The sequence below is a fragment of the Homo sapiens genome, chromosome 3 (assembly GCF_000001405.40).
Source record: "Homo sapiens chromosome 3, GRCh38.p14 Primary Assembly".
Lineage (NCBI taxonomy): Eukaryota > Metazoa > Chordata > Mammalia > Primates > Hominidae > Homo > Homo sapiens.
In genome coordinates this window covers 138,181,221-138,410,402 of record NC_000003.12, presented here as the reverse complement: position 1 = coordinate 138,410,402, position 229,182 = coordinate 138,181,221, and the positions used below count along the sequence as shown (strand labels likewise).

The 229,182-nt window shown below is 42.9% G+C and overlaps 3 protein-coding genes and 1 long non-coding RNA gene across 41 annotated transcripts, besides 5 other annotated features; 1 reads left to right on the top strand and 3 right to left on the bottom strand.

Moving 5' to 3' along the window:
* Positions 1–4,867: 4,867 nt before the first annotated feature.
* MRAS (muscle RAS oncogene homolog) lies at positions 4,868–62,755 on the bottom strand. Of its 14 annotated transcripts, none has more exons than XM_047447696.1 (8): positions 61,371–61,824; positions 61,024–61,191; positions 54,985–60,719; positions 37,327–37,537; positions 12,926–13,079; positions 11,835–11,934; positions 9,790–9,869; positions 4,868–8,233 (listed from the first exon to the last, which is right to left on the bottom strand). In XM_047447696.1, the coding sequence occupies exons 4-8, from the start codon at positions 37,517–37,519 to the stop codon at positions 8,134–8,136; spliced, it is 627 nt and encodes a 208-aa protein (XP_047303652.1). In that variant the 5' UTR covers positions 37,520–37,537; positions 54,985–60,719; positions 61,024–61,191; positions 61,371–61,824; the 3' UTR covers positions 4,868–8,133. The 14 variants fall into 14 exon arrangements, with proteins under 14 accessions (XP_047303652.1, XP_047303653.1, XP_047303651.1 ...); XM_047447697.1 differs by having other exon boundaries at positions 61,024–61,156; XM_047447695.1 differs by lacking the exon at positions 54,985–60,719 and having other exon boundaries at positions 61,024–61,156.
* Positions 34,630–34,830: a silencer, noted in NCBI's record as "peak4844 fragment used in MPRA reporter construct". NCBI's record gives its function as "represses an SCP1 promoter by STARR-seq MPRAs in K562 erythroleukemia cells {active_cell/tissue: K562}" and the evidence as "EXISTENCE:reporter gene assay evidence [ECO:0000049][PMID:32103011]".
* Positions 49,479–50,313: an enhancer, noted in NCBI's record as "H3K4me1 hESC enhancer chr3:138078932-138079766 (GRCh37/hg19 assembly coordinates)". NCBI's record gives its function as "activates a minimal SCP1, AML or CMV promoter by ChIP-STARR-seq in naive H9 embryonic stem cells {active_cell/tissue: H9 hESC(naive)}" and the evidence as "EXISTENCE:reporter gene assay evidence [ECO:0000049][PMID:30033119]".
* Positions 61,357–62,312: an enhancer, noted in NCBI's record as "H3K27ac-H3K4me1 hESC enhancer chr3:138066933-138067888 (GRCh37/hg19 assembly coordinates)". NCBI's record gives its function as "activates a minimal SCP1, AML or CMV promoter by ChIP-STARR-seq in naive H9 embryonic stem cells {active_cell/tissue: H9 hESC(naive)}" and the evidence as "EXISTENCE:reporter gene assay evidence [ECO:0000049][PMID:30033119]".
* Positions 62,756–68,736: 5,981 nt separating the features above from the next.
* LOC124909438 (uncharacterized) lies at positions 68,737–80,470 on the bottom strand. The gene is made up of 2 exons (XR_007096113.1): positions 80,233–80,470; positions 68,737–69,006 (listed from the first exon to the last, which is right to left on the bottom strand). It is a non-coding gene; the product is annotated as an uncharacterized LOC124909438 (long non-coding RNA).
* An 81-nt stretch (positions 80,471–80,551) lies between these two features.
* NME9 (NME/NM23 family member 9) lies at positions 80,552–148,967 on the top strand. Of its 10 annotated transcripts, NM_178130.4 has the most exons (12): positions 80,552–80,586; positions 81,064–81,100; positions 83,275–83,372; positions 85,473–85,530; positions 90,822–90,925; positions 92,184–92,255; positions 95,996–96,071; positions 103,923–104,005; positions 104,307–104,399; positions 105,376–105,530; positions 106,760–106,896; positions 147,817–148,967. In NM_178130.4, the coding sequence occupies exons 4-12, from the start codon at positions 85,506–85,508 to the stop codon at positions 147,861–147,863; spliced, it is 792 nt and encodes a 263-aa protein (NP_835231.1). In that variant the 5' UTR covers positions 80,552–80,586; positions 81,064–81,100; positions 83,275–83,372; positions 85,473–85,505; the 3' UTR covers positions 147,864–148,967. The 10 variants fall into 10 exon arrangements, 9 of the variants coding, with proteins under 9 accessions (NP_835231.1, XP_047304034.1, NP_001335953.1 ...); XM_047448078.1 differs by lacking the exons at positions 83,275–83,372; positions 147,817–148,967 and adding exons at positions 94,760–94,876; positions 120,001–121,362 and having other exon boundaries at positions 80,552–81,100; NM_001349024.2 differs by lacking the exons at positions 83,275–83,372; positions 147,817–148,967 and adding an exon at positions 108,699–109,404 and having other exon boundaries at positions 80,552–80,648.
* Positions 112,014–223,155, bottom strand: ARMC8 (armadillo repeat containing 8). Of its 16 annotated transcripts, none has more exons than XM_006713565.3 (23): positions 222,804–223,155; positions 221,873–222,002; positions 200,510–200,586; positions 188,406–188,477; positions 186,872–187,014; positions 186,670–186,767; positions 181,393–181,485; positions 175,289–175,369; positions 173,019–173,094; positions 172,831–172,921; positions 170,875–170,935; positions 168,420–168,620; positions 165,220–165,315; positions 146,582–146,664; positions 146,191–146,272; positions 143,162–143,248; positions 140,271–140,363; positions 137,287–137,436; positions 135,859–135,954; positions 125,877–125,972; positions 121,283–121,355; positions 119,764–119,857; positions 112,014–114,544 (listed from the first exon to the last, which is right to left on the bottom strand). In XM_006713565.3, exons 2-23 carry the CDS (start codon positions 221,873–221,875, stop codon positions 114,511–114,513), a joined length of 1,980 nt encoding a protein of 659 aa, XP_006713628.1. In that variant the 5' UTR covers positions 221,876–222,002; positions 222,804–223,155; the 3' UTR covers positions 112,014–114,510. The 16 variants fall into 16 exon arrangements, with proteins under 16 accessions (XP_006713628.1, XP_024309209.1, XP_011510934.1 ...); NM_015396.6 differs by having other exon boundaries at positions 112,030–114,544; positions 221,873–221,948; positions 222,804–222,872; XM_024453441.2 differs by lacking the exon at positions 181,393–181,485 and having other exon boundaries at positions 221,873–221,948.
* Positions 138,988–139,117: an enhancer, noted in NCBI's record as "active region_20602". NCBI's record gives its function as "activates an Ori minimal core promoter by ATAC-STARR-seq in GM12878 lymphoblastoid cells {active_cell/tissue: GM12878}" and the evidence as "EXISTENCE:reporter gene assay evidence [ECO:0000049][PMID:35858748]".
* Positions 190,904–190,973: a silencer, noted in NCBI's record as "silent region_14764". NCBI's record gives its function as "represses an Ori minimal core promoter by ATAC-STARR-seq in GM12878 lymphoblastoid cells {active_cell/tissue: GM12878}" and the evidence as "EXISTENCE:reporter gene assay evidence [ECO:0000049][PMID:35858748]".
* Positions 223,156–229,182: the final 6,027 nt, after the last annotated feature.

Here is a 229,182-nt window from a genome sequence, read left to right as displayed (position 1 = left end):
CACAGCAACTCCATCTTGAATAGGGGGCTGGGTAAAGTGAGGGTAAGACCTACTTTCCCAGACAGTTAAGGCATTCTAAGTCACAGGATGAGACAGGAGGTGGGCACAAGACACAGGTCATAAAGACTTTGCTGATAAAACAGGTTGCAGTAAAGAAGATGGCTAAAACCACGATGGCCACAAGAGTGACCTCTGGTCGTCCTCACTGCTGCACTTCACCAGCGCCATGACAGTTTACAAATGCCATGGCAACGTCAGGAGGTCATCCCATATGGTCTAAAAAGGAGAGGCATGAATAATCCGCCCCTTTTTCAGCATATAATCAAGCAATAACCATAAAAATGGGCAACCAGCAGCCCTGGGGGCTGCTCTGCCTATAGGGTAGCCATTCTTTTATTCCTTTACTCTCTTAATAAACTTGCTTTCACTTTACTGTATGGACTCGCCCTGAAGTCTTTCTTGTGCAAGGTCCAAGAACCCTCTTTTGGAGTCTGGATCAGAACCCCTTTCTGATAACAGTTCCAGACCTTGAGGGGTCCTCATGAATCAGATGAAGGAAGGAAGAAGTACCTGGACAACTTTGCCCAGAGAGTCAGCAGCTGTCTTGTAGATAAGAACAAGCCCAGCCACAATTTACCTTCCCGTGGTAAGAACTTTTATTTTTACCTAAATAATTTATCTAATTAAATGGTTCTCAAACTTTAGGGTGCAACAGAGTCTCCTGGGAAGGTTGTTCAACACAGATTGCTGTGCCTCACCTCAGAATTTCTGATTCATTAGGTCTGGGGTGGGACCAGATAACCTGCATTTCTAGCAGACTCCCCGGATATGGAAGCTGCTGGTCTGAGGGCCACACTTTGAGAGCCACTTATCCAGTGATTTCACCTCTGCTCATTAGCCCAGGCGGAGGGCTGATGAGAGACTAGGAAGCTGGATTTGAGTCAGAGCTAATGGTTTAGCACATAATTGCCAGGATGTACATTCCACTGAAAGCATCCATCAGTTCTTTGCTTGGTATAAACTCAGCTTTCCTTTTTTATATTTAAATTTCCACATTAGCATGGTAATGAGCTATTTAGGATGATGTGGAAGCCCAGCAGCTATGCTAAGTGAAAATCCAGCTTGCACAGAATAGGCCACCCTTTCAAGTGCTTAGGGACTGGGAGTCCCTAAGAGTTCTCAGCAGTTAGATTTTTTCTTGTTCTTTACATTTACAATAGTTGTGCATTTTAACCAAAATGCAAGTGTTTGAGAAGCAAACTGGGAGCCCACTTGCCTCTGTGTGAAAACTTCCCATAATTAAGGGAAGCACATGCTGACCGTGGGTGGGCACTTGGAGCTCACTGCCTCCTCCTTGCTGGGCAGAATCTTGCAGCTGTTAAAGGCAGAGGCGCGAACTTTTTAGTCATCGAATGAATGCAGATGAAGCATCCTCTGGTTGGATGAAGCTGAACCGGATCCTGAGGAACAGTGAGTCCAGGGCTGGATTTCATTTCGATGCCAGGCCTGATGTTCTGGAGCAGTGGCTACTGTCTTCATTGTGCACACAACTCTCCTGGGATCTTGTTAAGATGCAGATCCTGACTCAGCAGGTTGGGACAGGGCCCAGGAGTCTGCCTTTCCAGAAAGCTCCTGGGTGATGACAATGCTGACGTCTGTGACACCTGGGAACTTCGGTTCACAGCCTCTTTAGAAGTGTGCGGAGATGAAAGTGGACTTTAAAATAGTCCTGGTATGGACCTGGGAATCTGAGCATCCTTTAGAAAGGGAAACCTTCAATCTTCAAAAGTGATGGAAGTAGTGGGCCCAAAATGTGACTAAAATCTTCATCTGGTCAGTGAACACCCTCTTCATCTACTGAGTACAAGGATTATGAGGGACTGAGATTTATGGGAGCTCCTCCAGGTCAGAGCATTCCTCTTAATGCACAGATCCCCAGAGCTCATCATCCCCATGAGGCTGGGAACCCTGTGCTGCACAGGTTTTAATGCTCTCTGCAGCCCTGATGTGGGGCTCAGAGCTCAGTGAGTGTGTGCTGCCTGAATGAATGGACATGTTTGACCATCCTTTTTTTTGTGTGGCTAATAAACATCAGCCCATTACTAAGTGTTCAGTGGCACAGCCCACTCTGACACATCTTAAAAATTAGATGGAGGAGCCACCGGAGTGTGAGGTTTGAGCACAGCAGAGACATAATTTGACTTCCATTTTACCAAAAATGTTCTGGCTGCTGTGTTGAGAATGAACTGCAGAAAGACAAGAATGAAACAGGCATGAAAGATGGCAGCTCAGGGTAGAATGTTAGCAGTGGAGGTGACAAGCAAAGGGCAGATTCTGGATATATTTTGGAGTCAACAGAGATTTGTTGGGTGTGAGATGCAGGAGAAAGAGAGCAATGAAGGATAACTCCAAGGTTTTTGGCCTGAATAACTGGAAGCATGGAGTTGCCATTAGCTGAGCTGGGGAAGGCTACATGTAATGCAGGTACGGGAGGGTGAAAATCAGGAATTCCGTTTGGGACATGTTAACTTTGAGACTGGGTACTTGACACATCCAAGTGAGATATCAATTTGGCAGCTGGATATATGAGTGGGACTTGTGAGACAGTTTCAAGCTGGAGAGGTACAACTGGAAGCCCACAGCAGATAAAAGGCATCTTAGCCTCAAGATTGGATGAGGTCATCAAGAAAGTGAGTGTAGGTAGAGAAGAGGACCAAGGACTAAGCTCTGGGGTGCTCCAAAGTTAACAGATTAGGTGGAAGACAAGGACTAAGAAGGAAGTGACCAGTGAAGGAGAAAAACTAAAAGATGACAGCATCCTAGAAGCCAATGGAAGTCTCATGAGGGAGTGTTCAACTGTGTTACTGCTGAAGGGAGCTCAAGTATGAAAAGACTGAGAACCAGCCTTTGAATTTAGCCAAATGGAAGCCATTGGTGACTTTGAGAATGGTGGTGGTGATGGAGTGGCAGGTGAAAGCTCACCTGGAGCAGTTTAAAGAGAAAGAAATGAGAGGAATGCATGACAGTGAGCATAGATTACTCTTTTAAGATGTTTTCTTGCTGGGCTGGGTGCGATGGCTCACGCCTGTAATCCCAGCACTTTGGGAGGCAGAGGTGGGTGGATTATTTGAGGTCAGGAGTTCAAGACAAGTCTGGCCAACATGGTGAAACCCCACCTCTTTATTAAAAATACAAAAATTAGCTGGGTGTGGTGGTGCATGCCTGTAGTCCCAGCTACTTAGGAGGCTGAGGCAGGAGAATCGCTTGAACCCGGGAGGTGGAGGTTGCAATGAGCCGAGATCATCACACTACACTCCAGCCTGGGCGATAGAGCAAGACTCCGTCTCAAAAAAAAAAAAAAAAAAAAAAAAACTTACAAAAGACAAAAAAGAGCAGAGAATCAAGTGGTATCTGGCAAAAGAAGTGGGTCAAAAGAAGGTTTTCTTTTTCTTTAAGATGAGAAAGATCCAGTAGAGGGGAAAATTGGAGTTACAGAGGAGGGATGGGGGCCAGGGTAATGCCTGGTATGTGCTAGTGCTCGAGGAAGGGGCTTGGCTTCAGCCAGGAGCATGGAGGGTTCATCACTAACAACTAAGAAGGCACAGCAGGTGGGTGCAGATGCTGGGGAGGGGGCAGAGGTGGTGAAAGGAGTCTGTGGAAATTCTGTTCAGCTGTTTTCAACCTTCTCAGTGATGGAAGAAGTATCAACTGAGAGTGAGGGAGATTTGACACACACAGAGAAGGCAATGTGAAGATGGAGAAGTAAAAGATATGGAGATGCTGGCCTCGAAGACTGGAGTGATGGAGCCACATGCCAAGGAATGCCAGCAGCTACCAGAAGCTGGGAGAGGTAAGGAGCGAAGGCCCTCCTGGCACCTTCATTTCAGGGCAGTGATACTGAGTTTTGATTTCTGGTCTCCAGAACTGTGAGATAATACTTTTCTCTTTTAAAGCCACTAAGTTTGTGGTAATTTGTTACAACAGCCACAATGAAACTAATATAGAACTAGAGGAGAAAGAACTGACTTAGAAGACCCACTGCCTTGTTCACTACCATATACCTAGCACCCAGACCAATGCCTAGCATATGGTAGTGCCCAATAAATATTTGTGGAAAGAATGAATGGGCAGGAAGACAGGCCTGAGTGGTCCACCATATCACCTCTCTCCCCAGTCTGCAGTCTAGCCTTCTCTGCCTCCAGCCCAGAGGGCATAAGAAGCATCCTCCAGCACCCAGGCTTACATGTTTCAGCTAGAGTTGCCCAAAGAGCTACCAAGAGAGGGTTTTGGCTTGTACTCCCTGGAAAACGGAGCCTGAGAGATTCAGCTTGGTCAAGTACCCGCCCTATTTAATCAACAAAAATGAAATCACATTGTGCCAAAGACTGTAACCCTAAGGATGGGGGAAGAGGGCAGTTTCTATGAAAAGGAATGTCAGGCAGATAATCCAATAGGTGTCCTGGACAAAGAGCACTGTTTCTGGGCTCCTCACCACACTCCTACATTAGCTTTAGTCCTCCAGCTACTTTGAAGTGCACATTAGTGTCCCATTCACAGGCAAGGCAGCTCAAGACTAAGGCAGGTCATTTGCCCAAAGGCATACAAAGGTCGGTAGTAGGGCTAAAATCCAGATCTGCCCAGTATCAAGAGGTAGTGCCTCTAAATGCTGTGCTAGCCTGCCTTCATCCTCCAGCTCCATGCAGGAAGGAGACACCCCACGGCCACCAGTGGGCTCCTCCTTACTTCAGATCTGGTTAGCACCAAGGTCATGCTCTGTAAGACGTGGATGTTCTGGGCAAAACACCAACAACTCACAATGTTCTCAGCAAAACTTCAGGAATACTGGAGTAAAAGGAACTAAGACAGATACGTGTTTCTCTTCTTTATTAATCAGTCGAGAGATACAAAGACTTAATAAAAAGTTACACAGAAGGTTCAAACATCACTGAGATCTTCAGGCATCACTCGTTTCACGACAATGGCCACCTGTTAAGACTATGAAACAGAAGCTGGGCGCTCACAGGCGCACAATAATTCAAGTATCTTTCATTCCAAGTAAACCCGACATGGAATTTCAAACACAATGGGCTGCCAATGGAGGGAACCTGTCTGTGGCTCCAGATTTGCTGTAACATGTCTGAGGGGCCTTTGGGTTAAAGTTGCCACGTTAGTGGGTCATGTCTCCTGGAAAAGTGAGACAGGCCCCACGAGGCCAGCCAGGCATTTTCCACAGCAAGTGCCATGAGAAGGAGGTGGGCAAAGTCCTAAGAGAAACCATCCAGGTGTCCCGAGTGGCAAAGTGCACAGGTAGTAAGTGGCCATTGTCCCCAGCCGTGGGAGTGGAGAGGATGGCTAGGATTATCTCTGGAAAAAAAAGAGCAGCCCTCTAAGGAGGGTGTCAAACAGTGGAAGAAATCTGAGAGCACACAATGGCAAAGGCATGGGGTGAGGGCATTTCAGGAAGGCTGTGCTCCAGGGGATGTGAGGGTAGCACTATTCTCCGGAAGACCAACGGGAACATGAGGATGTCAAACAGCCAGAAGTCCCAGTTGGCTCCTCGGTCATGGTGTGGCGTGGCCAACCAGGTTTCCCAGTCTGACCCTGCTAGATGATAATGGAGGAGAAGATGGAGGGATGTCACGGGGCACACTCTACACTCTACTCTGGCCTATCTGGAAGCTACCTCAGTCATGAGGGCCCACTTCTACAAATGGGGCATTATTTACCCATTTCATTTATGGGGAAATGAGTTCATGGGAGATGAAAGCTTACCAGAGGCTCAACAGCAGAGGATACAGAAGACCAACCCTTAACTAGTCTCTCTCAGGCACCATGGAGTTCAACGTGGGCCAAGTGCAGGATGGATGAACAGATGCACTGTCCCTTCTGTCCCAACTGTGTGGTTGAAATCCCTATGTCTTCTCACCTTTATGGCCGAGGTCTCTGTTCTACATCAGCTGATCTGCTTCCAGTGAGACTATCAAACTCAGTGCTGTCGAGGAGTTGCAGCTCCACGGTGGGCATGGGGTATGCTCGTAGTGGTTGGTGCCCAGCAGGAGTTTTCTGGCTGTGGACACTGCCCTGTGTGCAGGGCTTCTTCTCCTACTCCGCCATGCTCTTGATTCTGAGCATCTCCATCCTTACTCCTTCCTACCTGCCTTTCCTCCGCCTCACCTCCAGTTTGCAGCTGCCATCAAACTGCACACAACAAACTGCTGCAGATACCACTTAGGGAAGCATAAGGATTGGGAAGAGCTTTGTCCTTTTAGTGTTTAAAATACCTCTTAACACTATAGGGTCTAAGGAAACTTTGAAGTGCCTCACCTGGAATGTTCTCTCTTATCCTTCCTTTTAGGAACAGAAAAAGGGGCAATTTAGACAAATAAGAAGTTTGATTTCCAACAAGCAAAAGTCTCAACTGTCTCCTTTTGTAGCAGAATCATTCTCCAGCTGGGCCCCTCAGTGCTGGTGATCTTGCCGAGGTAGGAACACAGCACATTTTCAGAACCCGGGTGTCTTGGCATCCAGTTGGGTGCTCACTTTCCTTGGGTTTCTTTCTCCAGAGTGGCCAGGCCACCTGCTGAGGATATTCTAGTTTGCATAGTGACCTGATTTGTAACATCTAGAAAATAAGGTCACCAGCTGTGCTGCCTTTTATTCTGACCTTTTCTTTGGTGCAGCGTTGTTCCTGTTGTCTCTCCACTCCCACCCCAGCTGGAAAAACTCCAGTCTTTGGCTCACACCAGCAGCACCTGAGGTGGGGGGGCGGGGGTGAGCATCATCAGGGAGCTGGGGAGACTGCCCCCTTGCAGAAGGTATATGAGAGCCACACATCAGCCCAGCCTTCCTTACTTCTCAGATCATTTTATAGTCAAGATTCAACAGGTCAATAAAAATTGCCAAAAAGGCAACCTAGTACTACTTTTACAAATACTGGAAGGGGTCTGCTCATTGACTAGGCTTATAGAGGTGGTAGTCAGTTGACTCCAAGGGAAGATGGCTTCAGGTCTTGGTGCTGTTTTAGTGATAACAGTATTGAATCATTTTTGGTTAAGATCCAGCATGAACTGGAGTTTTCTGGATGGTGTCCACATTAGGTTACTTTGACGTGTCAGTGTATTCGTATCAGAGAGGCACCAAGCAGCACAGCTGATGTGAAAACGCAGCAAGAGACAGATCTGAGAAACCCAGAGCCTCCTCAGACCCCTGGGGAGGGCAGAGAACTTAACCCATACTGTCTGAAAAACAAATGAACATGTTTGCAAAGCCAATCAGCTTACTTTAGTTTATACATTTCCAGGATAATGAAAACCCCTTTTAGAACTGACATGCTCATGACAGCCACTCCCCTCAGCAAAATACAATCTGTTTTCTAATATTTGCATCCCCAACCATAGGAAAATCCTCTGGGTAAATACCTCTCTCTTCTCTCATTTCTAGGCCATGTGTAGGGTCTCTTTCCCTCCCAGGTTTGACCCATGGCCTGAGGCCTCCAGCTACAGTTCCCATTACCTTCTGTCCTCTCAGACACTCTACTTTCAGATTGAGTTGAGTTTTGGCACTGATGGGAAAACTCGGTTAAAAAACAACAACAATATTCCAGATATGTTACCAGAGAGGTCTGCTGAACACTTGAAACTTCACCAGGCAGTGAGCCCAGACCCCTTTAATAAAATAATAATCACTAAAATAATTTAAAAATCTATAAAAGACATCCAAGCTCAGACATTGTGGATGGGGGGTAAGGGAAAGAAGCTTGTTCATGGCTTGTTTTGTACTTTGTATGTGGATAAACACTTCCACATCAAACCAACACTATGTAGTTACAATAAACAACACACCCACCGAGAGAGGGGGAGGAACCGGGTTGAATCAACACATGGGGGGGCCAGGGGCACTTGGATGCTGCTTCTGCTTACAGGTGGCTTCCTTGTCTCTTTGAGAGGTGGGAAAGCCCGTGCCCTCTGGGCAAAGCCAGACCCTGTCTGCTCCCTGCCCACCTGCCCTTCTCCCTTCCTGTACCAAGTCCTTGGGCCAAGGGTTGTGGTTAGAAATGGTTTCAGTGCAGTTAGGTGGGGAGGGGTCCCGAGGGCTGGCCAGGCCACCGTCACTGTGCCCAGGGCCTCAGGCCTGTCACAAGATCACACATTGCAGTTTGTGGGTGCCTGTGGCCCGGTCTCCCCGCCATTTGGTTTTCTTCTTCTTCTTCTGGCTTTTTTCCGGAATCTGTTGCCTTTTGAAACAATGAAGGACAGAAAGACAAAGTCAGAATGGGCTTTGCTTCTCCTCTGCCCCTCTCCTCCCTAGCCCCAGATCTGAGTCAGAGGAGGCCTGTTCTGGCGGGGTTAGTGGGTGAGGGGGATGGGGATGCCATCCCTCTCCCAGTGGCTGTCCTGGCCGCTGGAGGAGGGCCTGGCAGGATAGCTTCTCTTGAGGCAATGCAATGGGGGAGATGGGGGAGGGGATAACCTAAATCGCCCTACTGATGGGAATGACTGACATTATGTTGTAGCTACATTTACATAAATCATAAGCTACATCACGTTTTGTCTTATAGAGTGCTGGCCTCTATTCCTGTGTTTCATAGTTTAAATAAAATGATGGGTCAACTGAGCGTAAAAGCCATTTCATGTTTTCTGTTAACTTTTCCTATGTCTAAAACCTGACCTTGGCACTATAGGTTCACAACCAAGGCATCACCATAGGCTACCTGATGGCAGCACATCCTAATTGGAGGCAAAATGCCCAAGAGCAAATAGTTTCTTTCTTTCTTTTGTAAAGATGGCATTTCACTATGTTGCCCAGGCTGGTCTTGAACTCCTAGCCTCAAGCAATCCTCTTGCCTCCACCTCCACCTTTGCCTCTGAGTGCTGGGATTACAGGAATGAGCCACTACGCCTGGATGAGAAAATCATTTTGAGAGTGCAAAACTGCCAGCAAAAACATAAAGTGAAGAATGTAATATTTCCTCATTACGCTGGGGAATAATGAGAAGATGAGCTTTTTGAGCATGTGGGGGCATGTGTGTATAGTGGGGGTTAGAGCCCCGGGGCTGATCTCACAGCTCACCAGCAGCCCTTGGAGGTGCCAGCATATAGGCCACAAACTCAACGCACAATGTCTGAGACCCGCTGGTTAGGCTGCTGTGCATGTTAAAGATTTGGGAAATGGGATAGCTTGGTGACAGCGGATGCAGCCAGGAGGCTGTTTTAGTCATGAGTGCATGAGGTGATTAACGTCTTGACCCTGACCATGCAAAGGAATATACAAGAAACTTTCATTAGGATTGCTGACAATACTTGGAGATTGACAGCTGGTGGGGTTGGGAAAGGAGATACATGTGCAATGCCTCTGAAATTTGAACCTTGGAATCAGAATATTGGTTGTTCAGGGGAAATATCAAAGGGTGCTCTGATATCAGGGCAGGGAAGAGGAGAGAGACCTAGTTTGTACAGTGTGGAAAGCTTTGGTGTGAGGAGAACACTGAAGCCAGGCTGGAGGGAGCTGCCTTCCAGGGAGCCTGAGCCACTGCATCAGACAGGAAGGCATTTCCACTTAACATGTGCAGCAGACATCACCCACAAACCCGTTAGCAGCTGCGGGGAGGGCAGAGGTAGGTGGAAAAAGCAAAAGAAAGAAATGGAAGGAGGGACAAGAAATCCAAAAATAGGCCCAGAATTCCACAGCCTCATGGCCTCAGAACAGGAGCTGCTTCCTCAAGCTCCCAGCTGCCTCCAGGAGCCAACCCATGCTGTGGAGGCCCGCTTCTAGGGAGAGGGCAGTGCTCACCTAATTACTCTAACGAGGTCATGGAAGGCTTTGTCGACATTGAGAGGTGGGTCCTTGGCACTGGTTTCTATGTACGGAATCTGGAAGGCAAAGCTCAACTTGATCAAAGTGGCACAGAGATCCTCAAAGCCCTGTTACACCCTTAAAAATGCCCAGAGGTTCTGAGGAACCCAGGTGCTTTCAAAACCCCCCACAGAAGCCCCAGCCCCCAATAGCCTCAAGCATCATTTAGGGCTTTTCACTCTTTCAGGTTGGAAAGTGTTACTAATGGCTTTTCCAATTCCCTCTTGTTCTCTAGGCACAGAGATATTTAATAGCTCCCTAAAAATAGAATAAAGTGATCTTTTTATATACTTGAAGATGAAAGACTGTTTCATTTATCAAAAATACATTCTGATTCTATCCATTTTTCTTTCTGAGGTCTGTTGCTCCACCTTGGGATGACTTCTGTCCCTCTTTCTGGGCCCCTCCAGAGTGGACGTGGTAGAAAAGGCTGAGGAGAGGCTGGGCCATGACCAGGATTCTGGGCCCAGGTGACCCTGGCCCCGTCGGAGCTGGCCCCCACCTCATCCCAGCTCTTGTTTGATCTGTATCTATGAGCCTGGGAGCTCAGCCATGTTTACACAAGGTTTTTGTCTGCACGTTCAATGGTGAGAAATCATCACCCGGTCGAAAGGGTGCAGACAGCGGGAGATACGACTGTGGTGGCCCCACAGAGCAGGTTTCCAGGGCCAGATCTGCACCAAGCCTCGGGCTGGCAAAGGGAGGAGAACAAAGGCTCTATGAGGTCAGGACACACTCACTCCTGAGCGCTCACCTTCTCCTACAGCAGGGACCCCACCAAGGCAGGAAGTGTTCATTCCCCAAAGGCGGGGAGCAGGGTGGGGAACACACAGGCCTCCCTTGATGAGACAGATGGAAGTAAGCTGAGTGTGATTAGACTGAATAACTTTGTTATTTTTCATAAGTTTTTCTGATTACAAAATTAATGCCTTTCATTATAATATGCTGGAAAAAGAAAAGCACAGTGAAGGAAAGAAAAATAATCAACACTTGAAATGCATGGAGGGCGACAGAGTAAGTTGTTGTTTTAGAGGAGTAGATTGTAAATCATTGCCCAGAACACAAACCAGTCAGTATCTTCCCATCCATCATCATCGCGTGAGGTTGGATGTGCACACTTCTGTTGTAGCCAACAGACACACAAAGCGCAGAGCACAAAAGGCAGAGCTTAAGCCTTTGAAATATTCATTGGACAAATATTTGAGCCTCTGATAACACTAAATGGAAACTGCTCTTCATTATGGGCTGTTTGGCTTTCCAGGTCTCACTATCCCTGACCTCTTTTAGTCCTCACATTAACCCTCTGAGGTAAGCAAGTATCTCCATTCTGCAGCTCAGGAGACTGAGCTCAGAATGACGCACTTGCTCAAGGTCAACACCGGCTGGCAGAGAATCAGGGTTTGAACTGGGCACACTTTCCACTTTCTCCTGGCCCTGGTAAGGGGTGCTGAGGTCTGCTTTGGAGCCTCTTCCAGGTTGGACACCAAATCCGGCCATGGCAGATGCCCCTGATAAGCGGCCAGTAGAGTCCTATGGGGCCCCTGTAAGTCAGGACAACGTGCATCCCTGCACACACCCAGAGGGGAGGCAGGAAGGCACCGCAGCTCAAGCTGGGACCTACCTGGAGCCCCTTCACATCCTGTACTCCTACCGGCTCAGTAATGGCCCAGGTTCCAGGGCCTCAGACCACTGCCACCTGTGGTCCCACCCCATCACTCAGAAGTCCCTGAGTTGTATGATCCCCCCAGGTCCCAGACACCTTCTACTTTCTTTCTAGGGGACCTGTCTCTACCATTGACGAAACACTGATGTGCATTACCTGGATTCCTGGAATTGCAGGATTTCAGTAGCAACAAGACTTAAACTAAGGGGAGCCCTTCAATAAACAGTAGTTTCATTTCCAAAGACCAGGACTGCAGGGGTGACCAGGCTACAGCTTTTACACATCTCCTGACCCCCTCTACACACACGCACACACCTACATTGTGTTTGGTCGCCATTTCTTTTCCTTGCTCCCTGGTGATCTTCCTCAAGTGCATCAAATCGACCTTGTTGGCCACGAGGATCATCGGGAATGACTCCCTGGGAAATAAAGGAACAGCAGCTCTGTGAGGTTTCCACCACCCCTCACACCTGGTTAAGGTGGCACATTCACATCTCAGGCATAGCACAGCCAGCCCACAGCACCTCCCCAGTCAGCCTGGACTGCAGTCCCTTCCCTCTTCCTTTCCAGAGAGAGGTCAGGGCTTGGGGGAAAGGGCCCGGGGGCTGCTGGCTATCTTGGCTTTAAGCCTCAGGTCCATTGCAAGGCCAGTGGTGAGGACTTGAGGGGCTGCTGGCCAGGGGCTGGCTCCCCAGACCTGGTTCCCATCTCTTGGGTCACTCAGATGTACCAACCACACAACCAGCTGCACAATTAGGATGGCTCCCAGCAGAGGGCATCAAGAGGCATGGCCACCGTAAAGATTCTTATTGACATGGGCCAAATTTTGTCCAAAACTGAATGAAACGACAATCTCACCGCAGCATTGAGTATTTGGCAGCATTGGGTATTTCCATTTTAAAAAATTATAATTTGACAGGTGAAAAATGGTACTTTACTATTTTCCCTATATTTCTTTGATTAGCAAGAAAGTTGAACATTTTCCCACATTTGAGCCATTTTTGTTTTCTCTTTTGCAATTCATGTATTCGGAGTAAAACCCACATTAATCTGTGGGAGCTTTATGTGTATGTATGTGTGTCCCTTTACCTGGTAAACTTATTAACACTTTGCCTTTGGAACACATGTTAGCTAGATTTTTTTCTGTCTTTAATGGAATTTGCTCAAAGCTTGTTCTTTTCCTATTAGTTTGTGCTTTTATTTTCATTACATAGCCTCTTTGAGAATCAACAAGGCCAAATGAGTATAAACCAGATTTCAAATGATTTAATTACTCCACATAAGGCTTAAAAAAATCCACGCCTTTAATTAGGGGTGAGAGAGAGAGAAAGAGAAAGAGAGAGAGAGAGAGCGCCCTAGGAGGCAGGCGCAGGCCTCTTCCCGGTACTCTCACCTGTCTTTGATGCTCACCTGTCTTTGACGCGCAGGATAAGCTGGTGGAAGCGGTCCACGTGCTCAAAGCTGGCCTTGTCAGTGACGGAGTAGACGATGAGGAAGCCATCCCCCGTGCGCATGTATTGCTCCCGCATGGCGCTGAATTCCTCCTGCCCAGCTGTGTCCAGAACTGGGGTGGGATGAGGCCACTCAGGGGCTGTCCTCACCTACCCTGTAGCCCCCACAGCCTGCAAGACTCCAACACTGCTGCTGCTGCTGTCCCTACCGTGGCCCAGTCCGAGCTGTCCCGTGAGAGGCTGCATAAGCTCTCTCTCTAGGGCTGCTCGAAGGGTCCCAGCTGAAGCTCCCCAACCTTAAAGCCGCTTCAGGGTGAGGCTCTGACTCACTGTGGACCCACCAAACCCTTCTCCTCCAGTTTCACCCCATGTGCTTACTAGGCCTAAATTCTCTGATCTACAGACGCGCCTCATGAAGCCAGTGATGAACTCTGCTACACAATCCCTCTGGCCAGACCTGGGCTTGGATCCCTGCTGCAGGGCCTACAAACTGTGACTCTTTGGGAGGCTGCCTGACTCTCTGAGCTTCCCCTTTCCTCCTCTATCAATGAAAACCGTGCCTCTACCTTGCACCCCCTAGGGGAGAAGAGCTTATTTGTGGACATGCCTGGGGGGAAGCCCTGAAGAGGCCATCTGGGCAGGAAGGGCTTCTCAGCCCCCAAGGGGACAGATACCAAGGAGACCCTGGGGGAGGAGCGGCCCCTCACAGCCAGGGCACTTCCTCCTAGGCTGGGGCTGGAAGCTCTTCCTCCTAACCCATCCATCCCCCCAACTACTCCTGCCCAGGTGCTCTCGCCCCTCACTGCCACCTTCCTCCAGCCTCCTTCCTGCTGAGGGAAAGTCTCATCCCACTGCTCACAGCCACAAGCTCGGTAGGCAGGGTGGGGGGTTCCTTTTAGCAGTGCAGGCCTGACCCCTTTCTGCCCTCTGGGGGCATGAAGTCTGAACCTGCAGCATCCTCCAAGCACCTGCTCATGGCTTAGCCTCCCCTGCGTCTTCCCAGTCCCCCTGCTGCCTGACCAGATCCACCTTCCCCTCTCCTGTGAGGCAGGGGAGCGGGTGGTTACAGATTTTGGAGCCAGCCCACTGGGCGGAGTCTGGCTTCTCATGCCTGGGTGTGACCCCAGGCAAGCTACCCTCTCTGTGCCACCATTTCCTAAAATGGGGATGGTCAAGGTAGTTTTCAGTTAATACATGTAATGCCCTCAGTGCAGTGCCTGGCACAAAAGCCCTGTGGGAGGGTCTGCTGTGAGCTTGCCATCCTCACTGGGGTCTTCTCTCCCGCTCTGGCTACCCTCGCAGTCCAGGACACTTTCCTCCAACTCCCCCTTCCCTCCCCTTCTCCACTGGCCTTGGTGAGCGGACTCTGACTTGGCTGTAGCTGGAGCCCCAGGACCAACCCCAGCCCCATGCCAACCCTTCCGGGAACACTTCTGGCCAGCCATGTAGTTGTCCCCAGCAGGACTGTTAGCTCCCAGGGGTAACGGCAGGTCTGTGCCAGTCACCTGTCTACTCATGGCCTGGCCAAAAAGTAGCCCCGAACAGTACTTGAATCAAAAAATAAATGTGAAGTCTGTCCAATCTTGTCATTCATTTAAGGAATGTCTGAGTGCCTGCTAGGTGGCAGGAAGTGTTCTAGGCCCTATGGACAGAAGGCGAATGAGACCAAATCCTTGCTTTTATGGGACTCACCATCTAGAAGCAAGACAGATCAACAAATGAATGGCTGTTATTTTAGTGGAGATAGATACACAGTGTGAAGAATGATATAGTCGGCTGGAGGGTCACTGGCAGAAGTTGGTGTCATTTTGGGTAGGGAAGGAGGACCAATATCAGAAGGTGACATTTGAACAGTGACTAAATGAGGGGCCGGAGGGAGCCACGTGGCCTAGCGGAAGAGCACTCCAGGCAGAGGGAACACAACAAATTCGAAGGCTCAAAGGTGGAGGTGTGCAAGGGCAAGAAGGGGAGTGAAGGGCGTGTGAAGGATGGAGAGGAGGTGGGGGCAGATGGTGGGGCCTGCCACACTGTGTAAGTTTCACTTGGTTCTAAGCAAGACTGGGGCCACTGGAGAGTTTGGGCAAAAGAATGGCATAGTCTGGCCAGGCGCGGTGGCTCATGCATGTAATCCCAGTGCTTTGGGAGGCCGAGGCAAGTGGATCACCTGAGGTCAGGAGTTCGAGACCAGCCTGGCCAAATGAAACCCCGTCTCTACTAAAAATACAAAAATTAGCCAGGCATGGTGTCGAGCGCCTGCAATCCCAGCTACTCATGAGGCTGAGGCAGGAGAATCACTTGAACCCAGGAGGCAGAGGTTGCAGTGAGCTGAGATAGCGCCACTGCACTCCAGCCTGGGTGATAAGAGCAAAACTCCGTCTGAAAAAAAAATAAAAAATAAAAAAGAAAGAAAAAGAAAGGCATGCTCTAGAGGACATCTTGAAAAGTTCATTCTGGCTGCTGGGGAAAACAGAGCAAGACTGGAAGCAGGGAACCAGTGAGGAGGCTAGCACAAGAATCCAGGCAACACATGCTGGTGGAGCCGAGGGCGGGGAGTGGGTGCTGGGGGAAGTGACCAGACCAAGGCCACTTTCTAAGACAGAGTCAACAGGAGCAGAGCTTTCTGGAGGAAAGTGTGGGGATAGAGAGGTGAGAAAAAGAGGCATTGAGGATGACGCCTGTTTCTGGCCTGAGCGTCTAGGGGAATAGTGATCCCAGATGCTGAGGTGGGGAAGTCTGGGTGAGAAACAGGGTTTGGGGGACTCAGTTTTTGACACAGGCTTCAGAGTCTATTAGACACCATGTTTGACTTCCAGTAGGTATTGGGGGACTTAAGTCAGACATAGAGAAGAGAAGAGGGGGCAAGAGATACAGATGTGGGAGTTGCCAGTGTGTAGATGGCAAGGAAAGCCACAGGACAAGCTATCCAGCGATGCCTGGGAATCCACATCTTCTTAGACAGGCACCTTTACACAGTACCCAAGAAAGTCACCTGTCCCCACAGCCCTTCATTGCTGCACATCCCCCAGAGCCATTTGGCACTTCAGAGGGGCCAGTGATGGACAAGAGGACCCAAGAGGTGCCCAGGGCATAAAAGCAGCTCATGGCTACTTCTGCTCCTTCCCTGGGCCTCAGTCTCATGTAGGAAATGAGGGGCGGGGCTCCGGGACCAGCAGGTCCTTACAGCTCTGATATCCTAGAACTATTTCATCTGGATGTGAAATGAAGAGGTCAGAAGGCAGGACCTACAGCCAAGGACCGGGCAGTTTCCCCAGTATTTCCCAGGAGGGAGCAGGAAGACTGCACCTTCAACTGGAGGGACTGCAGCTTTTTTTTTTCTTAGAAAAAAAAAAAAATTCGACTCAGAACTGCAATTAATAAAACAGACGGAAACAGCATGCATTTGGTTGAAGTGTGGGTGGAAAGGCCTGAATCGAAAAGCAGAAGACACCCGGGTGCGGTGGCTCATGCCTGTAATCCCAGCACTTTGGAAGGCCAAGGCAGGTGGATCACCTGAGGTCAGGAGTTGAAGACCAGCCTGGCCAACATCGTGAAACCCCATCTCTATTAAAAATACAAAAAATTAGCTGGGCATGGTGGCAGGTGCCTGTAATCCCAGCTACTCGGGAGGCTGAGGCAGGAGAGTCACTTGAACCCAGGAGGCAGAGGTTGCAGTGAGCCAAGATCACGCCATTGCACTCCAGCCTAGGCAACAAGAGCGAAGCTCTGTCTCAAAAAAAAAAGAAAAAAGCAGAAGACATTAAGGCAATATCGTAATTCATATATTTACAGATTTTGAAGGTATATACTATCTAAATGGAAACTAGAGATCTAGGATATTTTAAAATATGATCATTCAAATTAAAAAAAATTAATAGGGAGTTGAAAATCAAAATGGACCCTATGGAAAGGAAAAACAGTCATCTCAGACATTGAAGGTCTTAGAAATTATATCACCCAGGCTTTCTGGAAGAATTCTTACAAAGTAAAAAATAAAACCATCAAAGAGAAAGAAGAGTGATACTACAAACAGTGGTAAGCGAAGAAAACAGCAAAACATAAGAGTTAAGTTTAAGGCCAGTGCAGTAAGTTCAAGCCTATAATCCCAGCAGTTTGAGAGGCTGAGGTAGGAGGATAGTTTTAGGCCGGGAGTTTGAGACCAGCCTGGGCAACACAGTGAGACCCCATCTCTACAAATTTTTAAAAGAACAGGTAAGTTTAACTAAATGTTGTTGCATAATTTGAAGAGAATAGATGATAATGTAGAACTAAAATCTAAGATGATCCAATGTGTGAGGGTAGGAGCCAGGAAAAAATAAGTACTAAAGTTCTCGCCTCATTTGTCAAGAGGCTAATGATCCTGATTACATCTAGATGCTGATAGAAAAATACGAGTATACACACACATACATATATAGCATAACCAATAGAAGAACGGAAGTAAAACCTCAAACTTCCTAAGCAACACCTCAAACTTCCTAAGCAACAGAGGAAAAACAGGACAAAGTAAATGAAACCAATCCAACAAAAGGCAAAAATAAACTTAACAAAAATAAGCAAATATAATAAAAAGTAGGCATGAAATAAGATGGCTGAAATAAATCTATGACTCATCACAATAAATGCAAATGGATTAAATCCATCTATTAAAAGCAGATACTAAATACAAAATCCATTTGCCTGCCTTCTTTCAAAGACACATATAAAGCAAAATGACAGAGAGGATGAAAAATGGAAGGATAAAAAGAACATGCCAGCCACATGGTAACCAAAAGAAAAGAAATGCATCTACAAAACAGAATTCAAGGCCAGATCATGAAACGGACAAAGACAGAGTATTTATAATCGGAAAGGTACAAGCATCAAGAAGTGCCGCAGTCATCAATCATAAGCATCTAGGCATGTTGCTTAAACACGTATGTGGACAAAAAAAAGGATTTTTAAAAACAACAGGAATTGACAAATTCCATAATCATTATGAGAGACTTGAAGAGGCCTCTCTTAAATATAGAACAAATTATCTCCAAAAGCAATGTCCTGTCATTAAATAACAAAATTTAAATACTTGGCTGGGCAAGGTGGCTCATCCCTGTAATCCCAGTACTTTGGGAGGATAAAGCGGAGGATCAGCTTGAGCCCAAGAGTTTGAGGTTCCAATGAGCTACAATCTTGCCACTGCACTCCAGCCTCTGGGGCAGAATGAGAACCTGTCTCTAAAAACAAAATTTAAGCTTATTCTGAGAGACAGAACAAACTTTACATTCCAATAGTGAACAAGCATTTTTTTATTTTTTTGTTTTTTTGAGATGGAGTCTTACTCTGTCTCCAGGCTGGAGTGCAGTGGTGCAATCTTGGCTCACTGCAACCTCCGCCTGCCGGGTTCCAGCGATTCTCCTGCCTCAGCCTCCCGAGTAGCTAGGATTACAGGCATGCGCTACCATGCCCAGCTAATTTTTGTATTTTTAGTAGAGACAGAGTTTCACCATGTTGGCCAGGATGGTCTCAATCTCCTGACCTCGTGATCCACCTGCCTCGGCCTCCCAAAGTGCTGGGATTACAGGCGTAAGCCACCGCGCCTGGCCATGAACAAGCATTTTTAAACATACATGAAATTTGGCCATATATTAGAGGCCATAAATAAAAATTTCAACAAATTCCAGAAGGCAGAAATCCTATAGGCTAAGTTTTGTCCTTTATCTGAAATGCTTGGGGCCAGAGGTGTTTTGGAATTTTTATTTTTAAAAGATTCTGGAATATTTGCATATACATAACGAGATCTCTTGGGGATGGGACCCAAGTCTAAATACAAGATTCATTTATATTTATACACATAGACTGAAAATAATTTTATACAATATTTCCGAGAATTTTGTGCATAAAACAAAGTTCATATTAAGTACTTATATGTGGACTATTCACTGTGGCGTCACATAAGCGCTCAAAAAGTTTCAGATTTTGAATCCTTTCAGATTTCAGATTTTTGGACTGCAGATGCTCAACCTGTACTGTAACAGGATCAGAAATGAACAGAAACAAGAGTATAAGAGAATCTAGCCACCTGAAAATGTTAAAAGCCATGCTCCTCTATAACTCTCTAATTAAAAAGCAGAAATCACAGTTGAGAATTGAAGGACAATCAACAGAAATAAAACCTCTCATTTAAGGCCAAAGTGGTACTTACAGGAAAATTATAGCTTTAAATGCATTTCAGAAACTAAAACTGAAAATTAACTAAACACTTAAATCAAGAGGCTAGAAAAGGGAAAATAAACTAAAATAAGAGAGAAAGAAAAAGGTATCAATAAAAGTAGAAATTGCCAGAGTAGGAGGAGGGGAAAGTAGCTGATATCTAAAAATCAAAAGCAGATTCTTTCAAAGGACCAATTTAAAAAAACCCAGCTTTCAGCAATTCTTATCAGAGAAAAAAAGACAAGCATTTGGAATGAGAAAAGGCCTCTGACTATGGATACAGCTATATATTTAATTATGGAGAAAACCATACACAGTTTGATAATAATAAATTTTCAATTCTCAATGAAATGGATGGTTCAAGAAATATAAATGATCAAAATTGGCTCCAGAAAACATATAAAACCTAAATACACTAATAATGGCAGATGAAACGGAAGGGACAAAATCTACCCCAGGAATGGTATGAACCCATCCATTGGTCTGGGAGGGCTAGCAGGGAGGAGGGGTGTGTGGCTGAGCTGGGCCTGGTCCCAAGTGGGACTAGCCCACCCCTTGTCTAGCCCACCCCTCCACACACATACACCTGCAAATGCCCGGCCACAGGCCCCTTGTCAGCAGTTCTGACTCCAGGGCTTCCTGGGGGAGGCTGAAGATAATGGGCAGCTACACTATTAAGAAATTATGATCCTGCCTGCATTCCCCATGCCTGATGTCATGAAGGTAGGAGGACTCCAGAGACAGAAAGTATTAGTCACTGTGGGAGAAGAGGTATGCTGCCAATGTGCGTGTGCGTGTGCGTTTGTGAGAGAGAGACAGACAGATAGACAGAGACAGAGAGGCAGCCAGACTGGGGGAGGAGGAAGGAGAAAGATAAATGGAGAGACAGGGTCAGTGTTGTGCACATCTGTCTGCGATGCTCCAATCCTCCCACTTGAGGACAAGGGATCAAGGGACCCAGCAGCTTTGCAAAGGAGGATTTAACTGGAGACCCTGGAACTGCTGGGAGCTTATCGATTTCAGATGCCAAGGCAAGCCCCACATGCTGGCAAGGCATGTAGTCCCAGGCAGGAGGGCAGCCAGCATGGAGGAGCACCAGCCTGGGGCTCTGATGTAATAGTCAAGATCTTCTCCTCCTCCCCCTCACCTCTCCCCCTTTTCTCTGCTTCTCCTCCTCCCCCTCACCTCTCCCCCTTTTCTCTGCTTCTCCTCCTCCCTTCTCCCCTTCTTGTTCCCTCCTGAGAAATACTAGGAAAACTGCCCACGCCTGGGATTACAGGCGTGAGCCACCTTCTCCCCCTCTTCCACCCAGGCTTCCAGAGGGAGAAAAGTCACAGCATGAGCTCCAGGGGCTCCGACAGTGGCCCATAGCCCAGGGTACGGTCAAGATCTTTGGCTAAAAGTGGTCCCACCCACCGTGTTCCTGCTGGCAGCCAGCACTATGCCAAAGGCTTTATACACACCCACTCTCTCAGTCCTCTTCACAGCCTTGGAAGTAAGATATTACCATCCTCCTAGTATAGATGGGGACATTGAGGTCCAGGAGTTAAAGGGACCCACTAAAGGCCATGCACCAGGAAGAAGGGTGTTCCTATTTCCCTAAGGCCCAAGGGTCCCAGCCTGTCCAGTCATTTTTCTTCAACCAGAACCACCACTGTCTGGCTATCCTAGAACCGGCTGGGCCGTATCTCCATTCCAAGTCTTTGCCCAAGCCGTGACTTCCATCTAGAATGCCCTTTCCCCTCCTCTCCACTGGCTGTCCCAGCCGCCTTCCAGCTGGGATGCAGTCCATCTCCCTTCCTCCTCACAAGAGCGCCCAGCCTCTGACCTCCATCTTTGAGCCCTTCCTGTTGCGTGTGTCATCTGTTCCTCCAAGTCTGGGGGGCCTGGCTCAGCTCCTCACCATGGGGTAGAGTCCCAGAATGTGGGAGCCTGGCTTTCATTTCCCTGGGCCCACAAAAGCTTCAGCACTCAAGGAAGGCTCAAAAAATACTTGCAGAATGACTAGATGCATCATCTGCACTCTACAGAAAATGCCATCACTGGGTTAAAACAGCCCCCAGCTTTAGGGGAGATCACTAAAAACTGACTTTCAAACTGTTATGACACATGGTGGGGCACGGTGGCTCACATCTGTAATCCCAGCACTTTGGGAGGCCGAGGAGGGCGGATCACGAGGTCAGGAGTTTGAGACTAGCCTAGACAACACGGTAAAACCCAGTCTCTACTAAAAATACAAAAATGAGCTGGGCATGGTGGTGGGTACCTGTAATCCCAGCACCTCGGGAGGCTGAGGCAGGAGAATCGCTTGAACCTGGGAGGCAGAGGTTGCAGTGAGCCGAGACTGCGCCACTGCACTCCAGCCTGGGCAACGAGAGTGAAACTCTGTCTCAAAAAAACAAAAACAAAAACTTTTATGACACCCCTACAGGGTGAAATAAGGGTCACGGAATATCAAGCAATAGAGAAAACAATTTCTAGAGATAATATGCCTCTAAGGGCCATACCTAAAGTTTTCTTTTTTCTTTTCTTTTCTTTCTTTTTATGTTTTTGAGACAGAGTCTCACTCCGTCACCCAGGCTGGACTACAGTAGTGCAATCTCAGCTCACTGCAACCTCTGCCTGCTGGGTTCAAGTGATTCTCATGCCTCAGCCTCCCAAGTAGCTGGAATTACAGGTGCGCATCCCCACTCCTGGCTAATTTTTGTATTTTTAGTAAAGATGGGGTTTTGCCATATTAGCCAGGCTGGTCTCGAACTCCTGGCCTCAAGTGATCCGCCCGCCTTGGCCTCCCAAAGTGCAAGGATTACAGGCGTGAGCCACTGTGCCCAGCCCCATGCCTAGAATGTTTTATGTATCTCTAATTCACAAACCCGTCATGGGAGGCAGGAATGATTATGCCCATTTTACAGAAGAATAAGGTAAGGAAGCTTAAGAATAGATTCAAAAAAATAATGTCACTTAGTTGAACACACATAGTGATGAGGGGTGTTTACTATTTTAATTTGCGCTCCCCTTTCTGGGTAATGGGTGTCTATGGAGTGGGGTTGGGTGCTGGGCAAAAGGGCTGATGCATTCACCGTGCACTGTTCCTAGAAAAAGGGCTGATTTCTTGAACTTCTCCAAAATGCTGGCAGGGTGCAGACAGCCAGGACACCTGGGACTCCCCAAGGGGAAGGGGGCTAAAGTCCTGTAGTGGGCACCAACTGGCTCCCTGGTGACAGGGAAGAGTCCCTTTGCCAGTGGCCCCAACCTCCTCAACACCCTGGCTTAAGGAAAACATCAGGGGAGAAGTGCCGGCCATCAGCTTTGGGGGTCGCTCATGCTGGAGGCTACACCCTGCAGCTGTGGGGAATGGAGTGAGGGGGTCTTGGGATAAGTTTTCACAAGGCCCGTGATCCCCAGAACTGGTATACAAACTGCATATGTCGGTGCACATTCTGGGGATATGGTCTATGGTTCTGTGGGATTCTTAGAGGAACCTAGAACCCTCAATGCTGCTCTTAGGGAAGGAAGAGAAGAAAGGAGAAAGGACAGCAGGGATCTCAGCTGTGTAACTAGAGCCCAGGAATATCACACCAACAGACGGGGGCCTGGCAGCGCAGAGAAACAGGGAGACAACTGGGAGCGCTGGCCTATAATCCCACTTCCACCTTGCAACCCCTCTGGGAGGCCAGCATTTGACAGGTGAAGAGACAGAGGCAGGGCAAGGCTAGTGATCTGCTTAGGTTCATATGGCTAATGAGCAGTAGAGGCAGGATTTGAACCCATGCCCGTCTGATTCCAAGCCTTGCTCTGCTCCTCACACCAGCCTGTCTTTGAGCAGGAGTCGGCAGTGGCATCCCCACAGCCTGTGAACAAGAGCAGGTCTAAAAGGAGGGGTGAGGACAGAGATGGAGGACAGAAGCCTGGAGGCTGCTTCCTGCATTCACCCCACTTGCTTACACCAAACTCTCCACCTACTCCGCACCTGCGCCTGGGCAGCCATGGGTGGCAGGGAAGAGAAAACTCATGAGTGCACTGGCTTCTCCCCCTTTAAAGGCCTGAGCATCAACTTCCAGGGCCTTCAGAGTGCCCACCATCCTTCTCCATCATTCTCCCACTCCCTTGGTGACCACCACCCACCTGACCTCTTTTGCCAAGCTTGCACTCTCAGCTCAGGAATTGAAACAGGGATCTACCAGGAGATAAATTCCACATGCTTGCACCCCACATCAACCCATCTGAGAGGCATGGGACCCCTCACACACTGCTGGTACAGTTTGATAATTCCTCAAAATGTTAAACATGGAGTTACCAAATGACCCAGCAATTCTACTTCTAGGTATATACCCAAGAGAACTGAAAGCAAGTTTTCACATGAAAATTTGCACATGAACATTCACAGCAATATTACTCACAATGGCCAAAAGTAGAAACAACCCAAATGTCCATTGACTGGTGAAAGAATAAACAAAATGTAGTATATGGCCGAACGCGGTGGCTCACGCCTGTAATCCCAGCACTTTGGGAGGCCGAGGCGGGCAGATCACCTGAAGTCAGGAGTTTGAGACCAGCCTGGCCAACTGGTGAAACCCCCTCGCTACTAAAAATACAAAAATTAGCTGGGTGTGGTGGCGCACACCTGTAATCCCAGATACTCGGGAGGCTGAGGCAGGGGAATTGTTTGAATCCAGGAGGCAGAGGTTGCAGTGAGCCAAGGTCACGCCACTGCACTCCAGTCAGGGCAACAAGAGTGAAACTCCATCTCAAAAACAAAAAACAAAATGTAGTATATCCGTACACTAGAATATCATAAAAAAGAATGGAATTCTGATACACACTGCAGCAGCACGAACCTGTAAAACACTGTGCTAAGTGAAAGAAGCCAGGCACAAGAGACCATGTGCCGTCCCATTCTGCTTCCATGAAATGTCTGGAGTAGGCAAATCCATAAAGGCAGGAAGTGGATTAATGGTTTCAGGGACTGAGGAGGGGGGAGAATGGAGAGTGAGTGCTCATGGGTAAGGGGGGTTTTGAGCAGGGTTGGGGATGAATACGTTCAGGAATGAGTTGGCAGTGATTACAGTAATTACTGATTTGTTAATCAGCAATACGTGGTTGTACAACTCTGTGAATACACTAAAAACCACTGAACTGTGCGTGTGAATTCTGCATGTGAATTTTATCTCAATAAAAAAAGTTATATGAGGAAAAAAATCAACCCACCTCCCTCCCTGTAAAACACATGTTCCACCTGCCCTCTCGCTAGGGTGGATGACCCAGCTCTGCTCCTAAGACCATCCTCTCCAGCTAAGCACTGGCTCCAGGTCCCTGCCACCTGTTCGAGGACACTGCTAAAACTGTTGTTCCTTCATCATCCTATTCTCTATTGGTTTATTTCCACCAGCAGGTAAATGTGCTGTAATTTCTCTCATCTTAAAACAAAAATACATTGGCCTGGAACAGTGGCTCACACCTGTAACCCCAGCACTTTGGGAGGCCAAGGCAGGTGGATTACCTGAGGTCAGGAGTTCGAGACCAGCCTGGCAACATGATGAAACCCCATCTCTACCAAAAATACAAAAATTAGCTGTGTGTGGTGGCGGGCGCCTGCAGTCCCAGCTACTCAGGAGGCTGAGGCAGGAGAATCGCTTGAACCTGGGAAGCAGAGGTTGCAGTGAGCCAAGGTTGTGCCACTGCACTCCAGCCTGGGTGACAGAGTGAGACTCTGTCTCAAAAAATAATAAATAAATAAATAAATAAATATATATATTTTAAAACTCAAAAATACAATAAAATGAAACAAAAAAATTTACAAATAAAGCTGGGTACAGTGGTTCATTCCTGTAATCCCAATACTTTGGGAGGCTGAGCTGGGAGGATCACTTGAGCCCTGGAGTTTGAGACCAGTCTGGGCAACAAAGTGAGAACCCCGTCTCTACAAAAAATACAAAAATTTGCCAGGCCTGTGGTCCCAGCTACTGAGGAGACTGAGGTGGGAGGACTGCGGGAGGTCAAGGCTGCAGTGAGTCATGATCATGCCACTGAACTCCAGCCTGGGTGACAAAGCAAGACCCTGTCTTTAAAAAAAAAAAAAAAAAAAAAAAAAAAATTACAAATCAAAACCCCGCCCCTTGGCCTCACCTCTCCCTCCCACTACTGTTCATTTCTCTCTTCCTCCTTTCAGAAACGCTTCTTGCCTATCCTCGCTGCCTGCTCCTCCTCTCCACCACTTTCTTGAACCCACTCTAATTAGACTTTCATCTCCAACCACTCCATCAAAACTGATCTTGTCAAGTCACCAATGACCTCCATGTCACTAAATCCAATGGGTGCTTCTCAGTTCCTCATCCTGCTGGGCTCCTGGCCGGTCTCTCATGCAGCTTAGCTGATGGTCCCTGCCTTTGTGAAGCACCTTCTTCACTTGGCTGCAGGATGCCACTCTCCCTTGGTCTTTATCCTACTACAGTGACTGGTCCTGCCCTGTCTCCTCTTCTCCCCAGCCTCTAAACATTGGTGGGTCCTTCTCTAACCGCAGTCACATTCTTGGTGATCTCTCATCCTGCAGCTTTACAGGTCACCACCCAGATTTCTATCCAGCCCACAGGTCTCCCCTCCTACAGGCTTAGATATCCAGCTGCCACCCTGACTTCTACTTGTATGTGTGAAAGGCATCCTGGATTTAACACGTCCAAAATTAGACTCTTGATTTCCCCTCAAAACTTGTTTTTCACTGTTCTTCCTAATCTTGATAAATGTAACTCTATGCTACTGGTTCTTCAGGCCAAAGACTCTTCCCTCTCTAATAACCTCAAATACTCCATCGACAAATCCTGTCGTTTCCTCCTTCAAAACACAACCAGAATCTACCCTTCTCACCACCTCCTCCACCAATGCCCAAGCCCATCATCAGGAGCTTCTTAACTGGTCTTTCCGATTCTGCCATGGTTCCTCTGTGTTCCGTTCACACCAGAGCCAGAGTGAGCTCTTCTCACTCGCCAGGCCAGGAGCGCAGCAGGATAAGGAACTGAGAAGTATCCACGTTTTAAACATGTTAGATCATGTCCTTCCTCTGCTCAAAATCCTCCAATGGCTTCTCATTTACCTACAAAACCCTGTGAGATCAATCCCTTCCAGCTACCTGCCTGACCTCTCTCCTACTAGCTGTGCTCTCACTTGTTCCACACGCTGGCTTCCTAGCTATTCCCCACACAGGCCAGGCACACCCCTGCCTCGGGGCCCTTGCACCTGATACTCCCACTGACTGAGATTCTCTTCCAGATACAGGTGCAGCTTTCTCTTTTAGGTATCTGCTCCAACATTCCCTTATCAGGAAAGCCCTCCTTGACCAGCCAACACAAGACCGTAACCACTTCCCCACTGTGACTCCCTTACCTTGTCTGACCTTCATCACAGCACTTATCACCACCTGACACCATACATATTTGTTTATGCTCTGTCCCCTCACCCCACTAAAATATAAGCTTCATGAGAGCAGGGGCTTTGATTTGCCAATTGCTATGTCCTCAGAGCCCAAAAGAGAGATGGGTACATTAGCAATTATTTGCAGAAGGAATTAGTGAACATATCCAGGTACATAGGACTCAGGGTTCAATTCACACAACTCTGGGCGGAGAGGTATATCCCTAAGTCAGGGGCTCAAGCCTCACTCCTGAACCTCCCTAGACACAGGGACATGTGTCAGTGGCCCCTCATCCATACAGGTGATGGGACCTATTCTTGAAACCATCAAGCCACCTCATAAATAATATAAACCAGACACAGTGGCTCACATCTGTAATCCTAGTGCTTTAGGAGGCCAAGGTGGGCGGATCACTTAAACCCAGGAGTTCAAGGCTGCAGTAAGCTATGATCATGCCACTGCACTCTAGCCTGGGTGGCACGGTGAGACCCTGTGTCTAAAAATAACAATAAAAACAACAATAATATATATCACATTAAAGCAATCACTGCAACAATAGCATCTACTGAGGTCTGCTATGTGCCAAGCCCTTGCAAGGTGACTTGTTTCCCCCCTCACTCAATAAACAATAATTAAACACCTAATAGATGCCAAGTCTGGGCTGACATCAGAGATACAATGGTGGGCACAGTCCTTTTCCTCAAGGAACTCACAATTTGTATTTTTTTCATTTATCCTTTGCAACAACTATGAGGTGTATCTCATTTGGATACAGATCCCACTGATGAGGGTGCAAGGTCTTTGTCCAGAGGCAGCCCAAAGGGAGGAGGAGCCCCAGTCACCGGAGCCAGGGTGTGGGGAGCACAGGCTGATAGAGGCAACACTGAGGCCCAGGGAAGGTGGCATCACCCAACACAATGGCAGACAGGGGAGGTCTCAGATCTATTGGTCAGGCTGGTGTGCTTGGCCCAAACTGGTCACATGACTTCTAACAGGGACCAACATGAAGTTCTGAAACTCAGGCAAAACCCCACATTAACTGGCATATATGACCTGATTGTCAGCAAGGAAAGTGGAAAAACACTTGGATTTTGGGATGCTGACAAATCTGGAACGAGCCCAGGCTGTGCTAAGAGTTGGGTGTAGGGAGTTGCATATTCCACTCACACCTTCATCACTGAGTCCAAGCCTCACTGAGCTGACTCTAGGTCAGTGGCTGGAGAGGGGTCCTTCAGCTCCCAGCCTGGCTAGTGGGTCTGGGAAGGGCCCCTCGGGTGCAGGGCAGCAGCAGCAGCAATTTTCCAGTGGTAGAGAGTACTTCACTATTTTACCAACTAGTACAGCAGTACTGAGGTACACTGGCTGCAGAGCAGCTGCGCTCACCTGGAAAGTGATTTACTCTCACTTGACTAATCTCAATTTCACAGAATTGTCACAAGGATGAAATAAGGCATCCTTGTAAAAGCCCTTAGCATGAGGCCTTCAAGAAAAGTCTGGTTGGTAGTAACTGCTACCACCGCTCTGAGGACAGACAGCAAGAGAGGATTTGGGAAGAGATGTGTCAGCAATGTGAGGAAGGGCTTTCTACCAGAGAGCACTGCCCTGGGCACCATGGAGATCAGTGAGGCATTTCAGCAGCATGGCTGATGCAGCAGGGACAAAGGGTCAGGCCCAGGCCTGCAGGGCTGGATTGCATAATCTCAGGCCAGCAGCCATGCTTCCCTATGAAGGGAAAGAGGGAAATTCCTCCCACATCACTGCTGGCAGGGGAAGGGCAGCTTCCCCTTGGTGGGTGACAGGCCAGCTCTGCCTGCACCCCATTCTTAGTTGGGGCCTATGGAGAGTGCCCACTCTGAAGCTGGCCTAAGGCCTGCTGAGCATAAAGCCCCCTGGTAAAGCCCCTGGTTCAGGAAAAAAAAACTCAGTAAACGTTCCTTTTCCTCTCCCTGCCCTTCAAATGTCCTCCTCTCCTCCTCGTCCCCAGAAAGAATGTGGATTCAAGTGTGTGGGGGAAAAGCCAGGTTCAGGCCCCTCTGAGAAGACAACAGCACTTGTGTCTGAGGTTTGGGCAGAAGCCAGGGTGGAAATGTCCCAGCTTCTGATGGTGCAGGAGAAGAGCCAGGCTTTTGCTCTTTGAAAACACTGGGCACTTGCTGGGGAGTCGGAGACAGAGAGGTTGCGGAGCTGGGCCCAAGAACCCCAAGGTAGGAAGCAGTGTCTGGAGACTCAGGGCCCACTGCTGTTCTCCACCGATGGAAGAAAGATGCAAAGTTCCAGAGGCTGGCTGGGCAGAGGGCGGGGCTGGGAGCCAGAGGGTGGGGAGGCCCAGAGACATCTGCCCTGTTGTAAGTGAGGAGAGGATTTGGTCAGCATCCCACCTTAAAGGCCCAAGGCCTGGGCCAAAGCAGGAGGTAGTGGGACAGGGTGGAGGACACGCTCGGCAGAGTCAAGAAGCCCAAAACCTGGCTCTCCAGCTAGCTAGGTCTCACCCTAGACTAGTGACCTCTCCATCTGTACCTCAGTTTCCACAATTGTAAAGTGAGGGGCTTAGCAGCCTTCCATCCCTAACCAACAGAAAAAATAGGCACACAAGAACTCTAAGACGAAAGAAGGAAAGCAGGGACTCAGATATTTATATACCATGCTCATAGCAGCGTTATTCATAACAGCAAAAAGGTGGAAACCACCCAAGTGTCCATCCACAGATGAACAGATAATGAAAACATGGTACATCCATACAGTGGAATATCATTCAGCTTTAAAACGGAGAGAAGGCCGGGCGTGGCGGCTCATGCCTGTAAACCCAACACTTTGGGAGGCCGAGGCGGGTGGATCACGAGGTCAAGAGATTGAGACCATGCTGGCCAGCATGGTGAAAATGCTACCAGTCTCTACTAAAAATACAAAAATTAGCTGGGTGTGGTGGCACGTGCCTATAGTCCCAGCTACTCGGAAGACTGAGGCAGGAGAATCACTTGAACCCGGGAGGCGGAGGCTGCAGTGAGCCGAGATCACACCACTGCACTCCAGCCTGGCGACAGAGCGAGACACCGTCTCAAAAAAAAAAGAAAAAAAAAGGAAAGAAATTCAGAACATGCAGCAACATGGATGAACCTTGAATAGATTGTACTAATTAAAATAAGCCAGCCACATAAAAGGACAAATATTATTCCACTTATCATAGCACTCAAATGAGGTATCTAGATTAGTTAAATACATAGAGACAGAAAGTAGAAGCCGGGCGCGGTGGCTCACGCCTATAATCCCAGCACTTTAGGAGGCCGAGGTGGGTGGATCACCTGAGGCCAGGAGTTCGAGATCAGCCTGGCCAACACGGAAACCCCATCCCTACTAAAAATACAAAAATTAGCCAGGCGTGGTGGTGCACGCCTGTAATCCCAGCTCCTCAGGAGGGTGAGGCAGGATAATCACTTGAACTCAGAAAGCGGAGGTTGCAGTGAACCGAGATCGCACCACTGCATTCCGGCCTGGGTGACAGAGTGAGACCTCATTTCAGAAAAAAAAAAGAAAGTAGAATGGTGGTTGCCAAGGACTGAGGAGAGGGGAAAATGGGGACTTAGTGTTTAAGGGGCAAGGGATTAATAACCTGAATATATAAGAAACTCAAACAACTCATTAGCAAAATAAAATAAAATTCTGATTTAAAGGGCAAAAGACCTGAATAGGCATTTCTCAGAGACAAACAAATGGATAGCAGGTATATGAAAAAATTATCAACATCGCTAATCATCAGAGAAATGCAAATCAAAACTACAATGAAATGCAAATCAAAACTACAATGAGATAACATCTCACCCCAGTTACAATGGCTATTATCAAAAAGACAAAAAATAACAAATGCTAGGGAAGATGTGGAGAAAAGAGAATGTTTGGATACTGCTGGTGGGAATATAAACTAGTATAGCCACTATGGAAAATGGTATGGAGATCCCTCAAAAAACTAAAAATAGAGCTACCATATGGTCCAGCAATCCTACTGCTGAGTATACACTCAAAGGAAAGGAAATCAGTATATTGAAGTGATACCTGCACTCCCATGTTTATCATAGCGCTAGTCACAATAGCCAAGAGTAAGGAAGCAACCTAAGTGCCTTTCAATGAATGAATGATAAAGAAAATGTAGCATATATACACAATAGAATATTATTCATCCATAACAAAGAATGAGGCTGGGCGCAGTGGCTCATGCCTGTAATGCCAGCACTTTGGGAGGCCGAGGTGGGCAGATCACCTGAGGTCAGGAGTTCGAGACCAACCTAGCCAAGATGGTGAAACCCCATCTCTACTAAAAATACAAAAATTAGCCGAGCGTGTTGGCAGGTGCCTGTAATTTCAGCTACTTGGGAGGCTTAGGCAGGAGAATTGCTTGAACCCGGGAGGGGGAGGTTGCAGTGATCGTGCCACTGAACTCTAGTCTGCCCAACAAGTGTGAGACTCCGTCTCAAAAAAAAAAAAAAAAAAAAAAAAGACATTCTGTCATTTGCAGCAACATGGATGGAACTGGAGGTCATTATGTTAAGTGAAACAAGCCAGGCACAGAAAGACAAATATTGCATGCTCTCACTGATATGTGGGAGCTAAAACAGTGGATTTCATGGAGGTAGAGAGTGGAATGATTGACATCAAAGGCTGGGAAGGGTGTGTGGGTGGGGGGATGAAGAGAAGTTGGTTAATGGGTACAGAAATACAAAGAGAAGGAATAAGTTCTAGTATTTGATAGCACAGTAGGGAAATTATAGTTAACAATAATTCATTGCAAATTTCAAAATAGCTAGAAGAGAAGAATTGTAATGTTCCCAATACAAAGAAAGAATGTTTGAGGTGATGGATATGCTAATTACCTGGATTTGATCATTACCATGCCCTCAAAATATGTATGAATATGATATCAATAAAAGAAAAGGGAGCAAGCAGAATAGTGGTTGCCAGGGACTGAGGAGAGGGGAGAATGGGGAGTCAGTGTTTAATAGGTACAGAGTTTCAGTTGAGGAAGGTGAAAAGGTTCTGGAGATGAATGGCAGGGATGGTTGTAGAACAAAGTGAATGCACTATGCACTTAGAGATGGTTAAGATGGTAACTTTTATGTTATGTACACTTTATCACAATAAAACAAACAAACACAAAACTCTATGGCTCTGCCGAAGGTTTGGGGCTTCCTGATTCATGACAAGAGAGAATTGGGGTGAGGGCAGTCACACAGCTGAAAGCCAAGGTGAGGTGGTGTTCCAAAGTCAGAGACAGGAGGAGAGGGCTGAGAGCATGGAGATGGGACAGCCGAAGCAAACCCCACAGTGGAGAAGCAGGGACCAGACGGGGAGGAAGAGAGGCTCCGAGGGTTGGGCCCTTGACAATATAAAGTGAGATGAGGATCCCGAACCCTTGCAGGAAAGAACTCAGAGCAGGCTTGCTCCAAAGCCTGGGGGTCCCACAGCCACAGGAGAGCCTGGCTGCTGGCCCCTGAGGCCAGCCAGCTCTTGTCTCTTAGGTTCTGGGAGGACACAGGCAATGTGACTTCCTGGAAGAAAACAAGAAACAGGTTTGCAAGAAAGCAGGCAGCCTGTGAGAATAATCAGTGTGGAAGTCACAGAGAAGGCTTCCTTAAGCAGCTTGCAAATCTCTGACGTGAGACTGAGATCACAACCGGAGCACCTGGTTCTCTGAAGGACCCTGGGTGAGGAGTAAGAAGGGCAGAAGAGGTATGATAGTTCAGCCACACCCACTTCTTCCTGGGACTTCAGCTCCCCTTCCCAGAGGCACAAGGATCCACTGTGCTGTGGGGGAGGATTTTCCTACACAACCAGACTGACAGTGGGTAGGAGTCAACAGGTAGCTCAAACTGTTGCTGGTTGTGTGAAACTTTTGCTGTATTTTCTTCAACTATAAAACAGAAATAACAACAGCAACTACCACGATAGCATTTGTAAGGATTCAAAGACAGCAAATGCAATGTGCTTAGCACGGGCCTTCCACACAGTTTCTGCCCATTCAATACCCCGTCATCAAAATTATCATTCTCTTCCTTCTCCTCATCATCGTGCTGCCACGTTTTTATTCTTTCTGAGTTTGGAAGAAGAGAAACTGCAGAGTTGAGATCCCCTGGAGTTCAGTGGGGTACAGGGCAACTGAGGGCACCTCCAGGCTTAGCACCTCCCCGAAGATGGCATGGCCTCAGGGGAGCAGGACCCCTGGGATCCAGATGCCCAGGGAAGTCCTGGCCATCTGAGGGGTGCAGACCACTCCAGAAAAGTTCAGCCCCAGAAAGGTTCAGAGTTACTCACTGCAACCTCCGCCTCCTGGGTTCAGGCAATTCTCCTGCCTCAGGCTCCCGAGTAGCTGAGATGACAGGCGCCACCAGGCCTGGCTAATTTTTTTTGTATTTTTAGTAGAAGCGGGGTTTCACTATGTTGGTCAGGCTGGTCTCAAACTCCTGACCTCGTGATCCACCCACCTCGGCCTCACAAAGTGGTGGGATTACAGGCGTGAGCCACCGCACCCGGCCAAGTCTTCCTTTTCTTAATAGCAGATCTAATGGAGTGGAGAAGCATCTAATCTGGGAATCTGGTGTCTATTCCCGAGGAAGGCCTGGGTGGGCAATGCCCTAAATCGGGCCTGACTCTGGTGGCAGAATTAGAAGCTTAACAAACTCATTCTTCTAAAGTAATGCCATGGAGAGCCCAGGCATTCAGAACACAGGCTTTGCAAATGCACACTTCTAATATAATGCTGCGGCCATGTTTCCCCTCTCCCTGCTGCTCCTGCTATAAATGTTGAGGAAAACATTCAATCTTGAGGAAAACATTTTTCCTCAGAAACCAATTTAACATCCAAAGGTACTCAGGAAAAAGTCAGAGAAGTTTATATGGCTGTAGAGAGAAATACTGATTGAGTTCCAACGATGTACCAGGCATGGTGTTACTTTCTTACATGCATTATGCAATGTGTTTCAGAATGTTCTCTATGGAACATAGTTCAGAATCACGTGCAAAAAATGACCCCTGTGGGAAGCTCTAAGGACAATGTATCCTATCACTACACCTCTAATATGTGTTTGCATGTTAAAAGTTCTTGTAAGTCCTGCAGTGAAGAAACTTGTTTACATTTATTTAACTCAGTATATCCCAAAGTGTGCCATATATTCCAATAGGTGATGCATGAAATGATTTTAGAAAGTGCACAGATGTAAGTTTTAATTTTAATAGTTATATATACTTATTATTGTAATGTGAGTTAGAAAAAAATAATATAGCTAGCACATCAAACCTTTCACTACACATATATTGTTCAAGGTTTATTCTTTCATTTGGTCATTCCACAAATGTTTACTGGGGAGCTACTATGAGCCAAGCAGTATTCTAGATGCTAGGAATAATGCAGTCAGTAAATAAAGTCCCTGCTCTCAGACATTTATATTTTAGTCAGCAGAGACAAAAACACAAACAAAGATAAAATATGTCCAACCATAAAAGGCAGAATAAAGAAGAACAGAGTTGGGCATAGAAATGACTGGGGTGGGGTGGATACTAGTGTCAATGGTTTGGTCAGGGAAGACCTCTTAGATAAAGTGACATTTGAGCTGAGACCTAAATGAAATCAGTGTTTCTGCAGGAACAATGTTCTAGGCAGAGAGAAGACAAAATGCAAAGTCCCAAGATGGGAAGGTGCTTGGTACCTGTTCAAATTGTTCAAAGTCCCAGGGCTGCAGACAAACCCTTGGAGGACGGTGCTTTTTAAAATTGAGATACAATCTACATGCCATAATATTAATACTTTAAAAGTATATAATTCAGTGCTTTTAAAACATATTTACAAAGTTTTTTTGTTTTGTTTTGTTTTTTTGAGAGGGAGTCTCACTCTGTTGCCCAGGCTGGAGTGAGGTGGCGCAGTCTCGGCTCACTGCAATCTTTGCCTCCTGAGCTCAAGTGATTCTCCCACCTCAGCCACCCGAGGCTAATTTTTATATTTTTAGTTGAGATGGGGTTTCACCACGTTGCCCAGGCAAGTCTCAAACTCCTGAGCTCAAGCAATCTGCCCACCTCAGCCTCCCAAAGTGTTGGGATTTACAGGCCTTGTAAGCCACAGCGCCCAGCCACAAAGTTGTATTTTTTTGAAGTCATGATTTGGTTCTGCTTCTGGCCAAGATGGAGTGACAGGGACCAGATTTACGTTCTCAGCTGAAACAACCAACAGACAGACAAAATATGTGGGAGGACTGCTTCAGCCCAGAAGGTCTAGGCTGTGGTGAGCCTTGATCATGCCACTGCACTCCAGCCTGGGTAACAGAGCGAGACCCTGTCTCAAAACAAAAACAAAAACATCTTCCCACAAAGAAAACTCCAGGGCCAGATGGCCTTGTTTGTGAATTCTACTAAACAGTTAGGGAAGAAATACCAATTTAACTCAAACTCTTCCAGAAAATTGAATAAAACTCGTTCTATGAGGCCAACATTACTCTGATACCAAAATTAGACACAGACATTACAAGAAAACTATAGACCAATATTTCACAAGAACACAGACATAAGAATTGTAAACAAAAGTTTAGCAAATCAAAGCCAACAATATTAAAGGATAATACATCATGACCAAGTGGGGTTTATTCCAGGGATGCAATTTTGGTTTAATATTAAAAAAATCAAGGACCAGGGATGGTGGCTCACACCTGTAATCCCAGCACTTTGGGAGGCTGAAATGGAAGGATTGCTTGAAGCCAAGAGTTCAAGACCAGCCTGGGCGACAATGGGAGATTCCCCCCAATCTTCACAAAAAAATAAAATATTAGCCGGGCACAGTGGTGTGTGCCTACAGTCCTAGCTACTGGGGAAGCTGAGGCAAGAAGATCTCTTGAGCCCAGTATTTTGTGGTTGCAGTGAGCTAAGATCATGCCACTGTGCTCCAGCCTGGGTGACAGTGCAAGACTCTGTCACAAAAACAAAACAAAACAATCAATGTAATTTACCACATTAACAAACTAAAAAAGGAAAACCATTTGGTTATCTCAGTAGACACAGAAAAAGCACTGGACAAAATCCAACATCCATGCCTGATAAAAACTCTCAGCAAACTAGAAATAGAAAGGAACTTCCATGACCTGATAAAGGCCATCCATAAAAGGCCTGCAACTAACATCATACTTAATGCTAAAGACCAAACACTTACCCCTTAAGATCAAGAACAAGACAAGGATGTCTGTTCTTGTTACTTCTTTTCAACAGGATGCCAGAGATTTTAATCAATGAGATAAGGCAAGAAAAAGAAATAAGAGCCATCCAGATTGGAAAAGAAGAAGTAAAACTGTCTTTACTTGCAGTCACTATGGTCTATTCAGAAAAATCCAGCAGAATCTACAAAAAAGATACTAGAACTAGTAACTGAGTTTAGCAAAGTTGTAGGTTACAAGATTAATATACAGAAACCTATTGTTTTTATATATACTAGCAACAAACAACTGAAAATTGAAATAAAAAACCAAAAATAATAATTTACGGTAGCATCAATACAGATACAGGTATAAAACTGACAAAACATGTAAAAGACCTATGCACTGAAAACTACAAATAAGCCAGGCGTGGTGGTTCATGCCTGTAATCCCAGCAGTTTGAGAGGCTGAGGCTGAGGCAGGCGGATCACGAGGTCCGGAGATCGAGACCATCCTGGCCAACATGGTGAAACCCCGTCTCTACTAAAAATACAAAAAAAATTTAGCTAGGTGTGGTGGTGCGTGCCTGTAATCCCAGCTACTTGGGAGGCTGAGGCAAGAGATTTGCTTGAACCCGAGAGGCGGAGGTTGCGGTGAGCTGAGACTGCACCACTGCACTCCACCAACCTGGTGACAGAGCGAGACTCCGTCCCCCCAAAAACAAACAAACAAACAAAAAAACCTACAAATAAAACTGACAAGAGAAAGAAGACCCAAATAAACAAATAAATAAATAAATAAATAAATAAATGGAAAGAGATACTGTGTTCATGGGTTGGAAGCCTCAACATTGTTAAAATATCAACTCTCCTCAAACAGATCTACAGTTTCAACACAATCCCAATCAAAATCTAGAATTTTAGAATTTAACTGATGCTAAAACTCACATAGAAATACCTTAGGACCTAGACCAGTCAAAACAACTTTGAAAAATAACGAAGTTGAAGATTTAATACTCCCTGATTTCAAGCATCTCCTCGAGGGTGTGTTAAAACACAGGGTGTTGGGCCCACCCTCAGAATTTCCAAATCAGTATGGGCCTGAGGATGTGCATTTCTAATTAGTTTCCTGATGCTGCGGCTACTGCTGGCCTGGCTGCCACACTTAGAACTAGTAATCCAGACTAATTCACACTCAGCTAGAAACACAATGTCAGATGCAAGAGATTCCCCTCAAAGGACAAGTACCAAGTAAACTATGCTCATTAAGAAACAACTTGCTTTTCCCTTTTTTATTAGCTAAAGACATCCATAACTGTTAATCAGAGATTCTGATCAGCAAGAAAAAACACACATGACATCACTGAGTTGGCATGATTCTAGCCTCCCCTCTTTGCTGAATGCACATTTTGGTTTCCACGAAATCTTGCAAGCCCTCTACGCAGGCCTTCCCTGTTGAGAATTCACCCTGAAAACGACACACGGCTTTATATCAACCATCCCATAACAGCAACATTAAGGAAACCATCTTGCCCCACTGAAACCTGTCAAATTTCCCTGATCCTCCCCATCTACTATCCCACCCAATGCAGGGCTGCCACCCAGGTCTCACCGTCCAAGATGGCCCATTGATTGTCAATCTCCGTATGTTTCAGGTAGGAGTCTTCAATGGTGGGGTCATAGTCAGGCACAAAGATCTTCTGGAAAAACTGGATGGTGAGGGCACTTTTGCCCACACCCCCATCCCCCACCACCACCAGCTTGTATGTGGGGAGGTTGTCACTGGGGACGGCGCTGGTTGCCATGTTTCTCGTAGGTCAGACCTGCGGCAGCAAGACATGTGGAATGAGACAGAGGGCTTTTTTAACTTAGGGGAAAATATTCATATGTTTTCCTCCTTTATAAAGTAATACTCTCAATTATAAAGAGGTTTGAAAATGAAGAAATGCAAAAGAAAATAAAAGCATTACCCCTGGTCTCACTAGCCAGAGACAGTCCACTGTTAAAGTGATTTATTCAACCATCATTTATTCAACACCAATTATGTGCCAGGCCTGGTGTTGAGGACACAGTACCACTGGTCTTGTTTAGCAAGTATAGCCAAAAGCCATGTCAAATAAGCTTTTTGGCCACTAAACTCTACTTGTACAGGTTAACACGAGGGCAGTGGTCTGAGCAGGGCTGGCATGGAGGTTCATCTTTCACATCCCCTCTTATTAACTGGGCTGCTATGCTGAGAAGGATTTGAAGCTGTGTCTAAGCTTAGAAAGGGGGCCATGATAGCTTAGCACACCTGAGCTCTGGGACTCTGAGGCCCCTTCCAAGTTTCAGAATTCTATGATTGTGGCTCCTTTCTCTCTGCTTCTTGCCCTGTATTATACACAAAGTCATGCGGGAATCATTTTATTTGGGGAGGAGGGGGTAGGAGCAGGTCGAAGTTTTGTTTTGATGCTGCTGAGGCCAGCTAAGGCAGTGGTTCTCAGTCAGGGGAATTTTGCTCCCCAGGGATATTTGCAATGTCTAGAGATATTTTTTTTTGTTGTCAAAATGGAGTGGGTACCACTGGCATCTGTTCAGCACAGACCAGGGATTGTACAATGCGCAGGGCAGTCCCCCCCAGTGAAGAATTATCCATCCTAAAATGTCAATAGTGCTGAGGTTGAGAAACCCTGAGCTAAGGTGACCAGGAGGCAGCTGGAAGTGGGACCAGGATTCTAAAGAATAATTGGGCCTTAACAGAAGTGAAGAGTGACCTTTGTAAACAGTGTCACAAAGTGACAAGGAGGAGAGGCAGGAGGGAGCCTCCTGGAGGCACTCAGAAGAAAAGGAGGGAAACCAGGATCTGTGGTCATGATGGAAGCCAAGAGTTTCCAGAAGGAGGCTGACAGCACCAAATGTTAAACACAGGTGCAGCTAGGGGGATCCCCTAAAGAACAATTTGGAGGTTGTAGCCAGGAACCTAAACTGCTAACTAACTGTGGACCCTGCCAGGAAGAAGCAATACCACCTCCTGGTAGGGCATTCCTGGGTAGCACAAAAATCGAGGGAGGGAAAGCTTAATCCTACGGCTGTGTAGAAGAAAAGAAAGAATCCCTGTGCAAATTGGGATGGGAAAAGCATGGTGTACGTGTGACTGGGAAACCGATGGTCTCACAGAGAGGAGGGTGGCAGTGTGGCAGGGAGGACAAAGAACTGGGTGCCCTGTGTGCTCCGCCGCTACTTGGGAAGGCCACTGATCTCTCTGAGCCATAGTTTCCTTATCTATGAGTTTAAAGGGCTGGATTAGATTACTTTTATAATTAGTTTCAGCTCTAAAATAGTCTTCAGTTCTAGATTTTGACAGAAAGGGGGCTGGACACAAATGTGGGTTATGTGGCCACACTGATTTGCATGGGGCTACAGTCGAGAGTCATTGCAGAACCCTTTGTAGTTACTGAAGCCTGATGTTGACATTTAGGACTTCCCCAAAGTGTCGGAGAAGTACAAGCTTTGCTACACTGCAGAGAAAGTGCAAATCTGCCTAGGCTATACTGAAAATACACTTGCGTAAATATATTCATACCCTCTCCTGCAGCTCTACCCCATGTGAGAATTTATTCTAAGGAGATAATCAGAGAAGTGAAGAAAGATGTTAAGAATGGGGGAAAATAGAAATAACTTAATGTTGGGGGGAAAAGTTAAAGTTTATCCATATAATGGAGTACTATGCAGTCATTTAAAAGGAAGATATTCACTAACCTAGAAAAAGTGTGTTGTTATGTATGAAAAAAAGACAGGCTGCAAAACAGCTAGTAAGTACACCTGATCCTAATGCCAGGTGTGGATCCAGGCATTAAGAACTTTAGCAGATGGTTGTCTCTAAGGCAGATTTCAGGGCATTTTCATTTTCTTAATGTTTCAATTTTCTACAACAAGCATGCATTATATTTGTGTACTGGAAAAGTTTAACACTATTAAAATGCTCCCAGGAAAATAAAATGTTCAAGCCACCTGAAAATGTTTGATTTCCTCTCATTCGAGTGGGGATTTCAGCTCCTTTGGGGCAGTATAGGACCAGGTTCCAGCTGTGGCCCCGGAATCTGGTTCCAGCATCTCCCTACAACACGGGACGGGCTGAGGCTTCACTTAACTGAGCTCTTCCATGGCCAAATCCATGACGGTGAAGGCAGGCCAAGGAGAGAGGGCGGAGGGGAGTTGCAGGGTGACAGAAATGGGGAGGGAGGGGTGGCCCAGTGGCCTCTCTCCTTTGCCTCTCAGAGCTGCAGAGCGTGGGGTTCACTCCTCACTGCCCCTCTGCAACTGCTGCTCTGTCCTGGGCAATGACGCTGGGCTATGGGTGAAAGGTGTTTGCTGGTGTTTGGCTTTTTGTTTTGTTTTTGGGTGCTACTGTCACCCAGACGGGAGTGCAGTAGCGTGGTCTCAGCTCACTGCAGCCTCCGCCTCCCAAGTTCAAGAGATTCTCCTGCCTTAGCCTCCCGAGTAGCTGGGATTACAGGCGCCCACCACCATGCCTGGCTAATTTTTTTGTATTTTCAATAGAGACAGGTTTCACCATGTTGGCCAGGATGATTTTGCTCTCCTGACCTTGTGACCTGCCTGCCTTGGCCTCCCAAAGTGCTGGGATTACAGGCATGAGCCACCGTTCCCGGTCGGTGTTTGGCTGTTCTTAAAGCTCCCATTCTCTGCTGGCAGCGACATAACTAAAAAATACTAAGTGGGTGGGAAGGTATTGAAAAGGAAAACCGTTTGTCTTTATTTTCTTCTCAAAAGAAAACAAGATAAGAAATACACTAGTAAATATGCTGGAGTACATGAATGAACCTTTGAGTCGGCACTCAGACCACCCACAGCCAAATCACTTGGGGACTCCTTAAAAAATGCCCTCTGCTTGCCAAGGCAGCTGGCAGGAAATGGCCAGTGGGGGCCCCCTCCTTTTGACAGCACCCTGCTCTCAGAGGTTGAACCCTCAGAGACCACAGGGAGCCAAGCCGGGGTTCCCTTCCCACTTGGGGTTTCCTTCTAATTAGGACACAATGGAACAGGGCTAGACTACTCATTTCACACAAACATCAGACTGGGCCCCTTGTGAAAACCCTTTCAGTGCCCCACAATGCTGAGGAGGAAAGTCCAGGCCCCCTCACAGGACATTCAATGCCTGTCGCTGGCTGCCACTGCTGACCTCTCCAGCCACACCCGTGCCGCAGCCCCTTATACTCTACTGTCACCCCCAACCAGGTTTGTGGTCCCCCAATGTGTCCTGTGGTCACACTGCAGCCTCTGTGCACACCTAAGACCCCCAGGAGAGCACAAACCTCCTCATGGGTCAGCACCAGGCACTGCCTCCACCTGCGCTTTGAGCCCTGAAGTTCCTGCCACAGACGCCACAATGATGCCTAGAATTTTCTAAGTGTTTACTGTGCACAAAAGGGCAGGAACAGCATCTTGTTCTTCTCTGTACTCCCAGAGCCTGGCACAGCATTGGCACAGGGCAGACACTTACTGAATGAACTAGAGGTTCAACACGCATTTCTGAACAATGGTCAGACAACCTACACACCACAGAGCTGGCTTCCTCATGGAGAGAGCTAAGGGACAACTCTCTCAGCCAGGGCTTGGGACTGTCTCTCTCCTACTAAGAGATGAGACTAATGGCACAGACAGGACCCTTGGAATCAAGTGTGAGCTAGAAACAAAGAAGGGGTTTCCAAGGCTGGAGAATGAGTCCAGAGAACCCCCCAATTCCTAAAGGTGCTATCTCATCTTGATAGGCATGTTTCTCCGGCCCCCCCCAAAACCCTGATCAAATGATGTCTTTGCAGATGGGGAGGTCAAGACGCCAAGAGATATGAACCACACTCCTACAAAATAAGCTGGTCTCATGCGGTACAGAGAAAGATTTTTTTAAAACCACTCACAGGCTACGACGAAAAGTCACCGCAGAATGAAAAGTTGGTTGGTTGGTGGGTAAGGAGCAAACTGCTGACATTCACAACACCCCTCTCCTTTCCAGCCTTCTCAACTAAAAAGCACCTCGGAGATCATTCTAGGATGTTAGGTCTTCACTTTTGAGGATGATGGATGTGACCCTTTGAGGTGGGAAGGTGGTATAAGGTAGACTTGGGGTTCTCCTTAAAGTTTCCCCACTATTTTCTGTGCTGAATACTCCTCCTACTGACCAGTTGAGTGACCTTGGGCAAATTACCTTCTATGGCCTCAGTATCTTATTAGTAAAGTGGGTTAGTTGGAGACTCATACTTTGTAGGATTGCTCTAAGCATGAAATAAAATGTGTGAGATATGCTGAGCTCTGAGAAGATGCCCAAATGCTCACTTTCTCACCTTGTTTACTTTACTCCCAAGAAGAGGGAGCACACACACACATATACACACTCACACATACACACTCACACACACACACACTCTCTCTCATTCCCAGCCTCCTCTCAGCATGAGAAGCCTCACCACCATCTCTGCTCTGTTAACAGCCAGACAAAATAGGCCTGTGTGGGAACATCACCCATCATTTAGAGCATTGTTTCCATGGGAAATGGCTCTGAGGTTCCAGGCAGCCCCATCCACGCAGAAACCAACTTTGGGAACAGCAGCCACTTGGCCGTGGGGGCGGCTGAACTGGTTCCCATGGCAACCACTGCTCCCAGGGCCCCGCCCAGGCCACAGGCTGCATGGCAACCCAAACCCGTTGTTCATACTGGAAACTTCTGCCTAAAAGGCAATATCACTTCCTCAATAATTTTAATAACATGTGTACAAAAACCTCAGGCATCTGTAAATGGAAAAATAAGCTCTTTTGGCTGTTGTCTGCCTCTTGCTCCCTTTCTTTCCCCATAGGTAGAACCTTCTTGCATGGTTTGAAGTTGTTTCCCTGAATGCCAGATTTACCTTGTCAAACAGATTGTAAGCTCCACGAGGACAAGAGCCACATCCTCTCATTCCTTTGCCTCTCACGGGGCCAGGCAGAGCCCAACACATGGGAAGCTCAGTCTCTACTCACACTGCCCTCGTCACTTTCCCAGTGCGGCCTTCTACCCACACGGGCCTCCCTTGTGCTAAGAAGCAGGGGGTCACACCCATCCTTCTGAAAGGGGCTGGCTCATACCCCTAGGAAGTGGGTGGCTGGGTGGACTGATCACCCCAGTATAACCTTTTCACCCAGCAGTCTTCAAAGTTAGCATGGGTGTGTCTAAGACCTCCCAGGAATAGTCTTTTGTAAAAGCCCAACGGTTCTCAGTGGGACAGCTTGGGAGGTCAGGGACAGCCTCAACTCCACAGCCAGGCAGCCGGAGTTCCACTGTGGCCTCCAATACAGACTCCCTGTGTGACCTGGGGCAAGTTTCTTAACTTCCTGGTGCCCAGTTTCCCCATCTATAAAACAGGAGAACAAGGCCCCAGGAAGGTGTAAGGCCTCAGTGAGAAAAACTTGGAGGGCCCCTCAGCAAGGGCATATTTGCATCGACAAAGTAGTTGGGCCCCTGCTTTCCCTTCAACCTGGTAGACTTCGGTGATTTAAACCATTTCCTTGCCCCATCCACAGCCCTAGGGAAGGGCATCCACACTGCATAGGACAGCAGCAGGCCCCAACAGCCCCCACAAAATGGCAAAACGGCAGGGCTCAGTGGGTCTTACCCCTCACGAAATTTGCCACTTCTCCTCAGGCTTCCAGGTTCTAGGGCTTCTACAGAGCTTGTTTCCCAAAACAATAGCCTAAAACCACTGCACCCATTGTTCTAAGTGAGCAGCACATGTTAAACGAATGGCTTCAGCTACAGATGTTGCCAAGGGGTCCATAGGTCCCCTAGCCTCTCCATGCACCCCACTCCACCCAGCATCACTTCCAAAGCAGTGTCCTATGTACTGGCCAGGAAAAATGGTGCCCAGAAGGAGCTGCATAGCAGCAACAACGCCCACCCTTAGTGGACAACTGCTGTGGACTGGTTAGATGCCGAGGGTCATGTTAGAACTGTCATGCCACACTGCCTCCAATTCTTTTGCCAAATCATTTTGCTGCATCACATGGCTTTTCTTAGGGTAGCGTCTTCACGATTCACTATCCTACAGGGCATTCTTCATCATTGTTGCTGCTTCCCTTGGCCCTGACCTTAGGACCACAGATTCTCAGAGGCTGGCCCAGGGCCAATCCAGAGGCTCTCCCAAAGATGCTGCCAACTTTATTGAAGGTTTGGTATTTACTGCTTTTTGCTTCTGTATTTCTATACTAATTATTTTAAAGAGTCCCCTTAACCCCACCAATTGAATTGCAAGTATTTTAGGTAAATCAGGCTAGAAGGGAGGACACATTCATAATTAATGGAGCTCTTAGGAAAGTGAATGGACTTTCATTCACGTTGAGCTGAATTAGACCTGGGAAGCTAATCTCATCTCTATGATGTCTGGGTGTGCCCAACCCAGGGGGATGAGGACACGCTGGGGAGAGTGACCCAACCCATGTGGAGGAAATGGCTCTGCATTCCAGGAGCTGCCCTTCCCTTCTGCACAATTCCCAGAAATGGGCAGCTTCACCAGAGCGCTGACCTGCAAGCTGTGTGTTAATGGCATGTGACCCCAGAGGGGTCTAGGCCACTTGGCATCCCTTAAGGCTTCACTCTCCGCTCCCCGAGACTTTGCTCCAGCCCCTTGTTTCATATCTTTGCTAAGCCAAGTGTGGCACTGTCATTGGGCCTCTCAACTACTCTAGAAAGCCACCAGTGCTTTTCAGCTCACTCCGTTATTAAGCCCTAACCACCCACCCAACCATGTATGTGGTTTCATGCCATAAACATCAAGTCTCAAGGGCAAGTAGGTGGCATGGGTGCTGCTCCCCCCCATTCCCAGAGCCACGGCAGACAACACTGATGGATCATGGTCCCCTTCCTTGTCAACACAGTACTCTTGGCAGCAGAACACAGTGACTGCTCCAGAGAGAAAATCTGTTTGCTGCCCCAGATCTAACTACTACCTTTCTGGTTCCCTCCAAAATATCCCACTTAGTGGCCATCCTTTTCCATAGGAACGGCTCAGGACCTTTAGGGGTAGCCTGCCTGGTGATGTCTGGAGATCTCTATTACCCAAGTCTTCTGTTAATCTACCAATCCGTGCTTTTCTTCTAATCTCAACTCCTCTGCCAGGATCACACCTGGACTGCTGTCAGCAGAGCAGAAATGATCAGACAGAAGTCCAGAGATCCAAGCAAAGGCCAAGGTTGAAGTAAGTCAGGGAGGGACACTGTTGTTGGGCTTACTCGTGACCCCTAAGTACCACATGCTTCCTCATATGGCAACTGTCAATAACTGGGTCTTTCCCATCAGTATTCGGGCACCTCCCAAACAGGACTCAGGGCGGAGCCATCTGCGACCCAGCACTGAGTCTCAGAGTAGGTATGCAGAAACCACCTGCCATGACAATTATAATTCAATAGTGATCACGTTAAAAGCAATAGGAACATTTAAGGTAAACAATGTGTCAGATGCTGTTGGAATATTTTAATTCTCACAACAACCCTAGAAGGTAGATTCCGATTATCCCCATTTTACAGTTGAAGAAACTGAGACACAGAGTAGTAAAATAACTTTTTGAAGGTCACCAAACTAGAAAGAGGCAGTGTCGGGATCTGAAACAACACAGTGTGGTTCCAGAGCCACTGCCAGCCTGTAGTGCTAGGCATCCTCTGCTGGCTAGGGGCTGGTGAGTATGTGTGTACAGTCAGGCCAGGGCAGAGGCAGCTGATCCAGGAGTGCTGGAAAGAGGTCAGCAGTGAGCTGGGAGATGGTGTCAGAGTAGAAGACACCCCCAAGGTCAGACTGCTGCCCATGTGGGTGAAACAGCTGGGCAGGTCAGAGCTTGAGGGGCAACCAGGGCAAATGCTAGTTACCAAAAATAAACACTTCCCACCCCAGCACCCCAGATCCAGGCTGGGACAGCTTGCTGACCAGGGCATAGATCTGGTACCAGCAGGTAGCCCTCCGCCCTGAGGACCAGTGAGGAAGCTGGGGGCACCAAGCTGCTGTGAAACCCTTATTTTCTAGCACCTCTGTTTGGGACCCTATCCCCTATATGGGTCCGTGCCCCAGCCTCAGCCCATTTCCCTGTGGTCCTACACTCGAGCTGTTCCCTGCCCAGCTCAGGACTGGCCCCTCAACTGGAAATCCTTGCCAAAGAGCTTGAGCTATGCAGACAGCCTGCAACCCTAGGCAAGTTACTTTCTGTACTTTGGTTTTCTTTTCTGTAAAAGTAGGGACAGTGGCAGAATCTGCCTCATGGTGGCTGTGAAAAGCTGCATTTATTTGCTTGGCCCAGTACCTGGCACATAGTGACTGTTCAACAAAAATCAAGTTGTTACCATCATCAACATCCTTCTTTGAAGTCCATCCCAAGTCCCTCCTCCTGCTTCTCCAAAGCCTTTCCTGAGTTCCTTGAGCGCCCTGCAAACTGGCAGGTTCCACAGGTGACAGTTCAACACAGCTCAGCCTCCTACCTCTCCCTTCTCGGAAGGCTAGCAGGCCGATATGTGTGTGGGGGCTCAGCTCCCCGACTATGCCTTGGAGGGCAGCAGGCATGTCTCAGCTGGCCACCGAATCACTACAGCAATGTCCCAGGAAAGCAAGCCCTCAAAGGCTTGCTGAATGAACGTGGATGAAAGGTAAGCTCCTCAAGACGGCTCCTCAGATGCCTTCTTTTGCATTTCTCCAGTATTCAGGAGTTGCTTGTTCACCAAAGAGAATGTGGAAGATATCAAACTGCCAGCAAGTTCAGCATGAAACAAAGTTTCTCCCTCTGGTTTCTAAATCCAGAAGAGCTCTCCATCACAAAACATAGCCACCCTCTGGGTACCCTGTGGTTTGGGGGGGGGGGGGGGTAAATCCTCTAACAGGTCACATGACATGAGAAAGGTCCCTGTTTTACCTGAGCCCAGAGAAAAATGAGGAGGAGTAAACTGGGTGAGGAGTCAGTGTTGGACTGACCCTCCTCTCAAGACACACACATGCTCCTCTCAAGACACACACATGCTCAGGCTCCATGGGATCACACACATCCAGTCAATGCTCCCAGAGCACCTCCTGTGTGCTTGGTCCTGGGAACTAGAGATACCAAAATAAATGAGCCTGAGCCCAGCCCCAGCCTGTGGGGCTCACAGTGTGTATTTTGTGGGGGAGGCAGGCAGAGGATTATGGTACACTGGGTAAGTAATGCAGGAGCACAGGAGTGGGAGGCATCTCACCCAGCCTGGGGGTGCTGCGGAAGGCTTCCTGGTAGAAGTGACACAGAACGGGGTCTTAAAGGCCAAGTAGATATTAGCCACGTAAACAGTAAGGACGGTCAGGCATGGTGGCTCATGCCTGTAATCCCAGCACTTTGGAAGGCCGAGGTGGGTGAATCACGAGGTCAGGTGTTCGAGACCAGCCTGGCCAAGATGATGAAACCTTGTCTCTAATAAAAATACAAAAATTAGCCAGGCATGGTGGCAGGCACCTGTAATCCCAGCTACTCAAGAGGCTGAGGGAGGAGAATCACTTGAACTGGGGAGGCGGAAGAATCACTTGAACTGGGGAGGCGGAGGTTGCTGTGGGCCGAGATCATGCCACTGCACTCAAGCCTGGGCAACAGAGCAAGACTCCGTCTCAAAAAAAAACACAAAAAACAAAAAACAGTAAGGACAAGCATGTCCCAGGTAAAGAATAGAAGCGACAAAAGTGTAATGCATGGAGGCATGAAAAGCCAAGGAGACACTCGGTACTGCGAGCAACATGATGTGACTGGAATGTGGAGTGTGTATGTGTGCATGGCAGGGGCGATGGGTGTCGGGGGTAAGAGTGGCAGGGGAAGGGATTACTGTTGGCTCCCTGGAAACAAGGGATCTTCATCTTTGTATCCCTATACCACGCACGGTGCCTGCCACACAGTGGCTGCTTAATAAGCACTGCATGATGAAAAAACAAGTGCCCAAGGCTGCAGGGCTAGGCAGGGGAGAGCGTTGGGTGTGATGGGCCTCACATGTGCTGGAGGCCCCCGGACCCTGCCCTAGCCCCAAGTCCATACGGGAGTACAATGTAGGCTTGCTAGATGGCTGCCTAACCAAACAGGGCCCCTGCAACTCTTTTTGATGACCACACTGAGGTTAACCAGCAGAAAAAGCCCAGGACAGAGTGGATGAATTACATAGGACAAACTCGAAGTGCTCCAGAATCTCAGAGGAGGGGAAGGGGATGGGAAAGGGGATGGGAATAGGGTCACGGAGGAACAGGTAACCCAGGTTCAGCCACAAAGGCCTGAGGCAGAAAGTTGTGGGGGAGGGTTATTATCCCCATTTTACCAAGGGGAGAGAGGCATTCTACCAAGGGCACAGGCTAGTGAAAAGAGAAGCTGGGATTCAGCACCCAGGCCTGGCAAGTTGCAAAATGAAAACACTGCCCCACTCACCCCCAAGCTTGTCCACTGAGCCTGGTGGGTCTAAGCGGCTCTCAGAACCGAGGAGTTGGTAAGGGCCTCAGTGTCTAAGAGGCCACAGAACCTTCAGAGCAATATTCCCTGCTGGCATCCCTGGCTCACAGGAATGCCTGCTACTTGGCCACCTGGCCTCTGGGGTCCTACCCCAGCCCCTCACAGTGCCCCCTGCCCAGCAACCAACAACCGGGAGGGTGGGAAAGAACTCAGTCCAGGGATGAGGGGCAGGGCGTGGGCTCTGTGAAGGCAGAGCTGCATCAAGCTCACAACTTCTTGGAGTGGCAGCTGAGGAAAGAGAGTAGGAAGTGGTTTTATTTTTCAATCCTTGTTCTCAGTCCCTGGGGGTCTATTAATATTTTCCTAGCACTGGGGCAGTCTCACCCGCAGTGAAAGAGGAGGACTCCTGCAGCCTTCCATAGGAATCTGCGTGCAATTGGGAACGTCATGCTGGTGGTCACTCAACCAGGGAAGGCCAGCCTCTGCACACTCTGGGGTTCCCCAGACTGAGCGCCCTTGGCCTCCCCAGAGCCTGGCAGGCTGCTGTCCTCCCAGCCCTGCTCTGACTCCGCTTTGCCCTCTGCTCACAGAGCCCCGCACCTCCTCACTGTTCTGCTCCGCTGCTCAGGCTCAACCCTGCACAAACTGGATTCAGCCAGCACCTCCCTCACCTGCCCAAGGGTGGGCCCCTTTGCCCACCTCTCTGCCCCAAATTCTCTTCCTTTTTCTCCCTTGGCAGTGCAAACAGCCCTTTACCCACATCCCAGGCCAAGGCCTAGCAAGGCTGTCCACCACTGTGGCCCATGTCTGCCCCCGGCCTGAGCAACCACCACTAGCATTGTCCCACCCACCACTCCAGCATTATCACTCCCCAACTAACCCAAGCACAGAGTCTCCTGGAATGCCATCCATGAAGCTCTCCCCGCTGACCACAACATTCTAGGCCTTTCTTGAGCTGCCCAAGTGCCCCCTTCCCCTCGCATGGCCTCTGCTCTGCTGATTCCTGGTCTGGTGTCCTCAAGGACAGGGATGGTACCCAAGTGTCAGGTCCTATCCCCCAGAAACGATTCCTTCCTCTAAGGCCCTCTTCTATCCCCCAAGGTCTCCTTCCACTGAGCCACCTTGCTTCCATCTATGGAATGCCAACCAGGTGGCAGGTGGCAGCGCAAGTGCTCCGCAGCCATTATTCCATGTGATGACTCAAGACGCTTCACCAAGAGGCATTGTTTAGCCCCTTCAGGAACCGTGAAGGTCAGAGAGGCTCTGTGGTTTGTCCAAGGCCATATCTCTGACCTGAAAGCTCGGCATGCCCCTCTTCATCTGCCCTCAAATCTAGGAGCTGGGTGTTACTTCACAGTCACATTCCTCTGCTAGTGGGACAGTGGACAAAGGGCCAGGCCTTGTCTTCTTTTTCTCTGGGCATCCCAGAGCCCTGGCACAGCTTTCTGCTCAGAGACGCTCCAACGTGTCTGCTGTCTGCATTTCCAAATGCAGGAGTGATACTGGCAGCTGGCTGGGAGTCTGGCTTGGGTAGACAGTAGGACAGAGGTGATGTGGGCACTATGCCATGGGCCACACAGGACCTAGAGGACTGCAGTGGCAGGCCTCACGAAGGACATACCATGTGAGGAGTCCCACTGGACACCCGTGGGCACCAGCCCAGCAGGAGGAGTGGCGATGAGGGGTCCTTCCTTGCTGTCCAAATTCCCAAAGCACTGAGACCCCACCAGCACCCAGGGCATGGCCCCCTGACTGGCCCTGCCTTCTGAGCTGGGGATGCCACACCCAGCCCCCAGAGTACAGCTAAGGTTGTCCCTTAACTCCTTAGCTGTCCCAGCCCAGAACTGCTCATCTCATGGAATCACGGTGTTCCGCCAGTTCAATCTGGTAAGCCCAGGAGAAGAGCAGGGTGGCAACAGAGAGGGAACGGAAGGCCCGGATCCCAGGGCCAGGCATCCCTCTGCATCTCACAGGCCCCTGCCTGAGAGACGGATGCTTTCTGACTGATCCCCCCATCTCAACTGCTTTGCCCTGCAGTAGCAGCAAGAGGGAATCAAGAACAAAACGGACATCCCAAAGTCACGTGCACGTGCCGGCAGAGGCTGTGTCAATAAGTGATAGAAGGGGATAGGTACAGGCAACAGGGAGCAGTGGGGCCTGTGCAAACAGGAGATTACTGACACCCCGCACCAGCTGACTGCTGCAACATAATATCTGCAATGAGCTTGCCAGATAGTCTAAATTTTTAAAGAATAGCCAGCAATCTGAGTCTATGCAAAAACTCAGATTTCTGGCTATTTTATTATTTTAAATACTGGCCACCAATGAAAAAGTTTTACACATTGTGTAACCCAAATAAATCAACACTCTGTACCCATCCTTCTTGAGCACACACACATCTGAGTGGCACGGCCGTTCTAAGGCAGACAACTCTTCGCACTGCCTTGGCTTGGCCTGGCTTTGGTGCAAGGAGGTGTGAGATCAAAGGAAATGATCTCACTGAAGAGAGCAGCAGCAGGGGTTACTTGGCCTGCAGGACATGGGCCAGCCTGGCATTCTTCAGGGACAGGCACACAGCCCACCCCAGGAGTATGTCAGAGCCCAGAGAGGTGGAGGCCAAAAAGGCACATTCAAAAAAGGCTGCTGCTTTGCTGTGTTTTCATTATTTATATTTAAGATGTTAGACACCATTAATGAAGAATGTGAAAATGTTTATGCTTGACCAAAAATAAGAAAGACATAGGGTCTAGGTTCTTCCTTGAGGTGGGGAGAGGCAATTCAACCTTCATTTTTAAAGAGTAACCAGACTGCAGAGAGACGGACTGAAGCCAAATAAAAGGGAAACTTCCTGAAAACGAGGCAGGCATGGCAATGAGTGTGAGATTTTCCTCTGCAAAGGTCTGTGAAGCAGATGCGGAGGAAGAAGGACTGGCCACCTAGCTTTGGAGTGGTGAACCAGGCTGGAGGTGGGTGTGACGGCTTCTCAGGGACCCTTCCAATCCCAGGGTTTTAAGCCCACTCAGCAGAAGGCTACTTTTCACATCTCCCTCCCCAAGCCCTAAATGACTGCTGCATTTTTTCTCCTCAGTAACCAGCTTGCTGCTCCATTCCTGCGAGGCAAGGCCTGTCCAAAGGTCAGTATTGGCTGGGGGGTCGAGGGAAGCTTCCCACCCCTCTGCTTTCTACATACAGCACTTTTATAAAAAGTCATGAATCAAAGCCCCTCTGCTAGCTGTATAACCTTGGCCTAATGAAAAACCTCTCTGTGTAAAACTATTGTTGGTGGGTGGTAGCAGCCACCAGCTGGAGGCGGAACCAGGCTGGGCCCTGTGGCCAGGGATGGTCATTATAATGACCGTTTATTAAGCCCTGACCACATGCTAAGCACCTTAAATATACTTCTCTGACCCCCACTGCACCCCAGACTATATGAGATTACTATCAGGGTCTCCCAAAGCACCCAGCTGTCTGCCTTGACAGCATCCTGTATGCTGGCACTTAACTGCTAGTTAGTTGTTTACAAGACGTAAACATGTAATGCATCTTCCCCACTAGACCGTCACCTCCATGTGGGCAGGGCCCACCCTCTGTTCTATTCTCCACTGTATCTCCAATGCCCAGCACATATCTGGCACAGAGAAGGTACTCAATAAATATTGTCAATCTACATCATCTCTAATCCTTATGTTACAAAATGTTCTAACAGGAAAGGGAAAAAATAACACCTGGCTTTGCCCTGGTCATTAGGAGAGGACTGATTTGACCTGGCTAGTAATAATGATAGCTTAATAATCCCAGCACTTCTGCTGGTTCTTACTGTAGGTAAAGGTAAGGTCTAGAGTGCCTAATTCTTTTTTAGATGAGTTATTTAATGGCCCCTTTATATCTTTGTTTTTTTTTTTGAGAGAGTCTTGTTCTGTCGCCCAGGCTGGAGTGCAATGGCACAATCTTGGCTCAGTGCAGACTCTGCCTCCTGGATTCAAGCGACTCTCCTGCCTCAGCCTTCCAAGTAGCTGTTACTACAGGAACATGCCACCAGGCCTCACTAATTTTTGTATTTTTTTAGTAGAGATGGGGTTTCACCATGTTGGCCAGGCTGGTCTCGAACTCCTGACCTCAAGTGATCCACCCACCTCAGCCTCCCAAAGTGCTGGGATTACAGGCGTGAGCCACCATGCCCAGACCCCTTTACATCTGACAAGGGCAGCCCACAGCCTAGTCTAAGACAGATTGTTATCCTTGTTCTGCAATCAAAAGTAATGAAAATTTGGAGTTTTCAGAAGGTCTGGGGGAAAGTATCCAGGAAAATTGGTCCCTGGAAAATAGCAGTAAACTAGGTTTGAGGAGACAGCCACAGAGACATTCTCCAAGGGTGTGAGCAAGCAAGGGGAGGGTGTCTGACATTCATTTTTAACTTCTGCCCTGATCTGGGCTGCAGACAACTCCCTTTCTTAAAAGCCCTTGGTGGATGCCTGTTACATGCAATAATAGTGGCTTAGCAGATGAAGAAGCCAACCTTACTGTATGCACATGGGGCAAAGTGGAGTGGAGGCCAGGCGGCCAGTGGGCATGGCCCATACCCTGAAATCTTCAGAAATACTGCAGATGGGGAGGGCTGTCATCAATACTTGGGCAATTTTTAAAGAAAATAAATGAAACCCTCAGAGAATTTCTACAAGGAGAAAATCCTTTGGAAGAATTAAGAAATACTGGGGGATGTACCTCTTCATTTCCACATGTCAGGTGAGAGCCTGACCCAGTATAACTGGACTAGAGAAGAAAGGCCAGAGTGTGGCTGGGATACTCCCATTACAGATATGGAAGAGGAGGCTATAGAGGTGGAGATTCACACAGACAAGTAGTGGGACAGAACTGGAGCAGAGGGTTCCTTCAGGAAGGGAGGACTGAAAGTCCCTGAGTCCCCAGGCTGCCAATTCTGCAGCCCGGCTGGGTGGCCTCAGACCCCTCCCTGCCTGAACACCAGGCACTGCCAGAGGCCCCGCTTGGGGCAAGGGCGGCCCCACCTTCTCCTTCCACACAAAGGGGCTCTCCCAGCCCTGCCGTCTTTCCTATTTACCCACCCCAACCCTAAATAGAAAAAGTTCCTGTTAAATGCTCTATTAGAATGGTTATTTTGTTGAAGTGCCAAGTGACCTGCTCCTCCTGTTCCCTGCTTTCCATCCCTCCAGCCATACCCAGTTGGGAGTCCAGAAATAAAACAAAGGCTTTGTTTCTTTATTTTGATTTCCTCCTAAAATCTCAAACATGCAGGAAACACCCACCCAGCCCCAGATTAGTGGATTCAGGCAGCTGTCCACTGCGGTGGGTGGGACGGGGGGACGGGGTCAGTGAGTAGGGGTGGATGGGAAGGCTATGATGCCAGCTGGCCTTAATTGCTTGGGAGTGCCAGGGCACCTGGCCTCTCCTGGGCTGGACTTCCTCAGCAGGAGCATGAGACAGACTAGGCCTTCCAGCTCTGCCCCAGGAACCTCAACCTGAGGAATGTGGGTGGAGAGGGAAGGCTAAGGAGGCATAGCTCATAGAAGTTTTTAAAAATATACGCCCCCAAGTCTTCGGGACAGTGATCCCACCCTCCTTCTATCATCTCTGGTTATAATAAAGCAGACATTGAAAGAAGACCATGATAGACTGGTGAGAGCAGTGTTGGCCAAGAAAGACGGCTTTGCCTGTCTCCTCCTTGAGCCTCCATTTCCAGTGGAGTGAAAATATAAAGAAATGAATTTGTGGGTTATCTAAAAAGGGAGAATTTTCAAGAAGGCACGTTGAAATTCTAAAGGATCAGGAAAAAAAGCTAAACTGAACCAAAATTAATTTTGCTTTTGAAATGAATACATAATGCTTTTGAGAGGCAAGAATCTGCCGCCAACACCCCCCATAAATGGTCAGCTCCTAAAGGGGTGGGGGAGTCTCCTGAATCCACTACACTCCAGCAATCTCCCCACAGATCCACATGCCCACAAATACTTTTACATTTAATCTGTGTACTTGGTATACTAGGGCCAGCCTAATATACAGTATGCCAAGTAGTTTCTTTTTAAACCCAAACTTGTCTTTAAAAAGGTATGCCTGTAAGTATAACACATATGTGGATTTCCACATAATCTCATAGGCACTGGTTGTATAATATGTTCAACTGCCTTCACTGGTACGGCTTCCATTGCAAGATAAGCCCCAGTAAAGCAGGGCCTTCTGAGGTCTCTCAGCACCCAGCCTTCGCTGGCTTTTGCAGCATCTCCATCAGAATGAGGGAAAAGGATCTGGTGGTGCTATTTTTTATTTTTATTCTTTGAGACAGAGTCTCTCTGTCGCCAGGCTGAAGCACAGTGGCGCGATCTCAGCTCTCTGCAACCTCTGCCTCCCGGGTTCAAGCAATTCTCCTGCCTTGGCCTCTGGAGTAGCTCAGACTACAGGCACACACCACCACGCCCAGCTAAGTTTTATATTTTTAGTAGAGACGGAGTTTCACCATGTTGGCCAGGTTGGTCTTGAACTCCTGACCACAAGTGATCCTCCTGCCTCAATCTCCCAAAGTGTTGGAATTACAGGCGTGAGCCACTGCATCCAGCCTGGTGGTGTTATTCTTTAAGGGCAACTCAGGGAAGGAAAATGTTTCAAGACATTCTCAGCACTTAATGAAGAGGACTTGGGGTCTCCCGCAGGTCCCCACTATCTATTATGAAACCAGATGAAATCTCGGTCCCCAATAAGGACTGACAAGAATCTGCCCTGGATAAGAAAGCCTTTCCAGAAGTTTTTGAATCTTTCTGCACAGCTTTAAAAAGCAGAGCTTTACTCACTGTTCTAACTCATGGCAAACTACATGCAAACAGGATAACACCAGGCTTCAGCTCAGGAGTCAATCAGTAGGTGGAAAGGAGAAGGCTGCAAACAGTTGGGTGAGAAGCTGCGTCCTGTCGTCATGGAGAGCTTCTAACTGCAGATGCAGGGTTGGCTCTGCCGCCTTACTCCTGCTTGGCAGAGAGAAGGACCCAGTACCAGGCACCTGGTTTTTTCTGTGAAAGCTGCAGGAAGGGAAAACTGTGAAGTTATGGATTACAAAGTAAGCCATCATACTTTTAGTTTCCTTCTCTTAAAGTAATCCTATACTTTAGAGTATATAATGTATTTTGTGTCCAGGTGTGGGGGCTCATGCCTATAATCCCAGCACTTTGGGAGGTCGAGGTGGGAGGATCGCTTGACACCAGGAGTTCAAGATGAGCCTGAACAACAAAGGGAGACCCCATCTCTACAAAAAAAATTTTTTTAAATTAGATGGGCATGGTGGCACATGCCTATAGTCTCAGCTACTGAGGAGGCTGAGGCAGGAGGATGGCTTGAGCCCAGGAGTTCGAGGCTGTGATAAGCTATGATTGCTCCACCACACTCCAACCTAAGCAACAGAGTGAGACTTCACTGCTAACAACAACAAAAAGCATTTTGTTATCATTGTCATATAATTATAAAAAGAGAATATGTTTTCTCTGTCTTCCAAACATACAAACCTATCATTAATATTACAGTTCAGTTTAGGCAGCTATGACTAAACCATGCTCTACAGCTTGGCTAAACCCACAATGGTCAAGGCAGGTGTTTGTGAGGGTAGATGAACTTCTCTGAAAAAGATCATAGCCAAAAACACACACTCTCCCCAGAGTGGCTTCTCCACAATGTGGTCAGAAGCAGCAAAAGCCTCTTTAGTCAACAACTTCTAGGGAGGCCCACTGGCATTAACTGAGGACATGAAGCCCCAAGAGAGAGCCAATACATGAAAACTCAGGAGCAAGGCTCCCAAAAGCCCATTGCAGGCTGAGGATGGGCCAAACTGGCCAGGGCAAAGGATGAGTGGTCTGGTTTTAAGTCCAGCCCTACTGTGAAAAGGATCAAGTGCAGACAAAATGGTCACATCTGTTCATCTTGGGTAATAGGTACATGGTATTTGTTATACTACCCTTTACACTTTTCTTTTTCAAAATTAAAAAAAAAAGTGCACAAATGATTTAGGGGTTCATTTGTGACTGTAAGATTAATGACAGTCAGGGAAGACTCCTGCCAGCGAGGGACTCGCTGCCTCTCTTTGCCAGCCAGCGTCTTCTGCACCTCTGCTGCCTCACCACATCTTTGTGCACAGGCTGCTCCATCCCTGCTCCTCATGAGGCCTTTGCCCACTGCACTGATTATGTAGAGCCACACCTCCATGGGATAGGTCCCCTAAGCACCAGGAGAGAAGGGATCATGACATTTTTGGTCACCCAGTGCTGGGAACAGCACGGTCTAACGGAAGGAGCATGCACTTCAGGAAGAGACAGACCATGGCCAGATTCCTTTCTGACTCTGCTTCTCTCAGGTTATGACTGCAGGTGACCTACTTAACTTCCTTGAGCCTCGGTTTCCACATCTATAAAAGGTTAACTACATCTAACACAATTTTTGTGAGGCTTAGAGATAGCGAATATAAAGTATACAGTACAGGGTCCAGCCCACAAGTCTTTGCTGAAGGAAAGATGGATGGAGAGATGGATCAATGAATGGACGGGTAGGTGGGTGGCTGCAAGGATGGATGGAAGAAAGGACGGACATACAGAGGGGCTGTTTTTAAACTATGACATTTGAAGAGCAGTTGAAGAAAGTAAAGCTGCTCATGGTGGAGAAAAGCAGGACTGTCAAAGGTTCATGTGGGACAGGTTAAGGGAAGAAGGGAAAGAACTTCCCAACAATGAGAGAATCCGCAAATGCAGTGGACTGACTCAAAGGGTAGAGACACTGTGTCTCTAGAAGGGTCCAGGTGAAGTCAAAGACACACCCCTAATGGGCTGTCAGGGAAGGAAGGACTCCCCTTGTGGAAAGTTTCCCAGCCTTTCCTCAAGGGCTCACTTTCCCATTTGGGCCATATTTGTCTACTATTGTACTATAACTAGCTTAATCTGAAAACCACCATACTTTTAAAAATTTTCTTTTTTTTTACTTAAAATACTTCTTTAGCCTTAATCTGGGCAAAATATCCATTAAAAAACTCCCAGTTTGTTCTGATGCCTGTATTTTTATAATACATTCAAATAAACCAGCATATAACTATTAAAATGAAAGATGCTGTGTCCCACCTAAAATCATCTTCCTCACCACTATGAGAAATGTGCTCTACGGGGTGTGACTCGACTTAATACACTCAGGGGGCTCCTTCTGGGTCTAGGATTCTGTCCTCCGAAGGTTGCTTGAATACTGGTAGTGGTCTTCATTCTTCCAGCCCTTTCTGGCCTCCCAAGCGTATTTTCACGTGTATATTTTATCTAATCCCCATGACGACACTGAGGGCTGGGCAGAGAAGTCACAGATGCAGCCTGGGCCCAGGCAGCACAGGATCCAGACAAGGCCCTACAGATGGTCACAGAGGCCAGAACCAGAGCTCCCAACTCTCCACCCACCCTCCTTTGCTTGGCCACTACAAGCTGCACAGCCGAATTCATTATTGGTGCTCTCCAAAATCTTACTAGCACTACAACCCATATGTAAATCATATTGTTTTATCCGTCAAGGTAGCCTGATGCGAGGACTATACCCCTCTGAGACTCAGAAGGTCACTTCAGCAACCGGTGATGACCCACATTGTCATGCAGCAGTCCCCACCTAGTGAAGCTACCAAGAATATTAAAGACAATGATAGGGACATTAAGAAGCAAAATACAAAAAATACATTTTTATATATAACATATAACCAAAAAAATCAAATAATAAGGATTGGACTAGAATATAAAAATATTTTTTAATATAACAACAACAAAAAGAAGCAAAATACACATTGCTGCTTCATGACTCCTACAAGAGGAATGCCTGCAGAAAGCTGTCTTAGATCATGCTGGCCAGCTAAATGGCCCTAGGGGCTCAGTGCTGGGGGCCAGGGCAAGGAGGGCCAGGGTGGAGTCTCTGGGAATAGGTGGAACCAACTGCATCACACAGGTAGCGGGAATGCTTCCTAGAGAACAAGAGATGGGGCACCATTGAATGCATGGCGAGTGCAGCGTGGTCTCCACCTCAGCCTGAACCTCATCACCTCTGCGGAAGCATGAGGCAGTGCCAGCACTGCCCTCTTTGTCAGACCCACTGGCTGACTGCACAGACTTCAACTCACAGGCTGGGCAATGACAACTGTCCCACTCTATTTGTACTCTTGGCCCCCATCTCTGCCCTCTCACACTGCACTGGAATGGCATGCTGACTTGGCTGCACAATGGGCTTACAGAATAGGTCTGCCATGAACATTAGAGAAGTCACGTGCCTTTAGATCAGAGATGGCTAAACTGGGATCCAGGGCTGGTTTTCAGAGATCCATGAATCCCCTGAATTATATGTCCAACTTTGTACATCAACGTTCCCTGGGCTTCTCATCAACATATTAAAGAGGCTGTGACTCAAGAAGACAAAACCTATTACTCTGAACTCCAGACACTCAGCCTTTATGGCTACCTGTCCCATGCAGGAACTTGCTGGAAGTGGCACTGATATCCCATTCCTGTGTACAGAGACCTTCCAAGAGCAGAGAGCATCTTTGGGAGATCTGAGCTCTGCTTAATCTTACTTACTGTTATTTGGGTTTTGTTACTTGCAGCCAAAGCATCCCCATTGATTCAGTACTACAGGGCTCAGAGGCATGATCTAAGACTTAGGAGGGCTGACAGGGACTCAGAGTCCAGCAAGAAAATTCCTCTTAAAGCTTGAATTCTCTGCTGAGTCCCTAGACAATGGGTACCTGCCAGGTGTCCCAGGTCTCAGGGAACTCCTCCAGCTCCTTTTTTACCTGTCTCCAGATAAAGGTGACTGTACCTTCTATGCCTGCCCAGGGCCTGGCAGGTACAGAGCCTCTGGAACTCAATGCACATCCTCTGGACACTTAAGAACATTCCAGCATTGCACAAGAATGCATTCCCATTCAGTTCACATGAGTATGCTTGTACAAACTACACAATGCTCATGAGCAGGTATGTTTTTCAATTGCTTTCAGGGAGACACACTCTGTTTGGGGGCATTTCATTGGCAGAACAGATTACAATGGTTAAATCTGATGTGAAATATATTATGGAAGCCACATTTCCCTGAGAACTCACTAGATCCAGGAGGCTGGTCAACATGTGATTCTGACTGAGGTTAGGACCAGTCATCCCAGGAGCCTAATTTATCAGAGGCCAATAGTCATTCCTGGTTCCAGGTGATCACTAGAGCTTAGGAACCAAACCAACCCCAAGGGTAACTGACTTGTCACTTTTTTTTTTTTTTTTTTTTTTGAGACAGGGTCTTGCTCTGTCACCCAAGCTGGAGTGCAGTGGCGTGATCATGGCTCACTCCAACCTCTGCCTTCTGGGCTTAAGCAATCCTCCCACCTCAGCCTCCCAAGTAGCTAAGACTACAGGTGCATGCCACCAGGCCCAGCTAATTTTTGTAGAGACGGAGTTTCACCATGTTGCCCTGGCTGGACTTGTCACTTTATAAGTAGCTCAGACGAACTGAGTATGAAATACCAGTGGCTAGAGCTAATAATAACATAAAAGTTAAACCTGTCATAAAGTGTCTTATGTAGGTGAAAACAGAGGTGGAAATTAGCAACTGTCTTATGGAGGAGCGAAGCTGACAACGCTGGAGACAATCGCTTGCTTCACCAAAGGGCCTTGACTACCGCCTACCCCAGTCCCGCCCCCAGCTTTAGGAAATGCCGAGGTCACATCTAGGGGGTCAGTTTCCACCAGAGCACGAGGCTTGCCCAACACCTCCCTCCCCAGAGGCTGGCAGACCTCAAAAACCCCAGAGCATGAAAGCCCCATGCCTCCCACCCCGGCAGAAAAAGGACAAACTACACCATAAACTACAGAGAGAAGCTAACTGGCTGCTGGGCAGTGTGAACAGACCTAAGGGTGAAAACCATTGCCCGAAACATTTTCAGCCCCACTCAGCAGGGACATGTGATTTACAGGAAATTAGGAGGTTTACAAAATGTTAGCAGCTCAAGTTTCTTCCCCGGGAAAAGAAGCAGGAGAAGCTCTAAGAACCGTATCCGAGAAAGTGCTTTGTTCACTGCTAAGCTTCTGACACGAGTCAGTTATTAATACCCACAGCTCACTGCCTCACACTTCAACCCACCAGTGAATGTCTATAGTGAATAATTATAAAACAATATATTACAAAACTCTAACACAGGCTGCACCAGAGCCTTCCGAAGCCCAGGACAGCCACGTGGCCAAAAGCATGGACTTCAGATATGATCTTGGGCAAGCTGTTGGCTCTTTTTCACCCCAGTTCCTCCATCCTTTACAATAAACAAAATCCTTCTGGAGGTGTCTTGTCAAGAGGTGTCTTGTCAAATGATGAGCAAATCCACTTCAAGTGCCTGGTCTTTGGAAGCCCTGTTGGTTGCTGTTATTACAGTGGAGTTTCAGAGCTCTTAAAGTCATATCTCCATCTTACTTCTGCTGCCAGACAAACCTCTGGAGGCCACGATTCCGAGCCTTGTCAGCCACCCTCTCTGGTCAGGTCCAGGACAGAGTGAGTCCTAGAGGAGCAAGGCCAGGGAGGTTCCACACCATCAGGGGCCATTGGGGAGTAGGGGCAATGGCAGAGCTCTATGATCAAGGCCCCAGTGGCCTTGATGGACTCTGTCCACCTCTCCAGACTCCACTTTGCCCCAGGCCAGAACAGACCTCAGCTCTAGCCAGAGTCTAACTGGGTGTCCAGTGTATACGCTGCGGCCAGCCAGACATTAACTCCTCTAGGCGGCCTTCTCTCACCTCCCACTCTGCAGTAGGGACCCCTAGGGGCTCCCACAACCCCTGGGCTTACCGAATCTCAGCACTTACCACACTGGCTTGTCACTTTGTGCTCTTGTCTTCCCCGCAGGGCAGGACTGGCACCGTGTCTGATGCCTCAGCCAGATCAGTTCAATGCATGAGCCCAGGCCCTAGTTGTGACCACAGCTCCAGCTCCCCAAACCTCCGGGGGCAGTGAAGGGTTGTTTATGAAGCAGGCTGCGTTTTATTATTCAGATGAATTTGTCAACTCCCTGGCGGATCCCTCCCCTCGTTAACGCCATCTTAAGGCGGGGGGGTAAAGAGTCCCCCACCCACCCACCCATCCCCCGCCGCCCCGTCCTGCCGCCCATCTATCCACCGGGTTCTCGCCCAGGCAGCCAAGGAACTGTAATTACCATGAAAGGGTCTCTCTGAGCGGCGCGCAGGCCCTCCCCACTGGGGTCTTGGTCGTGGCCGATTTCACGAACGCACACCGTTACGCGGGAGCCCGCGATGGGGGCAAAACGCCACGCACAGCCGGTCCCAGGGCGCACCCCGCAAGCGGAGAGCGCGGCCGAGCCCGGAGGGCGGCCACACCTCCCGCCCCGGAACAAAGCGACGGCCGGGGCGAGAGGCGGCGCGGCCGGGCCCCCTCCCCTCCAAGGCCGCCCGACCACTCACCGCGCGCTCCAGCCCCGGCTCGGCTACGGCACTCAGGCCGCCCCCTCCTAGCCTGCGCCGGTGAGGAGGCAGCGTCGCGCCCGCCGGGCCCCGCGGCCGCCGGACTGACGGCTCCCCGCCAGCCGGCCACTCCGGTCCGTCCCCGCCCCGGCGCCTCCTTAAAGCGACCGCGCCGCCAGCGTGCGCCCCGAGCGCCTAGCGCGCCGCGCATTCCTTATATTGCCACAGCGCCTGCTAAAAATAGAGCGCCGCTGCGGGCGCGCCAGTGGGGAGCCCGGGCCGGGTGCCTCGACCCTGTCGCCCCCGCGTGCACCCCGGCCCCCAGGACGCGCGCCTACGAAGTCCAGCCCACCCGCGCCGAGTCCCCTGGGCCCGGCAGGGCGCGCTAGAGCGCCAGGGGCTGGGGTCGGCGCCGCAGCCTCTCCCGCGGCCCAGCACTTACCCGGGTCAGATCCGTGGTGCCGGGGAGCTGGCTTTAAGGTGGACGCCGAGTGGGAATTCGACTCGGCCTCTTTAAGAGCCTCTGCGCTCCAACCTTTAAATCTCCGCTCCGGCCGGGCCAACTTCTGAGCCTAGGGACGCCTCCCCAGTCCTAGGCGAACCTCCGCCGCCACCTTAGCTGCATTCCCTTCGAATCCTGAGACGTCTTTCTTCCAGATCATGCCCCAGCGTCTCTCCCCGCAGGCCTTCTGGGTGCACCGTTCCAGGGCCCAAACTTCGTTGGGATGGATGCGACGGGGACAGGCGACACTCGCGCACCATTTCATTGTTTCAGTTCCGCTAACTCCTCTCCAGCGGCGTCATTTTCCCCCCGTTAAAAAAATAAAGATATAATTCAACACCATAAAATTCCACCTTTTGAAGTGTACAATTCAAGCCGGGCGCGGTGGCTCACGCCTGTAATCCTAACACTTTGGGAGGCCGAGGCGGGTGAATCGCCTGAGGTCAGGAGTTCAAGACCAGCCTAGGCAACATGGTGAAACCCCGTCTCTACTAAAAATACAAAAGTCAACCCGGCATGGCGGCACGTGCCTGTGATCTCATCTACTCGGGAGGCTGAGGCAGGAGAATCACGTGAACCCGGGAGGCAGAGGTTGTAGTGAGCCGAGATTGCGCTACTGCACTCTAGCCTGGGCAACAGAGTGAGACGCTGTCTCAAAAAAAAAAAAGTGTACGATTCAGTGGTGTTTAGCATATTCACAAAGTTTTGCAACCATCACCATGAGCTAATTCCAGAACATTTTCACCACTTCCCACTCCCCTCCCCTGCCCCTCACAAAAAGAACTACCCGTTAGCAGTCACTCCTCATTCACCCCTTTCCTCCGCCTCTGGGAACCACTAATCTACTTTCAATCTCTATGGATTTCCCTATTCAGGACATTTTCTATAAACGGAATCATACAACATGTGGCCTTTTGTGACTATGACTAGCTTCTTTCAGTAACCAATGTTTAATGATCTATTCATGTTGTAACATGTAGCAGTACTTCATTCCTTTTCATGACTGAGTAATATTTCACTGTATGTCTATACGTTTTGTTTATCCCTGCATCACTTGATGGATATTTAGTTTTCTGCTTTGGGGCTACTGTGAATAAAGCTGCTATGAATATTCATGTACAAGTCTTTGTATGAACATATGCTTTTCTTTCTCTTGGGTATATACCTAAGAGTGGAATTCCTGGATCATATGTTAACTCCATGTTTAACTTTTGGGGGAACTGCCAAACTGTTTTCCAAAGCAGCTGCACCATTTTACATTCCCACCAACAACATATGAGGGTTCCAATATCTCCACATCTTTGCAAACACTTGTAATTGTGTGTCTTTTTTTATTCTAGTCATCCTATTGGGGGCGAAATGGCATTTCATTGTGGTTTTGATTGTCAGCATCATTTCTGAGGACATTCTTTTTCTGGGTGGACCTCAATGACTTAGAACCAGCTTTACATGTCCAGGGAACCCACTCCCTTCTCAGGTTTGCCCCAGGCCTAAGGGAGCCTCACAGTGCTGCTGGCTCTGCCTGCCATGCTGAGGCTCTTAATCCCATGCAGGCTTCCTTTGGCATCCCAGCCACCCATGCAGCCATTTGGTGGGAGCTGCTGTGCACCCCCTGTGCCTCCACTCCCACCTGCTGCTCCAAAGACCCTGTAGACCCCAAGTGTCCCCCAGGAAGGGGACAGCAGGTTGGGTGCCATCAAGAGTATCTCTCCTTGGCAGTAGGGAGTAAAAGACCTGGTTGGGGAGAAGGCTTGAGGGACAGTAGTTTACCTCGACTGTCTAGGTTTGCCCTGGAACCTGACTCCCTCAACCCCCTCTATTTACCACAGAACTTGGGAAGGCGGGCAGGGATCTGTACATCCTGGTGGCCTGTCAGCCCCTCGTGGGCTCCCCATGTAAGAGATGTCCTCTCTTGGGCCCTGACTGGCACAAGACCCTGACCATGCCCTCAGCTTGAGCTGAGCCAACATCTATGCAAGAGTCAAAGAGATGTCTTTATACTGCTTTTATACACATATCTGTAATAATACCTCTTCTCAGAAATGGAACTTAAACAGCTAATAGTCATACCCAGGTACCTGGGATTCTCCTTTTTTTTTTTTTTTTTTTTTTTTTTTTTTGAGACAGAGTCTCGCTCTGTCACCCAGGCTATAATGCAGTCGCATGATCATAGCATCATAGCTCACTGCAGCCTCGACCTCCCGGACTCAAGACATCTTCTTACCTCAGCATCCTGAGTAGCTGGGACTATAGGTGTGCACCACCATGCCTGGCTACTTCTTGTACTTTTTGTAGAGATGTTCCCGAGGCTGATCTCGAACTCCTGGGACTCAAGCAATCCACCTATCTGGGTCTCCCAAAGTGCTGGGATTACAAGTGTGAGACACTGTGCTTGACCTACCTAAGATTGCCTAATGGTGAGAGTAAATCTTGCAGATTGCGATTGCGGATGGGCTGTTCCATTTGAGCTGCCTCCTCTGCTCTTTGAACCTTGAAATACAAGTTGTGGCTCAGTTGCTGGCAAATGGGGGCTTAGAGAACAGAGCCACTGAGCAGAAAAGCTTCATTCATCCAGTAAACACTGCCAGAGCATCTACTGAGTACCGGGCACTGGGGCAGAGACCTGCCTTCAAGCAAGCTGAGTGCCAACTGAGGAGCAAGTGGTGTGGAACAGAGAAGCACAGGGACTGTGGAAGACCAGAGGAAGGGCACCTAATCCAATATGGCGAGGAGGCAAGTGCCAAGGGAAGGACTTCTGTGAGAGCTGATGACTGAGCCACATCTGGAAGGACAAATAACAATTAGCTAGGGCCGGGTGTGGTGGCTCATGCCTGTAATCCCAGCACTTTGAGAGGCCAAGGCAGGCAGATCACAAGGTCAGGAGTTCAAGACCAACCTGGCCAATATGGTGAAACCCCGTCTCTACTAAAAAAAAAACAAAAATTAGCCAGGTGTGGTGGCGGGTGCCTGTAGTCCCAGCTACTAGAGAGGCTGAGGCAGGAGAATTGCTTGAACCCGGGAGGCGAAAGTTGCAGTGAGCTGAGATCCTGCCACTGCACTCCAGCCTGGGGGACAGAGTGAAACTCCATCTCAAAAAACAAAAATTAGCTAGGCTGAGAAGGGAAGGAGAAAACCTTATATGCTGAAGGATGATTGAGCAGAAGTCTTTCCAAAGTCTCTGGCAGATGTGCCTGGCTGATCAGGTGTGTTTGAGGCATGGCAGAAGGCCAGACACCTAGCCAAAAACCCAGGCAAGGCTCAGGCCCAAATTTAATCCACAGAGGTCCAAGGTCAGACACAGGGCCAGGAGCCAATTTCTGGCTAAAGTCAGAGCCACTGAACTGACCCAGAGCAGGACAAAACAAACATACTTCATCCACTGCAACATGTCCTACACTTGCCTCTCTGCCCTGAGGCTTGCTGAGTGCCATGCCTCAGAGCCAATCCAAACTGGTGCCTAGTTCAGCAGCAAACGTGGGGGCTTGGGACCTTGGGGCTGGAAGTCAACCAGGTCATTGTGGCCCAGCCTTCCTCTAGAACTCCCAGCTTCAGGCCAGACGCGGTGGCTCACATCTGTAATCCCAGCACTTTGGGAGGCCGAGTCAGGTGGATCACCTCAGGTCAGGAGTTTGAGACCAGCCTGACCAACATGGTGAAACCCCACCTCTACTAAAAACACAAAATTAGCCAAACATGGTGGCGCATGCCTGTAATGCCATCTACTTGGGAGGCTGAGGCAGGAGAATCACTTGAACCCAGAAGGTGGAGGTTGCAGTGGGCCGAGATCGCACCATTGCACTCCAGCCTGGGCAACAAGGGTGAAACTCTGTCTCAAAAACAAACAAACAAACAAACAAACAAAAAACCTCCCAACTTCAGTGTATTCCCTAAGGGTAAAAGAAGCCGTGAGTTTCTGAGCACTCACAGCGTGCCTGACACCAGACATAGTGATGGGTCTGACCCTGTGCTGTAGGTCATCTGAGCCCTGTCTTAGATATAAGGAGACTGTGAGCCCAATCCTACACAGCTGGTAGACTAAGAATCAGGCTCTTCTGACCACAAAGCCTATACTCTTCTCCCATGCCAAGTGGCCTTGATGGACAAGTGTGTGTTTGGTGTTGGCGGAGCAGGGATAAGGTGAATAGGAGACGAGTGCTCATTCTAGTCACTGGGCCTGCGGCTGGAATTAGATCTTTTGGTGACCCTGAAGCACCAACCATGGGCTAGCAAAAGAACCTTGCCCCCACGACCTATGCTTATTCATTCCTCAAGCTGACCCTTCTTCTGTGCCAAGTACAAGGCCTTTCTTCCCCTGGGCTGCCCATGATGTAATGCCAAAAACTTATACTCTGCTTTCAGAGTTTTCATGGACTTTACCAATCCAGGCCCAATCACTTCTCATCTTTACTCCTCCCTGCTACCCTGCTGTGGCTTGAATGTCTCCTCCAAAACTCACGTTGAAATTAATTGCTAGAGGTGGGGCCTTTCACAGCTGATTAATGCCATTGCTGTGGGAATGGGTTAGTATTACAGGGAGTGGGTTCCTAATAGAAAAGACAAGTTTGGTCCAATTTTCTCTCTGTCTCATGCTAGCTTCTGCCTGCCTTCTGCCATGGGAGGGCCCTCACCAGATGCCAGTGCCATGCTCTTCAACTCCCCAGCCTCCAGAACTGTGAGCCAAATAAATCTCTTTTCTTTGTAAATTACTCTGTCTATGTTATTGTGTGTTATAGCAGCAGAGGGGTATGGACTAAAACACAGCCCTCCACACCTACCACCTCCTCCAGCTTCATTAGGAGCTAGGCCTCATAAGGTTTTCTTCTCTGATACTTATAGTTCATTCCTTACATGGGCTCGCTCTTGCTATCTGGGGCTAGAAGAGAAGCTTCCAATCAATCTCCTTCCCATTAACGGCTAAACTTCTCCAAAAGTTGTCCATACTCAGCTAATGTGTTGGTTTCTGATAATGTTTGTTTTTCTTCCCTTAACTCTTACTCCGTTAAACTAAAGTTCAGCAGCTTTTAAACACTGTGGGCTGTAATCCATAGGAAGAAATAGGTTTTACACTGCAAACCAGAACACACACACACACAAATGCACATACACGAAACAAAATTTAACGCTAGCATGACCTACTAAATCAATTTTGTGCCCCATTAATGGATTGTAACCTACAGTTTGAAAAACATTGTTCCATTTTTTGACACCCAGAGCCTCAGGGTAGTGATAATGCAGCAGAAATTTGTCAAGGAAAAAAAAAAAGTCAACTCTAAAATACTGAAACACATGCTAGAGACAACTGTTTAAAAAGAAAAGTTTTGAGTTTCAAAAGCCTAGGCGATTTCCTCTTCTAGGTAGGATTTAGCAGGCAACAAAATGAGATGAGGCTCCCCAGCTGTTCCCTCATCCCCAGGACATTTGTGAGTTTGGGGCACTTGCTGATGATCAAGTTTGCCTAGCAGGAGGACCTGTAATGGAGGAAAGGGAAACCAGCAAAGCGTTCAGTGACCACAGGTGCTAGAATGACAAATTAGAACACGGGAGCTTTAAACACAAAACCAATTTTCTGCACCTGACATTTGCTGAGTTCTGCACCTAGGAATGCATCTAAAAGCAGAATAGGGCCGGATGCAGTGGACCATACCTGTAATCCCAGCACTTTGGGAGGCCGAGGCAGGAGGATCACTTGTGCCCAGGAGTTCAAGACCAACCTGGGCAACACAGGGATACTCCATGTCTACAAAGAAAAAATAAAACTTAGCCAGATGTGGTGGTGTGCACCTGTGGTCCTAGCTACTCAGGAGGCTGACATGAAAGAATCACTTGGGCTGGGGAGGTCAAGACTGCAGTGAGCTCTGATTGCACCAACTGCACTCCAGCCTGGGCAACAGAGCAAGACCCTGTTTCAAAAAAAAAAAAAAAAGGTTGAAATATTCTACGGTCCCACAGTGCTTAGAAAACGAAAGTTTCCCAAGAAGGAAGGGCCTTCCCCAAACACAGAGCCAACTCCCACCTCAAGACATTGGCCAGATCTTGAAGCTCCATGGAGACAGAGTCTGGAAGCTGGACCGGGAACCTCTGAAAAGCAGAGCTGAATCTCCATAGTCTTTCATGGCTGAGGATCCAGAAACCTGGCAAGGCACTCACCCAAAATCCACATGTCAGGTATAGGGGCAAACCAGAGATAGACTTGAGATAGATAGATTCCAAAAACCAAAACCCAGTCCCAACCCACTTCAATCCTTCACTGGACTGATGTGATCATTCCTTACCCCCATCTGCTTAACAGAAGAAAGAGAGAACACTGTGTGGCAAATTATATCATCTGGAGTCTCTATGCCTCTTACATATAATGTCTACATATAGTAAAAAATAGACTTGTGAAAAGGCATGAAAATATCATTGATAAGCAAGAGAAAAAAACAGACAATAGAAGAAGACACACAGATCATCCAGATGTTGTGATTGGTAGACAAAGGCTTTAAAATAATTGACTGTGGAGGAACTGGAACTCTCACACATTGCAAGTAGAAGTATAAATTGGTATAGCCATGTATTATTGGTCAGAGTTTACTCAGGATACAGAAACCACACAATAATTTGGACAAGGATATTTTAATATAAAAAAATACTATGTGTAAGAGGGGATTACCTAGTAAAGGGAAAAGAAAACTCTAAAGAATACAATTACAGCAGATATAAGGGGCAGCCTCTAGGGCTGAGGCAGAGCACCCAAGGAAGGAAGAAACCTGGATGAGGTCCTCATCTTCACATTCTACCACCAGGCTAAGATCCATACCTTGCTGAAGATGGTAATGGATGACGGAGAAGTTCATTGCAGTTCTATGCAGATGTGATTCTGTATGAATCTACAATGGTAGGTACATGTCATTATACATTTGTCAAAACCCATAGAATTGTACAATACCAAGAGTGAACCTTAATATAAATTATTGACTTTGGGTGATTATGATGTGTCAATGTAAACTCAAATATAACACTCTGAAGGAAGATGTTGATAATCCAGGAGGCTATGCCTGTATGTGGGTAGGAGGTATATAGAAAATCTCTGCACCTTCCTCTCAATTTTGCTCTGAACTTAAAACTGCTCTTAAAAATTAAAAAAAAAAAAAAAAAAAAAGGCTGGGCATGGTGGTTCATGCCTGTAATCCCAGCCCTTTGGGAGGCCAAGATGAGTGGATCACCTGAGGTCAGGAGTTCTAGACTAGCCAGGCCAACATGGTGAAACACCGTCTCTACTAAAAATACAAAAAAAATTAGCTGGGTGTGGTGGCGCATGCCTATAATCCCAGCTACTCGGGAGGCTGAGGCAGGAGAATCACTTGAACCCGGGAGGTGGAGGTTGCAGTGAGCCGAGATCACGCCACTGTACTCCAGCCTGGGTGACAAAACGAAACTCTGTCTCAAAAAAAAAAAAGGAAAGGAAAAAAAAAAAAAAGCCAGAAGATCCTATGGACCTTGCAGTTAGCCTGGAAAAAATGTAGAATATCTGCAGGTAATATCAGCCTGATACCACCATACGTGTACATCCCTGCAGATGCCAGAGTAGACAGGTAATCCACCCACTGTGCACTGGCATTAGGTAAGTCCCTTATAACTGCAAGGTAACTCCAACAAAGGGGTGTGTTGGGGATGGGTGGTGAGAAACAGTAATTAACCGAGAAATTTCTGAATTTACTGATAGGAAATGGAACTGGCCATGGCTTAATTTGGGAAAGCAGGTGGGATGAGAGCTTTTTGGGGTTTTTTTTTTGTTTTTTTTTTTGTTTGTTTTTTTCCTGTCACCCAGGCTGGAGTGCAGTGGCGTGATCTCAGCTCACTGCAGCCTCCATCTCCCGGGTTCAAGAGGTTCTCCTGCCTCAGCTTCCCAAGTAGGCACATGCCACAACGCCTGGCTAATTTTTGTATTTTTAGTAGAGACAGGTTTTCACCATGTTAGCCAGGCTGGTCTTGAACTCCTAGCCTCAAGCTATCCACCCGCCTCGGCCTCCCAAAGTGCTGGGATTACGGGTGTGAGCCACAGCGCATAGCTGAGAGTTTCAAATAATGTTTAAGTGAATAGCATTGTTTGAGGTGGTGGATTTAGAAACAATCTTGATGCTGGCTGGGCGCGGTGGCTCATGCCTGTAATCCCAGCACTTTGGGAGGCCGAGGTGGGCGGATCACGAGGTCAGGAGATCAAGACCATCCTGGCTAACACAGCGAAACCCCGTCTCTACTAAAAATACAAACAAAATTAGCCGGGCATGGTGGCGGGCGCCTGTAGTTCCAGCTACTCGTGAGGCTGAGGCAGGAGAATGGTGTGAACCCGGGAGGCGGAGCTTTCTGTAAGCCGAGATCGTGCCACTGCACTCCAGCCTGGGCGACAGAGCGAGACTCCATCTCAAAAGAAAAAAAAACAAAAGAAACAATCTTGATGCTTATCACTGGGGAGTGGATAGGGAAGATGTGGTGAGTGCTTGCCATGAAGTACCAGGCAGCACCTGGACCAAATGTTCACACATAGCAACATGTATGGATCTTAAAAACACTGGATGGTTGAAAAAGAAAGAGAATGAGAAATAAAGTGTATAACACAATAATCCCTATGTAAATTTAAAACATATGCACATACAACAAAAAATGTTCTGCAAATATATATACAAAAAAGGAAATACTTATTAGAAACATTAGAAGGTTTTCCTGTGGGGGATTAGTGCAGAATAAGAGTAGGAAAGGAGATTGTCTTAGCTTGGGTTCCTTAGAAAACGGACTGTGTAAAGTGCATTTACTAACACTTTATTGGAGGAAGGTACAATCCCAGGGCAGCAAAAGTGAGAGGAAAAGGGAGGTGAGGCAGGAAAGGTGGGGAAGCAAATGAAAGATGGCGCACTAACTAGGCTGACCATAACCTCATCCAAAAATGCAAGACATCTGGAACCACTGAGCACTGGAGTAGTTTCATTAGGGAGAAGAGTTTATCTCTTTCCTGTCTTATGTCTCTCATGGCTCAAAGTCCTTCCCAGGATGCACTCATTCCACTTCCAGGCTGTATCATCAGCTTCTCCAGGCAGCCACAGAGGGACCCAGATCCTGTGTGGTGGTGCTTCGCCCGCCTTAGGGGGTGGTGGGAATGCCCAGAGGTTCGTGGGTCTGATCCGCCAAGGCTTGTGGCCAGACCTGCTGCGACTCTGGCTTCAGCAAGAACAATGGAGGCCTTGCCAGGGCTGGGATCTCATCCTAGTGAAGGCTGGGACAGCTGGTGGTGTTAGGAGATGAGGTGTTGGTAGTAGCAGCTGTGGCTCAATTGCATAAGTGGCTCAAGGCCTGGGGAGCAGATGGGCCCAATAAATTGGGTCTGATACAATGCCTTTGCATGGATTCCATGCATAATTCTGCTCAAGGACACAGAGTGATCAGGGCAGACTTCCAGTACAGTATGTTCATTCCCCTGAAGCCGTAGGCTAAACCTGCATGTGGACTGAGGTCCTAATTCTTAGACATCTTTGTCCAGATCCTACTCATGACTGGGCTCGGTTTTTCCCCCCATGCCTGTTCTCAGGAGCAAGTCTTCTCTAGGATTGTACAACTTCTCCCTTCATGCTGGGAAATAAAGCTGAAAAGGGAAGAGGACCCAGGCCCAGCCACTGCAGTGGACGCATTTTCCAATTATGGCTACTATGTTTGGAGTATTAATAAACTGGTCATTTTTTCTGGTAACTAAATGACCTGGAGAGGCAGGAGCTGCAGTGGAGCAAAGAGCCCCCACGCCTCCTCCATGGTCTTAAGCACACTGCACATGTCCAGACCAGGGCAGACCTCCCAGAGCCTGAGCTTGTCACATCCAGGCACGTGTGTGAGCCTTTGGGGCGTCACAGGCTATTTATTACTTGGCTCATTTTCCCGGAGTGTTGTTTTTACTCAATGAATTAAAAGAATAAAGTTTTGAAATTTTATTCTTTTCAGTGGTTTTGTTACATGCAGATACAAACCAAATCAAGCACCTCCTGTTTTTCTCTCAATCATTCCCATGTTTTTTTCATGAAATCCCAGAATTCACATTCAGTGAGTGACGTAAAGACTTGGTAATTTGGAGTGCCCTGATGCTATGGTTTGGATGTGGTTTGTTTGGCTCCACCAAGTCTCATGTTGAAATTTGATCCCCAATGTTGAAGGTGAGGCCAGGTGAGAGGTGTTTGGATCATAGGGGCAGATTCCTGTGAATGGCCTAATGCCATCCTCAAGGGAATGAGTGAATTTTCACTCTTAGTTCCCATGAGAATTGGTTGTTGGAAAGAGCCCAGTACCTCCTCTGTGCTCTCTCTTGCTTTCTTTCTCACCATGTGATCTGCACATACCAGCTTCATTTTGCCTTCTGCCATGAATGGAAGCAGCCTCAGGCCCTCATTAGATGCAGATGCTGGCACCATTCTCCTTGTAGAGTCTGCAGAATTGTGAGCCAAATAAACCTCCTTTCTTTATCAATGACTTGGCCTCAGGTATGAGCAACACAAAATGGACTAAGACTTCTGAGCACTTGCTGGTATTGGTTCTGTGAGCACGCTCAAGTAAAAAGACACGTATAGGGTGGGTGACTGCTGGAGAATGAGTTACTGCTGTTGTCTCTGGCCCGCACAACTAGTACTGTACCTGGCTGGGGGTGGGAGGCGGCTAGCTTTTTGGATAGCAAATCTATGGTCATCTGAACTAAAATAACGAAACTATTCTGGTCAATTCCCCAATTTTGGGGGAGCTGGGTGAAAAGGACTATGGGTCTTTTAAGTAACTTACATTTACTCAAAATCTTACATTTTCAGGCTAGGCGTGGTGGCTCATGCCTGTAATCCCAGCACTCTGGGAGGCCGAGGTGGATGCATCACTTGAGGTCAAGAGTTCAGGACAGCCTGGCCAACATAGTGAAACCCATTCTATACTAAAAAAAAACACAAAAATTAGCTGGGTGTGGTGGCATACACCTGTAGTCCCAGCTACTTGGGAAGGTGAGGCAGGAGAATCTCCCAGGAGTGGAGGCTGCAGTGAGCCGAGATCACACCACTGCACTCCAGCCTGGGCCACAGAGCAAGACTCTGTCTTGAAAAAAAAAAAAAAAAAAAACTTAAATTTTTCAGAAACTTACATTTGATAAAAATGACAGTGTGGAGGGTAAAAAATCATTTTTAAAGCATCAGACATCTTTCTTCACTGAAAAAAAATCCTTTAATAACATTTCCTGAAAGCTGATAAAAAGCTGACCTTCGGCTAGGCATTGTGGCTCACACCTATAATCCCAGTAATATAGGAGTTATTAAGAAATTATTTTTAGGCAGCTAGAAAGGCTTGGTGGAATTTTCCTTTAATGAAAAGCAGTCCCCAAACCATATCTAGCAAAAAACATCCTGGAAGCTCAGACTGCAAGCATAGATATGCATATGTAAATGCAGGTGGCTAAGAGCCAGGTCCACCCAATATTGTGGTTCTCACTCCCTTTTCCTTGCCACCACATGTGCGGGTGTCACAGCACCATCCAGGTAAAACCAAGTGTCATGGTGACCCCCAGGTAGAAGCTGCATTTGCATAATAAAAGACTATGGCAGAAGAGTCAGTCTTTTCGTGAGCTCTGTAAAATGTCATACCTGGTCAAACCAATCCCCTAGGCCCTATGTAAATCAATTACTGCCTCCTCAATCCTCTTTACAAAACTGATCGCATTCCACCCCAAACCAAAGACCCCCTCTTGGGTGACCCGCTTTCTCAGTATGAGGAAGTTCTCTTTCTCCTCTTCTTTGTCTATTAAACTTTCCACTCCTAAACCCACTTCTCATGAGTGTCGGTGTCCTGAACTCTTTCTTGGCGTGAGACAAAGAACCACAGGTAAATCCTGAGACAACGGAGCTGTTTCACCAGCACTTTGGGAGGCCAAGGTGGGAGGATTGCTTGAGCCCAGGAGTTTGAGACTAGCCTGGACAACACAGCAAGACCCTGTCTCTACAAAAAATTTAAAAATTAGCTGGGAATGGTGTCATTTGCCTGTAGTCTCAGCTACTTGGGAGGCTGAGGTGAAAGGATTGCTTGAGTCCTGGAGTTTGAGGCTCAGTGAGCAATGATGATTGGGCCACTGCACTCCAGCCTGGGTGACAGAGTGAGACCTCAAAAAAAAAAAAAAAAAAAGCAGCAGCAGCTTAGGTAAGAGCCATTCCCTGCCACATGAACAATGTGGCCTCTCAACAGGAGATAGTCACAATGACATTCTGCCACCCATAGCCTGGGGCCAGCTTCCTGAGCATCTCTCAGTAACCGAGCCCCAGTTTGTAAAACAATGGAAAAATGATCTTCATTTGTGGTCACATGTTTTCATGAGTTTTAGTACTTGAAATATTGTAATACCAAGTCAAAGAAAAAAATTGCCTGGATGCTGAATTTGAAATGCAGGGCTTGCTTGCTCTAATTTAGCCCAATTTTCTGAAATCCAGTAGCATCATCCAGTAGCATCACGTCAAATGTCTTGACAAACAAGACAGTTAGAAAACACTTTTAAAATCCCTGATGGCTAGAATTTTAAAGTGTTATTTTTACATTAAAACAAATACGGATGTGGTATGTTGTATTCCATAAAATGCACACAAATCTTTGAGTTAAATATTAGTGATGTTTAGAGATCTCTAAATGCTTAAGGCCTTTTAGCATTAAGCCCTCAAATCTCCAGGGCAGCCATTCAGGAAACTTTGGGTGAAACACTGGAGGAGTGTGGTCCTCGATAATGAGGTCTTTGTAGCTTGACTGAAATCTAGCTCTGCCTCAAAAGTTTCAAGTGTATGGGCAAGGAGTTCTAATGGGAGGTTGGAAGAGCATGCTCTCTAGGAGGCTCAACAATCAAGGGCAAAGTTCATTACCTCTAGGGAGGTGTCAAGAACTGTAAATCATCTGAGATTTTACCCTCCTTGCAAGCTTACAAGTTATTCTTCCATAATCATGGATGCTGAAAGAACATATAAGTCGCTCCTGGGTCAGAGATGAAGGATAGTTTATTATTCAAAGCAATAGCAATAACCAAAGTATTAGCATTTTTGCATAGGTTTCCTGAACTGATTCCCATAGGACAATGCAGAGAGGGCCAGGTGACACCTGCACATGCAGCAGGTTGTGTTATAGGAGAAGAATCCTAGCTTCAAGAAACCAAAGCTTTTACACTGAAGAGTTAAGTATGCTTTCTACAGAAGGAGACATTATCTCTAACTTCCAAGGCTGTAAACAAACCTTTCCTTTGCTTTAGAAGGAGATACTACCTCTATCTTTCAAGGTTGTTCACTATATAAACATTCCTGGAAAGGCTGTTGGGAATAAAGCAGTCAGTGCCTCTGCTTGAAAAATATGCAGATGCATGAGAGACCCATGGAGAAACATCGGTCAACAGGAGGGACCTATGGTCAGCTTCCTCTACAACATGTAGAAGTCTCCTTGTCATCTCCTCTGACTTCTCAGTAAGCATGAATGGTGGGCAGCATAGGGCTCATTCGTTCAGGTCATGATGGAAACCTGAGGTTCATTAAAAAAGATTCACTAGGAAGTAGCTGGGACAACCTGCCCTACAGGGACTCACAATACAGATGAGCAGTTTGATTGTAACCCCCAATGACTACTACGACACGAAGAAAATGCAACACAGTCCAAGGCAGGTTGTTAGGCTCAGACTAGCTGCTTCCATTTTATGGCTCACTATCTTGTGTTTTCAAAGTTACCCTCACAATCAACAAAGAAACTACCAGCACTAATAAGTGAGTTTAGCAAGATCTCAGAATACAAAGTCAATATACAAAAAATCAGTTGTATTTCTATGTACTGGCAGCACAAAATTGGCAATAAATTTTGAAAGTCAATTTCATTAATAATAGCATAATGAATACAAATGACTTGCAAGATTGGTTTAACAACTATAAAACATTGCTGAAGTTAAAGAATAAATGGAACACACATCCTATTTATGGACTGGAGGACTCCGCATTATTAAGATGTCAATTCTTCCCAAGTCAATCTTTAGGTTTAATGCAATTTAATCAAATTTTCAAGAGGATTTTTAAAGACAGACATATTAACAGATTGACTCTAGGATTTGTATGAAAGTAAAAGAACTTAAAATAGACAAATAATTTTGAAAAAGAAAAACAAGGTTGGATGACTTAGATTACCTGATTTTAAGACTTACTATACAACTAGTAATCAAGTACTGGTATAAGGATGGTCAACTAGATCAGCGGAATAGACTAGAGAATCCTGAAGGAAACTCACACTTACATGGCCAGTTGGTTTTTGACAAAGACACCAAATCAATCCAGTGAAGTAAAGGAAAGTCTTCTCAGCAAATGGTGCTTATGCAACCAGAAATCCATATGGGGAAATAAAAAACCTCATATCCCACTCAAATATTAATTTGAAACAAATGGTGATATACTGAGACCATGGAATACGAAGTAATAAAAAGGAATTAAAATATTGATCCACACAACAACTTGGATGAACCTCCTGGGGAGTTATGGCTTGCAATCCTTGGCTGGGAAGCTGCTGCCCAACGTATCTATACTGTGGAAAGGGGGCATGATACCTTCACAACAACAACAATAATACTGTTTTTTGGGTTTTTTGTTGTTGTTGTTGTTTTTTGAGATGGAGTCTTGCTCAGTTGCCCAGGCTGGAGTGCAGTGGTGCAATCTCGGCTCACTGCAAGCTCTGCCTCCCGGGTTCACGCCATTCTCCTGCCTCAGCCTCCCGAGTAGCTGGGACTACAGGCGCCCGCCACCACGCCCAGCTAATTTTTTTTTGTATTTTTAGTAGAGACGGGGTTTCACCACGTTAGCCAGGAGGGTCTCGATCTCCTGACCTCGTGATCCACCCGCCTTGGCATCCCAAAGTGCTGGGACTGATTACAGGCGTAAGCCACTGCACCCGGCCAACAGTAATACTGGTTTTAATGTCAAGAAACTTTGAAACGCATTACCTCTCTCCACAACATTCCTGAAAGGTAGGTCTTATTTCCCTGTTTAAAGATGAGGAAACAAGCCGGGCATGGTGGTGGACACCTGCAGTCCCAGCTGCCTGGGAGGCTGAAGTGGGAGGATTGCTTGAGCCTAGGTGTTCCAGGCACCTCGCAACATAACAAGACCCCATTTCTTTAAAAAAAAAAAAATTTAAAGATGAGGAAACTAAGACTGACTGAATAAGCTGAAGTAGCTTCACCCAAGCTTAGACAGGTAGTAGGTGTATCTGTGATCCAGCCCACATCTGTCTGACCCTAAAGTTCCCAGTTCTACCACTCCCAGCTGCCTTCCTCAGAGCAAGGCACAGGAGGGACCTGCTGTTACTTGTGGAAAAAAGAAGACATTACACCTGGAAGGAGAGAGGAGTTAGGTTAGACGAAGATGTGTATATACATTCTTATCTTCTACGATGAAAAACGGGAAGGCATCCGAGGAAGCACAGCCTGCTTTGGTCTATGATTTCCTCTTAAAGTGAGGAGGGTCATTCTTGTTTTACAGAGTCACATCAGTTCTGAAGCATTTTGATAAAGAAAATGCTCCTAGTGTCCAATTTGGGTCTCAGAAGGGTTTATTTTGAGTAAACCACCACCTTGTGGCAATAAACATGAGTTGCAGGAGGAAGAGTTTGGTTTTTAATCTTTTGAACTCTAAAACACCTCAGTAGCCCTTAAATTTAGTTAGCAGGTTTTGCATTAAAATAAAACAAACAAAAAAGTACATCACTGAGGGAAGGGCTGATTAAAAATAGATACATTTGAAAAAATCTGACTTTTGGATAATAAATAAAAACACTGACCCAGCGGGGAGCAGTGGCTCATGCCTGTAATCCCAGCACTTTGGGAGGCTGAGGCAGGCGGATCATAAGGTCAAGAGATCTAGACCATCCTGGCCAACCAACGGGGTAAAACCCCATCTCTACTAAAAATACAAAAATTAGCTGGGCATAGTGCCACATGCCTGTAGTCCCAGCTACTCGGGAGGCTGAGGCAGGAGAATTGCTTGAACGCGGGAGGCGGAGGTTGCAGTGAGCTGAGATCACGCCACTGCACTCCAGCCCAGGTGACAGAGCAAGACTCTGTCTCAAAAAAAAACCAAAAAAACAAAAACAACAACAACAAAAAAAACCATTCACCTGTGTCACAAAACATGTAAAAGATGGAAGTTTTATTAAAAAGCAGGAGTGGCCCAAGGTGATTCATCTGGGAAAAAACTGATGAGGTTCCATGTTGTCCAAACTGTAATTTTTTTTTTCTTTGAGATGGAGTCTTGTTCTGTCACCCAGGCTGGAGTGCAGTGGCACGATCTTGGCTCACTGCAACCTCCGTCTTCTGGGTTCAAGTGATTCTCCTGCCTCAGCCTCCCAAGTAGCTGGGATTATAGGCATGCACCACCAGGCCCAGTTATTTGATACTTTTTTTTAGTAGAGACAGGGTTTCACCATGTTGGCCAGGCTCCTGCCCTCAAGTGATCCACCTGCCTCGGCCTCCCAGAGTGCTGGGATTACAGGCGTGAGCTACTGCACCCTACCCAAACTGTACACTTTTGAAAGTGAGAGGGGTTGCTATTAATAATTGCATGGGACAACAGGTGAAAAGTGGGGGTGTCCCAGGCAAACTGGGACATGTGGTTTACCTAAATTTGTTTCTGAGGTTTAGCCTGGCAAAGATGTGAGTACATTTTGTAATAGAGACCACATGGTAAGAAATTTAACCCTTTCAGAAAGAATAAATGTCACTATCTTTCCATGTGCTGGCAAGAGGAATTTAGCATCTGATTTGAATTTTATTTTGGAAACTAAATTCTAAGGGAGATTCCACACCATTCAAGAGCTTCAGCAACCACCACCTTGTGGCAATGAACATGATTTGCATCTAGTCAACTCAGTTTGCAATGTGGTGTCTTAAGGACTGCCTGTGGCTCTGCGTAATATTATCATGGAACTGAATATTGCCATGGGACTGAATGCAAGAAAAGAGTAGGTGGATTCGGAGCTGAAGTGGGAGAAGGCAGGATGACAGGTAGGAAGATGTTCGGTCTCCAGTATACCCATCGCCCTGTACTTCACAGAGGGTTGCTGGGTACCTCATGGCCAAACAGGGTATCAGCACTCCCTGGATGGAAATCATTTGGTGTATGCTTCACTTAGGAAGAATTGATATCTTAACAATATTAATTCTTCCTATCCATGAACACGGAATATTTCTTCATTTATTTAAATCTGTGAGATCTCTTTCATCAGCTGTGATTGATTCCTAGTTTAATTCTATTGCAGTCAGAGAACATACTTTGTTCTATCCTTTTAAATTTGTTAAGCTATGTTTTATGGCCTAGATTGTGGTCTATCTCAGTGAATGTCCCATGTGAGCTTGAGAAAGAATCTATATTCCGCTGTTGTTGAACTAAATATTGCATAAATGTCAATTAGATCAATTTGATATTTTTCAGTTCAACTATATCCTTGCTCATTTGCTTCTGCTGGATGTATTAATTACTTTTTAAAAATGGTATGAAAGCATTCTATTATAATACTGAGTTTACCTATTTTTCCTTGCAGTTTTATCTTCTTTTGCCTCACATATTTCGGTGCTCTGTTTTTAAGTACATACATATTAAGTATTGTTATGTCTTCCCAAATAACTGATCCCTTTAACTTTATGTAATGTCCCTGTTTATACCTGATAAATTTCCTTGTTCTGAAGTCTGCTTTTCTTGAAATTAACATACCTACTTCAGCTATTTTTTTAATTAGTGTCAGCCTGGTATAGCTTTCTCTATCCTTTTGCTTTTAATGTATTTTCTTGTGGATAACACACGATTGGGCTTTGTTTGTTTTTGAAATCCATTCTGACAATCTCTTTTTTAATTGGTGTAATCAGATTATTCACATTTAAAGTGGTTATTGATACAGTTGGATTAATATCTACAATGTCTGTAACTGTTTTGTATGTGTCTCACTTGACTTTCATATCTAATTTTGAATTTGTAATTTCATATTCTTTGCCTTAAAGAGAACGCTTGCAGATCCCTCAAAACCTGGAGACACCCCCCACCTTGCACACATTATACCGGTATGTGATGGTAGAAAAGCTGCACATCAGTCTTGGCAGGCAGGGCAGGAGGGATGCAGGGATTCACAGATGCGACTGTGCAACGCACAGATGCACTGGGTCTTTGCTTGGTGGGTTCGAAGCCTCCAGACGCTGACAAACACTGCAGCCAATGAGTGGGTTCCTATGGTCCGATATGGAGGGCAAGGGGCGGGACTCCCTCCTGCCTCTCCCTGGCTGGGTTCAGAGCCTCCGCGGAGAGACTGCGTTGGGCCCAGAGTGGGCGTGGCTTACGTGTCCGCCGGCTTTCCTGGCAGGCCTGGCGGGGGGGCCAGGTTGCCATGACGACCGCGGCTAGGTCGCGGCAGACTCGGTTGGTGACTCCGGGCGCGTCGAAGATCTTGTACCTGTCGTTCGCAGTGGCTCACTTTCCCAGTAATCCATAAGAACAGCAGGGATAACAGGGTCCCATGTCGTTTTTTTGTCAGAATTCCTCGACTGGCGACCCTGTGCCCGACAGGCTGCACCGCGCCCGGCGCACTGACTCCGGCCTCTGCGCGCGCCCCCTGGCCGGCTCCGGGGTGGGGAGGGGGCTTCGCAGATCCCCAGAAAACCGCCCGGCGAGCCACGAGCCCGTGGACTGCAGGCTCCGCTTCCTCGCGGGGTGTTCACTTTGTATCAGTGTGCTGATTTGCCGCCAGTTAGAAGCACCTTAAAAAGGGGCCGGGGGCCGTAGGAGGGGGGCTTGTCTGAAGGAGGCTCTGGGCTTGCTGATCCACGCAGCGGTTTGTCGCGAGGCTGCGGGGGAACGGCCCACGGCCGCGGTAACAGGGCTTCGTCTTCTTTGCAGAGCCATGGGCAGCAGGAAGAAGGAAATTGCCCTGCAGGTAAGCCTCAAGGGGCGCTAGCTTCCAGCTCTGGGTTGGGCTCGGGGAAGAGGAGGGTGATTAGAGCGGGGTTGCAGTATAAAAGTGACATTCTGTTTGCCAGCAGTACGTGACAGTGTTCTCAAACTTGAGTGATGTACCCTTCCGTCTTAAAGGGACAAAACTTATCTTGGAACCCCAGTGATGACAAATTTTACGCAAACAAAATTAATGCAAACAAAACTGAGTAGAAGCTGTTTACATTTATAGTGCTTATACAACCATAAAACCTAAACATGCATTAAATAAAACTATAAACTAAGAAAATACGAATCAACATAACTCGATGTGACCGTTATTTTGTTCTTGTTGAAATACAACTGCAGCTTGCACAGAGAATACAGTATAGGTTCTTTTGACTTTGGGCATGAGTCTGTAACTGTGTGCTCTGTGGAGACCCAGTTTTCCCACCACTGTTCTCATCAAATTTCACTTATTAACAAATATGTTTTGAGATATATTATGTGCTGGACATATGTTATATAGAGTGTCTTACTTCATTTGCATGTGGGACAAGTGAATTCAGAAGCCAGCAGCTGCTCTTCTTCTTGGTCCTGGACAATAGATAGTGGTTGATTCTGAAGTGATGGTAAAAACATGCAGGCATAGACCCTGGAATTAGGAGAGAGTGCTTGGTCATAAGGAGATCAGCTGGATGATCTGCAACATGGGAACATTTTAAAACGAACTTAAAATGCCTCATCATCAGCTGGCCCCAGTAAGATGCATACCAAGGCTACAGCGCCTCCTAGATAATAGAGCATTAGTGGTTTTGAGACATCTGGTTTCTCTCTTATTGTCCTCAGCAGGACCAGCAGTTTGCATGTGGATTTCAAAAGCCTAGTGGTTTAAAAAAGAGGAAAGGGGAAAGCAGCATCATTCTAAGGGTACCCCATGCTGGGGGTGGGAGGGGTGTGGGGTGGGGTGGGGTGGGATTTTTAGACTGGAAGTCAGAAGACCTGATGTAGTTCTTGTGTCCTCTATAGCCAACTGTGTCTTTGACTACATCACATAACCTCTCCAGGCTATAGCTTGCCCATCTATGGAATGAGGATGTTGTGTGAATTATCCCTAAGGGCCTTCTTCCAGCCTTGATATTCTAGGATTCTAGAGTCAGAAGCCACTTCATACGTGAATGTTCTGGTTGAAGTAAATTCTGATCAACTGGTCCTACCATTCATTGCTGTGTGACTCATTTCCTCAACTCTCTGGCCTCCGTATCCTTTACGTAGACAGGAGGGATGATACCTGTCCTGTAACGCCTGCAGAGCTGTGATGAGACTCCTTTAGACACTTCCTGGCTGGTCTGATGTTGTCTGTGGTGTCTCTAATGTTATTGCCCCATATTATGGTCATTTCATGTGTTGATGCCCTAGAGCTCCTATGGGGGTAATAACTTTTGTTAGCAATGTTGTTATTTTTTCATGTGTATTACTCAGAGCTCTGAGTACAATGCAGTACTCAAACTAAGTGCTCCCTCCTGCTGAAAGGAGGAGAGCGAGCAGCCTCCCCTCCCGTCTTCTACTGAGGCATCTGTGTAAAGGTCACCTCTCTATAAGGTAAACCCCTTGAAAGCAATGCCTAAAGTTGGCCAACCCAGGAACCTTGTCCTCTCTCTCAGCAAGGTTATTCAGGGTTCCCTTTATAACTGAGACAGGCAGAAATCACAGGACATCAAGGGACAGTCTGGGTAAAAGGTGCCACACATTCCCTATTCATTCCCTACCAAATGCAGGCTTAGTGAAGTCCGGATAGTTCCCACACTGTTCCACTCTTGCCTGGCTCCCAGGGCTGAGATTCTTCAACTGCCCAGAGTCCTGGCCCCAGAGCTGGTGGGACTCACTCCATGACAGGGGTGGGCCACAGAGAGCTGCTGGTGACTTAAGTCTGAGCCTCTGGGTAGGGGTGTGGGGCCCTTCCGAACGCTTCTATCACCTTCCTCAGGACTGTAGTTGTGGGCCCAGGGTTATGTCAGTCCAACTCTCTTATTTCATTTAAGACATCAAGAAGACTTTTCTGGGTTTCTTTTTCTTCTACTTTTCATTGAAACAAAAAAAGTAAGGACTATGCTTCCTTAAAAGAGAGACTTTTTTTTTTTTTTTTTTGAGACAGTTTCATTCTGTCCTGTCGCCCAGGCTGGAATGCAGCGGCATGATCTCATCTCAGTGCAACCTCCACCTCTCACGTTCAAGCAGTTCTCATGTCTCAGCCTCCCGAGTAGCTGGTAAAACAGGTATGCGCCACCACGCCCGGCTAACTTTTTTTTTTTTTTTTTTTTTTTTTTAGTAGAGGCAGGGTTTCACCATGTTGGCCAGGCAGGTCTGAAACTTCTGGCCTCAAGTGATCTGCCCGCCCTGGCCTCCAAAAGTGTTGGGATTACAGGCATGAGCAACCACGTTCGGCCAAAAAAGGAACTTTTAATAGAGGATTAGCAGTTGTTACATGTTTCTTGCCCTTATTGCCAATAATGCATCCTATCTTTTTTAGAGGGACACAGACCTTAGCATACCTGTATTAAGAACAATAGTAGGCCAGGCGTGCTGGCTCATGCCTGTAATCCCAGCACTTTGGAAGGCCGAGGCAGGCAGATTACTTGAGGTCAGGAGTTCACGACCAGCCTGGCCAACATGGTGAAACCCTGTCTCTACTAAAAATACAAAAAATTACCCGGGTGTGGTAGCGGGCACTTGTAATCCCAGCTACTTGGGAGGCTGAGGCAGGAGAATCTCTTGAACCCAGGAGGCAGAGGTTGCAGTGAGCCATGATCATGCCACTGCACTCCAGACTGGGTGACAGAGTGAGACTGTGTCTCAAAAAAGACAAACAAAAAACCCAGTAGTAATTTTTGTGGTCTTTTAATGTATATAGTTTCAAAGTAGCTCACCACAAAAATATGTTAATTACAAAGGAAAAGAGAATAATTTTACAGACAACAGACCTGACAGACCATGTTAATCCAGTGATCAAAGTGAACATCAGTAACAGGCAGATGGAAATTGTGTCTCATCTGCTAGGGAGTAGTGAGAGGAATGATCTTCAGCTTCTCCAACACTCCAACCAGTCCAGCCAATTTCAACCAGTCCAAACATGCACAGTCTGAATCCAATCAGGAGGAAACATCAGATATGCCCCAACTGAGGGACATTCTACAAAATACCTGGCATGTAGTTTTCCAAAGTGTCAACATTGTGAAAAGAAGAGAAAGACTAAAGAACTATTCCAGACTAAAAAGACTTGACAAATAAATCTAGCACACATTTCTGATTAGCTCCTTTGATACTCAGGACATTATGGGATAAATAGGAAAACTTGCACTCTATCTAAGGATTAAATGTTCACAATATGTCAGTGTTTTTTTCCCCTGATTTTGATTATCGTAATGTGTTATATAGGAATAATATATTCAGGAGTAATAAGATAACAAGCTGTAATTTGCTTCCAAATACCTAAAAAAAAAAAAAAAAAAATCCCTAAATCTTTATACTGTACTTGCACACTTTCTCTAAGTTTGAAATTATTTCAAAGTAAAAAACATTATACAGAAATGTTTACTATTGGCCAGATGTGGTGGCTCATGCCTGTAATCCCAGCACTTTGGGAGGCCGAGGTGGGCAGATCACTTGAGGTCAGGAGTTCGAGACCAGCCTGGCCAACATGGTGGAACCCCGTCTCAACTAAAAATACAAAAATGGCCAGGTGTAGTGGCATGTGCCTGTAATCCCAGCTCCTCAGGAGGCTGAAGCATAAGAATCGCTTGAACCTGGGAGGCAGAGCAGAGGTTGCAGTGAGCTGAGATTGCGCTTCTGCACTCCAGCCTGGGTGACAGAGCAAGACTCCATCTCAAAAAAAAACAAAAAAAAAAAAAGAAATTTTTACTGTTAATAAAGAGGGACAATATGTATTTCTCCTTGTATTTCATATTTATAAAACCAGAACTGTGTGGATAAGAAAAAAATGTGAGTGAATGGCAATAAATTCAACTTAATTCTGATACTGAGTGAAAACACAAATTTCAAAATGAAACCTACAGTTTGATGTATTTATGTACATTTTAAGGACACAAAAACAATTTATATATTGTTCCTGGACAAATAACATGTAAAAGTATTTTTTAAATGCCTGAGACTAGTATACATCATTCTTAGGATAGTGTTTTTTTCTGGGTAGGGAAGAAGGGAGAGAAGGAAGGAGAAAAGAAGATGGGGGAGAGGATAACTTGAACTGTACTTGTAAGTATTTCAGAGATAGAAGAGAGAAATCTAGAGCAAATAGATTGAATTGTTTCCCTGCCTGAGCCCTCAGTAATACGGCATTTGATCCTCTTTGGCTTTAGGTCAACATCAGCACCCAAGAGCTTTGGGAGGAAATGCTCAGTTCCAAAGGACTAACTGGTAATTCAAAGTAAAATAACTTTTTAGATCCATTCTTTTCTAAATTATTAAATGGTGTGATGAACCATGAAGAGAAGGGCTGCAATGAACACCACTTTCCTATTACCTTGAGCCTCATAAAAAACCAGGTGATGTGTGTGTGTGTGTGTGTGTGTGTGTGTGTGTGTGTGTGTGTGTGTATCTGGCTTGAATATCAGTAAATTCAGTTCAGGAAATGAGTCAGTACTTAGGGTTGTTTGGTGTTAAAAGTAACAGAAAACCTCTTCTAATTACTTCAGGCACTAAAGGAGAATGCATTGGAAGGAATACAGGGATCTCTTGGAACTCAAAGGATGGAAGGAGAGCCAGGCATCACTGGGACTTGAACCTGGGACTGCAGTCATTAGGAAACAGCAGGCCACTGTCTATGGGCCTCCTCATCCCTATCCTCCTGGCATCAGTTATTTGTTGCACTTAGCAATTTACCCAGAAACTTAGTGCTTTACAACAACAAACATTGATTATCCCAGTTTCTGTGGGTCAGGAGTCCAGGTATAGCTTAGTTGGATACCTCTGGCTCAGAGTGTCTCACCACGGTAGTTAAGGTATCAGACGGGATCTCAAGGCTCAACGAGGAGCAGATTTGCTTCCAAGTTCTTTTGTGTGGCTGTTGGCAGACCTAAGAAGATCCACTTCCAAGCTCACTCATGAGGCTGTGGGTAGGAAGGATTTAAGTCCTCATTGGCTGTTGGCCAGAGACGTTAACTTCTTGCCATTGGTTTCTCCATGAGGCTACTCACAACCTGGTAACTTGCTTCCCCTAGGACAGGGCTCTAAGAGAGGGCACAAGTTGGAAGTCACAGCCTTTTGTTAGCCTAATCTTGAAAGTGATATCCCATTGCTTTTGCCATACTCTGCTCATCAGAAGCTGGTCACTAGGTCCAGCCCACACTCCAGGGCAGGGGATTACACAAGTACATGAGGACCAAGAGGTGGGGATCATTAGAGACATCTGAGAGGCTGCCTACCACCTACTGTCACCCACTCTTTACTTCTCTTTCTCATTCACTGTAGATATCTCTGTGCTCTGTTACTCTGTGTGCCTGCTCAATTTTTCTCTCTGTGAATATACCTGCTCAGTGTGCTTGTATCTGATCTTAGCCTTGCCCATTACCACCCCCTCCACCAAATGACTTCAGCATTCAAGCCCATTCAAGCCAGATGGGATATCATGGCCCATCACCAACTGTAGAAATCTTTCTTATTCCCAGACCCAGTGCAAAATTAGCCTCCTCATATGAAATCCTTCTGGAACCTCTGTGTGGTCATGTCCCTCCTGGGAGCTCTTAGGGCACTTGGGGTGAGACTCTGTCTCAATCCCTCCAGCACACACCCCACTTGCTGCGGCCCCTGTAGGGAAAGACCATCACAGCTTTTCTCCTAGACTCTAAACACAACAGCATGCTTTTTCTTCTTCTTCTTTTTTTTGAGACGGAGTCACCCAGGCTGGAGTGCAGTGATGCAATCTTGGCTCACTACAACCTCTGTCTCTGGGGTTCAAGCGATTCTCCTGCCTCAGCCTCCCAAGTAGCTGGGATTACAGGCACATTCTATCACACCCAGCTAATTTTTGTATTTTCAGTAGAGATGGGGTTTCACTGTCTTGGCCAGGCTGATCTCAAACTCCTGACCTCAAATGATCCGCCCACCCGGGCCTCCCAAAGTGCTGGGATTAAGGCGTAAGCCAGCACACCCGGCCAGCATTGGCTTTTTAATCTCACATCTGTAGTAGACTTGCCTGGGACTGAGGCCAAGAGGGTACTAGATAAATGCTGATCCAGTTGTGTGGGTGTCAGTATTGCCACACTCTACTGTTTGGGGGATTATAAAGCCTTTTTGATGGTGCCAAGGCTTAACCATTTTGTCCATGTGTCTTGTCTGGGCAACTGGAACATGGCTCCAGGTGAAAAAAATCATTATTTCTATTTCTTTAACAACTGTGAATAAACCACCATGCCTTAATTTTTTGAGAATGTATCATGTGCCAGCCACCTTGCTAAGCACCCTATGTGATAGTAGCTAACATCCAGTGAGCACTGACCCTCTGCCAAGCCTGGTCTAAATGGTTCAAGGGCCTCTGTTAAATGAAGGCAGCAAGGCCTCCTCTTTGCTCCTTCTCATCAGGCAGTCTAGAGGAATATATAGATATGGAGCATATAAATACATAGATATGTGTTTTTTCTCTCTGCAGCCGGCAGAAATTTTCTTCCAAAGTGAACCACCAGTATCTTGGAAATCTTGCCTTCTGCTGGCTCATTTTCACCTGCTTTCAACATGCCAAAGTCCCTTCAGACCTACACGTGCATGCACAGACACACACACACACACACACACACACACACACACACCCCTTTTTCTTGTCTCTGCCATTCCTTCCATGTGGCTTCTCTGTTTTGCTTCCTCTCACTCGGAGTCAAATCAAACACTTCCTCTCTGGTCCCTCCCACCCCCTACCCCCCACCCCCGCTTCCTCCATAACTTTGTGAAGGTGCCTTTGTGCCTACCACTCCTCACAGAGCCAGGGCGTCCAAGAGGGAGGGAAAAGCTAGTAGAAATGGCAGGTGCACTATCAATACAAATACAGCACAGAGAGTTTAGGCTAATTGAGCCCCAGCTTTTTTCCTTTGGGATTTAAACCTGCCCTTTTCAGCGGGCCTGTGTACAGGGCCCTCTAAGTCTTCAGGGACATTTTCCTGGCTTGACCCGAATGCCCTTTTTGGCCTTCACCCAAATAACTGTAGTAGGTTGAAATTAAAAAAAACAAAATCTGTCAATTGTGAAACTCTTGTCTTCAGAAAAGCCCAGAACTTTATCCTCTACGTGGATGCTGTGGAACCCAAATCCCACTCTCCTGCCCCTCCTCTCCTGCTTGGATGTCTGGTTGCCTTTGTGATCACTTGTCTTTGATTTTCTGGTTGGTACTGAAAACCCAGCCTGTTTAGAGTTGAGTTTGTTCTCCTTTCCCCTTCAACAATCTCTCCCCACCCCTCGCTAGTTCTTTTTCTCTGCCAGGCTCAAAGGTGAAGTCCTTTTCACACCATCTTCATTTTCATCCCTAGTATTTTGCCTACATTCTTTTCATTCTATCCCCTCTGCCACCCCTGTGTCTGGCTTCCTCATTCCTCCTATACCCAGCTTGGTTCTCACATTCTGCAAAATTGTGCTACATGGCTAAACCAATGAACACTGCTGAATTCATGCGTCTTGCTTCTTCCCTGGAGCAGCTGAAAGAGCATGGGCTATGGCATCAGGCAACACAGGATTTAAAATTTGATTCTGCTGTACTGTGGTTTAAATGTGTCCCCCTTCAAAATTCAGGTGTTGAAACTGAATGGCCAAAGTAATGGTTTTAAGAGGTGGGGCCTTTAAAAGGGGAGTAGTGCCCTTCATGAGTGGCATTAAGTGCCCTTATAAAAGGGTTTGATGGAAGGAGTTTATTCCTTTTGCCCTTGACTTCCGTCATGTGAGGACACAGTATAATTCTCCTCCAGAGGATGCAGCCCTTACCTGACCACCAAACCTGCTGGCACCTTGATCTTGGACTTGCTAGCCTCCAGAACTGTGATAAATAAGTTTCTGTTCATTATAAACTGCCCAGTCTGTAGTGTCCCATTATAGCAGCATAAATGGACTAAGCTATACTGCTTGAAAATTTGCTTTCTTACCTTAGGTCCATGACTTCACCTCTTTGAACTTCAGTTTCCTCATCTGTATAGTGCAATAATGATATCCATCTCACTGGGCTTTTCAGAGAAAAGCAAAGTGCACCTGCCCTCTTGCAGCTAAAGCAGAATAGCTTAGTCTGTTTATGCTGCTGTAACAGGACACCACAGATAGGTAGTACATAAAGAACAGAAATTTATTTCTTACAATTCTGGATGCAGGCAAGTCCAAGATATTAGCTCCCTCTTCTAATACTTACTGTGAATCCTCATTGCCTAGTGATTCAGGATAGAGCTTCTCAAGCCCCACATTCCAGATTCCTCCAGTGATCCCTGCCACCACTTCCTACCACACCATCTCGGGCAGGTCTGGTCCAGCAGGCTGCCCAGGAATCCCTGAGTCTGCCACCTGTGCCTGGCTGCCCATCCTTTGCACCACAGTCTCCCTCTCTACCCATTCAAGCCTGGGCTCTCTACAATGCCCAGTGCAGGTCATCTCTTCATGGGAAGCCTTCCTTCCCTGGTTACTATAGAACAGTGTTAGAACAGTGCCACCAGTTTCTATACTAACTTTAGTGATGACAGTTTATATTGTGTTATATTAATAGTTCTCACTTGATGGGAAAATTTTGAAATGTGAATCTGCAATAAGTAAAATCACAAATTGCACACTATTAAAATTGGCAGAGCTAATCAATTATTAGCAATTTTGACACTATCTCCCTGTGACTATACTACTCTGGCGGTTGAACAGAAATGCTCACCTGTGTGGAACAGGCATGAACTCTGGGAGTGTTGAGGCATTTTGGCAGATATCCCTCTTCTAAAATATGGCCACTGGTATGTCACCATCTAGCCCTTGCTGCTGCTTCATGGTCGCGTGGGGCAGGTCCTGCACAGATCCAGTAGACAGGAGTTGGCTTGGTTTGCTTAGCTTCCTGTTGATCACATGGTTCACAACACTCAGATGAGAGGGTTCCCTTACATCCAGCCCTGACATGTACTATAGATTGGGATTAAAGAAGAAAAAGGTATCCAAGTTTCTCTCTAGCTCTCTATCAGGCTCACTTTCTGGGAGAAAAATGTTGATTTTTCTAAAGTAGATAAAACTCTGCTCCACCCAAAGAAAGTGGCTTTTAATTCATCAGAGGAAAAGGTCAAACCTGTGTTTGTTATCAAAGGATTACATAAAAGTCAATTGTGTGCTGCTGGGTCACCTACAGTGACCTCTCCTTTTTAGAATAGACAGTTTCAGTCTAATTCCAATATAATTGAGGGCCACCCTGTGTTAGGCCTAACCCTGAATGTAGCCTGAAGAACCCTTAAGATAAAGGAGCCATGTTAAGAAAATTATTTTCTGCTATGCTTATACTGTATTTAGAATTCAGTATACCAAGTTCATAAGAATGAGGACTAGCTGTGTTTCCACCCTGGCTTATAATCTCATGGGATAGTAAATCCCTTTAACCATTAGATATCCCGGCAAATGAATGTCCATTTGAGGGGGGTTAGAATGTACAGGTATAAATTATGCATGGTGTGGTGGGCACTGGCGTCTACTGAATGTTCCTGCTTCTTGGTTCCACACAGTTGTTGATGTCTATCAAGGCTGGTGTGGCCCCTGCAAACCTGTGGTGAGCCTCTTCCAGAAGATGAGGATCGAGGTCGGCCTGGACCTTCTGCACTTTGCATTAGTAAGATTCTCTCTCAGCCAACAGTCATACAACATTGTAAAAAGAATTTAAAAATTTAAAAGAGTCAGGAAGGAGAAGTGTGAGAGTGACCTTTCTCAGGTCATTAAAAAGGAATCAGTGTGGACTTTTTGTTGATACTGTCATGATACTTTCTAATTTCTCTAGTTATGAAGGTTCCTATTCCCCACCCCACCTCCCTGTGTCCCTCTTGGCTTGAGCAGTTCTTGGTGCTGTATGAAGAGAAGAAATATATGTCACTCAAATGCATATTCTCCCTCTTCTTTTTTCTTTTTCCTGTCACCCAGGCTGGAGTGCAGTGGTGGTATCACGGCTTATTGCAGCCTTTGCCTCCCAGCCTCAAGTGATCCTACCACCTCAGCTGCCCAACTAGCTGGGACTATATAGGCACATGCCACCATGCTTGACTAATTTTTTAACTTTTTGTAGAGACAAGGTATAATTATATTGCCCAGGCTGGTCTAGAACTCCCAGGCTCAAGCAATCCTCCCACCACAGCGTCCCAAAGTGTTGGGATTACAGGCATGAGCCACCACCCCAGCCACATCTCCTTCTTGGCTCATGAACACTGTTGACTGAAATGTCATTTTCAGAGCAAAGGGTTTTAAGATTTCCATCCTCTGCACCATAAAGGGGAACTTTTAGCAAATATTTATTTGGATGAATGTATGGAAATGGGAATAAATTCCAGAGAAGTGTGCAAGAGACACTGTTGATATGCTGCATGGGTTTGAGGTTCATAGGCAGTGAAGACAGGAGAAAATATAACTTACAATAATCACTCAAGAAGTTGGACTTCAAGGACTCTGCAGTTCCTCCTTTGGCAGTCAGTCTTGGTGCTTCCATAAGGAGTGTGCTGTAGAAGGGCTTGCGTGGGGGATCTCTTATGCCCATGTGCGGCAGGTTTCTCAGACAATGAAGGTGGTGCCTGAGGACCTTCACCTCGGTTGTCAGTCATGGCTGCAGAAGGACATTAGCCAGTAACGCTCCCTTGGACTGGTGCAGTAGCTGGGGGGCGGGTAGGAGATACTCTTGCTTCCTCATTTGATTCTTCAAGAGAGTACATGTCCGCAATTTTATAGGACAGCTCTGATTAGCAGGAACAGCATGAGAGCAAATCGGGGCTCTACCTGGGGAAGTCAGTCCTGGGGGTGTTCAGTTCCCTGTGTGGTTTCCCACCAATCAATTGGGCCCTGCACCCCCTGCATCCAGGGTACCTGCTGATAGTGGCTTTCTTTAGGCAGAGGCAGATCGTCTTGATGTCCTCGAAAAGTACAGAGGGAAGTGCGAGCCAACCTTTCTGTTTTATGCAGTAAGTACATTTTCAGAATCAGAACTATTTGACGATTGCAAATCATTAGAGTTCAAAATAGAAGCATCTCACTGACATTAATTCACTCTTGGAGAATTAATGGGAACCACCAAGAGGCCTCACAGATTCAAACAAGTGATGCTGTTTTCTCTGATGCCTCCCAGTCTATTTTTATGATGTTGGCTACATGACACCCCCACCCCCAAGTCTAACTGGTGATACAAGCTGCTGACTAGGATGGCAGCCTGAGGGCCCTGTGCCCAAGGAGGTGGATGACACAGCACCCTAGTGGTCACTGTGCTGGGGCAACCTTCCTGACTTGCTGTACACAGGGAGAGAGTACCAGTCACTCAAATGTACATGCTCCTTTTTGGCTCATGAATACTCTAGACTGAGGCTTCACTCTCAGAGCACAGGGTTTCAAGATTTCTATCCTTTGCTCCGTAAAGGGGAATTTTTAGTAAAAATAGATACTCCTTTATGGGGCAGACAAGCTCTTCATTCACTTTTATTTAATCAGAAAATGTGAAGATATGTTTATAGAAAGTTAGAAATGAGAGGGACTATTGAGGAAAACCAAGTGGCCCAGTGTTTTGAAAATATAATTTGGATGTCCTTGGGTGTGACATCCATGGTCCAGCTCTATGCCCCTTAGGGCCCACTGTTTCACACTTGGCTTCCTAGGTTTAGGCCACCTGCCAGGCTCGGATGGCAATGGATCGATATACCTCCTCACTGAGACCAGCCCCTCATTGTAGAGTCAGGAATACTGGGATCTACTCAACCAGGTCTCCAAACACCAGGCTAGGGTTGTTTAATTTGGAAAACTTCAGCCTCCTGGCCTCAGCACTGCAAGTATTACAAATTGGAAACTTATGATAAAACATTATTTGAGCTTTGGATTTTAGTAGGGAGACTGAATTTACATGAGATAACATGGTTGGGAGGAAAGGAGGGAGAAGTAGGAAGGAGCTCAGAGATGAGCATGCCCCAGACACACTTGACATCAGAGCTCAGTTGCAGAAATGGGATCATTACCACAATGGCTTAATTGCTTGAGCCCATAGCAATTAAAGCATAAATCCTAATTGGCTGTATGGAAACATGGGCCACAATCTTCAACCCTATGGTGGCCCACTGAGGAATGGGATGGAAATGGAAGGAGGACCCACTCTATGTGAACTTCTCCCTCTCCAGATCCATTTCTTTGTGAGTACAAACGTAGAGACTTTTGGCCGGGTGCAGTGGCTCACACCTGTAATCCCAGCACTTTGGGAGGCCAAGGTAGGCAGATCACCTGAGGTCAGGAGTTTGAGACCAGCCTGGCCAACATGGTGAAACGCCGTCTCTGCTAAAAATACAAAAATTAGCCAGGCCTGGTGGCGGGTGTCTGTAATCCCAGCTACTTAGGAGGCTGAGGCAGGAGAATCACTTGAACCCAGGAGGCGGAGGTTGCAGTGAGCCGAGACCACACCATTGAACTCCAGCCTGGGCAACAAGAGTGAAACTCCATCTCATAAATAAATAAATAAATAAATAAATAGACTTTTGAAAGAGTTAAAGCAGAAACTCAGGTTCATCCCAAATACCACCTGGACTGTGAAGGCTTCCCTGACCATCTCAGATGATGCTGGCAATTCTTGCCCCAAGTTCCAAGCACCTTATAAGTTTCCCTATTACAGCAATTATTTCATAGTATTGTAATTGTTTCTTCAGCTTGGCCAGCCATCCCTCTCCCCACTCTACTACCCATTCATGAAGGCTGCAGCTATGTTTTTTCATGTTTAATGTTTATATTCTTTGCCTCTGCCTTAGTGCTTGGTATAGTAAGTGCTCAATAATATTTGTTGAATGAATAAATCATGTGTAAGCCACACTTAGTCACTCATAACTTACTATGTATTGTTCCTCCCTTAATGAACTGCTGGTTACCCTGAAGGAAGCTTTGAAAGGAGTGGCATGGCCTAGAAGGTAGATATCAGAAAAAGAGAAATCATTTAAAACTAGGAGCAGACTGGCCAGGTGCGGTGGCTCACGCCTGTAATCCCAACGCTTTGGGAGGCCGAGACAGGCAGATCACGAGGTCAGGAGATCGAGACCATCCTGCCTAACATGGTGAAACCCCGTCTCTACTAAAAATACAAAAAAATTAGCCGGGCATGGTGGCGGGCACCTGTAGTTCCAGCTATTCAGGAGACTGAGGCAGGAGAATGGTGTGAACCTGGGAGGTGGAGCTTGTAGTGAGCCGAGGTCACGCCACTGCACTCCAGCCTGGGCGACAGAGCAAGACTCCGTCTCGAACAAACAAACAAACAAACAAACAAAAAACCTAGGAGCAGACCTGAGGGTGTCCTGCCAAGGGAGGGCAGCAGAAGTGAGCACGCTGCTACAGGCCTGGGGTTGAGGGACCTTGAACTTGGGGACACTCCTAGACACTCTTGCCATCTCTTACAAGAGATTAATATTTGCCAAGAGTATTTCATGCTGTTTGTAACGTATTCTAGGGAGGAGAACTGGTGGCTGTGGTTAGAGGAGCAAATGCCCCACTGCTGCAGAAAACCATCCTAGACCAGCTGGAGGCCGAAAAGAAAGTGCTGGCTGAAGGCAGAGAACGGAAAGTGGTAACTGGAGGTCACTTCTATAAGCAGCTAACTCACAAGTGCGCTAGTAGGGCGAGATCAGCAGTCCCCATCTCCTTCACCTGACTTTCCTGGAGCTGTCGGTGGACAGCTTCATAAAAGTTTCACCTGGGTCTGTTCCTCATGCACTGTGCCCTGGTGATATGTGTGCATTTTGAAACCTTCTTATAAAAGCCATCTCTTTCATCCAGAGTGCTTTATTTTATCCATTTCCCTTTCGTCTCCCACCTCAACTCTTAACAATGAATTCAGAAATGAAAATCAAGTTACAGAATGGAGTGGTGGGTAGGAGAAGTCAGCTATCCTGGGCTCCTCTCAGCCTTGAGGTGAAATCTCTCCTAGTGACCCACTGGCTCATATTCCTGAAGGTTTTACTTGTGAACTCAGAGGGCTCATTTCTTTAACCTAGAAATTAAGGTCTGTCATTATCATGAGAAATAGAATCAGCAAAGCTTGTGATTTTGATACATTATTTCCATGATAACATTGACTGCCAGTTCTTCAAATAATTGGCTGCCTTTGAAAATCAACATACCGTAGGTAGAGAGGTATTTCCTGGTGCTTTGAGCATCTGGCAAATGTGACTCAACACCATTCCATGTTCATTGTTCAAGTTTTCTTATTAAATTCCAAATAGCAAAGCTCCATTTTTATAGAATGGATTAGAATCAAATCATATTTTTCCCAAGAAAACTGGCCATTTTCCCTCACAAAAGAAAACTGCAAATGCTAACATTTTCATGTGCCTCCTCCAAGGGAATATTATCTCTTGGCGGCTTCTCTGTACTGCATAGTCAATCTCTTAATATTTACTTACATTTCAATTCTTTGTCTTCTTATCAACTATCTCTACTTAATGCTTATGAAAAGAGGCAGACTCTAAAACTTAAGCGTGGATTTTCTTGTATTCTAATTCTGTCAGTCCCACACCATCACCCAACTACCAAAAAGGGTCCTGTAAAGTTTCCAAGACTGATAATTTTGACATTTTTTTCTCTGTGTTTTGGAGCTTTGCTTTTTTTAGTTTCTACAGGTTTTTGAAGGTCTTAGTGGTAATGTTAATTAGCTAACTACTTTCTTTTAATGACCAATTTGTACTAGATTAAAGATGAGGCTCTTTCTGATGAAGATGAATGTGTTTCCCATGGAAAGAATAATGGTGAAGATGAGGACATGGGTGAGTGCAGAACCAATGAGCAAGGGAAAAAAGCAAAGCAGACTCAGATTTTATATATGTTTAAAATAGATGAGTATTCAGTTTACTGAGCAATCTGAACTATGAGAAGATTTTTTAATGGTTCATAATTTTCTTTTAAAAATTGATATATAATAGATGTGCATATTTTCAGAGTACATAAGATAATTTGATACACTCATATAATTAAATCAGGGTAATTGGGATATCCATCACCTTAAATATTTATCTTTTCTTTATGCTATGGATATCCAAATTATTTTCTTCTAGCTATTTTGAAATGTACAAAAGATTAATGTTAACTATATTCACCCTACTGATTTCTTGAATACCAGGTCTGATTTCTTCTGTCTATCTGTAGATTGTACCTATTAATCAACCTCTCTTCATTCCTCTCTCTCCACTTCCTGGCCTCTGGTAATCACCAATCTACTCTCTATCTTCATGAGATCCATTTTTTAAGTTCCCACATATGAGTAAGAACATGTGCTATTTGTTGTTCTTTGCTTGGGGGCTTATTTCACTTAACATAATGATCTCCAGTTCTATCCATGTTGCCACAAATGACAGGATTTTAATCTTTTAAATTAATGAATAATATTCCCTTGTGTATATACACCACATTTTCTTTATTCATCCATTGATGGGCACTTAGGTTGATTCCATATTTTGGCTACCGTGAATACTGCTGCAATAAACACGGGAGTGCAGATATCTCTTGATTTCCTCTCTTTTGGATATATACATAGTAGTGGGATTGTTGGATCATATGGTAGCTCTAGTTTTGTTTTTTCAGGGACCTCCATACTGTTTTCTATAGTGGCTGTGCTAATTTACATTCATACCAGCAGTATATGAACATTCCCCTTTCTCTACATCCTCACCTCATTATTCTTTTTTTTGTTTTGCTTTGTTTTGTTTTGAGACAGAGTCTCCCTCTGTCGCCCAGGTTGGAGTGCAGTGGTGTGATCTTGGCTCACTGCAACCTCTGCCTCCCAGGTTCAAGCAATTCTCGTGCCTCAGCCTCCCTGAGTAGCTGGGATTACAAGCACCCGCCACCACACCTGGCTAATTTTTACATTTTTAGTAGAGACTGGATTTCGCCATGTTGGCCAGGCTGGTTTTGAACTCCTGACATCAGGTGATCCACCCGCCTTGGCCTCCCAAAGTGCTGGGATTACAGGCGTGAGCCACCACACCTGGCCTCCCTTTTTTTTCTTAATAGTCCCCATTCTAACTGGGGTGAGATGACATCTTATTGTGATTTTATGATTTGCATTTCCCTGATGATTAGTGATATTGAGCACCTTTTTCATATACCCACTGGCCATTTTTATGTCTTTTTTTGGAGAAATGTCTACTCAGCTCTTTTGCCCATTTAAAAATCAGATTATTTTTCTTTTTGCTTTTAAGTTGTTTGAGCTCCTTATATATTCTGGTTATTAATCCCTTGTCGGAGGGATAGTTTGCAAATATTTTCTCCCACTCTGTGGGTTGTCTCTTCACTTTGTTGATTGTGTCCTTTGCTTTGCAGAAGCTTCTTTGCTTGATGTGATCTCATTTATCTATTTTTGCTTTTGTTGCCTATGCTTTTGAGGTCTTACACAAAAAATCTTTGTTCAGACCAATATCCTGGAGCATTTCCCCAATGTTGTCTTTTGATAGTTTCATAGTATCAGGTCTTAGAATTATGCCTTTAATCTATTTTGATTTTGTATTTGTATATGGTGAGAAATAGGGGTGTAATTTCATTCTTCTGCATATGGTTATTCAGTTTAACCAGCACCATTTATTGAAGAGAATGTCCTTTTCACCATTGTATGTTCTTGGCACCTTTGTTGAAAATGAGCTGGCTATAAATGTGTGGATTTACATCTGGGTTCGCTATTCTGTGTCTGTTTTTATGCTAGTATTTTGCTGTTTTGGTCACTATAGCTTTGTAGTATAATCTGAAGTCAGGTAGTGTGATGCCTCCAGGTTTGTTATTTTTGCTCAGGATGGCTTTGGTTATTTGGGGTCTTTTGTGGTTCCATATAAATTTTAGGATTGTATTTTCTATTTCTGAGAAGAATGTCTTTGGTATTTTGATAGGGATTGCATTGAATCTGTAAATTGCCTTGGGCACTATTAACATTTTAACAATATTAATTCTCCCAATCCATCAGCATGGAATATCTTTCCATTTGTGTGTGTGTGTGTCCTCTTCAATTTCTTTCATCAGTGTATCATAGTTTTCCTTGTAGAGAGCTTTCACATCTTTTGGTTAAATTGAAGTCTACATTTTTATATTCTTTGTAGCTATTGTAAATGTGATTGCTTTCTTGGTTTCTTTTTCAGATTGTTTGCTGTTGGTATATACATATGCTACGGGTTTTTGTATGTTGATTTTGTATCCTGCAACTTCACTGATTTCGTTTATCAGTTCTAACAGTTTTTTGGTGGGGTCTTTGAATTAAAGTGGTAAAAGCAGGCATCCTTGTCTTATTCGAGATTTTTGAGGGAAGGCTTTGAAATTTTCCCCATTCACTATGATGCTGGCTGTGGGTTTGTTATACATGGCTTTTATTGTTTTGAGGTATGTTCCTTCTATACCCAGTGTTTTGAAGGTTTTTTATCATAAAGGGAATTCAAATTTTATTGAATGGTTTTTCAGCATCTATTGGAATGATTATATGGTTTTTGTTCTTGGTTCTGTTAATGATTTGATGAATCACATTTATTGATTTACATATGATGAACCCTTTTTACATCCCTGGGATGAATCCCACATAGTGAATGATCTTTTTGATGTGTTGTTGAAGTTGGTTTGTTAGTATTTTGTTTAGGACTTTTTCATCTATGTTCTTCAAGGATATTGGCCTGGTTTTCTCGTTTTGTTGTGTCCTTGTCTGGTTTTGCTATCAGGGCAATTCTGGCCTCACAGAATGAGTTTGGAAGTTTCCCCTCCTCTTCAAATTTTTTTGAAGAGTTTGAGTATAATTGGTATTAGTTATTCTTTAAATGTTTGGTAGAATTTAGAATTGAAGCCATCAGGTCCTGAGATTTTCTTTGGCAGAAGACTTTTTATTACAGTTGTGATCTTGTTATTTGTTATTGGTTTGTTGAGGTTTTCTATTTCTTCATGGTTCAATCTTGGTAGACTGCATATATCCAGGAATTTATCTATTTCTTTTAGGTTTTCAAATTTGTTGGTGTATAGTTGTTCATAACAGTGTCTAATGATTCTTTATATTTCTGTGGTTTCCAGTTGTTATGTCTCCATTTTCTTTCTGATTTTATTTGGGTCATCTCTTTTTCTTAGTCTAGCTAAAGTTTCGTTGATTTTATCTTTTCAAAAAATCAACTTTTTGCTTCATTGATCTTCTGTATTTTTTAGGCTCAATTTCATTTATTTCTGCTCTGATCTTTATTATTTGCTTCCTAGTACTAATTGGGGGTTTGGTTATTGCTTTTTTAGCGCATTTGGGTGCATCCATTCGGTTATTTGAAGTCTTCCTACGTTTTTTGATGTAAGCATTTATTGCTACAAACTTCCCCTTTACTGTATTACTCCTTTTACTGTATCCTGTAGATTTTGGATGTGTATTTCCGTTTTCATTTGTTTCAAGAAATTAAAAATTTCCCTTTTTAATTTATTCTCTGATGCATTTGTTGTTCATGAGTATGTTGTCTAATTTTCATGTGTTTGTGTAGTTTCTGAGGTTCCTCTTACTATTGATTTCTAATTTTATTTCACTGTGGTCAGAAAAGATATATATGATTTCTGCTTTTTTAAATTTGTTGTGACTAGTTTTGTGGCTTATAATTTGCTCTATTCTGGAGAATATTCCACATGCTGATGAAAATAATGTCTTTTCTGTAGCAGTTGGGTGAAATCTTCTGTAAATATCAGTTAGGTCTGTTTGGTCTAGTATGCAGTTTGACTATGACGTTTGTCTTCTGCCTGAATGATCTGTCCATCACTAACAGTAGGGTGTTGAAGTCCCCTATGTATTGTAGTATTGTATTACTGTATTGCAGTCTATCTTTCCCTTTAGATCTATTAATGTTTGTTTTATATACTTGAGTGTTCTGGTGTTGGGTAGATATTTATAATTGTTACTCTTGATGAACTGACTCCTTTATCATTATATAGTGACCTTCTCTAAGTATATTTTCTCTTGCTCTCTTTTGGTTTCCACTTGCAATGAATATCTTTTTCCATGCCTTCACTTTCAGTCTATGTGTCTTTATAGGTAAAGTGGGTTTCTTGTAGGCAGCATATAGTTGGGTCTTGGTTTCTTTTCTTTTTTTTTTTTGAGATGGAGTTTCACTCGTCGCCCAGGCTAGCATGATCTTGGCTCACTGCAACCTCCACCTCCTGGGTTCAAGCGATTCTCCTGCCTCAGCCTCCCAATTAGCTGGGATTACAGGCATGGACCACCACACCTGGCTAATTTTGTATTTTTAGTAGAGATGGGGTTTCTCCATGTTGGTCAGGCTGGTCTGGAACTCCCGACCTCAGGTGATCTGCCTGCCTTGGCCTCCCAAAGTCTTGGGATTACAGGCATGAGCCACTGCATCTGGCTTTTTTTTTTCTTTTGAGACAGTCTAGCTCTGTCACCCAGGCTGGAGTGCAGTGGCATGATCTTGGCTCACTCTAGTTCTGTCACCCAGGCTGGAGTGCAATGGTGCGATTTTAGCTTACTGCAACCTCCGCCTCCTGGGCTCAGGTGATTCTCATGCCTCAGCCTCCTGGGTAGCTGGGATTACAGGCGTGTGCCACCATGCCCAACTAATTTTTGTATTTTTAGTAGAGACAGGGTTTCACCATGTTGGCCAGGTTGGTCTTGATCTCCTAGCCTCGAGTGATCCACTTGCCTTGGCCTCCCAAAATGCTGGGATTATAGGCGTGAGCCACTGTGCCCAGCCAACAGTGGGTTTTATACCTCAAATGTCTTCTTTTTGCATATTAGTATTTTTTTCTTTCAGATTAAAGATTTCCTTAGGCATTCCTTCTTTTTTTTTTTTTGTTTGAGATGAAGTCTCACTCTGTCAACCAGGCTGAAGTGCAGTGGCACAATCTTGGCTCACTGCAACCTCTGCCTCCTGGGTTCAAGTGATTCTCCTGCTGCCTCAGCCTCCCCAGTAGCTGGGATTACAGGCATGTGCCACCACACCTAGCTAATTTTTTTTTTGTATTTTTAGTAGAAACAGGGTTTTGCCCTGTTGGTCAGGCTGGTCTTGAACCCCTGATGTCAGGTGATCTGCCCACCTCAGCCTCCCAAAGTGCTGGGCCACCATGCCTGGCCTGCCTTCATATTTGAAGGATAGCTTTGCTGGGTACAGTATTCTTGGATGACAGTTTTTTTTTTTTTTTTTTTTTTTTCTTTCAGTATTTTGGAAATGTCATTCCACTGCCTCCTGGCCTATATAGTTTCTATTGAGAAGCCTGTTGCTAGATAAATTGGAAAGACTCTGGGAAGCTTAACCATAAAATATTTTGTCTCCAGTCACTTGACTTCAAACATACTGTGTCAAATATCTTTTTGGATCTTTATCAGCATTTTGGGCACATTTCACAGCATTTTATGTTCAAATATAACACGTGTGACTTTCATCGCAATTACCAGGCATCAAAAAAGCTGCATGTAATAAAATGGAGGGTAGCAACACCAATAATCGAAAGCAATGATGCTGTTATTTCCTTAGTTCTTATTTGAACTTTTTAAAAAAGCTCAAGCTTCTTTTTTCACCTCTTTCTTAAATGTTAGAAAACCTTTCCTTCCCAGAGCCCTACAACCTCTTTCCTGTGTTCCCCAAATATTAACTTGCAGATTTTACACTCCTGGGTATCACAGTACTTCTTGAACCCTTCATATGAGAACAACTTGACCTGACAGAATGAAGAAAAGCTAACAGTTAGGAAGGCTGTTGCTGGGACGGTGTCTCTTGGTGGTAACTGAGACATGAGGGAAAACCAGAATTAGGCTCAGGAACTGTGTTGATAAGAGGAGGAAGATTTTTTAAATTATTGCTTGAAATAGGCTGTTTTTACATGTGTGGAGAATAAGAATTGTTTGAGTTGGATTCTAACAACGGAGAAGGCACAGTTTAGGACAGCAAAACTTCAAGGGTGAAGAGAAAATCAGTGATTGTGATTCTGCAGGAGACATTTGTTGCTCCCCTGTTGCATCATCTCCTCTTTCTTCCCTCCTCCATGATTTCCTCCCAAATCAAGTCTCTCCCACGTAGAAAACCATCTAAGATACCGCCCTTACCCTTCCTTAGCCTTCCTCTTATTCACAGCCAAGCTTCCTTTGTCCACACTCTAGGCCACCTTCACTTTCCATTCATGCCCCGACCTGCAGCAATCTGGCCTCTGCGCTCACTACTCCCTGAAATGGTGCTCATTGGTGGCACCAACAGGTAGTTACCAGTTCATATCTTATGGGATTTTTCTGCAGAATGGGATGATGTTCACAATGTCTTCCTTCTCAAAACCTTCTCTTCCGGTTTCTGAGATGTCACAACTTTTCTTGTTTTCCTTCTATGTCTCTGGCCTCTCCTCAGTTTCTCCTTCATTGGCTTCTTTTCTTGTGCTGCCCTTTTAACCTGGAGCACCCCAGGCCCCTGCTTTGGTCTCTTTTCTTCTTCCTCTACCTCTAGGTGATCTCACTAATCAATTTATAATGGAATTTATTGTAAAACTCTCTTAAAATCTAAATATTCATAACACGTTAGAAATAGTAATGTCAGAAAGAAATAACAGATTTGTTGCTTGAAATGATTTATACATTTGCAGTACATGTTTTTGAGATTTTTCAGAGTAGAAGCCCTCGTTAAATGTAGATATTGTCTTGTTTCATTTCAACACAACCAATGTAAAAGCTGAGAAACAAAATAGGTGATGGGAGAATGATGATTCTGTGGAGAGTGTAGATAACTCATCCAAGACAAGTTTATATAATATAAGCAGGAGGACAATGGAGATGGGCTCATGGACTAGACACAGACCTCCCTACAGCTCCTGTGGGACTAAGCAGTGGACTCTGATCCTGTGGCACCTCCCTCATTGTCATAGCTAATTGGACTGGTGGATGCTTATTCAAGGGCAGTCAATCAGCAGACTGGCCAGTGAGCTAGGGCTGGTACCTTGGCTAAAACCAATGAGTGGGGCAATCTGGCTTCTCTCAGGAGAACTTGAACGGAGACAGACTACTGAAACTGCAATCTGGTAGTATGTGCTGGAGCTGAGAAGTCATGGAACATCATGCAGACTCAGGGCCTGGAGGAGCCATTTTTAGCCACATGGCAGGAAAGGGAAAAAGTATCAGAGGCACAGGAGCCAGTAGAGTGAAAGGAGAGCACGTGGCAGACAGCAGGTAGAGTGCTGGGAATCATGAGAGGGTGAGGGCAGCCAGGCCTGTATTGCCCATGCTCCAGGCCCCCCTCTCACTTTCTCCTATACCTCCTCTTCTTCCCACTCCCCAGGCCAACTCAATTCAGTTGTTTCTGGATTTCTGGTCCCAAGCAGTCTTTGAGCAATCCCTTCTCCCATGTTCCTCCTCTGCCACCTGCCCAGGTTCATTGAGCCAGTCTCTGAGTCTCTGTTCCTTGCAGCAAGATGGAGGTTGAGGTCTGGCCTCAGGTCTGGAGTCAGACTGGTGCATCCACCAGAGTCCAGGTTTGCAGGGGCAAAACTAAGAGGCCAGGGAAGGGAACTCTGAGAGCCCAAGCCTGTGCCTGGCACTTGGTGCAATGGAGCCTTGTGTAGAGGTTGCATTGTTTTTTGTGGATGGCCTCTCAGGAGCCTCAAACATCAGCATCTGACAGCACCATTTTTTGGCTTAGTTTCATCAGAGAGGACCTGTACCTTGGCCATCATTAAACCAGATGCAGTGGCCCATGGAAAGACTGATGAGATTATCATGAAGGTAAGAGAGACAACACTTACCATGCACCACTGTCCTTGTGTCCTCTTTTGTGGATAAACAGGGATGGGGCACTGGGCAGTGATATCTTAGTGCAGAAAGATGAATTCTAAGGGGTTGTAGCTCAAGTTCCATTCAAGTAAATGAAAATGTTAAATCTGATTGGGACAGATAATGTGGGGATCAGTGTCTCCACAGCCTTTAATGTTGCCTGTCTTTATTTTTTACCTTTCAACTAAATTAATTAATCAATGTGAATTTGGGCTTGATTTACCCTTTTAGAATATTTATATATATTCTACAGATTCAGGAAGCTGGGTTTGAAATTCTAACAAATGAAGAGAGAACCATGACAGAGGCAGAAGTGCGACTTTTCTACCAACACAAAGCTGGAGAGGTCAGCTCATCTACTTCCACAAGTTCAACACACTGTCGTTTCTCTTCCTCCAACATTATGCTTATAGATTGATATCAGTTTGTGACAGAAGAAATTATGAAGAACCAAAATAGGAACAGCAAGTGGGTCATGAATTTATTCTCAGAATGACAATAGGCTGTATCAGGTAAAGTTTTTTGGTTGCAAAGAAAAGGTTTTCTCTCTAAGAAATGAATTAAGGAATTTATTAGAAGGAAAGTCCATAACTCACAGAATTGAAGGGAGAGTTTAATGAGAAGGGCTTGGAGACAAAAGGAAGCTAGGGATCTCGAAGCAAAGCCTCGAGCATATCACTTTAGATACTGCCATTGGATAACTCAGATCTAACTACCTTCCATTTGCTTCTGCTGATAACCCACCTGCTTGGGAGTCTTCTTGGCTTAGCTTGGGTCAGAACCCTTCCTCTCAGGTCAGGGGTGTGTGTGTGTGTTGGGGAATAGGCATCCCATGGTTGTCAGTCAAACTTGGACCAAATGAAATGGGTAAGGGCTGTTCCCCAAAGGAAAACCAGAGTACTGTTACTTGAAGAGGGAGGAAGGGTTGTGAGGCATTGCATGGAAAAGAAAAAAAGTACCAACTATATTTCAGCCCTTGGTTATCCAGCATCACACGATTTCCATAGATATGGTCTTTTAAATGTCTCTGCCTAATTTATATAATCTCACGTTTATTCCCAAATGAGTCAACTTAAAAGTCTCGTCATTCTGAGTTCTGAGTGTGGTAGGTCATCACTACCACCCATCCCTGACACCCTCCACAGCAGGCAGAGGTGGCCAGGCAGAGACAGGGTGCAGTGGCTGAGTGGCCACGGGCATGCTGGCTGGTAGCAAGGCTGCTCACTAACTCCCTCCCATTCCGTGGGTGAGATGGGCTCGCTGATCCTCTGCAGGCCCTAGCAGCTCCTGCCCTGGTCACTGTTTTCCCTCCCTGTGCCTAGGAGGCATTTGAGAAGCTGGTACATCACATGTGCAGTGGACCAAGCCACCTCCTGATCCTCACCAGGACTGAGGGCTTCGAGGACGTGGTCACTACCTGGCGAACCGTCATGGGCCCCCGTGACCCCAATGTGGCCAGGAGGGAGCAGCCAGAAAGGTGATGTCACCAGCTGTGGTCCTTTCATCCATCTTAAAACCTGCATCCCAGGAGGCTGAGTCCCACTCAGTGTTCAGCCTAGAATCATGGGTAACACAGAGGACTCTCTGATGGCCAGGCTCTCTATTATATATTTGGGGAGACCCTGACATCTTCCCGCTCTGTTCCAGTCCTCAGCCTTTGCTGAGGGCCTCCTGTAAGCTGCTTCCTCTTCCTGCTCTGTCCTCTTCTGAAGGCTGCTTCTGGATTCATTCCTCAGTCGCTGTTTTCTCTTTTCGGCCAGAGGATTCCACAGGGTACTCCCAGGAACATACAGATTCTAGGGCCCCATTCAAGCCTGTCAATCAGAGACTCTGGGCCAGGGCCTGAGAATCTGCACTGTAGTCTCAATGCCATCCAAACCTACTCCCCATCAGGGTGTCTGAGGCCCTCGGGAGTCTGAGTACCTTGTTCTGCACATTGCACTGGGCTTGCTTGGCCTGCTCCTTGGACTTGGGAGTATTTAGCTTGGCGCCAGCAATCCAAATCCACTTTACCTTGGCCTTTGAAGCTGACAGGCCCAGACAACAGGAAAGAAATTAGAGAAGCCAAGGAACTGCAGTTGTACTTTGTAGGTGTAGGGGACCAGGAACATTTATATATGAGGCAGGCTGGGCTAGTGAAAGCCAGCTCAGGATTCAGATCTTAGGTCACTGCAAGTCTCTTCTCAGCCTGAGTTCTCTCAACTGTAAAACGGGGATATGAGCATCCATCAGGATTGTGTATACATACATGTATATATCTCACCGAGTAGTGCTTGACACACAGGAAATCATAGCAATATTATCTTACGAGGTTATTGCAAGGATAACTATGCACAACTTTATCAAGCACTTGGTATGGTGCTAGCCTTTGGTAGTAATATCGAAAAAATGGCAGCTCCTGTGCTTACACCATTAATCATGCATCTTTAAAATGGGGGTAACAGTAGACTCCCTCATAGAGCTGTGGCGAAAATGTAATGGGATCGTGTAGGTAAAGTACCCAGCTATGTGCCCAGCACACTGCCATGACCAAATAAATGCCAGCTGCTATTATCATTGCTGCTGTTCTTGGTATTTCCTGCAGAGAAATCAATTTCACAGGAATGCAGGGTGCTGATTGGTAGTCGGTGATCATGTTGCCAGAAAGCAAAACATTTCTTTTCAAATGAAACAATTGTTTCTTTTACATTTTGCCAATGTTCCCAGTCTCCGAGCTCAGTACGGCACAGAAATGCCCTTCAATGCCGTCCATGGAAGCCGGGACAGAGAAGATGCTGACAGAGAACTGGCATTGCTCTTCCCCAGTTTGAAATTTTCAGACAAAGATACAGAAGCCCCTCAGGGTAAGTCATCAAGGCAGACTTGGTCTTTATTAAATCATAGATACAAGGAATTTGTAACTATGTGCTTGAGTGTGTGGGGGATTGATAATTTTTGGTAACTAAGTCTTCAACCTAATACAGTCCTGTTCTGAAAATACAGGTCATTATATAACTTGATTATCAATACTAAACTGTTTTGTGTTCTCATAGAGCAACAGTGTTGCTTTTTAATACCTCATTAAATTTTTTGCTGCTTATCTTGGAGTCATATTTTTGTTACAAAAAGTACTTTATTTGCATTTCCCTGTGGAAACCATTGGGAAAATTTCATTAACTTTCTGAAAGCCTACCTCAAAGCCAGTCAGAGGCCAGACCTGCTCCACACACTCCATGTTAAGCCCCTAAGGGCTCACTGAGAAACGCAGCTATACGGAAGGGCCCTCAACCTGGAGCCTGCTGTGACTTCATCTCCCTCAACACCACATTTCAATGCATGACCGTTGTTTAGGACCTTCCCTTCATGGGAAGCATTCGGACAGCCTCTGGGAAAGGCATGCCAGGTGGCAATGCCACCTCCAAATCTGGGTGAGAACCCCAAGGGGTCCGGAGCCCATGTGACTCAGTCTACCCCACAACCAGTGGAACTGCTGCATTACATGTCTCTGGTTTGAGCATGAAATGAGTGGAAGAGGCTGGGAGATGATTATTTTGGGAAAACCCAAAGGATGTGAGGGTTGGATTCTCGGGAGGTCACATTCACATCTGAAATGTGTGTCTAAATGTTTGGGTTTTAATCAATATATTTGCCTAAATGTTTGATATGCTCATGGTCTCAAGATCTGAAATGCAGCCAAGTCAAAATAGGTGGACTTGCCACTGCTCTATGAAGTAGAATTATTCCCACTGCCAGCTGAGGAACAAGCTGAGCGTGCCACAGAGGCTGGGGAGCCAGGAACTCTTGGGAAGTGTGGCTCTATGTGGATCAGAGACCCACTGACACTCCAGGCCAGCTTTCCTCTGGGACCTGCCCTCAGAGAGTCCATGATGCATTTCCTTATGTGTCCAGGGTTGTGGGGCACCTTCAAGCTTTTGGGAATGGGGGGTGGTGATTGGAAGCAAATGGCTGTAACTCAGAGCCAAGTCTGTGGCAGGTGGCTGGGAAGTTCTCACTGGGCTGTTGGGAGTGCTGGAAGATCATGAGACTGACTTTTTGGCCTCAGGTGATAAGAAAAGGGGCTATCTGCAGACCACATCCTGGGAATAAGTGCACAGCCTCCTTTGGACACTGGCAGCCTGGCTGGGGTGCTGTTCTGCCCATTTATTCTGATATGTCACTGTCTCTCAGCTTTGGGGAGCAGCATATGCCTCCACTGTAGTTAGCACTATTCCTGCTAAAAAAAGGCAGGAGTCAAGGTGATAGACAATCCCGGGTTTGAATCCTGGCTCCACTATTCCCCAGCTGAAGAGCCTCTGAAAAGTTACTTACATTTTCTGGGCCTCAGTTTCCTCATCTGTGAAATGGAGATAATGATAGACTCGTCATAACCACAAATAGCTTCATAATAAAAATCTTCATCATAGAGCTGTTGTGAAGATGAAAGACAGGATGTAAAGCTCTTGGTCTGGCATCTGACACAAATTAAATGCTCAATGTTATCCATTCTAATTTATTTAATTCCTGGTCCCTAACACGTATCAGGACTTCTTTGCTGACCCTCCTGCTCTGACCTTTAACTTCCTATTTCTTTGTGGATGGTGGGTGGGACAGAAGGTCTGGGACAGGGCTGTTTCAGGAGTCCTACCAAACATCTGTCATCCCACAGGCGGTGAGGCTGAAGCAACAGCGGGGCCCACTGAGGCGCTTTGCTTTCCTGAGGATGTGGATTGAGATGGCTGTGCTGCTCTTCCAGAGCACGTGACCAGGGGTCTACTGCACAAAACAGACCTCCGGAATCGGAACTTACTCTTTTGAGTACCAATACTTTTTGGTTTAGCTGTCTTTTGTAGACAATGAAAATAATATGGCTGGGCGCAGTGACTCACACCTGTAATCCCAGCACTTTGGGAGGCCGAGGCAGGTGGATCACCTGAGATTAGGAGTTTGACACCAGCCTAGCCAACATGGTGAAACCCTGTCTCTACTAAAAATACAAAAAATTAGCCGGGCGTGGTGGTGTGCACCTGTCATCCAGCTACTCGGGTGGCTTAGGCATGAGAATCGCTTGAACCCGGGAGGTGAAGGTTGCAGTAAGCCGAGATCATGCCACTGCACTCCAGCCTGGGTGACAGAGTGAGACTCCATCTTAATAATAATAATAAAAAAAAAAGTAAAGAAAGAGAATAGTATATACTTTTCTGCCTTATTAAACAGTATGTAGAACGCAGTTTTTTTTCTCTGTCTTTGGGATTTTACAAAATAATTGAACATCAGTTATTACATCCTGTTGTGAGATATAAGTGTCATCTCAGAGGATACTGGGTTATATGAGATGGTGTTTCCCCAACAATAAATCTACCTTATGAATTAAACAATTTTAGAACTTAATTTGGTAACCATGAGCTTGAAAACAGTGCAGCAAGATTGACTATGACACTTCCAGGCACACTGATGCCGAGGCAGATATAAATAGGCTCCAAATGCTTCCTCACACTGCCTGCCCAAGTCACACCAACAGTCATTTAATGCTGCCAGATTTCCCCATCTGCAGTTCTCCATTACCAGGGCATGTTCATAAAGCAATGCTCAGACATTAAATTTGGAACCAGGGTTCATCTAATTTTCTTGACGCATCCCTCCCCCATTTCTCTGGCTTCTGATTCTGGCTGACACTTAAATTTAAAAGCTGAGAGCTCCTAGTGGGGCCAGGTTGCCTTCAGCTCCCACTGAATTGCCTGGCTTAGCCATCCCTCTGCAGTTCTTCCCTGGAGGGACACAGGATTTCAGTAAAAAGTAGCTATTATGACCACTTGGGAATTATTAGCACACAATGCCACCCCCTCTAACGACTTTATTTGTAAATTTGCCAAGTGCCGGCATACTTTTTCCTATCTGAGGAGAAGGCCATTTTCTACACCACGAAGCAAATGCCAGCGTCTTCCTCCTTGCTGGTTTTGTCCATGACTTGAGGTTCTTTAAATGGGCAGTTAGCTCCCAGAGGACATTTTCGTGGGTGCATCACACTTCGTCAGCCTACCACAACACACTCTGTGCTCAGGGGACACACGGATAAGTCAGTCCCCACAGTTGGGAACCAAGGCCAGTGACCTTCAGTAGGCCCTACTGTTTAAGGCCACTGTCCTTCCCAGGACCTCGTGCCACCCCTGGATGGAAACACACATGTCCACAGTGCTCATCGGAACCTGTACAGGATCTCAATGTGCCCAACAGAGCCCTCACTGACAGGACCTGTCAGGAAGCTGGATGCACTATTCCAGATCCCCAGACTCACAGCCCACCATGGGGCTGTGCTCTTCCCTTTGGGAGTGGGCTCAAGAGTGGGGCCCATATGGTCTGTGCCCACTTCACGAGTGGCAAACGACTTGGAGAAGCCCTATGCCTGGGCTTCCACACCACAGGTGTGTGTGGCTCTGAATGAGCTACTTGGAGGGGGTGCACCCAGCTGACAGCCATCTGATCTCCCCAGAATCTGGGAAGCCAAGGATCTTCCAACATTGGTGAGATGAGAGATGGAGCCACCAGGACCTCCCAAAGCAGGGGAGAGAGGGGAAAATGAGGTTGGGGAACTGAGCCTGTCGGCGGGGAGTGTTCTTGTGTCAGTGATGGATGAAGTAGCTGGGCAGGGCAGTGGTAAAGCAAAGTGGGGCACTAGGTGATGGGGCAGGAGTGGGAGGAATGGTGACATGCCCCTTCCTCCCATTACTGGTGACTCAGGGATGCTGTGGGTTCAGCATTGCAGGGCATCTCTAAGAGTCCACAAGTTTCATGGCATAAGGAACAGGGGAATGGGGTGTAAGGGGGTTCCCGAGAGTGGCTCAAATATCAGCCCACTCCCAGAGGATGGAACTCACTGGCGGAGACCCTAGGCCTGGTTTCACACAACAGAAGCAAATATGGAAGTAAAGGATGGGTGCTGTTTTTGGCTTTAAGATCCCTCGGCTCCTGGGTGTGAGTGCCTGACGAGGAGGGCAGGCTGGGCTCCATGAAGTCAAGGAGGGTGGTTTTAAGGACTGGCTCTGGACCTCCACTCAGCCTGAGGGCAGATTGCTTGCCAAAGCCAGGAGCCAGGGGCTGCAGAGATAGAGAAAAGGTGGCTTAGTAGTCCACTCAGTGGCCCTTGGGGGGTTCCCTCAGCCTTCCCTAAAGCCAGATCCTGGACCTTCTCTCATGCTGGAAATAAACATGTGCCTCTCTGCCCAGTAAACAGGCAAGGGGCAGGATGGGGACAGCACCAGTTCCTACCCCAGGTGGCAAGAAATTGGAACCGTTCTGTCAGCCCTCCATCAAGATCTGGGGTGGGAGTCCCCCTTCCCTCCTTAGACCTCACTTCCAAGTTTTCCTGTGGTAGTTATGGGAAACAGGGGCCTGCTTGGCCCTGCTCCTACTCTCTTCGCCTTACCTTGGGTCCTCTCAGAGGTTCCCACCATGATTATTCCCTCTCTTGCTAGCCACCTCATCATCCTCCCGCCACTCTGGCGCAGGTGTCCTTGGCTTTGTTTCCAGTGAGGCCTTGAGATAGGAGATGTGCCTACAATTCAGAGATGGGAAAAGGTGGCAGTGCGTAGTAGACGAAGAGCACCTGTGTGTCCTTGCAGAGGGATAGCAAGCTCTTGCATACTGTGGTAGTGGAGATGCAAGCTGGTGGTAGTGGAGATGGGGCATACCTAAGGAGAAGAGGATGGAGGGGGTGGACATGATATTGGGGATGGGATATCTTGTGGCTGGGAGTGGCCACCTGTGAAGGGTCTGCTGGCCTTCAGAAGGAGGCCAAAAAGAGAGGGGTCCCCAGACTGCTGCAGATGCCTCTGGGAACCACACTTACCTTAAGGCACTGGGTCCCACTCTGAAATGCAAAGCCACTTCCCAGCCCTTCATTTACCAAGAATCACAGGTTCCAAAAGCGTGTACACATTATCTTCTGATGTTTCCTAATGTTCTAGACATTTGGAAAACAGACTCCTTTTTAGAAGTTGCCATGATTTTTCTTGGCTTTTATTAGCATGTGTTAAAATCATATTATCCAAACACTACCAGAAGAACATGTATTGTTCTGAATAAAGTGCTTAAAGAAAAAAAAATGCAACTTATTAAATTGGACATTCTTTTCTAGTTCATAAATTTTGGATTACAATCAGGGCACAAAAGGAGAAACAGAATGCAGTATTAGAGCGAGAAGCTTAGTTAAGAACTTGGGTGTAGACACAATACCATGTCCACTCTTCCCACTTCCTTGCTGACTGAACACTGCACCTGCATAAAGCAGCAAACAGCTTTGTTTCAATAAATACATTTCCCTTCATTCAAATCAGAAAAGTTAATTATAGTAAAGCATTTTTAATTTGACCATCTGTTTATACCCACAGGCAAAATTTATCCACAGAGTTTAAGTGTGAAAGTGTTATTTCATTGGGCCTTCAGCTTTCTAATGCTATTTGGGTTCAAGATTGTCTCAGCAATTCATTATTGGTTTCTTTATATTTACCTAGTACTATTTAATACCAACACTATAGTGTTTTGTGTTAAAAATGCCAACCAAGGATATTTTCACAGTTCTAGAAACGAGTGGGCCTGAGGCTTTCTTCCCAATAAACTAAGTTTTCTTTTAACTGGGTTTCTCACATTAGCACTCTGATATCTGCACAAAACCAAGTCCTGTTGTGACAGATTTTAAAATCGGTGATGTTCTGAAAAAATAGTAACTTGGAAGTCTCTGTGTTTGAATCTTGGGTGGTCATGTTGAGAGCAGGAAAAATTGCATTAAATACATTTTTAAAACATTCATTTGCAACCAAACATTTAAATCTTCCAAGGAACGTGCAGGGTGGTGATAGGGCAGCTGCAGTGTGAGCAACCCCATCAGGAGTGGCTGGTGGGTGGGCTTGGAGCTCCATCAGTGGCACACACTCACCGCAAGCTTCTGGACCGCAGACCTTGCATCCTGGTTGCGAAGCCTTTGACCTTCTTTTAGCAAAGAGAAAAGGTAGGCTGCTTCTACCTTCAAACAGTCAAGAGCAACTTCTGTTGAGTTCACCTTGCTGCTGACCCAGAAGTTGGAGCAGGGGCCAAGCTAAGGGGTGCAGAAAGGCTAACAGTACTTGCTGTAAAAAGAAGTCATCTTCAGTCATCCTGGGGAGATTCCCTTGCCCCTCTCTCAACTTGAGTGCTTTTAGCTTCATGCAGGAAAGATTTTAGTTGCATCTTTTATTAAATTTCAATCTCGTTTTACAAAAGCATACCAACTAGCAGTCCTGAGCAACTAGTATGAAATTTGCTGAATACAGCTAACAGAAAGCTTTCTAAACTATCCTGTTCTTTGTTTCTTTCTACAGGGGTGTCTGTAGAATATTCTTTAGTTTCACAGTGATATATGCTGTTTCAGGAAGCACAAGGTATTCTGTTTCTGGGAAGTGATGACCTACTTTTAGTTTGAGCACAAGTTTCCATGACTGGTTCTAAATCTGGCCAGATATTGCTAATACCAATGACAGGAGTTAGGGCAATTGGGAGGCTCTTGGTCCCCAGTTCCTGTCAAGGGTAAGCCCATCTGGGTCATGGCTGGGCTTTCACTATCAGTAGTTATATTTCCCTTTGATGCTTCAAAAAGCCTATGGTGAATCTGTTGCCTCACTTTACTTCTCCATTTGACTTGGAAGCCTGAGAACTTACTGAATTAGGATGAAAAAAGGCTCTGTACCTGCTAATATTGACGGCAGTAAGATGCTAGCTTACTATTTTGCACAGCACCATGTATAGTGCCTGTTAATCAGGCCAACTATAGCCAACTTTTTCTTTTTTTTTCTTTTTTTTTATATAAAGAAAATCTATGTAAGTTGAGGTTCAGAAATGCATATATTTTTTACTTACAAATATTCATCTGACCAAAATTCAACATAACCTTTATGGAACACTTAACAATTGTTTTGTTTTTAAAATAACATTTCATTCAAACTGTATATAATTCAGTAAAGTTTTTTATACAGCAAGCAATGCTTAAACCCTGGAAAATCTGTAGAAAAGAGATTTTCACACAAAATAAGAAAAGAAAAATCTGAGGTATCCCTCACACACACACATCCATTCATTCTGGCCCATGTACGTGCACATACACACGCATGCCTGTGTGTTCACACAGACATATTCATTCTCACTCACAAAGTGGCTGCAGCATAGGCAAAAATTGTAGGTCCAAAGGAAAATGATTGATTGTTCTAATAAAGAGTCCGAGTAGCTCAGAAAAAAAAACCAAAACAAAACACAAGAGTCTTCTGAGGAAATTACTACCTCAAAAAAATGTTCTCAAGATGAATTTGAGATCTAAGCCTACTAAACTGCTTTTGCAAAACAGCTCCCTGCAGTCCAAGGTGACTTGTGCAAATAGAAGGAATCAAATGAGGCTGGTTCCTGTACTTCCTTAAACAAGGAGGTGGGATGCTCGCAGGTGCCCAGGGGCACTCCCATCATGCCAGGTACTGCTGCAGTGCCATCTTTGCCCTGAAATCACAAAATTCCTGTTAGCCATCATCTCAGAATTGTAATTGGGGTAAAAAACCCTATGGTTCAATGATGATAGCTGGGGAAGTCTAAAAAAGTAAATCTCCAGAGGGAATTGGGGTGAGCCCAGGTGGGCACCTACCTTAAGGGGAAGAGATCTGCAGTGGGTAGACACCTGAAATCTACTCTGGCTATATTCTTCTTCCTGTGGATCTCTCAGAGGGCTGTTCCTGCACTTAAACCTGCTGCAGCTCAGTGACATTCCACAGTCCCTGGTATGTGCTGACATTCTATGTTTTCTTTTGTCACTGGCATATAGTTGTGATAGGTCTTACATTCTTTACTTTTTCTTACTGCCATGTAGGTTTTATGCAGTGAGGCACAACACTAGGGAGAACACTTAGGGTTCTGGGAAGCAAATAAGAAAACTGACCGAGGAAATGGTGTTGAGGTGATTAGAAGGTGCATGGAAGGGGCCAAGAGCCCATGGGATGAGGCTGTCTTATGCTTCACATGCCTCAGAACCGTGGAAGAAGGCTACAATTTCATCTTGTTCTTCTCATCACACCTGATGACACCATAACTGATCAATGTGAGATGTGTGTTGTTACGGTGATGGGGGAAGAAGGTGGCCAGGTGGAAAGGAAAAGATAGAATGTAGGCCGGGTGCTGTGGCTCACACCTGTAATTCCAGCACTTTGGGAGGCTGAGGAGGGCAGATCACCTGAGGTCAGGAATTCAAGACCAGCCTGGCCAACACGGTGAAACCCTGTTTCTACCAAAAATACAAAAATTAGCCGAGTGTGGCAGCGGGCACCTGTAATCCCAACCACTTCGGAGGCTGAGCCAGGAGAATGGCCTGAACCTGGTGGGTGGAGGTTGCAGTGAGCTGAGATGGTGCCATTGCACTCCAGCCTGTGCGACAAGAGTGAAACTCCATCTCAAAAAAAAAAAAAGAACAAAAAACAAACAAAAAAACCCAAAAAACAAACCAAAAAATAATGTGAACAGTGACTTAATCTATCCTGATCCTTGTAAAAGTGGCCTCCTTTGAGGTGGGCCCAAGGAGGCCTCCTTTACTATTCCTATCACAAACATGGTAAAGTTTCTAAAGAGGCTGTAATCGTGGGAGTTAGGAAGTCAGGTTTCAGCAATGGTCTCTTCTAAGCTATGGAAAGAAAGTCTACAATGTTCAGGTACAATAGCTGATCAAACTAATACCAAGTAGACTATGCATACAATAAGCTGGATTCAAGTGCAGTTTCTGCAGTAATGGACACAACAGTTTTTTAAGTGGTATACTAAGGTGTATTCTTGCAATTATATAAGACTCTAAAGATGATATTGTGAATAGTCCAATCCATCAGAACAGAAAGCTCTAGAAAGATTATCTCCAAGTTATGAGCAAGTAGGGTTCTACAAGGACATTTTCAGAAACAAGTTTATGAATGATGCCACAGACCATCCACCTGACTCCCCAAATACTTAAAGAGGCTGAGAAGAACAGTTCTGATGGAGGCGGGAGCTCTGGGACCCTGCAACCCTGAAGCCCTCCAAGCCTGGGTGGAGAGGGCTGGTTAGCAATAGCTTCTCATCTGTAAGCATCTGAAAGTCAAAGGATCAAAGTCTTAACGACAAAAGGAACCTGAGAGATATATTCTTCAGGTGATAGACCTTACTGTACTTAACTGAGGGTCTTGATTGAAATTCTGTATTGCTCTTTAAATCTGCCAAATTCAAACTCCTTCTGGATCTTATTCAGAGGTTGGCTAGGTTTGATTATTTTGGGTCTCAGAGACTGTACCTTTATTGTCTTTCTACTGTCATTATCTAAGGAGTCTTTTTAGAAGAATGGTTTTGGAGGCAAGATCACCCTTTCTTAGATGGACTCAGGTTGGGTAGCTCAGACCTTGATTCTATTATTTTACGGTTTACGTTTAAGAAGAGCTAAAAACTTATGTGAAAACAGCACCAGAGTGGTCTAAGCAAGCAGGCTAAACCTATCCCACTTGATGCTGGTAAGGCCTATCCTACCATCCTATGTCATCCTTGAGATGATTTTAAGTAAAATTTGTTTTTACTTCTGAATAAATATGAGATAAAACCCCCAGTGAACAACCTGGCTCTCAGGTAGAAAAGATGGGCTGACAGAGCCCACTGTTTATGCCAGCAGCTGTGGAGGTGGAGGTTCCAGTCCTCAAGGTACAAGCTCAGATCCAGCCTTCAGCATGTGGATGGACTTGACTTTGATGGTACACTCATCTGACCAGCAGCCTTGGGCTGCAGTTTTTTAGTTCTTCTTCCTCTTTTCTTTTTTTTTTTGAGACAGTCTTGCTCTGTTGCCTAGGCTGGAGTGCACTGGTGCAATCTCGGCTCACCACGATCTCTGCCTCCTGGGTTCAAGTGATCCTCCTGCCTCAGCCTCCCCAGTAGCTAGGACTACAGGCACGTACTACCATGCCCTGCTAATTTTTGGAGTTTAGTAGAGACGGGGTTTCACTATGTTGGCCAGGCTGGTCTCGAACTCCTGACCTCATAATCCGCTTACCTCGGCCTCCCAAAGTGCTGGGATTACAGGCGTGAGCCACCGCGCCCAGCCTAGTTATTCTTCTTTAGCCTACAGGATGGTAAGCTTCGGGGAAGCAGAGGCCTAGCCTGTCCTGTGTGCTTCACAATCTGGAAGAGCCATTTACTTCAGAGGAGTTAGTTAAGTTCCTCTCCCCTTCAGTGGAGCAGACAACCTGACAGCCAAGACACAGTGTGACGTGTTCTACAGATGCTACAGGAGCACAAAAGGCATCCCTGGCAAAGCCTGGAGGGGAGGGTGGAGAGTGGGTCAGGCAAGGCTTTTTGGAGGACATAGCAACCTGATATGAGTTTTGAAGGATAAACGGCCACCGTCCAGGCATCTTTTTCCTTTGTTTTCTGGACACCTTATGCGCCTGAGTCTCTGCCTGCCTCACTAGCTGTTCCTTCTGCTCCTTTGCTGCATCTTTCTCATCACTGCCTAAATGCTGGAGGGACTCTAGATCTTGGTCCTTAGTCCTCCTTTCTCTCTTTTTACTTGCTCTAAGAGACTTCATCCAGCTCCATGGCTTTAAATACCATTCAGATTTATAGCCCTGCTCTTCCAAGTCCCTTGGATATCTAATATGCATCTTAACGCTGGCATACCCAAACAAGAACTCTTGATGCTCCCTACCGCAACCCACTTCTATATTCCTCACCATCTTGGTATATGGCAACACCCTCTGTCCAGTTGCTCAGGCTAAAACCCTAGACATTTTCCTTTCCTCTCTTTAACATCCTGTACTGAATCTGTGAGTAAGTCCCGTTGGTGCTTATCTTCAGATTAAATCCTGAATCCAACCACTTCTCAATACTTCCAATACTAATCCCCCCACTCCCTTACCGACATTATTACAATGGCCTTTAACTGGTCTCTGTGCCTCCATTCTTGCCCTCCTACAGATGGTTCTCTGTAAGTCACCAGAGTGATCTTTTAAAAATTCAAATCAGGGCCCGGCGTGGTGGCTCACGCCTGTCATCCCAGCACTTTGGGAAGCCGAGGTGGGTGGATGATCTGAGGTCAGAAGTTTGAGACCAGCCTGGCCAACATGGTAAAACCCTGTCTCTACTAAAAATACAAAAAAATTAGCTGGGCGTGGTGGCAGGCGCCTGTAATCCCAGCTACCTGGGAGGCTGAGGCAGGAGAATCACTTGAACTCAGGAGGCAGAGGTTTCAGTGAGCCAAGATCACGCCATTGCACTCCAGCCTGGGCAACAAGAGTGAAACTCCATCTCGAAAGAAAAGAAAAGAAAGAAAAAAAGAAAAAGGAAAAGGAAAAAAGGAATTCAAATCAGATAATGTCTCCTCTCCTTAACAGTCTCCAATGATTTCCTATTAAACTCTGAATAAAAGCCAAAGTCCTTACCTTACCTACAAGGCTCTTCATGGTCTGGATTCTTCCACCTATTAGCATTCTCCCTCTCCATATTTTTCATTAGCCCTCTGTTCTTCTTGCTGTTTCTTGAACATACCAAGTTCACTCCTGCTTCAGGGCCTTTGAACCCACTATCACCCCTGTCTGTAATACTCTTCCTCTATGCATTTGCCCAGATGAAATCTTCCTTATTTCATTCAGGTCTCTGATCATGTCATCCTCAGAGAGATCTTTACTAGCTAACCTAAAATAAATTTTCTTGATTCTCCATTCCTTCACCTTGCTTTATTTTTCTTCATGGTACCTCTCATCACCTGATACTGTGTTACGTATTCATTTGCTTATCATCTATCTTCTATACTAGAATGTAAGTTACACGAGGGCAAAGACTTCATCAATTTTATTCACCATTATATCTCCAGTGCCTAAAACAATGCCTGGCAGAAGGCAGGTATTCAAAAGAGATATCTGATGAATGAATGGGGACTCAGAGGAGAGGAGACTGGGATAGCAAAGTAGATGGAACAGAATGTGTAAATGCACGAAGGTGTGCTACTGTAAGCGGACAGGTATGGCTGCAGTATGGGGTGTACATGGTGGGTGCAGAGAAGATGAGAAAGGCAGAGCCAGACCATTAAGGGCTGAAGGGCTTCTAAGCCATGCTCAAGAGTCTAGAGACTCAAAAGTACTGATGTTCCCTGATTTGTTATTATACAAAGGTGAAATGGAAAGTGAAGGCTGTTACAAGGGAGAACACACAGCTAGGAAGAGCATTTATGGCTATTTTGAGGTTAGCTGAGTATCTGATTATAACTCTTGACTCTACCAGGAAATGATGAGCTCTTTGAGGACAGTGATTCCTTAGTGGTAGCTTTTGTATCCCCAGGAGCTGGGCCAGCCTGGCACAAAACGGGTGTTCAGTGAGGTTTTGAGCTAATGAATGTTTGCATTACTGGTTTTTCTGCTTTCCAAAATGCCACATGCATGTCTATTCTAATGATCAGGCGAATGTACGCAAATGGCCTCTGGATCCAATCCACTAAGATGGCCCAGACTCACGTGAATTCACAATAAGATGAGAGTCTTTAATAATTTGGTAATTATTAGTTTACAGCTCACTCAAATGTCGTACAGTGGCTCATAGAAAATTATGAAGAAAATCTAAGAATCTAAAAGATTTTAAAAAGTATGGCCATTAATTACCAAGCAATTCAAACCCTTTCACGAAAGAATCCAACACAGCCCAAAGCAAGGCCTTTTCACATTCATACTCACTTGTCACAAAGGTTTGAATCTGGTGACTGACTCAGTTTGTGTAGAATATCTACGATGCCCATGTCTCGTAATTTATCCTGGCGTTCTTGTGAACCTAAACGATTAAAGCCAGGTTACTGGGAACATGACCCAGGCAAATGCTCTCTTTGATGTACAATTAACAATCTAGAGCCTTACCAGTGTCCTTCACTCCCTACTCCTCCTGTACCCCTTGTCCTCTACCCTCTCCCAATGTAGTTGGACCCGCTCATGCTTGGACTCTCTGACAGTCTTCTAACTCGTCTCTCTGCCTCCTGATCATCCTGCCTGCAGTCTATCCTGGGTTCTGCAGTTGGACTGATTTCTCCATGGACTACAGGGTCAAGGTGAGATTCTTCAGCCTGGTACAAGGCCCTCTGCCACTGACTCCCAGCTTCACCACTTCTTTCAGGACATACCCATGGCCCTGGCCAGACCAGGCCAGGCTCTTACTACTCTAAGCAGGTCTTATCTTCCCCTTTCTATTGTCTTCTACCCTCCTCTGTCCTCCCAGCACTTTTTGTTGCCTCTCAGCACAGCTGGCACTTCCAATTTCATATCATTCTGTTCTATCTTCCAACTAGACTAACATCTCCTTGAGGGTGGCTTTGTCTCCCCAGTACACAAGTGGTACGTGGTATCTAGGTCTGTGGGCGGAATCCAGTTTCCCTTCTTGCACTTTGTTTTGGGCGCTGCTGCTGAGTAATCCCCTGGAGTCTTCCCCACTGAAGAGCCCACAGTGACCACTCATATACTGGCTCTCTCTAGACTCAGTGAATCAGAATTTCTAGGGATGGGGCCCAGAAATCTGCACTTTAAAAACTTCCCCAGGTGATTCTAATGCAGCCAACCCAGCCTTGAGACCCACTGCTCTCCTGTATTTGCTACCTTGGCTATATATTGGAATCATCTGGGGAGCTTTAAGAACCACTTATGCCTGGAGCCCACCCCGAGAGATTCTGATTTAATTGGCCTGGTGTAAAAATTCCCAGGTGATTCTAATATGCAGCCAAAGTAAAGAACCTCTGATCTATACAGGCCTCCTTACAGACTAGCTGCTTCACTGGTCACATTGCACTTCTCATTTCTCACAAATGCACCTTCTTCTCCATCATGCTTATCTGCCTGTAGTCCTCATATGTGCTTCCTCTGCTCAAAACGAAAGGCTCATCCTCCCACCCACTCTCTCCTCTCACCTTCTTCAAGTGCATCTCACCATCCTCCTCATCAGCTCTCTCCTGGCAGGGACTGTCACTTACTTCTCACTCTCCCTCCTTGAATCTGGTATAGAGTTGGCTCCAACGGGGCACTCAGTGTTGACTGACCAGCTGACTTGGGCTAGTTCCACTGATTCTCATACCAGGGCAACTCTAGAGGGTGCTTGGGCCAGATGGTCCAAGAACAGAGCCTCTGCCCAGGATCTCAGGGGCACCTGCTAGCTTCCCTGTGCAAGACACTCTTCCCATAATTTTTTTCAAAACAAATCTCACCAATCTCTTACCTTCCTCTTCATTCCATATGAGGTTTGATATACAAAACATGGCTGCAAGCTGCAGTTTAACATGTGAATGGCCCTATTAATACAGAAAAAGAAAAAAAAATCAAAATGGTGGTAATCTCATTTTAGATTTTTTTTTGGGGGGACCTACCATAGCCAATTCCTATAACCTAAAAGTCTGAAGCAGGGCCAGGTGAGGTGGCTCATGCCTGTAATCCCAGCACTTTGGGAGACCAAGGCAGGTGGAAGATCGAGGTCAGGTGTTCGAGACTAGGATGATTAACACAGTGAAACCCTGTCTCTACTAAAAATACAAAAATTTGCCGGGTGTAGTGGCGGGCGCCTGTAATCTCAGCTACTAGGGAGGCTGAGGCAGGAGAATCGCCTGAACCTGGGAGGCAGAGGTTGCAGTGAGCTGAGATCGTGCCATTGCACTCAGCCTGGGTGACAGAGCGAGACTCCGTCTCAAAAAAAAAAAAAAAAAAAAAGTCTGAAGAAGAGTCCTCAAACTCAAATGTCTTGAGGGGCCATGAAGTTAACACTAATGAGTAGAAGGGTTGGGCTAAAGATAACAAGGGACAGTGGAGAATCTGGCAAATTGAGGAGTACAAGCCTTGCCAAAAGACATGCAAATTCAAATTTAAAAAACCATCTGGCTGGACAAACAAAACACCTCTAGGGCTATGGGTACAGTTTGCAATTTATGATTCAATCCATGCACGAGGAAACACTGTCATATGACAATTCTATGCTTTCGACTTAGGCTATGTTTCCAGGTCACCAACAGCCAACATACACTGGGTGGATGTGCATTTGGTATTTATCTCTTAAGCTACTGGTTATCTTATTCAAATGGCCCAATAATTCCTTTGGGGAAGAAAGTGAATATATGGTCATGAAGTTCTGTAACACCTAGACTTTCACACACACACAATCTATAAATGGCTTACTCCTCTGACACAACTTGCTGAAAACAAGAAGCATTATATAATACATTCAGCTTCTGGAATAATTAAATTACTCCTATTTCTAAAGGAATATCCCCAAAAACTTGATGAAATCGCTAGTTGATTTCTCAAATGTCTTTACTATCACTAATGAGCCTCCTATTCTTCTAAATACAATTCTTATTTATTTTGCTTTATGTACTGAAAGTACAACCATTTCTGGTTGCTTTGGATAGGGTGTTTTCGCCTGAATGAAAAAGGACTCAATAATAAAATAAACTTTATAGATGATTGTCCTATTGGTCAATAAAAAAAATTTCTAGTATGTTCAAATAATTTATGCACATCTGAGAGAGTATCAATGGCAAAATATGCTCAATGGTTTTTTCAAGGCTAAGACAGACTTATCTTCTCATGTAGGACTATATTTCAACTAAGCAGAGACAAAGAAATGGATGTGGCTTCCTCCAGTAGAATTCTATGGCTAGTGATTCTTTCTTCTTCTAACTGCCAACACTTTTAAGGAGATGTCCAGTTTGGGCTCCCTTAAGACAAAACAGAATAAAACTTATCTGCTCCCAGCCTCAGACAATCAATCAATATTTGTTGAATAAATGAGCTTGTATATACTATAACAAATATGCATTTACTATGCATAAGTTTATTCATCATTCAATATTTTTTAAGGACACAAATTACTATGAGGATAGAGAAAATTGGAGGGTGGAGGGGTGGGAACTTAATTTAGGTGGAATGCACAAAACAGATCTCTTTGAGGGTGGCAATACTTAAACAGAGACTTAAAGAATAGGAAGGTGCCAGATGTGCAAAGAGCAAGGGGCTTGAAATTCCAAGCAGGAGAAAAAGTTCCTGAAAAGGTCTGAAGTAAGAAGGAGCTGTCTGTTCAGAGAAGTAGGTGTAGCCAAATTGTGCCAACTTGTAGGCCACAGTAAGGACTCTGGATTTCATTCTGTGTTGAGAGGAAGCCCCTGAAAGATTTAAACAGTGGAGGGACAAGATCTGATTTACATTTTTAGAAGACCAGTTGGGCTGAAGGGATTGGAGTGACAGTGAGGAAGTGTCAAGGAAGATACTGTTATATAGTTAATCAGGCATAAGGTGCTGTGACTTGGACTGACTAGGGTGGGGGCAGTGGTGATGAAAAGGAGTAATTGGATTCAAGATCAGTTTTGGAAGAAGGGCAGATAGGACTTGTTGATAAATTGAGTGAATGAGGGGACAGAGCTGGAGAAATCAAGATAGATTCCAAGATGCTATCAGACAGCCACATGGAGATGCTGAAAGGGCAGGCGGATATGTAAGTCCAGAGTTTGGAAGAGAGGTCTAGGCTGGGAAACACATTTGGAAATTACAGTGTATTGTCAGCACAGTGATGATAGTATAAGCTATGGGGGTGGATGAGATTCTCCTAAGGCAATGGTTCTCAACTCTGTCTGTACGTAAGAACCACCCAGTGATCTTAAAAAAAAATCCTGATGCCCAGGCTATAACCCTAGATCTATTAAATAAGAATCTTGGGAGGGAGGAGACAAAGCAGTAATCTTTGAAAGCTCCCTACGAGGTCCTATTGTACAATGAAGGTTGTGATCTGCTGATCTCAGGAGAGCACGTGTAGAAGAGAAGAGAAAAGGGTCCAGAGATAGGTAGGGAGGTATGGTGTCACGCAAGCCAAGAGAAAAGGATATTTCCAGGAGGAGGAAATAGTCAGCTGGGTTGAAGTCTGCTGTAAGTGGGGTAAGATGAAAAGAGAAAAGGATCCTTTGGATTTGGCATCATGGAAGTCATTGGTGGCCCTAAGTTTCAGTTGAATGATGGGGGTAGAGGTGAAACAGAGGAGGTTAAAAAATGACTTTAGAGGCAGAGGAGGAGGCCGTATGTACAGAAAAGATGCTTTTAAGAAGTCTGGCTTTGAAGGTTGGGCGCAGTGGCTCATGCCTGTAATCCCAGCACTTTGGGAGGCCGAGACAGGTGGATCATTTGAGATCAGGAGTTTGAGACCAGCCTGGCCAACATGGTGAAACCCCATCTCTTCTAAAAATACAAAAATTAGCCGGGCAATAGTGCCGCGCCTGTAATCCCAGCTACTCAGGAGGCTGAGGCAGGAGAATCGCTTGAACCTACAGGTGGAAGTTGTGGTGAGCCAAGATCGCGTCACTGCACTCTAGTCTGGGTGACAGAGTGAGACCCTGTCTCAAAATAAAAAGAAGTTTGGCTTTGTCTTTGAATAACAGAGAAATGGGTATGTCTCGATGGGTATGAGAAGTTAAGGAAAACTTTTTAAGTGATTATGGATACAGTGTGGATTAGTATTGGAAAGATAAGGGAATCCCTGGTTGAAGTGGTAAGGTTTTCATTCAACAAATATTTACCAAGCATATGCTAAGGGCCAGACACCATGGTGGATATACAGTTGTGCACAAAGCTGACATGGTCCCTGCCCTCATGGAACTTACGCTGTGGTAAAGACACCCAGTAGGCACACAAACATATATCACTAAAACTGAGCTAAGTGCTCTGAAGGAAGTGAACAAAATGCAGTAATGAGGAATAATCTATAAGGGCAAGAGTCCAGTAAGAAAGTATAAGTTCAGCTGAGATTTGAAGGGTGAAACAGAGAGAAGAAAAGTGTTCCAGGCAGAGAAGCCAGTATGTGTGAAGGTCCCAAGGAAGGAAAGAACGTGGCCTTTTTGAGAAACTTCAAGTGGCCAGTGTAGTGAACAAAGGAAGAGAGGAATAAGATAAGTTGGGGATATGAATGGGTTAGGTCACGTAGGACTTGACAGGCCATCATAAAGGCATACGAACTTTATTCAAGGTATAACAAGGAGCCACTGAAGGATTTTAGTTTCTCTTCTCTTAATAAGACAAAAAGCTGAGGTCATCACTAACTGTAATGGGGGAGGGAAGAGGTGAGGTCTAAAGAATGAGGGGCAGGTAAGAATATATTCTCATGGAGAATGAGGGTGCCAGCTTCCTAGAGAATCACTGAAGGACACTAGGAGGAGCTGTGCCCATGTGGGGTTCTGTGCCTTTCTCTGCAGTTGTTAACTCTGACATGGCAGGGATAGAGAAGACAGATAGGTGTGACAAGGGGAGGCTTCCTCCATGATTAGAATTTTGTCAGGAGATGTTGACAGAATGAGAAGTGGAGGGCTTTTTGATACCCACATTTTGGCAATGGGCAGTCTCTGGTGATGATCAGATGCAGGATATGGCCATGGCAGTAGGTAGCAGATTGTTTAGAAGCAAACAGGTAAAGGAACTATGGTGCCAGGGGGCTAGAGGGTTCATCCACCATGGGACTGAAGCCTTGAGACAGAAGACAGGGACTGGAGGCCACTGAGAGAAAGCCAAGAGCCCGGGTCTTCACTCAGTAAGAGGGAGGCAACCAGTAGATGACAAGGGCAGGGAGTCGACTGGCAGGTAATAATATTACCAAGTGGTACAAGCTTCAAGGAGTTGGTGTTTTTTTCTTTTTCTTCAGGATGGAAGAGAGTTCTTTGAATCTGAGGAGTCACAGAGTAATCTATTCTTTTCCTCTTTTTAAAATCTCTGCACAATTTATTTTGAGTTAAAAATGCAACAGTCCCTGCATTCTAATCCTACGGTGAAAGGGGACAAGGGCTCACCATGTAATACTTGATTTTCTGTAGGATATCATCATTGGTCATAATAAGATCTTTTGCTGTTGTCCCATCCGCTATGTTGGCTAAGATGCACAGTGTCTGGAAAAGAACAAAGGGCCAACAGTCAGGAAAGCTCTGAAGTCCCAGAGTCAAGCTGTCTCAAGAGCTTGGGCAATTTTTCACTTGAAGGTACATGGATTCTCACAGGTTCCACTCTCAATGCCCTGATTTCTCATCTGCTGACATCATTGCTAGTAACAGTAACCACACCCAAACAAAATCTACCTTAGGCAAAAGAGAACCCCAACACTTTGGTGGTTTCTTCCTGAGCTATGGGAAGCCATAGCTGGTCAAAGGCAGCTATTTTGTATAGGTCATACTATCAAATCAAAGAGAAAATGTAACTTATTATTTTTCTTGAAAATCTCATTTCTAAGAGAAGCTCTTGTGACAAACCACAATGTTCCTTCAACAATGTAGTCTCTTTGGTGGAAGCTCTGTAGGTGTTGCAACTCCCCTCCCAGGGAAGCCTCCCTTTCCTAGGCCTCCACCTGCTGCTTGCTCCTAAGCTCATGACCTTCTGGGTGAAGGCCTAGACCCTGTCCACCAGCTACACCAGCCATGTGCACTTAGGACCTTTTAACTTTTTTGAACCCTGTTAGGGGAAGAGAAAAGAAGTAAAATGTATGAAGCAACTTAGTCCAGGCTGGTCTAATGTGAAGACTGGAGGAAGCCTGTGCCAGCTGGAAGGACAGTACACCTTGAGGACAACCACTGCACTGATGACTGCAGTCTTCTCAAAGGAAAAACTGTTCTTGTCAGCTGTTCCATTCTCAAAGCCAGACCAGCAGGAGGCAAAAATTAAGATAATGGTGAAAGGACTATGATAGGGATACCAACAGTGCCAAGCTTAGCAATTCAACAAACCATTTACTAAGTAACTATTATGGGTATGCCCTCTGCAGGGCATCAGGATGAGGCAGGAAAAAAAAACACACTCCCTGACTTTGAAGCTGTCACACAAACAATTACATTTCACTGTGATTGAAGTAAACAGAGAATAGAGAAGGCATGAAGAAAGAGCACTTGTTGGATACTGCAAGGGTTAGGGAAAACTTCCCGGAGGAAGTGACACAGTCCTGGAACCCAGTCAGGAATACCTCAAAGGAATGAGAGGTGAAGCTGGGATTCAGACTCACATAATTTTCTCCAATTTTAAACTTTTTCTTTGCAAGACAAGCTAATTAAGCTAATTGAGGAGATTGTTTTCTTGCAGTGGCCCAAGCCCCAAAATATCCTAAAGCGTGTGTGGTTTTATTTCTCCTAGATTAACACACTGCTGTCACTAGATTATTAGGGAGTAAGTCCTGAGGTGTGAAACCAGAAAAGGCTGCCTCTGAGACACAGTAGACATGAAACATAAATTGTATAGTCCAATAGCTAAGCAAACACTGGGGAACTATTTATTCCAGGGCAGTTAGATCATGTTGAGGAGGGCTTTATGTGCCCAAGAAGTGGGACAGACATGATCTGATCTGGAGAAGGTGTCAGATTTCTGGTGATCTGGTACATAAGCACTGGTACATGGTGAAACTGTCTTAAATTTCTTGGTAGGAACAATACTCTAAGGAAATCAATAATAATCTGCACTCTTTTTGGTTAGTCTCTTGCGGAAAAGATCTTATGAAGGGGCAGACATGAGCATGCCAAGTGTAATTAACAGGAGTAATTAGTTTGGGGAAGAGTTGACAGTCAATGTTTTAGGAGTCCAAGTTCAAGATGACATCAGAACCAAGTGAATTATCGTTGCTTTCCCTATATTCTAGCCCCACCTGAGCCTACAGGATAAGGTAATTAAATACAATGAGTGTTCCTTTTTTTTTTTTTTTTTTTTGAGATGGAGTCTCACTCTGTCACCAGGCTAGAGTGCATCTGGGCTCACCGCAACCTCTGCCTCCTGGGTTCAAGCAATGCTCCCTGCCTTAGTCTCCCAAGTAACTGGGATTACAAGTGTGTGCCACACGCCCAGCTAATTTTTGTATTTTTAGTAGAGACGGGATTTCACCATGTTGGCCAGGCTGGTCTCGAACTCCTGACCTCATGATCCACCCGCCCTGGCCTCCCAAAGTGCTGGGATTACAGGCATGAGCCACCGTGCCCAGCCTACAAGTATTCTTTTCTCTCTCCCTCTCCATCACTTGTCTTGACATGCAATCCAAATGTGGCAACACCAGACTCACAATACCACATTCCTTCTAGTTCTGCTCGAATTCCTTAAAGTGATTACAGAAAGCCTTAGCAAGCTTTACAACAACCCCACCTTCCAAGAGCAAGCCAGCAAAATGATATTCATCAGTGGTAGTGATCCAATCCTCACCAACCAGTCTCTGCCAGGCTTTACTAAGACAAAACCAAAATGCAGAGGGTGAGGCCAATCTAGGGAACACAGGTAAAACCTGGCTGAGAAGTAGGAGCGGGGGCAGCACATGGAAGAATCATAGCTTATTACTCTCTTGTTCTCCATCTCTCCACCATTTCTTACCAAGAAGACTCAATCCTATGGGTTGGCCAGAGCAGCTTAAGAGGAAGTAATGGAAATGATCCTTATTATGAATAAGAATTTTAATAAGGCTTCATAACCAAGGTATTCATGGGGGGAAGAGAAATGGTAAACACTTTTAGACTCTCCTAGAAAACAGCTACCCCCTCTTACCCACTAAAACAGAATATAAAGGGGAATTCCAGGGAAGATCCCTCAGAATAGACCAGGTCAGCAAGACAGGTGAGTAATTCCCCTTTTTGTAGTGTTAGAATACGCCCATGCATCCCCAGGCTTGAACAGCATGAAAAAGTGAGGTACAGTTCTGTTTTGAAGCTCATAAAACCCCTCTGTAAATATTCCTATGGAGACAAGCAATCAAATCTTAAAGAAATCAATTAGGCCGGGGCGGTGGCTCACACCTGTAACCCCAGCACTCTGGGAGACCAAAGCGGGTGGATTACGAGGTCAAGAGATTGAGACCATCCTGGCCAATATGGTGAAACCCCATCTCTACTAAAAGTACAAAGACTAGCTGGGTGTGGTGGCGCATGCCTGTAGTCCCAGCTACTCAGGAGGCTGAGGCAGGAGAATCTATTAAACCTGGGAGCCAAAGGTTGCAGTGAGCCGATATCGCGTCACTGCACTCCAGCCTGGCAACAGAGTGAGACTCTCTATCAAAAAAAAAAAAAGAAAAAGAAATCAATTATTGGGCCAACTCATTGAATATGTGAGCTAAGGAACAGATAAAAACTACACACACACACACACACCCACACCATTAATGTACGCATATTAGTGTATATACTAATATGAACAACTGGAAATCAAGGAAATAGAGCAGAGACTGGTAAATTATGGTTTGGGCCAAATCCAGTCTGCTGTCTCTTTTGGTAATTTTTATTGGAAGACAGCCATATCTACTTGCTTATGTATTGTCTATAGTTGCTTCCAGGCTAGAACAGCACAGAGGAGTAGTTGCTAGAGACCAGAGCCTGCAAAAATTGAAATATATACCTTGCCTCTTAAAGAAACAGTTGGCTAAACTCTGAAATAGAGAACAGGCTGGGTGCGGTGGCTGATGCCTGTAATCCCAGCACTTTGGGAGGCCGAGGCAGGTGGATCCCTTGAGGTCAAGAGTTTGAGGTCAACCTGGCCAACATGGCAAAACCCCATCTCTATTAAAAATACAAAAAGTTGGCCAGGCATGGTGGCTCATGCCTGTAATCCCAGCACTGTGGGAGGCCGAGGTGGGTGGATCACTAGGTTCGGAGTTCAAGACCAGCTTGGCCAACATGGTGAAACCCTGTCTCTACTAAAAATACAAAAATTAGCCTGGCATGGTGGCAGGCGCCTATAATCCCAGCTATTCAGGAGGCTGAGGCAGGAGAATGGCGTGAACCCGGAAGACGGAGCTTGCAGTGAGCCGAGATCACACCACTGCACTCCAGCCTGGGCGACAGAGCGAGAGACTGTCTCAAAAAAAAAAAAAAGAAAAAAAAGAAAGTAACCAGGCATGGTGGTGGGCACCTGTAATTCCAGCTACTTGGGAGGCTGAGGCACGAGAATAGACTGAACCCAGGAGGTGGAGGCTGCAGTGAGCCAAGATCACACCACTGCACTCCAGCCTGGGCAACAGAGTGAGACTCTGTCTTAAAATATATATAATAATAATAATAATAAGTGGGAAAATCAATGAAACCAAAAACTGATTCTTTGGCAATGAAACCAAAAACTGATTCTTTGCTAAACCTCTGGTCAGACTGAACAGGAAAAAAGGAATTACCAGCCAGGCACAGTGGCTCATGTCTGTAATCCCAGCACTTTGGGAGGCCGAGGTGGGCAGATCAGCTGAGGTCAGGAGTTTGAGCCCAGCCTGGCCAACATGGTGAAACCCCATATCTACTAAAAATACAAAAATTAGCAGGGTGTGGTGACACGTGCCTGTAATCCCAGCTACTTGGGAGGTGGAGGCAGGAGAAAGGTTTGAACCCGGGAGGCAGAGGTTGCAGTGAGCCGAGATCAGCCACTGCACTCCAGCCTGGGTGACACAGCGAGACTCTGTCTCCAAGAAAAAAAAAAGGAATTACCAATATAAAGAACAAGAGAGGGGATACTGCCAAGGATACTACAGACTTGAAAAAGGAATAAGAAATTATGAACCGTTTTATGTTAACAAATTTGAAAACTTAGATGAAATGAACAAATTCCTTGAAAGACACATAATACCAAAGCTCACACAAGAAACAGATAACCTGAGTAGTCCTATTTCTATTAAAAAATCTGAATTTGTAGTTAAACACCTTTCCACAAAACGGTCATCGTATCCAGATGATTCCAACTGGTAGCATTCCATCAAAATTGAAGAAAAAAATAATTAATTCTTCACAAATTTTTGCAGAAAATTGAAGAGCGAACACCTCCACCTCATTCCCCAAGGCCAGCATTATCCCAATACCAAAACCAGAAAAAGACATTATTAAAAAACTATTCATCAATACCCCTCATGAATATAGATGTGAAACACTCCTTACCAAATTTCAGTAAATTGAATCTAACAATATATCTAAAGGATAATACATAATGACTAAATTAGGTTTACCTCAAATATGTTAGTTTAACATTTGAAACTGAATCAAATGAATTCACCATATAAATCAGAGTTTTAAAAAAACAATTTCAACAGATGCAAAAGAAAGTAATTGATTGAAAAAAAATCTATGGCTCATGTTTGGGGTTTAAAAATAAAAAAGTAAAAATAATCCAATATCTATTTATGGTAAAAACTCAACAAACTAGAAGATAATTTCTTTTCCTTTCTTTAATAAAGGGAATCTATGAAAAACCTACACCCGACATATTCAATAGTGAAAGACTGAGTGCTTTTCTCTAATATTGGGAACAAAACAAATATGTTCATCCTCATCTCATTACACTGCAAGTTCTAGCTAGACAATGAAACAAGAAAAACAAAATAGCATATAGATTGGAAAGTAAGAAATAAAGCTATTTTTATTTACAGATGTGATCATTTGTTGAAAATTTTAAGTAATTCACGCAAAATAACTTAAAGTGACTTTGGCAAGAATGCAGGATACAAGACTGACATACGAAAATTTTATTACCATATACTAACAATGAACAACTGGAAATCGAAATTTTAAAAATAAAATTTACAAAAACATCAAACATATGAAATAGGAATAAATCTGACCAAGAGTGCAAGACCTATATATCAAAAACTACAAAACACTGCTATAAGAAGAATTAAAGAAGACCTAAATAATTGGGAAGATATATTCATGAATTGGAAGACTCAATATTGTTAAGATGTCACGTCCTCCCAAATTTATTTATAAATACAATACGATCGAAATCCCAAGTGGCATTTCATTTGTAGAAATGAGAACAGAATTATGAAATACAGTAAAATTCACTCTTTTGGTAGTAATTTTATTTACCAAATGTATAGAATCTTTTTTTTTTTGAGATGGAGTCTTGCTGTGTCACCCAGGCTGGAGTGCAGTGGTGTGATCTCGGCTTACTGCAACCTCTGCTTCCCAGGTTCAAGCGATTCTCCTGCCTCAGCCTCCCGAGTAGCTGGGACTACAGGTGCGTGACCATACCTGGCTAATTTTTGTATTTTTAGTAAAGACAGGGCTTCACCATGTTGCTAGGCTGGTCCTGAACTTCTGACCTCAAGTGATCCGCCTGCCTCAGCCTCCCAAAGTGCTGGGATCACGGTGTGAGCCACCGTGCCTGGCCTACCAAATGTATATATAGAATCTTAAAACCACCAGTACAGTCAGCATTTACAGAGCAGTTCTATCACTGCCTCCCTCCCTAAATTGTCCTGTGCTATCCCTTTATAGTCAAATCCTGCCCCCAACCTTTAAGGCTTGGATACCTTTGATTTGTTCTCTGTCTCTACTGTTTTGTCTTTTACAGATGGTCATATAGATGGGATCATATAGTATCTTGCCTTTTGTATTGTATCTGGCATCTTTCATGTAGCGTAATGCATTTGAGATTCATCCATGTTGTTACATACAGCAACAGTTTGTCCCTCTTTATTGTGACTGTGATATCCCATTATATGAATGCACCATAGTTTGTTGAGGGATGTTAATTTCTAATTTTTGATGATACAAATAAAGTTGTTATGAATGTGTGTGAACTTAGGTTTTCATTTTATGTGAGTAAACGGCTAGGAATGGCATTGCTGGGTCGTATGGCACGTATATGTACAACTTTGTAAGAAACTGTCAAACCATTTCCAAAATGACTGTATTATTTTGCATTTCCACTAGATGCTCTGCATCCTTGCTAGCAACTGTACTGTTTTAAAAAAATTTTTAGCTATTCTAAAAGATGCATAGTGATATTTTATTGTGCAGTGTCTGTTCATATTGTTTTTTCAGTTTTATGTTTGGTTGTTTTCTTGTTGTTTTGAGAATTCTTCAAATATTCTGGACACAAGTCATTTGTCAGATATCTGATCCACAAATATTCCTTCCGGTGGATGGCTTGTCGTTTCAGTCTCTTAACAGTGCATTTCACGACGCAGAAGTTTTACAGTTTGATGAAGACCAATTTACCTTCTTCTTTTCTGAATGTTTTAAATTTCATAGCTAAGAACTCTTCGCCTAATCTAAGATCTCAAAGATTTTCTCCTGCATTTTCTCTCTAAGTTTTATAGTTTTACCTTTTATGTTATGTCTATCAGTAAATTTTTATCTCAAGTGTGTGGTATAGTTCAAAGTTAATTTTTTTTGGCACTTGTACAGCATCTTTTCTTGAAAAGACCATTCTTTCTCCACCAAGTTGCCTTTGTACCTTTGTCAATAATCTACTGGCCATATATGTGTGGGTCTATTTCTGGACTCTCTAGTCTGTTCCATTGGTCGATATGTGCTATCTTTTTTTGCTAAGACCATACTGTCTTCATTACTACTGTACTTTTATAATTAAGTCTTGAAACAAGGTGTTGTGAATCCTCCAATTGTTCCTGTTTTTTCTTCCAAACTGTTTTGGCTTTTTAGTTCCTTTGCCTTTTCATACAGATTTTAAAATCTATATGTAAAGGCACAGATTTTAGATATTTACATCTATAGTAATATTTATAAACAAACATGCTGTGATTGTGCTTGGGACTGTGCTTAATCTATAAATCAACTTGGGGAGAACCAACATTTTAGCATGGTATATCTCTCCATTTATTTGGGTCCTGGATTTCTTTCATTATCAGTGTTTTTATAGTTTTCAGTATACAGATCCTTGTGAGATTTATACATAGAATTTCATTTTTTTCTAAGTTACTGCAAATGGTACTGTTTAATATCTCAATATCCAATTGTTCACTGCTAGTATATAAAAATACAACTGCCTTTTCTATCTTGTGACCTTGCTTAACTCATTTATTAGTTCTAGAATTTTTGGTGAGTCCATGGCATTTTCTATTATAGGCATTCATACTGTCCTTTCCAATCTGTATACCTCTTATTTCTTTTTCTTGCCTTCTTGTGCTTGGTAGGAATTCCAGCACAATGTTGAACAGGAGTGGTACAAATGGACATACTTGTCTTGTTCCCAATTTAAGGGCAGTGATACATATGTTTTACTATCTTGTCTGTGGTGACAGTTTCATAGGTGGATGCACGTGTCAAAACTGAAACACTGTATACTTTAAATATGTGCAGCTTATTGTATGTCAATTGTATGTCAGTCAAAAAAATAATTTATCAGGTGCTTTTGAGAAGCATTAAACTTCTAGCTAGTGAGCCGACTGTTTAGCCTCCCATACTCGCCTATTTCCAGATCACTTCCAAAATCTGTATGAGAAAGTTCCTTTGTGTCCTGCAAAAACAATACTGTTGTTGGTCTTTCATTTTGCCCTCATTCAAATCTTGCCTCACCTTTCTGTCTTGCTTCGCTTTTCAAGTTACTGAAATTCTATCCAGGTAAGTTGTCTTTATAGACAAAATTCATTCCTATCCTCTCAAAGTACAATGGTTTATTTTGAACAATGTACTTTCTTCATTGTTGTGTTTCAGTAATGGATTTCATTTCGGCTAATTTTAGTGATGCTTATGAGATTATACTTTCTCTGTGTTAAATTTTTTTCATCAAAACACAGTTTTAAAAAAAATTTTAAGAGATATCACGTAAAATATCTGTCTTAAAATCACTTTATCAAACCTACCAACTTTTTGCTCACAAATTCAATTGCAGCTCCTAAGACCTACAACTCTTACTTCCTGGACTGTTCTTCCAAGGCTGGCTGAATTACTTTAACTCAAGAATACAGAAGATGAGAAGCACAGCCCCTGAAGTTAGACTCTCTGGGTCCAACTCTCTACTGATGACCTTGGGCGAGTTTCTTTCAGATAGACATACCTATATGTCTACAGCTTAATGAATTTTTTTTTTTTTGAGACAGAGTCTCGCTCTTCCGCCCAGGTCGGAGTGCAGTGGTGCTATCTTGGATCACTGCAAGCTCCACCTCCCAGGTTCACGCCATTCTCCTGCCTCAGCCTCCCCAGTAGTTGGGACTACAGGCACCCGCCACCGCGCCTGGCTAATTTTTTGTATTTTTTTAGTAGAGATGGGGTTTCACCGTGTTAGCCAGGATGGTCTCGATCTCCTGACCTCGTGATCCGCCCACCTCGGCCTCCCAAAGTGCTGGGATTACAGGCATGAGCCACTGTACCCGTCCAGCTTAATGAATTTTGAAAGAGAACATAACCATGTAGCCAAAACCTATGTCAAAAAACTGAAGATCGCCAGTATCTCTGGTCCTGTGTTAAAATCTTAAGTTTGCAGGTGACTTTTGTTTTTAGAGCAAAATAAAATATATTCATTAAAACTCCCATGATAAATCCCAGAAAATAAAGAAAAATAATTCCCAACTGTCCTGATAAATGCACAGCTTCGTACTTTAATACCTACCCTTAACTTGCCCTCCTGAAACTTAATGGAAGTAGGGTTATGGGATGAGGAATAAGATGCCTAAGAGAAAAGAAATGAAAACTATCTCCAGGATGAGGAATTATTTTATCAGCGAGTCGCAGGAATTTTGAGTTGAGAGCATGGCGGCGGAGAGGGCTAGAAACCACTATTTATTTATCCTGGAAATCACTTATTTATCCTGGAAAAAGGATTCATTCCAGGATGATGAAAGGTGACTGCTCCTGTAGAGACAGGGACAGTGTGCACAGTGCATGACACAGAGAGCAAAACTGTAGACGCTGGTCATGTTTTCCTCTATTTCAGGAAGAAGTCTTAAAGAGAGTTTAAGGGATGGTGGAAGATATTTCTTCCTATTTCTAGAGCATCTCCCATCTCAGCACTCTGTCTTCTGCAGATTTGAATATTTCAGGAGACTCTTAAGAACTTCCTTTGTGCTCACATTCAGAAAATATTCCCCAAGAGAAAGGAACAACGTACCTGCTCTTTGACCTCAATGTTATGTTCCCCTTCTAGAATAAGAGTGACGGCTTGCATAATTTGCTTTCCATGAGTACTCATTATTTTATCTATATGCTGTAAAACAATGGGAAATCCATAATTATCAAAGAAACAAAGACCACAGGACGAATACAAGGCTTCTAAAAGTTAAAACAATATGATTCACAACTGCTTCATGCAAAACACTATAGCATATAGAACTAGATGCCAAAGAACAGTGTTTATTATATTTTGAAGCTGCAGTTTGCCTTCAAATATGTCATACACACACACACACACACACACACACATGTATATACACATTACACATACATACATACATACATAAAGTTGACCTGACAGAATATGAAAGCACAATCATTGGGGGTCCTCAAACCCAAATATATTAAAGAAAAAGGAAGCAAAGGCCAAGTACGGTACGCTCACGCCTGTAATCCCAGCACTTTGGGGGGCCGAGGTGGGCCAATCACCTGAGGGCAGGAGTTCGAGACCAGCCTGGCCAACACGGCAAAACCCCGTCTCTACTACAAATACAAAAAATTAGCTGGGCATGGTGGTACACGCCTGTAATCCCAGCTACTTGGGAGACTGAGAAAGAAGAATCACTTGAACCCGGGAAGTGGAGGTTGCAATGACCGGAGACTGTGCCACTGCACTCCAGCCTGGGGGAAAGAGCAAGACTCTGTCTCAAAAAAAAAAAAAGGGGGAAGCATAAAAAATGGACTGGGGTAATGGGGGAAGCCAGAGACATGGAAAACACAGTGTAGATTTCCTAATACTATCTTGGAGAATAAATGCATAATGACAACTTGTGGGGCACAGAGAAGGGAACCACTCATATTTCCTCATCTACCTGAAGGCCACTTGCATTGTTTCTTGGGGAACATTAGAGAACATTGAGAGGTATCCCACCAGCAAGGCTCAGCCTCTCCTACTCTGACACGTATCCACTGCTTTCTACACTGGCATCTTCAGAGGTCAATCCCGTAAATGTGGGTAGGGAGATGGTCTATGGAATGGCTCTGAGAATTCTCTAAAGGGAAAGAAGCAGAGGCCCCAGAGATAAGTGATTTAGGCAGATGAGAAAATCCATCCTGGACAGCATACCAGGTAAGAAAAAAGTAACAAATCAAGGTAGGCACTGGTCATGTTTTCCTCTGTTCCAGGGATTAGAGGGAGACAGGATAAGCAGTGTAGGAGTGGAGAATAGGGGGTGATATGGTGAAGCAGCTCCCAGAACACCTACGAAGGTGACAGGTTTAGACATCAACTCCTTGTTTCTTTGGAAGGGGGCAGCATTTGAATCACACTCATGGGCAGATGTTAATGAGAGCACAGAGAGAGAGCAATGTCTTGCAATGCATATGCAGGGCTAGCTAATTTGGAAGCCTGGGTGATTTTACTTACAGGACGAGTGGAGAGGAGATTTCTAAGAAGTCCCAATGTCTTCATCAGCACATTCAAATCTGAATCTGATAATAACCGGAATAGCTGTTCAGTACTCAAGCTTCGTAAAATATCTGCTTTTATTTTTTGTTCAGCCTGAAATGCCATATTCTGAAAGGATTAAAGAAGTTGCAAGAATCATGTCTACATTTACTTTATTAAATTATATTTTAATAGTAACTCTGGTAATTTTTTTTTATTTTTTTGAGACAGAGTCTTGCTCTGTCGCCCAGGCTGGTGTGCAGTGGCACAATAACGGCTCACTGCAACCTCTGCCTCCCGGGTTCAAGCAATTCTGCCTCAGTCTCCTGAGTAGCTGGGAGTACAGGCGCGAGCCACCACGCCTGGCTAATTTTTGTATCTTTAGTAGAGATGGGGTTTCACCATGTTGGCCAGGCTGGTCTTGAACTCCTGACCTCGTGATCCACTTGCTTTGGCCTTCCAAAGTGCTGAGATTACAGGTGTGAGCCACCAGGCTTGGCCAACTCTGATAATTTTCAAAGTACAAACAGAATCTGCAGAAAATCTTTAAGGATAAATCAATCTATTTTCTTGATTCTTGTTAATCACCTATATTTCTGTCCGTCAAGAGAAACGTAACTGTTACTCTTAGATATACTTCTACATGAGGAATGTGACCACTTTTAGGTACAGACATTTGAATGTCTTAAGACTTCTCAAATAAATACAAAACTCATTTATCACTTTTGAGAATATCTTTATGGTTATCAAGTTGCCTGCTGTACACGAAATGACTATTAATGCTTATACTGTGCCATGCCTTTTGAGAATGATTTCAAAGTACTCACGGAAGAAAATAAGCAGTGGGTTTTCTTAACTTTACTGGCATGAAAACATCTCTTGTGTTCACAATACTATGGTAGGTGTTGGCATGGCTGGGCTGTATCACACAGGAAGCTCTCCAGAGGGTAGGAGGTGTGTCTGAGCTACCAGTAATCCCGGGTGGCTAGTAGCTATTTTGCTCCTTTTTCTCTAATTTGTATCATGGGTTAACCCAGCTTAATCCCAAGCTATACATGTCTGAAGAAAACAAAAACCATGATAAATTCCAAGTAACAACTTACAAATCAACTTTTGATACAAAAATCTCTTGTATAGCCAGGTGTGGTGGCACACGCCTGTAATCCCAGCTACTCAGGAGGTTGAGGCACAAGAATCACTTGAACCCAGGAGGCAGAGGTTGCAGTGAGCTGAGATTATGCCACTACACTCCAGCCTGGGCAACTAAGCGAGACTCTGTATCAAAAAAAAAAAAAAAGAAAGAAAAAAAAAATCTTGTGAACTAGAGACATAATATGTGGTTGTTGCCCTCCAGGAACTTATTTTAATTAAAGAGCTAAGACATTAGCCATCAAGTTACATAATAATGTGAGGCAGCATGGCAGAGCAAAAAGAATACTCTATGTGTCAAGAGACCCAGGTCAGAGATGACTCTAAGGTTTTATATTTTGCAGAGAGAAAACACAGCAGCTGGTAATATGAAGACTGACGAGAATAAGATAGTTTGTACAGATTTGAGGAGTGAAATGAGTTCAGTTTCCAACATTAAAGTTGTGCATGTCAGAGAATTCTGAAATGAAGTCCCATACGCCATTTAAGTGATAGATGTGGGAAACAGGTAACAGTTACATCTGGATATGTAGATTTCAAAGTAACCTATTAGGGGAAGTTGAAACCATGTTATGAGATGAAGTCCCTGAAACTGATGTAATGAGAATTGGAAACCAGAAACTGAAACTTGGGGGAATGTTCTCAGAGAAGAGGTTGAAAAGGAAGCTAGGTAGAAAGTGAGTTTAAAAAAAATAAGTCCTGGGAAGGAGTTTCAAGAAAGAGAAGTGCTAAAAGCTGTGCAAAGTTCAGGAGAAAAATATCTGTGAAACTACAGATTTGTTGCTTTCTTAGAAGATAATTATTTCTATCCTAAAGTCTGTATAAAAACACAGCAGATATAGCATGGAACAGGGAGAATACAGGCTTGGAAAAGGTTCTGAACCCATTTCCATTATTAACTGTGAGGCCTTCACCTTCACAATTCACTTACCCTCCCTGAGTCCTAGTTTCCCATTTGTAAAGTGAATATATACCAATATATCTTAAAATAAGAATGAGGGATAAATATAAAACGCCCAGCTTAGTGTCTGGTACAGAGCAATTAAATTGTAAATAGTATAAATATGTTTTAAAAATCAATTTAGGATTACTCTATTTACAATTTCAAGAAAATTTTAATAATCTTAAGGAGAAATGGTTCTCTAACCTCAAAGTTTTACAATATATTACAAATTATTTACTAGAAACTGTTAAAAAATTATTAAGTATTTATGCACCAATTTTATTACCTTCGACAAGTTAATCATTCTGCAAAAAATGGTTAAATATGTGAGGTAATACACATGTTAATTAATTAGCTCAAATTAGCCATCCCACAATCTATTTATCTTTCAAAACATCATGTTGTACTTTATAAACACACATAATTTTTATTTGCCAATTAAAAAAAATAATCATTCTGTGCCTTAGTTTACTTCATCTATAAAGTATGGTAAGAACTCTCTGGTTGGTATCATAAAGTTGTTCTGAAGAGCAAAGGAGATATGAAAGTGCTTTGTAAAGTAGGTGGCGCTACACAAAAATATAATATGTTCATGATAAGGAAAATTTATTTTCCCAGAATTAGCTAAGTTTCAACATCTGTTCACTTTTCTTAATAATAAATAAGAGAACGGAGGCATAACTTGCTTACAGTTAAATCTGTTAGTTTAATACTAAGCCTTCTAGGTCCTAGTCATTAGAAAACTAGAACAAAATAGCCAGATTTTTGAAAAAGAAAATTCCAGACATTTCAAATAACACATTATAGTTCTAACTTAGACAATAGCTGTATTCCTTTTGTAAGTTATGATATATATAAAAGTGAAACGTACCATTAAAGCCCAAATTCCATTCACTCGTAAAGCAGGATTTTCACTCTGAGTTAATCCACAAAGTAGCTCTACGGCTCCTGATTCCAAAATTGGCTGCCATTGGACAGGGAAAAAAAAAATCACAGCTTTAAAGTCCAGTTTGCAAACTAAACATGCATATACCTTGGCACTTTGTGATTTCTTCCCCACTCTTACTCAATTCCAGGCAACTTTTGCAAAGCAGGGAGTGATGTAGCCATAAAAATCACCTTGAGAAGGGCAAAGACAATTATTTTCTCATAAATCCGAAAAGCCAAAAAAAAAAAAAAAAAAGAAAGAAAACAAAACCAAACCACTCTGTCATTTCCTTTTATCCTTGTAGTCCTGGAGGATTCAGGAGACATTCTAGTTATCTGTACATTTCACACAGACCCTTATGATCCCATTACCTAGCTCCCCACTCTCATCTTTCGCTGAGACTCTGTCACTTTCTGCTTTATGTGTACATCTTGTGCATTGCTTACGAACTCTATGAAGTAATATGGTTGGTAAAGGAAAGAAATATAAAGGAACTTAGAAAACCAAATCATCCTCCTTCCAAGCTGTCAGTCTTATTCCAAACATGCTGCAGAATTTATCTTTTAGGATATTTTCAGGACTACTTATCAATTATACAAGCAAAACAGTCCTGTACTTTTACAGTCATGCCACATTTTACATCTAAAATACCATGCTTTAGTCTAACTACTTAACTTTATTTATGATACTTGACTGAACATGAATTTTTGGTAATTTCTAAAAAATATTCAAACCTTAGAGGATTAAGATTTACCATCACCGATGAATGCTTAAAGGTCACTTGTCAAGAGGATTATAGAAACGTCAGAAGCAATTCAGATCTATATACCCAGAAAAAGGGGTATACATTTCTCAACTGTACAAATTATATTTTAAAAACTTATTTTGAAATAAATTCAAACTTATAAAGTAGCAAAAAATACAAGGAACGCTCAGATATTCTTTTCCCAGATCCGCCAGTTTTTAACATTTGCCATTGTTAATTTATCATCTCTCTCGTACTATGTACCTAATCCACATTATCTATCTTTTCTGAACCATGTGAAAGTAGGATGCGTACATCATGCCCCTTTTACGCTTAATATTTCAATGTATATTTCCTAAAAACAAGGATATTATCTTAGATAACCATAGTACAGTTACCAAATTCAGGAAAGGTAATAATAAATTAAAATAATACTTTAATCAAATCTATAGCCCATACTCTAATTTTGTCAGTTGGCACAAAAAAAATGCTCTTATAGCATTTCCCTCCCCCACTTTGGTTCAGAATCTATTTTTTTTTTAATTTTAATTTTTTCAGACAGGGTCTCGCTCTGAAGCCCAGCCTGGAGTGCAGTGGCATGATCATACCTCATTGCAACCTCAAATTCCCAGGCTCAAACAATTCTCCTGCCTCGGCCTCTCGAGTAGCTAGAACTACAGGTGTGTGTGCCATGCCTGGTTGATTGTTTAATTTTTAGTAGAGACAAGGTCTTGCTATGTTGCCCCGGTTGGGAGTTAATTTTTCAATATAAAAAAATCGTATTAGTGATCCTTTGCCTGAGCTCATCTACCTATTTCCTAACTAGACCCTAAATATCCTGAAGGTAGATCTGGAGCAATATAAGAGCAGTTAAGGATGATTAACGGTGGTACACCAGCTGTGACTGGATTATCATCAGGCCAAGACCCCGTCTACAGGGCAGAGAACTGATGGAAGCTCTGGTGTCTGTTTTGCCTTTCTCTTCCATCAGGGTAACTACCAGTCTTGCCCTGTTTGTTCCAAGATTCCTGCTTGTTGAATAACTATTTCTGAACCTCCATCTTGTTTTTTTGTTTTGTTTTATTTTTTAGATGGAGTCTCCCTCTTTTGCCCAGGCTGCAGTGCAGTGGCGCGATCTCAGCTCACTGCAACCTTTGCCTCCCGGGTTCAAGTGATTCTCTTGCCTCAGCCTCCCGAGTAGCTGGGATTACAAGCATGCACCACCACCCCCGGCTAATTTTTGTACTTTTAGCAGAGATGGGGTTTCACCATGTTGGCCAGGCTGGTCTCAAACTCCTGACCTCAAGTGTTCTGCCTGCCTTGGCCTCCCAAACTGCTGGGTTTACACGCATGAACCACCGTGCCTGGCCAGAACCTCCATCTTATTAATACTACCTTTCTTAATTATAGTCAATGCCTACAAGTGTTATAATGCAGCAAATAAATTCAACACAAATGGGACAACTAAATGCACAATAAACCTGAGTTCATAATTGGGCAGATCAGGGGTATTATGACATAATAAAACTAACTGTATAAGGTTTTCCCCTTCTTCATTAAGGTATATTTTAGTTTTTCCTATTAAAAAAAAGAATACATACTCAAATATTTTATAAAATGCAGAAGGGAACCCCCATCCAACCCCTCCCCAAACAACTACCATTAACATTAAACATCAAAAGATGATTTTCCAATGACAGCAGTTATGTCCTTGAAATGATTTATAATCCTGGTTTACAAAATTTAGTCTTAATTTATTCTTTAGTAAAGATAGCCTGAGAATAGTTTACTATTTGTAAGAAAAATTATTTCTTACATTCACAGTTTCAGGCAGTTTAGATAGACTTGAAGATGTAATATCTTTTAAATAAGCTGAATATGTTAGATAGAATAACAAGAATAATGGGAAATGATAACCGTACTTTAAAATGAATGATTTATTTGCACACCCCTACCGCTATGCAATCAAACAATTCCGAAGTAGTTTTTAAACCCAACCCACAGATTTCAATGTCAACTACTATAAAAAGTATTTGAGTAAGCTCTAGCTGGACTGGGCAAAGTCTAGGAAAAGAAAATCAATACTAACCTCTTTGCTTGGAGAAAATTCAAGAAGAAGATTACACAGCATGGAAGATGCTACCACTAGGATTTCATCTGGTGCATTTTGTAAAACCTATGGAATTAAAAAAGGATACTACTAATGATTTGGAATGATGAAGATGAGATATAAAATGAGATATAAAATATAAATAAAAACAAGAACAATTATCTTTCAACCTGATTCTTCGTATTGGAGAGATAGGAAGAATCCACTTGATACTGTGTCAAACTTTTCCTAGTGCTATAATTATGACGGACTAACGCCCTCAAATCTGTCTTGCTTGGAGAAGCTGCAGCCTCACTGGGGGCTCTTGCAGGGAGGAGAGAGACATGTCAGGGGAAGATACTCTTATGTGAAATGCTTGAAGGCCAAGGGACTGCTCTGGGGTAAGTGAGCTCATTCTACTCCATCAGTCAAGCCCCTTATGAGTCTACAGAATGGTCCTACAGCCTGACTTTCTGATGTGTCCTTAGAAGGGCTTGTTTGACCAGGAGCACTGACGAATCAAGCAGGCTACTACTGCATAGGCAGGACAGTGTGGGAGACTGGTTCTCAGAAATGGAATCACACAGACCTAGTTCCAACTGGACACTTCCACTAACTAGCCTGAGCCTGTATTTCTTCATCTATAAACTGAGGAAAATAAGACCTCCTTGATAGAACTATTTAGGATTAAATGTGATATAGTGAATAATAAGGGAAGTACCGTAGCAGGGAAATGAAAAACATAAGACTACTTGGATACAAATTTGGGCTCAACAACTAAATAGGTACATGAATTCCTCAACTATAAAAATCCAGAAATGTCAAATCTGGCCCCAACAGTTTTGGATAAGGGATGGTGGTCCTGAAATAAACTTTTGCTGGTGGGAGCTGGCACACTCCATAAGCAAGTGTGTTCCAAGCATAGAAAGGCACTGATACTGTAGCTGGAGAGTAGAGTGTAGGTAAATAACCATTCTGAGATTTGGGGCTCTTAATGAGGTTCAGGAAGCAAAAGGATCTCAGAGAATGAGGAGTATTCAGAAGAGATGACATATGTCTAATAGGGTGAAAAAGAGTGAAACTCAGGAAGATGTGCCAATGGATGAAAATGGGTCAAGTTCAATGTTACATACTGCTTAGGCAGGCCCACTGAAAATAAGTTGTTAAAGAAACATACTGTTCTGATAGGCCTCATAAGACCATATTGTGACACTTGTTTAGACTAGAAAATAGAAAACTCTTGGTGTCCCCCTGACAGCTCCTGAGTAGTGAATCATACACTCAATCTATCATTCCTTCCACTGAAGTAGCTCCAGGGTTCATATGGTCTTTCCTAAGCCACTCCTACTGCTTTATTCCAGGACCTCAACACATAAATCATATACTCTGTCACTAGATGAACCTCCTCAATGGAAGAACCACTCAGCATGTCAATTCCCAAGGCCACTGGCATTGGTCTAACTCTTCCACTTCGTCCTTACCTGTCCACTGGTATGTCTCATTATATCCCACTGCTCCACTAGAGTCATAAAGGTATACTTGCCGTTCCCTACACATACCATACATAATGTTTCTCCTCATGCTATTCTGCTCCCCAGAAAATCCTCCTGTTTTCCTCTTGCTTTCAAAGCCCACTTTATATTCTTCCTGCCTGAATGGTCTCTTGCCTATTTCTGCCACATTGATGCCCCCGCCTCCTAAACCTAAAGCTTTAAGCCAAGAGTAAGAGTTCTGTGATAAAATGTTTTTGGTAGCTCACTGTACTTGAAGGCTTTGCTTAGTACATAGCAGGTATGCAAAAACAAAACAAAACTCTAAAAAATTAAGTTGACTAAATGCAAGGTATATGATCACTTAAGAAAAAAAATGATAGACCAAAGACCAAGTTTTGTAGTGTATCAGGGGATAACATTATTAGCAGCCACTTGATACATGCTCTAAGTCTTGATTCAGATTCATTTGTCCTGAACCTTTTTTGGGGGGGACAAAAGGGGCCTGAAGAGAAGACCTAACACCAAAAATGTTATGTTAAAAAATATCCAGGGGTCAGGCATGGTGGCTCATACCTGTAATCCTAGCCAACACTTTGGGAGGCCAAGGCAGGATCACTTGAGCTCAGGAGTTTAAAACCAGCCTGGGCAACTTGGCGAGACCTTGTCTCAAAAAAATAAAAAAAATTAGCCAGGCATAGTGGCACATACCTGTAGTCCCAGTTACTTGGGAGGCCAAGGTGGGAGAATCACTTGGGCCGGGGGGCACAAGGCTGCAGTGAGCCATGACTGAGCCACTGCACTCTAGCCTGTGTGACACAGTGAGACCCTGTGTCTATTTAAAAAAAAAAAAAAAATCCAGGGATTGCCGAGACTAAGAACAACACATTATCTCTGTAAATGGCAGATTCCTTTGCTTTTCAGAACCAAAAATTACAAGGATAATTCTGGATATAAGGTTAAGGTGTAATATTAAACAAATAGGGAGATCAGATGAGTAACTAAAGCTTAGTTAATAAAAGAAAATCAGGCCTGGCTGGGCGCAGTGGCTCATGCCTGTAATCCCAGCACTTTGGAGGGCCGAGGCGGGCAGATCACGTGGTCAGGAGTTCAAGACCAGCCTGACCAATATGGTGAAACCCCGCCTCTACTAAAAATACAAAAATTAGCCAGGCGTGGTGGTGCGCACCTGTAGTCCTAGCTACTAGAGAGGCTGAGGCAGAAGAATCGCTTGAACCGGGGAGGTGGAGGTTGCAGTGAGCCAAGATCATGCCACTGCACTCCAGCCTGGGTGACAGAGCTAGACTACATCTCAAAAAAAAAAAAAAAAAAAAAAAAAGAAAGAAAATCAGGCCTGTAGTTCCCCCTCACACATGAAGCATTTGTAGATGCTTAGAATATCAGATTTGAGGAGATAAACGTTCAAAATGCTCTACACAAAAATCAGACATACTCCTAGACCAGGGAGTAGTGTTAGCTAGCTCAGCTCACTCTAGGGTCTGTGAGTACAGCTGTTACTGGCTGACCCTTTCTTCTTACCTTCATTAAAGGTTTCCAAACAGCATGATCCTGGAAACTGGTTCGAAGCTGCTGCACAGATCTGGATAAACTGTGCAAACATCTACAAAGAATAATCAAAATTAGCTTCACAAGAAATCAAAACTTTTACTTTTCAAACAAACTGGCTGGCATTTTACAATGACTAATGTACACTTCAAGCATATCTACATTGTTAAGTGAACTACATCAGACCACTTTATGGGGTTTGGAGGCCAGGCTCTCTGTTAGACAATGTTATATACTCTATGAATTCACCTGAGCAGATTTTTGAGGAACATTTGTAGTCTGTGTTTACTCAGTGAAGGACCAGAAAGGAAACAGGTTAAATATATGGCAAAAGGTTTTTATTCAGACCATTTAAAGCTCATACCTGACGGCAGCTAACCGCACCTTGACACTAGACTCAGACAAGCCAGTCACAATTCGGTCCATCATATTTTCAGTCTCAATGATCTGGAGAAAAAGGTTAATGCTGCATAAATAACAACATGAAGGTGACAAACTTCACTGCTTGTAAATGCAAGTATGTTAACATCCATTAAAAGTTTAACGTTGTTTTTGGCAAGAGTTTTTACCTCTCAAACAATCATCTTGCGCTGGGGGCGGGCAGCTCATCAGAAAGGTAGGTCTAGCCCACTAAGGACCTGCCAGGCTGAATGACAGGCGTAAGGGGCAGGTTATGTTGTTTATTTTTAAAGACATTTAACACAAAAATTAAATGGTATAAGTACTGCAGAGGTGTTATGTAAATAATCTTGAGAAAAAGGAAAAGAAATAAATGAACTCTCATTGGGCAGGTTCCTTCCAGAGTGAGGTTCTAAAGAAATCACAGTCCATGCTCAGCCCTCACAAAATGAAATCTGGGCTTAGGACAGAGCCACCCTGTGGCTACTTTCTTACCAACCGACTGAAACTTTTAGAAAAGTAACCCTTGCCATCTTTCACTATAGCACGAAGTGCTGCTACATATAATCACTATAATCATGAAGCTTTATTGTTTCAACTTAAAAATAAGATAACCTGCAATTTTCCTTCATCAATGTCTAGATACAAAATAAATAGTGTGTGAAGGAAACTGAATTTGACTTGTGTGGGCCTATTGAAAAACAGCCTTTTCATATTAGAATAAAGTACTCATGACATCACAACACAAATATTAACAAACACATTTGTTGAGTTCTTCCATGTGCCAAGCACTGTGCTAAGCATGTTATATTACCCAATTTAACCCTCACTCTTCTGTAGGCATTATTCTGGATAATACAGAGCTTTCCTGTAATCACACAGCTGAGATACGTACCCAGGCATGTGACTCCAGAGTCTATATGCTCAGCCACACTTGTAATACAGCCCTGGTTAAGGTAGTCCTCTTGTACTCACCAGGTAGTTCCCAATATGGGCAACTCATTAATGGGAGTCGTTACTCTCACCTGGGAGAATACCTAGACCAATAGATCTTAACCTTGGTTGTCCTTGCAGAAGAATTACCTGGGGAGATTTTTTTTTTTAATCCTATGTCCAGGCCATACAGCAGACCAATTAAATTAGATTCTCCAGGGTCAGGGCTAGGCACCTAAATTTTTTTTTTTTTTTTAATCTCCTCAGGTGAGTCCAGTACACAGCCAAGGTTGAAGATCACTGACCTAGACTAAAATGAGAGGATTCAGAAGTCTGACCTTAGAACATGAGAGAGTGGAAAACCTCAGGATGTTTCAGCCAAACAAGAAGAGAAGAAAATATTGTTGAAATTAACAATGATCAGGGAAAATATCATCTATTAAGAACAGGGAACCACATTTTAGCTGTAGATTAGGAATGGTAATTTTTATCTGGTGTTTTAGTTTCCAAAACATTTACATATTGATCTACTCCTCGCCCTAGACCAAACCTAATTCCATTCTTACTGATATGCACAATCACTCTCTGTCCTCATTGTCACCTCTAGCCCCTAAATTCCTCCCTTTCTCAGTCTACCTACTCTTTGTGACTCCCTCATATCTTTTCCCCCTGGCATGGATGTCCTGCTCAGACACTCCACTTAGAAGACAGTTTCCCTTTTTCACTGTCCTCCCACCATTCATTACTCCTCCTCCAGATACCAACTGCTGATGTTGCTCTAGAAAAACCACCAAACATGACTGTTCTTTCCGTGTAAGCTATCCCACCTCAGCGGCACCCTCACTGCTGGTGACCAGCCTTGTAACCCCCTGGAGATGCCCATGTTCCTTATGGTAGCTACCTCTTACTTCAAATTCTTCTGCCTCCCTCATGCTCGCAGCCACTCTGTGCCCACCTCATCTTCGTAGGGACCTTGATTTTGGGGACACACATTGCAACTTCCCACTTCTGACGAAAGGTCTCCATGCTTTTGCTGTTTTCTTTACTCTTGTCAAGGTTGGGTACTTCAAGCTCAAAGCCTATCTACCTTGATCCAAAAACTACCTTTCCATAATGTTCTCACATCTTTACTCTGTCCTACCTCTCATTTTCAATCCTGTTTAAAAGACGTTTAAGTGTCCAAACTTTAACCTCTTGAAGCTAGTCCTCTCCCCACTTTCCATCTTTAAATGGGCATATATACAATAAAGGCTCTGTCCATCTCCATCTCTTATATATAACAATACTGTGACTTAAAAACCAACTCAGTATTGGAAATTTTCTAAAGTTCTGTCCTAGAGTTCTTTCCTGACCTCTAGCTCCATACTTCTGATTGCCTAATAAATATGACATGGATGTTCAGTGGAACTTCCCATCTATTACGCCTCATACTGAATTTGTCCTCCCACCCCCTAGCCTTGGCTAAACCTGCTTGTTCTCTGTGTCTTTCTGTTTTTGCTAACGGTATTTTAACATTCTCCCAGCCACCCAGGCCCTACATTTGTGCTAATTTTGACCCCAACTCTTCCTCCCTTACCACACAAAACCAAAACAATTTACTTAGCACTATACCTTATATTCATTCCTTTCGCATTCCATTAAACTAGTTGGGACCTTATTACTATTACCTTGGGGGTCATAGTAGTGTGTTTTCCAAATTACCTAATCTTCTGTGCTACAGCAACCATCAAAGACTGGCTGGGTTAGTTCAATCATGCACTAGTCACTGTTCTTGAAACAGACAAGGCCAAATCAGTACCTTCAATATGGGAAGGAAACAAAAGCCTAGGGCAAAAGTTTCAGGCAGTGGAGGACTAGATGCTTATGCCTGAAAGATCCTTCTGGCTTGGGAAATTATTTTTACTTAAGAATGAGAAGTGATAACTTGGGAGAAACAACTGCCTGTACTGGATATAGTTACATCATCAGAGAATGTGGTGGTGGTAGAAGTACGGATGGATTGAACACATGGTTACTCTCCAGAAAGAACTGAGAAATACTATTAGCATTGGCTCCAGATGCTTGCCCTGGGTGTGGCCAAGACTTGAAAGAGGTTTCTAGATAAGGTTTCCTGGCTACATTCAATCAAAGATGTAAATCTACCAAAGAACCAGAATGATGTAGCAATCATAGGCATTTAATAAAGTATATCTCAGTATAGCCATAGGTCACAAATCCCTGAAGTTGCTTAGCACCAAGAAAAAGCCTAATTCCACACAAGAGATGTGACAGAAAATTCTACAAGCTTAGTATGGGCTAAAGTCCAGACGGTAGCCTCTTCCCAAAGTCTGGAAGGCTGATATGAAAGAACCTGTGGAAAGGGAATAGGGTGATGATCAGAAATAAAATGAGTAGGTAGCCAGCCTAGTGGGTGAAGCAGGGGAAATGGAATGTTATGGAGTGGATATGCTGTATAATCTTGGGCAATTTACCTCTCTGGGCCTTCAGTAAAATGAGGAGATACAGTAATGATTATTTTATCTCCAATCTTTTGTAATCAGCAGGTGAATAAGGATCATGTTAGTCAGTCTGGACAAAACTACCATGTTGTTTAGAAGGAACTTGGGAAGAAGGCGGGTGAGGAGAGGCTGGAGAATGGTTCAGGTCTACTTAGAGTGCTAAAGGAGAAGGCAAGGAAAAGCAAACAGCGCAATTCCTACTTGCATTTCTATAATTATGTATTCAGCAAATATCTGAGTGCCCAGAGAGTGACAGGCATGGTTTTGAAACTCAAAAACAAAACGGTGAGGAAGAGAAAGCCCTTGCTTCTACCAAACTCACAGTATTGAATAAGCAAACATAATTTAAGTGTTTCAGTGCTATGGTGCTTGATTTCATGGTAGAAAGAACACCTTGGGAATGACAGGGACCATGGGGCCACACACTGAAACAAGTATCTACAAAGGGAAGGTAGGAAGACATCTTTTCTCAAGAACAGGAATTTTACAATCTAGGACAGTGGAAAAACATTAGGGCTCAATCACTGTAACATTAAGAGTGTAGCTTTGCGCTTTCTTTTAAAGTTTCTAGGGGTGTATGGTCCCTGATACTTTGGAGACAGAGTATAGCTATAAGGTGGCTGGTAAACGCTTTCCAAGTCAGGACATAAAACTATCTGGAGGTATCTTCCCCTCAGGCACAAGTTGACCCTTCTTAGATCATAGTCTAACAGAATGTCTATAGCAGAAGGCCTGAATCTGTAACTGAACTTGTAATGGAGATAATTCAGTAACCCTGCTAGGGTTCTAGAAAGCATGCTTGAATCTCTGGTCCACCTTCTCCATCAAGACATCAGTCTGGGAGTGAGAGTGAAAAACAATATAAAATTAGAATGTAAACTTTGAATTCCAAAAGGGTATGGACAATATGATCTAACCAGGGTTTTGCAAGCTTGAGGGCATGGAGACCGTCTGTGTATGGATACAAAGGGCACTATAGTGAATACACTGACAAAAATGAGGACAAAAATGTGATCACAGACAGGAAAAGGTTTGGAATCCAGTCCAGAGAAAAAATTTTCAGGTCAGCAGGGAAGGAGCTGGTAGTGGCTGCTGCCACAGCCCTCTGACCCATATGAAGGTTTAACAGTGCACCAGACAGCTTTTCAAACATGGGATTGGAAAACCAAGAGCAATAAAACATGTCCTCCGTGGTGCCTTTTAACGACCCCAGTACCGTGCTCCACAGCCTTGATATGATGGAGGGTGCCAAGTCCTAGCACCCTGCAAAAGCATCTTAGGTCCTTCCAGGATGTAAGAGCAATGCCAAGTAAAGCTGAAAGTTGTTCTCCCTCATGGTTCTTGTTGGAGACTCCTCGGCCATAGCTCAGCAAATATGCCCTGTGGCATAGCTGGTTGGATCTGCTAAAAAAGAAAAAGAGACAGTGCCCTCTGTTACACAGACACTGTGCCCAGCCAGAAGGGGTACTTGTAGTAGACTGAATCCTCAGAGTGGAGGAGGCCATCTTTCTTCCTAGGCTTTTCTAGGGGCCTGGGCTGTAAACTACAGAATTAAGTAACACAAAAAATGTTGCATCCTCAACTGACCGCTTTAGGTCAATGGATCAGGTATTGTGTACCTCCCTGCTGGTGTCTTTAGCTTTTATGACATGCTTTTGCGAAACTGTCTCTTGCATTGCTGCTCTTGCAGGAGTGGATAAGGATCTATTAGAACAGGATCTGAGCCCCCTGTAATCGGGACAAGACTTTTATGACCAGTGGGAAAGAGGGGCACTCAGTCCAGAGGATCATGGGGAAAATGCAGAATCCAGATAATACTAAGGTGGTGGTTTATGGTATACACAGGAACTCCAACAACTTGAAAATGGGCCTTTGGCTACAAGGGAACTTCCCAGCCCTCCATGACCTTTAGTAGATCCAAAATTTAGTTGTGGCCAGGACATAAGCCATCTTTTCCTCTGAGCACATGAAGAACTAAGAGTCAGAGATATGGTCTTTGAAAAAACAAGACAAACTATTCTTCCAGCTTTATTCGGGATGAAACATTCTTGATACTAGAAAAACTTTAGCTTGGACTTTAGCTTCAACTGTGCTGAAACCAGGTCAACCAAAATATGTGGAAACTGAAACCAGGTAGATTCTCAGTGGTGTCAGCAAACTTCTCAGACAATTCAAAGTGGGTGGGTTGAGGGGGTGTCAAGGCAGTGGGTGGCAAAGTGGGCTCTCTCTTAACATCAATCACTTATGTGAATGTGCATAATAGCCAAGCAAATACAATTTAATTCCAAATAGGCTTTTGTGAAAGTTTCCAGAGAAAGTTTTAATGGATTATGAGTAATAACAAGACAGAACTGGCCAGAAAGAATAAGGACCTGGAATTAAACTCTGAAAATCACAAGCCGCAGTCATTTAATATCTAAGTGGATAAGGTATCAAATCCAGACTCTAGTTAAAGCAGGAGGGATTAAGCAGCCAAGCAGGGTGCAGCACAAGGAGGTCAGGGAGAGAGAGTAGGTCTGGCAAGGAAAAAGGACGTATAACAGAGACTGGACCTGCTGGGTGCGGATGGCAATTTAGTCTCATAAGTGTCAAGAAACACAAGTCCCAGGACACGCACTTGAGTCTTTCCTAGCAGGACCATTTATTTAAGGTCTAGAGTTCCTCACTTAAATTTTTTTTTTATTTTTTAGGAAATGAGCACTATAAACCCAAGATCTCATGTCAGCGCCATCAAGACACTAGTTTTGGAAATGGGATAGAGACTAGGGAGGAAAGAGAAGGGCCATGAGGTAAGAAGGCAGATACTAGAATGAAATAGGCATATACAACCAGCTTATCTGGATAGACTGGGTAGAACCAGCAAGAGTCAGGGGAGAGATCCATTGCCCCAAATGGAAAACCAATCTTTCACTAGGCTTTAGGAAGTGACCATGTGATTTTATAAGACGACCACAGGATACTTAAAGACATGATGCCATATACATCATGGAAATGCTTGAGCACCTAATGTGTATTATTCTTGAGTATATCCTCATACCATTTCTCCTTTATTAAAACAAAGTAAAGCAAAACAAAAACAAACCAAAGACCAAAAAACCCAAATCCAAAATCTCCAACAGTACATGGTATTCCACGAATCAAGTAAGGGCAGTTGCAGTGCTTGCTCCTAACTCAGTTCAACTGGAAAACCAATTCTCTTACTGCATTCTCTTAATGCAGTGGACTTAACTATCTGACAGAACTAAACACATTTGTGCCTGTTCATTTTTAGGCTGAATAATGTTAATATCTGAAGAGGTCTTAGAAATAGTCTTATCTGAGGTCTCTGAAGTTCAGAAAGATTAAGTCACTGGTCCAGTTTCTTCAGGCAAACTGCAGCAGAGCATCCTTCCCCATTTCCCAGGTTTTCTTACTTCCAGTATGAGGTCCTTTCTATTCACTATGTTTTAAGGATGAGATTTTTCACTTAGCCTTAACTAAATTGAGATCTGACTTCGAAAACAGGGAAAGAGGAAAAGAACTATAAAAAATTATCATTGCTGTAGAAACCACAGACTATATATTGATATCTTGGGCCAATAAAGATTAGTATACTATACTTGGCAAGAAGGGGCATCATTAATAAACTGAACAAGAAGGAAAAAAAGGCCGGGCGCGGTGGCTCACGCCTGTAATGCCAGCACTTTGGGAGGCCGAGGCGGGCAGATCACGAGGTCGGGACATCGAGAACATCCTGGCTAACACGGTGAAACCCCGTCTCTACTAAAAATACAAAAAATTAGCCAGGCGCTGTGGCGGGCGCCTATAGTCTCAGCTACTCGGGAAGCTGAGGCGGGAGAATGGCGTGAACCCAGGAGGCGGAGCTTGCAGTGAGCCGAGATAGCACCACTGCACTCCGGCCTGGGCGAAAAGAGCGAGACTCCGTCTCAAAAAAAAAAAAAAAAAAAAAAAAAGAAGGAGGAAAAAAAGATATACTTTACAGGACCTCCCAGAGAGAAAATGACAAATCAATGATTCAGCTTTGGTTGGGGGTACAAATGGCAAAGCTCAGAGAGGATGCCAGCCAGTGAAAAGATAAGCCAAGAAAAACCGGGAAGAAACCACAGAGTTCCACTGACATTTCAACTCATCTGACCTCCATTTTAGAATGAGGATCTAGCTTTAGCAGATAGTAACCAAATGGAACTAACATTCTACTGTCCTTAGCCACAAGTTCCATTCATCTGTTGCAAATAAAAACTGCAGGGTTTCCCATCCATACCCTGTTATGTAATACCTGTGCCACTGCTCCAATGTAAGATGTTTGGACATTTTCCTCTAGCAAAGAATTTTAAAGTAAAAGCCAGTTTTGTTTTGTTTCTTTCTTCTTCTTCTTTTCCTTTCTTTTTTTGAGATGGAGTCTCACTCTGTCGCCCAGGCGAAATCTAGGCTCACTGCAACCTCCGCCTCCCGGGTTCGAGCGATTCTCCCACCTCAGCCTCCTGAGTAACTGAGATTATAGGTGCATGCCACCACGCCCAGCTAATTTTTGTATTTTTAGTAGACATGGGGTTTCACCATGTTGGCCAGGCTGGTCTTGAGCTCCTGACCTCAAGGGATCTATTCACCTCGGCCTCCCAAAGTGCTGGGATTATAGGTGTGAGTCACCGCTCCCAGCTTTTGTTTTTTTCTAAATGAGAAAAAGCTGTTCAGTTTCTCTTAGAACAGATCACTGATGAATATATTACATTCTGGGGTCTCAGTAAACACTTGACAAAGTATTTCTTCCCTCCTCTCACTCTTTCATTGCTATCCACTCCCACATTCATACCAAATTCTTCTAACTCCATGATCTTGAGTCAACAGAAAAATGTTGGCCCTGCGCGGTGGCTCAGGCCTGTAATCCCAGCACTTTGGGAGGCCAAGGCGGGCGGATCACAAGGTCAGGAGATCGAGACTGTCCTGACTAACACAGTGAAACCCCGTCTCTACTAAAAATACAAAAAATTAGCCGGGTGTGGTTGCAGGCGCCTGTAGTCCCAGCTACTTGGGAGGCTGAGGCAGGAGAATGGCCTGAGCCCGGGAGGTGGAGCTTGCAGTGAGCCGAGATCACGCCACTGCACTCCAGCCTGGGCAACAGAGCGAGACTCCATCTCAAAAAAAAAAAAAACAAAAAAAAAAAAAACAGAACAGAACAATGTTTGGGAGGCATGGGGTGGGAGGAAATAGTCTATCTTCTCTCAGCTGGAGACCTAAAAAACCCACCATCTAAGAGATGGTCTGTAGGGCCTCTTTTTGATCCTTTCTCTTGAAGGTACTGAATTAAATCAGCATCTAGCCTCTCCTGTAGGTCTGCCTGCCTGCCTGGGAGCTGGAGCTGTATCACTTCACTTTAGGGGTAGAAGATAAAGAAGAGGGGTACATATTGTGGGCCCATTCTTAAGTTTCTACATTTCATTTTTACTTTTAAGCCTCATGATATTTTGTCATTTATACCTGAGGTCATTTACATCTTTTTATTTTCTTACTAGCTGGGAAAGTCGTTTATGTTAAATGTTCAGAAGAAACATTAGAAGAAAGTTCTAAACTTCTCTACACTTTGTGGAAAAGTGGGAGTTTTCTCTTGAGTCGACTTTTCCTTTCCCCAAAACCAAAGGTATAAACATATTGCATCAGAAATACTTATACTGCAGAAAAACAGATCAATACTTCTATCAAAAAATATTTCTCTATGAGTTCAATTTCATAAAGTTTAGTCATTAGCTTAATGGCAGAATACAGCCTTAACAGCCACTGAATTACACTCTTTTAACACATAAATAAAACCATTATAAATTATGATGCAAACAACTGAGACTTCCATCTGTCTCCTCCTGTTTGCCATCCTGGGCACATGAACGATTCAGTGCCCAGGAATTGTGCAACACAATGCCTGTTCAGCCCCTATCCTCTATATACACAGGCATGCACCCTCACAGTTTTTATTACCCCACAGGTTAGCTGGCTAAATTTTCAGGTCCAGACATATAAAAATTACTCAATAGATAAAGTATAACACCTACAATATGCCAGGTACTGCTTTTACATAGCTTACATTCCAGTGACAACCACTGACAAAGAAGTAACCTATTAACAGATTCAAGGATTTCAAAATGTTGTCTGAAGTTTAATTCTATTCCCATAAAGAAGCTGTCTACAGAATAAAATGCTAAAATAGCACCTTGATACATAATCTGGATACTTCCTCTCTAGAATGAAATAAAATCATATTTAGACAGTGTCCTTAGAAAAACATTTAAAATTAATGCAGAAGGAACACAGATATGGAGGTCCCTCATGTTCTATGGGTCAAAACTTCTGAAGAAATGATTTTAGTATTTTAGAAGGTAAGAAATCTTCCAAATAAACTTCTTTATAAGAGAGGGACTTTTCCAGACTCATTCATAATAGGTTATTTCAATTACAGTCATATCTTAATCATATCTGGGTACACTGTTCAGGGCAAAAATGGCTTTCAGTGTGGACAGACTTTTTACACACATGAGGCTCTGGAATTACTACATAGCAATTTAGTGTCTCATCTCCCTAACTACATTAAACTGTAAGCATTCACAAAGTACATGCCAGTCTTCTGCTTCATTCTGAGCATACATCAATGTTACATGATGAGTGTACAGATGGATTAAAGCATCTCATTACCCACTTAGTACCAAAAGCTATGTGAGAGAAATGGCGTTTTCTGAATCTAATGCTTTGTAAACAGCTAGGACAAACTATTAAGCTATATACCAAGTTCTCTCAGTTTGTAGTATTTTTTTAGGCTAATCATATACTCTTCAGTAAAATTTCTTGCCATTCTATGCCATAATTTGGATCTATAATGGTATTTAACTTAGCATGTATAAAGTGATGTAATAGTTAAAAACATAGGCTTTGGAGTCAGAGAGACTGGGATAAGACAGAGACTCTACTACTTACTAGCTGGGGGGCCTTGGTCAAATTGCTGATTTCCTGATCTGCAAAAACTATCTCATAGGGTGGTATGACAATTAAGGGAGAGAATGTGCTAATGCTTAGCACAGGGTCCAGCACATAGTGAGTGCTCAACAAATGGTAGTAGTTATATTTCTGTTGTATATGGTTTCCCAAACAGATTCTGTTGACTTAAGTATCTGACTTATATGATTTCTGCTTGCCCCATACCACCTAACACTTTATATTTAGCAAAGGCTTAATATATTTGCTTAATAAGTGAACTAGATTTTTTTTTCTCTCAAGCATAGTGAAAAATCTTATTCAGAGAACCTTGCTAACCAATACACAGAACCCAGTAAGATTTCCAATCATAACCCAAAGCCATAGTTTTAATCTAATTTTTCTAGGGTCTGTCACATGCCAAAATCATTCAAACAAGGGAATCAGTATGTAGGAAAGTATCCAGTGACAATGTCTACTGTCAACAATTGATAATGCCTTTCTTCAGAAAGTCAGACAACTGGCTTCTCCCTCTTCTGGTCAGGGCCCTGTTTCTTTCTATATGCCAGTACACACAGGCATATGCGAAGTTTGGTATTTCGCCAAACTGGTTTATGAGAGTTTCTATTTAGGCCGGGTGGGGGGGGGGGGGGGGCGGGGTGGCTCACGCCTGTAATCCCAGCACTTTGGAAGGCCGAGGCGGGTGGATCACAAGGTCAGGAGTTCGGGACCATCCTGGCCAACATAGTGAAAACCCCATCTCTACTAAAAATACAAAAAATTAGCCAGGCGTGGTGGCGGGCGCCTGTAATCTCAGCTACTTGGGAGGCTGAGGCAGGAGAATCGCTTGAACCCAGGAGACGGAGGCTGCAGTGAGCCGAGATCGTGCCACAGCACTCCAGCCTGGGCGACAGTGCGAGACCCCGTCTCAAAAAAAAAAAAAAAAAAAGAGTTTATGGTTAGCTATGCAGTATTAGCACAGGGTGGGCAAACTTTTTCTGTAAGGGCCAAGCAGTAAATATTTTAGACTTTGTGGGACATACAGTTCTGTCACAACTACTCAACTTGCCTCGGTAGTGCAAAACAGTCAAAAGTCAACACATAAACCAACAAGGTCGTACGGCAATATAACTTTACGGACATAAACCTGAATTTAATTTCCTTTTCATATGTCAGAAAATATTCTTCTTTTAATTCCCCCAACCATCAAAAAATGCAAAAATAATTTTATCTTGCAAGCTACAAAATTATAATGTAGGTAACAGTACCCACAGGTTGTAGTTTACCAACCTCTATGCTAGCACTTTATTCATAGGAAAGAGCATAGCAACAATCCCTGATTCTTATCACAATCCTAATCTTTTCAAGTTCTACTATTCCATACATATTTAATTATTCCAAATATTTCATTCATTTCCAGAAAGAATGTTCTTGAAAATCCAACTAAGTCACAACATTTAGATTTACAGATCTAATAAAGATATTTTAGCCCATTTCTTGGTGTATATAACCTCTGTCTTTTAACTAGATAATAAACAATAAACCAACTTGTCCATCATACTTTCAATGGCTTAAGCAAGGGACATACCACAAATAGTATAACACTCAATTTTATATCTCCATTTAATGAAACTATGAAATAAAAATTCATTATTTTATAAATACCTCTATTATATATACAGCATTATCACTCCCAGGTTTGCTTCTTTCAGTATGTTGAAGGCCAAAGGTCTCAATACTGTGGGCAAGTGGCAAAACCTGGTCCTGTCATGGTTATTTCTTTAAAAATACTTACCATTGTGAATGAATGTTGCAAGGTTCACATAAAATTCTTTGGTGGATTTGCTTTAAGAAGGTAACTAACAACTTAACCACAGTTTGAGGCAAGGAATTATGAAATCCGAATGAATTTGCTGCTATTCAGTAGCAGAGCCAAGTCCTGAAGGGTGCTACTTCTGTGGTACCATGGAAAACCTTCAAAATGTACAAGGTGTTTGTTTCAATATGCAGGCTAAGGCTTAGAAATAATCCCTTGCATCTGCCTGATTTCACGGTAGACAAAAATACAAAATTTTGATGCTGTGCCCTTTAAATGCCCATTTAGAATCATTAAACTTTGCAAAATATTTAACAATATAAATTCACGGTACATTTATACTGTTACCCAGAAGATCAACTAGTAATAAATAAAAATGTTCAAAGTGAATGCATGCTCAGCAATCTTTTTTTTTTTTTGAGACAGGGTTTCACTCTGTCACCTAGGCTGTAGTGCAGTAGTACAGTGGTGTGACAGTGTGATCACGGCTCACTGCAGCCTCGACCTTCTGGGCTCAAGTGAACCTCCCACCTCAGCCTCCCAAATAGCTGGGACCACAGGTGCATGCCACCGGGCCTGGATAATTTTTGTATTTTTTTTTGTAGAGACGGAGTTTCGCTATGTTGCCCCAAGCTGGTATCGAACTCCTGAGCTAAAGCAATCCTCCCACCTAAGCCTCCCAAAGTGCTAGAATTACAGGCGTGAGCCACCATGCCCAGCCAGCAATCTTTAGAGACAGCAGAAAGATATTAAGAAAGATTGACCTAAATTTACAAATATGCTTTAAAATCTTACAGCATTGAAAATACAGAAAAAATTACATTGGTTCAAAATGTGAACATATATTTTTGGGATATGGTTTTGTATGAATGATGACTCTGAAGAAATGACATCCATGACAACCATAAGCAGTAACAATTAGGTCATCAAAGTTAGGTAGATTTTGGCCTCCTTACTTTTCTTAAGACATCTATTATCTAAGATTTTAACCAATTATTAATACACTTTGGAGGGCATGCTATGACAATAGTTTTAAAAATTAGTATTTTAAATTTTAGAATAAAATTATAAACAAGACAATTTGTTACCAAGAAATACTCTACAGAAAGAGCCTATGTTTCTAAAACATAACTTCTTTTACTGGAATAAAGTTTTAGAAACTTACAGCATAAAATCACTTTCTTCATTGCAAACCTCTTATTTACACCTTCAATGTTGGTCATCTTTTCTTTTAATATACTTAAAAATATATTTTTTTAATCTCCCAATGAATTACTTAGATATTCTAATAAATGCTTCCATTTATTGAGCACCTATTATGTGGCAGACACTGTGCTAAACATTTTAAGTACATTATATCACGTATTTACAATGATCTGCAGTTGTAACTTCCTTTGCTAGGAAAAAGAGGATAGAAGACAAATTCTTGTTCTTTGCTTTCCTTTTTTCTTCTGTCTACACTTCTCAAAAAAAAATTTTTTTTAATCTCACTCTTCGCTTTCTTCACATGTCATATAAAGCCACTGTGATTGGACAACTTTTTTTCCTTCAAGGAACAAAAACTTAAGAGTTCATGTTTTCAATTCTTGAAAATGTAAAATGAAAAGCATTTAGAAAGTATTTAAAGTAACCAAAAATTAAGCTATTAAATTCCAAATTGACTCAAGGATAGCTCCATGGATAAACATGTCCATTTTAATGGGTTCTAAATACTTCTCTGAGACCTCAGCAAATTCTTACTGGTCATTCCTTACTTTTCTCTGACTTATTGAGGTTTTATTATAAATGCTGAGGTTTAAGGCTATGCCTTGTTGATCTTTATCTCCCCTCCCTGCCTCTCCTTCCCTCTACCCAGTGGGCAATATTATACAATGCAGGTAGTTCAATCAGTCTATGCAGAATTGAGTAACTGATCTTAAAAATCAGACACTAATTGGAAAAATACTTTATATCAGTATATATAACCTTGCAAATAGGTTGATTCCTGAAAGGTTAATTTCTATAAACCAAATCATACTTTTATCCTTAGAAAACCTGGTCCAGATTCACACGTGTGAATGATACAAACTTTAAAAAAATCATACATCTAGAAAGATAAAAACTCTATATTTTCTAATTAAGAAATAATGGTCAAAATTATTTTGAAATGAAGCAAGTACAATACCATAAAACATGTTTTCTTTGATTGATAGCCAAGCAAGCAGAAGACAAGCCCTCAGGATTGCCTGCCTCTTGAAAAAATGGGAATTTCCTGCATTTTTCTCTATGCTAAGTATAACAGTGAAACCCCTGACTATATGACCAGAGGTATATTTTCTCCATTTCAAATTTCCTGTCTTTACACACAGACAGAATTGCTAGTGAGGTTAGGAAAGTTCCTAATGCAGACAAGAGCATATAAGATAATGGGTGCTTAATAATGCAATATTGCTCATTCATCCATTTGTCTGTGTGTTCATTTTTTCATTCATTCATTCATTCATCAATTATTTATTAAGTGTCAACTATGCACAGACAGTGTTGTAGATGCTGGGAATACATTAATGAACAAAACACAAATAAATCCCTGCCCTCATGGAGCTTACATTCTAGTTCCTCGAAAGAAATCTCCAGCTAAAATATACGTATTCAAATTGAAGCAGAAAACTTTCCCCAAGGCTCCATTAGTCAGGTGCCCCAGGGGAATGAAGGTTACAATACGTACTTAACATTTGCAATGTGTTTACTTTTATCAAAAATAAAACCAACATCCTGGTTAGTATACCAATTTCCTTGAATTTTAATTTACACTTTACTTCTAATTTCCCTTAATTTTCACTAACATTTCTAACAAGTTCTACTAGTTACTTGAAGAGTAAGAGAGGATAATCCTTTTTCAACTTCCAACTTAACTGGTGATCGACAGGTCCTAATCAAGTGATGGTCTTCATAACAGCAATTATTTGTCATAGAAGAATCTATCTCAAAATTACAGGATTGTTTGCCACTGCTGCCTCTTCTGACTTAATCACTGACTGGGGATGCCAGTACTTGAAATAGTTTGTTGATCTATTTTGCTTCGTATCTTAACTTCTTCCATTTTTAATATCCCATTAACTGGACTTCTGCTTCCTAATCAGCATTAATATATGGTAAAGGCTATCATTAGAAACTAGATTTTCCTTTTGGCAGAGATGAGAGCTAATTTTTACTTGGCATTGCTGTCATTGCAGTTACTGCTAATGTGTTCTGGACCCTTCTTCCACTGAGCTCTCAATTCCTGCCTATGCTCTTACTCTCTCTAACCAAAATCCATTCAGAGTCAGGATCAATTATTACAGGTAGCTTGAATTCTTCTAAGTTTAACACGGCCAGGCCACAACTGTTGCCAGGCTCAGTGATCCTCCATCTTTTCTGGGGCTTCTTCTCCCTCTTCATGTCACAGTCAATGGTAGTATTTTTCACTCTCACCTGCACAACTCTTTCCACCAGCACCATCCTCCTTCACTCTAGCTGACAGGACACCACAATAAATTAAGAAATTTTCAAGTATGCCATAGAGTAATAAAGGATGCAACACTCGGAATTAGAATACCAATTTTGCTCCATGCAGGATAAAGGTCCAAACAAATTAAAGAAAAAGTCACTCTGTGTACGATTTCTGCATTTTCATTTCTATATTTATTCAACAAATATTTATTGAGTGCTTATTAAGTTCCAGGGAATGTTATACAGTTGGTTTATTTTAGTGGGAATACACCAACACTGCTTCAAAGCAGGGGTGGTAAATCTCTGATCTACAAGTCACATTCCATCTTCAGCTTAATATTCTCTGGCCCAAAGAGAAGGTATCAAGAAATGAAAACACAGCAGACCTTTAGAAGTCTTTAGAAGCAGTAAAAGAGACACAATTATATGAAGAGAGGCCAGCGTCCTTCTCCTTTACTACTGTGTATACCTCTCATTGTCTCTACTTTGCTTATTTTCTCTTCTTCATTCTGCCTCCTTTCCTTAACTGGCCATAATAGGGCACTAGAATACATGTTATTTACCGAATGTATTGAATTATGTTCTCATTTTTAATTTAAATGGCAGACCAACTGAACATTTCATGTTTTTCTCCTGAAACAAACAAACTTTTTGTTGGTTTTTGAGGGGGAGAAGTAGGGATTGAGGGAAGTAGATCTACAGTCCTTTAAATTTCTTTCAGAGACTCTCCACTCATTAACTCAGTTTCTCTACTTATTGACTCAGTTAACTGAAATTCCATCTTGGCAAGCATAAACATTGCATTTTAAAAAAATCAAACAATAAACATTGTACTTTAAGGATCTACACAAAAAATACAGTCAAGTTCATAAGACATAAGTGTAAACAAGAAATAAATATTTCATGGAGAAAGTAAATAAAAATCTACCCAAATAATTATTTCAACAACAAAAAAGGAAAAGAAATGCACTCAAAAGAAAAGTGCTACTATTTATCATTTTTTATACACTGAAAATAAAATTTTTCCACGCCTATGGCCAGTCTTCAAGTAGATTTTATCACAAAATTACTTTATAGTTTCCATTTTACAATTTATCTCTTCAGTAGTTACTATGAACTGTAAATTATTCAAACACTTAATTTCCCAGAAATTAAATATCTTCCTTAAAATGCTATATAAGCCCCATTACATAATATCACAGTATCTTTGCTTTACCACACAAAAAACTATAATTAATAATTATAACTTTTTCTTTATTTGTCATCTTTCTACAGAAACGATCAGGAGTTAGCCTTACCAGGAAATTATACACATTATGAATACAAGTTTTAATAGACTACTGATTAGACTGTCATGTTGCAGGTATTTCTAGAACATGATATCACAAATTAAGCCATTAATTCCAAAACAGTTTATTAACAAAAAAGTACAAAGAAGTACAAATGGACATCCTATTTCCCATTGTGGTCCATCTGTCTATCTACCTTTCAGTCCATGAGATGGTTTTTTAGAGCTTTAAGAATGGGTAAAATACTTCTCCTGTTTCTAATGGGCCCTAATAACCATCCTAAACCAAATAATTGTGTATTTAAGTTACACAGTCCAATTTTTTAAAAATGTTCAAATCTATTGTTATAAAAGCCTCTCCCCTTGCAATACACCAACGTACCCAAACTGAACATTGGCGTCAACATCCATAAATCATATATATATCACTAGTATGTTTGCTTTGAAATAACAGTTTATAAGTGAAAACTTAGATGTACCAAAAATGATTTTCATAGGGATACACTAAAAACACTTCAAGTCAAAGTATCTTGTTAACTGAAATAAAGTGAGGTACATGGAAACATTCAATTTATTAGTTGTGCTTTTTGCATTGATTTTAAATCAAAGCTACTCACACATCAAATCTTATTGCTATTACTTCAGTTTCTTCAAGAAATGGTTCCTTTTCAAGTTATTTCAACAAATGTAAGGTTGTTCCATACTCCTCTTTCTACAGGCCTGAAGAACTTCTCTGAATCATGGTAAACTCTAATACTTTGTGATTTCTCTCACAGTGCTCCTTAAAATACTAATGCAGATGGAGAGATTTAGTAAATCATCATGTTCAGTAAATAATGACTAATTTGCTCTTTCTGCTATGGCTCCTCAAGACAGAACATGTGGTTTTGCTCTCTGATGGTCTTGAAAGCCTTGTGTAGAATTTATTAGGTTATACATGTTTTTGAGTGGTAAGTTCCAGCTTTTTGGTTTGTGGAAGGAGCCAAGTCAGAGCTTACTTACCACTATACTCCTCATCTAGAAGTATTCTCATCAAGAACATGAGTTCAGTGTTAGACTAGGCTTTAGTAACATAAGGGTGCTATACCAGTGCATACATTTTCTGGGGAGCTGGAAAATTCAGATGACCACTCACTAAACATAAAATCATCATTCCACAAAGATTTTATTCACATTAAACTTGCACAGTAGCAAAAAAAATCAAAACATAAAACTAAGCCACATATCAAAGAACAATATACAATAGAGATTTGAATTTCTCAATAGCATTGGAAGGTATTTCCATAAATAACATTTACAATTCTAATGTTAGGACTTTCAAGGTGTCTGAAGCTTCACAGTGCTAGAATTGATTTTTATCAGAACACATGCAAAAATGTGCAACATAATAATTCATATTAATGACACAAAAAAAAAGCACGCCAGTTATTTGTCATTCCAGCACGGCCATGCCACTCTATGTTCTAAAAACAAACAAACAACCCCCCAAATCCGGGTCCCATTCATTCTTCAATTATGCCTTTAGTCACTCTGCTTTATTATATTCAAACAGTCACTGTTAGTGCTCTTCACCACGACTTTCAGGTTGACGTCACTCCCTGCCTGCTGGCTGTCAGGACTGGGGGACGCCCCTCTCCCAGACTCACCTTCTTCCGGATGTCTTCATCATTTGCTCCAAGAGAGGCATAGAGCTTGAATGCAGCCTGGCGGAGTTCGTGAGCATGTTTTAAATCATGATCAAGCTATGGGGAAAAAAAGGATATGTTCCAACTCAGTCCATAAATTCAACTTTCAATAACATTAACTGAGTTGAAGAAAAAAAAAGTTTACAACTTTTAGATTTTAGTGAATTTCCCAGTCATTAACTACATTTCCCAGTTATTTTTGGATTCTGTTCACATAGCACTGAGACTTTGCAGTGTTCGTATCAATGTGACCTAAAATGCACACAATATGCTTCCATTTAAAAGTGAACACTATATTTGACACTGATATATGAAAAACCATTGTGAATCTCTGACTCCGAAAAATTCAGTGTTCCTAAATGGTAGCTTTACTGGCACTAATGCTTGCTTGCAGCAGCTCTTTGAAATGTTCTCCTTCAAAAGAAGGCACACCTGGACTTCTCTAGCCCCAGACTACAGCTGATAACCTGAATGAAATCGCAACAATGTCTTTAGGAGGGTTCCCTTAATTTTCTGAAACATTAAGAGTAGTGCTGGCCTAATTTTGGCATTTAAAAAGCTTTTAGAGGCCGGGCGCGGTGGCTCACGCCTGTAATCCCAGCACTTTGGGAGGCCGAGGCAGATGGATCATGAGGTCAGGAGATCTAGACCATCCTGGCTAACACGATAAAACCCTGTCTCTACTAAAAATACAAAAAAATGAGCTGGGCGTGGTGGCAGGCGCCTGTAGTCCCAGCTACTTGGGAGGCTGAGGCGGGAGAATGGTGTGAACCCAGGAGGCAGAGGTTGTAGTGAGCCGAGATCGCGCCACTGCACTCTAGCCTGGGCAACAGAGCGAGACTACATCTCAAAAATAAATAAATAAATAAAAATAAATAAAATAAAAAGCTTTTAGAAACAGAGAACCCATTGTGAAAATGCTTAACAAACCGTATACTATGGTAACCATTATTATCTATTACAGTTATCTGAGATTTATGTTGGGTATGGGTTTTTTCAAGAACATTATCAAAATTATCAGCATGAAGCAATTAATGGTATCTTTAAACATGCATAACTAATTATCAACTCTTCTATAAACTTGATCACCAAACTACTGTAAAGATAAAACAGAAGCATATTTTCAGGATACTTTCAATGACTGACTATGACCAAGTAACTATACAAAGTCTACCAATAATATAAATAACCTCGTAACTAAAAGCCTTAATGTAATCATCCAAATGAATACCACTTTTCCCAAAGAAGTTACTTTGGAAAGGTTCACTCATCCAATGATGTAGGTGTTGTTCATAACATTCTGAGACCCTCTTTTGAAACTTCCTAAAGAGCTAACTGGTATTATTAGCTAGAAAACACTGACAGTGGTATAGCTTGATCAATGATGAGACTTTTAGTTGTCACTGACTGTGTGTGAAGATGGAGAAATTCAGTTGGGTAATATAACGTAGGTAACAAAAAATTCCACAGAAAGCAAAAGACAATATATATATTTTACATATATATATAATTTGGGGTGGCTCTGAAGGCAATTCTTAATAGTTCCAAAACTTCTGTTCAAAGCAGACACTGATGGATTATAGGAAGAACTTCCCAATACAGAATACTCACTTTGATAAGTTCTAAAAGTATCTACTCTTAAAGTCTTAACTACATTCTAGTCATAAATTAAGATATAATACTGACTTGAACTAACATATCATGAAAATCACAAATTTATTAACATGTGAAGATTTCTCTTTACGGGTCTAGTGTCTATACTTTTCGGGTCAGAAACCTTTGGATAATCCATCATCAAAAATAAAGATGACAAAACAAACTATTACTCAAGTTTGGTATTACGATGTCATTTTTAAGGATTATTGTTGTTACAGTTTTACTCTGATGGAAATGAAATGGAAAAACTAACAGAAGGGATAATCTACGTACTAGTTAAATGATTTGCATATGCATAGGCTACATGTTCTTAAAATTGTTTCCTTACTCTCATGGCCATCAAAACATTTTATTTGCCTTCCTGGGGTGGTCAACTCAGGGCGTTCATGAGGCAGTAGCTAAGGGTTGCTCATGTATCTTTGTATTGGTAAGATACAGTGTCAGTGTGAAAAAATGACCAGAAGGAAAACAGACAAGGCAACTGGTTAAATGTATGTAACCCATCACTTCTACTGGAAAAACACCACTACTGAAAGAAGAGCAGACACATAAGTTTAATACCCAGAGAGTAGAGTACATTACTAATACAAATACCAGTGAAGGTTATTTTAGGCCCTTCTTAAGACAGAGTAAAGATATACCCTTAATAGTTTGCTTTATTTTCAAAGTTAAAAGCCAAATGAACAACTGCCTACCAAATGAGGTTTTTTGAAACTCAAAAGCATGAGGGAGAGGTCAAAAGGAGAATAGTTACCATTGGAACCACTGGCATGAAAAATACAGTTACATTCATGAAACAGTACTGGCTACTAATTAAGAGGCAATGTTCTCTCTACCATGACCTCCTTGAATAAACTTTCTCTTACAGAATGTTCATCTCCTATGCTTAAAGAAATGGATAGGGCAAACAGGCTGAGATGCAACAAGTCAAAATAAATACCGATCTATTCTAAGGAACTTAGGTTTTCAGAAAAAGCACAATTTGGCCTTTTTGGTCCCAAATTCAAGATTAAATGATGCTTTAGCTGTCACTAGCAGGCCCAAAGCACAGTATGAAACTGGGAAAAAGAGAAGATAGGGAAAGGTAACAAAATAGACTGTGGTGGAAAGTAACATGGGACAACTTAGTCTCCTGTAACAAAAAGATTACTCCTGACCTAAAGAATGAGAATGTAACAACAGAGATGATTCCATGACCAAGAATAAGATTATACGGTTATGTCAATACCCAGCTTGGAGAATCCACTACTTTTGAGGTTTAGTTGGGGAGTTAGGATGCAATTTTCTTTATTGCTTATCTGCTCAGTAAAAACTTTCTGACAATAAACATTAAACAACTTGGATTCAAAAATTCACAAAGCAATATTATCTATGTTACCAAAGATAAAAGAACCTTTATTTAAAAGGGCTTTAAGCTGTAGTTATCAATTGGTTCAAAACTGTGAACAGTAAGAAAAACTTTAGAAAAATCTCCCTTGAGCTGCTAAAAAAGGAAAATAACATACCCTTTTAATATCAGTGATGGCACTCACTGAGCTGGGATACTTGAAATAATCAGCAAGCATGGCAATGAGGTGATCAGTTATGCTAGCGATTCTCTGTAGCTCAACATCTGGTTCAATCAGATAGGCAAGTGTCTCAGCTCCTTCAACTCTCTCCTCTAGTAATCTCTCCTTACTGCACATTCGAACCAAACAAGGTAATGTCTGAAAGGTAGTGAGATTAATTATTTGCTTTTTGGTAAAGGTAAAAGCTTAAGCATATAGTGACTGAATCAACTCAATAGCTTTTATCAGGAGTAATGTTTATGATCATATATTTCCTTTACTGACTTCTAGAGAATAAAAGATTTTTTTAAAATGCAAAAACAAGCAAAATTCAGTACACATTAATAATTTGTACTGGCACATTAAACTCTATTCGTACGTCAAAGTATATTAATACAAATTCTAATTAGGCTTTTGGGACCGATAAGACAAGTTTTATTGTACAACTTTGTAAAAGACATTTAAGAATCCCTAACAAATCATGTCTGATGGTTCTGCCCTATCTATCTATTTATTTACCTAAAAAAGACCCAGCAGTTTAATCAGGAATGATTTTGCCTTAGGAAAAGTATGCTATCTCTTCCTTAGTGAGTAATATCGTTTATTTTTTGGTTTGGGGAGTCATACCTACAGTTGCCAAAACAAAATACAGCTTTAAAACTGCAGTGATCTTACCATTACTCAGATTCCACCAGTTCTACTATAATGCAACTGAAATGTATCACAGTTGCTAGGTTTTCCCAGTAACTTGCTGGAATTAGCAGTGGTATCCATGAGTCCAATTTTACTTCTGAGGTCCCTCAAAAATCTTGGCAATGGTTTGGTAACTTATCTACATTAGGTTCTCAATAAAAATATTACAGACATTTACTATTTCTTTTTCTTTTTTTTTGAGACGGAGTCTCGCTCTGTCGCCCAGGCTGGAGTGCAATGGCACGATCTCGGCTCACTGCAACCTCTGCCTCCTGGATTCAAGCAATTCTCCTGCCTCAGCCTTCTGAGTAGCTGGAATTACAGGCACCCACCACCACTCCTGGCTAATTTTTTATTTTTAGTAGAGATGGGGATTCACCAGGTTGGCCAGGCTGGTCTCGAACGACATTTACTATTTCTAAGCCTGACGGATCCACTTGAAAGGACAATGTGGAAGTATAAATTGAAATGTTATCATTATAGAAAGTCTTCCTCAAATACTGCAGGCAACTGTGCTTTGCTCTTTTATATATAATAAGTTCCTATTATATCTTTTACCACAGAGCTTAGCACTTCATCGTTCACTACTAATTTCCTATTAGGCTAGTAGAAGCTTTATAATTCAACCCTAGGTTTCCAAGGGGAAGGCCCTATTCTTTTTTCCCTAACATTACTAGTTACTAATATTTATTGATACCATAAATTCATGAATTATGTAATCTAATGCTCATGACTACTATGTGAAGAATATACTACTAACATTTTACCAATGCAGAAAAAGAGGAAGGTTAGAGAAGTAAATAAATCAAGATAAATGCTATGGAAGTCCGTGGCACTCTATGAAGAGTTGTTTACTTAGGGAGTGTTCAGATCTCATTAAATTAATTCTCTTCCCCAAAGACTAAAGCAAATATTAGTCTTCTTTGTGCTCTTTTATCCTTGGGATCACCTTTTGAACAATGATAATGTGAGATCTCATATTTATAAAATGACACATCATCAATTTACTTATACTTAATTTTTTATAGCTAATAAGACATTTTAATGTATTTAATATATTGTTATCCTCACAATAACCCTGTGCATAGATGAGCAGGAATTATTGCTTCAATTTTCATAATCTGGAGTCCGAGGCATCAAAAGAATAAAGGATGTACAGTCAGAGGTGGGAGTGCTAAAACCAGAATCCAGGTTTTAGGACTTTTAGGGCTGGTCTTTTCTCCAGGTTTTTCTAAATTCAAGTTGTATATGACATATCACAATGACAATGCTTGTTTTCATGTGTTATCTACTTATTCTCTTTCATTATGCCTTTTGATTATCAGCTATGAGAATGATATAAAGTCTTTTTCTGCAAAAGTGGCAAATCGTCTGCCTCTAAAACTGTAGTACAAATTTAATGACAATCAAGAACGAAATATATTTTCTGTTTCACCTGAATTGTACACTTTTACAATTTCCACATCCTCCTAATTACCATAAAATGAAAGGCTGTGACAATGAAATAATTATTTCACGCTGACTTTCGAAACACATCTAAAATCAATTTTTAAAAACTATATGACATCCACTGAAAAGAAAGCATGGTCTTTCAATATTATTCTACGCCATGCACATATATCATAATGATAAATGTGTAAAATGAAATATGAGTATCAATACTGATATTTAACACATAACTGGATAATTTTCACATTTTAAAGATAATTAATTAGCTTACCTTTAATACAATACAGTTATCATCTGTCCGAATTGCTCCAGCTCTACACATGTAAGTTAAACTGGAATAAGACAGCAGAAAATAAGTTTTTGCTTGGAGTTTAAAGCTTTAAATGAAAAATTATTTGCCTTTAAGATTTTATTAAAAAATCGAAAACCAAATAATATCACTTATCTTGAGAGTGAAGATTTTGACAATTCGCTTTTCGGAGGTTCAGTCAATTTAATAGTCAAAGAAAACTAACTGACAAATACAGATGGTAAGCCAGATATTTAAAAAAACAAAATGAAACAAAAACCTACCAAATAGTTTTAAAAATAAATAACCTAATGATGGACACATTTTGAGGCTAGGTGCTGGGCACATGTTGTATTCTTTATACTTCAGAATTTTCCATAATAAAAAGGGAAAAATGTTCAAAATGAAACATAAGATGAACACATTATCTCAGTTTAAATGAAGTTGGAATATTCTAACTCCAAATGCAGTAGAAGTATCACAGAAGAGGCATTTAACTTGTAACACAGCTATCCATCAGAAATGAACTATTCAGAGGTTAACAGCAGGGGCTTTGGGAACGAGTCAATAATTTGGTTCTACTGAAAAACAATTATAAGCTGCCTTTGAATAAGAATATAATTAATTTTTATTCCCCAGGCAGGCGCTGAACATTAAGCGCTTCAGAAATTTAAATTAATGAATTTCCTTTTTGATTACATTCCTTTAGCAAGATGGGGGAAAAAAATTAAAACATCTCACGTTGGCTTCTACCGAAAGTTATAAACAGGTAAAATCATTTTACTTATATTGTAGACGGCTGAAATATTTGTAGTTGTTATTATCTTGAGGCTTGTTACCATATTGTTTTTCTGAAACCATTTACTTTAGAACATTACCTTACTGACAGAGGCAAATGCTCAGTTTTAAAGACAAAAAGCAAAAAATGATACAAACAAATAAAAACCAAACAATTCACGATACATGAGTAATTCATTGAAAATGCCAAATTCTCACCAAAATGTTAGAACCACAGCTTAAATACTAAGATTAAACTTAGCACAGAACCCTACACAAGTGCTCAACACACCCATTCATGTATTGATAATTACAGAACATGCACTGAATGCTTACATGAGCCAGAAATTGTGCTAATAAAAACTCTGCAGCTGGGCACAGTAGCTCATGCCTGTAATCCCAGCACTTTGGGAGGCCGAGGCAGGTGGATCACGAGGTCAGGAGTTTGAGACCAGCCTGACCAACATGGTGAAACCCGTCTCTACTAAAAATACAAAAATTAGCCAGGCGTGGTGGCATGTGCCTGTAATGCCAGTTACTCAGGAGGCTGAGGCAGGAGAATTGCTTGAACCTGGGAGGCGGAGGTTGCAGTGAGCCGAGATAGTTGCCACTGCACTCCAGCCTGGGTGACAGAGTGAGACTCCGTCTAGAAAAAAAAAAAAAAAACCTTTGCATAAGTATCTTCTAAACCATCACAACTTTTGAAGATTTTGTGTTTTTTTTTTTTCCTTAAAAGATGAGGAAGCCACGTTCTCTGAAATCATCCCTTGGTTATCAACTTCAACTAATTCTCATTCCATATTTCTATATCTTTGTATTTCCCTGGCTAATACTTAGCATAGTATATGTTGGTTAAATCTAATCTAATTCAGTATTATTTCAACTGAAGTAGAAGGACAGTAGTTTGAGGATGTAATAAAGTAATTTTCTGAAGACAGTCTCAGATGTTATACGAGAGTTCCTGTTCTGCATATTACTAGTAATAAGCTGAGTATAAAAAACTCACATCCATTTAAGAAAATGTGGGATGGACTCCTGACTTTCAAATTTCAAAATCTCAAAATAAAATGGGGATTGGAAGCAAGCAAATTTGGTTGTCCAAAAATACTCTAAGATATTGATAAAGCACTGTCTTTCTTCCCACATTGTCCTGACTTTTACCATTTTGCTGATGTGAGCTGCATCTCAATAGGCTTATCCCTCTGTAACATCTTCACAAAAATCTGTGGTAACAATTCTCCATCAACCAAAACTAGAAATAAAACAAACAACAATGATTAAGGAAATTCTTTAAATCTAAAAAGTTCATCAATTAAATCATGTAGGTGCCACTGAAAGCTCCAGCCTACCATTTACCAGGGTCATCGATACCTGGGGGTTTTCAAAAGCTAAAACTGAGAAACATTTCAGTGCTTGCATTCGAACCTGTAAAAATAAATGAACAAACAAAAAATGTGTTTAATTCTGCAAATGCAAATTTTAATGTCTCAGAATCTAAACTCTTCTAAAAAATTATGTAAATCTGCTTAAAATACTAACAGGCCTCAAAGAAATAACAATAACACCTGTACAGCTGCAGAGTACAGTAAGTTAAAATTAACTATAAAAGTTAGAACTAATTTTGAATAGGAAAAAAATCAGGAAGTAGCAATTTAAATTTAACTAGATAAATCCCTAATCAAAATTAAAAGAACACTATACAAAATACAGTTGGTAAGACAAAGAGAACTTAGTAACAATTAATTACCAAGTGGCTTTCAAAGCGAATAAAAAAATAGAATACTTTTATGTATGGATTGGAGACAGGGAACAGAAGGAGAGGAAACAATATTACAATAAAATTTAAGAAGCGCTAACTTTTAAAACACCCATGAATTGTGCTACTATTCCTCAAAACTAGGTTACTGGTTTGGGATAATACCAAGGGCCCAATCCTTAACCATATATAATATGCTTTACAATTTCCAGAAGCTCCTAAGAGATGTTTTTTTTTTTTTTAATTCTTTCCATTCTAATCCAATCTAATCCTCACTTCTAAGTCTGAGTCTACACATGATGTTTTAATGTGGAACCTGAGGTTGACAAGCACTCACAGGATAGGTAGCTGGGGTATGAAGAAGCCCTGCCCCTCACTTGGGCAATGCTCTGCAGCACTAGCATGTGCCCACAGGAGGAACCTAGAATACATTAATGGCACTTTGGTAATACAGCAAACCCTGGCAGAAGAGTAATGTTACCAGACTAGTCCCCTTTCCACAACCTGTAGGTTTTTCAAATCATTATAGTAAATAAGGAAGTCTAGTGCAGAAAAGATAGGAGAAATGGAGGAAGAGCTGGGGGAATTAATGAAGCTAGAGGAGATGAAGTAAAGGAACAATAAACAGCCACCCAAACAATTGTTTCTTGATGTGCAAGTGCTGACTGGTTTAGCCTTTGCATGGCACAGGAAAGAGGAGGTACCTTTCAGTATATATTTATTTCCCCTGCCTCTGGCTAGTTTGAAGTTAGTTCCACTCTCCATTCCTATCCTTATGAGCTCTTTACCAAGACTAAACTAGATAGCTGAGGTAGGGAAAACATACACATTAGTAGGCCCTACCTGAAATAAATTTAAAGACTAAAAGGACAGGCCGGACACGGTGGCTCACGCCTGTAATCCCAGCACTTTGGGAGGCCAAGGCAGGCGGATCACAAGGTCAGGAGATCAAGACCATCCTGGCTAACATGGTGAAACCCTGTCTCTACTAAAATATAGAAAAAATCAGCCAGGGGTGGTGGCAGGTGCCTGTAGTCCCAGCTACTCGGGAGGCTGAGGCACGAGAATGGCGTGAACGTGGGAGGCGGAGCTTGCAGTGAGCCAAGATCGTGCAACCGCACTCCAGCCTGGGCAACAAAGCGAGACTCTGTCTCAAAAAAAAAAAAAAAAAAAAAAAAAGACTAAAAGGACAGAATGGAGTCACTGCAAGAGGACAGAAGACAAAAATGACTGCTTCCCTGTTCTGCAAGTAACTCCTGCAATACCCAACTCTAATGTTACACAATTAAAGACTACATGCCAATATTTGCTACAACTTGTAGATGGACAACAATGAATGGCGAAGGTTTTAACTCAACACCTGGTAATATGACACTGCTTGCTTTCATATATAAAAGAAAACGTAATTAGTTAAGTCTGGAAACTCTTTACTTTTTAACTAAAAATACAAAACATAACACATTTTAAATGCTGATGTATATGCAGGAATATGCTAAGTCTGAGACACTGTGGTTAAATAAAGGTCTCAAATATGAAATTCTGTTCCTTCTTGATATAGAAAGCCACTGCTTCTATACTTCAAGGCATCATGGCACTGGTAGCTATCCAAAAAAGATTTTAAATTTAATGGGTGCAAATCAATAAGAACTCATGGTACAACTGTATCCTAAAAAAGAGATGCAAGGGCAGCTTTTTTTTTTTTTTTAAAGAGCATTCTATAGCTAAAATGATGCCCTATAACATTTTACTGATAAAATACTACTTTTGATCACAATTATCAAAGAAACAATAAAAATATGTGGGTCTGTTTCTAGAAATCACAAACAAGGTATACAAATCTGGCCACAATTTTTAACATCTTACTTTGTAGGACAGTGAGGTTAGTAGGTGAGCAATATTCTGAACTGCACCGTGGTTAAATAAAATTGTTTGATGATCTGGCCCCTGTAAGAAAAAAGAATACAACAATATATTTAGAAGAGTAATGACTCATTCCAATAAAACCACATTTACTTAAATGTAGAAAACCACATTCACTACAGTACAGAATCCTGTTACTCTTTGCTTAAATAAACTCAAACCTCAAAAAGCAGCACAAACACTGTGTTTAGTCCTGCAAAGGGCTACCATATCTTAACTCATTCCAGTTCTAGAAATGCTGCCTCTTTACCTCCTAGAAATATAGAAGTGGGCCCAGAAGCTATGTTGGCACAAGTCCTCTGCAATTATTAAATAGAACGCCCAAGTCCTCTGCAATTATTAAATAGAATGCCACCACAGCAATAGAGCCACGATGAATTCTGCATTTCATGTGCACATTATTGCCCTATGCCCACAGGAAACAGTGGCAGAGTCATTGTTACAACTTAGAACTGATGAGCTAGTCAGGGGAACTCTAAAAATGAATTGTAAAAGGAACTGGACCACAAACTAACCTACCTTAACACATCAGGGAGGTCTGAATAATGCTATAGTGGGAAACACAACACTCCATAACTGGGAAATGAACAACAACGTGTTTTGGTTTCCATATTTCTATCTCATTTTTCTTTTTAAAAGTATTGGTTCAGCCAGGCGCAGTGGCTCACACCTGTAATCCCAGCACTCTGGGAGGCTGCCGGGGGTGAATCAGGAGGTTGGGAGATCAAGACCATCCTGGTCAACATGGTGAAATCCCGTCTCTACTAAAAATACAAAAATTAGCTAGGTTTGGTGGCGCATGCCTGTAGCCCCAGCTACTCCGGAGGCTGAGGCAGGAGAATTGCTTGAACCCGGGAGGCGGAGGCGGAGGCTGCAGTGAGCCAAGATCGTACCACTGCACTGTAGCCTGGGCAACAGAGCGAGACTCCGTCTCAAAAAAAAAAACAAAAACAAAAACAAAAAAGTATTGGTTCTTAAAAGAGTAGGAAGGTAAAGAGATAGGAAAATGAAGGGTTTTTTTTCATCAATTCTGTTTTCTACTAATCAATGTACTAAAGAGCTTCAAAGTGACAGAAGCTAAAATTAATGCAAAGCTTCAAATTTGCCATAATTCTTATTCATTCATTTTATGTCCAACCTTATCCAATCAATTAATGAAAAATCAGCTAAAGCCAACACAGGGATGATATTTCATGCTTATCATCACTCAGAAGAGAAAAATATCACAAAGGTTGGCTATCGGTCTGGGCTCCCCAAAAGAAACCAGTTATTGGTCCAGCAAGTGCTCTCAAACCAATTTCTCCAACCCATTATTTAAGCAAGTAACAACTGTCATGAAGATGCTCGTTCTTTCTTGAGCCAAAACACCCATCATTTGAAGTGGGGAAATTAGCATTCGTACTTCTGAATAGCACGACCATCATATTCTACTTTATAGGTAACAATCCCCAAATATTTTATGTATTATTAAAAGAATCTGTAAAAAACTCAGCAATTTCTCTCTTTTTCCATATATTTTCTAACTTTGAGTTTCTTATTTTTAATCACAATACAGTACTCCATAGTTTGCTCATACAAACCCCCATTGTATATTTTAGGTAGTTTCTAATGTTTTACTGCTATAAGCAGTGTTTTGTTGAACATTATTTGAAGCTGCATCTCAGTACAGATCCTGAGGTTATGAGGATAAATTCCCAGAGTAAAATGGTGTGATATAGTTATTGTTACATATCCATCCAGAATGGTGCAAACCTGTTTTTGTCATAACTGAAAATACTGACATTCTCAGGGCATTGGTTTTAAGTGTGCTCCCTTTCCTCCCACCTCATCCATGCATCATCTGCAGTTATAAGCATAGGTACTACTTACTGGATACTGGATACCAGTGCCAGGCACTGCTCTAAACACTTCACATGCATTTGTCTCATTTGAAACAAAGGAGTCCTTGGCTTATAAACACAGTGGTGAAGACTGAAGTAGGGGAGCCAAAGAAAACAGGGGTCTCGTAAGGATTCGACCCTTTTTTTCTTACCTAGTTACTAAATCATGAAGATAAGCCAAAATTAGCCTCAGCTTATGTCATCACACTAAGGCTTTTTAAGTTCCTTATCAATTTTGACAACCCAGTTTAGACACTGGCAGAGCTTAGCAAAAGCGAAGTAGGCAGGGTGCTGCCTCAGCCTCTTGCACCTCATTGTTTTTCCACCTCTATCTGCAGCCAATCTGTTCTCCTGCCTTAAGGTGACCTAATAGATTATATGTTTCAAGACATTTTATACAGCAGATACGTAAATATATTCTTCCCCCATTTTAATACAAATGGTAGAATACTATATACACTGCTCTAAACCTTTTCTTCCTTCACAATTTATCTCAGAGATCATCCATATCAGCACAAAAAGAGTTTTCTCATTTATCTGTTGGCCTTACTCTATTATATGAATGTTCTAAACTTTAACTAGTACCCTATAGTTAGACACTTAGATTGTTTTCCGTCTTTTACTAACATCATTTCAGTGTATACCCATGTGCTTGTAACTTTTTTTCTAAGATCTGAATAATTTATGGCATATTCTTTCTAAGTTATATTTACAATGGATGGGGAAAAGATCAAGCACACTGCAATTCTCTCTATATATAATTGTTCCCTGGTGCTGACAAGATACCTTACTTTTTTCCGTCAAATTCTTTGCCTCAAAGATGGCAGCAAATACTTGTTACAAAAGAAGTTCTTCCTCCTCTCTGAGGTTGTACACAAAATTGTGTAAAAGCAGTTGTAAGGGGCTAGACGCAGTGGCTCATGTCTGTAATCCCAGCACTTTGGGAAGCCGGGGCAGGCAGATGGCTTGAGGTCAGGAGTTCGAGACCAGCCTGGCCAACATGGTGAAACCCCATCTCTACTTAAAAAAAAATATGAAAATTAGCCAGGTATTGTGGTGCACACCTGTAATCCCAGCTACTCGGGAGGCTGTGGCAGGAGAATCGTTTGGACCCAGGAGATGGAGGTTGCAGGGAGCCGAGATTGCGCCACTACACTCTAGCCTGGAAGACAGAGCGAGACTCCATCTCAAAAAAAAAAAAAAAAAAAAAAAAAAAGCAATTGCAAGGAAAGAATTAGTGGCTGAACCAACTAGTGAGGAGGATCTGTCATTTGAGACTTATCGGTCTCTCATTCAGCTTTCTCCAAATCAACCTGCAGGAACCTGGTGGTTAGTGAGGCAGCATCCACTGGGTGGGAAGCACCTAAGTCCTCATGGTCTTTTTTTTTTCCCCCCCCAGAGATGGGGGGTCTCACTACGTTGCCCAGGCTGGTCTTGAACTTCTGAGCTCAAGGGATCCTCTCGCTTGGGATCCTCTCGCTCAAGGGATCCTCTCAGCCTCCCAAAGTGCTGAGATTATGGGCATGAGCCACCACACCTGGCCTAGCTCTCATGGTCTTAAACTCCAAAAAATAGGCTCAGAAATCTGAGTAAATACTTAAGAAATAGCAACAGTTTAGAAGTTAGAATTTCAACAAATACTATTTCTAGTGAGTGTTTTCTGCTCAATAAATCAGAAAATTTCAAAAATATAATTATGATTATATTGCAACACAAATGCTTTAGTGAGCTCTCCCTTTTTCCCTCCCCCAAAGTATGTAAATTTATTTAATATTGATACCAGTCAAAGCAAATTAGTAATTTTAAGTTTTGTCATTTAATCTTAGCTTAATGTGAGTCCCTATGAGTCTTAAAATTCTATTATAAATCTTATTTTTTACTTATATGCAAAAAAAGAACAACATGAAAATAAAAGGGTTTTATATTTAATGACAATACATGGACCATTGGATCAGTTGTTCTCAAAGATACATGTTGTCAGTATATCGGTAAAGTTGTTAATATTGTATTTTAGGCTTTTACTAACGTCACTGGATTTATAAATGCTATACTGTTTCTTGAAGCCTAGCTATGTCTCAGAATATTTAAATGTGGTTATTTAATTGTAGTGGCAAATGCTAACTTATCCAATTAAAAGGTGAGTAAAGGTGACTTTCTCTGATAACATCTTCCATTCTGTCAGTGGTATGAGGCTGGCTGTTAAATTATTATCCTCAGTTTAAGTTTCTCTCCAGCAAAAAAATAGTGATTTAATGGTACTCTATAATTTCAGCTAAAACAGCATTGAGAAGTTTCAGATGAGCAATCCCTATGTTGAAGAGTTTCTGATGAGTAATCCTGAAAGCTATTTAGGTAACTTCAGGAATGGAATTATTCAAACTTCTCATAGCTTAAAATAATTTAACATGTAGTTATTCCTCCAGGTCCAATTTTCAGTAGCCTTTTGGGATTACTGTGCTTATGACTAGTAGATGCTGTGCTCTGTTCAACACTCAGTAATAGAATTTTATTTATTTATTTTTTTGAGACAGGGTCTCGTTCTGTGACTCAGGCTGAAGTACAGTGGTGCAATGACTGGTTCACTGCAGCCTCAACCACCTGTGCTCAATCGATCTTCCCACCTCAGTCTCTGGGGTAGCTGGGACTACAGGCACACGCCACCATGCCTGGCTAATTCTTTTGTATTTTTTGTAGAGATGGGGTTTCGCCATGTTGCCCAGACTGGTCTCAAACTCCTGGGCTCAAGAGAACCACCTGCCTCGGCCTCTCAAAGTGCTGAGATTACAGGTGTGAGCCACTGCACCCAGCCCCTGAAAAATTTTTAATGAGGCATACAGTTCTGGAGCATCTTCCTCAACTTGCCAGGCTGGCTATAAGACGTCATTTTGTTGTTGGGAAATTCTAGCCCTTGATGGATTCAGCTCATTTTAAGCAAGTGAGTTGCAACAAAACTGTCATTTTCTTAAAGCCTTTCTTTCCCCACCTCAAAAGATTATAAGGCATTGTTTGATATCTCTGCTCCTATGAGTTGGCCCACACTTTGTCAACGTAATCCAAGAAGAGAAACTTCAAAACTTTTTCACAAAAATCTTAAATAGTACTGAATAGATTGTGATAATCAGCTAGGGTTTGTTTGGAAGGGGGTTTAGATGTCTAAATTACAATGTAGAAACTCTTCCTAAAACTGGGTGATTTAGGTTTCATTTATTTGGAAGGCTGTTCTAAAACAGCATAGACCTGTGTCTTCCAGGTGTTCTCTTATCCCTTCTTTCCTATAGTTCCCAAAGCTCCTTACTTGTGACTTGTATTATAAATGATAGGATGTATTATAAATGATACAATATCATCAGAAGATAATTATTTGGTTAGAAGTTAGAAAATGTGTAGAAATTAAGAAAGATCTCAAGTAATCACCCATGGTTATCAAAAATGATACATTCAACATATAATCTACAAAGCAAACTAAATGGCACTTCATAGAAAAGAAAGAGAAACTTTACTCAACAATGAGAAGAATCTCTCTCCTTTCTCCTTATATGAGATCACTTAAACCAGTTTCCAGTAATAGGGAACAAGGGTGAGGGGAAACAGTCATGATCACACATTGCTGGTAGTATAAAGTGGTATAATCTTTATTTAAAAATGTGGTAAAATTACAAATACATATATTCTTTGACCCCAAAATTTTATTTCTTATAAAATGCCTCATATACAAGGTATTTTTTGCAGCACTGTTTTGTAATAGCATAAGACTGGAAACAAACTAAATGCTCCACAATAGAGGACTGGACAAATAAATCTACACACTAAAATACTATGCACTGTTAAAAAAAAAAAAAAAGAATGAGGGAGAGGTCCTTATGTACTGATATGGAATAGCCTTAGAGATATGTCAAGTGAAAAATGTTAAGGTGCAGAACAGTATGTATGGTATGCTGTCATTTGTGTTTTAAATATATATATATTTTATATATACATATACATATACATATACATATATATATATATATATATATATATATATATATATATATATATATATACACGCACACACACAGGTCTACTTATATATGTATGACTACCCCTGGGAGGGTACACAAAGAAGGTACATCTCTTAAAGGCATAATAAGATTTTACATTATAGATAACATTTATTCTGGTTCTTACTTTACAGCAGTGTGAGAAGATCTGACAGATGTACTCCTGGGTATAGCGGGACCTGCTAAGCAGTGCCATGAGGTGTGGTATCACTGTGGCATCCTAGGGAAGGAGAACACAGCAACAAGAAACTCAGGCACCATGAGTACATTTGATAAAATATAAAATATTTCCACAAGAAGGTAGTCAAATCTCTTATCTTAATGACAGTCAATCAAGTCTCCTTAAGGCACAGTGCAAAACAAAAGCAACGAGGCCATGAAAACTGTCTAGGCCAATGACAAAGAAAGAGGCTTCAATATTCATCCCTGGTAGCAAAATATGAGAACAGGAAATTCTCAATAACTCTCTCAAAAATTGCCTACATCCTCATGATAAAATCATTTCAATAAGAAGTGACAGAAATCAGTTCTGAAACCAAAATGTGAGGTAACTAGTACGTTATGCACTAGTAAATAGTTTATAAGGAAGAATTATTGTATAAAAATAAAATTTGAAAATTTTGATCTCCGAGATGTTAAGCACCAGTAAATACTAACAATCTCTCATAAAGACTGTAGTTAGCTATTTTCAATCTGTACAAGACGAGACAATTTATATGACTGGCAGCTTCTCAGGTACAGCCCACTCTCTGCCTATTGCTGACACTTAAGAACCTATGTAAAAGCACAGAAAAAGAGAAAATAATCAACCCACTCTGCTGCAAGTCTCTCCAAGAATTTCCTTTTATTTAGAATGCAGGCCAGGAGCGGTGGCTCATGCCTGTAATCCCAGCACTTTGGGAGGCCAAGGCGGGCAGATCTCCTCAGGTAAGGAGTTTGGGACCAGCCTGGCCAACATGGCGAAACCCCGTCTCTACCAAAAATACAAAAATTAGCCAGCCATCATGGCGCATGCCTGTAATCCCAGCTACTTGGGAGGCTGAGACACAAGAATCACTTGAATCGGAGAGGCGGAGGTTGCAGTGAGATTACGCCACTGCACTCCAGCCTGGATGACAGACAAGAGCAAGACTCTGTCTCAAAAAACAAAAACAAAAACAAACAACAAAAGAAAGCAGAAGGAGTTAAAAGTTGAAAGGTATTTGGCTGGAACCACAGATAAAAAAGGAGACTTAGCTCAAGCTTCCCAGTCAATGACATCACAAAAGTTATGCTTCTCAAGAAGGAATGTGCATGCAAATTCCCAGGAGATGTACTTAATGTACAGACTCTGATACTGTAGGTTTGGGGTAGGATCCTGAGTCAGCTTCCAAATGAGGCTGATGCCACTGGTCCACAGACCATACTTTGAGGATCCTCACCAGAGACAACAGAGGACAAAGAAAAAAACTTAAAAGAACACCCTTGTTGGGAGGAATAAGATTTGGGATTTTCCTTGGGAAAAAAAAGAATGCCCAAGATATGTAAAAGCCAAGTAGGAAAACAGAAGGCTGCTGATTCCCTACAAGTAGAATCTCTTCCCCGTTTGTTAGTATAACCCTTTGTGTTTACACAAGTAGTTTAAAAACAAAATGGAAAACTTAGAAAACTTCAAAGAAAGTCAGATACTAAGTGTACAGAAAGAAAAGGAAAATGTCAAGTCGGGGAAGGGGAAATGGGGTTTCACTGGCAAAGGATAGTGAAGCAGGTAGCAGCTAAGATAGAAAAGGCAAATAGGTAGATTAAAAAGCCTCTATTGGGCTCCTAAAGCTATTTCCACCTCCTTCCTTTTCTCTATGTTCTCACATTCCTCACTTTCCCTCAGTTACAACAGCCCCCATCCCATTTCTTCCCATCTGCACCTTTCTGTCAATTGTGTCTATATATCTGCAGATTACAGATGATTAAGGCAAATAACAATTATTAAATATGAAATTTGCCCAAAATCACCCATCTGATAAACACAATTTCAAACTAGAAATCCTGCTGTCTTTTTACTGGACTACCTACCCCATCTCTATTCTACTGCCAGAGTTGCTCAAACAGCTTTTTAAACAGCTGGCCTCTACACACTCCAACTCATGGAAGTCAGTTAATTACACTGAAACACTGTACTAGTTCTTCCCCAATTCAACTCTTCACAAGTTCTCCACTGTCTCTGAGACATAAAATATCGGAGGCATAAAATAGCTGAGGCACAAAATTGAAATCTTTCATAATTTAGATACTCTAAATTTAACCTCCAGGGGTCTCAATTTTCTCATGTAAAACAGCTGGCATAGATCAGAATTTTCCAAATGGTGCACCAGGATCCATTAGTAGGTCATCAATCAGTTTAGAGAGTGAGGTGGAAGGAGTTTAAATAGTTGGCCAGGATCAACTTCTCCCCTTATTATGGGATTGAGGGTAGGTGAGAAACTTCCAGGGTAAAAAAGACAGGTGACTGGCTTACTCTCTTTGCAAACATTACAATATGAACTACAGGAAAATAAACTGATATTAACTAAGCCCTCTATGGGATCCTTTGAGCAGGATGTTTATAGTAAACCAGCAGTTCTCAAAGAAAGTACTTTGAGACCAGCAGCATCTGAGTTACCTGCAAATTTGTTAGAAATGCAAAACCCAAGACTCACTGGATCATAAACTGGAGGTGGGGTCTAGCAAACCCTGTTTAACAAGCCCTCCACGTAATACTAGTGCAACTTCAAGTCTGAGAACGACTACAGTAAACACTCTATAGATTTATGAGGCATGACTCCCTGAAGAATGTCACACAAAACCATGAGGTATAAAATAAAGATGTTAGGCTGGGCGCAGTGGCTCACGCCTGTAATCCCAACACTTTGGGAGGCCGAGGCGGGTGGATCACGAGGTCAGGAGTTCGAGACCAGCCTGGCCAATATGGTGAAACCTTGTCTCTACTAAAAATACAAAAAAAATTAGCCGGTCATGGTGGTGCACACCTGTAATCCCAGCTACTTGGGAGGCTAAGGCAGGAGAATTGCTTAAACCTGGGAGGTGGAGGTTGCAGTGAGTCGAGATCAAGCCACTGCACTCCAGGCTGGGCAACAGAGCAAGACTCCATCTTAAAAATAAATAAAAGAAAATAAAATGTTTCATAATTTAGGTGCTCCCTACTGTGTGAGGTGACCCATAAATCTCACCTACTGACCACCTTATGTATCATTAAGTGCCAGAGGAGTATGTGTCTGATGTAGGAAGGACAGACTAGGGAGCCATGTGACATGTCTCCTCTCCATGCTTGCTTTGCCTATTCCTCGATTACTTACAGTCTTGAAATATTTATAAAGCCTGATTCTGGATAAGATCTCTGACTCCTGTGTGTACAATTTGACAATATGATTCGTTGTGTTAGCTCAGATAATTACAACCACCATTTTTTTAAAGAATGAAAAATGATAGCATAGAAACCAGAGGGCATTACATCTGTGGAACAATGTCATGAAACTTGTCTCAGGATTCTTTCACATACACATACATACATACACATATATACACACACATACACAAACTGACATGTATAGTGAGGCAATGGAAAATATGCTTCTTGCTGTGAACTGTGAATAAGAGTGTTTAAAAATATTGGCCTAACTGTCAGTAAGAAAGCCCCATGTAAAGTGACTGTAATTTACAATAATCTATTGTATATTGAAAAATAGCTAGAAGAGGCCGGGCGCAGTGGCTCACACGCCTGTAATCCCAGCACTTTGGGAGGCCGAGGCGGGCAGATCATGAGGTCAGGAGATCCAGACCATCCTGGCCAACATGGTGAAACCCCGTCTCTACTAAAACCACAAAAATCAGCTGGGCGTGGTGGCACATGCCTGTAGGCCCAGCTGAGTAGCTCGGGAGGCTGAGGCAGGAGAATTGCTTGAACTCAGGAGGCGGAGGTTGCAGGGCCGAGATTCCTCCACTGCACTCCAGCCTCGGTGAGAGAGACACCGTCTCCAAAAAAAAAAAAAAAAAAAGCCAGAAGAAATGAATTTGGGCTGAGCACGGTGCCTCATGCCTTCCTCTCCACTTCTCTAAGTCTTATCCATTATTCAAAACCCAGATTAAATTCTAGCTTCTCTGCAAAGCCTACTCTGCTGGATTTCAACCGAAAGTCAGCTGAACTCCCTATCATTCATCTAGCGTAAAATAAACTTAAGTTCTACATATAGAGAGATAAAAATGGGTCTTTTTAAAAATAGCTTGTAAATTCCTCAAAGTCTGAGACTATCTTTCACTTTCTTACAAAGCTGAGAGCATCTGATATTTGGAAATAAGAAAGAACTCAAATACTTTTTGAGACTTTATTTATGTACTTATTTAGAGACAGTCTCTAAAAGCAGACAGTCTGCCCTGTCGCCCAGGCTGGAGTAGGGTGGTGTGATCTCAGATCACTGCAACGTCTCCTCCTGGGTTCAAGTGATTTTCATGGCTCAGCCTCCCGAGTAGCTGGTGTTGCAGGTATGTGCCACCGTGCCCGGTTAATTTCTGTAGTTTTAATAGAAATGGGAGTTTCACCGTGTTGGCCAGGCTGGTCTCGAACTCCTGGCCTCAGGTGATATATCCATCTTGAACTCCCAAACTGCTAGGATTACAGGCGTGAGCCACTGTACCCAGCGGAGACTTTTATCATTTTTTATTTTTAGTGAGAGGATCTCATTCTGTCACCTAGGCTGAGGTGCAGGGGCACCATCATAGCTTAGTATAACCTCAAACTCCTAGGCTCAAGCAATCCTTCCACTGCAGTCTCATGAGCTAGGACTATAGGCATGAGCCATTGCACCAGGCTAATTTATTTTTATTTTTTTCTTGTAGAGATGGAGTCTTGTTGTCGGGCGCAGTGGCTCACACCTGTAATCCCAGCACTTTGGGAGGCCGAGGCGGGTGGATCACAAGGTCAGGAGTTCAAGACCAGCCTGGCCAAGATGGTGAAACCCTATCTCTCCTAAAAATACAAAAAATTAGCCGGGTGTGGTGGCACGCGCCTGTAATCCAAGCTACTCCAGACGCTGAGGCAGAGAAATGCTTAAACCTGGCAGGGTGAAGGTTGCAGTGAGCCGAGATCGCGCCACTGCACTCTAGCCTGGGTGACAGAGCAAGACTCCACCTCAAAAAAAAAAAAAAAAAAAGAGATGGAGTCTTGTTATGTCACTCTGGTTGATCTTGAACTCCTGGCCTCAAGCAATCCTCCCACCTCAGCCTCCCAAAGCACTGGGATTACTGGTGTGAGCCACCATGACCAACTGAGACTTTTTTACATAACACAGTTATGATGAGTCTGAAGATGCTAAGCAAATTAGGAGTAGGCTGTTGGTGAAATGTAACTAATGTCTCAAATACATCTAAAACTCACTGTATACAGTAGCTCCTCTGGAGTGACAGGACTGGTGAAGATGGTACGCAGGCATCGGAGGCAAGCTTCAATAAACTTCAGGTCTGGGGACAGTAGTCCTATTAACAGAAATGAGATTTAGGACTAATCCTTTCAACCAGTATTTAAAGCACTGCAAACTGATTCTTAACCTTAATTGAGCAAAAATGGCTTCCCTACATACCTTGCAATAAGGCAGGGATAATATGGCAGTCCAGTAGAGACTTGACATTGTTTTCAGTACCCATAGCAAGACTTCCCAACACCACTGCACATTCAGTTTTCAGCTCTGTGCTTGAGGTTTCTTGCTGAAGCAAGTACAACAATCTAAAAAGAAGGAACTTAATAAACGAAGAGACTAAAAAATTTAAACAAGACTCAATGTGACCAAAAAAGGCTGTGCAGTCCACATACTAAAAATATGGTTGGCTGAGTTTATATGAATCCAATGGTCATTTGTTTATCTCATCTGCTAATTAAAGAAACATCTGGAAAAAAAATCTAGAAGAGGTTTTGAAAAAAAGAACTATCATATTCTTAGAGTTTATAAAAAGTGTAAATCTGAAAGTTGTCCACAGATAGTCTCTGTAGAAACAGCGTCATCAGAGTCCATGTCATCTACCACTTCCTGCTGGGTCTCCAAAATATGAAGACTCTCAAATGCCATGTGCTGCCAGATCTTAAACTCAAACTAGAAATGCTACTGCTCTGAATCCAGAGCAGTGGTGCAGTTTGTAGATATCGAGCCTATAGGGAATATTCAGAGCCCTTGTGCAGCTCCTCAAGCAAAGGTAGTTTCTTCTTTCTCCAGCTCTCTCATTTGGAAAAGGAAGAGATCCTCTCATTTCCACTCCAGCCCAGCTTGCCAAACAAATACTCCCCAAACCCTAACCTTCCTCCACTTATAACCATCTACCTTATGTTCTAAGACAGGACCCTCATGCTCCATAAAGCACTATTTATATATACCAAACATAAATCCCCTAAGAAAGGCTGCTGACAGCTTTATAGTTACTAAAGTATATGTTTGAGGTTGGTGAGTTAAAACACTTAAACCATTAATTCTGTATCAAAACCAGAAAATAAGGAGAAAAAAACAAAATAATAAATAATTCTGAATGAAAAGCTAATAGCAATTGCACAGAAAACTTAGCTCTGAGGAGCAAAAGTAAAGAGGAAGTTATGTAACTGTCATTGCCTGCCTAAAGGAAGCTTATTAGGTCATCAAAAGAAGAAATTAAACTTCCTAAACTTCTTACGTTAACTTAAAAAACAGCAAGTTGTAAAAATCAGAAGTTAAAAAATGAAACTGGATTAAAAATCAAGCAGGGTTTTTTTCCTTTAAATTCAAAAAGGTCTTAAGGCTCCTAATAAATTACCCACTCACACAAAAAACTGCCAAGGCTCTAAGGAAATGGAGAAGAAAGTATCAGGCTGTTGTACATTGCATATGTACTTTACGAACCCTTTTGTCATCAGGTCAAAGGTCTTCCTGAGTTTCCAAAATGTATTAACACATTCACTTCTTACTACATTCTCTGTTACTTTATAATTTTTTTCCTTAAAGATAGTTTAAATACTTACATTTATTTTTAAAAATAGGATTTATTTTAAGAATTAGACAGACAATACAGGAAAAATGGGTTCTATAATTGAGAGTAAGAAATACATTAGAAACTAGTATGAATGGCAAGAAAGGGGTGAGACAGCAAACATACCTTGGAACAGCTCCTAAAACAATGAGATTGGCTTTCTGCTTGTTGTTTCCAATTACAGCATTTTTCATGTCTCTGAATTAAGGGGAAGAAAAAATAAAGTATGTTGAGACAGCACTGAAGAAAAATCAAAGATCATTCTACTTCATTATGCAATATCTTAGATTTGACAAAGTAAAAGCACTAACCTTTTTTCACCTAAAGTACTAATGAAGGGATAGAGATAGGTGCAGAGTGAATGTGGGGGCTGTAAAACGGCGTATTGTAGAAAGTGAGAGATATCCTGAGTACTGGCGAAAGACTTCCAGTACAGAATTGAGTTCTTCTAGAAAGGGTACCTACCAATACTTTGGATACAAAGGAATACAGGCCACCCTCACGCTCAGCTCTAAGAGTAGGGAGTGAGTTAAACGAACAACAACAACAACAGAAAAAACAGCCCACAGAACATTAACTCCTTGTTTCAATGATCACACTTTGTTCACTTTTTTTTTTACTTCTTTATATATTATTTCTTACAATTCCATTTTATCTGCTTTATTGTCTTACTAACTGTACTCCTTTGTTATTTTCCAATGCATCTTTTAATTTATCACAGTCAGTCTTCAAGTGATATTAGCCCATTGCACATGTATTTTAAGAGCCTTGCATATGTATTTCCACTTTCCCATTCATTTTTTGGGCTGCTGTTATACAATATTTTTAAATTGCTTAGAAACAACATAATACATTGTTACTATTTTTGCTTAAGCAGCCAGTTATCTCTTAAGGCGATTTAAAAAATAACAAAGAATCTTTTACATTTCTCAGATATTCACAGTATTTTTTATTCTAGCTATACAGAGCTCTATACTTCACCAGGAGCAAAACTCTATTCCACAATAAGAGAACCTCTACCACTGATCACTTGGCTCACAAATTTGTGGTTGGTTCAAAAGGAAATGTAGAGAAAAAATAAATAGCTCAAAATAAACCCAGTACTACTAATAAAATGTTTAAAAAAACTTCCCTGGCCGGGCACGGTGACTCACACCTGTAATCCCAGCTCTTTGGGAGGCCTAGGCAGGCAGATTGCTTGAACTCAGGAGTTCAAGATCAGACTGAACAACATGGCGAAACTCCATCTCTACAAATAATACAAAAATTAGCCAGGTGTGGTGGCACGCACTTGTGGTCCCAGCTACCTGGGGGGCTAAGGTAGGAGGATCACTTCAGCTGGGGAGGTGGAGGTTGCAGTGAGCAGAGATCGCGCCACTGCACCCCAGTCAGGGTGACAGAACGAGACTCCATCTCAAAAAAAAAAAAAAGAAAAAAAAATCAACAAATAAATGTTATAGTCAGCATACATTTCTAACACCAATCATATTTACTGGCATTAAAGAACCTGGTAACGATTAACCCTTGTCTTCAATTGCCTTTTTTGATTATTGCAGAAAAATACTGCAACAACTAGTGATGTGCTAAAAGCAGATTTTCCCTACAAGTTTCTGAATGGCATTTTTACAAGTCAAGCCAAATACTGAGAATGCCTGGTCTTTCTTCCATTAGCTCAGTGCCTGAGGGTAGGGCTTTTTTTCCAGGCCTGACCTATCCCTCTGTAAAGTATCCCTCAGATCTTCTATATGGTTTACAAGAAATAAGTAGCAATTTTTTTGTTGTTGTTTATGGGACTGAACTGAATGAAGTTTACTGAGGTTGTTAGCAAGTTCTGATACATGAATATAAAACTATATGATATCAAAGGATCAATTAGCAAAGTTAAAGTTAGTAAGAGATTTCTAAGCTCCCGCATCCTCATGGATGCCTGTTTTCTTTAGAGGCTTTAGTTCCTAATCATCAGCATATGGACCTTAACCTACCAGCTTGTTGTTCACTTTCATTGTCTTCCTTTCTCTTAATGTGTTCTGCCTATACTAATGTAGAACATTCATTTATCCAGCCCCTACCTACTTAGAGTCTGTGTAGGCTAAGTGCCATTCTGAATGCTTTCTATTCCAGAACTCCCAACCCTAATATTTCCCCAGTTTTTCCTCTCCATTCTTCTTAAGCAGAAATGAGCGGTCCCTAACATTACCAAATGAACCCATTCCAAACATCTCAAACCATGCCATGTTTTTACAGACAAGAGCAAACAAAAACCTGTCCAACACCAATTTTCTAATTCTCTTAATAGTTTACAAAAAGGACATGAAGGAGGTAACTGATGGCAACAGAGGAAATGCCAACTAAAGAGAACACAATACAATGGAACAATGTCTAAAGAAAAAGATTCTCGCTTTGGCTTTAGTAAGTAAATATACCTGTGCTAGATAAGGAAAAAAAGATGTTAATAAATTCTATTCAATTGTTGCTATAAAGGAATGTTAATAGATCACTTCCATGAAGAATTAAAATCAAAAGGATTAACAGGATTAAGCAATCAATTTCAGATGACAACATTCAGCCATCTAGATGAAGCTTCTTTCAGTTCCCAGAGTGTAGTTATTCTTTCTCCGTCATCTCCTTATCCCCTCCCTCATACTTTCCCCTGACTAGCTTTACTCATCCTTCAGGTCTGAATGTCACTTCCTCAGGAAGCATGCCCTGAAACCCCCAGGTCATCACTTTGTTAGAGTAAAAGTCTATCTCCTCCTGAGAGGCAAGAAAGCCAATCTGACCTGGAAATATCAAAGCAGTTACTGTCAGTAGATCATTATTTATAGTGATTCTAGATATCCATTATTTTTGTAAAATGCAAACTCACAGCTATCATCCAAGATGGGAACACAACAACACTATCCAAGATTTCTACATTACTTTCAAATTTACAAAGCATTCCATATCCACTACTTAATTTCATCTTCATCATAATCTAGAGTAATATTAACTCCATTTTACAGAGAGAAAGCTACAACTCAGGATTGGCCTTTTTTCAGAACCCAATATTAAATGACAGAGCCAGTCTCAACCCATGTCTTTTATGCCAACTGTTTTTTCCATTATGGCCAGGACATCAGACATTGACAACGAACCAATGGAAAAGACAAATGAATTCAGTGAATTCATTTTCTTTTTCCTTCTGTGTTTTAATGTTACATTTTTATGCAAAATAAAAGTGTTTCTAACTTTTAGTCAGATACCCTTTTCCCAGTAGACCAAAAGAATGTCATCTCATGCCCACTAACTTTTAATGTTGGGAAAAATGCTCTACTTACTTTTACTGAAATTCAACAACTAGTTTTTGAGCTCAGCATTGTGCTAGCCTCTATGAAGTATACGAAAGTATCACACAATGGGATGCCTGGTCTGAGGAGTTCACAATATCCGTGGAGTGGCAAAAATAACACTATCAATGTAAGTCAGTACTAAATTAAAAACTGAATGTTTATAAGGTAAAGAAAAGTAGATGCTCAATAAGCTTAAAAGGTTTTGAGGCAATGGTTAAGAACTAAGATAAACCTTAGACAATAGTCAGGACTTGGATAAGCAGATGGGAGGACAAAAGGAGAAATCGTTCATACAAGACCATATTGGAAATGAAAATGGCATGTTCCTGGGGCAATACAAGGAGCCTGAACTGAAAAACAAGTTCGCTTTAGGGTGGCATGGAACATAAAGTTAGAAAAGTGATAGGGAGATGAGACAAACTAAAGGGAGATGGATTAAGGAGCAATCATATTTTTGATCACAGAAGGGGCATGAAGGAAGCAGTGACTAAGGAAAATAAGCTGAATGTGAAATGGAATGCTTATAATATTAGTTAAGAGGGACAACTAAGTGGCTGATGCCCCCCCTTGTGATCTCCAGACCCCTATGCTTATCTTTAACATAGCATTCATTAGGTAAACTATCATGGATGGTCTCTTTAGTTATTTGACTATTTCATTAGACTTTTGGACCCTTCAGAGCACTGACTACATTATTCACCCTTATATACCCCCATACTAGCACAATGCTTGGTACTAGGCAGGCACTCAATAAATATTTGTTGAAGGACTTAATCAATCCATCTAGGTATCTGGTTATACAAAACTGATTAGTGGAGCAGCCAAAGGAATCATTAATACAAAGGTCATTTTGAGGAAGCAGTTAACAAGATGATTTAATAGGTACAAAAATGTGATATGTGACATGTCGAGTGACTACTTCATGTCTGGGCACATGGGTGCAGGAAACAACAGAAAGCTTAGAGAGAAGACAAGGATTGATTTTTGACTTTGTACACACTGAATTATCTTTGAGGTGAGATAAGAATAAGTAAGCCTTGGGGATATCCCACTTTTGGGGAGTGGGAGAAAAGAAGTCAATATTAAGATGTTACAAACATGCATTTGTTGAGAAAGATTTTCAGCCAAAATCTGGCTAAAATCTTAAATTTGCATGCTAATAAATGGACTTGATAAGCTCCCACATTTACACAGAGGTTAAACTTTCTACTTTACTTTCTTTGCTCTGAAAGAGATTTTTAGTGTGGCAGAGAAAAAGGGCTTGCATATTAAAATGTACAGTGCCTACCACAGCATATGTCTAAATTAGAGCATTATAAGCGTGATGAAAACCAAGAGAAAAAGCACTATATGTTGCTATTAAAATAACAGAAAAAAGAAAAAAAAAAAAAAAGGATCTAGACCTGCTGGAGAAACCATTTCAGTCAATCAAGTATGAATATATTTATTTCTAAATGGTCAAAAATAGCATACATTTTAACTGAAAGCCTAATATCACCTAAAAACAAAATTATCTTTAAAAGTATTGAAGACTGGAGACCCAAGCTAAAAAATCAATTACAGTCATGCTTCGCTTAACGACGAGGACACATTATTTGACGACGGGGATATGTTCTGAGAAATGCATCATTAGACAACTTTGTCCTTGTGTGAACATCATAGAGTGTACTTACACCAACTAGATGGTATAGCCTACTACACACTTAGACTATATGGTATAGTTTATTGCTTGTAGGCTGCAAACATGTACAGCATGTTACTGTACTGAATAATGTAGGCAACTGTAACACAATGGTAGGTAATGTGTAGCTAAACATATTTAAATACAAAAATACAGTATTATATTCTTACAGGGTCACTGACTTTAACTGTCTTTAACTGAAACATCATTGTGTAGAGCATGACTATATATCTATTTATTTTGAACCAGTATTTCACGTACCTGAAGCAGCTCTTTTCTGCTTCATATTTGGAATACTCTATGTGTATTTCTGGTCTAATTAGTATGAAGTAGCCAAAAACTACACTGGATACTGAAAACTACAATCTGAGTATAAAGTTTGATCTACTTATGAAAACTCACTGTTTATAAAACATTCATTTGTAAAATAAGAAAAAAACACATATCTGTGGGTAACTAGAATAAGGGCAACATGGTAAACAACTTACATTATTTGGACTGTGAGAATCACAAACATACACAATGCTCTGTCCCTGTAATTGTAATTATCATTTTTTGGAGAATGTAATATCCAGACATCCAAGTATGATAACCTTTCTGTTATCATGCATGGTTAAGGAATGAGGTATATTCATATTCCAACTAAAGTTATATGACAATGAATTCCACTGTCATTATTGAATTGCCAATTTTAAGAATTAGCTAATGATGATCTACTATTCAAACTAAAGTTATTTTTAACATAAGGCTTTGATTCAAGAGGCAGTTGGAAAACTTACAGCAAAATTCAGCTCAAATCAACTTGGGCATTTACTGAATATCAACTACATGTATAAACTGAAAAAACAGAATTGACTTTAATTTAGTTCATTCTTATAAACAAATTACTCTGTGATGTGGATTTTTGGAATATATGTAGTTTCAGATACAGTTCTGATTTGTATAAAACCATGAAAAGCAGCACTTTGGAAGTCCGAGGCGGGCGGATCACAAGGTCAGGAGTTCAAGACCAGCCTGGCCAACATAATGAAACCCCATCTCTACTTAAAAAAAAAAAAAAAAAAAAAATTAGCTGGGCATGGTGGCATGCAGTAGCTGTAATTACAGTAGCTGTAATCCCAGCTACTCGGGAGGCTGAGGCAGGAGAATTGCTTGAACCTGGGAGGCGGAGGTTGCAGTGAGCCGAGATTGCATCACTGCACTCCAGCCTGGATGACAGAGCAAGACTCTGTCTCAAAAAAAAACAATAAATAAATAAATAAATAAATAAACCATGAAAAGTTTACTGTAAATATTTAATTTTCTTTCCATAGCATTTTATGGTTCCTTAATGACAAGTGAATACATAATTTTGAAAATTAAATACTGGCTCCGAAATTAGGATATTTAATGTATTTAACTCTGTTTTATCAATGTATGATTACAAATCACCTTACACTCTCTAAAAATGAAGAGTAAAATCTACCAAAATATTTTGGTAGATATTAACACTTTAAATATATTTAATCATTCCAAGGAACATAAAAAATGTGTTAGAACAGTATGGAACAATATGGCAGCATGCAGTTAAGCGCTTTATACATTTGAAAAGATAATTTAGCCGGACACGGTGGCTCATGCTTGTAATCCCAGCACTTTGGGAGGCCGAGGCGGGTGGATCACGAGATCAGGAGATCGAGACCATCCTGGTTAACACGGTGAAACCCCGTCTCTACTAAAAATACAAAAAATTAGCCGGGCATGGTGGCTTGTGCCTGTAGTCCCAGCTACTTGGGAGGCTGAGGCAGGAGAATCACTTGAACCCGGGAGGCAGAGGTTGCAGTGAGCCCAGACCACGCCATTGCACTCCAGTCTGGGCAACAGAGTGAGACTCCACCTCAAAAAAAAAAGAAAAGAAAAGATATATACACATATGCACGCAAATATATAGTCTTGATGTTCAAAGTTAGTATCACATAGACATATGTATACAAACAGCTTATCTGTCTGCAAGTAAAGACCATGTCAATTTGATTTAATCATTCCTGGATAATCCTATCGAATTCTCTGACCAAATTCTCTCAGAATATATAGTTTTAAATAAGTAAGATGCAGATCACTCTATCACATTTGGTATTAAGGTCACCTTTGTGTATGTTTACCCATAACCCTCAAAAATAACTGATTAAGACGGGGCACAGTAATCCCAACACTTTGAGAGGCCAAGGTGGGAGGATCACTTGAGGTCAGGAGTTCGAGAACAGCCCAGCCTGGCTAACAGGGCAAAACCTTGTCTCTACTAAAAATACAAAAATTAGCTGTGCATGGTGGCAGGCACCTATAATCCCAGCTACTCAGGAAGCTGAGGCAGAATTGCTTGAACCCAGGAAGCAGAGGTTGCAGTGAGTTGAGATCACGCTGCTGCACTCCAGCCTGGGTGACAGAGCGAGACTCCATCTCAAAACAAAACAAAAAAACTGATTAAATGTATTAGGAGAAGAAATTTTTTAAATGATTTTTTTGGAATACTTATTTTCAATTATTCTAAAACTTAACCCTTTAACTTAAAAGTTCTCAAAACCCAAAGGCTTCATTTTATGGGAACTCTTTATCTTTAGCTCATGCAAGAAAATGGAACCTGTCTACATTCTACTGAAACCAGAGATACAAAATTTCCTGGAGCTAAGAGAATTAATCATTACCAAAATAAACTCATATCATCAGTACATTAAAATGCTTCAGAAGACACTTTAGAAGTGGATTCTTGGTGGGGGAAAAAAAAAAAATCACATGATTCTGCAGCATCCACAAGTGCCTGACTGAATTCACCAGAGGTCTAGTCAAGCTTTCTAATTCTATTAAACTCTGAAACTACAAAGCTAGCTACGTTGGCTTATATCATCTTTTGCTTTTCAACATAGCAATATCAACAAAGGGCCATGTAGGGATATCTGCTAACCTTTTTTTTTTTTTTTAAACAAAACAAAACAAAAACAACTCTGTGACGCAGGCTGGAGTGCAGTGGCATAATCTCGGCTCACTGCAACCTCCACCTCCTGGGCTCAAGGGATCCTTCTACCTCAGCCTCCCAAGTAGTGGGGACTACAGGCACGTACCACCACGCCTGGCTAATTTTTATTTTTGTAGAGATGGGTTTCACCATGTTGTCCAAGCTGGAACTCCTGGGTTCAAGGGATCCGCCCGCCTTGGTCTCTCCACTGTACTGGGATTACAGGCATGAGTCACCATGCCTGGCCTCTGTTAATCTTTTCATTGAAATTCACTAACATGAAAACCAGATCAAGTGCTCTAATTTTGTTATGTTAAGAAAACAAAACAAAACTGTTTAAGTAGCTTTCACTCATGATTTACAAAATCATATGAAGAGTTCTTCTTCTTCTTCAAGTATGAGATTTAACTTGGTTGAACCAATACTAAAATAACTTCACAAAAAAGGTCCTGCAATGTTTTAAGTCACATGCAGATCTCCATATTACAGGAAGCTCAGAATTTGCAATGCAGGGTAGTTTAACTGACATACCTACTTCTGTTGTAGTTGCGAAGGCTACGCTTTATGACCTACACAGTGACTTCCCTCTTCTTTCAGCTCGTATCTTACTCCCTACTTAATGATCATCTATTCAGTTATGCACATGAAATTTTGCTCTTTTAGAGAAAAGGACCTGATTTTGTATTCAAACCTTTTACACAACAGGACAATTCAAGTTTATGCTAACTATTGTGCTACTAACAAATTTATCTCTAGATAACTCTGCATTCTTCAACAATTGAAAATTAAGCAGTTCTGATGCTTAATGTTAATCTTTCAACAAGGCATACTCACTGACTAGGTAAAATGGTTCACTGTGATGTGAGCTATCTACAAAGTTCCCATATTTATGGGTAGATCTATAGCTCTAACTCAGCTAGTAGATTAGTTGTAGACTATGATGAAGAATCATTATTCATCTTTAATTTGATTTTGCTTTTCCTGCTAGTATGCTACACATGTTCACAATCTTATTTGTCTTCAAGATAGAGTCTCACTGTGTTGCCCAGGCAGGATTTGAACTCCTAGGCTCCAGCAATCTTCCTGCCTCAGCCTCCCAAGCAACTGTTAACTACACATGCCTTCCACCATGCCTCGTATATGTTCACAACATTTATTGAGAAAAATCAAACTTGAAAGAGCCAGAAAAATGATAAAACTCTGGTTGGCTTGTAGTCAAAGCTACAATTTTTGTCAATTATTTTATGTCCTTTCAATTAAATATTTTGGATTTAATGCTATTTCGGCCTCTACCTTTTCCTTCCCTAAAATTAATAGGCTACCTTTGGTTGTTTATACTCTGTGGCCATCTTTCTACCTACCTATTTTGGTCTAGTAATGGTCTCTTAATGATGACTTAATGGTGACTTAATGATGACTGTGAGGTGTATAAAAATCAAAAAATTGGTCAACTCTCTTTTCCTAAATACCATTTTCATTCCCTTTTTCTATACATATTGTATTAAACAAGATTACTTAGGCCAGGCGCGGTGGCTCACGCCTGTAATCCCAGCACTTTGGGAGGCCGAGAGGTGGATCACCTGAGGTCAGGAGTTCGAGACCAGCCTGACCAACATGGAGAAACCTCGTCTCTACTAAATATACAAAATTAGCCGAGCATGGTGGTGGGCGCCTGTAATCCCTGCTACTCGGGAGGCTGAGGCAGGAGAATTATTTGAACCCGGGAGGTGGAGGTTGCGGTGAGCCGAGATCGCGCCATTGCACTGCAGCCTGGGCAAAAAGAGTGAAACTCCGTCTCAAAAAAAAAAAAAAAAAAGATTACTTAAAGACAGATAATGTTGAAAGTAATCCACTTTTCATTCTCTTGACCATGTACAATTAATTTTCAGACAGTAACAAAGTTTAAGAAAGAAGTCAGAAAGAATAAATATTTCTATCTGGAGAAAAGGAAGCTTTATCAAATCACACTACACTATCTCCATAAGATCAGTATTACTCTGAGATAAAGAAAAAAAAATGTTGGGTGATCTGTCCCCTTTAAACTATAAACAGATTTTAGTATTTTAAGTAGCAATCACGTTTACTAGAATGTTATCACTCACATTCTCTTGTCTGAGTTAGGAATTTTAGTCCCTCTCTCTCTTCTACTTTAGTTTGAACTGTCTCCTCTGTTTTTTTCCCCCTTTCTCTTCTTTGAGGAGAATTATCTTTTTTTTTAAGTTGTTTTAAATTGGAGCTAATAACAACTAACCACTTAAGTGCCAACTGATCCACAACGTATCAGACATTGAATTTTATAATTCTGATTTAATTCTCACATCAACCTGGCAATATGGGCAGTGTTATCTTTACAGATGATGAAATTGAGGCTCAATGAAATTACAAAACTTGTCCAAGCACACCACTAGAAAGGGACCATAACAGAAAATGTCAGAATTAGGAATTCAAACCACTATGGTCCAACTCCAAACCCCACGCTCCTTCTACTCTACCATTCCTTCACACAAACATTTCTTTATGTCTAGCTGACAGCTAATTAGGTCTCAAACTGGTAGTTTTTCAAAAGACACTAAGGCTATCAAACTACATTTTAGCTGCTTTGTCATAATTCTATCTTTCCCACTTTTATCATTTGGTATTTTATCAATTTTTGAGAAACTAGTGTTCTTTGGTAAGTAAAAAATTTCTCAAAGTGACAACATTCGAATCAGCTACTCATATCAGATAGAACTCTACCAGTCTATCACACAGAATTCTTGATTACTAAACAGCTTTCTCCTAAACATAGTAGCAGTGATATCATCTTTTAATACCATTTATTGAACACTTAATAAGTCTAACATTCTCAACCATTTATTGAGTAATTTTAAGTAATACTTAGAATTATCTATATACGGAGCTATCTGGTTATATGTGGAGAGTATCTGTCTAAGGAAGAGTGTTAAGTAAAACCTGCCCCCTTGACGAACTTGTGTGTGTAGGTACAACCCAAACTGATTTATTTAATAGATGGATTTAATAAACCATTTTTCCTGGTAATAATTAAACTAGTCTAAAAAGGAGTGATTAAATAATTATAAAGTCTCCTACTTAAGGGAACAAAGGCAAAGTTAACATAATGAGAACACCAGAAATACCACCGTTTTTTGTAAACTGAGAAGCCGTGAAAATAAGCGTCAAGTATCTCGGTGGATCCTAACCAGCTTCCCACCTTCCCTTCCAGCTCAATTTGAATAGCCAAGCAGTTTTACAGCACTTTTATTTTACCTCCCTTTATAAATTCACAACTCCAAAGCCTACAATGCCTTTGGGGAGAGAGGCTTTAAGAACTGCAGTCCGAAGAAACTTGTATAAACAAAGCATCCCAGCCTTGCCATGGCTAAGCACAAGTTAAAGTACTATTTGGCTGACAATGCTTATGGGATTAGAGAAAAAGAAAGAGGCCTCCCTCATGGGCGCCCTCATCATTACCCAAATGTATCTTGACCCTTTTTTGTGTCTTTCTTCCCATAGACACAGTTCAGGCCTGTGGATCCTTCACATTTCCCAACCCCATGATAAGCCTTAGTCTAGACCTTCCTCCTTAGAACTAATGCGCTAAGAGTATGATAATCTGAAACTCAAAGGAAAGGGAATAAATCTGAAATCTTATCCTACTTGCTTCTCTTAATTTTTTAAGAGCATAATTACCTCTGGTATGTTGCTTAAAAATGTTTCCTCTCATTAAACATGAAATTTTGGAGAAAAAAAGGCATTATGGTTATTAAGAGTTTAAATTTTCTGACAGCTTTCTAAATTCGAAATTTAAAACATCAACAGGAGACTCAATCTTGGTGACAGTTAATGAGTTAACCAAAAACAAAACAAAGCAAAACAAAAAACCCTACTGGTCTATTCTTTCACTGCATTCCAATTATGAAAGACCATCAATCTTATTCTCCTGCTTTTGTGGATATTAAAGAAGCAAAAGCATTCTCCAAAGAAAACATTTTTTTAATGTGAAACAAGTATTCTACAAAAAATGAAGCTAACCATGTCAGTTAACAACTATTCAAAAGACAATTCTTTATGGTAAAATATTAAACGTCATGAATGTCAAGCAGTCTTTCTAGAAAGAAGCCAAATGAAAGAAAAAAGGTATAACCCTGTATTTTCAAAATTAAAATATGTGGCAGATTAAAACATGAAAACAAACAACTTTTTGATAGACTCTTAAATACATACTACTTACATGACACCTTGTAGAACTTTCTGGGGATCAGGGTCAAATAGCCTGTCAACATAGTGGCGACTGCTAGCTGTTACTTCCTAGAAAGTGGGGGGAAAAATTATGACATCTGAAGCCATGCAAATCACAAATTCACAGCATCACCCACAATATCAAGTGACTAGATAATTTAACTTAAGGTAGATGCATTAAAATTTATATGAAATACTTAGTTTTGCCTCCTCATGATATGGGATACTTAAGCAGGTGACTTTTCTCTCTCAGGTATCAAAATAATGGGAAACTGTAGTGTTCAGTTCAAGATGTCAAAGATCAATATTTTTCTTCTAAGAATGCCCAATTTCAAAAGTAAGAATGTCCATGGTATACATTTTACTATGTCTTAAAACTAGCAGGAGAGTTTGGAAAATCAACGTAATTACAAAGCACATCACTTTGTTCATTCAGAAGAATCATCAGGAAGATATTAAGTATATTTTTGTAAATACTTTATTACATTAGTCTGAAAAAAAGCTCATGACAAAGATAAACAGTAAGACAGAAAAGAAAGAAGACTCCTAGTTCTCACTAAACACATAGCTAGACAGTGGGACCTTTGTGGCGAGCCCTAGAAGTTTTGCCAACAGAAGACCTAGGCAAATATGTTAGCATATACACTTAGCAGCAAGCTAAGTTTCTTCACTAACTGCTGGGTGTCATGTACGTATAATTAATAGATAGGAATATTACTTCTATAAATTAGTATACACAAAAGGACAAAATCTGGCTCTCAGCCAGGGAAGAGTGAGGACTCCATGAAACAGTCTGTAAGGGGTAGTCTAGGTACAAGAGGAAATCCTTAGACTAATGTAGAGAAGCTTCATTGCTGGAGGCAGAAGTAAAAATAAATAAAGGAGTTGTCACACTTTCTGTGAAGGAAAACAATTAAGAATTAGAGTGATCTGTAGGCCACCCAAGCTGTCTCAACTGAACTGGATAAGGGTGGGTAGAATTAGAAAGAGTACAAAGGGAAGACACTTACCTCCTTTTCATTTGTATTGTGAAGTTTTTCTATTGTGTTATTTCTTGTAATACTTATTTTGGAGGGTAACTCTTTTTTAATATTTAATTTTTGATGCTTCATATTATTTAAAATAAAGAATCCATATTTAAGAACCAGAGAAAAAGTTTTGTCCCCTGCTTGTTTTTTCTGATGCCTGCTGAAATATCTTTATATACTCCCCCGCCGTTAGCAATAAGTTCTTATAGGGAGGAAGAAATAACTTTTCCAATTTACTCAGAACTCCAAATCAGTAAAAGTTAATTACCAAGACACAGTACCAGCTTAAAACTTTTGAGCCACCAAAAATAACTCTGGAGAACTACACAAACTCTAGTTTTCTGATAATATAGTTAACTAAGTCAACATATATTTTCTTCCCCCCTCCCCTGAGACGAAGTCTCGCTCTGTTGCCCAGGCTAGAGTCCAGCAGCATGATCTTGGCTCACTTGCAACCTCCGCCTCTCGGGTTCAAGCAATTCTCCTGCCTCAGCCTCCTGAGTAGCTGGGATTACAGGCGCGCACCACCACATCCAGCTAATTTTTGTATTTTTAGTAGAGATGGGGTTTCACCATGTTGGCCAGGCTGGTCTTGAACCCCTGACCTCGTGATCCGCCCGCCTTGGCCTCCCAAAGTGCTGGGATTACAGGCATGAGCCACTGTGCCCAGCCAACACATATTTTCGTATTCTGAATTTGCTACCAAAATATCCTCAAAGGCAACTCAAATACCTCCTTTAAAACAACAACAACAACAAAAAAAAAAAAACAGAGATGCCGTCTTGCCCAGGCCGATCTCAAACTCCTGGGCTCAAGGAATACTCTCATCTCAGCCTCCCAAGTAACTTGACTACAGGTATGTGCCACTACATCCAGCTCAAATGCTTGCTTTTAGCATGTACTTCATTTTTAAAGAACAAACAGTGGAAGCAAAGAGGCAAAAGTGGTGAAAATTCTTGTGCCCACCAGGGTACCATTAAAGCACCTGCTAACACATGTTTTCCTCAAAATAACAGAATCACAGAGTTAGAAGGACTCTCAACAATAATCTGCTCAATCCCTCGGTTTACAAATGGGGCTTCTCATGATCTTTACCCATTTGTCAGATCTTCAAATGTACAGTTAGGACACAAATAACTGTACGAACATATCAAGAAACAATATATGACAACCAAAAGCTACAGAAGAACTGAAAAAAAGCACTACTATAATACAAACAGGTAAGTTTTGCCACTCCATTTGAGTACATGTTTTCCTGGTTTTCTGACATAGTAAGTTCTAAGTACCTCAGACCCTCCTATCCAGAGATTGATTTTGATGTTACTGTTCTATCTTTACTGTCTATAGCTCCACATCTCTTACCTCTCAATGATGTGTATCTTAACATAAGTTTCCCCCATTAATAGCAATTCTTTTGCTGCTCTGTGCCTGGTTCATTCAATATAACATGCACTGAGGAAAGCATTAAAAATAAATTTATCTTTAATAAAGAAGATAAGCAAGGCACAGTCCCTGTTCTCAAGAATTCATATTCTCTTGTTACTATGTTTACATGATTATTTCCCTATTAGAATATAAGAATTATAGTATACACAACATAAAGGCGGCACTGAGGAGGACATTTGTAAACCAGGGGAATCAGGGAAGGCTTCTTTCAGGAATTGGCTTTGGAAAATGAGTAAGAGTGTACCAGGATGGACAAGGAAAGAAAGAATCAATGTCACAATCATTGCCACAGGGCATGCAAAGCCAATACAAGTAAACAATCAGCAAGTATACTAGTTGCTGGCACTGAAAAGAACAGAGGATAGAGAGGCACCGCAGGATGTAAAACACAAAAGGCTAACCAATAGGTGGACCACAATTGGAGATTTCACACTGCCTTTTGGTCAAAGTTACATGCTAGATGCCAAAGAAGGTATAAGAGGACATTAAGGCAGAGCCTTGCATTTAAGAAGCTTAGTATCTGAAATTGTTATGTATACGCAAAAATAATCATATAAGTTGCTCAGACAGCAAGCAAGCTGAAGGGGTATGATCACTTATTCAACCTTATCTTACTCTACGCTTTTGTCTAATGTATTCATTTATCTGTATAGGACAATTCTGATATTTCACTGCTCCTTGTAGATCAGGTCACCTCTCCCCTCCCAGTCCTCTTCTCTCTTCTTTCAGAAGGCAGCCTAGAAATATAAGAGGTAGGGAGAGAAGGCAATTTGTACAGATATTAAATGGGTTGATAAGAGAAAGAACGTCTAAAAAGGTGACATTTGAGCGAAGTCCTAAAGAAGGTGAAGGAGCAGACTGTGCACCTACCTAGGGGTAGAGCTTTTTTTAGGCAAAAAGAACAGCAAATTCAAATGCCCTAAAATGAGAAGTATCTGCCATAATCAAAGAATAGGAGGCCATTATAGCTGGAGCAGAATGAGCAAAGGAGAAAGCAGCAGGAGATGAGGCAGAGAACAGGCGCCAGATGGTAAAGAGCTGCACTGTCCAGTAAGCCAGCCTCTAGCCTCATATGGCAATTGAAATTTGAAATGTGGCTAGGAAGTGAATTTTGTTTATATTTTAAACTTTAATTAAAATTAAAAAACCAATACTGGATTCAGTTATTTTAAAACTTTTAAGAATGATTTGGAACTACTTGGGTATATGAGTTTACATTTTCAACTATAAACTTTATGACACCTAAATATGAATCAAGTATTTCCAATAAAAATTTAGCATCCAAATTGTATAAACTATACATCAGATACTGAAGACTTGCTATTTTTGCAACAAATTTCAGTAATAACTTATTACACAGATATATTGAAATAATATTTTGCTTTACTTGTTTAAATAACATTAAAATCAACTTCACTTGTTTCCTTTTTACTTTAGACAGCATGGCTGCTAGAAAATTTTAAATCACGTATGTGGCTTGCCTTTTTCCATTGGATAGCACTAGTATAGAACTTTGTTGGTCATTGTTAGGATTTTTATTTTTATGGTCCAAGTTGGGAAGCCATTAGAGGGTTTAGGGAAATAGACACATGATCTGACTTATGTGTGTACTTATCTTATGTTTTGTTTATTTTTAGTAGAGACAAGGTCTCAACCTCGTTGCCCAGGCTGATATCAAATTCCTGACCTCAAGCGATCCTCCCACCTCAGCCTCCCAGAGTGCTGGGATTACAGGCGTGAGCCACAATGCCTGGCCCTGACTTATGTTTTTAAAGCATCACTCTGGTTGCAATTTAGGAACAGACACGTGTGGAGAAAGGGAAGGAATACAAGACAAAAGTAGGGAGACTAGGAAGGAGGTTATTTCCATCACCGGTAATGCTATTATTTCATAGATGATGGTAGCATGGACTAGACCAAACACTGTGGAAGATGTATTCAGATTCCAGGTAAGTGCTGAAGTTATAAAATGGATAAGCCATTAGACTCGATGTAGGGTGTGAGAGAAGAAAGGAGGCAAGGGTAACACTTACTTCCCTGAGCACATTAAAAGACTGAATTGCCGCCGGGCGTGGTGGCTCACGCCTGTAATCCCAGCACTTTAGGAGGCTGAGGCGGGCAGATCACGAGGTCAGGAGATCGAGACCAGCCTGGCCAAGATGGTGAAACCCTGTCTCTAGCCGGGCATGGTGGCGCGCACCTTTAGTCCTGGCTACTCGGAAGGCTGAGGCAGGAGAATCACTTGAACCAGGGAGGTGGAGGTTGCAGTGGGCTAAGATCACGTCACTGCACTCCAGCCTGGGTGACAGAGTGAGACTTCACCTCAAAAAAAAAAAAAAAAAAAAAAAAAAGAAAAGAAAAGAAAAGAGACTGAGTTGCTAGTTAATGAGATGAGGAAGACTGTAGGAGGTCTGAATTTGACTGGGAAGATCAAAAATTCAGTTGTGGACATGTTAGGATTGAGAATCATATTAGACATCCAAGTGAGGATGTCAAGTTGGCAGTGGATATGTAAGCCTAGAGTTTAGGAAAAAGTTGTGGGCTAGACGTGTAAATCAGATGTTGTCAGCATATAATGAAATTAATTAACTAAGGGAGTGATCCTGGATACCGCAAGACTGGAAGACTCTGCTCTGGAGTAGTCAAACAAGCAGCCAGTGTAGAGTGAAGAAATCCAGGATGTCAAATCAAGGGGCTATTTCAAAAGGGGACTAATCAACTATGTCAAATCCTAGTGATGTGTAGCTAAGATGATAATTAAGATCTAACCTTTGGATTTAGGAACATGGAGGTGTTCACTGATCTTGACAACAGCAGTACAGTGGGGCCAAAGCCTGCTTGGAGAGAGTTTAAGAGAGAATGGGAAAAGAAGAACCAGAAGAACAAGAACCTTGAAAGAAGGCTTTTCACTGTAAAGGGGAGTAAAGAAATATAGTAGCTAGAGGGAGAAGTAGACTCAGGAGAGAGTCTATTTTTTAAGACAGAATAAATTGGAGCATGCTTATTCATTGACGGAAATGTTTTAATAGAGAAGACAATTTGATGCTGCATGAGAAGGGAGAGAACTGTAACAACGTTCATGAATAACTGAGGGAGAATGGGATTTACTAGTCAAGTAGAGCATGTGTAAGTACAATAACAAGAGGGAATTATAGCCAGGTGTAGTGGCGGGTGACTGTAATCCCAGCTATTCAGGAGGCTGAGGCACAAGAATCGCTTGATCCACAGAGGCGGAGGTTGCAATGAGCCAAGATCACTCCACAAGATCCAAGCCACTGCACTCCAGCCTGGGTGGATATGGTGGTGAGAGCTTGTGAAAGTTCTCTTCAGATTACTTCTATTTTTGGAAAGTAAAAATAGAGGAAGAAATGTGAGTGGTTTGAAGAAAGAGGAGAAGGAATAAGACACTGAATGGGCCAGGAAAATGGACCAGGACTGCCAGAGAGCAATAAGGGGCTTACTGAGGCTTGTGATTATAAATTTGACAGGAAACCCATCAGCATGGCTGTTTTTCTCCAGCTACAATTAAATGCACAGAAGCAGCCATGAATAAGAGAGCTGGGGAGAAGTCTGAAGTAAATTTATTCAGGAAAACAAAAACAGCAACAGGTAATGAGTTGTATTCCATTGTGGAAAAGTATTATGTGGAAGCAGTTTTCCTTTTATTAAGGTGACTATCTGTGATAGGCCCCAATGATCCCCACCTCCTGATATTCACGCCCTCGTGCAATCCCTCACCTTGAGTGAGGACTGGATCAAGTAAGTAGGTTCTAGCAAATGGAATGCAGCAGAGGTAATAAGATGCCATTTCAGAAACTTCCAAGTTCTCCCTGCCCCCTCCCTTTTTCTCTAACAGAAACTAGTTGTCAGGCTGTGGAGCTGCCCCGTGGAGAGGCCCACATGGCATGGAACTAAAACCTGCCAACAACCACATGAGTGAGCTTAGAACTGAATTCTCCCTGAACTGAGCCTTCAGATGACACTGTGACTCCTGCTGACACCCTCACTGCAACCACATAAGAGATCTTGGGCCAGAGGCACCAACTAGGCCACATTTGTATTACTAACCTACAGAAACTGAGATAATAAATGATTTAAGCAGCTAAGTTTTGGGGAAATTTGTTACACAGCAATAGGTAACTTATAGGCCTTTGAATTTATCATCCAAATCAGGATAATTTTAAGAGTGAAAGAGGGCATCATTAATAACTGTCACAGAATAATATGCATAAAATAAGATTGTTGGAGACAAATTAAGCTGAGTAATCAATCCCACCTTTTGTTTGTCTTTAATAGTGCAAAAGAAAAGCAGAAAAACTTACAGATAGCTCAGGAAACTAGTGAGATGTCCTAAAAAGGCAAACTACAACAGGCTCTGATTGTCCCTTTGATTGAATAAACTACCCATGACTATGGTGAATTTAAACCATTGCCTTTTGAAAAAAATTTATTCAGGTAGGGTTTAAACTCCAGGCTTGTCATGAATAGGATTTAACTCAAAAAATGGGAAAAATAAGTGTTCAACTCAAGTTTTAGGGTAAAACCATTAGTTTATTAGACAATGAAGAATAAAAATTTGAAGGCTAATAGGAAAATACCAAACTTATTTCAATAAAGTCTTGCTCTGTGTATATTTTATCAAAATATAGTGTTCTTTATTTCTAACATACTCAGATATCATGTAGCAGAAAGAACAAATAATTTGGCATTTGAAGACTTAGGTATGAATTTTAGTTTTACCACTTACTAGCTATGCAACTTTGGAAAAAGGTAAAATTTGAGACTGTTTCTTTAATAATAAAATGGTGATGTTATCACGTCTCAGGCTGTGCCTCAAATCACACAGAAAATCCCTTGTAAACTGTAAAAGTATCCTGAAATACCGATTTTCAGAGTAATTCTATTTCTGTGCAAAGAGGGTAATTTGCTTTGACAAGGGTACTAATAGTCCTCAGTTATTCACATTCATGGTTAAAGTTAAATTATTCAAAAATACCCATCCTCAACTAATAGCAGCTTACTCTCAAACTAAGCTAAATACTCAGCAAAAACCAAATATACTTGTTTAGTATGTTCTAGTTCATTTTCATATCTACTTATTCATTTAATTCATTTGCTCTTTAGAAATTAAAATAGCATTACAATTCCCAATGAGGTATTCTGACCCCAGACGAAATGAATGTTTAAACCAGTGGTTGCTAATCAAAATTTAACATGTCAATTAGTCCACAAACTAGTAGGAACTTCAAGATAAAACTGTTCATAATTCAGCATTGTGAGAGAAAATCCTGGTTTGGGGAGAGATGAAAGAAACAAACACAAAAATAGGAAGTTTGAACTCTACAAAAGTTCGATTTTAAATGAAATTCAAATTGTATCATTAATTTACCAGGAATTATGCCAGGTTCTGGATGTAAACAGAGTTCCTTACCCTCAGGGTTTCATAGCACAGAAAGGAAACACCATGTAAACAAGCAAGTTACAAGTGTAACCATATTAAAGTGATTTAGTGTAATCATAAAAGTGAACACAACGTAAAAAGAAAATTGAAGATATCATTGAAGTTAGGGACAAGATGGAAAATAATCTCTAAGTAAGGATGAGTAATCTGAAAGATTAATATTAATCTGCCAGGTGAAAAAGGGAAGGGTAAGGTCGGGCGCAGTGGCCCACGCCTGTAATCCCAGCACTTTGGGAGACCGAGGCGGGCAGAGAGTGAGGTCAGGAGTTCAAGACCAACCTGACCAACATGGTGAAACACCGTCTCTACTAAAATACAAAAATTAGCCGGGTGTGGTGGCGTGTGCCTGTAATGCTACCTACTTGGGCGGCTGAGGCACGAGAATCGCTTGAACCCGGGAGGTGGAGGTTGCTGTGAGCCAAGAGTGCACCACTGCACTCCAGCCTGGAGACAGAGCAAGACTCTGTCTCAGGAAAAAAAAAAAAAAAAAAAAAAAAAAAAAAAAAAAAAAAAAGGGAGGGGAAGAAGACAAGGACTCTAGGTAGAGAGCACAACATATGCAAGAGCTCTAAAGCAAAAAAGTGTTTGAGAAAGAAAATGTAATTTAGTATTACGATGATATAGTATACAGTTGAGAACACAAAACAATGCTGAAGTGTATTTTTTAACTGAGTTGGTCAAGAAAATATTTAAACAGCTATGCAGACACTATTCTAGGCAACTAACATTAAAAAAAAAAATAGGCCAGGCATAGCTCACGCCTGTAATCCCAGCACTTTGGGAGGCCAAGGTGGGTGGATCACCTGAGGTCAGGAGTTCAAGACCAGCCTGGCCAAGACGGTGAAACCCAGTCTCTACTAAAAATACAAAATTAGTCGGGCATGGTGGCATGCATCTATAATCCCAGCTACTGGGGAAGCTGAGGCAGGAGAATCGTTTGAACCCAGGAAGCAGAGGCTACAATGAGCCAAGATCACGCCACTGCACTTCAGCCTGGGTAACAGAGGGAGACTCCATTTCAAAAAAAAAAAAAAAAAAAAAAAAAAGCCCACTGAAGGGTGTGTACATTTCAACAAAGGGAGAAAGAGAAAAAGCAATAAACATAATAAATAAGTGATATCATTATATTAAGGGCTAGACCCAGCATGGAAAAAATGTTTAATAGCATATTTTGTTTCCAAGTGCTTATACTATACACTGTCACACACTGGAGGGGAGATGGAAGTGGAGGTGAGAAAAGGGAAGGGTGTATGCTAAGACACACACATCACTCAGAAAGCCCCATGCTCTCAGCAGTTCTAATCAGGATCCATTTTTTAAGTCTGAAACATGATTTTGGCTGTCACAATGACAGCAAATGCTACTGATATCTAGTGGGCAAGGACTAAAGATGCTAGATGTCCTGGGATAATAGGCACACATCCCCCAACTTTCCACTCTCCAGTCATGTAGGCAAAAAACCTAGAGTATAATTCCATTTTACATAGAAACACAAAATATGTTTTGTACCATTTTAATGTACAATCGATTTTCCAAGAATGTAACTCATGTGAATAAAGAAAAGGTGGTATTTTGTCCTGGTAGGAACTTTACCAAAAGTCATTCATTTCAGAAAGTCACATAAAAACATTACAACATATATCAGTCTGCAGTGTAACTGTCACATTCACAACAAAACTATGTATATTTACAAACATACCGTTACTTAATTACTTCTGGTATAGCAGGACCTGAGTATTTACGGGTTTAAATGATGTTATAAATTAGCTTCATGCCTTTCTCCTTTATTACAGCTGGAGCATTATATCAACTTTTTAAAAGTTACATGTGAGGACAGTTAACTTATCTATGAATGCCACTTCAAGATAGCCAAAAAAGTGCCACAAAATATCTATTATAAGCAGAGTGTGTGAGTCTGATAGGGTTGGGAAACCACAAACTGAAACAACTCAACCTTCCGGTCAACTGGGAGCCCCAGAACCTCCTTCTATCCCTAAAACAATGTGAAACCAAAATTTGATTTTCTGATACCTCCAAAACCCTCAGTTCAAAAAATACTTCCTTTTGTCACTGTGACAATTTACTAAAATGCCACCAAGTACACTGCTCAGATCAATCACAAATTCTCAATTATTCATTTTAAAGCCCAGTGACAATGTATTTGTACTTGTCCCTACAGAGATTAGGACTACCACAATACAGAATATCAGACACCAATACTTTAAAAGCAGCATTTTACTAAATTGTGCTTTAATTTCAAATCACGTCTTCCCCTTCGTTCTGGTTGTGTTCTCATGAAATCATGAAAGACAAACAATATTAAATACAACTGCCTAACTGCTGCCTGAAGAGTTCTGGTGATGTGTACTATTTCACTGCCAGAGTTAATTTCACTATTAGACAAAACTAATTGTTAGGCAATTCTTTCCTAATTTTGAGGGAAAAAAATCTGCCTCTACTTGGAACAAAAAAGGATAACACTATCCACAAAGACAGACCTTTTACTTGGAGACAGCTATCATGTCCTTCTTAGGTATTCCAAAATTCCTACATTCCAATTTTCTCCAAAAGGAGAAAAAAATCAGAAGAAAATTCCCAAATACTATCCAAAACCCAAGATTTTGATGTAGGCTTTTTTGGTTTTATTTTGTTTTGCTCTTTGTATTCTGGTAAACTTCTAGCCCCATTAGGACTTGATGAGATTTAAAACATTCAATTCCTTTTATACCCCTTGTGTACTATTTTTGCAACCAATTTTATCCTTATTCACTTTTTGGTACGTCAAGTTTCACTGCATCCTCCCTCCCAAGATTAATCAAAGCTCTGTACTGTAGCCTCTAGTAACTTCGGAAAGTTTCTAAAATGTTACTTCACAATGCATCTGGGCCTCAACAGTGTAGAATGTAACATACTAAGGAAACTGAGATTCCTAGCATGGAATCTACTTTAATTTCACAAACACAATCATAAAAACACTAAAATATATAATTTTTAAATTTAATATACTTGTATAGCATAAGAGGTAAGCCTGACTTCTCAGCAAAGACCAAAAACCAGACTTCACGTTATCAAAAATAAATAGTAAATTAATCAGTGCTTATCAAATTTGAAAAAAAAACTCTAAAATATAAGGCTATATGGCCGGGCGCAGTGGCTCATGCCTGTAATCCCAGCACTTTGGGAGGCCGAAGCAGGGGAATCACAAGGTCAGGAGATACAGACCATCCTGGCTAACACAGTGAAACCTCGGCTCTACTAAAAATACAAAAAATTAGCTGGGTGTGGTGGCACGCACCTGCAGTCCCAGCTACTTAGGAGGCTGAGGCAGGAGAATCACTTGAACCCGGGAGGCGGAGGTTGCAGTGAGCCGAGACGGTGCCACTGCACTCTAGCCTGGGTGAGAAGAGTGAGAATCTGTCTCAAAAAATAATAATAATAATAATAATAATAATAATAAAGAATATACAATATAAGGCTATACACACAATTTTGTTTTTAAAAAGTGGGAGTCTGGAGATCTGACTCTGATATTTTATATTACAGTGGGCAAGCCAGCCTCTCCGGTTTTCAGTTTTCCTCAATAAAAAATGACAAGAATGAACTAAAGATTATCTGCAGGTTTCTTCCAAGAAAAGATTCCATGATTTTATACTCAAACAAAGAGGGAGTTTCTTTTTTCATAAAAGAAAAGCCAGGGCACAGTTAGATTAAAAGGGATATGAAGAGCAGCCTTTACTTTTTCTGGAGTTTTTTTTTTGTTTGTTTGGCTTTTGCCCCCAAGAGACAGGGTTTTGCTATGCTGTGTAGGCTGGTCTCAAATCTCAAACTCACAGACTCAAGTGATCCACCAGCCTCAGCCTCCTGAGGAGCTGGGACTACAGGTGTACGGCACCACATCTGGCTCTGTAGTGAGTTTTTAATGTGATAATGCATTCTTATTGCCCTTGTAAACTATTAAATATTGCCATAAAATGCTTGGTGGTCACAAGACTGAAAGTAATTTAGCATTCATGCTTCTAATCAAGTACTATGATGTTTTCCCTTTTAAAATATGGTATAAATCATAAAGAGCTATCTGGCTCTAGAAGATCTTTAAGGTTTCTTCTCACTATTAAATTCAATTCATTTACTCTTCACTGTAGATGAGAATGCTTAAACGGAGGGTCAATAAAAGATACCTCTGGATAGAGCAAATGAGATAAGAACCCACTGTGTGAGACAGCATAATCTGAAAGTCCAAGGGAGCAAGAACTATCTCTGGAAAGCACATGCAAGGTTACAAAAATGATCAGGAGTTTCACAAAGACTGAGATATCCTCTGGATTGGTTGAGGTTCATTTATATGCCTCCCAAGGTGATAAGATGACCCAAGAAGTCCACTAGGATGTATTTAAATGCCAACTTCTCAATCCTCACATAACAAAGTGAGGCTATTCAGATATGGGTGAGGTGTTGTCCTGGCCCATAAGAATAGTTGAAATTATTATTCAAAATTGCTGTCATGTAATTACTTAGAGATCCTGGGTACCATCTTTCATGGCACACCTTCGAAGTAGTATTGTTCAGACAGGCCAGGCGCCTTCCTGATAAAAAAGGGCTTTATTTGCTTCAGATTCTTACAGGCAGTAATAGCCCTGCCTTGGAGCTATCCATGGTGCTTGCCTCAGACTCAGCCCATCATTTGCAGCAGCTGGTGCATTCACTTTCCTATTACAGTACCACTCAAGATCTGTCAGACCTGACCTGTCACCCACATTGTGGCCTGTGACAATCACGGCAATATCGCAGGCCACTTCGAATCTGTCTATTCCACTTTGCCTGTGTCCAGACCCACAATCACCTTACTTTGTAGTTTGTTTGGATCTCCAGATAACCTAGCTTTGCATCCCAGGCCTGCTACACAATGCCCTTTCTGTGAACAAAGTACACCTTCTAGGAGATTACTGGCATACTCTGGGTAAAAAATTGTAGCTCTTCAGAAACAATTCCCACACATAATAGCTCACATGAGTTTTAATACCTTATTGCTACAATCTTTACCATTCCAAAATGATTTTAAATGACTTAAAAAAAAATTTTTTTTGAGACGGAGTTTCACTCTTGTTGCCCAAGCTGGAGTGCAAGGGTGCGATCTCAGCTCACTGCAACCTCTGCCTCCCGGGTTCAAGCAATTCTCCTGCCTCAGCCTCCCAAGTAGCTGGGATTACAGGTGTGCGCCACCACACCTGGCTAATTTTTTTTTATTTTTAGTAGAAACGGGGTTTCACCATGTTAGGCTGGTCTCAGACTCCTGACCTCAGATGATCCACCTGCCTCAGTCTCCCAAAGTGCTGGGATTACAGGCGTGAATCACCGTGCCTGGCTTTTGCTACATTTTCTTGACTCACACTGGGACAGGTGAAGAAGTTAATTCTGGAGTGACTTCTGGGTTTCAGGGAATCCAGCAATCTCTAGAAATTATGCAACTATTTAGGCATATGCATGTTCTCCTGGGAAAGCAGGTATTGAGATTCTCATCCTTAAACAGCTAAGAACCAGAGATCAATACACTGATGATGCCAAAATAATGATCATGACCCCAGATTTAGGTACTCAACCTTTTTTTCCAACTGACTACAAATTTGGCATGTCCAAAATGAAACTCATTTTCCTACTTACTCCCCTAACAAATTCCTCTCCTAATTCTCACCGTCTCAGAAGATGATACCACCTGGCCAAAAAGGCATAAATCCTGTGAATCATGCTTTATCATAATGATCATCATGACTCTTTCCTTTTCCTTAGTCTCCCTTATCCCATCAATCACCATTAGCTTTCTGAAAGCCTAAGAAATTCTTAAAAACACCCCTAAGGCAAAAGAAGCATGTGTTCGATAATTACTTTCCAGGTGGTAAAGACCTCCCAATATTAATAGATCTTATAGGTTGAAAACTCCCCATTGGACCACAACTTTTTATTTTTAATATAAAGCCTTACACTGTTTCATCATTCCTCCTTCCTCTAATACCTACATTATGAATATGCTAGAAAATGTAACTCTTCATTCCTCTGAAATTAGGGAATGTGGTCAAAACAGTTTTTTTTTTTTTTTTCAACAAAATGACAAGTGGTGGGGCAGGGGGCTATTTCTGTAAAACTGCTCTTATTTGCAATACCTTTAATTTCTATCTCAACAGTCCCAGGGATCATAGCACTACTGTTCAGTGAAGGCAGCTGCTCTCCAATTTCTAGAGGATAATAGGAGCTTTGTTTTTTTTCATGTAATACCGTCTCTTTACCCAGAAGCCAACAGGACAGATGGTACTGCAAAACAAATGCCAAATCAGAATTGAAAAACATACAAGTCAGAATCACTGACATTCCTGTCTGCTGACAGTAAGTATTTTAAAATTTAGCGAAAATAGGAGGTGATAAGAAGGCTAGGTCTCAAAAGTAAAATCTGAAGACCCTACATAAATGTGTTTCTGATTCTTTGCAGAGTTTAAAAGACTTCCTGAACATGCACTATCTTAGTCTTTCCTTAAATACACAGCAAGATGTCCAGAAACATACAATGAGCACCTCTCATTTTTCACACACTGCCATTAAAGATTAGAAAGTTCACATTGATTCATTGATGAATTTATTTTTATTTTTTTGAGATAGTTTCTTTTTTTTTTTTTTTTTGAGACGGAGTCTCGCTCTGTCGCCCAGGCCGGACTGCGGACTGCAGTGGCGCAATCTCGGCTCACTGCAAGCTCCACTTCCCGGGTTCACGCCATTCTCCTGCCTCAGCCTCCCGAGTAGCTGGGACTACAGGCGCCTGCAACCATGCCTGGCTAATTTTTTTGTATTTTTTAGTAGAGACGGGGTTTCACCATGTTGGTCAGGCTGATCTCGAACTCCTGATCTCAGGTGATCCACCTGCCCAAGCCTCCCAAAATGCTAGGATTACAGGTGTGAGCCACTGCACCTGGCGATTTACTGATGAATTTATTTTAGGACCACCTACTGACATACCCTGTACTTATTAGTGCTTTGTAAACTAATGGCAAACTTTAAAATGTGCTGTACAGATTTTATTTTGCATTTATTACTAAAAACCTAGGGAGGCCAAATTTATGTTTACAGGATAGTGGGTTCGACTTCACAGCAATTTTTTTTCCTAATTATTGCCAGTTATGGATGTAAGAGAATAAATCATTAAGTAGCTATAGGCAAGGCCAACAATATGCTTATAACTGTAGAGAACAGAACAAAATGAAGGAATATCCAGATTTGGAATACCCTATACAGTTCTAACAGCTATTTTTCAAAAAAAAAAAAATAATGACAGCTGGGCACGGTGGCTCACGCCTGTAATCCCAGCACTTTGGGAGGCCAAGGTGGGCAGATCACGAGGTCAGGAGATCGAGACCATCCTGGCTAACACAGTGAAACCCCTTCTCTACTAAAAATACAAAAAAATTAGCTGGGTGTGGTGGCAGGTGCCTGTAGTCCCAGCTACTCGGGAGGCTGAGGCAGGAGAATGGTGTGAACCTGGGAGGCGGAGGTTGCAGTGACCCGAGATCGCGCCACTGCACTCCAGCCTGGGCGACAGAGACTCCGTCTCAAAAAAAAAAAAAAAAAAGCTGGGCGCAGTGGCTTACGCCTGTAATCCCAGCATTTTGGGAGGCCGCGGCGGGCGGATCACGAGGTCAGGAGATCGAGACCATACTGGCTAACACAGTGAAACCCTGTCTCTACTAAAAAATACAAAAAATTAGCCGGGCGTGGCAGTGGGTGCCTGTAGTCCCAGCTACTCGGGAGGCTGAGGCAGGAGAATGGCATGAACCCAGGAGGCGGAGGTTGCAGTGAGCTGAGGTCGCGCCACTGCACTCCAGCCTGGGAGACAGAGCGAGACGCCGTCTCAAAAAAAAAAAAAAGACGTAATGCCACTGGGAAAGGACTGTAAAGAAGACAATTAAAAATCAACAAGTGCCCAGCTGTTTATAATAGCCTACAAAGTGATTCAAAGACAATTTGTTACCTTACCTCTCTACCATTACAAAGTGACCAAAATTAAATGCAACCATCCTTTTAACAGGGTCTTTCACAGAGCGTAAGTTTTCATTTTGGTAAAGTCCAATTTATCAATTTTTTAATAAGTAATGCATTTGGTGTTATGTCTAAAAGTTATTCACCAAACCTAAGGTTCTGCAGATTTTCTCCTGTTTTATTCTAAAAGTTTTATTTTATGATAAAATCTATGATCCATTTTGAGTTACTTTTTGTATAAGGTATGAGATCAAGGTTCATCTTAAATTGTGGTTAAGAGGATGAAAAGGCAAGTTACAGATTAGGAGAAAATATTTGCAAATACCTATCTTACAAAGGGTTCAGATTTAAAACATATAAAGAGCTTTTGGCTGGGCACGGTGGCTCACGCCTATGATCTCAACACTTGGGGAGGCCAAGGTGGGCAGATCACCTGAGGCCAGGAGATTGAGACCAGCCTGGCCAACATGGCGAAACCCCATCTTTACTAAAAATACACACAAAAAATTAGCTGGGCGCGGTGGCACACGCCTGTAATCTGAGCTACTTGGGAGGCAGAGGCCCGAGAATCTCTTGAGCCTGGGAGGCAGAGGTTGCAGTGAGCTGAGATCACACCACTGCACTCCAGCCCGGATGACAGAGCAAAACTCTCTCAAAAAATAAGATAAGCCGGCGCGGTGGCTCACACCTGTAATCCCAGCACTTTGGGAGGCCAAGATGGGCAGACTGCCTGAGGTCAGGAGTTTGAGACCAGTCTGACTAACATGGTGAAACCCCATCTCTACTAAAAATACAAAAATTAGCCAGGCATGGTGGTGGGCATCTGTAATCCCAGCTACCTGGGAGGCTGAGAGAGGAGAATCGCTTGAACCTGGGAGGCAGAGGCTGCAGTAAGTTGAGACCAGGCCATTGCACTCCAGCCTTGCCAACAAGAGCGAAACACATATCAAAAATAAAATAAAATAAAAATAAAACCTATAAAGAGCTTTTAAAACACCACAGTAAAGAAGCAAACACTCCAATTAGAAAGTGGGCAAAAGGACATGAAGAAATATTTCACCAAAGAGAAAACATGGATGGCAAATAAGCGAAGATTTTCAGGCCAGGTGCAGTGGCTCACACCTGTAATCCCAACACTTTGAAAGGCTGAGCTGGGAGTATGGCTTACACTTAGGAGTTCCAGACCAGCCTGAGAAACATGGTGAAACCCCGTCTACATGGCCAGGCATGGTGGCACACACCTGTAGTCCCAGCTACTTGGAAGGCTGAGGCAGAAGGATTGCTTGAGCCCAGGAGACAGAGGTTGCAGTGAACTGAGATCACGCCATAGCACTCCAGCCTAGGTGACAGTGCAAGACTGTCTCAAAAGGATAAATAAGCCTGTAATCCCAGCACTCTGGGAGGCCGAGAAGGGTGAATCATGAGGTCAGGAGATTGAGACTATCCTGGCTAACACAGTGAAACTCCGTCTCTACTAAAAATATAAAAAATTAGCCAGGTGTGGTGGCGGGCACCTGTAGTCCCAGCTACTGAGGAGGCTGAAGCAGGAGAATGGTGTGAACCCAGGAGGCGGAGCTTGCAGTGAGCTGAGATCACACCACTGCACTCCTGCCTGGGCAACAGAGGGAGACTCCGTCTCAAAAAAAAAAAAAAAAAAAAGGATAAATAAATAATAAAAATATTCTCAACATTATTAATCATTAGGGAAATGCAAATTAAGACCATGATGAGATATTACTACACATCTACTAAAACAGCTAAAATAAAAATAATAACAGTATCAAATGGCAGTGAGGATACAGAGAAACAATGTCTCATATATTACTGGTAGAAATGTAAAATAGTACAGCCACTCTGGAAAAGTTTGTCAGTTTATTTTAAAATTAAACATGCATTTACCATCTGATCCTGCAATTGCACTCCTGGGCATTTAGCTCAGAGATATGAAAAGTTATGTCCTTACAAACCTGTACATGATTGTTCATACTACGTTATAATAGCCAAAAACTAGAAGCAACCAAAACGCCCAACAGGTAAATGGTTAAACGAGCTGTGGTACATCCACACCATGAAATACTACTTAACAATAAAAAGGAACTACTGCTACATACAACAATATGGATAGATCTCAAAAGCATTATACTGAGTGACAAAAAACAACCTCAAAAAGTCACATACTGTATGATTCCATTCATATGACATTATAGAAAATGACAACATTATAGAGATGGAGAACAGATTATGGTTGCCAGGGGTTAGGGATACCTGTTGCGGGGAGAGGCTGGGTAGGTGGGACTATAAAGAGGGAATATGAGGGAGATCTTTGCGGTGACGGAATAGTTCTGTATCTTGACAGTGGTGGTAATGGTAACACAAATAAACATGTGATAAAATGATACAGAAACAGATACATACTTATACCAAGATCAATTTCCTTGTTTTGATACTATAATGTAACTATATAAGATGTAACCTATGAGGGAAACTGGGTGAAGTGTACACAGGGACCTGTCTGTACTATCTTTGCAACTTCCTGTGAATCTATAATTATTTCAAAATAAATGTTTTTAAAAATGCAATCAACATAATTCAAAAGTATAGAAAACATTGCAGAAATTTATGAATTTGTTGAAAAGGGTGATGTTGTAATGTTAAATGCAAACCAAAGAGGGATGGGGTGGTCATAGTGCAGTCTAGAAACAGGGCTGGAGAGTTTGTCCAACCCTCCAAAATAGATAGTTCAATCAAACATTTACTGAGTACCTAGGATTTGCAAGACAAAGTGTTACTTCTGAATTAATTTACTCTCTAATACGACAAGATAGAGTATTATTAAAGACCTCTGCAAAAGCAGTTCCCTTTGCCTTGTATGCTCTTCTTCTGTCACTTTTTCTAGTTAGTTCTTACTTATCCTTGAACTTTCAGCTCAGCATCACTTCTTCAGGGAAACCTTCCCTAGTTCTTCCTATTGCCCTCCATATTAGATCAGTTTCCTCTATGACATGTTTTGAACAGCACCCTATATACTTCATTCATAATACTAATCACCATTCACAAACTGTGTGATTATTTGATATCTATTTTTCCCACTAGGCTAACATTTCCAAAAGGACAGAGGTCTGTGTAGCTTACGGCTGTATTCCCAAACTCAACACCATGCTTGCCTAGCAAATGGCAGAAGCTCAAAGTAGATGTACAGAATATATATATACAAAGTTAAAATTCATATGTACAAATGAGTAAGAAGAATAAGATTTACTGGAGTTTGGAAGAATTCTGTATCACTCTAACCTGAGAAAGCCGGTTTATACAGGATAGCAGGTTCATGTAGAAGATAAAGAATCTCGGCCGGGTGCAGTGGCTCACACCTGTAATCCCAGCACTTTGGGAGGCCAAGGTGGGTGGATCACTTGAGGTCAGGAGTTTGAGACCAGCCTGGCCAACATGGTGAGACTCTGTCTCTACTAAAAATACAAAAAAATTAGCCAGGCATGGTAGTGGATGCCTGTAATCCCAGCTACTCAGGAGACTGAGGCAGGAGAATCGCTTGAACCCCGGAGGCGGTGGTTGCAGTGAGTCGAGATTGCGCCACTGCACTCCAGTCTGGGCAACAAGAGCAAAACTCCATCTCAAAAAAAAAAAAAAAAAAAAAAGATAAGAAAATAAAGAATCTCAACTCTGAAGCTGAATATAAACTTGGGCCTTTGGGCAAAACAAATTCAATCAAGAAAAGAAACCGAGGAGCGGCTGTAGGAAGAGTTCTTTAGGAAAATTTAAGTAGACATGGACTTGCACTGAGAGTGTAAGACATTAAAGACAGTAAAAATAATTAAAAGGACGCTGTGGTAGTGCAGGCACAAAACAACAAAGTCCTGAATGAGGGTGGTCATGGGAAGAGAAAGATATAAGAAACACTAAGAATAAAGAAGCAACAGAGCTTAACAACTGGTAGATACAGGGGGATGAAAGGAGGAAGAATCAGAGATTATTCAGGAGGTTTAACAGTTACTTATCAGTGAAAGATAACACCATTAACAGAAATTGGGAACTCATAACTAATTCCCCTTAGGAGAAGGAATGTGCTTTATTGGAAGCGATGGGTGTCATCCACACAATTTAAGATGTAAGACTAGATGTAGAAGAAAGTCAAGGTTGGCAATGCAGATGTGTGAACTGATCAGTTAAGGGTACAGGAAAATCAATGAGATTTCCCAAGGAGAAGGTATAAAGAGACTCAAATGGAAATCCTTTAAAACAACTTGAATGCCTCCTTGCTGAAATTATGTTTATCAAATTATAGCGTCACCCAGACTATGAGCTCCTGAAACGCATTTCTGATCTCATCCTTGCATTCTCTAACGTATACAATACAGAGCTTGTACGTAACTGGTACATTGTAGCTTATTAAAGGAATCAACCATTCAAGATAATTTCTGATGAATGTTTCCTGTTCTAGTTTGCATTTCAAAACATGGTGCTCTGGGTAGTACTTTGAAAGGTACAGGTTTCACTTTAAATTAGTAAAATCAGTGAATTGAAACATTTTAAATCATTTATCCAAAAGCTCCTACTTCCCCAAGGCTCTAGGAGTGAAGATCTGATAGACCAGACTTTGGGACTACGGAAATCCTTTTTTTTTAATTAAAGAAAAAAAAAAGCCCCTAATGAGACTAGGGCTAAAGGCAAATCCTAAATAGAAGTATTAATAGAAAATACTCTTCAAGAAGTTTTTGAATAAAATAAGCAGAAAATATTATTTACCAAGGAAGTGAAACAAATGAAAACTTTCAATCATATGCATTATACAAGTTGACAACATCCAAAAAGTAAACTTCAGGTGAACTGAAGGATAAATGAAATCTAAATGAATAATTAAAGGAGAACTGAGAACAGCCAAGACACATACTATTTTTTTTTAACATAATGAGGTAAAAGTCATTGGCCTGCACTCCCACAGAATATTCCTGGGTATTACAGTCAGTGATGGAGTAACAGGCTAATCTGATCTAATACTTAGGTAAACAGTATTTCCTTAGTTGCAGTTTAAAAATAAGAAAAAATGACTGCTAAAATGGATCAGGGGAAAAATCTGTTGACAGCCTCACAAAATTATTATTGTATTGACAACTTAAGCCTTTTCAAGGTTGAGGTCTGCCACACTGCTCTAACCCTGAATCATAAGCAAATGTCCTAGGTGTTTTCAGATAGGTGAGTTTGTTTGTGGGACAAGTCAGAGAAGAGAAAAGAAACCGGTTGTAGTTACAAGACTCTAGGAACCCGACAAGTCATTTATAATCCAACTACCCTCTCAGTATCAGACTGGCTTCCACAAGTCTAAAAGATGGTCAATCAGTATTTGCCTGCTTGTTTCCAACAATAGCAAATGAACCATTGGTAAACTGACCATTCTCAGAGTCGGACAGCTCGAATTTGTTGCAAAATCCTTCGAAGTTATCTCCCAGTAACTTTCATTCCTGGTCCTGGTTCAAGAGCAACATAGTGAAAGGTGAAAGTCGTCTTTTTCTTTAAAAAAACTTTTTTTAAAAAAAAAAAAAACAGGTTTTACTTCCTGGCATGTCAATACGTTCCCTTCTTTCAACAATGGGGAAATAAATCTCACCCCCTTTTCCCCCCTTCAATGTTTGACTCCCCTTAAAGAAAAACGGAATACCAGGCACAGGGAACATAGAGTTCCTCTGACTCAGAGCCGCGACCTCTGAGCAGAGCGGAGGAAAGGGGCTTAAAAAACCACACACACTAGGAAGAGTTGCAGCTGATACGAATCACCATTGCCAAAAAGCAAACTGCTTCAGCCGGTGCCCAGGTGCTGGGACGCGATAGAAGCCGCACAGACTTGGCCTGGCAGCTCTGAGGAAATGGGGGCCAAGGAGCCTGCACCTCTTCTTGCCAAAGCCCGGGAGAGCTGAGTGGGCGCTCGTTCTCAGGCCGGCTGCAAGCCCGGCGCTTCACAAGGCAGAGCGTTCGGCCCCCGGGAAGCGGCATCGCTAAAAGGAAGGCTCAGTGAAACGCTTGGCAAAGTCCAAGCCGCGCCGCCCAGCCAGTTGTCTATAAGCCCAGCCACCCCGCCTGCCAGACGCCATCCTGGGAACCCGCACCGGCGGGAGCTCCCGGAGTTGGAAACGTCTTTGGCTCGGCCGCGGTCCCCTCTGCCCGTCTATCCCGCCTCTCCACCCTCGCTCACTCCCTGGCCCGAGACTGAGCCGGGGTCCACCCCAGGGGGTGGTGCCCAGGAGGCACACCACGCTTGGGGGAATGGTGGAGACCGGGATGAGGCTTCCTGGAGGGCGGGCGGGCGGCCGCGGCGGGTCACTCACCGAAAGGACGCTCATGCGGATTGGGGTCTCCAACAAGCACGCCATCTTGAGCCTTCCCACCCGGCTGCTGCAGGCGCCGGCGCGGGGGCCGGCACTTTCGACAGCCAACTATTGGCCAACGCTAGGCACCGCTCCCTAAAGGCAGCCAGATAGACGAGAACTGGCCACGCTCTGGACACCGCTCAAGTACCGGAAAGGCCCGCAGAAAGAAGGGCAAAAGGGAATGGCGTCAGGGGCTGTCCTACGAATCGTTCTCTCAGAAACAGCAGCTACTCTGAGCCTGGGTTAGAGGTGGAAGCGGGCAGCGGTTTCCGCATGCGCAAAGAAGATCTGCCGGCCCCACCTGCCGCTCGCGGTGGGCGGGGCCCCAGAGGCGGAGTCTCGCCCTGACGCTACGAGTTTTACGGACTGATAAATTGCAGTTTATGGATTCCAGTATTCATATTTGGAAAAAGTAGTACGTGGAGCCACATACATAGTTTGAAGTTCACTTTCATATTCATTCTCTCTCTCTGCACCAAACTCCCGGCGTCGTTATCTCCATTTTATAGGTGGGGAAATTGCGATCCCAGAACCTTTGCCAACCGTAAGAGTGATTGTTTCACGATCCGATACAGATACGTGACTTGCCTTAGCGTTGTGTGCCGGCCCCGTTTATTCTGGTGTAGTGTTAAGAATAGCCAGAATGCTTGGGTTTCTTCCTAGCTACTTGATTTATCAGCTGCTTTACCCTGGGCAAGTTATCTAACCTTCTGTTTGAGTTTCCTCATCTATAAAATAAAGGTTAATGAGGATAGAGGAGTCAACAAACGTGAAGCTCTCAGAAAAAACCTAGAACATAGAAAGCGTTATACAATATGTGTTAACATTTCTCCAGCTTCTGAGTTAAGTGGGGAAAATGGGGGCAAATATCTAAATATTTCGCACTAAAACACTCTCATAACCGAAGCTAAATAAAAGTATGCTTTCAATTATACTTGATTAATTCAGCTGTCCTACTACTTTGTGTGTGTGTGTGTGTGTGTGTGCAACACTGCCCTTGACTTGGTTGGATAAGTTTCACCTTCGTACTGCTTGCAACCAGTAAGGTTTTCACAGTATGGTTGCAATTGGCCTGTTAACATTACTTGTATTCCTTCCATTTCTATAGCCACACCCTAATTCAGGCTCTTGTAACCTCTCCCCTGGACTACAGCAATAGCCTTCCAACTGGTCTTGTAGCTGGTAGCCTCTCCCGCACTCTGCTCCTCACTGTTTTCCTGTCTTCCTCCTGTACTTGGTTTCCAAATTTAGTGTAGCATTTACCACCCCTGCTTATGGGTCTGTGTTCCTTAACAAACTGTTGAATTCCTGGAAGGCAGGAATTTTATTTTAGGTAGTCCTTCTGCTATAATACTATTTCTGAAACTTGGGTAATCTGTACACCACCTACACAATCTTTGCCAATCTGCACCTAGGTATTATTATTCATTCAATATTTTTATTTAAAGCCAATTTCAACTCATTAAAAATTTTTGGCTTTATCCTAAACCATAATACTCTGTGAAATCAAGTTTGTTGTGCTCCTTATTTTTATTCTAGTACACATTAACTACAAAAAGTTTAAATGTCCATCCATGGACCACCTAAAATCACATCATGTACTGCATACTGCAATGGGGCAGAACATAACCCTAATACATAGTATATAGAGTCATTATAACTGTATTTGATCCACACTCCATCCATTAGCTCAAGCAATACATCCTCCAGGAATTGTCTCCCCCAGGCATGGGTTAGATACCCTTTCCCCCATGCCTTCATACTTCACTTTAATTGTAGGGTGGTTTTGTTGTTGTTAATTGTTTCCGTGTTTGTCTCACTATACACTTCAAGACAGGCACTGGGAGTTTTATCTTCTAGGTTGTCTATCTCAGTGCCTAGCACAGTCACTTAGTAAATGTTTGTTGTACGAATTTTTGGCTTAGTTTGAGCCTGGGACGAAGATTTGGGTGCATTTTGTTTATTTAGTAAGTGCTTTCAGGGAACAAAATTGATAGGTCAGGGAGAGTGAAAAAAGAAAGAATAAATATTCAAGATAATTGTCCATTATTGATGCCACTGTTTATTCCTCAATCACCTCTGAAAACATACAGAATACCTCTCTGGATTGTCCATCTTGAAGCTACAGCATTCATCCACCAATACCATATGTATTGGTTGAGGATTTCCCTAGGGCTATTAACTCCCTGCCCTCCTGGATTATATTTGTGCCCAGAACAGAACGGGCTTCTTTAACCTGATACAAAAAAGCAGAGTCTGCAGGTTTCATCTTAGGGTGGGATATAGGCAGCATAAATCTGAGCTTGCACAGAACTGTCACTGCTGCTGTGGCTGAAATCCGAGCGGGGAGGAGCTAGAAATGTGACTCAAGACATCTCACACCTCTGTCTGTTACCCAGGCTTTCCTGTTTTATATCCAGAAGACTGACATAGACATTTTACAGGAAGAAAGCATTGAATAGCCAACTCCTAAGCTTGGAGATCAGGAATCTTGCTCCCAGTTCAAATTTTGCTGATAAATAACTTTAGGTACACTCTTAAGTAATGAGTAGAAATTGGAAGATAAAAGGAATTTTTGATTCAGCCTGCATGTGACGATAACAAAACAGTTAAGCATGGGCGCGGTGGCTCACACCTGTAATCACAACACTTTGGGAGGCTGAGGCTGATGGATCACCTGAGTTCAGGAGTTCAAGACCAGCCTGCCCAATATGGCGAAACCCCATCTCTACTAAAAATACAAAAATTAGCCTTGCATAGTGGCATGCACTTGTAGTTCCAGCTACTCGGGAGGCCGAGACAGGAGAATTGCTTGAACCCGGGAAGTGGAGGTTGCAGAAAAAAACAAAAACAGTTAAATTTGGCACTGTGGTGAGGAGAGGAAAATATCCATGCTGACTACTCTGCAAACAGAAATGAAACTTCTCCCTGTCGTTCCATGGCTCTTAGAGCAGTATTAATTTCTGTAAAAAAAAAAAAAAAGACAACAAAGTGTGAGTTTAATGAAGAAAAAAAATGAAATGCAAAACAAGAAGTAGCCAGAAAAAAATCTGAAAAATCTTTATAAATATCTTTGTGGAACTGCCTAAGATGAGAAACAAAGCCAGAGAGAAATGTATCTATACAAAAATAGGAAAGTTTAAAGTGTGGGGAGATAGGTATAATCCAAAACCTGAATGGTCCCAAAAGAAATTTAGAAGAATCTTTAAAAAGACTTGAAAACGGGCTGGGCACGGTGGCTCACACCTGTAATCCCAGCACTTTGGGAGGCCGAGGTGGGTGGATCACCTGAGGCCGGGAGTTCGAGACCAGCCTGACCAACATGGAGAAATCCCGTCTCTACTAAAAATACAAAAAAATTAGCTGGGCATGGTGGCGGATGCCTGTAATCCCAGCTACTCGGGAGGCTGAGGCAGGAGAATCGCCTGAACCCGGGAGGCGGAGGTTGTGGTGAGCCAAGATCGCGCCATTGCACTCCAGCCTGGGCAACAAGTGCGAAACTCGGTCTCAAAAAAAAAAAAAAAAAAAAAAAGGAAAACAGATGAAATACTTTAAATAAAAAAGAAAATGGACTAACAACAGTATAGAGGAGATACAATGCAGTTCAACAGACACTAACTACAGGTTTTCTTGTGAATGCACTGAACTAGAGTTTTGAAGTGGAACAAAGACATGGTTCTTTCCCTCAGCAGACAGGAATAAAAGTGAGACTGTGAGGCTGGGCGCAGTGGCTCACGCCGGTAATCCCAGCACTTTGGGAGGCCGAGGTGGGTGGATTACCTGAGGTCAGGCATTTGAGACAAGCCTGACCAATATGGTGAAACCCCGTCGATACTAAAAATAGAAAAATTAACTAGGCGTGGTGGCACCTGCCTGCAATCCCAGCTACTCGGGAGGCTGAAACAGGAGAACTGCTTGAACCTGGGAGTGGAAGTTGCAGTAAGCTGAGATCGCACCACTGCACTCCAGCCTGGGTGACAGAGCAAGACACTGTCTCAAACAAAAAACAAAAAAAAAACAATGAGACTGTGAGAGGTTCAATAATTTGCTTAAGGTTGCTTGGGGAGTAAGAGGCTGAATCAATTTTGGTACAGGTTTCTCTGGTTCCAAAGTTCTTTCCAGAGCTCCTACAGTCCTCTGGGACTTAATAGGACTTTCCCAGATGAGACTACCGAATGTTCATCTAAGCAACCAACCTATAAAGGAAAGTCCACAAGGGCTTTTGCGGTGGGAAATAATGCATCAATAATTCATCAGGTCCACAGAGGGTGTGAAATGTATATGCCTGGCCAGGCGCAGTGGCTCATGTCTGTAGTCCCAGCACTTTGGGAGGCGGAGATGGGCTGACTTGAGCTGAGCTCAGGAGTTCAAGACCAGCCTGGGCAACATGGCAAAATCCCTTTGCTACCAAAAAAAAAAAACCAAAGCAAGAATTAGCCAGGCATGGTGCCTTGAGCTTGTGGTCCCAGCTGCTTGGGAGGCCAAGGTGGGAGGATGGCTTGAGCCCAGAAGGCAGGGGTTGCAGTGAGCTGAAATGGTGGCACTGCACTCCAGCCTGGGTGACAGAGTGAAACCATGTCTCAGAATAAAAACTAAAAAGAAAATAAAAGAAATATGTGTATGGCTAAAATAGAAGTAGTGAGATGTTTACAAAGTTTTAAAATTAGAAACCACAGTAAAAAAGAAAATACTCATTTAAAAATTGAATTACTGCTATGGTAGAATTCCAACTTACAAATGTAGAAGAAATGATAGAATTAGAAAATCAGGCTGGGTGCAGTAGCTCACACCTGTAATCTCAGCACTTTGGGAGACCAAGGCGGGTGCACTTGAGACCAGGAGTTTGAGACCAGCCTGGTCAACATGGCAAAAACCTGCCTCTACTAAAAATACAAAAATTAGCTGGGCATGGTGGCGCACAGCTGTAATCCCAGCTATGTGGGGGCTGAGGCACCAGAATCACCTGAACCCAGGAGGCAGAGTTTGCAGTGAGCTGAGATCGTGCCATTGCACTTCAGCCTGGGTGACAGAGCAAGACTCTCTCTCAAAAAAAAAAAAAAAAAAAAAAGAAAAGAAAATCAACACTTGACAACTGTGTGAGTTATAATTGTTTCAAGCAAGAATCATCAATGGATGCCACAACTAAGTGGTGAAAATATTAAGAGAAACAGGATATTTACACAGTCTTAAAGTATCACTCTACAAGATACTAAGGATAGTAGAGTACCTGCCATTAGATACCTACTAATGGTAGGTAACATTTTATTTAAGTCATTGTAATTGGTATCACCAGTAATGCAATAAACACCATGATATCATGCACTGAGAAGAACACAAAATTACTTCTGTGGTATTCTTGCCAAAACTACATGAATATAATCATGAGGAAACATCAGATAAACCCTAGTTAAGAAATATTCTACAAAATAACATACCTATACCCTTCAAAAATATCATGAAAGAAAAACTGAGGAATTGTTTCAGATTAAAGGACACCAAAATGATATGACAGCTAAATGCAACCTGTGATCTGTAATTGGATCTCAGAAAAGGGAAAACTTTTTTTTCTTTTGCTATAAAGGACATCAATGGGAAAATTGGAAAAATTTGAATAAAGTCTGTAGATAAGGTATCATTGCTAATGTATTGATTTTGATAATTGTACTGCTGTCATGGAAAGAATGCCCTTGTTTTTAGGAAATACACAATGAAAAATGTAAGTGTAAAAAATTGAGTCACTGTGGATTGAGCAACTGTTTTTCTTTAATAATGAAAAAGAAACTCTTTTAATTTATTTTAATAATGAAAAGAATTTCACAAAAGAGAACCTAGCTAAGGATCCTGGAAATTTATTCATTTGACAAAACATAGATAGATAGATGATAGATAGATAGATAGATAGATAGAGATATACTAGGTACCTACTATGTGCCAGGCACAATGCCCAGGAGTGGAATACAATTATGAACAAGATGGATATATTCCCTGTTTTCACAGAGCTTTCAGGCAAGAAGTAGAGAGTCAAGCTAACAAGTCACTACACTGTAGGGTGGTAAGTGAGAGGGTGTGGGGCCAAGGGAGTACATAGGAGAGAAACCTCACCAGAACTGAGATCATAGGAGGGCCTTATGGTAGAGCTGGCACCCAAGCTCTGACCTGAAGTGTAAATAGGAATGAAGCAGGCAAAGCCCTGCATGCTATTCCACACAGATCATGGCTCATCCGTGAACATTTGTCTAATCGAACAATTAAGATACTACTTCCCTGGATATAGATGTGGAAACACTGGCAGATTGTCCAAAATCATATTAGGACAAGAGCCCCAATTATTTATAGG

Excerpts from the sequence above, each read along its gene's own strand:
- MRAS (NM_012219.4), bottom strand. The coding sequence starts at position 37,519 with ATGGCAACCAGCGCCGTCCCCAGTGACAACCTCCCCACATACAAGCTG. Across the intron at positions 11,935-12,925 it reads ATCCTGCGCGTCAAAGACAG|GGAGTCATTCCCGATGATCC; the intron begins GTGAGCATCAAA and ends TTTATTTCCCAG. Across the intron at positions 9,870-11,834 it reads AAATGGCGACCAAACACAAT|ATTCCGTACATAGAAACCAG; the intron begins GTAGGTGTGTGC and ends TTTGCCTTCCAG.
- ARMC8 (NM_001363941.2), bottom strand. The coding sequence starts at position 222,848 with ATGGCGTGCTTGTTGGAGACCCCAATCCGCATGAGCGTCCTTTCG. Across the intron at positions 181,486-186,669 it reads CAGAGGAGCTACTGTATACA|GATGCCACAGTGATACCACA; the intron begins GTGAGTTTTAGA and ends CTCCTTCCCTAG. Across the intron at positions 172,922-173,018 it reads ATCGATGACCCTGGTAAATG|TTTTGGTTGATGGAGAATTG; the intron begins GTAGGCTGGAGC and ends TTTTATTTCTAG.
- NME9 (NM_001349018.2), top strand. The coding sequence starts at position 81,068 with ATGGGCAGCAGGAAGAAGGAAATTGCCCTGCAG. Across the intron at positions 81,101-85,472 it reads AGAAGGAAATTGCCCTGCAG|GTCAACATCAGCACCCAAGA; the intron begins GTAAGCCTCAAG and ends CTTTGGCTTTAG. Across the intron at positions 92,256-94,759 it reads CAACCTTTCTGTTTTATGCA|GGAGGAGAACTGGTGGCTGT; the intron begins GTAAGTACATTT and ends AACGTATTCTAG.